Source organism: Gadus chalcogrammus, chromosome 5, assembly GCF_026213295.1.
Source record: "Gadus chalcogrammus isolate NIFS_2021 chromosome 5, NIFS_Gcha_1.0, whole genome shotgun sequence".
NCBI lineage: Eukaryota > Metazoa > Chordata > Actinopteri > Gadiformes > Gadidae > Gadus > Gadus chalcogrammus.
The window spans coordinates 1,571,184-1,805,796 of record NC_079416.1 but is presented as its reverse complement, the minus strand read 5'-3'; the positions used below and the strand labels follow the sequence as shown (position 1 = coordinate 1,805,796).

The 234,613-nt window shown below is 44.2% G+C and overlaps 5 protein-coding genes, 2 long non-coding RNA genes and 1 pseudogene across 22 annotated transcripts; 3 read left to right on the top strand and 5 right to left on the bottom strand.

Moving 5' to 3' along the window:
* The first annotated feature begins 12,167 nt into the window (after nt 1-12,167).
* dapp1 (dual adaptor of phosphotyrosine and 3-phosphoinositides) lies at nt 12,168-18,381 on the top strand. The gene is made up of 9 exons (XM_056591064.1): nt 12,168-12,538; nt 13,373-13,495; nt 14,698-14,831; nt 15,117-15,247; nt 15,952-15,999; nt 16,247-16,309; nt 16,632-16,717; nt 17,179-17,266; nt 17,412-18,381. The coding sequence occupies exons 1-9, from the start codon at nt 12,483-12,485 to the stop codon at nt 17,433-17,435; spliced, it is 753 nt and encodes a 250-aa protein (XP_056447039.1). The 5' UTR covers nt 12,168-12,482; the 3' UTR covers nt 17,436-18,381.
* On the bottom strand, nt 17,729-24,508 carry lamtor3 (late endosomal/lysosomal adaptor, MAPK and MTOR activator 3). Its single transcript, XM_056590563.1, has 4 exons — nt 24,463-24,508; nt 21,064-21,197; nt 18,056-18,119; nt 17,729-17,853 (listed from the first exon to the last, which is right to left on the bottom strand). The coding sequence occupies exons 1-4, from the start codon at nt 24,506-24,508 to the stop codon at nt 17,729-17,731; spliced, it is 369 nt and encodes a 122-aa protein (XP_056446538.1).
* Nucleotides 24,509-31,515: 7,007 nt separating this feature from the next.
* LOC130383292 (5S ribosomal RNA) lies at nt 31,516-31,624 on the top strand (annotated as a pseudogene).
* Nucleotides 31,625-35,294: 3,670 nt separating this feature from the next.
* On the bottom strand, nt 35,295-37,172 carry LOC130382996 (uncharacterized). The gene is made up of 3 exons (XR_008895665.1): nt 37,117-37,172; nt 36,973-37,040; nt 35,295-36,895 (listed from the first exon to the last, which is right to left on the bottom strand). It is a non-coding gene; the product is annotated as an uncharacterized LOC130382996 (long non-coding RNA).
* A 7,736-nt stretch (nt 37,173-44,908) lies between these two features.
* On the top strand, nt 44,909-77,676 carry LOC130382282 (protein YIPF7-like). Of its 4 annotated transcripts, none has more exons than XM_056589930.1 (6): nt 44,909-44,995; nt 45,102-45,228; nt 45,412-45,560; nt 46,486-46,631; nt 76,559-76,740; nt 77,343-77,676. In XM_056589930.1, exons 2-6 carry the CDS (start codon nt 45,104-45,106, stop codon nt 77,503-77,505), a joined length of 765 nt encoding a protein of 254 aa, XP_056445905.1. In that variant the 5' UTR covers nt 44,909-44,995; nt 45,102-45,103; the 3' UTR covers nt 77,506-77,676. The 4 variants fall into 4 exon arrangements, with proteins under 4 accessions (XP_056445905.1, XP_056445907.1, XP_056445906.1 ...); XM_056589932.1 differs by lacking the exon at nt 77,343-77,676 and adding an exon at nt 71,932-72,165 and having other exon boundaries at nt 76,559-76,648; XM_056589931.1 differs by lacking the exons at nt 76,559-76,740; nt 77,343-77,676 and adding an exon at nt 71,932-72,389.
* On the bottom strand, nt 64,669-70,276 carry LOC130382285 (uncharacterized). Of its 8 annotated transcripts, XR_008895546.1 has the most exons (6): nt 68,707-69,539; nt 68,385-68,435; nt 68,270-68,313; nt 67,948-68,011; nt 67,776-67,861; nt 64,669-67,566 (listed from the first exon to the last, which is right to left on the bottom strand). It is a non-coding gene; the product is annotated as an uncharacterized LOC130382285 (long non-coding RNA). The 8 variants fall into 8 exon arrangements; XR_008895541.1 differs by having other exon boundaries at nt 64,669-64,840; nt 65,351-67,566; nt 67,948-68,435; XR_008895545.1 differs by having other exon boundaries at nt 67,948-68,313.
* A 1,865-nt stretch (nt 77,677-79,541) lies between the features above and the next one.
* sdsl (serine dehydratase-like) lies at nt 79,542-112,137 on the bottom strand. 4 transcript variants are annotated; one of them, XM_056590330.1, is made up of 9 exons: nt 111,935-112,137; nt 102,145-102,305; nt 85,986-86,022; nt 85,689-85,828; nt 84,989-85,077; nt 84,466-84,699; nt 83,614-83,744; nt 83,054-83,140; nt 79,543-82,075 (listed from the first exon to the last, which is right to left on the bottom strand). In XM_056590330.1, the coding sequence occupies exons 2-9, from the start codon at nt 102,289-102,291 to the stop codon at nt 81,966-81,968; spliced, it is 975 nt and encodes a 324-aa protein (XP_056446305.1). In that variant the 5' UTR covers nt 102,292-102,305; nt 111,935-112,137; the 3' UTR covers nt 79,543-81,965. The 4 variants fall into 4 exon arrangements, with proteins under 4 accessions (XP_056446306.1, XP_056446308.1, XP_056446305.1 ...); XM_056590329.1 differs by having other exon boundaries at nt 111,905-112,136; XM_056590331.1 differs by lacking the exon at nt 85,986-86,022 and having other exon boundaries at nt 79,542-82,075; nt 85,689-85,730; nt 111,905-112,137.
* Nucleotides 112,138-112,276: 139 nt separating this feature from the next.
* On the bottom strand, nt 112,277-221,567 carry LOC130382524 (apoptosis-stimulating of p53 protein 1-like). 3 transcript variants are annotated; one of them, XM_056590327.1, is made up of 24 exons: nt 220,978-221,567; nt 198,443-198,590; nt 195,062-195,169; nt 194,389-194,456; nt 166,734-166,829; nt 136,539-136,595; nt 135,386-135,506; nt 134,553-134,632; nt 133,930-134,118; nt 131,708-131,848; nt 131,194-131,374; nt 130,461-130,528; nt 129,358-129,583; nt 128,748-128,987; nt 126,763-126,960; nt 126,107-126,257; nt 125,896-125,933; nt 125,559-125,690; nt 124,807-125,012; nt 124,017-124,154; nt 123,711-123,844; nt 123,376-123,542; nt 115,736-115,935; nt 112,277-114,142 (listed from the first exon to the last, which is right to left on the bottom strand). In XM_056590327.1, exons 1-24 carry the CDS (start codon nt 220,990-220,992, stop codon nt 114,101-114,103), a joined length of 3,144 nt encoding a protein of 1,047 aa, XP_056446302.1. In that variant the 5' UTR covers nt 220,993-221,567; the 3' UTR covers nt 112,277-114,100. The 3 variants fall into 3 exon arrangements, with proteins under 3 accessions (XP_056446302.1, XP_056446301.1, XP_056446303.1); XM_056590326.1 differs by lacking the exon at nt 220,978-221,567 and adding an exon at nt 207,381-207,466 and having other exon boundaries at nt 113,222-114,142; XM_056590328.1 differs by lacking the exons at nt 166,734-166,829; nt 220,978-221,567 and adding an exon at nt 207,381-207,466 and having other exon boundaries at nt 113,222-114,142.
* Between the last annotated feature and the right edge of the window lie 13,046 nt (nt 221,568-234,613).

Genomic DNA, 234,613 nt, shown 5'->3' with positions numbered 1-234,613 from the left:
TAAATTTCAGTGAGGACTCAACTGAGGAAGATGGAGACATTGTGGAGGTTTACCTTCTTTTCTGCAATAATATCCTCTCTCTCTTTGAGGAAGTTGTAAAGAAGCTGGAGAGTGATGAAACCACCTGTGTTGAGTTATATTCCATCATGGAAAACTTCAAGCAAAAGCTCACACAGAGACGAGATTCACAGTTCTATGGCTACTTAACTAAATTGAAGCTGCAGCGTCTCCGTCCACTTGATGCTGACATGGCAAGGGCAGATTTTACTGTGTTCCTCAACACAGCACTCTCATATGTTGAGAAATGGTTCAACTTTTCGGAAGACTACTGGTTGTTCTCACTGCAACCTCTCTCTCTGCACCATGGCACCATGACCTTTACTGACATTGAGAGGGTGACCACCAAGCTCAACGTCATCCATAAAGTCAACATGGATGAACTTTATGATGAATGCTCCACAGCAAAACCCATTCTGAAGAGGCTCAAAGAAGATGCTGAAGATGAATGGAAGTCCAAAGGTGTGGCTGCCAGGTTGGTGGCTCTCTTTCGAGTAGCTGACCTGCCAAACATGCTGTCTATCACCAGACACATCCTGAGCATCCCAGCATCCACTGGATGTGTGGAAAGGATCTTCTCCAGAATGGCCAACAAATGGAGTGACTGCAGGAATAGGTGCTCCACAGAGCTCATGAGAAGTGAGCTGCTGATCACTCTCAACTTTGAGCAGTCCTGTTCAGAGTTTTACAACAGCGCTTTGAAAGACAAAGAGTTACTCAGTGCTGCAAGGAGTAACAAGAAGTACACCTGGAAAAAGAAGTAACAGTTTTGAGGGGAGGAGTAATGTTGAGGGAAGGAGTAATGTTTTGCACTTTCTTTTTTTACATAAGTTTATATGTGTTTTTGTTGTTTATTTGTACTGTTTTTTTTGTAAAAATGTTCAAAGAGAGTCCCTATAGTTATGCACTTAAAAAGTAACATGAAGTTCTCAGTTTATTTAGTTTATATTTTAAAAGTTCATTGCTGCACACGCCACACAAAGAGATTTCATTCAAGATTTAATTGACTGCACTTTATAAGAGAATGTTATGTGATAATAAAGCATTTCAAGCTTTAAGTATGACTAATTCCTTTCTTGATCAACCCTTTACTAAAAACACCAGCACAAAATAAAACTGCTGCGGGCGCCCCGCCCCACAGGAGTCGGGCCCGTGGTGAGCGTCCCTTATTTTAATTTCTGAAAGTTGGCAACCCTAGTTATCACAGACAATTTTTAACAATAAATGTTCTGTACGGAGCTCCTTAAGGGACAATAGGGAGAAAGCTCCCGGACAGAACCTTAGATGGAAGTCGTGCTTAGTGACAAATCACGACAAATACTTCCAATTGATATGCATGAGTTTGAAAAATGTGCTTTTTGACACGAACATTTAGAAAATACGTGTACCTGATCACGTTTCAATAGATTAAATAACGTGACAGTGTCACCTATTTTCGTGAGCCCGGGATGCCTGTACGCCGGCCATTATCGCCCGATGAAATATTCTTCGTCATATCTATCAAACCAAACATCCTTCACATTCGCCGAACGACGATTATGAAAGTAAAATGCACATTTCTCGCTAAAAATGTTTACATAAACACTTTTAATGGTGTAACTATTCTAAAATATCATATTTTCCACCCAGGATAAAAAGTATGTCCGCCATTTTCACAGAAGAATATCCTAAAAAACTATCCAATAGGAAAGATGCTCACATCGTCTATTAGAGACGTAGTGAGGCACCCCCCATTCCGTATGCAGAAGACGCCGAAGGGTACCTTTACCGTCACCGAGCGAATAAAAAGGGTACCTTTCCCGTCAGTCACCGACGCTAAAGGGCCTTTGCCAACAGTCGGTATTTGACGTTCTCGGAGTGAGACTGTGTTGTTGTAGCACATAACCAAAAGTATTAGCTCAGGATTTCTAAGAATAGTTTTGTTTGTGTGATATTTGGCCATGTGATTGTATGATAACAAGATTCATGTTCATTGTTGTATTGTTAAATAATGACCTGTATTCCCAATGAGACCAACAAGGTGGATGCCGTTTCAGTATTATGAGCGCGTTGTGGTTTTTCCCTCTATTCAAGAGTTTTCCACAACGGTTGATGGTGTTGATGATTGATCCTAATTTGACTATGTTTTCGGTGTGGTAAATGGTGTTTATGATTTAAAATATTATTGTATGGTCATCCGAGATGACCAAGGAGGGACTGTTACGTATTTTAGGAACACAAGCTGTATTTCCCTCACTTAACCAATAGGGGGTAGGACCAAACATATAAGCCGTAAATACTGCACATCCTCAATCTCTCTTTACTTCAGAGCATCAGTTTACCATACCGAAAATACTTTATACAAATAAAGTCTCTTTAAAGCTATTCCTTTGGATTCGACCCCTCTTTCCTTGAAGAACATTGCAGTACTCACCTTCCACTCCCAAAACTATTGCAATTAAATACCACGCTTTTTCCTTTCTGACATTTTCCTTATAAAAAGGATGATTTGGTACATAAATGACTTCATGTTGCTGAACTTCGACAATGAGTCTCTTGTCGTCCATGTTGCCGACCCTCTGAGACCCTTTGATTGATTGACTGCTGACCTGGTGCCACCGGTCATGACGTAATAATGTTGATGTGAAGTTACGTGAGCTGAGTATTTTGAAAATTGACCGGATGCTCTATGGCTTTTACTTTTTCACTTCCTGCCCTGCTCGATCTGCTCTGTTGAAATTGACGCGGTTTAGCAGCGCCTCGCGGCAAAAATAGAAGTGCGACGGAAAGATAGCGCCGCGGCGCGCCACGCCGCTCCTGGGACGCTTCTGAAACGTTGGAATCGCCTTTAAAGGCTCGATTCCAACGGAGGCGTACGCGCCACGGCACGGCTGCGCCGCGGTCACCGCTGCTGATCGCTTCCACTCTAATCAATGAGACCATTTCCACCGGGCGCGCCGCGGAACATTTCAGCAGCGTCCCAGGAGCGGCGTGCCGCGCCGCGGCGCTATCTTTCCGTAGTACTTCTATTTTTGCACAGCACAGCACAGATAAGTGAACTGATGTCAGTGGTGTGTGTGTGTGTGTGTGTGTGTGTGTGTGTGTGTGTGTGTGTGTGTGTGTGTGTGTGTGTGTGTGTGTGTGTGTGTGTGTGTGTGTGTGTGTGTGTGTGTGTGTGTACAAAAGAGAAGTGAAGAGAATGGTATCTGTGATGAAACATTTTTCAAATACAATCTTTGCAAATGAAACCATCGTCATCACGGATACCATTCTGGTAGGGCTTTCGCCCTGACACATGTTCACTGCCACAGTCACCTTTCCACTGAAGGCCTCCACACACCGGCGCCGCAGCGCAGCGGCGCGTATTTTACGCGCGTCAAAAGCACGCCCCTAGCACCAACAGGAGGCGGCGCGACGGCCGCGCTGCAGTATAAAATCAGGAAGTCACCTGTCAATCAACCGCAGCAAAGACACGAAACGCAATGGGTGAGTAGCCTATTGTAGCCTAGTTTATTTATTTTCCATCTTTTTGGCTGAATAATTGGAAAAATGTAGGCTAATCTGCGCAGTGAAAGTATGTTTTCAAGCATCAGATCAACTTAGTTTGTAGGGCACTTTATCGTTTTATTTACTGTCATTTCTTATTTATTTTATATTTTGCAATTATTCATCTACTGCATCAACAATCTCAATAACTGTAGCACCTTCTATTAAGCCTTTTTAGTATATAGTGCAGTCACCTTTTAAGGCCAATTGTTATTGTGTGTATTTATTGTATTGAGCTCCTGGATGGCTTTATTGATCCCCATTGGGACCAATACAGTATCTATCTATCTATCCATCTATATAGCCTTAACATAGCCACACATTTACATGTATGCAGCCAGTAGCTATCCATTTTAATTGAGCAAGCTCTTTTACATTTTATTGAGTTTTTTTTATTTCAACAGAATAAATAACTGTTGCCAGACAGAGGGGGGCTGCCCTTCTGCTCCTGCGCTGTAGGCGGGCAAGGAGAAGACGAAGGGTTTGGGTGCACCCCATCAATGAACAGAGACAAGAAAAGGGGGTATGCCACAATCTGGTCCAGGAGCTCCGTGCAGATCCTGAGAGGCACGCCAATATTTCAATTCGCCACTAAGTGTGCAATGGCAGAACCATATGGTGCAGCCTATATGATGACTTATAATCTAGTTATTATCCCTCTCTGGTATACTCTTTTGCATATATATATATATACTTTTTTTTATCCCTCGGGATAAATACAGTGATGTTATTGCTGTGCTGGATTCAGTAGCCAGTGTATTTTATTTGAGTGCTCGAGACACTTAATGTTATTTTTCCTTAAATCCAGAGAGACAGTTAATACATGATCTGATAGCCTACCAGAGAGACAGTTAATACATGACAATGCATTTTTGAGCTTTGCCTGTGTTTTCTTTTACTTATCTATTTTATTGTATGAGAATGTTTCTATGTGAAGCACTTTGAGTCTGCTTCATGTATTAAAAGTGCTATATGAATGAAGTTGCCTTGCCTTAAATAAAAAAATATATATTACAAGTAATCTGGTTTCTACCTACATGGTGTGATTATATGTGACTTGATTTCGTCTATTTCCCATTATGGTTAATGGTTTGGGTACTTAGTCCACCATTGTTGATTTCTCACCTGAAGATCCAATCTCCAGAGCTATGGCTCGCCAGGCAATGACCTTTTGGAGTTGTCTTTGTAATGACGGGTACTTTGGTCATACAATTCGGCATATTTTTCCACCTCGACGACCAGTCTCTCATCGTCCATTCTCGTAATTGTTTCTCACAAACGAAAGAGGGCGACATCCAGTGGTGAGGGGTAGATATGGAGGTGCCTACCGGACCCGGGATGTACAAACCAGCTTTTACAAAGCGCTTTTTCAGGGGCGGCGACGCTCGGGAATAGGACATTGTCTCGAAGAGTAGTTGGGCGGCGCGGCGCGGAACGCTGCCGCGCGGCTAGTCGGCGCCGGTGTGGGCTAGTACATCCGGAATAATGGGGGCAGACTTTCTGACGCGCCGCAGCGCAGCGTCGCGTATTTTACGCGCGTCAAAAGCACGCCCCTAGCACCAACAGGAGGCGGCGCGACGGCAGCGCTGCAGTATAAAATCAGGAAGTCACCTGTCAATCAACCGCAGCAAAGACACGAAACGCAATGGGTGAGTAGCCTATTGTAGCCTAGTTTATTTATTTTCCATCTTTTTGGCTGAATAATTGGAAAAATGTAGGCTAATCTGCGCAGTGAAAGTATGTTTTCAAGCATCAGATCAACTTAGTTTGTAGGGCACTTTATCGTTTTATTTACTGTCATTTCTTATTTATTTTATATTTTGCAATCATTCTTCTACTGCATCAACAATCTCAATAACTGCAGGACCTTCTATCAAGCCTTTTTAGTATATAGTGCAGTCACCTTTTAAGGCCAATTGTTATTGTGTGTATTTATTGTATTGAGCTCCTGGATGGCTTTATTGATCCCCATTGGGACCAATACAGTATCTATCTATCTATCTATCTATCTATCTATCTATCCATCTATCTATCCTTAACATAGCCACACATTTACATGTATGCAGCCAGTAGTTATCCATTTTAATTGAGCAAGCTCTTTTACATTTTATTGAGTTTTTTTTATTTCAACAACAAATAACTGTTGCCAGACAGAGGGGGGCTGCCCTTCTTCTCCTGCAAGGAGCAAGGAGAAGACGAAGGGTTTGGGTGCACCCCATCAATGAACAGAGACAAGAACAGGGGGTATGCCACAATCTGGTCCAGGAGCTCCGTGCAGATCCTGAGAGGCACGCCAATATTTCAATTCGCCACTAAGTGTGCAATGGCAGAACCATATGGTGCAGCCTATATGATGACCTATAATCTAGTTATTATCCCTCTCTGGTATACTCTTTTGCATATATATACTTTTTTTTTATCCCTCGGGATAAATACAGTGATGTTATTGCTGTGCTGGATTCAGTAGCCAGTGTATTTTATTTGAGTGCTCGAGACACTTCCCTAAATCCAGAGAGACAGTTAATACATGATCTGATACCAGAGAGACAGTTAATACATGACAATGCATTTTTGAGCTTGCCTGTGTTTCCTTTTACTTATCTATTTTATTGTATGAGAATGTTTCTATGTGAAGCACTTTGAGTCTGCTTCATGTATTAAAAGTGCTATATGAATGAAGTTGCCTTGCCTTAAATAAAAATATATATATTACAAGTAATCTGGTTTCTACCTACATGGTGTGATTATATGTGACTTGATTTCGTCTATTTCCCATTATGGTTAATGGTTTGGGTACTTAGTCCACCATTGTTGATTTCTCACCTGAAGATCCAATCTCCAGAGCTATGGCTCGCCAGGCAATGACCTTTTTGGAGTTGTCCTTGTAATGACGGGAACTTTGGTCATACAATTCGACATATTTTTCCACCTCGACGACCAGTCTCTCATCGTCCATTCTCGTAATTGTTTATCACAAACGAAAGAGGGCGACATCCAGTGGTGAAGGGTAGATATGGAGGTGCCTACGGGACCCGGGATGTACAAACCAGCTTTTACAAAGCGCTTTTTCAGGGGCGGCGACGCTCGGGAATAGGACATTGTCTCGAAGAGTAGTTGGGCGGCGCGGCGCGGAACGCTGCCGCGCGGCTAGTCGGCGCCGGTGTGTGCTAGTACACCCGGAATAATGGGGGCAGACTTTTTGACGCGACGCTGCGGCGCCGGTGTGTGGAGGCCTTTACTCTAAAGGCCTCCACACACCGGTTATGGTGGATTCACGCCGGCGGAATAAAAACAAGCCGAAATTAAATAGCAGTAACGAAGCCATTTTTAAAAAGTAAGGAGTAGAAAGTACAGATAAGTGTGTGAAAATGTAAGAAATAGAAGTAAAAAGTAGGCTGAAAAATAATTACTCCAGTAAAGTATAGATACCCAAAATTTCTACTTAAGTAAGGTAACGAAGTATTTGTACTTTGTTACTTGACACCTCTGGTGGCAACCCGCTCCTCGAGTGAGCCGGGTTCCAGGTATTAATGACGCTTGGCAGTGTGGGTTAAGCCATTAAAGGCATTTATTGCAGACAACTAAAATCAAACAAAGTAAACGCGGTCTCTAGGGCCTCCGTGGGCCTCTAGCCTCTCGCGGACACGAGCGCTTCCTCCTTCCTCGCTCCCCTCTCTGGTCTGCCCAAATGTCAGTCCTCTTATAGTGGCTCCTCGGCTTTCGGCCAGGTGTCCCCCAATCTAGCCGATTGGGGTTCGGTCGGTGCTCTCCGTCGCCGGCTGGTGGGCGACGGTGGTAACGACCATCCAGGACCAACCCTCGGGCTGGTCCGAGGGTGACCATGCTGCCAGTGTCCACTAGGGCTGTCAAAACGAACTTCGCTATTCGAATACAATTCGAATTTTTAAAAAAAGGAGAACATTCGAGTGCGGCAACTAACGTTCAAACTTTTTTTTTTTTTTTTTTTTAGCAAATTTTATTGACAAGTCAAGAATTACATTTAACTTTTGCCTAGCAACGACGCAAATCAAAGTCAACGTTGTGCGTCGTGACGTTCGGCATTGTGTGCTTATGGCGGGGAGCAGTGTGCGAGCAGACAGAGCTGGAAAGCATAACTCCTAAAAACGTAAAAAGCACCGTGTGGAAAAATGTTGGATTTCCATCGAGAAACGGGAAGATTACATCCAGAGAAACCGTCATTTGCAAATTATGCTGCAAGTCGTTAAAGTACCACTCGACTACGAGCAACATGAGCGCACACCTCCATTCAGTGCATTACTCGGAGTACGCAGAACAGTTAGCGGCTGAGGAAGAGCCACGGTCAAAACAGCCAAGAATAACATCGTTTTTGCCTCCCTCCTCATCTCGTTGTCTGCCAGCTGGGCGGCAAGAGACAATAACGAAAAAGCTTACTGAGTTTATCTGCAAAGATATGAGGCCAGTTAACATCTCGCAGGGGGACGGGTTTAAGGAGTTCATCCGCGAGATTGAGCCACGGAGCCACGGTATACACGATTCCCTCTCGTGGGACAATTACCAACAGAATTGTAAAGCTGTATGATACCACTAAAGAAAACATCCGTGAAATGATTAGTGGACAATCGATCACCCTAACCACAGATGGATGGACATCAGTGGCCACGGACTCATATGTGACGGTCACGGCACATTTCATAAACAAGGACTAATTAAAAAAAAAAAAAAAAACATTAAAATATTCGAATATTATTAGAATATTCAACATAAGAAGCATTAGAAATTCGAATATGATTTGAGGGGAGGATTGACAGCCCTAGTGTCCACTATGACCTGCGTCTGTTTGGACATCACCCTCGCAGGTACGGTTGGGCACCCGGACGCTTCCTTTGCCCAACAGGTCGCCAGCATGCAGGGCCGGCCCGTCCCCACGTCCGCGTAGGCCGACGGCACTGTCACGTCCCGGTCTCGCGCTGCGGCCTCGTCTCGCGCTGCGGCGCCGGTGGCAGCGGCGTCCCTTGCGGCAGCGGCGTCCCTTGCGGCAGCGGCGGTGTCTTTTGCGGCGGCGGCGTCCCTTGCGGCGGCGGCGTCCCTTGCGGCAGCGGCGGCGTCTCTCGCGGCGGTGGCGGCGTCTGTCCCGTCCGGGTTCTGCATTCTGAATGGGTGGGGTACTTTACCGGGGGGTCGTAGTGGGATCTTCATGCCTGCGTTCTCCACCATATGTGGCAACCCGCTCCTCGAGTGAGCCGGGTTCCAGGTATAAATCACGCTTGGCAGTGTGGGTTAAGCCATTAAAGGCATTTATTGAAGACAACTTAAATCAAACAAAGTAAACGCGGTCTCTAGGGCCTCCGTGGGCCTCTAGCCTCTCGCGGACACGAGCGCTTCCTCCTTCCTCGCTCCCCTCTCTGGTCTGCCCAAATGTCAGTCCTCTTATAGTGGCTCCTCGGCTTTCGGCCAGGTGTCCCCCAATCTAGCTGATTGGGGTTCGGTCGGTGCTCTCCATCGCCGGCTGTTGGGCGACAGTGGTAACGGCCATCCAGGACCAACCCACGGGCTGGTCCGGCCCGGGCCGAGGTTTACGGGGCGGGATGCCACACTAAATAATATCATATTATGTATAGATATCTATATCATAAAAAAACATATTATCACGGCCAAAAGCTGTGTGCGCCTCCAGACGATATTATGAATCACAAACGACTTCGTCGGATTCTCAGAAGTCTCTGGTTCTTCCACTTCCACATCAATCTGAAGTAGACTGAAACGCGCACTGCCTGCTACCGGCTGGCCGCTGCCGGGCGGTGGTGCTTCGTGGCGGTGATGCCTCGCGGCAACCGGCGGCATGTCATGTACTTCAGGGAGTCAAAGCCAAAGTTCCTTTCCCCCAATTCCTTCTCAACCATGGCTGAGATAACCCCCACTACAGTCTCGTTGTGGAAATAAAAGAGATGTCAAAGAACCGACAGCAAACACTTGCTTTACAGTGTGTGTAATCACACACACACACACACATGTGGCACTTGCACGGTCGTGTCTCATTGGCGGGCCAAATTCTCTGGGTGGAACTTTTAACACAGTTTGGACAGGCCTGTCCAGTTGTGTAGTCTATTTTATTGTAGTGGGTATACTGCAGGGGTGGACTGGCCATCTGGCATACCGGGCATCGTCCCGGTGGGCCGTTGACCCAATGTGGGCCGGTCCAGTCCGCTATGTTTTGTTTATTTCTCTCTCTCTAAATTCCCTCCAATTGGGCCGGCAAATGGGCTACAGAGAGCTAGCAGTGTGTTGCCAGCATCGACACATATTATTAGTCTATGTTTGTCATAGTCAATCAATCATGATGAAAAAAATATTTTTTCTGGAGGGACTGTATGATCCTAGAGAGAGAGAGAGAGAGAGAGAGAGAGAGAGAGAGAGAGAGAGAGAGAGAGAGAGAGAGAGAGAGAGAGAGAGAGAGAGAGAAACAGCTTCGTCTTGACTTTGTGAGTTTATTATGCAATTTGTTTTGTCTCAGATTGAAACAAAAGGTTTGATTATGATTATTTCCTGGTTGAAGATTTTCATATTTAGGATTTTAATTTCAAACATCTGAATATCTTTTTTGAGTTCAATTAACAGTTATGCAGGTAGGCCTTAGGGCTCTTTTCAGACTTAAGTCATCCTTCATCAGATAAATTTGTTCACTAAGTGTCACTTCATCACAAAAAGGCTACATGGCTACATATACTTGTCAGTACACAGATACACAGTCACGCCTCTTCCGGTAGAGCCCATGGGACCTATGAGATCGAAAAATATGAATGGGTTACAATGGAGAGGAAGTAATTATTTTCTGGTCCCAGTCTTTATCTGCCCCGGATTACACATATGTTGTTTGTAGATTTAAATAATAATTTTTCATGCAAAGAAAACTCAAAAGAATTCGCGAAGAAGTTTGATAATGTTAGGTTTTGTGTGAGGCCGCTTTGTGTACTCTTCGCTGCTCTCGACGTGAAGGATATACGTCACCACCACTCTGGTACAGACATGGCGACCTCGGTGCTCCACTTCACAGCTTTTTTCCAAGGGGAGGATAAAAGCATCGAAAGAGGCTATTATAAGTCGGGGAATGTGAAGAGTTTCAGTTATTCCGATGGGGTGATTGTCGGTGATTTGTCCACGCCAGTCGGCGTGGACAAAGTGCTGGGTACAATGATGATGCACTCTTTTTTTCTCTCTTTAGAGCCGGTGTGGGTACCGGATTGACTCGGCTGCCAGATCGACTTGGGGTCCTAGATGCGCAATAATGACGCACTTCCTGTAAACGCTGTCTTTTATATGCGCATGCGCTTTTCAAAGAAGAATCCGTTAAAGAAGAATCGGTTAACTACATTCACTGAACGGGGCGATCCACTTTATTTCCAGCGCTCCCAACAGAGAGTCAATACAGCGACCCACATGCAGATACTTCCTTTCTCCTCCTTCAGAATAAGATTCCCTTCCAGGAACTGGGTTACATATGTATTCATCAGTGCTTTTAGACGTGATTCCAATGGCTTTGTTTTGTTTGTGAAATCCAAACCAAAACGTATTGAGCCTTCTTTTTATGTCATTGATTGAGCCCCTTTTACAAACAACCCTTCCGGGTTTTGTCCGTTGGCTTGTGTCGATACGTCAAGTGTCGATACGTCATCTGTAAGCGCAGGACCCCAATTCGATCCGGCAGTCGAGTCAATCTGGTACCCACACCGGCTTGGCAGTACTGTAAAAAGGCGTAAGGAGCGATCGCGGATAGGTCCGTCCTATGCACCGAAACTTTTTAAAATGCAACAAAATATTTAAGAGCATCAAGATATTCAAATCTCTATGCACAGATAATATAACAGTATATTAGTCAGTCATTTGTATTAGGTTAAACAAGGATTTGATAACGTTTTTAAAGGTCCCATGGCATGAAAATCTCACTTTATGAGGTTTTCTAACGTAAATATGAGTTCCCCTAGCCTGCCTATGGTCCCCCAGTGGCTAAAACATGTGTTCGTTTTAAAACGAGCACTAGGTGTTCTGCTCGCCTTTGAAGAAAACGGAGGCTCAAGCACACTTATTTAGAATGTGGTCCCATATGTCGCCATAAAGGATCTAAGCTCCTCCCCTTTCTCTGCCTTGCCCACCGTTACCCCTCTGTCTCTGCAGAGCTGCTGTTACCCCTCTGTCTCTGTAGAGCTGCTGTTACCCCTCCGTCTCTGTAGAGCTGTCCCCCGCTTTCTCTGTAGAGCTGCTGTTACCCCTCTGTCTCTGTAGACCTGCTGTTACCCCTCTTGTCTCTTGAGAGTTGCTGTTACCCCTCTTTCTCTGTAGAGCTGTTACCCGAGCTGCAACAGTGAACACGTAATGCCTCCCCCAAAACATGACTGGTAAGTAGTCAACCAATTAATATATGTATATGCAATCGCATATCTGTTGTACGTATTTAGGATTTGGACTTATTTACAATAAGGATCTAGATTTCGGGATGAAGATTTGGCAGAACATTTAGCATTTCGATTTAGCCTTAAGATTTAGTGTTTAGATTTAGCATTCAGATGTATACATAAAGATTTAGATTTATAGTAATGGTTTAGCTTCAGATTAAAAATGTAGAATAAGATATAAGATTTCGATTAGGATATACATTTTGATTTAAGATTTAAGATTAAAATGTTTTATGGTGAAGTGTTACAAGTGAAGCAAGTTTTTTAGGAGTCGTGTTAGTCATGTAAATCATGTAGGCATATAGAACCGGGAGGAGAACTGATTGGTTATTTTTGGAAACAGGCACAGAAGTTACTTCCTCAAGGGTGGGTCTAACACAGCTCTTATTACAACATAATTTATCACAACTTCTTCTGTATCTTCTCAAAGTGGTTTAACGAGGAATAACTGAACCAATGAAGTAGGCCATAATGAGTTTCCATAGCGAACTATCTAAAGACCTGAAGGATGAGCTGGAGTCGCTGAGGTAAGAATACCGTCTAATTCCTTTGAAAGCAGCATGATAAAATAAAAGCAGTAGGCTTACATGATCTGCAAACTACTCGCTGTTACATCGATCAAATGCTGCTCATTATAATGACAATATCCAAATGATCCGGGAGATTCATCCACACCGACAGAACTCAATACTAATAAGTATACTAATAAGTATCAAAAACTTCATAAATATAATCCACATTTTCTTCATGTTTTTCTCATGCTTCCTCTTTCTGCAACACCGATTGTAAAGTTCACATCCCCCTCACTGTTTCTGTTGGTGCTTTCCCCTTTTCTCTGACGGAACTATTATATATATATATATATATATATATATATATATATATATATATATATATATATTATCTAATATTATTCATAATATATGTGTAATCATATATATATTTATTATATATATGTAATATGTATATATACATATTATCTATGAAAAACAAATCCTTTTCGTTTCCATGTGGGCTACAGTAGTGTAGAACATGATATTTGGCAGAATATATTGAGGCCTATATACTGTGAACTTAAACTTATCTTCTCACTCTTTGAGTTATAAAGTATTAGCTCATATATTTAGGGAATCCAATACACAATGTGCAATTTTATCGTATTATTTATCATCGCAATCTATATTGTTGTTGGCAGTGTACGTTTAGTCTTGGAGTGGTTTTGTCTAATCGTTCATGCCTCCAGGTGGTACCACCATGAGCTTTAGTCCTGGAGTGGTTGTATCTAATCGTTCATGCCTCCAGGTGGTACCACCATGAGCTTTAGTGTTGGAGTGGTTGTATCTAATCATTCATGCCTTCAGGTGGTACCACCATGAGCTTTCCCGCCACGCTGCCGAGGCCCTGCTCCTGTCCAATGGGAGTGACGGAAGTTTTCTCCTCCGAAACAGTAATGAAGGCCCGAGCTGCTTCGCCTTGTCTGTCAGGTCAGTCTGCTGCTGCTGGAGGGAAGATTCAAGAGCGGGTATTCAAGTGGATCCAATCAGGACATCCCCTGATTGTTTTTGGGAATCCATTTTGCCTGTGTATCACAGATGCTTAAAATGCAACAATTCTCAATAAGGGAGAAACGTAGGAAGGGCAGGAACAGAGAGGGACGGGATCTGTTGGTTGATTAGTGTCTATATCTTTAGTGCTCGCCAGCCTACAACTCTGGAATCTCCCATACAGCAACCAGAGTAACCAAAAAATTCTAATCAAACGTCAGAGGCATTGTCTTTCTTTGAAAGTTATGATTGCTTTTCTTTGGCTTATGGTTTCAACAGGATTAATGTTCCAGGAACTTTGTCAAGATTTGTATTATTTCTCGATCCCTTCGCTTTCCGCGTCTCCCAATTTAGGGGGCAGTAGGACCCAGGGGAGCCTTCCCTGTTCCTGACCCTCTTCCAGCTCCTCCTGGGGCCAGTCTGGGGTACATAACCCTCCAGGGAGGCCCCTGGCTACAGAGCCCACTCCAGGGGGGCCCCTGGCTACAGAGCCCACTCCAGGGAGGCTCCTGGCTACAGAGCCCTCTCTAGGGGGGGCCACAGAGCCCACTCCAGGGAGGCCACAGAGCCCACTCCAGGGGGGCCACAGAGCCCTCTCCAGGGAGGCTCCTGGCTACAGAGCCCACTCCAGGGAGGCCACAGAGCCCACTCCAGGGGGGGCCACAGAGCCCTCTCCAGGGAGGCCCCTGGCTACAGAGCCCTCTCTAGGGGGGGCCCAGGCCACAGAGCCCTCTCTAGGGGGGGCCCAGGCCACAGAGCCCTCTCTAGGGGGGGCCCAGGCCACAGAGCCCTCTCCAGGGGGGCCACAGAGCCCTCTCCAGGGGGGCCACAGAGTCCTCTCTAGGGGGGCCCCAGAGCCCTATCCAGGGAGACCCCAGGCCACAGAGCCCTCTCTAGGGGGGCCACAGAGTCCTCTCCAGGGGGGGCCACAGAGTCCTCTCCAGGGGGGGCCACAGAGCCCTATCCAGGGGGGCCACAGAGCCCTATCCAGGGGGGCCCCAGAGCCCCCAGCTGTATTGGGTCCAGCTCTAAGGCTACAGGGGGCGAGCCTAACGGGTTAACCACCTCCTCTCGGCTGGGAGCTGATGTTTGTATTGAGGGTTGCTTAAAACTGATGTGATTGATGTGATTGTGTCGTTCAGGGCGAAGGATTCAGTGAAGCATTTCCATGTCAAGCGCGTGGACCAGGCCTATGTGTTTGGTTTCAACCAGTTCCCATCGCTCCAAGAATTTGTCAACCATTTCGCCAACCAACCGTTAGTAGGAAGTGACACGGGTACGATTCAAATGTCACAGACATAACGATTTTAAATATTGTCAAGCATAAGACTGTTGCATTAAGTTAACACATATGTACAACTTTCTGTTAGATTCTTCAAATGATTATTATATTGTGTAATAACACTCTTACAAGCAAGCTGCAATCTAAGCCACGAGCAGTTTGCACTCTTATTACTTATCTTAGATATTTGATTTCACAGCCATGGATGACTTCTTCATTGCTCTAATGCACATGTGATGAATAACCTTCAATCCCACCCTGCTGGCCCCCTTTCACCAGGGACCCTCATTGCGCTCAAAGCCCCGTACCCCTGGCGTGTGGAGGAGCCGTCCATCTACGAGTCTGTGAGAGTTCACACCGCCATCCAGACGGGTCGGACAGAGAGTGACCTCGTGGCAGACGCACCGTCGGTAAGCTAGCCTCTACAAACTAGATAATTTCTCAAAGAAACACTGGATGTGTTGAAGTCGGGTGCAGACGGCGCCCTAACCAAGGAGGTCTCCTTGGGCAGCACCTGCAGATATATTTTCTGCGCCCATTAATGATGTGATTGATTGACAGTTCCTGACTTATTTTTGGTTAGCCCTGAGTTGAATAAGAGACTTGTTGCGGTAAGGGCCAGGCATGGAAGGTCAGTGCACCAGTTGGCATTGTCTCTGCCAATCTGACCAAGCCTACTAAATCAAAATAACATTGGGAGCACAGTTTAGAATGCACTTTCAATTATTTTGTGTGGTGTTTCTAATAGTAGAATAGAAATGTTATTCCTCTGAAGATGGTGTGGGGCTGGGGGCGGCTGAGATCTGGCCTAAGGTGCCAGGATGGCCAAAGTGGGCACGACTAGCCACCGTGGTGAGACCGGGGGACTCTCTACGTTTAACCATGTAGCCAAAAGTGGCCAACACCGTAGCTCACGGACAACTCTCCAGAGACTCTCCAGCCATACATTTAAGCAGTGGTGTAGAGACCCACAGTGGCTTGGTGAGGCAGAAGGGCATTAGTAACCTTTGGTCGGTGGTCGTGTGGATCATAGATGTTTTCACAAATGCTTCACTTACATTTTAAATGACATTATTTGTTCCATTTATGCAGTTTTCTTTGTGTTGTTTTACAGTTGGGCACCAAGGAAGGCTATTTAGTGAAGCAAGGGGCAGTTGTTAAGGTACTGATTATTTTGGTTTGACCATTTGATACAGTATTTTCAATGATCTTTGGACATAAACTCCTTAAGATATTAATTATCAACCCTAACCCTATATGTCAATGAGGTAAACACTAAGTTAAACACGCAGATTCTATGAGTCAGTCTTCTTAATAAGACTATTAATTACAATTAATGTTTAAATCAATTAGAAGAACACCTTTTCTGAATGTAGGTATAAGGTCTGAATTCGATTTATTTTCAATAGAATTGGAAACAAAGATGGTTTACACTCCAAAGGCATGAACTCAAATACTTCAAAGACAAAATGGTAAGTTTATTTGTATAATCAGGTATGATGTGTTTTGGTTACGAGATGTAGCCTCTGCAATTTCCACATGAAGTTTTGACAAGAGCTTGTTCCATTGTTACGATTAGTATCTCTGAATTCATGTATTGTTATTGCTGAAATTTTTAGATGACCCGAGTTACAGGCCTACCAATGTTACCATGCCATCCTTATGTTAAATAATTCAAAAGTGTATCAGGCCAATGTCCAGAACAATAGCAGTTAAGAGTAGAACTATATCATTTAACTTGACATCTCTGTAACAAGGTCATAAAAAATAATGTATCTATTTTTATGTTCCTAGTTTGAGGAGCCTATTCGTATACTGGACCTCAGATATTGTTCTGCTATTCAGTTTGATTACTCTCAGGACAGAGTCAACTGTTTCTGGTAAGCCATGTTATATATATATATATACATATATATATATATAGATATATATATATATTATATATATATATATAATATATATATATATATATATATATATATATAATTATTGCACATTATATATTATACATTATATATTATGTACTACCCTGATTGGCTTCAAAATGTTATAAGAAGCCTCTGAATTGGAAATGAGAACAGAAGTAAAGGATGTTGTAAAGGCCAGCATGGCCTTTACATTTAGGTCAAACTAACTTCCTGAAGTTATTTTTGAGGAAACTATCTTTCCGTGTGCTTCCCGCATGGTAAGACATTTTTACTGGGTAAGAAATAAAGGAAGTTCCAAGAGAAAATAAATGGTTGCCACCACCCATTCACTAGGATGTGAACATGAATAAACTCCAATGCATTTATATTATACCGTACCATATTAGATGTTTTTTCCCCTGCCTTTGTTGCAGCCTGGTGTTTCCAGATAGGACATTTTATCTGTGTGCCAAGACAGGTGTGGAAGCAGACGAGTGGATCAAGTTTCTGAGGTGGAAACTGGTGAGATATTCCTTACACAAAAGGAAATGTTTCAACCTCACAAAATATGTAAAACTGCAATGTATTAATACGAACCGTACACCAAAAAACATTAAACTACAGGACAGCTGGGACTAAGTGGTTTTGACTTGCTTCTGCTTTTCAGGCCCAGAATAGAAAAGGAAAATGACAGCGTGTTGACAGGTGGGCCCAGGTGTGGATCTTCATGTCAGTCACTGAGTTGTAGAGATTGTATTAATACCTTTATCTTTGATTATTGTTATGTGTGTTTCCATCCATGTACAACAACCAACTTCAACACATTAATGCTAAGACACCGACTCTGAAGTGGAAGAAAATTATATCATTATTTAAACATAAAAAATGTAAGGGATTAAATGTGGTATGTGGGGAACTTTAAATTAATAAACAATCAGCAATATGACAGAGGAAAGATTTATTTAAAGAGGAGTGGGGAACATGTTAAGAGAAAGTGTGGGGAGGACAATGGTTCCAAGCCCAGGACCAGAAGCTCTGAGCCGTCTCCACTACTTGTCGAAGTTCTTCGAGGAATGGGATCAGCTCCTTCTCCAGACTGATGATCAGACCTGGAACGGCAGAGGGCCGGAAAAATAGTTTGGAGTTTGGATTTGAGCAATTCAATAAGTTCTTTGAAGTGGTTTTCTGCTGAAAGTAGTGTGCAGGCAAAAAACCCTTCGGGCGAAACTGCCCTATAATATGAAAAAGAAAAGGTTCTTATTTGATATACAATCTACAGAAATAAAGAAGTGAAACTGATTAAATTTGTACCCGTGTTGGCACTGCTAATGGCGATGAAGCTTATTACTAGTGGTAGCCAATTTAACTGCACAATCTGTTGCAGAAGGAGACAAAAAACAATCCTCCAGTAAAGGGACATGCCACTCAAAACAATAACTGGGGTTCAAAAAGCTAATAGTTTAATTGTTAATCATTTTTTCCCAAAAATTACTAATGTCATCATATACAAACAAATTGTAGATTAGAAGCACACAAGCATAATCCTAGTTTTTTAACATCACGTTTCCATTTACAAAGGCATAATACCCATAAGGTAGGGCTGGGCGATATGGACCAAAAGTCATATCTTGATATCTTCAAGCAGAATATCGATATAAGATAAACATCGATATTTGTCGAAGGGGGGGGGGGGGGGGGGGGGGGGGGCGCGCTCCGTGCGCAGATTTGATATTACTATTTCTACCGTTCGGAATTGAATGCAGTTTGATGGTTGAATAAACCGTGGACTAGACACTGCCTCCACCTCGTATTAGAGAACATTATAATATATAACATCATGGCCAAAAGCTTTGTGCGCCTCCGAAATATTATGAACCGTAACGACTGCGTGGGGGGGGGGCGGACATGACATGCTATTTTATGTATTCTTTAATATAGGTATTAGTGGGCAACTAACACAGTATTCAAAGACGTTCCCGAAATTCTGCCGTGCAGCCACGGTACCATGCGCTCTGTTTACAGTGGATGTATCGCAATGGCGAGGCGCACATAGCCTTTAGCCATGTTCTGTAAATATTCTAGAACACACGGGAGGCATGTCGCAGTTCATGTACATCAGCGAGTCAAAGCCAAAGTTCCTTTCCCCCAATTCCTTCTCAACCATGGCTCAGATAACCCCAATACAGTCTCGTTGTGGAAATACAAGAGACGTCAAAGAACCGACAAGAAACACTTGCGTTACAGTGTGTGTGTTCACACTAGGGATGGGCAAAATGATTCTTTTCCGGGAACTAGTTCTTTCAGTTCAGTTCACTATAACGATTTGTTTATTTGATTCGTTCGTTTTGATTAGTTTGTTACGTCAGATTACGTAATTTGGTGTCTGCCGCCCCCCCCCCTGCGAGACGGCCGTGAGCATAATTTAAACCACTGCTAGGCTCTAAACCCCGTGGAAATCGAGAAGATACACTATATTGTATAACCAAACGTCCCACCAATATTTATACCACTTGCTTACTCTCTATATTTCATTCATGGTTTTACATTTATAATTTTATTTTACTTTACATTTAATTCTTCATTGTTCAGCGCATTACAGAACTTTAATGGTCATAAATAAAAATACGACTGCAGTTTAATTTCTTTGTTTGTTCTTAAATTGACGTAGAATGGAGCAAAGACTCCTGGATTGGGAAATGCGTTTATCCAATAAACAATGGAGGTCAAGTCTATTTAGAAAAAATGTAGGGGGATATATGAGTGGCCCCACGTCGAATGGTATGACCCAAGATACATCAGACAGAAAGCGCGCATATTCGACGGTACCGCCTTGTCATTGGTTTACCCAGGTGCCATTGCAACACCATTGCTACCTCTCATTGGCTGAATCTTTGAGAACGTTGTAGACTCAATCAATATAAGTCGCGGGCAGACGAAGCTCAGTTCGTTGTATATTTTATTTACGTGACCATATTTTTGGTTTATGTTTAAAAAAAAGAATCAAAGAACCAGTTCTTCTTGGTTTGGGGAACCAGTTCTTGTCGTTCACGTTCGGGATTCGTTCGTTGTAACGAATCGGTCGCGACCGACACATCCCTAGTTCACACACACATGTGGCGCTCGCACGGTCGTGTCTCATTGGCGGGCAACGTCTCTGGGCGGGCCAGGCAGAGTAAGGGGAGGAGCTTAGATGCTTTGTGACAGACCAAGACATTCCAAATCAGCGCACTTGAGCCTCCGTTTTTTCAAAGGCGAGCAGAACAGCTAGTGCTCGTTTTACACCAACGCAAGTTTTAGCCACTGGGGGACCATAGGCAGAGGCTAGGGGAACTCATATTTATGTTAGAAAACCTCATAAAGTGAGATTTTCATGTCATGGGACCTTTAATGTTTTATGTTTGGGTCTCGCGGAGTGAGAAACCTTGAAGTTACTGTGGAGTTACCGTTATTACTATACCTACCTACCGTTTCGATTTACAATTAATATTCCTACCGTTCAGAATTGAATACAGTTTGATGGTTGAATAAACCGTTGACTAGACACTGCCTCCGCCTCGTATTTGAGAACATTATAATATATAATATCACGGCCAAAAGCTGTGTGCGCCTCCGGAATATAATGGACAGAATTGCAACCCTTTGGTTGCGACAGTTTTTAAGCACACTCCACAAATTACGTGATTTTGTAATTCGTCAGACAACTTATATCCAAACCATTTCCATACTATGGACATTCGCTTGCAAACAAGCTCCTCGGAGCTGCATGCGCAGGCGGACTCCATAGCTGTGTTCGAAATCGTTCCCTATCACGGATATAGTGCACTATATAGGGTGCTCGCCATTTGTAGTGGTGTTCGAATTCTTAGTGGTTAATTTCATGCACAATATAGTGCACTTAAAATACCCAATGAATAGTGAACGATTTCGAACACGGCTCATGTTTCAAAAAGAGACGTGAGCAGTGGAGGGGGGGGGGGGGGGGGGGGGGGGGCAGGCAGAGACGTGTGAGCCAGAGGCAGAGCGGGAGAGACATAAGCAGAGTTACGAAATAGCAGGCGGCAGGCGCGGTTCGAAACTGGTGTTATTTGGAACAAATGTGCTGTAATTTCACACGCAAATTAAATTATATCGATATTGACGATATGGTCTCGTTTCATATCGCGTTTGAAAAAATATTGATATATTTTAAATATCGATATATCGCCCAGCCCTACCATAAGGGACCCAATAACAGTCTTGCCTGTCTAGAGTTTAAACTCTAAAAAATAATCTTTACTCAATGATAGAACATAAACCCAGAATGTGGCATCTTGACCAACCTGGTACGTGCTACAGTAGCAGGTGATGCTCTTGTTCTTGGAGAGACCCAGCTTACTGCCCTGGTCCGTGGCCAGAGCCAACGTTGACAGGAACCCGGGCCACTGGACGTACTCTGGAGCACTCTCATTGGCAACTGCATAGGAAACACATTTTATTAATGGTCCCATGACATGAAAATCTCCCTTTATTAGGTTTTCTAACATAAATATGAGTTCCCCTAGCCTGCGTATGGTGTAAAACGAGCACTAGCTGTTCTGCTCGCCTTTGAAAAAACGGAGGCTCAAGCGCGCTGATTTGGAATGTCTTTATTTATGTCGTCATAAAGCATCTAAGCTCCTCCCCTTACTCTGCCTGGCCCGCCAAGAGACGTTGGCCCGCCAATGAGACACGGCCGTGCGAGTGCCACATGTGTGTGTGTGAATACACACACTGTAACGCAAGTGTTTCTTGTCGGTTCTTTAACGTCTCTTGTATTTCCACAATGAGACTGTCGTGGGGGTTATCTGAGCCATGGTTGAGAAGGAATTGGGGGAAAGGAACTTTGGCTTTGACTCCCTCAAGAATATGAACCACGACATGGAGGAGAAAGGGATTGTTGGCGGCGAATGTCTCCCGCTTGAGCCCCGCTGAGGGACCACCGCCGGAGGCGGAGGTGCCTAAGCGCTGCCCGGCAACAATCCCTTTCTCCTCCTTGTCGCGGTTCAGTCTACTTCACATTGATGTGGACGTGGAAGAACCAGGAACGTCGGAGAACCCAACGCGGTCGTTTGAGATTCATAATATCGGCTCACACAGCTTTTGGCCATGATAATGTATATTATATGATATAGATATCTATGTAGGCTATATGATAATATTTAGATATAGAGCTCCAGGACTCCCGTGTGTTCTAGAACAGTGGTTTTCAAACTGTGGGGCGCCAGAGTTCTTCAGGGGGGGCGCGACGTGAGAAAATAATGAACCCGGAAAAAAACCTGAAAGTCGATGTTTCAAATCATCAGTCGTACTTCAACTGTAGAAATCTACACACTTGTATCTTCAATAATATCTGAACAGAATTTCGATATCATTTAAAATCTCTTCAGATTCACAGTTTTAGTTTCATACCGCTTTGTTTTCAACCGTTTCATTGAAGACGTCAGCCCATTCTGATACACCTACTTCTAGACATCGTAACTCATTCATTTTTCAACCGTTTACCATCGTTCAAACCATTAAACAAATCTACACACTTGTATCTTCAATACTATCAAAACGGAATTTTGATAGCATTTATACTTTTTTCAGAATCACAGTTTTAGTTTCAAACCGGCATCGTTTTCAGTTACTTATAATAATTTAGGTCACCATAGCAACGCCGGTAAACAAACCCCGCCGAATAGTCAATCTCTGGACTGAAAAGGCAGATCTGATTCGACCCTGAATGAATCTGTGTAAACTGGCAGTTTACACAGATTAAGATGTTCAAATGTATTTAAAAAAGGTTAAGCTAAAACATGCTTAGATAAAGTTGTTAAATTGTGTTAAGAAATGTGTTTAAAAACGCACAAAGATGTTGTAATGTTTCAGAAATATGTTTAAAATATTCTGACGTGTTGCTGAAAAAAATATGTTTCAAATGTTTTAAAATTATGATCAGAGATGTTTAAAATGTGTAAAATAATTAAGATAGCTTTCAAAACACAGGTATTTAGAACATTTTTTTTGGGGGGGGGGGGGCTCAGCTGAAATTTCTTCTCTGAGGGGGGGCTCACTCTCTCACACTTTGAAAACCCCTGTTCTAGAATATTTACAGAACACGGCTAATGGCTGTGTGCGCCTCGCCATTGCGATACATCCACTGTAAACAGAGCGCATGGTACCGTGGCTGCAAGCTGCTCGGGGCCACACCCCCACCCTCCTCCTTGACCCGCCTCGCTCCTCCTCATTTGCATTATAGCTACAGACACCAAAACAGCGCATTTGGGGGAAGCTCAATGTGCGACTGGCTCGGAGTGGCTGTAACTCTGCACCACGGCTGAATTTCGGGAACGTCTTTGAATACCGTGTTAGTTGCCCACTAATACCTATATTAAAGAATACATAAAATAGCATGTCATGGGACCTTTAAAGGATAGACCTAAATCTTCCAATAGGTGCAGCATTTAACTATCATCAATTACATGTTGTCCCTACTAGTCATCCCAGCCAAAAAAAAATATTTTTACCCACAGGGTGTTCCTGAATTAATCAAGTGGGGAATAGTTACTATGGGCATGAAACATAAATATAGCTGTTGACTATAACTCGACTGTAAGGGTGTCACTGTGTTGAGTGTAGACCTATGTGTACCAGTGGAGGCTTCTCCATTGAGGAGAGGGAGGAAGATCCTCCCTAACATTGTTGAGAATAAAAAATGTAGATTGCCCAGACTATTGTAATAAATTAATGCCCTTAAATATGACTACTTTAAAGGGACATTAGCACCCCCTATCGCCTTTTGACAATTACTTCAGGGAGGAACGTCCTCCCTCCGCCTCCGTTGACTCCCATTCATTTTCCCGAAAGTACGGGGGGAAAATCCTCCTCTGAGTGGGTGGGACCTTAAGGGGTCTGATTCGCGCAAAAATCTATCCGTCTGCGCTATGAACCAATAAGCAGGATCCCTGGATGTTGAGCAGTGTTGCCAGATTGGTCCGATTTCCCACCCAATTGGGCTACTTTTAACCATGTTAGGCTGGAAGAATTATCATTGGGCGGGAAATCTGCCCAATCTGGCAACGCTGTCGATAACAAACCCGGTCTGCGTTGCCGCGGTGCTCAGTCTGAGAGACGCAGAGCAAGTGAAATCTGCGATAGCGAGATCCTAAATGCACAATGGAAACATTGGAAACGGAGGACATTGTTAACGTCTTATTACAAAAAGCATTCCATTCATTCAGTTACAGTGCTAAGTTAGCGACCAAAGAAAGAGGTAGACCACTTCCCAAAATCATGGTCACCAGAAGTAATGGCAACGTCAGTGTTGTGAGTGCTACATGGTTTGCTAGGTACGCATGACTTACTGGTAGCATTACAAGCAATTGTAACTGAAAATAAACATAGCTAAATAACTTCAGTCAGTGAGGGCAAAAATAGGCCCAATGATAGGCCCAGATTTTTTTATTTACTTTTACAAATCAATAGTAGGCCTGATTTGACTAATATGCTTTGCATCCTTTCCTTCTCAAATTACAGTGATGCCACTGGTGGCTTTGTATACATTTTGTTCACATAACTCCCTCCCTTCTATTTTGTAGTTCACCAAAACACCCTGAAACAACTTGAGTCTCACATTCTTATGCCACCATACACCAACAGTGCAAGCAGGCCAATGGCAACCAAGCGCGCAGTCCTTCCTCCCTCACTTTAAAAACGACCAGCCGCCACTGATGTGTTGCAGATGATGCAGAGAAGCTCGTCCATGCCTTTGTCTCCTCAAGGTTGGACTACTGCAATGCACTCCTCATTGGGATCCCTGGCAAGAGCATCCAGAGGCTCCAATACATTAAAACAGTGCTGCCAGGGTCCTGATGAGGGTGCGCAAGCATGACCACATCACCCCCATCCTGAAATCACTGCACTGGCTCCCTGTCCCACTCAGAATTGAGTACAAGGTCTCCCTCCTCACCCACCAGTGCCTTCACGGACTTGCCCCCCTCTACCTTCAGGAACTCCTCACCCCCCCGACAAATTCACGTACACTCCGTTCAGGATCCACTCACACCCTCCAAACCCGACATACGAAGCTGTGCACCATGGGTGATCGGGCCTTTTCTGCTGCTGCCCCTAGACTATGGAACGCCCTCCCTGACCACCTGAGGGCTCCACAGACTACAGCTCTTTTTAAACGGAACCTCAAAACCCATCTCTTTAAAAGAGCATTTAGCTAAACTTTCTTTGAGGTTCCCCTTTTAATAGTTTTTTGTTATTTTTTTTCTCTGAAGCACTTTGAGATTCTTGAATATAAAGTGCATTATAAATAAAATGTATTATTATTATTATTATATGCAGCTCAATTACACCAGGTAAAAACAGACAGTCTAGATGTACATCAGAGAGCAAATGGATTCAGGGAAGGGTGGTTCTACTATTTAGACAGCACTAATGGCGCGTTTCCACTGCAGGGTGCGGAACGGATCGGATCGCAAAGGTGCGGATCGGGTCGCGTTTCCACCGCCAAAAGCTTGACCCGGACTTAGCCGTACCCGTTTGGGCCTCGTTTTCAGGACTCCACCGTTGGGGTACTGAAAACGAGACGAGACGCCTGAAAGGGTCCCGGGAAATTCTAGCTACACACCCCCTCCGTTGATTGGTCGACAGAATCATCACTTCCGGGTGACGCGGGGATAAAAACAAACAAACAGTAGCCTCGAGGCATTATTCTTTACAATTAACATGTCTCGTAAAACGCTTGCTTGGGCGAACAAGGAGGTGGAGACGTTCGTCTGCATTCTTGGGGAGGAAGACGTTGTTTACGATGTTTACGTAGCTGCCGCGGCGATCGACATCCGGCCTACCACAAAGGGTACTGTCGGCAGTGGAAACGCAACCTCGGAACTGAGCTGGGCTATACCGCCCCCTCCCTACCGCACCTTTGCGATCCGATCCGTTCCGCACCCTGCAGTGGAAACGCGGCATAAGTACTATAACTGAGTTCACTAGAAGAACACTTTAAGTCAAGAAATGGGGTTGTGTACTTTGTACAATCATCTGAAACATTTCACTGAATCTATTGTATGTGGCATTATACCTTTAATAACCGGTACACCGTCACGTCACCACGGTCACCACGATGTATGAAGACCCGCAACACTGGAGGAGAACCACAGGGTAAGTGTGAAGGGCCCTCCACACTGGAGGAGAAGAACCACAGGGTTAGTGTGAAGGGCCCTCAACACTGGAGGAGAACCACAGGGTAAGTGTGAAGGGCCCTCAACACTGGAGGAGAACCACAGGGTTAGTGTCAAGGGCCCTCAACACTGGAGGAGAACCAGAGGGTTAGTGTGAAGTAGGGCTGGGCGATATGACGATATCATACCGTGGGCGATATGAAAGTGTCTACCGGGAGAGATTTGGCCATATTGTTTATACCGAGAGAGAAAAAATATATATTATATTGCACTGCACTGACTGAAGCAAGGCAGGTGTGAGACTCACCTGTTAACTTGAAAAAAAAATCTCATTTGTATTGAAGAAACAGTTCTATTTTTACCACCAGCTATTTGCACAGCACATAACTTTATTTTATAAGTGTATAATTAGTATTTAAAATATTTGTGTGATGCTGTGATTTTTATTTTATATTACACTGCACTGACTGACAGCCAGGCAGGTGTGAAGCACACCTTTAAAATGTTTTTATTTGTATTGAAAAAACAGTTCAATGTTTACAAGATGTTTGCACTATATGACACTGCAGTTAATGACAGTTTGTTCGCTACTTACTCCTTTGTAAGCATGGAAATTCAAGTTTAAAATAAAAGAAAAACTGATCAAATGTGTAGTATGGTTATTTTAAGCCATTTATTATTTTCATTTACTTCAAAAATACCATATCGTGATATATATCCATATCGTGATATAAAATTACTCATATCGTGATATAAGATTTTGTCCATATCGCCCAGCCCTAGTGTGAAGGGCCCTCAACACTGGAGGAGAAGAACCACAGGGTAAGTGTGAAGGGCCCTCAACACTGGAGGAGAACCACAGGGTTAGTGTGAAGTAGGGCTTTGACTTTTGGCCAAAAATCATATTCGAAGTTTGTTTGTTTATTAATATTAGTATTCGAATATATTCGAATATTTATTAAAAATATTTTGACCATTAAATGCCTTCAGTAATACCTGGGCTGAATGTGAATACTTAGTTGTGAAAAGGTAGCCCTCCTTTTCACGAACATGAGCACCTGGGATTTAATCATTGCCTGATTGGGATGCAGTAACATGACTGGTTGTAAAGGGGGGGGGACGTTATTTTTCTATGTTTAATTATTGTGCTATTTTGCATTTTTGCAACAGTGAACTTTATGATCAAGATGCAAACTGTTAAGATATGCAATGAAGTGTCTGGTTGATTATGATTTCGTTATAAAATATAAATGTATTGTGGTACTTGGGTCGGTGAACCCCCATGGCAGTTGGTATCTACCATTTTGTGTAATTGGTTGGCTTTATTTAAGCCCGGTATTTTCTACGTTCAAGGTTGGTGGAGGATAGAGAGACCGCTTGCTGTGAGGCTGGTTAATGTTCAGGTTAATGGAACTTTGCTTGCTTGTTTGTTTTGTTTATCAAGTATTTTGTTTGGCTTTGCCATTTCACTTTTCAAGCGTGGAAAATAAATCACAGTTTTTCAACTAATTTATGCTGCTTGCTGAATTTTTGCGGCCTACTCAAAGACCTTCATTGCGTCCTAAACCGCTACGTTCCGAATTGGAAGTGAGTCGGGAGGCTCATTTTCACATGTGGTGGCAGTGGTGGGATCGTGGCGCCCCCTGGAGCAGTGAAGAGGAAGCCGACGAGACGGGCTCCGACTCGACGAACGATGTCAGTCAGACGGCGATCACTGGATGACCTGGTCCAGCCGGGTGAGCAGGAAGAAGGAGCCGTGGGAGGTGAGCCAGAGGAGGATGCTGGCACAGGAAGAGACCCCGGGTTGCTGGACCTATCATCTCTGTATAGCCTCCTACAGAAGACCCTGCAGACCCAGGAGCGTGAGGCGTTCAAGCAAGAGCAGAGGTGGCAGAGTGTCCAAATGCAGCTCAACAACGTTCATGATGAGCTGGGGCGGGACCGGAGAAGCGGTGATGGGGCTGGAGCGGGCCCTGCAGCGCTAGCAGCACCACCAGCCAGGCTGCCTGCAGCGCCACCTCCAGGCCCAAATTGGCCGAAGGGGATGATGTGGAGCAGTACCTGACCACGTTCGAGAGGCTGGCTACAGCCTACAGATGGCCTCCAGCTGACTGGGCTGTCTTCCTTGTGCCCTATCTGACGGGCAGAGCGCGGTCCGCATATGTGGCCATGACGTAGGTGAGAATGTCGGTGGTGGTGGTGGACTTTGGTGACTCCCAGGCATCTCTGAGGAGATCAAGAGGCCCTCGGACCTGCCTGCCATACAGGAGTTCGAAAGACGAGAACCCTGTAGAGGCTTGAGGAACCTCCCGGTAGGCAAACATCAGGTAGGGAAGCCACCGGTCCCAGTCCTTGCCATTAGCAGCCACAAACTTCCTCAGCATCCCCTTCAGCGTCTGGTTGTACCGCTCAACCAGGCCATCGGTCTGGGGGTGGTAGGGAGTGGTCCTAATTCCCTTTATACCTAGCAGCCTATATACCTGCTTAAGGGTGTTGGAGAGGAAAACTGTTTCCTGATCAGTTAAAATCTCCTGGGGAATCCCTACTCTGGAGAATAACTGTAGGAGTGCAGGGGCAATTGTTCTGGCTGTGACCTTACGTAAGGGAAAGGCTTCAGGGTAGCGGGTAGCGTAATCACAAATTACCAATATGTATTGGTGGCCTGTCTGTGTGCGCTCTAGGGGTCCAACAATGTCCATCCCTATCCTGGTGAATGGCACCTCTATGATGGGGAGGGGCTGAAGTGGAAAAGGTCTAACCTTGTGTTTGCTGAAGAGCTGACAGGTAGGGCATGTTCGACAGTGTTTATGTACATCAGTATACAAGCCTGGCCAATAAAATCTGCTGGCTATCCTCTGCAAGGTTTTCACATTACCCAGATGACCAGACCACGGAAGATCATGACCTAAACTCAGGATCCTTGACCTTAAGCCACAGGGAACCACTAGCTGCTCAGTACTATCACCCTCAGGTTGATGAAATAGCAAGCTCCCACGCACAAAGTAATACTCCCCACTAAGTGCTTTTGCCCGGCCTGTGCTTACTCCCTCAACCTCAGTAGCCTTCTCAAACAGCTCTTTAAGGGACTCATCCTGCTTCTGTAGCTCTTTTAGATCACCCGGGATATCCCATATATCCTCCCCCGCGCTAGCATTTTGTGTAATTGGTTGGCTTTATTTAAGCCCGGTATTTTCTACGTTCAAGGTTGGTGGAGGATAGAGAGATCGCTTGCTGTGAGGCTGGTTAATGTTCAGGTTAATGGAACTTTGCTTGTTAGGGGTCCAAGCCAACAGGTTGGATCCCTATTGTTTTTGTAAGGATTTTTTTTATTATACTTCCTACCAAGAAAGTGGTACCACAGCCCAGACCGTAAATGGTGCCGACATGCCAATTGCATGACTAGATCCACGTCCGTGAAGACTATTCAGACGACAAAATCCAGACACGCCGGTCACTAGGTGGCGCTATACCAAGGAATACGCGTTTGGGGCTATAACTCCCACACCGAACCTCCCACAGTCAAAAACTTGTACCCACATATTCACTGGAGTCTGCTGCATCTTTTGGCATAGGCCACGCCAATTTTTTTTCGCAAAATCGCGAAAACCGAAAAACTGTTTTTTCCCTACTCCTCCCACATTTCTTGACCAATCGACACCAAACTTTGCACACGACATCTTTAGACGCACGCGCAAAGAAATTATTGGACAATTTTTTGATCCGACCTTCGTTGACGAAACGGGAGCGTTTTGAATATTGGTTTATGAGCTAAATTAGACGTGGAAAATCAAAAATCCAGAAAAATCCAAAAGTAGACATCGGAACGAGTCCAAATTTTACAGACATGTTGGTGCTAACCTTATTGCCGTTCGATAAAAAATTCGGAAAATTTCGCCATTAGGGGGCGCCATAAACGAGGAAATTGTATATCTTCTAAAAAATTTCGTCGCGAAAACGCTACACTTACTTCTCGCTACTCCTACCACAGTCAAATCCTTTGTATCCACAGGTTCAGGGTAGCGTTTTCAACACATGCTTCGCGTTGTGCCGGCGAAATTCACATTTCTTGTCGCGTTGTGCCGGCGAAATGCACACTTCTTGGACCCCTGCATAACTGCTTGCAGTTCTAGTTTGTTTTGTTTATCAAGTATTTTGTTTGGCTTTGCCACTTCACTTTTCAAGCGTGGAAAATAAATCAGTTTTTCAACTAATTTATGCTGCTTGCTGAATTTTTGCGGCCTACTCAAAGACCTTCATTGCGTCCTAAACCGCTACATTCCGAATTGGAAGTGAGTCGGGAGGCTCATTTTCACATTAGTACACACTATTTATGTTCAGTGTCTACTACTTGACCGTACTACACTTGACAGTGTAGTACGGTCTACAGCTATGCGTAGAACGCCTAGAACGGTCTACAGCTATGCGTAGAACGCCTCTGAACTCTTCCGAACACCACCGTAACTCCACCGGATGTTTGGAGATGACGTGTCTCCCCTCAGATGCCGGCAAAATTACCTTGATACGTTACCTGTTTTCCGTCTTGTCATCGTTGCTATTAAATTAAAAATGTCTCTTTTTACTTAATTACTTACTTTACTTTTTTACTCTTTTTAATGTCTCTTTTTTTCGCCGCTTTCTATGACGTCTTTCTAAGCCGCTGTTGGTAGTGTCGGGTCAGCCATCTCTTCTTCGTTCGTTACCAGACTCGTAGTCTGGTAACGAACGAAGAAGAGATGGCTGACTCGTAGTCTGGTAACGTAGTGACCTACCGTTATATACTGTGGCGGTAGTACGCATTCGGAAACGTTTTCCGTACTACACAATGCACACTGAGCATTCGGACGCGCTATATTTGTGGCGTACTACAAAATGCATACTATAAGTATGAGTATTTCGGATTCAGCCCTGGATTGGGCTTTGCGAGGTTTGTTTACAGGTGTTGCTATGGTTACCGGTCTTGCGTGTTCCAACGGTTTATATGTTTCTAATAAATCGCTGTCTAATCAATACTTCTTTCACTGCCTCTTCCGTGGTCATTACAATATTATGAATAGACTGCATGGGTTCTCCGACGTCTCTCCCTCTTGGCCTGCCCATAACAGGTTCGAATATTAAGGGCTGCCTAATATTCGTTCGAATTTTGATTTTTTTTTTTGATATTCGAATTATATTCGAATCACGAAGTTCGAAGTCAAAGCCCTAGTGTGAAGGGCCCTCAACACTGGAGGAGAACCACAGGGTTAGTGTGAAGGGCCCTCAACACTGGAGGAGAAGAACCACAAGGTTCAGAATTTGTTACATATTATAAACATTTTTTTTAAACCAATTAGGGTAGGAATTCTAATGCTGGGTTCCTCAACAGCCAGATTGCAGCAACAATACAAGATAAACTAAGAGAAGTAAAAATATGTCAAAATAAGTAGCGACAGATCACAATAATTAATAATAATAGTAAAAATAAAGTAAGCAACATAATAAACTAAGACGATGATAATAAGTAATGAGCTGTAGCTAAGTGCATAGTGTTCAAGTGATAGTGGAATGGTTGTTTACATGCAATATCTAGAATAACCCACTGATCATAACGGCCATACCACCCTGAACACGCCTGATCTCGGAAGCTAAGCAGGGTCGGGCCTGGTTAGTACTTGGATGGGAGACCGCCTGGGAATACCAGGTGCTGTAAGTGTTGTCGGGTGGTGGCCAATAGGTGGCACTCTTCCCTCTGGCCCCTTCACTCATCAATCCCGATGCCCCAGTGCAGTGATGGGGACACTGTGCTGTAGAAGGTGCCGTCCTTCGGAGATGTAAAACCGAGGTCCTGACTCACTGTGGTCATAAAAGATCCCAGGACACTTATCGCAAAGAGTAGGGGTTTCCTCGGTGTCCTGGCCCAACCAGGCTCATTCAATCTGGCCCCCTAATAATCCTCCTGTACAATTGGCTGACTCATCAATTCCCTCACTCTCCACCTCAAGCTGGTGTGTGGTGAGCGTTCTGGCGCAGATTGGCTGCCGTGCATCACCCAAGTGGGTGCTACACACTGGTGGTGGTGAGTTAGGTCCCCCCCTTCTGTAAGCGTCTTTGGGTCATTGAAAAGCGCTATATAAATATAATGAATTATTAATTATTATCATACCAAACTTGGAAGCTGTTTGTACAGATATCGTCTTATATCCTGCAAGATAACACATTATTAAACATGAGAACATCATCACATTATGAGGACCAGGACCATGGTGTATAATGCCGATAGAGTATCATGAATCTCATTCTCAAGATAACAAATACCTCATTAGAAACAGGTATATTTCCGACTGCTTTTAAAACCGCTATTGTGAAACCTTTACTTAAAAAGTCAAATCTTGACCATACCATCCTGAGTAACTACAGGCCTATATCAAACCTACCTAGCATGAGCAAAGTACTTGAAAAAGTTGTGTTATCAGCTAAATACCTTCCTCAACGAAAATAGTATTTTGGAAAAGTTCAAATCAGGTTTCAGATCAAATCACAGCACAGAAACGGCCCTTGTAAAAATAGTCAATGATCTCAGACTTGCTAATGACTTAAACAAAGTCTCAATCCTTATTCTCTTTGATTTGAGTGCAGCATTCGACACCATTGAACATGACATTCTAATTCACCGACTTGCAAAGTGGGTTGGTCTCTGGAAAGGTTTAAATTGGTTTCAAACCTACATTACTGCAGAGATTTTTATGTTAGTCTAGGAGATCATGTATCTGTAAAACATGACTTGCCTTTTGGTGTGGCCCAGTGGAGCTGTCTTGGTCCTCTCCTCTTTTCTCTATATATGCTTCCGTTAGGAAAGATCATAAGTTAGCATAATGTAAACTGCCACAGCTATGCAGATGACACCCAACTATATATTTCTGTGGAACCAACCAACCTAGATGGCCTGTCCTCCCTTATGGCATGCCTAACCTCCGTTAATCAGTGGATGAGCAAAAACTTCTTAAAGCTAAATGATGACAAAACAGAGGTACTTTTGGTTGGACCAAAATCATAGCGAGACGACGTTCTTAATCTTGGGAACCTGACACACCAGGTCAAACCAAAAGCAACAAGCCTAGGCGTCATCTTAGATACAGAGCTAAGCTTTAAGCCCCACATTAGTAAAGTTATCCAGACAGCTTATTTTCCCCTAAGAAACATTGCCAAAGTGCGCCCCTTTTTAACGCAACAAGACTCAGAAAAACTAGTCCTTGCATTTATCACCAGTAGGTTAGAAGACAATGCACTGCACTGCAATGCACTATTTACTGGTCTTCCAAAAAATATATAAAGAAATTAGAACTCATACAGAACTCTGCTGCTAGACTTTTAACAGAGACCAAGAAGAGAGAGCACATCACCCCTGTGTTGGCTGAACTGCACTGGCTCCCTGTCTCCAATGAATTGATTTTAAGGTTATGTTAATTACTTATAAGGCTCTAAATGGCATAGCATCTTCATATATCTGAGCTTTTTTAAATCCTATCAACCGCAAAGGAACCTTAGATCTTCCAACGCCAGACTTTTAGCTGTACCCAAAGTGATCCATAAGCAAAGCAGAGAAGCTGCCTTTATCCAATATGCACAAAAGCTATCTGTACATCAAGCAGGCAAGCTCAGTGGATATCTTTAAAAAATATCTAAAAACATACCTATGAGAGCGTTAAGCAACGGAGGACGGGTTGGTTAATCCTTCCTTTAAATGTTTCGTTTAGTATTGTGTTAAATGTTCCTGATCTTTGTTTACATGATGGTCTGAACAGATGGCGCAATAGTGGCGTTGCGTCTTCACTTTTTATTCCGCGTTTAGACGAGCGTTTTCGGGAAGACATCTGGGTAAATCTGACGGAAAAGTGTGGAATTCGATTGGGTATATGCATGTCAGGCGGCTAGATGGTGCTGTGATACACTATTGCCGCTTTTCCACCGCACATGTAGCTCGACTCGACACGACTCAACACGGTAGCAGCGCGGGTGCTTTTCCACCGCAAATAGTACCTCCGGGACGTGGGCGGGGTCGTCTGCGCGAAAGGGCCGTGACGTATTTTTGTACGCGACGCAAACAACACCTACGTAACCCACACATGGACAGAACCCACATAACAACAATGGAGAACATCGATGCGATGGTATTCGTGTTCGTATTATTAGCTGGCATGTTGAAGAAGTGGAATATGTTGGCTGCGGCGCTACTATGGCTGTTCTATCGTTACCAGCATGGTTGCCATGTCGCTCTCGTGACTTCGTCACACTCTCTGGCCAATCAGTGGCCGGCCGTCTGCCGACGTCACCTTTTAGCATCGGCTCAGCCGCTTGGAACCTAGAGCGAGGCGGTACTAGAAAAAGCAGCCACTTGAGGTACTAGATCGCGGTGGAAACGCAAAAAAGGCGAGCTGAGTCGAGTCGAGTCGAGTCGTGTCGAGCTGGTACCATGCAGTGGAAAAGCGGCATATGGCCGTTTCTCAATTCGCGTACTTGTGCGTGCTCGTGTGCTCGTGGACTCGTGAAACGTCATCAGTCGTTGCCCGAGCACTGTTCCAATTCGAAGCACGCATCAAGCGAGTACTGACCTAAAACCCGGAAGTGTTCTTGATGCGTGCTCGATCTCGCCGTTTCACCAAGCATGCATCGGAGGTGGCTCGTGTGTGCTTGCAATCGCTATAAATCCCAGGATGCATTTCGCACTCGCAGCAGTACGATGGCGGACAATATGGAGAAGAAGCACAACTGTAGCTTAAGTTACTCTTAATATAAATATATATATATATATATATATATATATATATATATATATATATATATATATATATATATATATATATATATATATAGTATATATATATATAATATATAGATAGATATAGATATAGATATAGATAGATAGATAGATATAGATATAGAGATAGATAGATAGAGATATAGAGATAGATATAGAGATATAGATAGAGATATAGATATAGATAGATAGAGATATAGATAGATAGAGATATATAGATAGATAGAGATAGATAGATAGAGATATATAGATAGATAGAGATATATAGATAGATAGAGATATATAGATAGATAGAGATATATATATATATAGATAGAGATATATATATATAGATAGAGATATATATATATAGATAGAGATATATATATATAGATAGAGATATAGAGATATCTATATCTATCTATCTATCTATATCTATATATATATCTATCTATATCTATATCTATATATATATATCTATCTATATATCTATATATATCTATATCTATATATCTATATATATCTATATCTATATCTATCTATATATATATATAGTCGTGTGTGTATAGCTTATACACATGACAGGACACGCATATCTTTTCAATTTTTATTCATTCAGAATATTTACAGACTATTTGAAAATGAAAGAGGCTGGGATTTTGTTTTATATCATTTGTTTATATTGTTCATTAGTATATGCCTAAATGAGGCCGTAGCACAGTTAACGGATCGAGTCCGCTGCTGTTCCAATCGCAGGTAGCCTACGTACTCGTGTGCTCGCAAGTCTGTGCTTGAAGTACAGACTTGCCAAGTATATGGCAAGCCATCCCCGCCAGAAAGCGGCATCATTTAGACGCGTATCACCTTCATTACGCCGTAAAATACGCGCGTAAAATGTAGAAAAACTGCGTATTGTACGCCGTCATGCGCAAAAAACGCCGCTTTTTACACCGCAATTGAGCCTTTCAAGAGCGCCCGTAAAAAGCGCCGTTTTGAACATCAAACCGCGCGTAAAATACGGCGCTTTTGTGCACATCACAACGCCGTAAAATACGGCGTTTCTCTAGTATGCTAATAATGTCCGCCCTTCTTTTCTCTCAGCCAATGCATTTGAAGTGTTTGCGCCCAATCGCTGAACAAGACAAGCAGACCAAATCAGTTCAACACAGATCTCCTCTCATTTGGCGTTAGTTGTAGCGTCATATTCATATAGATATATATATTAGTTAATGCAGTTTCAACGTTGTGATAACCGAGGTCCAATCGATAGAGACGCTTGCTATGTAGGTGTGGCAGCACGAGCTATGGAGTGATGCCCCTTTTCTTAAAGGCAGTATCGGTAGCATTAATTATTGCCAGACAACGCCACCCTGGGAATTTCACCCAGAGATTTATTTTAAGTGGACTAGCACAAATGAAGGAAAGGCACTGAGGTCCGTTATGCAATGAGGCAGAGACGGCAGTTCGATCATACAAAAATACTTTTATTTATACAAAATGTCTGTTCTTAAGACTACTAAATAATTACTCACTAAGGAGGGAAATTGAGTGCTGAGATCCAATCAGTGCTGAGACCTACTGTGAACACCTGCATCCAAAGGAAAGGGGGTCCCAGGAACACCACGCGTAAAACAAATGAAAAATAAACCAACTGCAAACACAATACAAAAAGGGACACCGTGACCAGAACACCAGTCCAACACCGTAGGCTCAGCACCTGAATTGAGGGGGATCGCAGAGCAACCAGTTAGAAAACATAATGGAAACAAAATAATAAGAGAAATTAATTAAATAAACAAAATCTATAATAAGTAAACACAAGGAGAAATCAGCAAAAACTCTTATATAACATAACATACACACTTTAAAATGTAGTTGCACCAACTAAACAAAAGAGATAGCGACACAACAGGAAAAGGAACAAACTATCGCTAGCCGAATGAACGGCAAAGCGATCGGGTCCGAGCTGGCCCTGGCAAGGCGGTAATAACGTGGAAGCAAAGCAGCAGTGGTTTTTATAGGTGGATTGGCCGCCGCTGCGCCGCTACTGTCGGCCACCCAATCGGGCAGTCCCGGCCAACGTGGCGTGGAGCAGGGAACGGGACGCTATACAAAAGCGACAGTTCAGTAGGCGGCATCGGCTATGTATCGATGAGCAGCGCGCAGCCAGCAGCAACATCCAAGTAAGCCCTATACAACACAATAACTAAAATTAGCACTGGAAAGGCAAACGTATAAGAGAGATGCAGCCGTGACCGGCAGCTCACCTATCACTGCACAGAAGCGGAAATAGACGCACAGGAGCTACGTGACCCAGCCTCCGGCAAGCAAGAGCCTTTACAAAACAATAACTAAAATTAGTACTGGATGGGCAACATGCGAGAGAGATGCAGCCGTGACCGGCAGCTCACCTGTCACCGCACGGAAGCGGAAATAGACGCCCAGGCGCAACGTGACCCAGCCTACGGCAAGCAAGATGCCGACAAGTGCTCTACGCCCGCCTTTATAGATAGTCTCCCACCGTGATTGGCTGGGACTGCCGCACAGCTGACAGTCACCATGACAACAAACTACATGTTGCCACATAGGGAAGAGGTTGTCGGATCGAATCCATTTATTGTCAGATTTGTGCTTTTGTCAGATGGTCACGCTTTTATGATCGCAATGCTTTTTAGTCCTCAAGCCAGACCTCCTGTGTTATAAGTTCCAAATTCAGTGCCTTTTTAGTCAGCCAGCCAGATCATCTAGGTGTCTTGTTACACGCTTTATAAGTTAATTATATTTAAATTATTACAGCCATGGAGCCTTTATTTTCGCGGAGTTATCGTAACATCCTCTCTTGTTCAATCGATATAAATACACAGTGGAAAGGAGTGAGAGGGAGCCATAGAGAGAGACACTGATGAACTGGGGAGCCATGCTCTAACAACGTTCAGAGGCTTGTAAACAGTCTACTGAGTCTGACACGGTGCTTAAATGGGCTCCGGAGACGCAGGGATGTTGTTGGATTCAACTATTTGTGCATGGAAGCAAAAAAATATCTCCCCATCAAGGCCAACAGCAGAGTAGCCAACGAAAAGAATAGACTGATATGAATGCTTCAAATATTAAAACCCGATTGATTAGGCCTATGCCGACATAATATCAGTCCTAATCCTGAACGCACCGTGCATACATTTTTCACGGCATTTTCCCCCAGACAGACAGACAGACACTTTATTTACCCCAAACTAACTTTCATAATCCAGCAGGTTACACAATACAAATAACTCTTACACAAATACAGACAGCCTATACAGTAGGCTAATACAGCGCCCACCTCAGCAAAAGGTAAAATGTAAAAAGAAGATATAAGCTACATTTAAAATACAGATGCTGTAGCCTACATAAAAATACAGATGCCACATGAAATATGAAAATAGGATGCAATGTATAAATATGCAAAACTAGGATATAACTAAGCTATAATGAGAATACTCGGTTACAGCTGTGCAATGACTATCCAAAATTAAATTAGTTGTATGGAAAGGTTTTTGTCTATGGAATGATCTTGTCACTTTACTGCCACACATTGTGTGTGTCAGTAAAGTGATAGAATATAGGAGGTAGGAGAATCCGTGTATGGTTCGTTCTTTGAAGTTTCCGATTTAAAACAAAATCAGAAAAAACAATTAACAGGATTGTTTTTAGTTTTTTCTGATTTGGTTTTGAAACTGAAAAAGGGCAAAAGGAATAAACAAATAAACGGCATTTGTGTTTCTGTGTTTTGTGTGTTGGTTTTTTAAACCCGAAACAGAAAAACAAAAATAGATAGCCTACATGCATAGTTATAGGCTACACCAGAAGGCAGAACGCAGCGAAGAAAAAAGAGCCAACCACCCTAACCAGCAATAGACTGTCTAATTATATTTAGCCTTAGTTATGGCCGCACTTGAACCTCATGGTGATTTTATTCGTGAACTAGGCTATTTGACACTGGAAAGACACACGAAGCGATCAGTATAGGGCCTACCGCTCTAAAGCAATCTAGTGCTCCCTTATGACGGTGAGGAGGTTCTGTGTGGAGCACAACCTTCAAAGAAGAATTCTAGTATCCGATTTAGTTTCAGATAGTCCACTCGCAGACTAGTCGCCGGCTCCCATGGGAAACAATAAAGCTGGCCATTGTAGAATGCGAGAGACTCGATGGAACGTTTGAAACGTCTTTATATGTATTTTTATTCATCTCATCTCATCTTCGTCCGCTTATCCGGGGTCGGGTCGCGGGGGGAGCAGCTCAAGCAGGGGGCTCCAGAATTCCCTTTCCCGGGCCACATTGACCAGCTCTGACGGGGGGATCCCGAGGCGTTCCCAGGCCAGTGTTGAGATATAATCTCTCCACCTAGTCCTGGGTCTTCCCCGAGGTCCCCCCCTTCCCACTGGACGTGCCTGAAACACCTCCCAAGGAAGGCGCCCAGTGGGCATCCTTACCAGATACCCGAACCACCTCAGCTGACTCCTTTCCAAGTAAAGGAGCAGCGGCTCTAATCCGAGTTCCTCACGGATGGCTGAGCTTCTCACCTTATCCCTAAGGGAGACGCCAGCCACCCTTCTGAGAAAACTCATCTCGGCCGCTTTATACCCACGATCTCGTCCTTTCGGTCATCACCCAACCCTCATGACCATAGGTGGGGATAGGAACGAAGATCGACCGGTAGATCGAGAGCTTTGCCTTGAGGCTCAGCTCTCTTTTCGTAACAACGGTGCGGTAAAACGAACGCAATACCACCCCCGCTGCTCCGATTCTCCAGCCAATCTCACGCTCCATAGTAGGCCTACCCTCACTCGCGAACAAGACCCCGAGTATACTTGAAGTCCTTCACTTGGGCTAAGGACTAATTTACTACCCGGAGTAAGCAATCCACCGGTTTCCTGCTAAGAGTCATGGCCTCAGATTTAGCGGTGCTGATCCTCATCCCAGCCGCTTCACACTCGGCCGCCAGCCGATCCAGTGAGTGCTGAAGGTCACAGGCCGATGATGATCCAATGAGGACCACATCTTCTGCAAAAAGCAGTGACGAGATCCTCAGACCACCGAACTGCAACCCCTCCCCACCACGACTACGCCTCGATATCCTGTCCATGTATATCACAAACAGGATTGGTGACAAGGCGCAGCCTTGGCGGAGACCAGCACCGAGAATGAAACTGACTGGCTGCCGAGGACGCAAATGTATTTTTATTTATTTTTTAAAACAACCTCTTGCCTACAGAGCAAGCGTCTCTATCGATTGGGCCACGGCCACGGTGACCACACTGTTGTAACTGGATTTACTAATATATATCTATATGACGCTACAACTAACAACAAATGAGAGGAGAACTCCTCAAAGCAGATCTGTGCTGGCTGAACTGATTTGGTCTGCTTCTCTTGTTCAGCGATTGGGCGCAAACACTTCAAATGCATTGGCTGAGAGAAAAGAAGGGCGGAGATTATTAGCATACTAGAGGAACGCCGTATTTTACGGCGTTGTGATGTGCACAAAAGCGCCGTATTTTACGCGCGTTTTGATGTTCAAAACGGTGCTTTTTACGCGCGCTCTTGAAAGGCTCAATTGCGGCGTAAAAAGCGGCGCTTTTTTGCGCATGACGGCGTAAAATACGCAATTTTTCTACATTTTACGCGCGTATTTTACGGCGTAATGAAGGTGATACGCGTCTAAATTATGCCGCTTTCTGGCGGGGATGGCTTGCCATACAAGTACGTGCTTGCAAGTCATCGAGTCCGTAGTACGCGTGCTAGGAAATGAGAAACGGCCTATCACACAACACCGCCATGTCTGGGCGCATGCGTAGAATCTTCCTTCTCTTATCTGCGCCGCGAAAACCAAAACATAATTACAGATCCTTCTCTGTTCAGCAATAATATCTGTACATATCCTGTACATTTCGTAGAAAGAGTTTATTAGCGGTCTTGAATCACCTATATGTTCCCCGAATTACTCATAAAGTCACGATACATAACCTGTGTACATTGAGCAGACGTCAAGTGACGAGCAGAAACCATGGACCTATTAAAAAAGGGTCAAACACTAGAGCTGTGTTCCAAATCTTTCCCTATTCACTCACTCACTATTCCCTATATAGTGTTCATGATATAGTGCACTATATAATGAACGAACAAACGAGAATTCGGACACTACGCTGAACATTTCTAAACGTCATTTGCGTCAGTAAATGCGCCGGGTATTTGTCTGACGCAGACAGATGCGCCCACATCATGTAAACAAACCGGGCACTCACGAGGAAGGCTGGAGGTTGTGTAATGATGTTGAATGTTGCATTTCCTTGATCAAGTTTTTTTTATTAATTTTGAATGTTACATGTTCTATGTTAAATCCCAAATAAATTGTTGACATTTCTAAACGAAAGCCGGAGACTCCATCATTAAATGTATTCATTTTCGCGGTTATCCAGCTTCTTCTTCTCCTCCGGAAAAACACAACCGCATTGCATTGTGGTACACGGGAGTAACGTGTAGGGAACATCGTATGAACACTCACATTTTAGGTATTTTAAATCCACTATATAGTCAGGGGCGGTGCCAAACGGTTGCTTGCCGTTGCTATAGCAACTCCAAGCAATTACTCAGAAACCCCAGAGCAACCCCAGATTTTTTGTCAAACTCAAACCACATATTTGAAATAATGCCATTTTCCGTAAAATGGTATTAAATAAATTCAACTAAACCTATGGCCGAATGCGGTACCCGTCACCATACCGACCATTCCTGTCATATGAATCACCAGATTAAGTGCATAATCAGTGAGTAGCGTCAACATTTCAGGGCCGTGACTGGACTGTCGTTCAAATCAACACGAGTCAGCCTGGGACTCTCCTCTCCTCCCCTCCCCCTCACCGTGCCCAGTTCCCGAGCGTTGGGCATGCGCACACTCTGTAAGTGACATGAACAGATAAAAAAAAAAAACATACACACAATTAACACAAACTATCCCAAGCAATATGTACAATAGTAATTAATTATTATTTAATGTACATGAAACAATAATTTCATTAATAGCATAGTCTTACGAAAAATAAATAACATTTCAAATATGCGGACATCTCGCGGCGAGATTATCAGTCAGATGTTCGTTGCCGGCTCGTTGGCGCTTAAAAAATATGGACAAGTTTTTACTATTTCGAAAGAAATCAAGTTCAAACACAACTCGCGATGGCGAGGCTGAGGATGGGCTCGTTAATAGCCAGACTTGTGTTGGACTTGGCAGTTGTTCGGAGGGGGGTTATGCTGAGGTCAAGAAATGGAAGAAAATATTGTAGCCCACACAGTTCTGAATTAGCAATACAATGTTAGCACATGCTTGCTAGCAATGTTGGTGTGTTAAACCGTATGGATTAAAGTGGAATATTGCAAGACGTCCTGTGATCAAGACATCAATTTAAAGGCCCACTATGCAACTTCGGGAATTTCTTCGCTGTTTTCTTGGTTTTGGCACGCACATTTCTCTACACAGCGCCCCCTACAGCTTCGTAGTAGATATTTTACAACACTGTCGTAACAACTCGTTGACTCGTTGACTTCCCCATGCACTTCTACGCGAGCCATGTGCATTTGTTTTCAAAGAAGCCGGCGAATGCGTGGAGCCATGTCCGAAGTAAATGTTCATAAAGTGTAGGCAAGGTTATACATTTTTAAAATGGTCTATTTGTATTGCAATAAACATAAAGCCATCCTTTTTATAGTTGACGGGGAGAATTTATATCCTAGATTATAATTGTTTTATTTTAGGTTGAACAGAACAATCAGTGTGAGAGTGTTGGCCAACATAATAATCTAAATAAACAAGAACCTGGATTCGGGGATTCAGTCTGTATCTGGGGGACGAGACAGACGAACAGCAAAACACCCATGGAAACAAAGGTGTTTATATGGCTGCAACCAAGCAAGCTAGATACATACAGGGCTCACAACAAAACGGTCGAGAAAACAATTTTTACAGGGCTCACAACAAAATGGTTGAGCAAACACATTTGTACAGAGACTATCAACATCAAGAATACCACGAGGACAAAGTTCACCCAAGGGTAGCCTACTTTCAATTTCAAAAGCAACACGGCCAAGTCGGAGTCTGATTTGAAGTCTTCTTTTTCTTTCAGTTCACGCTATTCCTGAAAAGCTTGCCCAACGTTTACTCGTGTCTGGCCTCTCTGTCTGTCAGTCTCCCCTTTCTCTTCTTCTGTTCCTCCGACATTGGGTTTCTCTGTCTCTTTTTAGTCGGCTGATCTATGATGAATGTAACAATCCCTTAGTTACTTGTGTTTATATCGAGCCGGTTCCGTGTTTGGGGGTCTGTGCCGCAAAGCAATTTGTTACTTCGCGAGACCCGAGACTCCCGCGAGAGTGGGCGGCGGGTCGCCGGCAGAAACATATTAATTTTCTCCGCCAAGATGCGCAAGGGGGAGTTGAAACAACGAACAATCGAACAAAAATGTATAATGGAACCATCGCAATGACTCCTAGCCTGTTATATTAAGGTAAATCAAGCCAAATTGCCTCGCAACTGGTTTATATCTAGCCGGTGTCATGTCTGGGTGTGTGTCTGTGCCGTAAAGCATTTTCGAAACTACAATCTGACTACATTTTCGAGGATACTTCCGCCGCGTCACATCCGGAAGCGCTCGGTCCGAACACATCAAGTTGCATATGCCCTTTTTCACTGTAGAGGCCACATGGGAAAATGACGCACCCACCAATCGTCCCAGAAATGGATGCAGAACCATCAGCATAACTCTCAACCTGCATACTTAATGTAATTTTGGCTAAAAAAGTTGCATAGTGGGCCTTTAAGGTAGGCCGTTTGGTTATTAAGTTTGCTTGCAGCATATTGACTTGGGGCCCATGTGATTTTGTTTTGAAGTAGAACTAGATTCTAGGTTTGGCTCATGCCAAAGGATGGGTTTATCGTAGCCTGGTATGATCCGCCCTTAATAGAAGTATTATGAAGTATAATAGTATCAACAATAATAGCAACTAACATTTGAGACGTATCTCGCAACTAATGTGAATGCTTTGGAATGTACCGTGGCGACGGTGGGTCTGAGATGTGCAATTCACCACTATTGACAGGACAGCTAACCTTGTAGTTGGGGGACTGCTGACGGGCTGTTGATTGAGAGAACTATGTTGTTTGTTATATGTCGTGTGGCAACAGTGCCACCTGGACTAGCAGTGAATGTGTACATGCCGCTGGGCTATTTTCATGTTGGCCTTCTTAAAGATCTTCCTCTATATTGTTCTATGTCTTTACGTCTTTATATCTGTGCGTGTGTGAGGGAGAGGGAGAAAGATAGCGCACGTTGAACTGTCAAATGATACGATCACACTCAATCACAGTGGTGCGATTAGTCTGTGTTGTTACTGTACTGTAAACTTGCCTCGTACGGGACCGCAACCACCCCAACCAGTGCCGAAAATGTCTTCCCCGCCGTGCCTCTGCCAAATTCAGGTGTTTTGATCAAGGTTTTTTTTTTTGACCAGCAACCTCTTGAATTTATACAGCAACTGTTAAGCAACTGCAACAAATTATTTCTGGCGCCGCCACTGTATATAGTGCATGAAATTAACCACTGAGAATTCGCACACCACTACAAAACGGCGAGCACCCTATATAGTGCACTATATCCGTGATAGGGAAAGCATAGGTCAACCATCACTTCCCTAACCCGGAGTCTACATTTCATTTAATCCTTCAATATTTTATTTAAAAATAAAAAAACAAAAGCACAACAACAGAAGAAGAAATGTCTGCTAAACACAACTTAACAAAAACAAAATAACAAACTATGCAAAAAACATATTAATGATTCAATCATTGCGGGGAAAAGGGGAGTTTCGTTTATCCCCCAGTCGGCTAGCAGGGGGAGCTGCGACCAAATAAACAGGGGTTCATCATATAAATTGAGTTGTTATCAATGACACTTTCAAAAAACGCATTGGTTTATAAAATAGATACTTTTAGAAATAATTTTGGTTTTACATGAAGTCAATGAATACAAACAATTTATTTAATATTTTTACAATCCACACTTAATTCACTTCACAATTCTATTTCATTTTCCGCAGTCTGAGTAAATTCTGTTTACAAATCCACTGCACGATGTCATCCAAAATCTTAAAGCTAAAAGCTCTGTCCAGCAAATAGAGTAACACCCCCATAACAAGGACAAATATAGACACCTATTCTTAGCTCCGCTGTCCTCCCACAGAAAGAACACTCTGAGCTCTGAGTGGTAAAGGAAATTAAATCCTATTTCAGATTTATAACACAATGGACCAATCGTGATAATAACTTTCAATCTATGTGTGCTGCATTTTCAATGTTCTCCCACTCCATAGCAATGGGGGACATGGAACAGTTTGATCAGGACTTCTACAGCTCTGGGTATTATGTGGACGACCAGGCCCAGGCTGTAGCCTCGACCTACGACGACTGGGGTGGCCGCCATCCTGAATACCCTCAAAAGTATGTTGCTTTAAAACATTGAGGTTTATATCCAGCATAGGAATCAATATTGTGAGTCTTACATTTAACAAATTGTTACGAGTAAGTAAAACACCAAACTTCAGATTACTTATGGAGTATTCCACAGTTTCTACTGTAACTGCTATATCCCTAACCCTGTTATTTACTCCATGCGTCCTATAGTGGGACAGAGGCCATGATGCCGGGCATTTTAGATCAATCTATAGAGCAAAGCTACACAGGACATGTCTTCCAGCCACAAAGGGGAGAAGCTGGGACACTAGGAGGCACAGATACAGATTATTATGAAGAAGAGCCTCCCCTACTTGAGGGTAAAACATCATCCGATCATCATCCATCATCCGTATCAGCCTGAAGCCTGTATTATCAAATTACAATTACAATGAGGGCATTTAGCAGACGCTTTTATTCAAAGCGACTTACATCGGTTAATACACACATTTTATCCAAACTGTTATGACGCAATGCAGAGGTACATTCTAGAACAACTATTGCCTGTCTTTCTTTCTTCTTTCTTTCTCTCCATATTTTTCTCTTCCTCTTTCTTTCTTTCTTTCCTTCATTCTTTCAGCGAGAAGCCCTAGCCTTTTTGCTCATTTATGATTAGTGGTGTGACAAAATATCAATATGCCCTTCTTCGTGCGATCGAGAATCAATACGCTGGCACCAAATATTTTAATTAATAAAATAGGCATACTAAACAGATTTCCATCGTCCCAGCATCTCTAAACTTAAATGGAAATTAACTAGCCAAAGAGAGAAAATGAAAAACTAAGTTTGGATCATGAATAAACACAGAAATCCAGCACTAACCTTTTCCCGGTCATTTTGCATAGTTAGACATATATCTTTAGATACCGTTATAGGATTGCCTCACAATATCAATCAATCTTAATCAACAGGATTATTGCCGGATTGCTGTGTCTCAATACAATCTGTATTTTGGGCCATTTATCGCGTATCATAATGTATTGTGAGGCACCCTGTGATCCCTACCCCTACTAATGATATGTTAATCATCATATCGTAGAACTCACTGGATTTTTACAACAGTGTCTGCTCAATAGTAAATACCAGATTTGGAGTGCATAGAATATTCTGACCCAAGGTTTTGTGGTTTTCTTTGTTCCCTGACACATTACATTTGTGTACACTCATTAATGATGAAAATATACCCATCAATAAAGGAAAATTAATCATTTGACTTGTATCATTTCCATATCTTTCTCTCTGAAGAGCTTGGCATTAATTTTGACCACATCTGGCAGAAGACCATGACCGTCTTGAACCCGTTCAAACCGGCCGACGGCAGTATTATGAACGAGACCGACCTGACGGGCCCTATCCTCTTCTGCATCACACTAGGGGTCAACCTGTTGATGGTGAGTCCCTGCTGATGTGTGTTTTAGACACCTGCAACACATCTGTAGAAGCTGCTTTGAAGTGCTGCAAAATGTTTACAGGTTCCATGGCATGAGAATTTCACTTTAAGTGGTTTTCTAACATTCATCTGAGTTCTCCTAGCCTGCCTAAGATCCCCCAGTGGCTAGAAATGACGATATGTGTAAAGCAGGCCCTTGGTATCCTGCTCTGCCTTCGAGAAAATGGAAGCTCAGATGGACAGATTTGGAAATTTCCCCGTATGTCGTCCTAAGGGGAAAGGTTATATAACCTTTCTCTGCTTTGCCCGCCGCGAGAATATGGCCCGCCAATGAGACAATGAGCTCATACCTGCGAGCGCCACATCAGGTATGTGTGTGAATACACACACTGTTACGTGAGTGTTGTACTCTTCTTTGTTATTTGGATAACTGTTTTGCTGTTGGTGTTTTATAGCGCATAACATGCAACATAAAAACACAACAAAGCATAAAAATTGCGTTGAGCTCCCATTTGGTGAAAAGACTAGACTGCGTTGGGTTCTCCGACATCTCTGGTACTACTCGTAGTGGGGGTTATCTCGGCCATGGTTGAGAAGGAATTGGGGGAAAGGAACTTTGGCTTTTACTCCCTGAAGTCTAGACTTTACTGAGACACGGAGGAGAAAGGGATTGTCTCCCGCTCCGCCCGCCCCTCCGGGAGTATGGCGAGAGCTCCGGCGGGGTGTCCGGGAGTCCGCAAACGTCAACAATCCCTTTCTTCTCTTCGTGTTTCTAGAATATCTTACAGGGCTCAGTTTTTCCGATAACAATGGATCAATAATCGTACCAACATTCTCACGAATGATCTTTCAAACGTAAAAAGAATAGACTACAATAAAATGAAATATTAAAACACAATTGATTAGGCTTAGGCTGAAATATGCTATATTGCTAAACAGCCTATGCGGCGTAATTGTTCAATTAATTAATTGCTCACGTGAAATGACACCTATGTAACACCCTCAGGAAACAGAGAAGGCCTTTTGCAAAATGGCGGACAAGGCTCGAAAGAGGAGAGAAACTTTTAAAGCAGAAGAACTTCACATTCTCCTTGAGGTGGTAGAGGCCAACAAAGGCCTGTTATTCGACCGGTTCAAAGGTGCCCACACGAACGAGCAACAATCTAAGAAGTGGGGGGAAATAGCAGAGAGAATGACTGGGGTCACTGGTACCAATAGGTCCAATGTGGAGGTCAGAAAAAAAATGGCAGGTCTGACCAAAAGAAAAGCATTGGAACTTCGACGTTGACTCTTGCGGGGTTGAACATGGCCCACTCCCTCAACGATGAGGAAGAGCAAGCCATGGCCATCATAGGCTTCTCAGCGTCTCAAGGCATCCCCGGGAGAGTGGATATCCATGCGGGTATCACGGAAGAGGGAGACCCTTCAAGGGAGCAATGGCAGGAGGATGAGGAACCCAGGTCCCCCTCCAGTCCACCTCGGCTGCTCCCACCTCCCTACCCGTCATGACACCCATGATCACCGCACTTTCTACCTCGGCTGCTACCACCTACTCAACTCCTTCCACCGCCTCAACTGCCACCGCCTCAATCAGCACATTTAACAGCTGCCAATGCAGCAAAGACCTGGTGGAGTTGGAGAGGCAGAAAGTGAGCCTGCTAAAGGACGTCTGTGGGCTTCTAAGGGAAGCCGCCAAGCGAGACTCCAAATTTCCAGAGGAGGATATAAATTGGAAATTGAATTAATTGCTGCACGTCAGCTTGAGCAGGAGAAGTTTGGGCAGCCCCAACTTTCCAATATTCTCCTCGAGCAACAAGGTGATGCATATTTTCAGTACATTTTAAGGTATTTTATATGGATGTTGGTTAGAGTTAAATGAGCTGTGAACACGTTTTCATAAGGCATTTCTCTACTCTTTCTAGATGGCCAAGCTGAATAGACGGAACGGAAGGACTCCGGGTGGTTGTTTTTTTCTTTGAGTTTTGAGACTTACCGGGATTCCACCGGACGCGTACGTGCCGCGGAACGGCTGCGCCACGTAACGGCTGCGTCCTCTGCCCTGCGTCCATTCCTACCGGTCGCGTAACGGCAGCGTAGCGCTGCACACGATAATCCTAAACCTAATGTACTCACCTTCCACTCCCAAAACGATTGGAATTAAATGCCACGCTTTGTCCTTTCTGACAAAAAAAAAAGAAGGATGATTTGGTACATAAATGACTTCATGTTGCCGAACTTCGACAATGAGTCTCTCGTCGTCCATGTTGCCGACCCTTTGATTGATTGACTGCTGAGCTGGTGCCACCAGCCATGACGTAATAATGTTGATGTGAAGTTACATGAGCTGAGTATTGTGTTTTATTTTGAAAATTGACCGGATGCTCTATGGCTTTTACTTTTTCACTTCCTGCCCTGCTCGATCTGCTCTGTTGAAGTTGACGCGGAATAGCAGCGGCTCGCGGCAAAAATAGAAGTGCGACGGAAAGATAGCGCCGCGGTGCGGCACGCCGCTCCCGGGACGCTGCTGAAACGTTCCGCGACGCGCCCGGTGGAAATGGTCTCATTGATTAGAGTGGAAGCGATTAGCAGCGGTGACTGCGGCGCAGCCGTGCCGCGGCGCGTAGGCCTACGCCTCCGGTGGAATCGAGCCTTCACAGAAAATCTGACAGAAATAAAAAGACCTTGGATTTTTTCAAACCTGTTGTGCATTTATCATTCTTCTATTAACGACGCAGTGGCAACAGTGTGAAAATCATGAAAGGAATGTTTCAAAATGCAATAGTAGATGAGCGGCTGTGGTGCTTTTATTGTCGAAAATGTGTGCATGCTTTTGTGTTACAGTTGTTTAAATGACTCTTGGTTTAAATCCTTCTAAAGAAAATATTTGTCAGACTACATAGCATCATTAAAAAGCAATCTTGTCCATAGACTTGGTCAATTACGCTTAGGTTGCATAATTGCCATGACACACCATTCTGACTGCTGATCGTCGGCAGGAAGGAATTGGAAGAGACGTTATAAAACAAGGGACAAAAACATTATCCAACAAACAGAGGATAGGGGGAAAACGTACAACATAACATTCTCTCGAGCATATGAAAATAAATAATGGTTGCTCAAAGAGAAACGTTGTGAGACATCAGAGGAACCGACGCGGTCGTTCAGGATTTATAATATCATCCGGAGGCGCCAAAGCTTTTGGCGCCTCTATAAAATAGAGGGATTCTTGTAGTTTGTGGACTCCTGTGCCCTGTACTACCAACCTCGCTGAACATACCCAGGCTTTCTTGGGAAATCCTTGATCGACAGAGACACAACTCGCGATCAGAGTTAAATGGTACGAAGCTCATTTAGGATTAGATTTTGTCAACCCGTGAAAGGGGTGTTATTTGTGTTATTTTACTCACCTTTACAAAATTGATGGATCAAGAGCAGTATATTTTACTCAAGAGAAACAGATATTCATAATGAACTCCTTTGAGGAGTTCAATAATCGGATAACAGCTAGGACAAAGTTGCGCATGATAAGGCTGGGAGGAGTGCTGACAAAGAATTGCCGATAGTGTCAATTCGTAAGTGAAACGATTCTGCACATTGTCTAAAAAATATCTATGCCAAATTGCAGAATTGTTTGAGATTAATCCCAATAGAGTGATGATGATTTCCAAATGCAAAAGCAGCATCCAACTAACCTTATTTTATAATTTAGGGAATTCACTTTAAATACACCCTATGTAAGAAATCTGTCGCATATGTTTTCAACCGCATGCCTTTTACCCCTATAGATGTGGTGCCAGCACGGCTTTGAGAATATTGGTTCAAGTTTGAAATAAGCACAACAATATAATTCCATAACCTTTAGTGCAACAAGGACGATTGAATAGCGAATAGGCCTATACCCTCTGAGGAGAACCTGTAGGCCTATCTCCCATAAAGAATATTCTCAGGCAATGCCAAGGAATCTGTCCCAAAAGACCCTCTGTCGGAGAGACCCTTTACGATACGGGCCCCGAGGTCCTCGGGAGCAGCCACAAATAGTGACAACATTGTCAGAGGAGGCGCTAGGAAGCTGCACATGCCGATCTAACCCGATAGTCTTATGGTGTGTTCCAGATTCCTCAGATGCCAGCCTTCCAAGTCGGAAGTCAGGAAATCTCCCAGCTTTCTTGTGGCAATTCTCGGAGGCACGCCCCCTTTTTGTCCTCACCTCTCGGAATTCTGAGAGTAGACCGAGAGCAGGGATGACGCTCTCAACAAATAATGGCTGCGCCCGTGAAGAGATTTATTTTCTTTGTATTTGTACCAGGTTGGTCATTTTAATGTAGATTTTAAATGCTCTTGCACACCTCATTAAATTGCTACTTTATTCCGGTCATCAATTTACGCATTTCTCGGTCTTGCTGGGCGTGCAATACAATTTAAAGTTCTGTTGTTTGTTTTAGAGCTGGTTTGCTAAAGAGGCTAATGTAGCTAACAATAAACAATGACTAGCCAATTTCATGACACAATCACAAAGTCGAACCAGGAACGCTATAAGTGCTCTGAGACCGGAAATGACGTCACAACTCGGAAGGCTGGAGGCCAAGGCATCTGGATCACACCATTAGCTGAAAACCTGCTCCCGACCAGCTTTGGTTGAGAGCATGAGTTACCATGGTGATACAGCGACGCTAAAAGAGATCGACTTTCATGTCACAGCTAACACAGTCTTTGAGCACAACATACCTCGCTAACCCACTAATCGAGGTTCGTAGTACAGGGCACCGTACTCCTGCCGGAGCTGAACTCCGAGCTGAACTCCGTCCTGCAGCAGCTCAGCTCCGGGGGCCGGCGGATGTCCGGGAGTCCGCACCGTCAACAATCCCTTTATCCTAAAGCTACAGACACAGAAACGGCACGTTTGTAGAAAGCTCATTGTGGGACTGGCTCGTAGTGGCTGTAATTCTGCACCAAGCCTGAATTTGGGGAAATAGACTTCAGATACAATATTAGGGCACCACTAAGACCTATATAAAAGCATACAAAGGGTAGCATGTCATGGGATCTTGATGGCCATAACAAATATTGTGGACTGATGCCAGATCTCCAGTGGAATCACTTGTTTACGAAGGACAGAGCTCAACTGCGGATTTGTAATTTCTTTAATAAATCTCATTTGAATAAATCCCTCAATGTATTTAGGGACAATTATCTTTGTTACTATACAGCTATGATGTGTATAGACTAGACTCTAGAGCATGCTTGGCCTCGATGATTATATATGTAGACTTTAGTAATGGTACAGGGCCCAGTTTCCCGATGGATCTTCGCTCGTACGATAATTCTCACGATAGATCTTGCGAACCATCGTAAATTTGTTTGGAGCGTTTCCCGAAACTCCTCTTGAACGCACATTCGCTGCACTCACGACGTTTGCAGGATTGTACTTGTCCACTGACACGGTGCTGAAACGGGCTATGACGCAGGGGGAGACGCAGGAATGTCGCAGGAAAATGGGGTTAAAAAGGGTTAAAATATCTCCCCATCAAGGCCAACCGCAGAGTAGCCGACGAAAAGAATAGAGTGCAATAATATGAATGCTAAATATATTAAAACACAATTAATTAGGCCTAGGCCGACATATATATCAGTCCTAATCCTGAACGCACTGTGCATACATTTTTTTACTGCATTTCCTCCCCTGAAATAATTCCATATTACAAAAATCCAAAATAGCTTGTGTGACAACTACATTTATCTTAATGTGCTGATTTGTGAAACATACTTAGGGCAGCAAAGAATCGACTTCATCTGATTCTGCATAAAGTTTCATTGATTGGCTCTCTAGTCTAGAATATTTGTTGACGTTAAAAATGCAACGTTCCATTCATTCATTATCATTCAAACGCAGAGGCTAGGCATTGACACACGGCTACTGCTGACCCGATTAGGAGAGCTTGGTCTAGATTCTGCCCATATTGTTGGGCAGGATGAAGTAGGCTATAGGCAGGGTTCGATTTATGAATCCATCTCAGTGGGGGTCTCTTAAAGTTGTTGACGGGGGGGGGATCGGCCTTTCGCTGAACTTTGACCCGGGGGGAGGGGGGGGATAAAGGACGTAAATATGGGCTATCATGACATGGCTCTTCTCAATGCCGTGGAACGCTCCGTTGACACGCCAGCGTCTTCGATTGCTAAGCGATGTCAATGTCTTTTGCTACCTATTTCTCTGCTGATCAACACTACGAATGGTAACAAATAAATTGTAAAAAGACACCTTGCAAAGTTATTTTTACGTTTGGCAAGTAGCCACTCATTATTGAAAATAAGCCCCATCAGGTCGAAGCACCTCCGTTTCGCGTCGGTGTCCGGTTCGCCCTGTCTGGGCTTATTTTCCCGATAATGACCGGCGTTCTATTATCCCACTTAACGTCAATATTACTCTGCATGTGGAAGGGAAAATAGCTTTATTTGTAATTGCAATATTATGCTGCTGTATTTTCAGAGAACCCCACAGATATTTGAGTTTGCTGCTTTCATGGGAGCCGGACCTCACTCTATGGCTGGCTCCCATCTAACTCGAACCCGCTGGCTATAGGTCTTTTTACACTGCCGAGCCGGTTCGGTCGCAGCTTGGCACGGCCGGCGATTTGACCTTCTTATCTCAAGTTTCCTGTGTGAAACCGAGGGGGTCAAATCCCCCGTTTGTCACGGCGCGGGCCTTTTTGGTTCACTGGGGAAGGCCGAAGGCGGGGCTGTGCACGGAGTCTCTGACCTCTTTAGAATAATTTGTATGATTTCATACCCCTGAATGTTTTAATTTTTTTATAAATGAAGACACCCGCATGCAATAATGAGTTCACGTCTGAGCGTAGACTACAAACGCGATTAACTATGGTCAGGGATGTTCGTTACCGTCTACAGGGTCCAATAAATAGTGAACTTCATCACAGCCTCACCGAAGCGCCTACAGTGCTTAATGCAAACAATCGCAACAAAGTCGCCTGCAGAAATTCTCCGACACCCGCTTGTCTCAGCATGATGCATCTCTAGTCTTCTGTCATTGATCAATATGAGGACATTTTAACCACGATGGTTGAATTAAAATCAGAGGGAGACAGCAAGTGCAGCTCGTAAGCGACCCGACCTCCCACACAAGAGCAATGGAATCATTTTATTTTATTATATGTCTTGTGACGTGACGTTTGATCGGGACATTTTGGCTGCACATGTATTTTTGGAAGTTTTAATTACTGTCATAAATGATGTTGTTGTTGACTTCTAACATGTCTATCTTTGCTGTTTAAATCTAACAGTAGTTTATGAGTAATATATCGGCCGTAACCACTGTTTTTGCTTGCGAAATGGCTCAAGCTGGGCATTCCTTGGTATTGGATGTGTTGTAATAAAACGCATCCATTACTAGGAATGTCCGCTGGTGACGCCACTGAGGCTATAGTAGGCTAACGTTGCTCTTAGCGTCCTACGAGTATGTGCCGTGTTCCGATATCCATACTTCCATGAGTACACTTAAACATGGCCGTTTCTCAATTCCTAGCACGCGTACTACGGACTCGATGACTTGCAAGCACGTACTTGGCAAGTCTGTACTTCAAGCACAGACTTGCGAGTACATACCTGCGATTGGAACAGCAGCGGACTCGATGACGTCACCACCTCTGCTCGTCCGTTAACTGTGCTACGGCCTCATTGAGGCATATACTACTGAACAATATAAACAAATGATATAAAACAAAATCCCAGCCTCTTTCATTTTCAGATAGTATGTAATTATTCTGAATGAATAAAAATTGAAAAGATATGCGTGTCCTGTCATGTGTATAAGCTATACACACACGACTTTATATATATTTATATATTATCTTATATTATTATTATTATATTATATAAATATATATATAAGTTAAGAGTAACTTAGGCTGCGTTCACATCTAGCGTTTTTTTTAATCTGCCAGCGCTTGTTTTACATTATATTCCTATGGAGCAGAGCGTTTCTGGAAAAAGTCACAGCCGCTTTTTTAAACGCCTCTCCCAGCGTTTTTTTCTGCCATACGGAGTGTTGAAAAAAGTTCAACTTTCAGGAAGAAAGCGGCCGACGTCAGGCGTCTTTTGTGCAACTGACCAATCACAAGCGGAACATTGACACTTCGTCACGAAGGAAACTCTCAACTGTCAAAACAAGAAACAATGGCAGACAAATCACTCGGGAAAGTGCCGGTGGAGCGATTAATAGTTTTAATTACAGAACATGTCGAGATCTACAACATGTCTAATGGGCTCTATCCTGGAAACATAGTAGGCGGGTAACGTCGGGTCTAGAATGGGTTCGTTGATAGGCAATAGAAAAAACGCTCTTGGCGCTTTTAGGGCCAAAAACGCTGCCAGCTTTTCTTTTTGTTGAAAAAACGGTAGGCTCAACTTTTCCCTATTACAAAAAACGCTAGATGTGAAAGTGGCCTTAAGCTACAGTTGTGCGTCTTCTCCATATTGTCCGCCATCGTACTGCTGCGAGTGCGAAATGCATCCTGGGATTTATAGCGATTGCAAGCACACACGAGCCACCTCCGATGCATGCTTGGTGAAACCATGGGTGAAACGGCGAGATCGAGCACGCATCAAGAACACTTCCGGGTTTTACGACAGTACTCGCTTGATGCGTGCTTCGAATTGGAACAGTGCTCGGGCAACGACTGATGACGTTTCACGAGTCCACGAGCACGCACAAGTACGCGAATTGAGAAACGGCCAAAGTACACTATCCGCACTCACTAAGTGCGCTCATTTTCATGTCAGTGTTGTTCCAAATCGAATACTCCGTGGTGCACTAACCGGAAATTACGATCACGACTGCCGCCGCGGCTCCTCCCTCGCAATAAACATCCCGCTTTGAATGGTGAACTCTTTACGCCTAGCAGCTATAAAAGCTAATAAAACTACAAAATGACAATTAATGGCTATGTGGAAACTGCGGCGACTTTGGCTCAGCCTGGCTCCGCCCTCTTCCGCTACGTAGCTAGGATGGCTGCCGTTGAGTACGAAAAGTGTACATCGAAAAGTGTACTTCGCGATTTGACCGTTTGGCCGTTTCTCAATTTGCGTACTTGTGCGTGCTCGTGTGCTCGTGGACTCGTGGACTCGTGAAACGTCATCAGTCATTGCCCGAGCACTGTTCCAATTCGAAGCACGCATCAAGCGAGTACTGTCGTAAAACCCGGAAGTGTTCTTGATGCGTGCTCGATCTCGCCGTTTCACCGAGCATGCATCGGAGGTGGCTCGTGTGTGCTTGCAATCGCTATAAATCCCAGGATGCATTTCGCCCTCGCAGCAGTACGATGGCGGACAATATGGAGAAGACGCAAAACTGTAGCTTAAGTTACTCTTAACTTATATATATATATATATATATATATATATATATATATATATATATATATATAATATAATAATAATATTATATATATATATATAAAGTCGTGTGTGTATAGCTTATACACATGACAGGACACGCATATCTTTTAAATTTTTATTCATTCAGAATATTTACATACTATTTGAAAATGAAAGAGCCTGGGATTTTGTTTTATATCATTTGTTTATATTGTTCAGTAGTAGTAGGCCTATATGCCTAAATGAGGCCGTAGCACAGTTAACGGACGAGCAGAGGTGGTGACGTCATCGAGTCAGCTGCTGTTCCAATTGCAGGTACGTACTCGCGTGCTCGCAAGTCTGTGCTTGAAGTACGGACTTGCCAAGTATGTACTTGCAAGTCATCGAGTCCGTAGTACTCGTGCTAGGAATTGAGAAACGGCCTTTGAGTACACCATCCGGGTCCTTTCAGTACACTTATTTTCGCCCGATCTGAATCGGAACGCCCTACGTACTCAAACTTAGGCTAGTAAGTACGGATAGTATGGATATTGGAACATGGTTATGGAGTCCTAGCTAGCTACAAGCGATTTTACAACGTTCGTTACCAACGATGCTTTCGGGAAACGGTGTGAAAACTGTACGATGCTCGTACGACGCATTTCACAATCCACTTAGGCTAACGATGCTTTCGGGAAACTGGGCCCAGATCTCGTCCTCTATTATTTCGCAGCCTGTTCTCCAACCTAAACCACAGAATAGGTTGTTCATTAGGTCTCCCAAAGCTATGGCGACACTATAGTGCCATAAAGCACTATTGTGATAAAACATGCATTCGGGCGTATTATATTATTTCACAAGCGTAGATGTCAACTGCGAGTGCGCAAATTATCTCTGCACGCTCGAACACTCTTTATATGTATTTTATATGTTGTTTTTTTTAATCCGCCTGCCCTTTTCCCGGCATTCATTGCGGTTTTATCTAAATATCACGCAAACAAAACAAGCAACTGGATTATTCAGTTTTCCCGTTTTGATTTAAAAAACAGAAATCTGTTTATTTTAATCTGTGTATGGTTCGTTCTTTGAATATTCCGATTTAAAACAAAATCAGAAAAAACAATTAACAGTCGTTTTTTGGTTTTTCTGATTTGGTTTTGAAGCCGAAAAAGGACAAAAGGAATATACAAATAAACTGTATTTTTCTGTTTTTTTAATCAAAACGGGAAAACTGAATAATCCAGTTGCTTGTTTTGTTTGTGTGATATTTAGATGAAACCGCAATGAATGCCGGGAAAAGGGCACGCAGATTAAAAAAAAATACATATAAAAACGTTTCAAACGTTCCATCGAGTCTCTCGCATTCTACAATGGCCAGCTTTATTGTTTTCCGTGGGAGCCGGCGACTTAGTCTGTGAGTGGACGATCTGAAACTAAATCGGAAACTAGATTTCTTCTTTGAAGGTTGTGCTCCACACAGAACCTCCTCACCGTCATAACGGAGCACTTCGGGGCACCAGATTGCTTTAGAGCGGTGCTGATCGAGTCGTATGTCTTTCCAGTGTCAAATAGTTCACAGTCTATTGTTGGTTTAGGTGGTTGGCTCTTTTTTCTTCGCTGCGTTCTGCCTTCTGGTGTAGCCTATAACTATAAATGAATCTATTTTTGTTTTTCTGTTTCGGGTTTAAAAAACCAACACACAAAACACACAAACACAAATAAAATGCAGTTTATTTGTTTATTCCTTTAGCCCTTTTTCGGTTTCAAAACCAAATCAGAAAAACCAAAAAAAATGACTGTTAATGTTTTTTTCTGATTTTGTTTTAAATCTGAATATTCAAAGAACGAACCATCCACGGATTCAAATAAATCTGTGTATGGTTCGTTCTTTGATTATTCCGATCTAAAACATATTCAGAAAAAACAATTAATTGGTTCTAGAAAAAGAGCAAAAGGAATAAACAAATAAACGGCATTTTATTTGTGTTTGTGTGTTTTGTGTGTTGGTTTTTTAAACCCGAAACAGAAAAACAAAAATAGATACATTTATAGTTATTGGTTACACCAGAAGGCAGAACAAAGTGAAGAAAAAAGAGCCAACCGCCTAAACCAGCAATAGACTGTCTAATTATATTTAGCCTTAGTTATGGCCGCACTTGAACCGTATGGTGATTTTATTCGTGAACTATTTGACCCTGGAAAGACACACGACGCGATCAGTACCGCTCTAAAGCAATCTGGTGCCCCGACGGTTTGTTAAAGGGGACATATTTTTTTTTTTTTTAAAACAGAAAAATACTGTTTATTTTTAAATTCCTTTTGCCCTTTTTCGGCTTCAAAACCAAATCACAAAAACCAAAAAACGACTGTTAATTGTTTTTTCTGATTTTGTTTTAAATCAGAATATTCAAAGAACGAACCATGCACGGATTATTATGCACGGATTGACGTGAAGAAGACGAAATTGCTGTTGTTGTGTTTGAAACTGGCGCGAGGGTTCTTCTTCTTCTTATTGTACAGTTCCGGCAAGGCGCGAGGGTTGCTGGGAAAGCGGAGACGTTTGTAGTGACGTCATGGCGTTGCTCTCGCCGGCTCCATGGCTGGCTCTGGCCAGTGTGAAACCAACTGGTTCATAACTGGGATAAGGCTGGAACCTGTTTTGAACTGGCCCTAGCACCAGGCCGGAACTGGCTCTTGGTTCTTTTTGGTGTGAAAGGCCCATTAGAGCACTGCTCCCCGAGCAAGGAGAACAGCTACCCAAGAGCATTACGACGTTGCAATGACGTCAAACGCGTCATTTGACGTCATTTCGGGAGAAAATTAGATGAGAAAAAATGGGCCAAGGGGAGACTGGTTTAGACTGATATATATATATTTATTTATATTACAATAGCGATTTTATAATGATAGAACGCCGGTTCTAAATGGGTGAAGTATCCCTTTTAAGTATTAATCGTCCAAATGGAATCGCGCTGAACAGCGCTCATAAACAGCTAAACTCTCCACTCCTGTGGCGACCAACGGTATTGCACGCCGAATGCAATAGAGTGGCGAAGTCACGCCCCTTCCGGTAGAGCTCATGGGACCTATGAGATCGAAAAATATGAATGGGTGTCAATGGAGAGAAAATAATTATTTTCTGGTCCCGGTCTTTATATGCCCTGGATTACACATATGTTGTTTGTGGATTTAAATGATCATTTTTCATGCAAAGAGTTCAACCGTTTATTGTGCAATTGTTCAGATAAAGGCTGTAGAGAAAACACAACGAGAAAGACTACACGGCTCGTATGTGACGTCACGCTCCCTGCGACTGGCGTGGAGAAGACCGACAATCTTCCCATCGGCATAACTGAAACTCTGCACGTGCCCCGACTTATGATGGTTTTCACCTCTTTCGATGCTTTTATCCTCCCCTTGGAAACAGCGGTGAAGTGGGGCAGAGAGATCGCCATCTCTGTGCCGAGTTCCAAGTGCGGGTGTTGTGACGTATATCATATGCGTCGAGAGCAGCGAAGAGCTGTAGTTCACAAAGCGGCCTCACATAAAACCTAAAATTATCAATCTTCTTCACAAATTTTTTTAGTTTTCTTTGCATGAAAAATTATCATTCAAATCCACAAACAACATATGTGTAATCCAGGTCATGTAAAGACTGGGACCAGAAAATAATTATTTTCTCTCCATTGACACCCATTCATATTTTTCGATCTCATAGGTCCCATGAGCTCTACCGGAAGAGGCGTGACTTCGCCACTCTATAGAGCTCGTAAGTCCGCCTCTTCTGGGAGAACCCCATGAGACCTCTGGGCTAGGAAAATTAGAATGGGGTTCAATGGAGAGAAAGTCATTATTTTCTGGTCCCAGTCTCTAGATTCCCTGGATAACACATATGATTGTGGATTTAAATTATAATTTTTCATGCAAAGAAAACAAAATTAATTTGCGAGGAAGTTTGATAATGTTAGGGTTTGTGTGAGGCCGCTTTGTGAACTACAGCTCCTCGCTGCTCTCGACTCGAATGATATACGTCCCCACTACTCTGGTACAGACATGGCAATCTCTCTGCTCCACTTCCCCGCTTTTTCCCAAGGGGAGGATAACATCATTGAAAGAGGTGAAACCCATTATAAGTCGGGGCATGTGGAGATTTTCTGTTATGCCGATGGGGAGATTGTCGGTCTTGTCCACACCAGTCGCAGGAAGCGTGACGTCACATACGAGACGTGTAGTCTTTCTCATTATGTTTTCTCCATCGCCTTTAACTGAACAATTGCACAATAAACGGTCAAACTTTTTACATAAAAAATTATTATTTGGACCCAGACAAAACATATGTGTAATCCAAGGCATTTAATGACTGGGATCAGAAAATAATACATTTCTTTCCATTGACTCCCATTCTAATTTCCTCGCCTAGAGGTCCCATGAGGGGTCTACCGGAAGGGGCATACTTACAAGCTCTATAGAGCTCGTAAGTCCGCCCCTTCCGGTAGACCCCCATGGGAGCTATGAGATCGTAAAAAATGATTGAGTTTCAATGGAGAGAAAGTCATTATTTTCTGTTCCCAGTCTTTATACACCCTGGATTACACATATGTTGTCTGTGGATTTAAATTATAATTTTTCATGCAAAGAAAACCAAAAAAAAATTGAATAAGTTTGATAATGTTAGCTTTTGTGTGAGGCCGCTTTGTGAACTACAGCTCCTCGCTGCTCTCGACGTGAATGATATACGTCCCCACCACTCTGGTACAGACATGGCAATCTCTCTGCTCCACTTCACCGCTTTTTTCCAAGGGGAGGATAACAGCATCGAAAGAGGTGAAAACCATTATAAGTCGGGGCATGTGTAGATTTTCTGTTATGCCGATGGGAAGATTGTCGGTCTAGTCCACGCCATTCGCAGGGAGCGTGTCGTCACATACGAGACGTGCAGTCTTTCTCATTGTGTTTTCTCTACAGCCTTTAACTGAACAATTGCACATTAAACGGTCAAACTCTTGACATGAAAAATTGTCATTTAAATCCACAAACAACATATGTGTAAACTAAGGCATATAAAAACTGGGACCAAGGCATATAAAAATGGGCTCTACCGGAAGGGGCGGACTTACGAGCTCTAAAATGACATTGCTGGCTAGACAGTGACACCGCATTGAGGGCGCATTCCTGCCTCGTTCACACTACTTGGGCCATCGACGGATGAGGGCTTTTTGAAGTATCCATGTGTTTTCCCGGGTTGCATTACAAAGGCGATTTCATTGGACAGTATACAGCGCTCGCAAAGTGCATTGTGGGTCCGCCCGTCTTTTCGGCTCCGTGCGTCAAAGGTTGAGAAATGTTCAGCTTTTCAGACAGCGATGGATCCGTCGGCCAATCACATCGCGCTTTGCAAATGTACGCAAATACATTGTCCTATGAAATCGCCTTTGTAATAATACCCGGGAAAACACATGGATGCGTCAAAAAGCCCCCATCCGTCGATGGACGGAGGTAGTGTGAATGTGCCCTCACACTAACTGCATCCGTCGACGGATCTCAGTAGGCGTGTTTCAGATCGTCTGCATTTGCGGGCATGCATGCACGAGACTTGAGAATCCGCCGGAACTAGTCAGAAACACGTAAAGTTCCCACCACTTGATGTCAGAATCAGGTGCACTTCTCGTGGTTTGAACAAGCATAGTTTGGGAGAGGGCACGTCTCTTTTAAAGGAAATATGTAATTCCTCACGTGGGAAATTCCACGTGATAATTCCAACCAACTAGGGCAACGTTTAGATATGTTGAGGGGAGTGTCTTATGTCCACATTTATTTGAGACCATGTTGCATAGGGAAGTTATCCCTATAATTTCTGACAAAGTCAATCGGCCATGACTTTGCATGAGGCACTCGCGAAATGCATTGTGGGTCCGTTCGTCCTTTCGGCTCTGTGTTCTGCATCAAAAGTTGAGAAATATTCTCAAGTACCCTGTCCAATGAAATTGCCTTTGTAATACAACCCGGGAAAACATGAAAGCCCCGATCCGTTGATGGACGCATGTAGTGTGAATGCGGCGTCACACTACATGCATCCGTCCACGGATGGCCGAGGGCGTTTCTGACGTATAGGGGACTGTACACGCAGCCTGCTGCCAATCAAATCACTTCCCGCTACAAAACTGATGTGTGGATATAAATACAAAAGATGACAAACAACAGATGACTGAAAACAATCCTATTGATTCAACATTTCTTGAAAAAAATGCAATAATTCAATAAAACGGACAGAATTTTCTTTCCTGCTTGTTATTGCAAAATGGATCCAGTAGTCCCGTGCAGTGTATTTGCCAAACCGTGATCTGATTGGCAGACTGATCCGTCTCTGCTCAACTTTTTGATGCGAGAGCCCACAGAACGGACGGACCCAAAATGAAAATGCAGGGTCCACCTGCATTTCGAGAGCGTTCCATGCAAAGTCAATGAGATCCATCGACGGACGGACGGAGCATAGTGTGAATGCGCCCTGAAGGCTCAGGCCCCGTCCACATGGAAACGATTTTTGGGGAAAAACTCAATACGTCTTGTGTGTTTGGGCCGACTGTACAGACGGATTTGGCGTTTTTGGTGCCCGAAAACACACTTTTTTTAAACCAGGTTGCAGGGTGGATAAGATAAAAACGTCCCTATGCGTTTTCGTGTTAGGATTCGTGTGGACGCCTTTGGGGTATTCCACGAACGGAGGTTTAACAAACACAGAGTTAACGCTGAACTCTAGGTTGTTTGACCCTGTGCCAACTAAACCAGAGCTGTCAGTTCCACCGCACAGGTTATGCATTAGTTCAATCAACTCAGGGTTGGTTAACACAGGGTTGTGCGCGTCCACGCCAAACCTATAAAGACGTGATGTATGGATCATGGAAACCCTGATTGAAATGGCGAAACGGGCCGCTTATTTCAATGAAATGGAACTCCAGGTTCTCCTGGAGAGCTATGGGAGAACGACATTATCACAAGAAAAGGGGACGCTAAAGCCTCTGCAACCCGGAGAACCAAAGCCTGGCAGCGGATTGCTGACCGCGTAAATGTGTGTTACACGTCAAAAGCATGATCCTTAATATTTGAGCCATGAATCTATAAATATCCCAGTCAAGCATTCTTAACGTTCCTACCACATAACTCTTTTCTTCTAAAAAAATATGTACCCCGATGGCTCCCAAGCGGTCAGCGGATCAAGTAAAAATTAAGTATAAAAACATACAAACTGGTAAGCCAATCGTGAAAAGGATGACAGCCGGCAGACTGGATCTGGCCCCCAAATTGTCTTGACCCCGGTGGAGGAGCTGTTAATAGACATAAATTCAGGGCGCCCTGGCATGGAGGGGGTACCTGGAGGTTCCTCCTCAGAGTCAGGGGCCATGTGAGGGTACTGGTTGAATGTAGGTTTTTGTGTTTTTCTTGTATTTTAGATTTTGGTTGCCTTCGAAGGTACACATGCAAACCGTGTGCGTGCCACAGCGCATATGTTCCGAATGTTATTTTTTTGGTAACTGGGTAGAAAACCTAAAAGTGACAATTCATCAACTTCACAGATCAAGATGGATTAGTGCTTGTAATGAAGCCGCCGGCTACGATCGAACATTCTGCAGTGGATGCAAGTCCGTTAGGACTATTTTATACTTTCTGTTGTATGCGCCTCTCGGCATAGTTCTCACCCAATATTGCTCTTTGTATGATAGGAGGCTGATTAAAATCTTGGTCCGGATGTGGATGGGTCATCTGAAAGGACTGAGATGTGCTCAGCATCTCCAACATTATAGATAAAACTACCATTTGCAAAAAACGGAGGGCTACGCAAATAGTCTGGAGTGAACTGAGGCCAGGTCCTCGATTGGTAGTGTTGGCTATGTAAGGTTGGAGAAGGCTAGTTAAATAGATTAAAGATTTGCGCGAGAATCTATATCTCTCCAGCAAAAAATAGTCCGATATGCCAAGATGCACGTATAATTTGCGCTCCGATATCAACAGGCCTCTCATCAAAAGGGCATGCCATTGTGAACACATGAAATCTGCAGTGAACGCGGGTTTAAATACCCAAAACCGGGTTATGTTCCAAACTTAACCTGCGCAAAACCTGCTCCGAACAGGTTTGATTCAGAGCATATGTTTCTATAGTAACTAACATACCGTATTCATTTTGGAACGGAAAACCTAGGGTTACCGCAAACCCTGGGTCAACTTACCCGGTTATGTGATAAAACCGGCTTTGTGGAATACCCCACTGATACGCAAACGTCTATTTTTTTTTGTAGCTTTAAATACGGCCCCATGGTAAATTTAATTATGAACCCACATAAAAAATCTGCTCAATCTACAAGGTTTATCAACTGCTTTCTCCTCCTCGACTGTATATTTGTATACAGCGCGCAGGCTTGATGCGCCGAAGTCTTCTTCTTTTTTTTGTGGAGAACCAGCGCCACACAGAGGCCTTGAATATGTATTACAGTGTTGCTACAGCTCGATTTGTTTACACAATGAGTCCGTCTTTAAGGAGATATTCCAGAAACGCAGCCAAGGAAAACATTGGGGAAAAGATAGTTTTCGCTCTTGTTGACAGGGCCTTGGTCTCAATACTGCCCTTAACCCCAACCCTTAAACCTATCCCTTCCCTACACTTTAACCCTACCCCTCAACACTACGCAATGGAATGACAACCCTTCAAGACCCAGTTACAGCACATCATTAGTGGTCGTTTTGATCTTTATTTTTTTAATATTTTTTTGATATTTTGATACAATATCTGTGCAGAGGAGGTGCTTGAGATGGAGGGATGGGCTCTGTGGTGGCAGCGGCCTCAATGATCTTCTGAAAGAAAAAATAACAAATGAGAAGGAATTATATGGCAGAACTGGGTGATATGGCCACATGTTATGTATAATAAATAAATAAACAAACGGATAGATAGATATTTCTACCAAAAATAAATGAAACAAAACACTGGTTTGTAAAAATCGACTTCACATTGATCCACCATTCTCGAGGCTAATATGCATTTTTAAAACTAACTATTGCATTACTTGGTAAGGAATTATCTTCAACCTGGAGTCCCTAGAACATGGAACATATGGATATCATTGTTGTTGGGAAATGGGAATATGTCCAGTAGCCTACTGGCATACACCATCATCCATGTTGTAAAGATCGCTATAGCATGTTCGCTAACTAGCAATTAGCGCATATTAGCGATTTTGTGGTTATACTTGCTATCCATGTTATAACGAAAATGTCTACATTTAACAGAATAATGATAATGCCATCAAAGGTGGGAAATGGGATATGGGAATATGTAGAAAACGCAACATAGAAAACACTTACATTTGTTGTTTTAGATCCTGTTGCATCTTTTTTGCACGCCATCTTGCCTAGGTTTTTCTTGATTTTCCATTTTTTTCACAACTGTAGCATTGCAAGCATTGCGAAAATCTTAACTTCAAGGGGAGGTTAGCTCTCCCCCTTAGCCCTCAATAAAACGACTAATGGGACAACTCTATGCTCGTGAACGCGCAACAGCGTAGCGTAGGGTTTAGATTTTGGGTTAAGGGCTGAATCAGGATTGAGCCTTAATGCTAGCAGCGCCAGGCGTGTAATTTATAAACGTAAACGAGATATTCAACTCATCTCATCAAATCTCATCGTCATCCGCTTATCCGGGGTCGGGTCGCGGGGGGAGCAGCTCAAGCAGGGGGCCCCAGACTTCCCTTTCCCGGGCCACATTGACCAGCTCTGACGGGGGGATCCCGAGGCGTTCCCAGGCCAGTGTTGAGATATAATCTCTCTCCACCTAGTCCTGGGTCTTCCCCGAGGTCTCCTCCCCACTGTACGTGCCTGAAACACCTCCCAGGGGAGGCGCCCAGTGGGCATCCTTGCCAGATGCCCGAACCACCTCAGCTGACTCCTTTCTAAGTAAAGGAGCAGCGGCTCTAATCCGAGTTCCTCACGGATGGCTGAGCTTCTCACCTTATCCCTAAGGGAGACGCCAGCCACCCTTCTGAGAAAACTCATCTCGGCCGCTTGTACCCGCGATCTCGTCCTTTCGGTCATCACCCAACCCTCATCATGACCATAGGTGAGGGTAGGAACGAAGATCGACCGGTAGATCGAGAGCTTTGCCTTGCGGCTCAGCTCTCTTTTCGCAACAACGGTGCGGTAAAGCGAACGCAATACCGCCCCCGCTGCTCCGATTCTCCGGCCAATCTCACGCTCCATAGTACCCTTCGCGAACAAGACCCCGAGGTACTTGAACTCCTTCACTTGGGCTAAGGACTCATATCCTACCCTGAGTAAGCAATCGGTTTCCTGCTAAGAGTCATGGCCTCAGATTTAGCCAATATCATCCGACTGCAGACACAAATGGGCGTTCCCGTGTCGTGGGCGTTCTCGTTCACGCAGACTAAAACGCCCCCCCGGCGTTCTCGTGTGATGGGCGTTTTCGTCTACGCAGGCTGGAACGCCCCGTTCTTCTTCGTCGATCTAGTAGCATTGGCAGCATAGAACTGACGTTAGCGCCCCCTTCTTTTTCGATCTCGTAATACGGGTACGTTAGCCAGCTAGGCCTACAGAATGTTAGCTTACTTTTATGTGTCGAATCTCGGCCCAAACTTCATTCCCCCTCATTACAGGGAGGGAGGCTCCATGATCTCATGTTCATTATCTTCTGGGTTAGTATAGGTAGTGTATTAGGTATAAGTGAGATGTTTGGTATAGTTTAAGAATATGCCCAAATTAAATAATTAATAGATTAAAATAACACTTGGGACATTATGCAGTTCAAATCCAGTTACCAGACACTATGAAGGCTCAAACAGTAGGCCATTTGACTCCAAGTGTTCACTTACTTTTCCCACTGAATGTTTTCAATAAAGACAAAATACAGTAATTGCTCTGTAACAATTAACCTTACAACATACATCGTAGGCACAAATGTATGTTACATACATCGTATAGCATTTGTCACAAAAACAAAAAAGAAAGGAGTAATAAAATACCAGCATTTCTGGGCAGATACATTTACTACAGTAGTATGTACATTTACAAATGAAAGGGATTGCAAAAAAAGACGTCCCAAATAAAACGAAAAAGGAGTAATAAAAGAACATTATGCTAGGCAGACATCTTTTATGACAAACCTGGCATATGCAACGTGCCTCAGTACCAGGGGTGCGCTAGGCCAATTCTTCTTTTTTGAGAAGCCTTTGAGGCGTAGCGCAAGGCCACTGACACAGCCTGCATTGTTGTGCATCTTTCTAACCGTTATGTATATGAGATTGTCTTTATTAAGCTTAATGTCCCCTGCCAAACTGTCATTTATATATATGGAATGATGGAGAGGCTTGATAAGTTCTCGGAATGTGTTTGAAATCCTGTTGAACACGCCAAGCATCGCCATGTCCAGTCTCAGCGTCTCTTGTACAATTTGCTGAAGGACTTCGGGTGGTAAGAATGGCCTGTCCTCTGTTGTGCCAGATTGGAGCGTGTGGCTGAGATGGGGAGATGGAGAGGGTGAGCTTGGTGTGCCAGCTAGTCCTGCAGGGCTAGAGAGAGCGAGAGAGCCGAAAAAGAGTGAAGGAGAGCGAGAGAGAGGGAGAGAAACAGGGATTATGATCAACCTTCAATCACACAAGCCCAGACCAACACTACCCACACCATTAAACAAAAAGGCAATCACTGATCGATCAAAAGTCTGAGAAAGAGCAAGAGAGAATATACGTAAATAGAAAAGTATGGACATAGTATGTAATACCTTTCACTGCTTAGTGATTGGAAGGTGTGACTGAGATGGGGAGATGGAGAGGGTGAGAAGGAGCCAGCTAGTTCTGCAGGGCTAGCCTAGAGACGGAGAGACAAGTGTATTGGCTACGATCTTCGTGAGCACCAAAAATAAGTAAATAGCAACATGGACACGGTATATAAACCTTTCAAGCATAAAGGTCTCCAACAGCTGTCAAACCACCACCTCCTGATAGAGAGCATGTCCCCCTGAAAAGTAAAATTATGCTTTAAATGACTTCATAGCCCAATACAAATCCATGTTACAGTACTGTTTAGCAGTGTACTATGGCAGTGTAAATTATTGTGAAGATGTAGCCATCTCCTCCCGTAAGTGCAGTACCTGAAGACAAAGTAATGTGTATGACCTATGATGCATGTTAATTGTAGCCTCCAGTAAGGATGACTAAATTTTTAAAAGCCTTATATTTCATGCTACACATCTGATTGAGATTAGAAAGAACTCACCTCACTGAAATCATATTGCTTTTGAGGGTAGAATACATTGCGTACTGAAATTAACATGCAAATGAGTTAGTTGTTTTGCAAACTAGTCATCATTTCTGAAAATAATGCATCTCACCATCAGCATAAACACCCCACAGCTGTTGCTCTGATACTGGTGAGGTGCGTCCTGTGGTGGTAAAAGGGGAATGTGATTTGTCAATGATTCTTATTAGTATATAATGCCTATAAACTATAAAGTGATATCCACCCTCATTTTGTAGCTACATACAAAAAGTGCACAATGCACTTTCAACAAGCATTTAGCAGCAACCAGGGCCCATGAGCGTCACATAGGAACACTTCATTAAATCATAATAAACAATCTAGAGGCCTGCCTGTCTACCAGTGAATGCTACTCTACGAGATCCAATGAATCGTGCGCCAGCCACACGTTTTACCTCGTCAGCCAAGTAAAGTCCCTTCCATGGTCCATTGGACAAAGCATGTGCCAGGGTACTGAAAAGGTTTGGAAGACGTGTAAGTTGCAATTCATATGCATCATCATCAACACGCATTCAGTACACACTACGCTTCGATTTCACCCAAGGGTGAATTAAAAGTACATGTTTTCCTAAACGTTGGAAATCAACGAGGTAATAAAGTAGTAACTGAGGGCACATCTGTCATCTGTTTTTCAGAGTGCTAACGATCTTTATTCATTCGTTGCGCCGCGACCGAACTGACAGAATTCTCTGATATGCCATGCATGTAAACATACTAGTTAGTTTAGACGTACTAGTACGTTTACATGCAGTTTAATCCGATGCGTGTGTCACCACAACGAAGCAGAGTGGCCGCGATTTCATGCCTCTTACCATGCCAGCTGACACCTTAACATCCAACTTAACAATGTACTTTGGTAATGTTAACCTCACAGTAAAATAATCGGCAAAGCCTTCGCTGCAAACTTTACCCTCTACCTACAAACCGTCTTAAACGTTGCTGATTTCTGAATAGTATATTCAACGTTTATGGACGATAGCATAGCATTCGCTGCCACCGAACCATGCTTGTCACGAGTATTTATATCCGATTCGAATTCGGATACAACGATACCACAGCTTATCAGTGATTTAAATGAGAATACTTCACAGCCAATGTTGTCAATTAAACAATATCATACTTACTGACATAATCTCTGATCATAACCCTTTCGTTTTTCTGGAAAGTTACTACGAGGTAAAACCGCCAAAAAAGGAAGGGTAGCATACCCAGCATGCCTTGCGAAACTCACTCACCTCTTCTTGAGTGATCGATGAAACCATAGGATGAAACGCTACAGGAACGCCTGATGGGCGTTTTTGTGTCATGACGGGAACGCCCGATGGGCGTTTTTGTGTCATGACGGGAACGCCCAAGCCTGCAGCTGGACCCTTCTCGATTTAGCGGTGCTGATCCTCATCCCAGCCGCTTCACACTCGGCCGCCAGCCGATCCAGTGAGTGCTGAAGGTCACCGGCCGATGATCCAATGAGGACCACATCATCTGCAAAAAGCAGTGACGAGATCCTCAGACCACCGAACTGCAACCCCTCCCCACCACGACTACGCCTCGATATCCTGCCATGTGTTACACCTTTCCTGCTTCTTGGCTCTCAGACCGTAGTCCGGGAGCACAGGGGAGACGTTCCCTCCAGGGCCGATGTCCTTTCGGGGGGTAACACCCTTCACTATAACCGGCAGTGGGTCTGTTTATAGGTCGGAAGACACGGGCACGGATTCTCGGCGTTTGGTACTTAATTCAGTTATTTATAACAGTACACGTAACTCGGAAAACACAACCGGCCTCGTTTCATTCCTCCTAGACTGACACACGCTCAATCGCTCGTTCACTCATTCGTCGACTCATTCGCTGACGTCACTCACACACACACACACACACACACACACACACACACACACACACACACACACACACACACACACAGACATTCTCGCGCACACACATACGCCACTCTCGTAACACATGTATATCACAAACAGGATTGGTGACAAGGCGCAGATATTCAACTGAAACAACTAATTGGTTAGGCCTACCTGCACAATGGATCATAAAATATACAGAGACAGGTTATAAGCATGAGTCTGGTCCGCCTAGACAAAATAAATACCTTATAACGAATTGCACGGCAACCATGCAAACGTGCAAACGAAAATAGAAAATCTAATAAAAGAAACAATAGGCCTACTGTGCGCAATATCACCATAATGTGATTTGTATGATGCCATATATATTAAAAAAACGTCTAGAGATAGCTAACTTGTACAAAACAATGCTAACTTGACTTTTAATAGCTTTTCATGCATATATTTTCTTTACTCAACCTACCTGCAGCAGATATCGGCTTTCCTGCTGCAGGATACCCAGAACGCAACACTAGAAATATCGCAAAGAGTCTTCACCCAATGATTCAGGATTCAACATTATTTACATTCACATTGTATTTAATCCGTTACACCATTTTAAAAGTTTTTGAAACATAAATGCAATTAATAAATTGAAAGGCAGGCAAAAAACATTCGAAATTATGTCCAATTTGCTCCGCCGCCAGAGCTCCTCCGCCAGACTCCCGGGGCCTCATGTACTAAGACTTGCGTGGATTTCATACTGAAACTCCGTTTCAGTATGAAACGCCAAAATCATGGCGTACGCCAAAACCCAGAAACTGTTTTACGCACAAATAAATTCAGATGTATCAAAGTGTGCGAACGCATGGATCCAAGCACGTTTCTTTTGTACATCTCAATCAACGTGGAATTGAGCGCATATGCCGAGGTGCCAAACTCCTCCCTGTCCACGCCCTCATTTAAATATGCAATTTCATTTAAAGAGGCCTCTGGACCTGAGATTCACCTCTTAATCCGATCACCTGGCACCATGAACAGAGGCAAAAAACGAAACTTCACGGAGTCCGAGCTCGAGATGTTGCTCCACGAGGTAGAAATGCGCAAGCATATGCTATTTGGAACCCTGTCAACAGGGATAAATGCAAAACAAAAGAGAAGTGAGTGGGAGCGTGTTTGCGAGGCCGTCAATGCAGTAGGGTCTCAGCAGCGCACACACTCTGAAATTAAAAAAAAGTGGTCAGACCTCAAGGTGGAGGTGAAGCGGAGGGTTTCTGCCCACCGCCGAAGCGTGACCGCAACAGGAGGGGGGACGGGAGTGGGGGAACTCTCCCCCTTCGATTTGAGAGTGGCCGCTTTGATCGGTGACACCAGTGGCGTAGCCAGAAACTAGTGGTGTTCCTGTTTTTTTTTTTCAAATTTATTAACTCCAAAATAATACATTAACCATGTATTTTAACAGAGAACAAATGCAACCGCTGCAAAACATAAAGGGACGCAGTGCCCAGAGATGAAGAACACATAGAACGTGTGCGCATACTCATGGAGCCATACTATTACGCATGGTTAACAAACCCATTTAATCAGTATCTGAACAACACCGCTGCTGGGTTAAGAATGTAACGTATTTGCTGCTATATTTGCGCTGCAACTGAATTCACAGGGCAAGGCGGCGTGGCTCGGCTTTGAATGCATTAATTATCTCATATTAATGCATTAATGCATATGAGGCCGGTCTGGACTCATATTAATCTCATATGATGATTCCGTCCCACACAGCTGGCATGGCTCGGCTCAGGGTGGACTGGCACACTCCTGACCGATCGGCCAGCTCCCGCTGGAAGGCCCCTGTTGCCAGGAACCCCAGCGTGGTCAGCACCTGTGTGGGCACGGACAACCCCTGGCTCCTGGCTGTGTGACGCTCTAGGGCCGGCCGCAGCTCTGCGCACAGCTCCAGTAATACTGGCCTGGGGAAACGAAATCGGCTCATGAGCCAATCATCATCATTTGCGAGTAAGTCCTCGCGTTCCCTAAATATACGTTCCCTTCGGATTTGACCATTTGCGATGTCCTCTAACAACGCTAACGCAGCCATTTTTAAAACAATTTTCTTCATCCATTGCGCATGCTTTTATAGCCACCCATATAATTGCAAGGTGTGTTAATCGTTCATTAGTGTGTCTCTGATGTGCAAATCACTCTGATGAGTCATGGTTTTCTCCTTTGTTTCCCAGCGTCACCTCTAAAGGCTGGTTTATGCTCGGTTACGTAAGCGTAAGCGCAAGCGCAAGAGGCCCTTGCGCCCCCCTTGCGCGACTTCTCACGTCTTGCGTGCGTCGGGCGATTTTTCTAGACTTGCGTCATTTTTTACGTAAGCTTTTACGCGAGCCGCCCAGCCTGCAAGGCTGTGATTGGTTTGCTGGTCTGGTTACTACTTCCTGTCTGGAGTATCACCCGGCAGGCTCATATACAAAAGCATTAACCTGAAGTGAAGTTAACTTTGCTGCCAACACATTATGTCGTTTTAAAATGTAGAGAGATATGCACATTTATACAACCCCAATGATCAACAACTTCATCACCCCTGTTCCTCTGTCTGTTGCCATCATTCACTGTGTATGGGGAGAACACGATCTGGCACATAAACAAACCAACGACTCCCACAGACAAAGACGTCATTCTCGAGGTCGTCTTCAACGAAAAACTTTCCTCCACATATTACTCCACCTACTGTTCTGGCGGTAAATTGCTTGGCAACACGCGCAACACGCGCAACCTAAAAGGGAGCATGAATTGCTTTGAGTAAATTTTGCGCAACAACGTAACACCAACGCTGAAGCATGCAGCCGCCTTAAGTGTCGCCAAAGGAACAATAGCTGTAGAAACGTGCGTACGACAGCTCTGGAGCTGGCGTGGGGACCGCACATTTTTACGGTCATTTCACGTTTTGTACATCTGAACGTGAGCGTGGAAAAGGACGTACGCCACGTTTTTGTGCGTACGCAACCTTAGTACATGAGGCCCCCGGAGTGGAGCTGCCGGACTCCCGCCGGACTCACGCTCCGCACAGCGCACATAGCTTTTGGCCGTGATATTAGATATTATACTATATAGATACCTATATATTATCTAATATTATATATTATTATTATTATTATATAATATAAAATTCGATAGATATAGTGCTCCGGGAGTCCGCTGATTCGCTGAAAACCTTTCACCTGAAACGTCAGATTATAGGTTCGGCGAATGGTTCGGAGTCGGAGTCGACTCCGAACCAAAATTATTTTTTTAGATGCAATTATTTACAGAGTCTCTCTCCAGCCAAAGATCCAAAGTTGGCAACCCTGCTTAACCCTAAAGGCCGATCCATACCTCCGGATCCGGACGAAATTCGTCCGTCGCCCCAAACGTTGCCCCCGGAACTACCCTTCATACCTCCGTCTGGTTTCAGCGTTGGATAGTACGCAATAAATCCTCTAGAAGGCAGTGACTGTCGTTTCACAAATTAACGGCATTGACAATCGCAAACATGCATCTGTAGAGATGATTTTGCTTTGCGTCATCCGAAATCGGCAAAAGAGAGTGCAAAAAGTGTGCGGTGGCATGTGACACCCCTCACCAACCCGCAGATTATCTCCTCAAAATGTTGTTAAATGACCAGTTAAAACTCATTGCCAAAACAATAAAATAAAAATGTCAGGTATATAGTATAATATAAGTACAAAACGTCAAATACTATATATATATATATATATATATATATATGAGATATTATACTACTCTATATTTTCGCGAATGGTCTGACTTTTGACTCTATACTGCCGCCTCGATTTCCGATGGTATTGCTCCGGTTCTCCCGGAGCACTCCGGATTCGTAAGCTCAGAGGCGACGGACCCATTTACGGACGAAACACCTCCGGGACCGGACGAAACGGTCCGTATCCGTATTTACCATAGGGTGTGAATGGGCCTTTACGCTACATGCCCACTGCACCGTCAGTCAACGGACGTGGGAAGACGTGGCTGACGGATGGGGGAGTAGTCTTTGCAGAGGCATCCGTCAGCCAATCAAATCGCTTCGCCGGGTTCTTCCCGCTTCTTCCTGCTTGTTGCGATGCAAGATGACCCGCTTTCCCGCTTTCCAGTATCGTCAGAGCCCGAGTCGCGTCACAGTGCTTAAATTTGCATACGCGATCTGATTGGATGACGGATCCGTCGCTGCCGAAAAAGTCGAAAAACATTTTTCAACTTTCTGACGGAGCCGAAGGCTCCAACGGAACGGACGGATCCACAATGCATTGCGCGTCCGTCCCCATTCAAAGTCAATGGGGATCAGTCAACGGACGGAGGCAGTGGGCACGAGGCATTACGCCTTTAAGCACTGTGACACTACTCGGGCTCTGACGACCCTGGAAACCTCCCCCAACCGTCAGCCACGCCTTCCCAGTCCTTTGACTGACGGTGCAGTGGGCATGAGGCGTAAACCCATCCCAGTAGGTGGAAAAAACTCAAATGTCTGCCCTCTGTTATATGAATCAGGCATGAAGGCTGGTTTATACTAGGCTACTCCGTAAAGGGCTGTACACAGAGTCGCTGGCGGAGACCCTCTCCGTAGCTCTACGTGCGCATCCAATATTTTGTAACTATCCGTCGAGGCAACGGAGATGGATGGAGACGGCAAGGGTTGGGATTGATCCACTAACAACATCATTTCCAGAATCACTTTTACCGTTTTGACTTCGCACCTTATTTACCTTGTTTACTTTTCACATTAAGGTAGCCTACCAATAAAACAACAAATATGATTTGAAAAGCTTTGGAAGTTTATTAACAGCACTATTTACATGGTTAGTAGTCAGTATATAAGAATCGATCGGGCGGCAAATGCATTGCGTATCGGACCTCCCGACAGAGAGCTGCGAAGGCTCAAGGGGTCTCCGTAGTGAAGGAGTTGGAGAACAGATTACGGAGTCGGAGTAGTAAACCTTGGCCTTCAGGGTTTAATTAGTAGATAATATAATATACATCCAGCCCTACAGGAAGTGTTGTTATTAGTCGGTGATCACGGTGTTAAGGGGCCTTATTTGTCAACCATGCGAAGAAAAGGCTCAAAACTTAATAAAAGAAAACTTGCTGCATGGAAAAAAGTGACTGATGCAGTTATCCCAGTTGGGTCTGAAGAGAAAACACTATCTGAAGTAAAAAGAAAATGGTTGCGGTTAAACTTAACGCCAAAAACTTGGCCATTCACCAAGTAGATCAGAGTGTGCCAAGTCCTCCAATGACACAAGATAAGCCATTGCACTACATTTCTAACAGCTGTCTTTTATAGGGTTCGACACCAATTTGTCTGTTAAAATACCCTACAAATCGTGGGTTCTGGTGAGAATTGCTGATGTAGGTCTGTAGCGTGAAACTACAATTTTCGATAGATGGGCTACAGAAGTGCTCTTTCCATCCATCTGATTGATTTCAATCAGGTTGTCGCCAACAGTGAGAATCACTTAGGTCGAACTAGGCCAACGGGAATATTTTTGGCCACTTGAATCCAAATTCACATTAACAGCCCCCGGGGGCTGTTAATGTGAATTGGGAATTGGGGTGAATTGGGATCTCCCATAGTAAACGTGGTTGGTGGCCTGTTGCTTTAAATATTGCCGCCTTAAAGCATATCGGTGACAAATACCTCCTTTCCTTCCATAAAGAATGCTCAGGAGTAACCTATGCTAAAAGTGGGTTAAAGTTTGCATCAAAGCACCTTTCCTAAGCATTTTCTGAATTCGAAACCACCTTTCCTCCAATTATTTCTGGGTCACCTCATTGGGAAAGGAAATTTCCCAAGCAAAAAAAAAGAATTTGTAAGGCCGTAGTGTTACATATTGCAAAGACAATGATTCGAACAACATGCAAGCTGTGTGGTTTCAGGGATAGCAGCGTCTATATGAATCACCATGGCAGCGATAGAAAACATTGCATAAACTGACAAACTATATCCTATACAATGTAATCTATATCATATACATTCACTGATTACTGAAGATTACGAAAATAAAATGCAGTTATCGCTAGAAATTTTATCAAAACGCATTTGAAAGCAGATATATTTTTTTAAATATTGTTTTTTTTCCGCTGTTTTGGTAGACAGAGCCTTGCTTTACGTGAAGTATATTTGTTTCTAGAACAGTTGGTAGGGGTCTAAAACATTCATATGTGTCGTTTTGGACAACCTATTCAAACAACCTATTCTGTCGTTTAGGTTGTCATTTCTTTGTTTAAAAAGAGACATAATGATCTTGTCTTCTTGTGTTCTACAATTGTTTTCTTTTTAAATGTTGTTCTTGTGAAGCACAAATTGAACCTGCTAGGAAAACATGCCACAAACAACATTTCTACCAATGCTTAGGCAGGCAAAGTTCACTTTGGCTACATCTATGGAATCAGTGCCATGTCCTGTCTGGGGGTGTACCTGCTGCTCAACATGATGAGCTCCCTGGCCGTGTCCTGTGGCTGTGTGGCCAGCATACTGGGCTACTGTCTGCTGCCCATGGTGGTCCTCTCCGCATTTGCAGTCTTTGTCTCTTTACAGTGAGTATAAACATCTTGTGCACACGACATTCAAATAGTGAGTCGTCTCAGTTTATTCATTCTACTTTCTCAGAATTTTATCAGGCTCATCCTACTTTGTTTTCGATTGAGTCTCATAGTTGTCATGCAATCAAATCTATAGCAATGGCCAGTAGTTGAAAAGATATGAGAAAATGAGAACCACGGGACTCAATTAAAACTAAATTGAATCAAACATGTGGGGCAAGCTAAACTTGCCTATTGCTGGTTTAACGTAGCTTTATTAGTAGTGATTATCCTACTTGTGGCAGTATAGCATAATGGAAGCACATTCATGTTTAAAGGTATAGATGATGTGTGGTCTGCATCTGACAGGACAATTGTGAACGGAGTCACACATTTCAAACAGGTTGTAACCATAATGAAACACAGAATAAAAGATCAAGATCAGTGTATTTCTTAGCATTGACAATGCCCCATCATTATAAAGACAACTTTATTCTCGAGAATTCAAAATCACTTCCGTAAGGTGTGTATTTTTTAAGGCTGACATTTCCTCGAGTATTTATTAAATACTTTTTATTGAATGAATTTCCTTCCTGTTGTCTTTACCTTTCTTCCAGAGGCTACCTGGGGACTCTTTTAGCGTTGTTGGTTGTTGGATGGTGCAGTATGTCTGCTTCCAAGATCTTTATCTCAACGCTGGCCATGGAAGATCAACAGCTACTGGTAGCTTACCCTTGTGCTCTGCTTTATGGGGTTTTTGCACTGCTTACTGTCTTTTAGATTTTAAGTTTCTAGTAAAGGCTTAACCCAGTAACATCATAACAAAGTGTTGTAACAGATCACTTCGTGGAAAGTGTTGTTTTGTTATTTGACGATGTCCTTATTCATTTCTTTAACCTTTTCTTTCAAATGCAATTACAGTAAAAAAACTTTGTATTTTCTGTCCCAAAATGCTCAGGAGCTGTCATTATTTTGCTAGTTTAAAAAGAGTTTAGTATTTCGTCATTGTTTTTTAAAAGCAAGATTGATTCAGAAACTTACTTTGCTGAACTAGACTATAATTCAAATGCCCACTATGCATTCTGATGGTTCTACAACCATTTCTGGGTCGTTTGGTGGGTGTTTCATTGCCCCTTGTCGTTCTCCTAGGAAAAAGCGAATATGCCACTTGCTCTGTTCGGACCGACACAATCCGGATGTGACGCAGCGGAAGTATCCAATCGCGCCTCGAAAATGTAGTCAGATTGTAGTTTCGAAAATGCTTTACGGCACAGACATACCCCCAAACATAGACATATAGGTAGACCGAGGTAGACACCGCTGTCACGTTAAAATTGTACCGGGGGCGAAAATTGTACCGGCCTACGTCATCGTTTGTTTACATCCTGACAACCTGACCGGCAACAGACGACGCGATGCAGAAAACATGTTTCCAAATGACGAAATAACATAATACAGATAGCGGATCGCTATCTGTATTATGATAGATAGCGATAACACTTGTTTTTACTTTATATTTGTATTGTATTTAATTGTTTAATCAAAACAATAAAAAAATGTGCCCGCAAAACGGGCGATCGCGTCAAATGACGCGTCAAATCACGTAGGAAGGTTCTTGAACATTCTAGACTATGAAACCTGCTTAAAACACTCAGTTTACTAGCTAAATTCGATTAAACAATTCAATACAATACAAATATAAAGTAAAAACAAGTGTTATCTAGCGATCCGTTATCTGTATTATGTTTCAAGAACCCTCCTACGTCATTTGACGCGATCGCCCGTTTCGCGGGCAAAACATTTGTCATTTGACGCGATCGCCCGTTTTGCTTTTTATTGTTTCGATTAAACAATTAAATACAATACAAATATAAAGTAAAAACAAGTGTTATCGCTATCTATCATAATACAGATAGCGATCCGCTATCTGTATTATGTTATTTCGTCGTTTGGAAACATGTTTTCTGCATCGCGTCGTCTGTTGCCGGGCAGGTTGTCAGGATGTAAACAAACGATGACGTAGGCCGGTACAATTTTCGCCCCCGGTACAATTTTAACGTGACACCTCCACTGCTTCAGCCCGTTGCCTCGGCGAAACGCGTCGCCGCCATATTGTTACGGGAGCTCTCTGAAGCCAGAGGTTTGTCAGACGTGTCAAACAAGCCCAAGTTGCCAGGAGCTGCGGTTTATCTGGATAAAAATCATGATAACCTTTTACATTTCGCAACCAATTTCATGGAGTATTCAAGGGTTTATGCTCTACGTGAAGTGTGTGAAAAAGATTTGCCTCTACGTTACTTTGAATCTCGCTAGTTAAATCGCCAGTCATACATGTGCATGGGTCTATGATAAACGCTCACTTTTCTTGCACAGCCCGTGCACTTTGAAAACACTGAGAAGATCTATAAACTATCGAAATAGTGCTTCTTTAGTTACTACGTATTGACAAAGAGCATACATCAAATAGTGAGAAACTGGCAGTCAGTGTGTTTTTCATAGTATAATAGTTCCTTTTCAAGTATGTGCATTAAGAAACCTTGAACAGTGCAATTGGCAATACACATTTATTTCACAAATCAACATTACCAAAAAAAGCTATATATTTCTATAGCAGTAAAAATATACACATCTCAATATATACATACACATCTCAATAGTTGAACTGTAATATAAATAACATAGCATACAATATAATATAATTACTCAGTATAATGTGCAATGGAATAACATATATATGATATATATAATATGTGAAACAATATAATATAATATATATTTTAAGTATAGGTATATATTCATATTATAATATATATATATATATATATATATATATATATATATATATATATATTCAAAGTAACGTAGAGGCAAATGTTTTTCACACACTTCACGTAGAGCATAAACCCTTGAATACTCCATGAAATTGGTTGCGAAATGTAAAATGTTATCGTGATTTTTATCCAGATAAACCGCAGCTCCTGGCAACTTGCGCTTGTTTGACACGTCTGACAGACCTCTGGCTTCAGAGAGCTCCCGTACCAATATGGCGGCGACGCGTTTCGCCGAGGCAACGGGCTGAAGCAGTGGAGGCGGCGTCTACCTATATGATGTCTATGGTCTATGCCCCCAAACATGGCACCGGCTAGATATAAACAGCCACTTACGGCAATTGTTGCATTCATCATGGATCAATCGACTGATAAGGGACCCAAGAGGCGACTGTCGGTGCTATCGTTATGTATTATGTTGGCCAACACTCTTACACTGATTGTTCTGTTCAACCAAAGATAAAACAATTATAATCTAGGATATAAATTCTCCCCGTCAACTATAAGAAAGGCTGGATCTATGTTTATTGCAATACAAATACACCATTTAAAAAAATGTATAACCTTGTCTACACTTTATGAACATCTACTTCGGACATGGCTCCACGCATTCGCCGGCTTCTTTGAAAACAAATGCACATGGCTAGCCTAGCTAGAAGTGCATGGGGAAGGGTCGTCAACGAGTTGTAAAACGTAATCCTATCAAAACAGATGTTCAACGGATAGTTTTAAATTCTTACTCTAAATGCAAACAAAATATTTATTTTAATAAATAGCATGCCTACCATGAAATGGAAACAGAAATAATGCTAAGTAAGTTCATTTTCTGTTTTTAGCTTTCTCTTGCAGTAATTAAGAGCTTTCACCTTTATGATTTCTATATTCATACATCTGTACATTTTAATGTAAATAATTGTTTTATGTGTCCTTTATCACATCATTTATGTGTCTTATCATAAAACAAACAGTTGGTTTTCTATCAAACATAATTATTTAGGAATCACTCGTTCCACTCTTTTTGTTGTGCTTCCTGCTGTTGGATTTAAAGCCTGACATAAAGAAGTCCAACCCGGTTTCTTACGATTTCATGCTCATGCGCACGAATGTTAATCTATTGAATCATGTCCCAGAGCACGATTGTCAGACTTTTATCGTGCTACACAGAAGGAAATGTAAACCAATGCATTTTGAATGGGAGCATTTTTTTCAGGCGAGAGAGAGAGTGTGCACAGACAGTACAGTGCACCCTCTAGTTATAGATATGTCAATATTTCCGTTTTTTTAAGCAGACCTCCTCAAAAAAAAAAACTGAAACAAATGTGCTCCTCAGACAATTACCGAGCTCCACAAAATGAAAGAGAGAATGAAAGAGAGAGCGAGAGAGAGAGAGAGAGAGAGGCGCTTCAGAAGGGGTGAACTCCACCCCGTGTACCTCGGAGTCACACTCGACAGGACGCTCTCTTTCAAAACCTACCTCCAGAACACCAAAGCCACGGTCAACACACGCAACAACATCCTGCGCAAACTGGTAAACATAAGGTGGGGCGCTGATCCGTCAACCATCCGTGCAACTGCCCTAACCTCGCTAACCTGGAAGACTCAACTACGAGTGGAGCAGCGGAGGTGCAAATCACTTATGAAAGCATGGAGCTGGACCTGGCTGAACCGACCCCATCAGCTGTGACCTGTGACCCCAGGACCTGGCTGAACCGACCCCATCAGCTGTGACCTGTGACCCCAGGACCTGGCTGAACCGACCCCATCAGCTGTGACCTATGACCCCAGGACCTGGCTGAACCGACCCCATCAGCTGTGACCTGTGACCCCAGGACCTGGCTGAACCGACCCCGTCAGCTGTGACCTGTGACCCCAGGACCTGGCTGAACCCACCCAATCAGCTGTGACCTGCGCCAGATACTGGCAGAACGACATCTGAGGGTCTGAGGTTTTCCTGGTCTACTGGTCTGAGGGTCTACTGGTCTGAGGGTCTGGGGGTCTGAGGGTCTACTGGTCTGAGGGTCTACTGGTCTGAGGGTCTGATGGTCTACTGGTCTGAGGGTCTGGGGGTCTGATGGTCTACTGGTCTGAGGGTCTGAGGGTGTACTGGTCTGTGGGTGTACTGGTCTGAGGGTCTGGTCTGAGGGCTACTGGTGTGAGGGTCTGGGGGTCTGGGGTCTACTGGGGGTCTAACCCTCCACCCTACGCCTGCTCCAGGGTCAGATGGTCTGGGTGCTGGTCGCCTTTAATGAACCGGTTTGGTCCCTCAACTTCATTTTCATATTGCTATTTCCGAGAGCCATTACCGTTAGGAAATGTGACTGTTTATTATTTTCGGGTGATGATTTGGACACAAAACTAAAATTATGAGGACAACACACCCAAGAATAATCTTGGCCACTACAACACAAGCCTTCAGGTCGGCCGAGGGATCTTCTTTTGGAGGTTGGCCAGTTGCTCCCTGTTGATGCTGCTGCCACCGCACACGATCACCACCAGATAACCCAGAGGCCTGGGCAGACGACCTGGAAACACAATGTGCTCATACATTTTTGCATTGTTGAGGTTATCCTGTTAATCCTACTGGATGATTACCTTTAAAGTAATGATGTTGTAAGATAGCTTTGCTAGGAACTTTCAGATATATACAATATTTCACTTTTTCTTTGGGAACAAACGTTACAAATAAATAAATATAATATATTTTTTAAAGGGGACATATTATGAAAACAACACTTTTCCTGGGATTTGGGGTGTTGTTTTGGGTCTCTGGTGCTCCCACACTTATTCAAACTTTGAAATAAGTCTGCATACTTTTTTGAGTGAGATATGCATTTCTGAAAGTACCAAATTGAGTCAGTTTCGGCGCCCCCTCCTACGTAGGAAGGGGGCACATTTGAATATTACCTCCCACTTCCCCACCCCCCTCCAATCAGAGCATCGATAAGATTTTGTGGACCAGCGGACGAGCGCTGGGCGGAGATGTTCGCTCATTCCAGAAGCAGGGAGATTGATGTCTAATTTGTCAGTTTGCCGTGTGACTGCCTGGCAGGGAGTCTGGCGAGCTCCGGCAGCAGCCCGGCAGCTCAGCTCCGGAGTACAATCCCTTTCTCCTCATGTCGCGGTTAGATCTGGACTTCAGAGAGTCAAAGCCAAAGTTCCTTCCCAATTCTTCTCAACCATAGCCGAGATAACCCCCAGAGTCTTTACTTGTTGTGGAAGTACCAGAGACGTCAGATGCAGTCTTTATGATTCATAATATCATCCGAGGCGCACACAGCTTTTGGCCGTGATATTAGATATTATATTATATAGATACTAGATACCTATATATTATATGATTATTATTATATATTAAATTAAGCTATTTCCAGCAAACCGCTTCAAAAACATGTTTTCTGGAACTCATATACCATGTTTACTTGTAGGGAAAACACAATGATATGTCTAAAATATTAGATCTATGTATTAAAAAATAAAGCAGCTATATCCATAAGAGATACCTTCATCCTGCAGGCGCTGAATGACTCCGCTGTAGACCGCTGCTAATGCCGCTCCACACGCTAGCTCCACCAACACACGCTCCTCATCTGAGCACACACACGCACACACACACACACACACATTAATAGCAGAAAGAGATGTCATGAAGAAAGCCAACAGAAACAAATGCTTTTCCATTGTTCACAATGAACACACACGGAGGAATGCATTGTGGGAGCTGGAGTCGTCTAGCTCTTATGACCCAAAGTTCCTCAAGTTGTTGACAACATGAGGAATGAGGATGTGTAGGGAAGGGAAGTTCTGTGAGGGGAAGACCCGACCCATCTCATTTGGCTCCCTTCACAAGCCACTAATTGACCTGCAAAATGTCATCGCGTGTAAAACTTTGCACCTGTTAGACACATTGGCCCACAGTCTAATTTAAATGTATTTCCAGACCATTTGGTTTGTCGGGGTAGCTCGGTGAACTATTTCCCTAGTTCAGCTTTTTTTATACCTCCAGGCAACCCTAACCCTAACCTCCCCTCATGTAACAGAAGCCAACACACACTTGACTTACCAAGGAATGTTTCAACCGCATGGAGAGCTTGCTGGTCTGTCACCAGTTCAGATATGATGGCCTGCTCAGTGGACTGGCTGTACTGGAACGCCTTTCTGCAAACCGTCTTTGCTCCGAGACATTTAGCCTCACTGTATTCGAGGTTCGGATTAAAGAGAAGGTGAAGAATGATGAAACAACAGAGAGGTAATGGGGTGATGTCTATTGTAGTGGTGATATTTATCATCAGAAAATTCACTAGTCACATTCTGTTTTACCGAAAAGTGAAAAACACGTGAGAGAAGGTGGAAAAAATTGCACCTTAAAGTCGTAGCTTTATAGGGATGGCAGGATACCACTTTCCATTAATGATCAAATACCAATACTGCAATCTGAAGTATTGGCTTATTCCAATACCGATCACATATACCAATACTGCCATCTGAAGTATCGGTCTATTCCAATACCGATCAGATATACCAATGTTTGTTTTTTTTTCATTAAAATGTTTAACAATAGGCTAGCCTTTATAAAACATGTATTTACATATTCACACATCACTGCAGCAACAAATACTTTTTGTGTTGCTTTTCTGGAATATTCATCCAGTGCAAAGGTCAGTTTGGAATTGAGTATTAATTTGGGATTATGGAAATTGAGTATTAAAATGGGATTATGAAGTATGTAGAGGCAAAAAAAGATCAGATTGGTTTATCCCATTCCAGTCGAGTAATAAACCATGTTCAATACAAATGTAAATCTTTAAACAGTAATTCCTTACATGTAACATTTGCAAGACAGCAGCAATGTCTCAAATAAAATTCAAAGTCCTAATCCCACTTGGATAATCCTAAAACATTCACATGTTTCCACCTTGTGATGGCCTCCAGCGTGACGATGGTCCCGGCCTTCACTGCAGCATTGAAACAGTCTGCTCCCACCGTCTCCATAGTAACGATAGGTACATCCTCCCAGCCCACGCCTCTGAGGCCCTGGGCGACCCCACAGAGGAGGCCTCCTCCCCCAACAGACACAACCACAGCCCCAGGCTTCTGCTTCCATCCCATGGAGGCCGCAATCTCTGTAATCACAGTGGAATGGCCCTCCCTGGTATGCGTGTGAATGCAAGTGTGTGGGAATGAATAGGGTTGAAGAGGGCATTCTTAAAAAATATAGATTATATATATATACAAAATGTATTTTTATAGACCAGAAGTTTTATGGTAACTCTACTCATATATGACATGTATGACCCTTGGTGTGCATGTGTCTGTCCGTGTGTGTCCGTGTGTGTGTGTGTGTGTGTGTGTGTGTGTGTGTGTGTGTGTGTGTGTGTGTGTGTGTGTGTGTGTGTGTGTGTGTGTGTGTGTGTGTGTGTGTGTGTGTGTGTGTGTACCATAGAAGCGGGTGGTCAAAGGGAGGGACATAGGTCAGTCCTTCCGTCTCCGTTAGTCTGAGTGCCTCAGTGTTGGCCTCATCCCAAACCTGGAGATAAAGAATCTATAAAGATCTGCTACATTTGAATTGTGCCACAAGGATGAGATCGGCATTTCATATAAATACACATCCTAGGCATTCGTCCACACTCATCTGCATTTTCAATCTGCATTACTTTAGCACCGCCTCCAAAGCATGAGTCTAATGTTTTCATATCACACACAACTACACAAGTAACACTTGCTCTGTTACCATAGGTTGAATTATACCTTTAGTCTACCACAGGTCCTCACTGGCCAAGCCAACAGTGTGCCGCCATAAGTCCACATCTCCATCTGAGTCGGTTCTAACCCTAACCCAATACAATGAGCCGTACCTCTGGTCGCTATTGGACAAAGAAGTAGAATAATTCCAAACTACACTCTCAGCCCATACGAGCCTCTTCACCAGCGTTTTGAAATGCATGATTACATTTTGTTTTCCACATTCCAAGCAGCCATTTTAAGATGCATACATTTTGGAGGTTTTCAATAAATCACTTTTGATAAAATTGTACAAGGCCTGCTTTGTGTTTACAAAACAGAGAAAACAAATCCACTATAACATTAGCAGAGAATTGACCAAAAACAAAGTGCTGCAAGTACAATGAAGTCCTGCACCTCTCCTGTTATCTTCACAGTGGCTCCCTGATCCTGCAGCTTCTGGACAACAAGGGGTGGAGAAGAAGAGGGAACTATGATGGTGGCCGGCAGACCCATTTTTCTGGCAACATGAGCTGCAGCCATACCTGCATTGCCACCTGAAAACATTATCATTAATTGGTTGGCTGTATAGAGAAGAAAATATTATTACCACGACAACATTTATATATCGTATGGACAAATTTGAGCAGGCTTGAGGAATGTGTCTTGATGTATCGTGTAGTATTGTATTGTGGATACAAGGTGCTATATAACCTGAAGAACACACGATTCCTTTGGATTGCATTGCCATCTGTAGAGGAGAGGTAGAAACCAACAAATAAATAGCAGAGAGTATAGAAACGTCAAGTAAGCTTCTCAGACATGATACTTACATTTACAACTTACATTTAGGCACCTTTATCAGAAGCAACTAGGCAGAGACACAGGTAATTGGGCAGGTGTAGACCCAAATGTGATCATTTAATGATTTGATTTGAGAAGAGTAATCGGTTAGTAGACGACTCTGTCTAGTTTCTGTCACTTAAGGGGAAACAAAAGGCTTGATAGCTGGGCGGAGCTAAGTCTGCCTCAGCTACCATGCCCATTTAAGGGCTAGCTACTGTTAGCGTCAGGACCCAGCAAACGAAGACCCGGGAAACAAAGACTAAGGGAGTCTCTCTGCGGGAGTCCCTCAAGGAAGCCCCGGGGAGGCCACCTATTACTATTGCAGCTATGTGTCGTACTTCAATCATTGTCAGGATTTCTACCCGTAGACGGCGTTACCATGGCTCCTCTGCTCGGCGCAGTAACCCGTCTAATCTTTGCCATCCACCTACCCGTGCTTACACTGACCTTGAGGTCATGGGAGGACTCTGGAACTGCCAGTCGGCGGTCAAGAAGGCGGACTTGATTTCAACCTACGCGTCCCTCATGACCCTTCACTTCCTGGCCCTGACAGAGACCTGCATCACTCCAGAGAACTCGGCTACTCCTGCTGCCCTCTCCACCGTTTACTCATTCTCGCACACCCCTAGACCATCCGTGCGAGGAGGGGGGACCGGACTCCTCATCACGCCCATGTGGTCCTACCAGGTCCTTCCACTAGAACACTTGGCCAGATCTGCGTTTGAACTCCACGCTGTCACGGTCACCATTCCTATCAAGCTCTCCATTGTGGTGATCTACCGTCCTCCAGGACCCCTCTGTGACTTCTACGACGAGATGGATGCCCTCCTAAGCTGCTTTCCTGAGGATGGCACCCCACTCGTTATCCTCGGCGACTTCAACATCCTGCCAGAGAAGTTGCACTCACCTGAACTAACCAACTTTTTCGCCACCTTTGACTTAACACTAACCCCTTCTCCTCCCACACACAGGGCCGGGAACCAGCTTGACCTAATATTCACCAGGTCCTGCGACACCTCTGCTCTCTCCGTTACCCCGCTCCCTGTGTCTGACCATCACTTTGTTTATTTTTCTCTCCCCTTGAAATCCTCTCCCTCCCTCCTCTCCAGTTCCCACATTGTCACCACTCGCCATAACCTCAAATCCCTCTCTCCCTCTATGTTTGCCTCTACTGTTCTGTCTTCACTTCCTTCTATCGAACGATTCTCTCAACTACCTACAGATGAATCTTCAGACACTCTGTTATCCTCCCTCTCCTCCTCCTTGGATTCCCTCCGTCCCTTCCACTCCAGACCAGTGCGATCTTCACCGCCCCCGCCTTGGCTGTCCCATCCTCTGCGGACTTGTAGAACAAAATTGCGAGCAGCTGAGAGGAAATGGAAGAGATCAGACTGTCCTAATGATCTATCTCACTATCTTTTCCTTCTTTCAGATTTCACCTCTTGTGTGTCAACAATCAAATGTTGTTTTCCCTGTTCTCGTCCCTCCTCAACCCTCCCTCACCCCCACCTCCTTCCTGCCACACTGCTGATGACTTTGTTACCTACTTTACCCAGAAAGTGAAGGACATTAGCTCCTCTTTTATCCCTGCCTACATTCTCCCTCCTCCCGTCCCCTCCTCTGTCTTTACCCAATTTAGCCCTCTCACCTCTGACGAGGTCACCAGAATAATAACATCTAACCAAGCCACCACCTGTCCCCTTGACGCTATCCCCTCCTCTCTCCTCCAGGATGTCTCAAGCGAGATCCTGCCATTTTTCACCTCAATTATCAACTCCTCCCTCACTTCAGGTATTGTTCCAGCGTCTTTCAAGACTGCCAGAATAAAGCCTCTCCTCAAAAAAAAAAAACTCTTAATACCACCGACATCCAGAACTACAGACCGGTATCTCTTCTTTCATTCCTGTCTAAAACACTGGAACGTGCCGTTGCTAACCAACTGTCCTCCTATCTCTCATCTAACAACCTCCCTGACCCTCACCAGTCAGGTTTCAAGAAGGCACACTCCACCGAGACGGCTCTCCTCACTGTGACTGAGTCCCTCCGTGCTGCCAGAGCCTCGGCCCTGGCATCGGTTCTCATTCTCCTCGACCTGTCCGCAGCATTTGACACGGTGAACCACCAGATCCTTCTTGCCACTCTTGCCGAACTTGGCATCGCTGAATCTGCTCTTTCCTGGTTCACATCCTACCTGACGAACCGCACCTATCAAGTGACATGGAATGGCTCCTTGTCCAAACCTTGCATGCTTGAAACTGGTGTCCCTCAAGGCTCTGTACTGGGGCCTCTTCTGTTCTCCCTCTATACCAGATCTCTGGGCTCGGTAATTGCATCACACAGCTTTTCCTATCACTGCTATGCTGACGACACTCAGCCAGGGGTTGACACTAACGGTTGCCCGCTTGCCCGGGGCAAGTAAAAGAAATGTTTGGGCCAGTTGAGATTTTTTCTGGTTGCTCGAACGGGCAAGTGGATTTTGGGTGGATGTTAATATAAAAGCTATTTATTCAAATGTTTTTAGAAACTGCAGAACAACCTTTTGTTCCGCAAAACCACACAAAATAGAAGTATTTGCAATTGATCAGTGCGCTGTCTTCTCTTCTCTCGGAAAGCAAGTTAACAGACACGCATCGCTTCAGTGCGAATATAGCCCCGCCTTCTGTCACTCACTCGCAGTGCGGTCTCTGGCAGTGATTCGCTTAAGGTTTGCCAACACAGCTAGTATCTCAAGTGCAGCACCTCCGCGAACGCTTTAGGTAGAAGTTAAATGGAGTAGTGATGGAGGAGTGCAGTTTGGAAGTACTTTGGATTGAGGCAAATTATCAAGGAAAGTCAAGAACACGGTTTTGGGTTTCATAACTGTGCACATGCACACAGCAATAGCAATCTTTTTCACGAAATTGGACCCTCACAAACTACTGTATATATTACATGAAAGCTGAGCCTCCACTTATTCCAACAGTCCAAACCATATCATACTGTGACTGAAACTCGCAAATAACAACTTCAATCAGAAAACATATTCTTCGGCGCAATCTAGTGGCCATATATTTATTTGCGAGTGTTTGGCTTGGTGCATTCGATTGCCCTGAACTTTAAATAGAGGTGTCAAGTGTCAAAATTGTAAGATATCTACCTTTATTTGTGTCTCATAGTAAGACATCGCTCCCAACTGATAACGACCAACTGATACTGATAATTATTTCAGGTGGAAATGTTATCTTCCACTTATGCTGTGTTCCATGGCTTTATTCACCAAGTATTATCCCCATTGAATATTTCACTTGTACAACAATCTTTCTTTTGGCCCAAAGATGACATTATCGCCCTTGCAGTTGTGGAGATATAATCTATTTACTTTGGGTATGTTCTTTCCTGAAAAAAACTTTTCCCCTGATATCGAAAATGGTATAGAATATCGATCTTTATCCAGGAATAGTGTTGAAGTTAGAAAATACAGTATCGTGACTGACAACCCTACTAGAAACGCGATTGTGATTATTCAGTTAGAGCTTCAAGAAACTTGAAAGTTAAAAAAGACATATCTTTGCTACTACCTCTGACATTTAGTTATGTTCATTTGCATCCAATCATGCAGGTCTACATATAACTTGGCGATAGCTTTAATAGGTTGCAACGGTGGACTGAAATCAATTCATGGCACGATGTGACCGCTCGATAAATAAGTAAACAAAGAGAAGTTTGTTATTTTTTAAACACAACATGTGTGGAAGCTAACATTCAGCTTCATTCTGAGCTAGGCTGATTTTTCTGAGCCCCCCCAAAACCAGGCCGGGTGCCTGGCAAAAAGAGGCCCGTTCACGATTCTGATTATAATTTGGGCAAGTGAACATTACATTCGGGCAAGTTGAACCTGACCTGTACTTGCCCGATGGGCAAGTGCTTTTGAAACCTTAGTGTCAACCCCTGACTCAGCTATTTCTCACTTTCCCCTCATCTGATAAAACCCTGATTGCAACACGCATATCGGAATGTCTGGCGGACGTCAGCACCTGGACAACTGCCCATCACCTGAGGCTTAACCTCAACAAAACCGAGCTCCTCCTAATCCCAGGGAAAGATTGCCCACACATGGACTTACTGGTCACCGTCGGGAACATCACTGTATCTCCCTCTCCAACTGCCAGAAACCTCGGTGTGGTATTGGACAATCAGTTATCCTGCACTGCAAACATCACTGCGGTCGCCCAATCCTGCAGATTTGCACTTTACAACATCCGCAGAATCCGGCCCTTCCTCACAAGGGAAGCAGCTCAGCTTCTAGTCCAATCACTGGTCATCTCCCGCCTCGACTACTGCAACTCACTCCTGGCTGGACTTCCTGCCTCTGCGATTAAACCTTTGCAGCGCATCCAGAATGCGGCAGCGCACCTCGTGTTCAACCTACCGAAGTTCTCCCATGTGACCCCCCTCTTCCGGGACCTCCACTGGCTCCCTGTAGTAGCTCGCATCAAATTTAAGACGATGGTACTGGCATACAAGGCAGTCGATGGAACTGCCCCTGCCAACCTCCAAGCATTGTTAAAGCCACACACCCCAGCTCGATCCCTCCGCTCAACTACTGTCGCGTCAGACTAGGTCTGCAGCGTTTTGGTTTGAATTCACAGGAAAAAAGCAGGTGTGTGCGTGTGTGTGTGTGTGTGTTTGTGGGTGTCGCGTCAGACTAGGTCTGCAGCGGTTTGTTTAAATCCACAGGGAAAATGCACGGGAAAAATTAAAAACAGAAAAATTAAATAGAAAAAATAGGTGGTGTGTTAGCCGCGGTAAATGAGAGTTTATTAAGATTAAGAGAAGCGCGAGTCAACTAATGAGTATCAGCTGTCCGCGGTTCTACTGATTTGGTTGTGCTGCATTCAGCTCACAGGTGCTTATTTATCTGGTTGGCGTTTAGTTGGTGAGACACACTGGTGAGAGTAACACGGAAATTAAACTGTGCTTGCTCTCAGTTTGGAAAAAGTGCTGTGCAGGAACGTAACGCTGAAAATTGGAGAGGCTGCCGGTTTTTTACTGTCAAGTTGTACGGTTTTGTTTTGGTTTTTTGGTGAGTTTTTCAGTTTTGTTTGGTTGGTTTTAAGCACTGTGTTTTTCCCCAACTCGAAAAGGATGTTACACTGAAGGAGTTCTGAAGGCACTGGGTTTCACTCAAGGACTGGACGTTTTTGGTCTTTCCTCTTTTTTTTCTTTTTATTTAGAATATAGAGCACAAGTCCAAAGGTTTGCAACGGTTAGCCCTTAGTCCTTAGCCCTTAGATCATGGCCCCAGTCCATTGAGAAAACCCACAAAATAGAACCGGAGTCCTATTCCATTATTCCTAGCTGCAGTATTCGTGCAACTGGGCCTGCTTTGAACACTCTAATTTTTTCAAAGTAAACGCTTCGAACCCCGCAAGACACTCAACCAAGAGCATCGAGGGGGCGCGTGCGAGCCCAGGTGCGGCGGCTGCAGGTGTGGAAATTGCCAGCCTGGAGGGAAGGAGATGTCAATCTCAGAGGAGCGAGAACTGGAGCAAATAAAGAGTGGACTGACATACACCACCGGAGATCGCCACAGCGAGAAACCACACTGGCATGCCAAATACCCCTGGGTGGAAGACCCAGCAACACTGCCGAACAACAGGAGAGCTGTCGAAGCAACATTCCTGAGGACAGAAAAACAGTTGGCAAAGGAGCCAAAATGGAAGGAGGCCTCCTGCTGGGTCGGAGAAGATGGCCGTGCTGTCCTCATCCGATTCCGGCAAGGGGTCTTCGCCGCACTTGGGGACATAAAAAAAATGTACAATTCTGTATGGCTTGAGGACCAAGAAGTGCATCTCCACCGCTTCCTGTGGAGAGACTCTGAGGAGGAGGACATCCAGGAATATGCCATCACGAGGGTCAACATTGGTGACAAACCAGCAGGCTGTATCGCACAAGTCGCCATGCGGGAAACTGCAAATTTGCCCATGTTCCACCATCTCGCAGAAGAGCGTCGAGTGCTGGAGCAAGACGCGTACGTCGATGACATCTTGGTCTCGAATGACAACCTGAACAAGCTCAAGCAAATCACGGCAAACGTTGAGCACATCCTGGAAGCTGGTGGATTCTATATGAAGCCATGGGTCTACTCAGGCCAAAGTGGGAGGTCAGAACCAGGTGACCCCCAGAAGAAAGGACCCTCAGTGATGGTCCAAAGTGGGAGGTCAGAACCAGGTGACCCCCAGAAGAAAGAACCCTCAGTGATGGTCCTCCCAAACCAACTCTCAGAGGAGAACAACAAAGCCCTAGGTCTTGGGTACGATCCAGAGCACGACAAGCTTCACCTAATGGTGGCTGTGAACTTCTCCAAAAAGAAGAAGAAAATGCGGCTAGGAGTAAACCTGTCAAAAGAGGAAGTCAGGGCCCAGGCACCAAATCCACTTACCCGGCGAGAGCTCCTCAGTCAAGTCTCTGGGCTGTACGATCCCCTCGGCCTTGCAGCACCGGTCAAGCAGAAGGGAGCCATCCTGGTAAGAAGAGCATTCCAGGAGGCAAGAGTTAAGTACAGTCCAGCTGAGGATACATGGGACGCACCTTTGTCCGAGGGCCTTCGGGAAGACGCCGTCTGCCTCTTTGAAGACTACGCTGAGCTCAGTCGGGTGAAGTTCACTAGAGCTTTGACACCACCTGACTCTTGTGCCAAACCCTGCGGTATCACCTTCTCCGATGGCAGCGAGCGTTCCTATGGTGCTGTACTGTACCTACGGTGGGAAATGGCACACACTGTGACCCTACGACTGGTCGAAGCCAAAGCCAGGTTGACTCCTCTAGACCACAAGGGCGACGCTGTCAAGGCTGAAGTCTGCGGTGCCGTCTACGCTGGCCGTCTAAAGAAGTACTTCCAGAAGCACTGTAGTATTCGTGTGGAAAAGTGGTACCACCTGATCGACAGCCGGACAGTCCTGGGGGCCATCCAACGTGAGAGCTACGGCTACCAAACGTTTTTTGCCAATAGAATTGGAGAAATCCAAGGCAGCACAAACGTCCAAGACTGGCGGTGGATTCCTGGGCCACTCAACATCGCAGATATTATCTCAAGAGGGGCAAGCCCGGAGGAGCTGGACGAAGACACTGAATGGCAGCTTGGTCCCAAGTTTCTGAGCCTCCCCGAGCGTGAGTGGCCCGTGAAATCTGCAAAAGATGTTGCTGTGGAAGCCAGAGAGAACATCATGCGCATCCAGAAGAAGGCATTCGTTGCTGCACTGACCCGATCTGGAGCAAAGAAGGAACCCAAGACGGAACCAAGCTCAAACCCCACTAATCTGCACAGGCCTCCTGCTGGGTCGGCTGTCACAAATCTGGTGAAAATCCAGCGGTTCAGCAGCCTAACCAGACTGGTAAAGTCTCTTGCACTGGTCTGGAGGGCCGCAAAGAAATTTCTCAGTCTCGAAGCCCGGGGGAAACCAAAGTGGGAGGCAGTCCAAATGACCGGTACAGTCACTGTGGCCGAGAGAGAAGACTCCTTCCGAGACCTCTGCCTTGCGGCACAAGAAGGAGCTACCTTCCCTGACACCACAACAAACCGGCTGGTCGCGTACAGGGACGAAGCCAGCGGGCTGTTGCTGTGCGGTGGCAGGGTCCAGCACTTTAAAGAAGATGGCCGTGCTGTTCCACTGATCCCCTTCAACACCTGGTTGGGGACTCTGCTGGCACGCCAAAGTCACCAAGAAGGCCATGAAGGAGTTGCTGGCACTCTACTAAGAATGCGGCAAATGGCTTGGGTTGTGCAAGGCAGGAGACTGGCTCAACAAGTCATCAATAAGTGCATCCACTGCAAAAAGGCCAGAGCTCAAGTCTGCCAACAAGTGATGGGTGACCTACCTGTAGAAAGGGCAAGACCTGCTGCGCCGTTCCAATTCATATCAGTCGACCTGTTCGGACCTTACCTGGTCAGAGATGACATCAAAAGAAGAGTCTCCATGAAAGTCTGGGGAGTCGTCTTCTGCTGCATGGCAAGCCGGGCTCTGCATATCGACCTTGTCAACAGCCTTTCAACAGAAAGCTTCCTCATGGCCTACCAAAGGTTCACCGCCATCAGAGGGCACCCCACCAAGGTCTGGTCAGACCCTGGAACCAACTTTGTTGGTGCAAAGTCTCTGCTGGAAGACCTTTACAGTTTCCTGGGTAGCCAATACATGCCAAACCTGGAAGAGTATGCTGTGAAGAATGGGACAAGCTGGACATGGAAAGTGCTCCCTGCCGATTCACCGCATCGAAATGGAGCTGCAGAAGCTGCCGTAAAGATCACAAAGAGAGCCCTTCAAAGTCTGAGCACCCAGGCAAACCTCACCTTCAGCGAGTTCCTCACAGCCCTCCAGATGGCAGCAAACCTGGCAAATGAGCGGCCTATTGATGCAAGAGTGCAGAGTCGGGAGGACCGCGTTCATTACGTGACGCCAAACTCTCTCCTCCTTGGTCGAGCATCGCAGACTGGTGACCTCAAGTCCTTTGACTTCCAGAACTACCCCTACAAACGGCTCCGAGAGATCCAAACCCAGGTCAACGAGTTCTGGAAAGCCTGGTCCCAGCTCGCAGGCCCCAACCTGTTCGTCAGGTCCAAGTGGCACACCGCAGAAAGAAATGTTTCTGTTGGTGACATTGTTTGGCTCTGCGATCAGAATGCCTTGCGGGGGCAATTTAGACTTGGTCGAGTCGTCACCGTATCCTCTGACCCAAAGGGCATCGTTAGAGATGCTGAAGTTCTTGTCACCACAGGCAGCTGTGTCTCAGTTCACCCTCAGCAACCAGCAGTCCACACCTCTGGTGACCGGAAAGAGTTACGCAACTGTGTGGTACTGCGCAGAGATGTTAGGCGGCTCATAGTTTTATTGCCTGTTGAGGAGCAGTGCCCCTAATGGTGATGTAGGGCTTTTTGGGTGCGACCTTCCTGTCTAGGCACAGGAAGCTCGAGTGGGAGGTGTCGCGTCAGACTAGGTCTGCAGCGTTTTGGTTTGAATTCACAGGAAAAAAGCAGGTGTGTGCGTGTGTGTGTGTGTGTGTTTGTGGGTGTCGCGTCAGACTAGGTCTGCAGCGGTTTGTTTAAATCCACAGGGAAAATGCACGGGAAAAATTAAAAACAGAAAAATTAAATAGAAAAAATAGGTGGTGTGTTAGCCGCGGTAAATGAGAGTTTATTAAGATTAAGAGAAGCGCGAGTCAACTAATGAGTATCAGCTGTCCGCGGTTCTACTGATTTGGTTGTGCTGCATTCAGCTCACAGGTGCTTATTTATCTGGTTGGCGTTTAGTTGGTGAGACACACTGGTGAGAGTAACACGGAAATTAAACTGTGCTTGCTCTCAGTTTGGAAAAAGTGCTGTGCAGGAACGTAACGCTGAAAATTGGAGAGGCTGCCGGTTTTTTTACTGTCAAGTTGTACGGTTTTGTTTTGGTTTTTTGGTGAGTTTTTCAGTTTTGTTTGGTTGGTTTTAAGCACTGTGTTTTTCCCCAACTCGAAAAGGATGTTACACTGAAGGAGTTCTGAAGGCACTGGGTTTCACTCAAGGACTGGACAGACACGAATGTCGTTAAGGACGTCTGGACCTTTGAGGAGTAGGTCATTCAGGCTCTGGCCCTTGAATTTCTGACTACTATTCCAGACCAAACGGACTGGTGTAGTCACAGAGTGCGGATTTGGAGCAATCAAGTGGCTGATGTACCACACAGGCCCAGTCCAGCTTGCCGAATCTTCTTTGGACAGTTTGACTGCAGCTCTCCGGTCGACCATCTCATGGACTTGAGCTTTGTAGGCCGCCTTCCATTTTGGCTCCTTTGCCAACTGTTTTTCTGTCCTCAGGAATGTTGCTTCGACAGCTCTCCTGTTGTTCGGCAGTGTTGCTGGGTCTTCCACCCAGGGGTATTTGGCATGCCAGTGTGGTTTCTCGCTGTGGCGATCTCCGGTGGTGTATGTCAGTCCACTCTTTATTTGCTCCAGTTCTCGCTCCTCTGAGATTGACATCTCCTTCCCTCCAGGCTGGCAATTTCCACACCTGCAGCCGCCGCACCTGGGCTCGCACGCGCCCCCTCGATGCTCTTGGTTGAGTGTCTTGCGGGGTTCGAAGCGTTTACTTTGAAAAAATTAGAGTGTTCAAAGCAGGCCCAGTTGCACGAATACTGCAGCTAGGAATAATGGAATAGGACTCCGGTTCTATTTTGTGGGTTTTCTCAATGGACTGGGGCCATGATCTAAGGGCTAAGGACTAAGGGCTAACCGTTGCAAACCTTTGGACTTGTGCTCTATATTCTAAATAAAAAGAAAAAAAAGAGGAAAGACCAAAAACGGAAACAACTGTTGTCTGTCCAGTCCTTGAGTGAAACCCAGTGCCTTCAGAACTCCTTCAGTGTAACATCCTTTTCGAGTTGGGGAAAAACACAGTGCTTAAAACCAACCAAACAAAACTGAAAAACTCACCAAAAAACCAAAACAAAACCGTACAACTTGACAACTTGTCAAGTTGTACGGTTTTGTTTTGGTTTTTTGGTGAGTTTTTCAGTTTTGTTTGGTTGGTTTTAAGCACTGTGTTTTTCCCCAACTCGAAAAGGATGTTACACTGAAGGAGTTCTGAAGGCACTGGGTTTCACTCAAGGACTGGACAGACACGAATGTCGTTAAGGACGTCTGGACCTTTGAGGAGTAGGTCATTCAGGCTCTGGCCCTTGAATTTCTGACTACTATTCCAGACCAAACGGACTGGTGTAGTCACAGAGTGCGGATTTGGAGCAATCAAGTGGCTGATGTACCACACAGGCCCAGTCCAGCTTGCCGAATCTTCTTTGGACAGTTTGACTGCAGCTCTCCGGTCGACCATCTCATGGACTTGAGCTTTGTAGGCCGCCTTCCATTTTGGCTCCTTTGCCAACTGTTTTTCTGTCCTCAGGAATGTTGCTTCGACAGCTCTCCTGTTGTTCGGCAGTGTTGCTGGGTCTTCCACCCAGGGGTATTTGGCATGCCAGTGTGGTTTCTCGCTGTGGCGATCTCCGGTGGTGTATGTCAGTCCACTCTTTATTTGCTCCAGTTCTCGCTCCTCTGAGATTGACATCTCCTTCCCTCCAGGCTGGCAATTTCCACACCTGCAGCCGCCGCACCTGGGCTCGCACGTGGCCCCGATGCTGTCCCACTTCCACCAGGTCATGAAGTCTCGACTGGCAGAAGATGTAGTGGCTTGGGCAAGTTGAGGTGGCTGTACTGGGCCGTGGGTGATCTCCCTGTACCCTACAGCTGCTGTGCGCATGGAGCGAGCAAAGTGGGTTCTGGACCCGTGGGCAGTGATTTTGACTTCCTCCAAGAGGTCTGGATGAGAGCCGCCCACTGTTTTCCCGAGGGGGCCATCCCACAGGACAAGGTCACCGATAGAGCGCACCTTTTGAGGGACGAGTTGCCCTTCTTTGTGGCTGATGAGCAGCTCGATCTTGGTGGGACGGACCAGTTCATGGAGAGGGACGTCGGTGAATAGTTTCTGCAGAGTTTTGGGTGGCACATGACTACGGACCTTTGCGATCCTGTCCAGCCCGTAGCACACGAGCTGGTGGGATCTGAGGGTTCCTTTTGAAGTTGAGACCCGGATCTTCAGGAGGTAACGCTTGGTCTCCACTGTCACCTGCATCCCACCGACTCCATGGACTATGAGCGTCACAACCTCACTCCTCAAATTCAGCTCACCAGCAGCTTCATGAGTTATGTAATTTGTGTCGGACGCCAAGTCTATTAACGTCCCAATCTTTTGGCCAGCGTTTGCGGTGACTTCCAGGATCATCATGATGACAGGGAACTCCTCAAGGCCATTTTCTGCCAGCAGACCCCTCCCTGGCACTTCAGAGGTGGACGTCTTGGCGACAGAGTTGCAGAACGCGTTCCGACATCGCTGAGCAAGGTCGGGGGCCAGGCTCCTCAGGAACTCTTCTTGGGCCTCTGTGCCCTTTTTCCCTCCACCTTGTGCTGGACTGGGCTTTGGCCGCCGTGGCCCATCGCCTTGGCTTCCAGCTTTGGGACAGAGGTAGAAGTGATGACCCAGGCCTGGAGCACCCTTACACTCCTCGTTCTTGCACAGGAAGGTGGTCTTGCACTCTGCGTAAACGTCGTGGACCTCGAGACACCTCCCACATGCGCCGATCCGCTCAACTGCTTCCTTCTTCTCAGGTACTTTGAGAGTTTTGAATTTTTTGCAGTAGTACAGCTTTTTTCTGTGGCCCCTCTCTCCACAGACAACGCAGGGTGCTTGGGTGCTTTGGGAGTTGGTGGTCTTTGTGTGCGCATGCCTTTGTGGGACTCTAATGTCTCTCCTGCTGGGTTCATCATCCTTCAGTTGGTCTAGCTGCTCATAAATCTTCTCCTGACTTCTCAGGAACTTGAGGAGCATGTCAAACCTGTCTTCCGGGGAGGCGTCTTCAGAGTCTTCCTCTTCTGCCACATGGAGCAGCCATTCTTTCTTTAGGCCCTCTGGCAGCTTACTTTCCAGGGACTTCGTGACGAGTGGGTTCTTTAGAGCGCCAGTGTTTCCCAGTGCACTGAGGTCGTACAGGGCCCTTTCCACGATTTGGATTAAGTCCACAATCTTCCTAGGTTGGTGACTTTTTACTGGTGGCAGCGCCTGTAGTTCCTCAATGATTTCCAGTGCAATAGAATTTTTGTTGCCGAACCGGTTTTCGAGGACCCGGAAGATCTCCTCTGCCGTCCCGTAAATTGACAGGCGCAGATCTCTTGCCACTTTGTCCTCCAGGCTGCCCAACAGCTGGATCTTCTTCACCTCTTTGGACCCGGTTGGTTCTCCTTGCCTTTGGAGTGCCTCCCATTCCCTCCTCCAGAGGTAGAAGTTGCGCTTGTTGCCATCAAACTGTGGAAGCGCTGTTGGCTTCAGCTTGATGGTGGGTGACTGTTGTGATGTTTTTTCTGAGGACTTGCTGTCCAGCTTTGTCTGCAGCAGGCCAGCCTTCTCAGAGGTTAACTCCAACAGTGAGCCCTCCACATTCCTGATGCGCTGCTGGAAGTCAGGTCGCTCCTCATCTGGGACCCACCGAGTCCATTGCCGCATGGTGTCTTTCGTTCTCTTCACCAGCCGCTCAAGGTTGCTGAGCATCAGCTCATAAACCTCCAGCCTCAGGTCGGACTTTCTTCCCGTCAGCCGCTTGCAGTCCTTTTCAGCTGCCTCCAGTGCCAGAGCGAGTTCAGCACAGCCAAAACTTTGCCACAGCACCTTTTGGACGACATCCTCCACCTCTTCCAGTTTCTGTTCGCAGTCCTCCGTCGTTCTCTTCACCTCAGCATTGATGTCTGCTTTCGCAGTGGCTTCGAGCTCCGACTCGTCTGTGAAGATTTCCACCCCCTCATTTGCCTCCATCACCTTTTCAGCCTCAAGCTTGACCTTGCTGAAGGCTTCCATCAGTTCTTCCGCCGACATTTTCCGGCAGGACTTCAGAAGTGAGTTTGCTTGTCGGGTGAACCTCTGCTTGGCAGTCGTTCTCTCTCTTTTCAGCTGTTGCAGAGACTTTGAATCTGCCATTTCGGGCTTTGGGAAGATCGATGGGCCTGGATTTTCAGCGACAGTCGGGCTGGGCGTTGACTCAGCGGCAGGCGGGCTGGGCGTGGACTCAGCGGCAGGCGGGCTGGGCGTGGACTCAGCGGCAGGCGGGCTGGGCGTGGACTCAGCGGCAGGCGGGCTGGGCGTGGACTCAGCGGCAGGCGGGCTGGGCGTGGACTCAGCGGCAGGCGGGCTGGGCGTGGACTCAGCGGCAGGCGGGCTGGGCGTGGACTCAGCGGCAGGCGGGCTGGGCGTGGACTCAGCGGCAGGCGGGCTGGGCGTGGACTCAGCGGCAGGCGGGCTGGGCGTGGACTCAGCGGCAGGCGGGCTGGGCGTGGACTCAGCGGCAGGCGGGCTGGGCGTGGACTCAGCGGCAGGCGGGCTGGGCGTGGACTCAGCGGCAGGCGGGCTGGGCGTGGACTCAGCGGCAGGCGGGCTGGGCGTGGACTCAGCGGCAGGCGGGCTGGGCGTGGACTCAGCGGCAGGCGGGCTGGGCGTGGACTCAGCGGTAGGCGGGCTGGTTTGGCGATTCAGTCTGGCTGGATCCTCAACCAGCTGGCTGCCGGTTTTTTACTGTCAAGTTGTACGGTTTTGTTTTGGTTTTTTGGTGAGTTTTTCAGTTTTGTTTGGTTGGTTTTAAGCACTGTGTTTTTCCCCAACTCGAAAAGGATGTTACACTGAAGGAGTTCTGAAGGCACTGGGTTTCACTCAAGGACTGGACAGACAACAGTTGTTTCCGTTTTTGGTCTTTCCTCTTTTTTTATTTAGAATATAGAGCACAAGTCCAAAGGTTTGCAACGGTTAGCCCTTAGTCCTTAGCCCTTAGATCATGGCCCCAGTCCATTGAGAAAACCCACAAAACAAAACCGTACAACTTGACAGTAAAAAACCGGCAGCCTCTCCAATTTTCAGCGTTACGTTCCTGCACAGCACTTTTTCCAAACTGAGAGCAAGCACAGTTTAATTTCCGTGTTACTCTCACCAGTGTGTCTCACCAACTAAACGCCAACCAGATAAATAAGCACCTGTGAGCTGAATGCAGCACAACCAAATCAGTAGAACCGCGGACAGCTGATACTCATTAGTTGACTCGCGCTTCTCTTAATCTTAATAAACTCTCATTTACCGCGGCTAACACACCACCTATTTTTTCTATTTAATTTTTCTGTTTTTAATTTTTCCCGTGCATTTTCCCTGTGGATTTAAACAAACCGCTGCAGACCTAGTCTGACGCGACACCCACAAACACACACACACACACACACGCACACACCTGCTTTTTTCCTGTGAATTCAAACCAAAACGCTGCAGACCTAGTCTGACGCGACAACTACCTCAGCTGGACGTCTGGAACCGCCATCGCTAAGAGCAAGCAAAGGCCGTTCAACAAAGTCACAACTTTTCTCGGTTTTGGGACCTCAGTTGTGGAACGAGCTCCCTGCCGCTCTCAGGACCGCAGAGTCGCTCACTATCTTCCGAAAAAGACTCAAGACTCACCTGTTCAGAGTCCACCTCGACACTGCATAGCCACCCTCCCCCTTCTGGCCACCATTGTACACTGTATTGTATTGTATTGTATTATAGTACTGTGTAGCAACTGCAGTAGCTGCTATCATGGCTGTAACACAGGGAATTGATTAGCCTAACGATTGTGGTACTTGCACTTGGTTCTATGAACATCCTTTCTGTACCGACAGCGATATATTGATGCACTTCTTATGACAAATGTACTTATTGTCAGTCGCTTTGGATAAAAGTGTCTGCTAAATGCCCTAAATGTAAATGTAAATGTAATGATAATAAGGTAATATATTTATTCGATAGGCGATATGAATCAGATATTAAATCGGTGTATATGTTATTGGTATGAGTGCTAGGCCTAGATAACCTAGATACGTATTAGGAGTTTTATCCTTTCAAAGGTGTGAAAGATTGGGTTTGTTGTTTATTTTTCTAGTCAATCACTTTGATTAGACAAATGTCCTAATGACCAACTGTCAGGGTTGGTTAGGGTAAACCAGGGGTGCCCAACCTTTTTTGACCCAAGATCTACTTTTCAAGTAGCCAACCTCCGGAGATCTACCAGCAAACCTACCTTCAAGCGGGGGGGGGGGGGGGGGGGGGGGGGGGGGTAGAGAACAATTGTTGACGGGGGGGGGTTGTATCGTGAACCTACGGACTTCAGTGGGGGTTTCATTCCGTCTGCGCACGGCACCTTCTCAACGATAATCAATAATCTTCCTCCCACTCAGGGTGAAAATGGTAGGTCTTAGCTTGTTTCCCCTCAGCCATGCCAACGTTTAGGAGTGTGTAACTACTGTTGACGGCTTTCAACTGCTGTTAACAGCACATGCGCTACCGCACGTATATGTCCCGCGCAAATTAAATTTTATTAAAAAAAAAAAAAATTTGGGATCTGTCGGCGATCTACTGGTAGACCGCGATCGACTGGTTGGGCACCCCTGGGGTAAACCCTACCTGCTGGCAGAGGTGACCGATGCCACGGATCTTGAAGGAGCCAGAGGGCTGTGAGCTCTCCATCTTCAGGTAGACAGTGGTCCCCAGCCGTCTGGACATGCCCACGCTCTCCACCAGTGGGGTGTTGATGTGAAAGGGCCCCGGCATGGCGGACACTGAGTCTGGAATAAATGCCAACAATGTTGATAAGCAGCCTTATTCCAATCATTGACAGAACAGGAATAGAAAATCATGTTCGATGCACACTACTATCTACCAAATAAAGACCAAATGACTATTCATCTAGTGCAGTGGTCGTCAAAGTTTTTATACCAAGAACTCCATATCTGACCCATACCCTCCAATAACATGTAGGACAGCCCATAGTCTCATGTATAAACCTTGTTATTGGGCATATAATATTAAGGCTTAGTAACAAAGCTCTTCAAATTATTTATTTATTTAGGTCTCCAAGTGCGATGCATCTTTGATGGATTCATAAAATCATTTGATAGCACTACAGAGCAGATGACGCACATTGGCAATTCAGCGCCCTCAGTCTGAACGTGAAATCCAATTTTGAGATAATTCTAAGAATACTTTCGTTTGCGTTTGAGTTTAGATCTAGACGTGGCTGCTGTTGGACCCTGTTGAGCAGTTGTAGCACGGCTAGTGCTAGGTGCGATAGCCCCATCCTCTGCACTTTCGCAGGTTTTTCCTGAGGTGGAGGGTTTGTCTGAGTCCTTTGCTCAAAACGTTACGAAACGATCCATTGTGGCTCACAAGAGGCGCAACATGTTTAATAAATACCCAATGGTGATGGGTCGGTCGGTCGTTCGCTGACTGGCGTTTCGTTCACTGACTGAGTGGTGAGGAGGGAAGAGGCTTAGTGAGCGAGCGTACGATAATACGATTCAATATCAGTGAAATGTTAAATGCATGTCTTCGTATTTTCTGTGTCAAGCCAGATTAATCAAATATTTGAATGTCTCGTCAATCTGTCTCGTTCTTTCATGGTTCGTTCTCCACCCAGAACCCCCACCATCATTGCTAAATCAAGTCTATTATCTTGCTGATATGTTAAACATCCATTAATCAACGACACCCCATCCCACTACGTTTGGTTAAAGTTTTAATGTTGTGTTGATTGATGACCAACTTCCACGATCTTTTGAGAATGAGAAAGAGGGAGGAGCTGAGTCTGATTGACTCCGCTGAAACCATGCATTCCATGATTTGATTCACCGCTACCGGAAACTTGACTGAATGAACGAACGAACGAACGATTCTGAACGATTCCTTTTGGTGAACTGACTGACGCGAACTGAATCAAGGGAAATAATCATGAAATAATTATACTAATACTAATACCCAACTGACAATTTGTTTTAATAAAAGGTCCCTACTCGATTGCTGGTATGACTAGGTGATATTGATGGTGACTAGGGATGGGAATCGAGAACCGGTTCTTGTTCAGAACCGGTTCCGAGTCAACTGATTCCTTGGAATCGTTAGCAAGCCTGCTTAACGATTCCGCTTATCGGTTCCGGTCGCGGTAAATGCGTTGTGACGTCACACACACGCTGCTTTGATTTGGTTCAGAACGCAGCAAACATGTCGCCGCCGAGGAAGAATCGCATTGTGCGTTCACACCAAACGCGACAGGGCGACAAGATCCCATACAAAGTGAACGTAGAGACGCGTATAAGGGCGAGTTTTTCGCGGGAGAAAACCGATGACAAGTTTTTGTCGCGATGACAGCCAATCAGCGTTCAACAGCGTGATAACTGAGTGCAGCAGTCCGGGTGAACCGCGGAATGGAGGAGAAAGCGACTCCCGGAGCTCTATATATAATAGTATATAATATATTATATACTATAATTGTATATATAATATCACGGCCAACAGCTCTGTCGCCTCCGGATGGCCGTAGCGTGGGGAGCTCTCATAGGGATTGGGCTTCTCAGGGTTTGTTTACCGGCATTGCTATGGTTTCCGGTCTTATGTGTTCCAACGGTTTATTAGGTAGGCCCATCTAATAAATCTCTGTCTAATCAATGCTTCATTTTGTTTATGTCAGTTTAATTTTGTTACAAGTTGAATGCAAATGAGCACTGTTAGAATTCCAAAAGGCACAAGCTCTTACTTGGCTGTTTTCAGTCTGTGTTTTTAGTTGTATGGCACATAATGATGGCATTTGGGCTTAAAAAGCGAAACATATATTTTTTCTTCTAGACCAATTGATTTGAAAATGTACAATTTCCTAATACTAGAAGCACTTCTGATCAGATATTAAAGAGATGTAATGCAAACAAACACATTTATACTTATTTTCTCACCCAATGAGAATCGATAAGAGAATCGATAAGGAATCGGATCGATAAGCAGAATCGGAATCGTGAAATTCTTATCAATTCCCATCCCTAATGGTGACTGACACTGATCTTACCGCAATGATTCATGGGTAGCTTATCATCAATGTTGTATATATATAAAATATGTTATTGAATGCATCTTTGCAAAATAATATTTTGGATTCATGTAAAGAATCCTCTTCGAGGAATAATTTCACTGCAGTACCTCTGCGACCCCACTTGGTGTCGCAACCCCACTGCTGAAGAAGACCTCTGATATAGTGTATTTAAAAGGAACACTCCACCCATTTGCATCAAGCTTTGCATTGTTAGAAACCCAGTCATACTTTTGAATGGTCATGCAACACTATCTCATTTTACCCTGGGACGGGAGAAATCTGTATTTACCTCTTACACTTCCTTCTGGCAATGACACAAAAATCGTCAATTTGTGTCATTGCCAGAAGATAATACAAGAGGGGGTATTTCTATTGAGACTACAAACACTAGTCCCACCCTTTCAGACCCACCCATAGGGGGTGGGACCTAATGCGCTAACAGACCTTTCACAGATCAGTGCCAGTGCGTTAGACTTCACCTTCAGAAAACATGGCCGAAGTACTGAATACGCAGACAGACACATTATGGAGGATTTGGATTTTGAAGCAGTTATGGTAGAAACACTCAGCTCTCAGCTCCTCCTAGCTGAGTGTTGATGTGTCCCTGAGCAAGACACTTAACCCTAACTGCTCCTGACGAGCTGGCTGACGCCTTGCATGGTTGACTCTGCCGTCAGTGTGTCAATGTGTTCAAGTCGCTTTGGATAAAAGCGTCTGCTAAATGCCCTAATTGTAATTGTAATTGTAGAAACGGATGTTCGTGGCAACCTTTATGAGACACAATATAAAAAAAGCCACCTGTCTGCCGCAGACAAGGAGCCCGCAAATGGCTCGAGCTGGGGCGGATTGGTGGTGCTGTCACACCAAAATTGTACCGGGAGCGAAAATTGTACCGCCTACGTAATCCGCGTTCGAAATAGGGGTGTAACGGTACATGTATTTGTATTGAACCGTTTCGGTACGGGGTGCTCGGTTCGGTACGGAGGCCTACCGAACGAGTTTCCATACGGACATATTAAGTAGAGGACCGCATGTGTGGAACATGCTGCGGCCGCACATGCACAGTTGCGCACACTGTAGCTGTGTCCGAAATCGTTTCCTATTCACTCACTCACTATTCCCTATATAGTGTTCATGATATAGTGCAGTTTAGGGAACGAACAAACGAGAATTCGGACACTACGCTGAACATTTCTAAACGTCATTTGCGTCAGTAAATGCGCCGGGTATTTCTGTGACGCAGACGGATGCAACCACATCATGTAAACAAACCGGGCACTCAAGAGGAAAGCTGGAGGTTGTATTGATGTTGAATGTCACATTTCCTTGTTCAAGTTTTTTTTTAATTCATTTTGATGTTAAATATTCTATGTTAAATCCCAAATGAATTGTTGACATTTCTAAACGAAAGCCGGAGTCTCCATTAAATGTATTCGTTTTCGCGGTTATTCAGCTTCTTCTTCTCCTCCGGAAAAACACGACCGCATTGCATTGTGGTATACGGGAGTAACATGTAGGGTACAACGTATGTACACTCAAATTTTGGGTCTTATTATCCTGCAAATAATGTGGATAAGCATAAAGATTAATTAATCTGAGCAACAACTTGAAACTGTTTAGTGTTGCAATTGTTCATTGTTGCACATTAGATAATACATTTAAAAAAAAAAGACAGTCTGAGCCAATGTTATTTATTTTTATTTCTACATTTCAGAATCTTTATATTTCTGAGCAGAATTCAAGCTTTGTATTGTCTAATGTTCCTAAAAGTGTGTTATGAACAACTTGAAGCACATGTTATGAAGCACATTTATATTTAGCATTTGGATTTCTTACTGTACCGAAAATGAACCGAACCATGACCTCAAAACCGAGGTACGTACCAAACCGAGATTTTTGTGTACCGTTACACCCCTAGTTCGAAACATAACGTCATCGTTCGACGCGATTGTCCGTTGCCAGGCAGGTTTCAAAAAACATTTGCGCTCATGTTGCCAAAAACTAAAGAACATAATACAGATAACACTTGTTTTTACTTTATATTTGTATTGTATTGAATTTAGCTAGTAAACTGAGTGTTTAAAGTGTATCATAGTCTAGCTAGCTTGTGTTAATATACTCAGTTTACTAGCTAAATGTGATTAAACAATAAATACAATACAAATATAAAGTTAGCAGCGCTAATAAATGTCATTTGTAAAATAAATCAGTTTAATGTTATTTCGTCTTGTGACGCTCAATGAATGAGCGCGTATGATCGCGAATGTTCATGAACCTTCCAACGTCATCGTTCGACACGATCGGCCATTGCCAGGCAATGTTCGACGCCATCGCCCGTTGCCAGGCAACGTTCAACACCATCGTCTGTTGACAGGCAGGTTTGAGAAACGCCAGCCAAAGCCCGCCGGGAGAAACAGACGTCTGAGCATAGAGTAAGTGTTTGTTTTTTTACTAACACATTGGCTACAATAGTTTTGGGTCCCGGGGAACGTGACAATGTAGCTATCCGAAAGTAGCCGATCTTATTGGCAGATCATAGGCTATGTTACGTTACCTTGAAGTCTGTGTAATGCTGTATAGGCTACTCAAGGCATAATTTATCTTGCTTTGCTAATGTTGTTCTCTTTCTTTCTTAGACAGTATCGGCTTCCTGTGTTGTCCAGGCCGTCAGAGCCAATTACCCAGCACAAGATGGGCAGTACCGTGGCTACCAGGAGACAGTAGATGCCCAAGATGAGCTGTGACTATTTTGACTCTAGCAAACGCACACTACATGTTTTATTTTTGTAAATAGTTCATATGTTTTCATGAATCATCATCATCATCATCATCGTCATCCGCTTATCCGGGGTCGGGTCGCGGGGGGAGCAGCTCAAGCAGGGGGCCCCAGACTTCCCTTTCCCGGGCCACATTGACCAGCTCTGACGGGGGGATCCCGAGGCGTTCCCAGGCCAGTGTTGAGATATAATCTCTCCACCTAGTCCTGGGTCTTCCCCGAGGTCTCCTCTCCACTGGACGTGCCTGAAACACCTCCCAAGGAAGGCGCCCAGTGGGCATCCTTACCAGATGCCCGAACCACCTCAGCTGACTCCTTTCTAAGTAAAGGAGCAGCGGCTCTAATCCGAGTTCCTCACGGATGGCAGTTTTCATGAATAAAACTTCTAATTCATGTTGGTTGTTGTGATTTGTTTACTAACCCAAGTGCTGTTATACTAAATACTCACTATACTTCACTCAGTTGCTATGGTGGCGCGCATAGACGCGCGGCTTGGAGCTCCTCCGGCTGGTGCCTTCTCTAGTTTATTAATGTACAGTTTTATTTATGTCTTAAGTTTTAGTTTTAATATCGGTAGACAATTGCTCTGCACACACCTACAGCAGACACGACTTGCTAGGGATCGGAACACACAGTGAAAGGGCCGTCTCAGCTGAGTACCTAGGCGAACACGGAATACCCGAATACATCGCCCGGATACCGGGTGACAGTTCATGGTCCCGGATCTGAAGCGCAAGCGACGAAGAAGGGATCGTAAGCAACGACGGGGCCGCAGGGGAGGACTGTTAGCGAGGATGAAGAGATGCCCGGACAAACCAGCATTGCCGAGTATTTTCCTCTCCAACGTTAGATCAATTGCTATCAAGATGGACGAACTGAGACTGCGGGTTGCAACTAACAACATCGTGAAGGATAGCTGTGTGCTTATTTTCACGGAAACCTGGCTCCAGGTGTCCATTGCCGACTCTGCGGTAGCACTGGAGGGACGTACAGCTCACCGGGCTGATAGAATTAAAGCTAGTGGGAAACATCACGGTGGCGGCTTACTAATTTTCACTAAAGACAGCTGGAGCTCCAACACTAGAACTGTGAGTAGCCACTGTTCCCCGGAGTTGGAATATATCACAGTTAAATGCCGGCCTACATGCCTCCCGAGGGAATTCAATGCCGTGCTGATCACAGCTGTTTACATTCCTCCCGACGCTGATGAGAACATAGCACTAGCTCAGCTACATGACGTCATCAGTAAACAACAGTGCATGGACCCTGAGGCAGTACACATCATCCCCGGGGACTTTAATCACGTCAATCTAAAGGTAGTACTTCCGGCACATTAAATGTGCCACGATGGGCGAAAAGACACTGGACAAGGTTTATACCAACATTAAACTAGCCTACATAGGTAGACCGCTGGCTCACCTAGGCAAGTCAGACCATGGGTCCATCCTTCTGATTCCAGCGTACACCCCCATCAGGAAAAGTGCTCCCATCACCACTAGGACACTCAAAACCTGGCCAGCAGACTCCACGCCACTGCAGATCAGTCTCCATGACACCAGATGGGAGGAATACGAGCATGAGGACCTGGAACGGTTCACATCAACGGTCCTCCAACATGTCAGGAACTGTGCAGACTCGTTCACCATGGACAAGCCTGTCCGGGTTTACCCCAACACAAAGCCATGGATGAACAGAAAGGTGCTGCAGCTGCTCAGGGAGAGAGACTCCGCTTTCAGGTCAAAAGACAAGGCCCTCTATAACATCGCCAGGGCTAACTTGGACCGAGGCATCAAAGAGGCCAAGGCGGAGTACAAGGGCAAGATCGAAGACTGCTTCCGGAGCAACGACTCGAGGCGGGTGTGGCAGGGGGTCCAGCACATGACCAACTTCAGAGCCAACAGACTCTCCGCCGACGGGGATAACCCACAGCTGGCGGAAGAGCTGAACTCCTTCTATGCACGGTTCGAGATGGGGCCGGGCGGGGAAGCAACATCACAACCCCCACACCCACCTGCCCCCAGCAGCCTCACCCTCACAGAACACGAGGTCAGATGCACACTGAAGGCGGTGAACCCCAGAAAAGCAGCAGGGCCGGACGGCGTTCCGGGACGGGTGCTGAGCTGAGGGACTGTGCTGACCAGCTGACCGGGGTCCTCACCAAGATCTTTAATCGGCCCCTGTCCCAGGCCATCGTCCCACCCTGCCTGAAAACCTCTACAATCATCCCGGTCCCAAAGAAAAGCACTGTGAGCTGCCTCAACGACTACTGCCCGGTGGCACTCACACCCATCACCATGAAGTGCTTTGAGAAGCTAGTCCGTAGTCACATCATCTCATCCATGCCGCCCAGACTAGACCCACACCAGTTTGCCTACCGAGCCAACAGGTCCACAGGAGACGCCATCGCGACGGCTCTCCACTCCACCCTGTCCCACCTGGAGGAGAGGAGTAGCTACATCAGAATGCTCTTTGTGGACTTCAGCTCGGCGTTCAACACCATACTTCCGGACAGGCTGGTGTTTAAACTGACAAACCTGGGGCTACCACTCAACACCTGGATTAAGGACTTCATGTCTGACCGCCCCCAGAGGGTGCGGGTAGGCTCCAACACCTCCACAGCCCTCAGAGTCAGCACTGGGTCCCCTCAGGGCTGCGTGTTGAGCCCCCTGCTCTACTCCCTCTATACTCATGACTTTATCCCCGTTCACCCCAGCAATGACATCATAAAGTATGCGGACGACACCACCGTGGAGGGCCGCATCTTGGGGGGAGATGAGACTGCATTCCGGGACGAGGTGGAGCAGCTGAGCAAGCAGTGCAAGGCTAATAACCTGCTGCTGAACCAGCTCAAAACCCGGGAGGTCATCATCGACTTCAGGAGAAAGAAGACTGCGATCCAGCCCCTGCTCATCGACGGTGGCTGCGTGGAGAGGGTCGCAGCCTTCTGCTTCCTGGGGGTGCACATCCAGGAGGACCTGTCCTGGAGGACCAACACCACAGCCATCATTAAGAAGGCACAACAGCGACTCTATTTCCTGAGAGTCCTCAGGAACTACCACCTTAGGGAGGAGTTGCTTGTGACCTTCTACCGCTGTTCAGTTGAGAGAATCATCACCTACTGTATCTGCATGTGGTTCTCCAGTTGCACAGCTGCAGAGAGGAAGGCACTACAGCGGGTCGTTAACTCGGCCCAGAAGATCATCGGCTGCCCTCTCCCCCCTCTGGAGGAACTGTACAACACCCGCTGCCTCAAGAAGGCTACCAAGATCTCCAAGGATCCAACCCACCCGGGTAACGAACACTTGTGCTGCTGCGCTCAGGGAAGCGGTTCAGGACTATGGCTGCACGGACAAACAGACTTGTATCTAGTTTCTACCCCAGGGCCATACAGGCGTTGAACGTTGCCTGACCTTGTACTATCACGCACACACACATAACATGTGGCAGCTAATGGGGAACTGTGCAATTCCCTTCGAACAATCTATTTATTTATCTATTTATTTATCTATTCATTTATATTATTATATTAAATATTTATTTATTTTCTAGTTAGATTTATATTGGATGTGTTAGTTTTAGTTAGATATTTATCAAGTGTTTTATTTATTTTTTATTTATCTTACTGTATATATTGTTTATGTATGTTCCTTGTCCTCTTTTTCATTAAGCACCAGGGGGGAGCTCTCCCAAATTTCGATTTACCTGTACCTGTACCTGTACTTTGACAATAAAGATCATTCATTCATTCATTCATAAAGTAGGCCTACTGTTTAAGACAAACAATTATTTCAACTGGGGAGAAAAGGATTGAATACTTGCTACTGTAATTAGCAAATGTTTTATGCTGTACAGTAAAATACAAAAGATGCGTTTGGAAAAACGAGGGGCAGAAGTCTAAACTAGTCAACGTATAACGGGGATATGTTTACACAAAGTTTGCTCGGGCTACAAACAGGCAGGAGGTGCAGCGAGCGCAATGCACTGTGGTGGTTGGAGGATTTCTTACTTTTGAGCCAGAGAGACACTTTCTGCCTTTTCTCTGGCTAGGATGAAACGATTTCAAATTGTTTTTGAACATTTATAATACATATGATTATTTACTTCATTAACCTTCAAATCTCCACCGGTGAAGTATCCCTTTAAGTTTGGGTTATGTGTATGGTTTGTCCCTCAGTGTTTTGTTTGAATTCCTGGTAAGAAATCAAATCGGTCAAGTGTGGGTGTTGTCCAGTGTGATGTGATAAAATAGTGTTCACCCTGGATTAATCGTCGGCTCTTTATTGTTTTTGGGACATATGATCGACCCAAACGACATGACGAACAACACCAGAAACCAGCATAACACAGACTCCCATGTCGTGCACATCATCACATCGCCATAACAAATCAATAAGAATGTTGAAATATCAACGCTTTATTAAACCGTTTAATGCGAACGATCAAAGCTTACCCGTTTGCCTTAGTCATTAGCCTTTAATTGTCTTCAGAAGTTTCAATAATATAAAAATTATAATCTAAAAGCAAGCGTTAACCTTCGGGCGGTGGACCTCCGAGCGGCGGACCTTCGGGCAGTAGACCTCAGCAGACGTCCGGGGTCCGGGCAGTAGACTTCTGGGCAGTAGACTTCAGCAGACCTCCGGGCAGTAGACCTCAACAGACTTCCGGGCAGTAGACTTCAGCAGTCCTTCAGACCTCTAGTAGAACACGGAGCTGCCTGCTGGTCGAAGGTCTTAATGGTTGGTGTTTATTGGTCCACTGTCAACCGGCTCAGTGCTCATTAGGCCTAGGCTCCCCCTGCTGGTTACTACTTACTGCTACGGGTCATAAACCCTGAACTCTCTCTCTCTCGCTCTCGCTCGCTCTCTCTCGCTCTCTCTAGCTGTGTTCGAAATCGTTCCCTATACACTCGTTCCCTATTCCCTATATAGTGTATATGATTTAGTGCACTATATAGGGAATAGGGAACGAGAATTCGGACACTACGCTGAACATTTCTAAACGTAATTTGCGTCAGTAAATGCGCCGGGTATTTGTGTGACGCAGACAGATGCGCCCACATCATGTAAACATACCAGGCACTCACGAGGAAAGCTGGAGGTTGTATTGATGTTGAATGTTAAATAGTTTTCGCGGTTATTCAGCTTCTTCTTCTCCTCCGGAAAAACACAGCCGCATTGCATTGTGGTATACGGGAGTAACATAGGGAACATCGTATGTACCCTATTTTAAGTCCACTATATAGTGCCCTATATAGTGGACCACTGAGATTTCGAACACCCTACAAAATGGCGTGCACCCTATTTAGTGCACTACATCCATGATAGGGAACGATTTCGAACTGTCTTCTGTCTCACACAAACACACACACTTAAAAATGGTGAAAGTTGACATGGGTTTTATTGGTACTTACAGGATAGTGCGTATACTGTAGGCCTTACTCTAGAGTCTAGACCCTGTGCTTACTACAGTATTCTAATTATTTTTTGAAGTTTGATATAAAATAGTCATATAATTATCAACATAGGCTTTTCATTGAGTGGACCCCAGCAGGTAGGCTGTTTAGTTGTCCTGCTGACGGAAGGTGGTCATTGTGGTGGGGTTCAGTTTAACATCTCCAGAGGGCCCATAAAGTCTCTTAGATAATACAGCTGTGCTCTTTCTTGCTTCTGAGTAAAGATGAGAAAAGGATTGATTTGTTGGCACATGCCACAATGTTTGTCCAAAAAGCGCTCACGCTAGCTGGAAGAACATGAGCCTAAAAACCTCTATAAGATGCACCACACACATGCATAGCATATACAAATAGATTGGGCTTAGAACTGTGCAAGCAACACATCGTTGCTGTAAAAGCTGCAGGGCTTTCATTTACAAAAATGTTCAAGGAAAAATATCATAAAATGGTTTGCATTCAGGCCGTTTTATTCCTTTCCTTTTCTTCTTTCTCTGCTTTCTACCGCATCGGAAATTGTCAGTATTCCGATGATGCCAAAGAATACTTCCGTCCTACATGTACCAGGGCACAGGTAGACGATTGATGTAGTCTGGTTTGGTCTACTACACGTGATACATAAAAGGAGCTCTTAATGTCATGACCGTTACCTGGCTCTATGATGACTCCTCCCCAAAGGGTTTATTCAACTCTAGTGGAAAGACCCGAAATTACAATCAATGTGAGTGATGAACATTCATCACTCTCCCTCATCTCTTTTCTCTGTCAATCTTCAGTATCACAGTGACAAGTCACATTCTTTTGAACTATTAGAACTTGAAGTGGGTGGACAATATAATATCACCATGATCCAGTCCACTGCCCTCCACAATAAAAGGCTTTTTCACTTTTCTTCCATTTTTAGGTATTAAAATGGAGCTTAAGTACAAATAGAAGTGGTTTTCTTGAAAAGCCATGCAGGGCTTCTTTGGATGAAAGTTGAAAGTTACTGAATGAACAGATTGAGCCATCGAGCAAGAAACAGTGCAACTAGACAAGATTATAGGCATTGCATCTGACTGTCAGTGTTCTCAATCAGAAAACAGCACGAGCTGTTATCAAAATAAAAATTCACAATGTCCTACCTCCATCTCATTCTGTCCTTACTTATTTTTTTCATCATGGCATTGACTTTCTGTTTTAGCATTCTACACTGTCTACTTGAGGCCCTCTCCAACATGCCAGGGTCCAAGCCTCTCCTGCTGTGCTAGATTCATTCAAAGTGCAGGGGGTCCAGGAGCTACGCCAGGGACCGCTGTCTGGGCTTGATCCTCGGATAGAGCTGGAGCAAGAGATAGGAAAAGAGAGTTGTAGGGGATGAGAGACACAGGAAATAGATGCATGATTCTACAGACATTATGTCCGAACCATGTGGTTCCCAAATGCATCTAATGTTACCTTACTGTGCGGCACACCAAAAGCTGTAAAGCGTTTTGAGCGATCATAAACGCCTATTCACTTTCTATTAGACATGAGCGATAAAGCGATCGGAATGATAAAACGCTTGAGCGATAATTATAAAGCTGTAAAGCTGTAAATGAGAATTGAAAACAGCTAAACTATGCAAATGAGCTTGTAGCGTTTCGGCTGTAAATGGCCGCCAGCCAATCGGAATGTAGATGTCTCTCGCCAGGGTGGACTTTAGTTCCTAGTTCCTACCACACATTTGTTCCTTCATCATCGGATGAGTGGTGGGTGGAGATGTGTGTGCATTTCAGAAGCAGGGGGATACCGCAGAAAATAATATTTCTAATTTGTCAGTTTGCCGTGTGTCTGCCTGGCAAAAATGCTCCCGTTGAGCGGATAATTTCCATAATAAACAGTACACACACACACACACACACACACACACACACACACACACACACACATACACGATCAACTAAGCTATAATCTAGCATGCAAGCAATTACTCCATTAATTAGTTATTCAGTGTTTCATGCATTTATGCTTATTATTCTTTTTCTATTGACCAAACTTATGACTATCTTGTGTTTTTGTGGCTCGGCATCAGCAGCAGCCCTTGCCTCTCAACTAGGAGCAAAAGGCGCGGCTCCTTTAAATGGAAAAGCAAAATCGCAAGAGCGATATGAGCTGTAAATATTTTGGACAGCGTTGCGTTTTGAGCTCTTCAGCGATTTTGCATCTTACAGCTTTTGGTGTGAACGTACTGTAGCTGCCGCTAGAGGCTGCTAATTAAACATGCACACAGCGCAGGTTTACGCCTTTCTTCGAATCAAATCTTTTTTCTGCGTTGTTAGAAAAATATCCACACAATAAGCAATTGCGTGGACCTATATTCATTTTTTTCTAAATCAATCTCTAAATTCCTATATTCAAAATTCCTATATTCCCAGAAATAATCTAACTGAGGACATTTTGGAAGCCTTTTGATAGCGAAATTGATGGCACAAAAATTACTGTGGATGTTATTCTAGATACAATTGTTTTTAAGGTGCATGAATAAATATACAGGGAGGCAGAGAATAATTCCACCTTGCAGACACAAGTCTTCCTTTCAGGTTAAATGAGAGTCAAATTGTTTCCCATGTTGTTTGGAGCCAACCATCTGTTTAAGTGCCCACATAACGTATAGAGAAAAATATCTTCAATGTATGAATGATTCATATATTTGTGTTTGTGCTTCTGGAATAATTCTATATTACCTAGTTATGGCGCATGCCTGCACTGGCGTTAAACTGGCAAGTATTTAGTCAGATGACATTGCTCTATTGGGTTCAGTCCGGTGTGTGTGTGTGTGTGTGTGTGTGTGTGTGTGTGTGTGTGTGTGTGTGTGTGTGTGTGTGTGTGTGTGTGTGTGTGTGTGTGTGTGTATATGTGTGTGTTATCTGTAACGTTACAAAAGTGTCATTACCCCAAGGAGATTCCTTGGCACGTATCCCTGGCGGTCGCTGAGCCGCGCCCACCACCACTCGGTCTCCAGGTCGTCAGAGCGCCGGAGGACGTTGAGGGCCTCCCCCTCGCTGAAGGCCAGCTCATCGGTCTGCTGGGCGTTGTCGTCCCAGAGGCCGTAGGCACAGCCCTTGTTCATCACGCCGAGCTTCTCCTGCACACCTGCAGTCAGAGGAACACCTCTCTGGTTATCTGGTCATTATTCCACTGGGTTGAGTGTGTGTGTGTGAGTGTTTGTGTGTGTGTGTGTGTTTGTGTTACATTTTACATTTGTCTTTAGGAACATTGCTGTAGGTTATCCTGCTGTTGTCATTGTTAGCATAAGCTGTAGCGTCAGCTGTAGTGTCAGGACCCCCCCAAAAGGCAGACACCACCCTAGATCATCTGCCTTTTTAGGCAAAAAGAATGTACGCGAAATCAAGGAAGAGGTTGCGGCTAGCGAGATCCCAACAGAACAAGATGGAGGCCTCGGAGAGATGGCAACTTTGGATACGTGAGGTGATGAGCGAAGTCATGATGGCGGGGATGGCAGCACTTCAGGCCAAACTGAAAAGAGATCTCTTCGAATTCCGCACGTGCTTCCGAGAGTATATTTTAAAACAAATGGATCAAATCAAGTTTGAAATAAACCGGAAAATAAGAGACGCAGCAGGTCGGATAAAAAGGACAGAGAAGCGAGTAGGGGAAATGGAGGAAAGCATGGCCGATATGGAACAATGAGACATCGGAGTCAAGGATACTCACACCAAACTACTGGGTAATCAACAAGCACAGGACAGCGTATTGAAAAAGAAAGAAGCCAAACATTTTTCAAAGCTGCAGATGAAATGCTGTATCTGGGCACTTTACTCCTCTCCCACTGCAAGAATGAAGGGTGAATGGTAGTTCTTTGACCTCCATAACTCTGCAGCATGGATGCAGGCAGGGCTGTCCCACTAGTCCCAGTCTGCCCAATTTATTTATCAAACCAATGGCCCAAGCAATACGACAGGAGTCAGATCTGAAGGGTGTATCTATAGGTGGTGTGGAGTATAAACTCAGGTTATGCTATTCAACTACACCCCCATGCAAGAACGCACTTCAAAGTATAATTTCAAATGGTACTCACCCCATATTAAATATCTAGGATTAAATCTACCCAAAGATGTATCACATAAAAAAATATATATATGATGACCTGGATGGGTGGGTCTTGCTCCCTCTCAATTTTGGTAGCAGAATCAGAACAGTTAAAATGTACATCCTCCCAAGGTTATGATACATTTTCTTATCACTCCCAGTACTCCCTCCAAAACTATTTAGAGAATGGAATATGATGCACATAATTTGATGCACACTTCTCACTAAAAGTATGGGCAGTAGTGGTTAAACGTTTTCAACTCCAAAGAGAAATCAAACTGCTTAGATGGCCGGCATACGACCCTGACTTTACACCAGCATTGCAAGATTTTAGGTTTAGATAATGGGTTTATTCTGGCATCACTTCCATACGCAAGATAGTTAAAAACTGGGAGATTAATAGTTTCGATGATCCGTGCCAGACATATGGGTTGGGTTGGAAGGACTCTTACAGATAGTTACAGCTTTGTGATCATTTGGGTAAAGAGGTAAAAGGTTCTAATCCAAGACAGCCACCAATTATCAGTGCAAAAGGTCTTATAAGCAAGTTGTATGGCATCATATCGCTGAATACGGACACCACAGACTATGTGAGGGAACGATGGGAAAGGGATTTGGACATTGAAATAACTGAAGATGTGCAGCTGAATGCATGGTGATCCTCCACCAACTCCCTGACCTGAGAGGCAAAAACCTGATTCGCTTTTTTATTACTCTATAGCAGAAATCGAAACAAATTGGAACTCAGCTATGTTGCTGGAGGGAATGTGGGGAAATGATGGTTGATCATGCTCATGTTTTTCAGATTCAGACTTTCTTGAAGGAAGTAGTGACAAGGCATCCGTACCAAATTCACATCCCTATATCTTGGACATATAACTGACGGGATAAGTAAAGAAGATCCTTACCTCCTAAAGATCTTGTTGGCAGCAAGCAAAAAGGCCATACAAAATACTAGCTTCAGAAAAACTGCCAGATTGCTGGTCTCTTTGTTTATATTGTTAATAACCTCTGAGAACAGATGACCCACTCCATACGGCCTCATAAAGAGCTGGGAGAAAGACGTGGAAAAAATTCTATCCAAAATTGATTTGGATAGAATGGAACTCAGAATGTTGCTGGAGGGAATGTGGGGAAATTATGGTTGATCATGCTCATGTTTTTCAGATTCAGACTTTCTTGAAGGATGTAGTGACAAGGCATCCGTACCAAATTCATATCCCTATATCTTGGACATATAACTTACGGGATAAGTAAAGAAGATCCTTACCTCCTAAAGATCTTGTTGGCAGCAAGCAAAAAGGCCATACAAAATACTAGCTTCAGAAAAACTTCCAGATTGCTGGCCTCTTTGTTTATATTGTTAATTACCTACATCTCTTAGAACAGATGACCCACTCCATACGGCCTCATACAGAACTGGGAGAAAGACGTGAAAAAATTCTATCCAAAAGTGATTTGGAGAGGGCAGCCACTCCTGCTGCCCTCTCCAACGCTTACTCATCCTCAAACACCCCCAGTGGCGGTTCTGCATTGAATCACACCCTGGGCGAGACCCACTCCAAGCGCCCTAACCCTCTATGCCCCCCCAACCCCCCTGCCCCCCCCCCCTGGAAAATAAACGTAATTTTTTTGTTGCCATTTTTTATCCTAACAATATCCTAACAAAACTTATGTTTCTCAATTACAAGAAATTTGAGGTGTGACTGACTTTAGCCCATTAATTCCAATAGAGTAAAAAAAAGCACGCTCACATTTTTTTTCTTTGTAAAACGTTGCCCCGAGTCTATTTTTAATAATGTGATTGTCACATTAACTATCTATAGTTTCTGTAGGCTCTCCGACAATTTTTAGTCTGTTGACCTCAAATTTTGGATAATGGTGGTCGGCGATTCTAGCTGAGTTTAACGTCTCATGCAATGTTGGGGCAGGGCAGCTCAGCGATCGCATTCATCCCTATGTTTATCGCTTAACCCTGCAGGCTTCAAAAAGTATTTCAATCCACGCTAACAGTGGATCCCCCGTTCCCTCACTTGTCCGTTCGATTTGGGAAGACTCAGAAGTGAACTGTCCCTGCAGGGGCGCCTGCAGCCGGAGGGGGTGCCAATTCCCCACAAAGTGATATGATAGATAATAGAAAACCGCTTTGCGGCGAAGATAAAAAAATTTTGACTGCTTGTGCCGCCCCCCTTGTGTCATGAAATAATGGCGCCCCTGGCGGCTGCCCGCTTCGCCCGTGCCTAAAACCGCCACTGCACACCCCAAGGCCATCGGGGGAGGAGGAGGGACTGGACTCCTCTTCCCGCCGATGTGGTCCTACCAGGTCCTTCCACTAGAACACTTGGCCAGATCAGCATTTGAACCCCACGCTGTAACTGTCACCCTTCCTATCAAGCTCTACATTGTGCTGATGTACCGTCCTCCAGGTCCCCTTCGTGACTTCTATGACGAGATGGATGCCCTTCTCAGCTGCTTTCCTGAAAATGGCACACCACTCGTTATCTTTGGCGACTTTAACATCCTGCCAGAGAAGTTGCACATACCTGAATCCACCAACTTTTTCGCCACCTTTGACTTAACACTATCCCCTACTCCTCCCACAAACAGGGCCGGGAACCAACTTGACCTGATATTCACAAGGTCCTGCGGCACCTCTGCTCTTTCTGTTACCCCGCTCCCCGTGTCTGACCATCACTTTGTTGCTTTTTCTCTCCCCTGGAAGTCCTCTCCCCCCCTCCTCTGTACTCCTCACACTGTCACCAACCCTTTACATATGGAGTCAGAACAGTCTCATTATTAATGAATGCACAGAGAAGGATTCACAAATGTATTTTGTGATTTATATATAAATTACTCTCTTCTCACAAATACATTTCAATGCACACACAAATGGATATCGGCATGTATAAATGTAAAATAAATCCATAAACAAAAATAAGTTTCACAAACATATTTCTGATCCACACACAAATATGTCTTGTTTTAAATAAAGGTAATATAAATCCATAAATATATTAATTTAAAAAAGATTTGCAATTTTCATCAAAAATGTTGGATGTTGTTACATTTATGTACAAACTGTTAAACTTGAATTTACAAGACGCTTTTCATTTGTGAGCTTGTTTGCATTTGTGTGTGAAACTGTCTGCATTTATGTGTGGATTTTTGAGACTCTCCTGACGTCACTAGATTCACAAATGCATTTTTTTCAACAAGGAACTCTCTGTAGCCAATCAGATGCCTCCCTCGTTTTCAGCCAATCACATGGCTGCAGTTCCGACCTCTGAGTCCAGCCTCCGAACCTCCCGGTTCTGTCAAATGTCTACTCTATCGGAAAGAACATGGTTTTTTGAATGATCGTACATAACAATCTCTAGGTGGTGAAGAAGTAAATGCTGCGTCCCGACACTTTTTCCATCTAATTTCGACTGGGTTTTGGGATTATCGGTGCCGTTAAAGTAGTAAACGGCACCGACGTAAAAACCCAGTCACAGCAGTCATGTGGTTGACTGAAAACGAGGGAGGCATCTGATTGGCTACAGAGACTTCCTTGTTGAAAAAAATGCATTTGTGAATCTAGCGACGTCAGGAGAGTCTCAAAAATCCACACATAAACAGTTTCACACACAAATGCAAACAAGCTCACAAATGAAAAGCGTCTTGTAAATTCAAGTTTAACAGTTTGTACATAAATGTAACAACATCCAAATACATTTTTGATGAAAATTGCAAATCTTTTTTAAATTAATATATTTATGGATTTATATTACCTTTATTTAAAACAAGACATATTTGTGTGTGGATCAGAAATATGTTTGTGAAACTTATTTTTGTTTATGGATTTATTTTACATTTATACATGCCGATATCCATTTGTGTGTGCATTGAAATGTATTTGTGAGAAGAGAGTAATTTATATATAAATCACAAAATACATTTGTGAATCCTTCTCTGCATTCATTAATAATGAGACTGTTCTGACTCCATACTTACACCACCATCTCTCAAACAAATCTCCCAACTGTCCACCGAAGAAGCTTCCAACACTCTGCTATTCTCCCTCTTCGCCTCTTTGGACTCCCTCTGTCCCTTCCAGTCAGGCATAGGCATAGGCAAACTAGGCGACCACCTAGGTTGCCTATGCCGAGCGACCTAGGGCGGTAAATGCGTTGGGGGCGCCCTCTGGTGGCGCTGTCACGTTAAAATTGTACCGGGGGCGAAAATTGTACCGGCCTACGTCATCGTTTGTATACATCCTGACAACCTGACAACCTGCCCTGCAACAGACGACGCGATGCAGAAAACATGTTTCCAAACGACGAAATAACATAATACAGATAGCTGATCGCTATCTGAATTATGATAGATAGCGATAACACTTGTTTTTACTTTATATTTGTATTGTATTTAATTGTTTAATCGAAACAATAAAGAAAATTGCCCGCGAAACGGGCGATCGCGTCAAATCACGTAGGAAGGTTCTTGAACATTCTATGAAACCTGCTTAAAACACTCAGTTTACTAGCTAAATTCGATTAAACAATTCAATACAATACAAATATAAAGTAAAAACAAGTGTTTTCTAGCGATCCGTTATCTGTATTGTGTTTCAAGAACCCTCCTACGTCATTTGACGCGATCGCCCGTTTCGCGGGCAAAACATTTGTCATTTGACGCGATCGCCCGTTTCGCGGGCAATTTTTTTTATTGTTTCGATTAAACAATTAAATACAATACAAATATAAAGTAAAAACAAGTGTTATCACTATCTATCATAATACAGATAGCGATCTGCTATCTGTATTATGTTATTTCGTCGTTTGGAAACATGTTTTCTGCATCGCGTCGTCTGTTGCCGGGCAGGTTGTCAGGATGTAAACAAACGATGACGTAGGCCGGTACAATTTTCGCCCCCGGTACAATTTTAACGTGACAGCGCCCTTAATTAGTCAATTAAAATATACGAAACAAACTGAGAAATGAGGGGGCACGGGAGCAATCGACAGGGCGCCCGAAACCGTCACCGTAGTACGCAGGACAATGCAACCCACCCCCCCCCCCCACCCGCTCGGGAGACCTGTCCAGGGCACAAGTTGATGTCGAGTTGTCTAGGGCGCTAAAACGGCCAGCGCCGGCTCTGCTTCCAGTCCCCCCCCCCCTCCCCCCCCCCCTTGGCTGTCCTAATCTCTTCGGGCTTGTAGAGCAGAGTTACGGGCAGCTGAAAGGAAATGGAAGAGATCAGACTGTCCTAATGATCTATCTCACTACCTTCACCTCTTCTCAGACTTCACCTGTGAACAGCCAAATCTGCCTTCTCCCAGACCAAAATCAACTCCTCGATCCCCAGGAAACAGTTTTCCATGTTCTCTTTCCTCCTCACCCCTCCCCCTCCCCTCCCTTCCTCCCTCACTACTGATTACTTTGTCGAATACTTTAACCAGAAGGTGAAGGACATCAGCTCCTCTTTTACCCCTGCCACCATTCTCCAACACCCTTTCCTCACCTCTGTTTTTATCCACTTTATTCCTCTCTCCTCCAAAGATGTCAACAGATTAGTTAAGTCTAACCACGCAACCAACTGCCCCCTTGACCCTTGATGTTGCGAACATCACTATGGTTGCTTGATCATGCAGTTTTGCCCAACAACATCTGCAGGATCCGGCCCTTCCTCACGAGGGAAGCAGCTCAGCTCCTGGTCCAAGCGCTTGTCACATCCCGCCTCCACTGCTGCAACTCAATCCTGGCTGAAGAGAGAGTCGCTCACCAGCTTCCGGGAAGACTAAAGACTTACTTGCCACCCCCTCCCTCCTGCGCGTTGTGTGTCCTGCCATTTAATGTACGCACTTATTGTATGTTGTACGTCCTGGAACTTAATGTACCCACTTATTTTTAGTTATACGTCATTGCACTTAATGTACACACTTATTGTATGTTGTATGCCCTGGCACTTAATGTACACACTTATTGTGTATCGTACGTCCTGGCATAGTACTTAGTTGTGTAGCATCTTATCGTATCTAGCTTTGTCTTTCATATTGTTTCACGATCTTCAGACAAATCCTCTTGTAAATCTCTGCTAAATGCCCAAAATGTAAATGTGTGTGTGTGTGTGTGTGTGTGTGTGTGTGTGTGTGTGTGTGTGTGTGTGTGTGTGTGTGTGTGTGTGTGTGTGTGTGTGTGTGTGTGTGTGTGTGTGTGTGTGTGTGTGTGTGTGTGCGTGCGTGCGTGCGTGCGTGCGTGTGTGTGTGTGTGTGTGTCCATGTGTCAGTGTGTCCATGCGTGTGATTGCCATTATCTTTTGACCTCATCTAGAAATATGAAGTGTTTGCAAATGTGGAGAAACGTTAAATATGATCCATCCAACTTAAAATGTTTCCTTCCACCTAAGCATCAATCCATTCCTAGCCATCCATACAACTATCCATCCCGCTCATCTATTCATCCATCTAGCGATTCCTTCACCCATCTGCGGTTTCCACCCACCATAGAGGAACTGGGAGCACTGGGTGTAGCCCTCCTCCATCTCTTCACATTTGTCCGCTGCTGTTTCGACATCACTGATGGTGGTAGCAAAGATGGCTGCCCCAGATTCCACCAGCATCTTACAGAGCTGTACGCTGTTACAAGAGGCTGCGCAGTGCAACGGTGTCCTAGAGGATAGGAGGGAGAAAGAGATTATAGACATCAACAGGAACATTTGACCTGGCCACTGAACAGTTAGCCATAGTATATTTGTCGGTAGCACAATTGGCATTAATACAGTTAGCCACAGCAAAATTTGCCGAAGCATAGTTTAGCTATAGCCTAGTTAAACTAACCATCCATCTGAGTCAGCGGCATTGACGTTTACACCAAAATCCAGGAGGAACTTGACAATGTGATGGTGGCCGGCACAGACAGCGTTATGAAGCGGTGTTATCCCCTCGTCATTGGGCATGCTTGGGTTCTCCACCTGAGAGGCCAGTGAAGAGAGGTCAGAACAAAGAGTAGACAAATGAGTATGTTGGAACAGAACCTTTTCACAATATCCCACGAAACGACTAGACTAAAACAAATCATATGTGCGTGGTGATACTTAAGACCACATTTTGTTACAGTTCCTGACAGGAGGATCCATCACTTGCCTCATATATGATTCTCTGGACCAGGTCGAACTCTCCCTCCAACGATGCATCCAACAGAAGCGCCAGGGGGTTGAACTTTACCCTCAGACTGTGGCCTGTACGCTCCGACGTGGACTTCTTCAAGTTGGTGCGTTTAACCTGGTAAGATGTGTGTGTGTGTGTGTGTGTGTGTGTGTGTGTGTGTGTGTGTGTGTGTGTGTGTGTGTGTGTGTGTGTGTGTGTGTGTGTGTGTGTGTGTGTGTGTGTGAGAGAGAATGAATGTGCATTGGAAGGTGGTAGAGCCAAAGATCAGGAAAATTACTTAATAGTTCAATTAAACGTGCACTATGTACGTTTTCATTAGCGGACACTAGTGGCTGTAGTTGGACCAGACAATTCATTGATAGAGAAATATTCCCTGGATGGATTTACTCGTGGATCTGATTTATTCTTGGGAATCTTTCTAGTTTGATTATTTTTTAAGGAATAAAAAACTTCCGTAGAAAATAACATAGTGCCAGTCCAACTTCTAATAAGGCAGAGATAGGAAAATATTATGGAAACACTGTGGTGAAAATTATTGGATAATATATTCTGAATATTTTTAGAAGGTAATCCGTATAAAAGCTACCATCGGCTAGGTGGACGACCAGGACGCTGGAGCTGGGACTTTGATATGTTGTTTGATATGTTTGATATGTTTTATGAGCAATGCGTTTGGTGAAATTGATTCCTGCCTCTTGTGAAAGGCGTAGGTTTTGTGGGGGAGTGGTTTTCAAAGAGATGGAGATGGGGTGGGGTCTCCACATACCTTGGGTGGGGCGGTGGTCCGGGGCGATGGGGGCGGAGGGGTGGACGGCGTTAGGCCTCCAGGGCTGTGGTTGGAGCATGGACCTCTCTGTCTCTTGTTATTGCTCTTGTCCTCTAGCCTTTGAGGTGACGGAGAGGGGTTGGTCTGCGGGGGCGTGGCCACGCCGCCTGGAGGCATAGACGAGGCCACCGTCTCACCGGCTGTTTCTACAGCGTCGGAAGGAGGGGATGTACAAAGGATGTCTGAGTTCAGGTCATGGCTAACTCCCTCACCTGGGTTCAGGTCATGGCTAACTCCCTCACCTGGGTTCAGGTCATGGCTAACTCCCTCACCTGGGTTCAGGTCATGGCTAACTCCCTCAACTGGGTTCAGGTCAATACTCACTCCCTCACCTGGGTTCAGGTCATGGCTCACTCCCTCACCTGGGTTCAGGTCATGGCTAACTCCCTCACCTGGGTTCAGGTCATGGCTAACTCCCTCAACTGGGTTCAGGTCAATACTCACTCCCTCACCTGGGTTCAGGTCATGGCTCACTCCCTCACCTGGGATCAGGTCATGGCTAACTCCCTCAACTGGGTTCATGTCACGGCTCACTCCCTCACCTGGGTTCATGTCATGGCTCACTCCCTCACCTGGGTTCAGGTCATGGCTCACTCCCTCATCTGGGTTCAGGTCATGGCTAACTCCCTCAACTGGGTTCAAGTCATGGCCCACTCCCTCACCTGGGTTCAGGTCATGGCTAACTCCCTCACCTGGGTACAGGTGAGGGCTCCCGCCCTCCAGAGGGACGGTGAGCCTCGTCTCGTCCACAGGTGTGTGACCATCCTCAGAGGGGATGTTGTCTGTCTCTGGCAAGGGGCTGCCAGGTTGGTAGAACGGGTTGCCTGTAAAAGACAAAGCATGAACCATGATACCATACCATACACCACATTGGTGCAGTCAGTTTAATAACTCCCCAATATACACTGAAATGAAATACTGTTTCACCAACAATAAGTTAAGGGGCTTAGTGCCTGACCATGAAGCCATACTCATTATGTTTAATCAGTGACATAATTATAATATTCATTATCACTGTTTGTGCCTCACCTGGCCCTCCGTCGATGCCCCCGGCCAGAGTGTTGAACCTAAACGACAAAACTTTATTGACACTAACGTAGGATCTTCACAATCCAGTCAGCCATGAGAAAAGGCTTAAGAGCCTCATAATAATACTATCAATAATATATATAATCTAATATATATATTCACATGGTGGCCTTTACCATCCTCGGTTCAACGGTCAACATGAACACCTGACCTCTGGTACAGCAGCTTCTGGATGTGTGGCCCCTGGGGGCCCTCGGGCTCTGTGATGGAGCTGCGCTTCTTCAGGGGCCGAGGGGCGTTGCTAAGGCGACGGCGCAGCACCTCCAGGTCAACGTCGTTCTGGTAGCGCAGTGGGGCGTGGGCTGGTGAGGAGAAGACCAGCGTGAGTCCCTCCACTGCTCTGAAGCACCTTACAGTCAGGGTTTATTAATCATAACCTTGGTTAATGGCCTAATGAGCATTAGTATATGGCATTCAACCCCATTACCGTAGGTTAACATGAACACCATGAGTAAATGATTACTAGACACATTACACTGCGAATTAATGCTTATTACTGCACTAACTAACGGTGGAATAATATACCTTTATTTATTTCAATTCTGTCTACTGTCCTGAACTTTTCACTGGGCACTTTTATTGTTTATTTAGATTCATTCCAGTATATGTGATCATCATCAGAGTCTTGGATCCACTCCTGAACAGTTTTACAGACCTTACCTACTGGGGTGAGCAGCTTCCCTACTGGTGTGAGCAGCTTCCCTGCTGGTGTGAGCAGCTTCCCTGCTGGTGTGAGCAGCTTCCCTACTGGTGTGAGCAGCTTACCTACTGGTGTGAGCAGCTTACTTACTGGTGTGAGCAGCTTACCTACTGGTGTGAGCTTGGAGGGGCTGAGAGGTCGGGGGATGCTGTCCACGTTCGGGGGCAGGTGTAGCCGTCCCTCTACACCACCTCCCAGCATCTCTCTGTCTGCATTCCCACCCGTGCAACCTCCTCCACCCGACTGCTGCAAAGGTACTGGAGAGGGCGGGGCCGAGGAAGGGGGGAGGAGGGGTTTACCGTAGACTGGGAGGCCAGGAGGCAATGGACAGACAGAGAGACAGAGAGAGAGAGTTATAAGACAGACTGAGAGAGAAAGACAGACAGAGAGACAGACCGTTAAAAGACAGACAGAGACACATACAGAGAGAAAGAGGTAGAGAAACAGACAGGGAGATAGTTATAAGACAGACAGAGAGACAGACAGAGAGACGGACAGAGAGTTATAAGACAGAGAGAGGAAGAGATGGACAGAACGATGGTAAGAATGAAAAGAAAGGCAAGAAAGAGAGGGACAGGGACTTGTATGACTGATCCTGATTCGTACAAGTCCCCACATTCATTCTCATTAATGGATGGTCTCTTATCTTCAAGAGAGAGAGGGACTTATGCATGTGGTCTGTAATCTTCCAAATATTATTTCAAATTCTGAAGGTGCTTTCTTAAAGCTTCTCCCTTCCTGTTATTAAATATAGTAACCCCAGTAGTGATAACTGGTTACCAGAGCTGTAGTCAAGACCACTTTTGTCAAGTCCAAGACAAGACCGAGTCCAAAGAGGTTAGAGTCCCAGTCAAGACCGAGTCCAAAGAGGTTAGAGTCCCAGTCAAGACCGAGTCCAAAGAGGTTAGAGTCCCAGTCAAGACCGAGTCCAAAGAGGTTAGACCAAGTCCAAAGAGGTTTGATTCGATTCAAAATCAGGTCCAAGAGGTTTGAGTCCAAGTAAATTCCAAATGAGAGAGACAGGGCCGAGAAAAAAAAAGAGAGACCACTTACTTACCTGTTTATAATTTTTACGTGACGTTTGAGACACAGTATATCCTCTATCTTAAAATTATAAATTTTTACTGTTAATTGTAATATGCAGTGCAACACACTATAGGATCAAATTAGGTAGTATTGTTTACTTTGAGTATAGCTTCTTCAGTTAAAAGTCACATAAAGCTGAAGCAATTGAAACTGATGAGCAGCATGGATCATGCATCGCGCACAGAGTGCGTGAAAGTGGAGATGTCTTGTGGCCTACGATTGGTTACCAGGCAACAACGTCAATGCCCATTCTATTTTGAATTAATTAAACCAATGCCCAATTTTCTGAGCAAGCTCGCTTAATCAATGATTTGGTTTTGAAGGAGGAGTTACTTAGAAAAATATAAAAATAATTATGCATACTTTTTTTTCCCCAAGGCAGCTGGATTCGGTCGAGACCCACTAGAATATTGGTGAGACAAATATTGGCCGCAACGAGACAGTCTGAGTGCAAATACCAACTCGTCCAAGACGAGCCGGAAACACTTGAGTACTGCAGACCTGCTGGTTACTATATTTATTTACTTTATATGCTGTATATACTATATACATATGTAGTCACTACATACTGTATAGTAGTAGTGGCTACATACCTGTAGTTGTGTACCTGCAACTACAAACTGCATTACAGTACGTAGAGGTCACTGAAGGCGCATTCATCATGAGTGTGTGTGTTTATGTGTGTGTGGGTACACGCGTGCGTGTGTATGTGCATGGGTGCTTGAGTGCCTAGCTACCTGTGTGTGTGTGTGTGCGTGTGTGCGTGCGTGCGTGCGTGCGTGCGTGCGTGCGTGCGTGCGTGCGTGCGTGCGTGCGTGCGTGCGTGCGTGCGTGCGTGCGTGCGTGCGTGCGTGCGTGCGTGCGTGCGTGCGTGCGTGCGTGCGTGCGTGCGTGCGTGCGTGCGTGCGTGCGTGCGTGCGTGCGTGCGTGCGTGCGTGCGTGCGTGCGTGCGTGTGTGTGTGTGATAGGGACAGAGAGGGAGTCTGTTTGAGCCTTCTGTGTGTACCTGATCTGACAGTCCTGTTGTTGAGGGAGCCGTAGTTCTTGGTCTGGGGGCCCTGGTTCTTGGTCTGGGGTCCCTGCAGATACATGTTGTAGATGGAGCTGCTGATCATGGTGGCCGGGCCCTTCCTCGGGGACTGGGGCCTGGAGGGCGGGTCCGGGACGTAGGGGCGCACGGCCACAGCAGGGGGGGGCCTGTCGGACTGGGGAGGCAGCGGGCAGGTCTGCACTGGACTGCTGGAGCCTTGGACCAACGGGACAGACAGACAGTAAACAAACACAACACAGCTTACTGGTAAAGGTAGGTACCATTTAACAGCTTACATTTGAGTGTAACTCTTTAGAAAGGGTTTAAACATCTGTGAGGACATCTGCTTGTAGTTCACTGCGCCTCGGATTTTAGCTACCGGATCGTTTTCTGAACCATCAGGGTATCTCTTCCCTGATTGGTTCAGGGAGTCAATATTGCCTGTCAATCTTGTGTGATTGACTATGGCTCTCTTTCCCACGCTGGATACGACCTACAGCTACAAAGAAATCCAAGGTGGATAGTTACACCATCACCACATGGTGCATGGAGCATGGTAACAGCAACTCTATGACTCCTGCATCACCTCCGTTCCTCTGAGTGGACGCGGTGGCGGCGGTGGGCCGTGCTTCTTGGTGTGAGGAGGAGAAGGAGGAGGAGGACGTCAGTGACCTAGACGACGAGGGCTTGGACGCCTCCGAACGACACCAGCCCAGGGTGCCGGGGGCGGAACGGGGCAAGGAGCTAGTGGCGCTGGGGGTCCCTGCGGCCTGGTGGGTCGCACTGGGGTAAGTACCGTACCCAGGGGGGTGCTGGAGCAGGAGGGAGAGAGAGAGAGAGAGAGAGAGACAGAGAGACAGAGAGAGACAGAGAGAGAGAGCGAGAGAAGGAGAGGGAGAGGGAGAGAGAGGGAGAGAGAAAGAAAAAGAGAGAGAGAGAGATTTAATTTTTGTAATTTTTATAATATTGCACATTTTACTTTTTATAGTACTTTTATAGTATGACATTTGATATGTATAGATATTTTGTATTTAACATTTTATACTCATTATATTATTTATACTATATACCTGACCTTTTTACTTTTTATTTTATAATGCTTATTGTTCACCTGCTTTGGCAATGCAAATGTATTTTTCTCATGCCAATAAAGCTTTTTTGAATTGAATTGAAAATTGAGAGAGAGAGAGAGAGAGAGAGAGAGAGAGAGAGAGAGAGAGAGAGAGAGAGAGAGAGACAGAGAGAGACAGAGAGAGACAGAGAGAGGAAGGGGGAGGCAGAGACAGAGGGAGAGAAAGAGAGGGAGAGGGGAAGAAGGGAGGGACAGAAAGGAAGGGAGAGATGGAGAGAGGTAGAGAGAAAGGGAGGGAGAGAGAGTGGGAGAGACAAAGACAGAGAGGTGTCAAGATGTTTATTATGCATCAGATGCAGAATATGTACAAAATTGAGTTTATTAGCTAACTTTGAGATGCATTTAAACATACTATTTGACACTGGATACATCCCTGTTATTCCGGTTGTTTAACGTTATCTGGTTATATTTTATATTTTAGATCATTTTAAATATTTTAATAAACTCATCAATATTTTTTTTGCATTAATATCTATTTAGGTCTGCAAATGGAGAATGAAATATACCTAAAATAAAATGAAAAAGCCGTTAAAGATGAGTGTTGTATGATCAAGTACCTGCTCCTGACTCCCGGCCCTCCAGTCAGACATACTCTTACTATCGGTCAGCCAGGAGGCGTCGTTAGCTGTGTAGAGAACAGCAAAAAAAAAGAAGGTAAAAGGACTACAAAAGCAGGTTTGACGCTGACAATAGTGAATGCAGTTGCCTAAAAAACATTGGATTTGATATTTGACAAATACCTGAGATTTGAAGCAGTCATAGGAAGTAACTTTGATCCAGTTCTTGCCACAGTATTTATTTTTTTAGTTCTGAGTTTAAAGTCAGAATTCTGAGATTAAAGTCAGAATTCTAGTTTAATCTCACTGGTTAAATCTCATAGGCTAAATAAGGGTAGTTCCTTACAGGCTACCTGTAAGGAACCAAGTTCTGGGAGAGTCACTTTACGACATACAGGACAGGAACCCCATGCTGACCAAAGAAATCTGATCAAAGCAGGTTTTTGCATTTTCGAAGGGATTAGGGCCAGGTGAATTTTTGAGTTCTGAGTTTAAAGTCATTCTGGCTTTAATCTCAGAATTCTGACTTTAAACTCAGAACTTCAAAATAAATCCCTTGTGGCCCTAAATATTTATTTTCTTATATTAGCCAGATATTTTTGTCTTCCAACACATCTCTCATTAGCCAAAAAATCTTATATATAACACTATATAACACTCCCCTCCGCCATTTTCACCACTCCTGACATTGAACCTCCACTAATACTAATACTAATAGTGGGTTTGTACCAACCTGAATGGGAGCGGACCTGTCCGAAGGGCGTGTGTTTCGGGGAGAGGTCGGCCTCAGCTCTGCCACCTGCAGGCACCTGAATGTAGGGGCAGACCGCAGCCACACGCCCTGACACACTGTCTGTACCCCCTCTTGGGCGGGGGGGAGGGGTAGGGGGACCGGCGCCACTCATAAGACTCAACTAGAGGGGAAGCAACACAAATAAAATCCATTAACTCCTCCTATTTCATTTGTATGTTTGTGTGTGTGGTGTATGCATTTGTGTGTTTGTCTGTTTGTGTGTGTATGTTTATGTCCTTGGGGATGTATGTGTGTGTGGTGTGTATGGTCTGTGGTGGTGTGTATGGTATGTGTAGTTATGTAGTTATGTGTAATGTATGCATTTTTGTGTGTCTGTGTGTGTGTGTGTGTGTGTGTGTGTGTGTGTGTGTGTGTGTGTGTGTGTGTGTGTGTGTGTGTGTGTGTGTGTGTGTGTGTGTGTGTGTGTGTGTGTGTGTGTGTGTGTCCAGCATGCCTCTGCCCTCTTCTGGCCCAGCCTCTCCCTCAGGTCTCCGATGCGTCGTTCCATGAGGCTGACCTGGGTGTTCCTCTGGTTCAGCAGCTCCTGGCTGTGCTCCAGGCTGCTGCTCTGCTCCAAATTGAGACGGTTGCGGGCCTGAAGACACAGCAGGGAGGGTCAGTGGGTCAATTATTACATCTGGGCTACGTCACGTCGGATCTTTCCGAGGTCGTCTGACGTTACAACCAAGGCGCAACGGCGGACTTGTGTAGCTCTGTCCGGTACCGCGTCGAGCTCTGTCTGGTAGCGTGTGATGACGCGTGGAGCTCTGTCTGGTAGCGTGTTGAGTTCTGTCTGGTAGCGTGTGATGACGCGTGGAGCTCTGTCTGGTAGCGTGTTGTGCTCTGTCTGGTAGCGTGTGATGACGCGTGGAGCTCTGTCTGGTAGCGTGTGATGACGCGTGGAGCTCTGTCTGGTAGCGTGTTGAGCTCTGTCTGGTAGCGTGTGATGACGCGTGGAGCTCTGTCTGGTAGCATGTTGAGCTCTGTCTGGTAGCGTGTTATGACGCGTGGAGCTCTGTCTGGTAGCGTGTTGTGCTCTGTCTGGTAGCGTGTGATGACGCGTGGAGCTCTGTCTGGTAGCATGTTGAGCTCTGTCTGGTAGCGTGTTATGACGCGTGGAGCTCTGTCTGGTAGCGTGTTGTGCTCTGTCTGGTAGCGTGTGATGACGCGTGGAGCTCTGTCTGGTAGCGTGTGATGACGCGTGGAGCTCTGTCTGGTAGCGCGTGATGATGCATGTGGAGCTCTGTCTGGTAGCGTGTGATGACGCGTGGAGCTCTGTCTGGTAGCTTGTGATGACGCCTGGAGCTCTGTCTGGTAGCGTGTTGAGCTCTGTCTGGTAGCGTGTGATGATGCGTGGAGCTCTATCTGGTAGCGTGTGATGACGTTGTGTGGAGCTCTGTCTGGTAGCGTGTGGTGACGTGTGGAGCTCAGTCTGGCCAGCGGCTAACTGCGGCATCCGAGAGGAAGCTGAGCTTTCCGGACCCTTATAGTGTAACGTTACAGCGTGTATGGATGGTGAAGCTCCGTCTGAGCAGCGGTTCATTTAATGTCTGTGTCCGAGAGAGGATTAAGCTTCCCTGACACCTGTAGTGTAACCAGCTCTTTAAAGAGCCATCTGAAACAGTGGGTCAACCGGCTCCTTAAAGAGCCAAACAGTGAGTTAACCGGCTATTTAAAGAGCCAAACAGTGGACTAACCGGCTATTTAAAGAGCCAAACAGTGGGCCAACCGGCTCTTTAAAGAGCCAAACAGTGGGTTAACCGACCCTTTAAATCCTGTTGTTTCATACTGATCCTCCTTTGGCCGTGTTCATCCCAAGGGTGGAACATAAGGTGTCTCCTGATCTGAATGAATCTCTGACCATACTCCTTTTGATCGATGCAGCCAGGTGGTTTCTGTGTTTTGCTATGAGTTGATATTTCAAAGACGAATAAGGTCTGTGCAAATAACTTTTGGCTTTGCTAAGTGGAGGGTTAGTGGAGCCACAACAACACCTATGTCATAGATGCATTGATATAATTTTGATTGAATGATTATATATATGTATTCATATATATATATATCAGGGCTGGGCAACGATTAAAAGTTTTAATATCGATTAATCACATAGTATGGTGAGTTAAGTCGTGATTAATCACACTTTTAAACTTCTATTTTAAATCCACTCCAATTGAAATTGCATGAGATTATCAAATCGAATTACACATTATCATCATTACCAAATGCACTTAATAAGCAAAAACTAGGCCAAGTGGTCTTTGGGAATTGTAAAAAGGCAGTTACCCCAAGTGTAGTTAAATTCAAATAAGTAGCGCCACAGATTTGGGAATTGTAAACAGGCTGTCACTTTCTGCAAATGTAATCAGTAATCAGTGTAATTTAATGTAAAGTAAGTGGAACTAGAAACAAAAAAGATTTCTGATATGAATGTTGTCATTCGGTGGGAAAAAACAATATCAAAGTAAAAAAATAATAAATTGTATGTGTGTTGTATTAATCGCGTAAAAACAAGATTGCGTTAGCGCATAATTAGCACGTTAACTTGCCCAGCCCTAATATATATGCATATATATATATATATAATAATATATGAAAATTATACGGTTATTTGATATAAAATTATTATTGTGGTTAAATGAACAGTTGAGGTCCCAGAGAGGGTTCGGCGCTGTTCACCTGTAGCTCTTGGTACAGTTTTCGTAGTTCCAGAGCAGCGGGACCAACTGTGAGCGGGCCCTCCATGGAAGAGGGCATTCTATCTGAGCCAATGGGTGGCGCCTGTGAGCTGGGGGGCGGTCCTTGCTGTGGCATGGTGGGTTGCAGTTGAAGACGCCCTCTTCTGAGGTCTTCCAACTGCTGGGTCAACTGAGACAAATCAAACAATAAAATAGGAATAGAAAATATAAAAGTGTTATTTCACAGACCTATGTATATTTTTACTTAATTATTTTGTGTTTGAAACCAGGTAAACTATTATTCAAATATTTGCAGCTATTTACTCCATTAAAAGATTTCCGAGCCACAACGTTTTACAAGATAAAACACACAAATACTGTTGTTTTATTGTGGTCAACTTTAATCCCCCACCCACAATTTAAATTCAATGTAAATTCTCCGGTTGAAAATTGTGGAGTAAAAAACTATTGTGGTGTAGAAAATGATATAGTTATAATTGTAGCTACATCCTAAGCCAATAGAGGCTGCTACAGGGAACGTAGATAGTGCAGGTTTAACAAAGTGGTAGTAGTAGGAGGTGACAATCCAGATCATTGGACATTAATCCTAAACGTTTAGACTACCTGGTCTACTCTAACAACGGCAGACTGCAACTCCGCCTGCTTCTCCTGGAACAGGCTGCTGACATGATCTATCTCTGCAACTACAGAGAGACAGATAGAGAGTTATTAGTATTAGACTGCATTCATATTGCGCTCATTTAGTGGCCACTCAAAGCACTATACAATATCAGTTAACATCACGCATTCACGCACCGACAGCAGGGTCCCCCATGCAAGGTAACAGCTCGTCGGGAACAGTTAGGGTGAGGTGCCTTGCTCAGGGACACCTCTACAGCTAGGAGGAGCCGGGGATTGAACTAGAAACCTTCCAGTTAACAGTCAACCCGCTGTACCTCATGAGCCACATACCGCCAGTGAGATAACAGAAAATCACAACAGCCATCGCTTCCTTCAAATGGTTTACAAAAATGCAACGTCTGGTTGGACGGAAACTAAAGGTTTGAAAGCTACATGCAGCTGTGTGTGTGTGTGTGTGTGTGTGTGTGTGTGTGTGTGTGTGTGTGTGTGTGTGTGTGTGTGTGTGTGTGTGTGTGTGTGTGTGTGTGTGTGTGTATGTGTGTGTGTGTTAGAGAGTGTATGCGCGAGTGCTTGCCTGCGTGTGTACATTTGTAAAAGTGCAGGTGTCTGTGTGTGGATGTGTGTGTGTGTGTGTGTGATTGCATCCTACGTGTGTGTGTGTGTGTGTGTGTGTGTGTGTGTGTGTGTGTGTGTGTGTGTGTGTGTGTGTGTGTGTGTGTGTGTGTGTGTGTGTGGGTGTGTGTGTGTGTGTGCGTGCGTGCGCGCTTGCGTGTGTGCTTGCGTGTGTGTTTGTGTCTGTGCATGTCTGTGCTCACAGAGGTTCCCGTTGATCAGCCGGCTGTAGTCCATCTGGCCCCTGACCAGGCGGACGGACTTCAGCTTGGCCTCCTGGCTGTCCACCCGCTCCTTCAGCCATCGCAGCTTCTCTGCCTCTGACTGGAAACAAGGGTTTGTGTTTGTGTGGTTGTGATTTTGTGGGTGTGTTTGTGGGTGTGTGGGTGATTTTGTCGGGGGGGGTGGGTGGAGTGAGGGACAGCGCAAAGGTCGTCCATGAAGATCCTCATCCTCATCGCCATCCGCTTATCCGGGGTCGGGTCGCGGGGGGAGCAGCTCAAGCAGGGGGCCCCAGACTTCCATTTCCCGGGCCACATTGACCAGCTCTGACGGGGGGATCCCGAGGCGTTCCCAGGCCAGGCCAGCTCCTCCCCACTGGACGTGCCTGAAACACCTCCCAAGGGAGGCGCCCAGTGGGCATCCTTGCCAGATGCCCGAACCACCTCAGCTGACTCCTTTCTAAGTAAAGGAGCAGCGGCTCTAATCCGAGTTCCTCACGGATGGCTGAGCTTCTCACCCTATCCCTAAGGGAGACGCCAGCCACCCTTCTGAGAAAACTCATCTCGGCCGCTTGTACCCGCGATCTCGTCCTTTCGGTCATCACCCAACCCTCATGACCAGGTGAGGATAGGAACGAAGATCGACCGGTAGATCGAGAGCTTTGCCTTGCGGCTCAGCTCTCTTTTCGTTATAACGGTGCGGTAAAGCGAACGCAATACCGCCCCCGCTGCTCCGATTCTCCGGCCAATCTCACACTCCATAGTACCCTCACTCGCGAACAAGACCCCGAGGTACTTGAACTCCTTCACTTGGGCTAAGGACTCATTTCCATGAAGATCGTAAAATAATAAATATTTTTAACGGATCCCTTCAGAGCTTTCGATCTTCAGACACATCAAGTTCATTCAAACTAGTTTCTGACACTTTTTATCAAATGTCAGTGTTTGCATTTTTGGAATTGGCACCTCTTCCCTGCGCAGATATCTGTTTAAGAGAGTGAGGTAATTATCAAGTGGTTCTTACACCCGTTGTTTGTTTCTCCACTAAGCCGGAGGCCTGAACAGACAGAGACAACAGACCGCTGAAGAAAGGGAGCTGAGTGAGACTTCTGGATTAATATCTGGTTCAGCTCACCTGAGTCTGTGCTTGGCTTGGTCTGCCTCGCTGTTGAAGATACCTGAGTCTCTGTTCCTGGGAGGCAGAGGACGTTAGAAATATTCAAGAGAAAACATGCAACAGATGAATTGACTCTGGGTTAACTTGTACTACATGAACGTTACCAGTTAATAGTAACTGGTAACTACATACTTTTACAAGTTACTACGCCCACATCTCCATGCACACAGAAGACATGCAGGTGAACAGAACACTATGAGGTAATAATTAGGGGTCCTAAGAAAAAGTAGGAGCCCTATTGTAATCGTTGGTATTATTATTAGAGGTCCTACAGGTGAACAGAATAACATTAAGAGGTAATAATAAGCGGTCCTACGAAACAGTAGGAACCCTATTGTATTTGTTAGTATTATTATTAGAGGTCCTACGAAAAACGTAGGAACCAAACACCCACAGTCCAAAAGATTTGGTGCCAGAGATGGTAAAAGTTGCAAACTCGGCAAACATGTACCAGGTGACTGTATGACTATATTGTGTAAAATTCATAGCAATAAGGCGAAAGACGGCATAGATATACATTTTAAAGTGAAATACATGCATACGTAAACAGCTCTACAACAGGTTAAAACAGCTCTAACATTGCATCCATAAACCTCAGCTGTTTTTAGGCTCAGCTGTTTTACAGTTTTTCTCAGTTGCTTTGGTACATTTCTTAGATCAGAATCGAAATTCTCAAAACAACCTGTTCAATTTTCACATTTTGTCACTTGGGCACATCAAAAAAGCAGTTTCTCATTACTTTTAACAAGTTGCAAATGCTTTGGTACAGCCATGCATATGATTATGTACAATTCTCTGCTCTTTCCTACATTATCAATTGCTTATGTCATGTTGATCCAAATGTATTGTATTGGGTCTATTGAATAGTCCCATCCCAACAACATTTGGGCATTGGTTCATTGCATAGGTCTGTACATACAAAATGGTTCAACAAGTTGTCATAATATGTGAAGCATATTTCGACACATTTCCATGAGATTTTTTTTTCTAAATCTGTCCTGAATTGGTAAATTATTCCCAGATGAATCTTGACTTTCTCTAATGAAGGGAAATGTGTGAAGTGTTAGATCAACCAACGATCAACCAGTTTACTGAAATAGCTCAATGGTGCATCTCATGAACCATCACTGACAAGTATATATATAGCTGGAGCACAACACAATGTTACATTGTCTGACAATGGAAGGACAAGGAATTGGCCGGGGTCAAAAGCCAGAGAGAAGAAGAGGAAGAGGAGTGAGGCTGCATGAGAATGAGAATTTGTGGCCCACCAGACAGGAACGTCGGGAGGTTTAGGAAGACTGCACTGTAATTCCTACAGCACTGCATGTACAGTTTTTCCAACTGACATTTTCCTATGTTCACATTTCTATATTGTTTTTTTCTTTGTGCTGTGCTGTCTTTTCCTTTCTATATCGCAATGACATGGTCTTTCGACAAATTACAGTACAAACAGTAAAAGGGTAAATGTGAATCTTGTCCAGTCTCTTACAATCAATCTCCCACATATACTAAGGTGTAACTAAAAATGTTAACGGCATTAATTTTTTTATCGCGCGATTAACGCAATTCTTATTTAAAAAATATTTATTTTTTTACTTTTTCTTTGGCTCAAAACAAAGAAGCAGTAGCCTGACTGTTATGTTCAAGGCAGTATGTTTGTATATTCATCGTTTAATTGCACTATAGGCTTTTTTTTTGTATTGTCCTGTTTTGATCAGTATATGCCAATGTTGTTTTCAATAAAAAAACATTTGCACAAGGCAAGCCGATGCACTTCTCCATGTTGATTAGAGCATTAAAATGAGAAAAAATAATGGGACAAAGAAATCAAGGGATATTTAGCATAGAAAAAACATTTGCGATTAATCGTGATTAATCATGAGTTAACTACAGCCAGAGAGAAGAGGAAGAGGATTGAGGCTGCGTGGCGGAGGAGATGAGAGGCACAACAAAGGAAGAGGCAGAATGCACGTTCCTGATGAGATAAGAGCCACACTTGTAGACCATGTTCTCAATCAGGGGCTTACAATGGCAGAGGCTGGTCAAATGTTTGGAGAATCTGTGTCCTCAATCAATCAGACTTTTCGTCGACAGAACAGGTATGTAATCTAACGCAATGTACTGTATACTTTCTGTAATGCTTCATACAATATTACAGTATTCCACTTGCATTTTACAATATACAGTAAGTATACTTTTACTGTACTGTATTTCTTCCACATAGGATTGCAAGACAACCTCACAGGGCTGGCAGAGGGCCCCTTTTCGCACCTGAACAGGAGCAGGCTATTTGCACCATGGTCGTAGAAAACAATGCCATAAGACTAAGGGAGCTAAAGAGTGCCATTATAGAGGACAACAACATCTTTGAAAACATCCAAACAGTCAGCATCTCAACCATTGACAGGGTGCTGAAGACTGAGACACCAAATGAATATGAAGCAGTTGTACATTTGAAAGAAATGGTGAAAGAGTGAAGGAGCTGCGCTACCAGTATGAACAGGTAAAGCATGCATGAGCATGCAGTAACTTTACCTCACAGTAAACAGTACAACATTGTATGGTGATATACAGTACTGTAAGTGTGACCCTTACACATTGCTATGGCTGAAGAAAAAAAGATGCAAAATGTGCTATATACATTTGATGTAACTGTATCTTGTCCAAAACTAAAATGCATGTAATTCATAAAATTCATTTAGTGTCTTCTGGATATAGCGCATAATGGAACTTGAAGCAAGTGAACCAACGCCCAACTTCATCTACATAGATGAGGCTGGATTCAACCTAACGAAACACAGCAGGCGTGGTCGAAATATCATCGGCTACAGAGCTACAGTTGATGTGCCAGGCCAACGGGTGGGAACATAACTATGGGTGCTGCTATCTCTGAGAATGGTGTGCTCACGCATATTCCCCTTATTGGGCCATACAATACAGAGCGTCTTGTCACCTTTTTAGACACTCTCTACAGGGATCTCATCCCTGAACAAGAGAGGAGTCAGATTGGAGATGACTTGGCAAAGTACGTGATAGTTTGGGACAATGTCAGTTTCCATCGCTCCAACATCATCAGGCAATGGTTTGACCCACAACAGGATGCTGATGGAGTTTCTCACACCCTACTCCCCATTCCTTAACCCCATTGAGGAATTTTTCTCAGCATGGCGATGGAAAGTATATGATCGCCAGCCACATACACAGAAGACCCTTCTGGCTGCTAAGGATGCAGAGTGTGATGACATCACAGAAGATGCCTACAGGGGCTGGATAAGAAACTCTAAAGGTACGGCCACACCAAACGCGTTACTTGCGTTGGATAACGCGAGTAACGCGCCTAACCTGACGCTTGATCATTGTGTGGTGGGTCAACGCTTCCAACGCGTCAACGCGCCAACGCAGCTAGATGAGTCCATGTCCATGCAAGTGAACGGAGCGTTCCCTCTTCGTCATAACTATCAAACCAAACATCCTTCACATTCACCGAGCGAACATTATGAAAGTAAAATGCACATTTCTCGCTAAAAATGTTTCCATAAACGCATTTAATGGCGTAACTATGTTACTATTTCCACCCAGAATAAAGATAGTTGTCGGCCGTGGCTGCGCTGGAGTCCGAGCCGAGGTAGGAAACCCAAACGCCGCTGTGTTTGGGTGATAGAGCTTAGATCGGGTTTGATTAAATAATCTCTGATATAAATAACAATAATCGGGTTGAATAACTTCACATGGTGTGTCTGGTGTGTTTCCAGCATTCGTAGTGTTGATCAGGAGAGAAATTGTCCGCCAAGACGTTGAGGTTACTTAGCATCCAGACACTCTGTCCATGCAAGTGAACGGAGCGTTCCCTCTTCGTCATAACTATCAAACCAAACATCCTTCACATTCACCGAGCGAACATTATGAAAGTAAAATGCACATTTCTCGCTAAAAATGTTTCCATAAACGCATTTAATGGCGTAACTATGTTACTATTTCCACCCAGAATAAAGATAGTTGTCGGCCGTGGCTGCGCTGGAGTCCGAGGTAGGAAACCCAAACGCCGCCGTGTTTGGGTGATAGAGCTTAGATCGGGTTTGATTAAATAATCTCTGATATAAATAACAATAATCGGGTTGAATAACTTCACATGGTGTGTCTGGTGTGTTTCCAGCATTCGTAGTGTTGATCAGCAGAGAAATAGTCCGCCAAGACGTTGAGGTTGCTTAGCATCCAGAGACTCTGTCCATGCAAATGAACGGAGCGTTCCCTCTCCGTCATAACTATCAAACCAAACATCCTTCACATTCACCGAGCGAACATTATGAAAGTAAAATGCACATTTCTCGCTAAAAATGTTTCCATAAACGCATTTAATGGCGTAACTATGTTACTATTTCCACCCAGAATAAAGATAGTTGTCGGCCGTGGCTGCGCTGGAGTCCGAGGTAGGAAACCCAAACGCCGCCGAGTTTAGAATAGAATAGAATAGAATAGAATTGACTTTATTTGTCATTGCGCATTGGATACACAACGAAATTTGTTTGTGCAACCACTAACAAAAGTGCAGTTGTGCTGGGTGGAGGGTAGGAGTGTAGTGTGATTATTAAGTTCTGTGATGGCCCTGGGGATGAAACTGTTCTGCAGTCTGGAGGTGCGGGCTGTGGTGGCCCGGTAGCGCCTGCCAAAGGGTAGCAGGGTGAAGATCGGGTTAGATTAAATAATCTCTGATATAAATAACAATAATCGGTTTAAATAACTTCACATGGTGTGTCTGGTGTGTTTCCAGCATTCGTAGTGTTGATCAGCAGAGAAATAGTCCGCCAAGACATTGAGGTTGCTTAGCATCCAGAGACTCTGTCCATGCAAGTGAACGGAGCGTTCCCTCTTCGTCATAACTATCAAACCAAACATCCTTCACATTCACCGAGCGAACATTATGAAAGTAAAATGCACATTTCTCGCTAAAAATGTTTCCATAAACGCATTTAATAGCGTAACTATGTTACTATTTCCACCCAGAATATAGAAAGATGTCGGCCGTATGCTTCTGTCCAAGCTCACTACTCTCTGCCAGTGACGTCGGGTCAAGCTCAACGCTGATTGGCTATCGCGGCCAAGCGTCACGCGTTGGAGCGTTGAAAGTTCAGATTTCTGAACTCCGGGCGTTGGCGCGTTGGGCGCGTTAAGGCCGCTCCATGCTTCAGCGTTGGTGTTACGTTGTTGCGCAAAATTTACTCAAAGCAATTCATGCTCCCTTTTAGGTTGCGCGTGTTGCGCGTGTTGCCAAGCAATTTACCACCAGAACAGTAGGTGGAGTAATATGTGGAGGAAAGTTTTTCGTTGAAGACGACCTCGAGAATGACGTCTTTGTCTGTGGGAGTCGTTGGTTTGTTTATGTGCCAGATCGTGTTCTCCCCATACACAGTGAATGATGGCAACAGACAGAGGAACAGGGGTGATGAAGTTGTTGATCATTGGGGTTGTATAAATGTGCATATCTCTCTACATTTTAAAACGACATAATGTGTTGGCAGCAAAGTTAACTTCACCTCAGGTTAATGCTTTTGTATATGAGCCTGCCGGGTGATACTCCAGACAGGAAGTAGTAACCAGACCAGCAAACCAATCACAGCCTTGCAGGCTGGGCGGCTCGCGTAAAAGCTTACGTAAAAAATGACGCAAGTCTAGAAAAATCGCCCGACGCACGCAAGACGTGAGAAGTCGCGCAAGGGGGGCGCAAGGGCGCGCAAGGGCCTCTTGCGCTTGCGCTTACGCTTACGTAACCGAGCATAAACCAGCCTTTACTGCGTTTACGTGCGTAATTACGTGCGTCTGACGCCCCTGCGTAACGCCCCTAAAGCGACGCTTCATCGCATGTAACGCGTCTACGCGCCTATACCAATGGTTCCCTATGCAAAAATGCCGAATTTTGACGCCCCTAACGCGAGTAAATTGTTTGGTGTGGCCGTACCGTAACGCGTCTACGCGCCTATACCAATGGTTCCCTATGCAAAAATGCCGAGTTTGGACGCCCCTAAAGGCCTCCACACACCGGCGCCGCAGCGTCGCGTGTGTGGATAAACAATTACGAGAATGGACGATGAGAGACTGGTCGTCGAGGTGGAAAAATATGTCGAATTGTATGACCAAAGTTCCCGTCATTACAAAGACAACTCCAAAAAGGTCATTGCCTGGCGAGCCATAGCTCTGGAGATTGGATCTTCAGGTGAGAAATCAACAATGGTGGACTAAGTACCCAAACCATTAACCATAATGGAAAATAGACGAAATCAAGTCACATATAATCACACCATGTAGGTAGAAACCAGATTACTTGTAATATATATATTTTTATTTAAGGCAAGGCAACTTCATTCATATAGCACTTTTAATACATGAAGCAGACTCAAAGTGCTTCACATAGAAACATTCTCATACAATAAAATAGATAAAAGGAAACACAGGCAAAGCTCAAAAATGCATTGTCATGTATTAACTGTCTCTCTGGTATCAGATCATGTATTAACTGTCTCTCTGGATTTAGGGAAAAATAACATTAAGTGTCTCGAGCACTCAAATAAAATACACTGGCTACTGAATCCAGCACAGCAATAACAACACTGTATTTATCCCGAGGGATAAAAAAAAGTATATATATGCAAAAGAGTATACCAGAGAGGGATAATAACTAGATTATAGGTCATCATATAGGCTGCACCATATGGTTCTGCCATTGCACACTTAGTAGCGAATTGAAATATTGGCGTGCCTCTCAGGATCTGCACGGAGCTCCTGGACCAGATTGTGGCATACCCCCTGTTCTTGTCTCCGTTCATTGATGGGGTGCACCCAAACCCTTCGTCTTCTCCTTGCTCCTTGCAGGAGAAGAAGGGCAGCCCCCCTCTGTCTGGCAACAGTTATTTGTTCTGTTGAAATAAAAAAAACTCAATAAAATGTAAAAGAGCTTGCTCAATTAAAATGGATAACTACTGGCTGCATACATGTAAATGTGTGGCTATGTTAAGGATAGATAGATAGATAGATAGATAGATAGATAGATAGATAGATAGATAGATAGATAGATAGATAGATAGATAGATAGATAGATAGATAGATAGATAGATAGATAGATAGATAGATAGATAGATAGATAGATAGATAGATAGATAGATTAGATAGATAGATAGATAGATAGATACTGTATTGGTCCCAATGGGGATCAATAAAGCCATCCAGGAGCTCAATACAATAAATACACACAATAACAATTGGCCTTAAAAGGTGACTGCACTATATACTAAAAAGGCTTAATAGAAGGTCCTGCAGTTATTGAGATTGTTGATGCAGTAGATGAATAATTGCAAAATATAAAATAAATAAGAAATGACAGTAAATAAAACGATAAAGTGCCCTACAAACTAAGTTGATCTGATGCTTGAAAACATACTTTCACTGCGCAGATTAGCCTACATTTTTCCAATTATTCAGCCAAAAAGATGGAAAATAAATAAACTAGGCTACAATAGGCTACTCACCCATTGCGTTTCGTGTCTTTGCTGCGGTTGATTGACAGGTGACTTCCTGATTTTATGTATGCATGTACAGTTTCCAATGAGGAGAATGTCCTATGTTCACATTTCTAATATTGTTTTTTTATTTTGCAGTGTTATCTTTTCCTTTCTGTATCACAATGACATGGTCGGTCAATAAATTACATTGCAAACAGTCAAAGCTTAAATGTGAGTCTTATACAGGCTCTTGCAATCAATCTCCCACGTACACAAAGGTGTTACTTGCAATAATTGTCTTCAAAACTTTAGCCATAGTTTAAATAAGAACATCCCTCCAGAGAACACTGTTATATTTACAACATGACTAAGTAATTTCACTGTCTTATCCGTACACATAAAACAAGGACTTGCCATTCTGCAACCCAGTCGCCAAGAAAAAACGTCAGTGGTGTACGTTTCCATGAACACTGGATACGTAGCATTTCAACGTAAAAAATAGCGTGTTATACCTACGGTATCCACGTGTGCCGCTGTGGAGGCGGGTTTCGGAGTTTGGGTTTCACGGCTTTCGCGGCAAATTGTGGACACGATTGTTTAGGGGGGGGGGGGGGGGGGGGGAGACTGTTGTTGACCGGGGAGGGGGGGGGGGGGGGGGGAGACACGTGTGTTGAGGAGGGACGACGACACACGATTGTAGGGGGGGGGGGGGGGGGGGGGGGAGGACACGTTAGTTGAAAGGGGGGGGGACACGTTTGTTGAGGGGGGGGGAGACACGTTTGTAGGGGGGGGGCACGCTCGACAACGTTTTTTATTGAACGCTCGACAACGAGAGTTGGTTTTTATTGAACGAGACTTCAACACGGAACAGCTGCGCGAAACGATGGTCACGTCACTCTCGGTGACGGTGTCGACAATAATGAACACACGAACAATGTAATAGAACAACACACAACCACATAACATCCCGAACCCATTAACCCCCACTTAATCCTAACAACAAAACAAGTTAACAAAAGCCCCATTTGTCAACTGAGAACCCCAATTCCCAGAATCCCCCGCGGCTCCGGAACACTGCGTAGTTTATATTAATCTTATTATCTGAATGGGAAATGCAATATTTAGGACAGATACAACATTAAACGCGTTTCTAATGACATTTCTAGCGAGAAATGTACATTTTCCTTACATAATCTTCAGTCAGTGAATGTGTATGATCTTTATTATCTTTATTATCTGAATGGGAAATGCAATATTTTAGGACCGATTCACCGTTAAACGTGTTTCTAATAACATTTCTAGCGAGAAATATACTTTTTAATTGCATAATCTTCAGTCAGTGATTGTGTCTGATCTTTAGTTTTAGAGTTATTAGGAGTTGATCGGCTCGCTCGCATGTTTCAACGACGTCAGGTTGCTTTCGCTAAACTAGCAGCTCACGTGCTTCCTGCGTTTGTGTTATTAAACTGTTACTTTATGTAACTTTAATGATATCATCTTGTTAGAAACACGTATATCTGAGAGCCAACCCAGTCGCCAAAATCATGCCTACGTTGACAGTGTACGTTTCGTGAACACTGGATTACGTCGCATTTCAACATAAAATAGCGTGTTATACACACACACACACACGCACGCACATGCACAGACACACACACGCACGCACAGACACACAGACACAGACACACAGACACAGACACACACACACACCCACACACACACACGTGTGTCCCCCCCCCCCCCCCACACACACACACACAATAGCTGAATCAATTCATTAGTCAATCAGAAGCATGTAAATATCTTTCCGGTGGCGTTAGAGGACGAACAAGGTGTCCTTCAACATCTACACTTCCAGGCGATTGCAACGGTGCCACACATGAGCATATTCGAACATGTTTAATGGTAGTAATTAGCTGTCGAAATTGGAGGCCTTAATCAATACTGAGCAGCTATTGATTTGCTTCCCGATCAAGATTTGTCACAAATGACATGTTATTTAGCATCTACACGTTGAGCTGAGTCCAATGACACCAAGAACGACACTCTAGCTAATGGTAACATGTATTTTACATGGTACACCTAGGTCTAGGACATGATCTCGGTGTAGCAAGAGGCCGAGCTTGATCTCATTGGACTCAGCTTAACGTGTAGATGCTAATTAACATGTAATTTGTCAAAAATCTCCATCGGGAAGCAAATCTATAGCTGGTCATTATTGATAAAGGCCTCCAAAATCGACAGCTAATTACTACCCGAAACATATTCAAATATGATCATGTGTGGCACTGTTGAAATCGTCTCGAAACGTAGATGTCAAAAGACACCTTGTTTGCTCTGTTGCACAACCGGGAAGATATTTTCATACTTCTAATGGATTGATTCATATTTTAAGGTTCTCGGAGTGAGACTTTAAGTGGCTGCAGCAGAAGTGTTGAGACGAAAGATGATATCAAGAGATTTATAGAATATTCCCATTCACATTATGATTCTTCGTCGTAACATCCGACCAAACATCCTTTACATTCACAGAGCGAAGATTATGAAAGTCCAGGCTCAGCAAGTGCTCCATCTCGTTGCACCTGCACCCAGCGGCTCGCTTGCAAGATTTTGGCCTGAAGTTCTCCCAGACCAACACCCTAGCCATCCAACATGCATATCTGAGAATCAGGCCTCTCTTTAATAATGACAAAAGTTATGAGAGAAACACACATTAACTTTTTGTTATCTCATAAGCGGCGTGGTGCCGGCTCCTTTTGACCTTTTGACCCCCGACTTCAAAAACGTGGCCACAGGCCAGCTGTGTCTACACACCTTTAGCCACAAATGTACACCTCCATCCCACAAAAAATGGGGACTAGAAACTAACCTCTCTCGGGGCCCCGAGAACGACATATGCAAGATTTGTAGTTCTAGCCCATAGAGAAAAAAAGTTTTCCCAAATGGACTGTCATTTGGACAAAGCCCCTTCAGAAGTGTTGCCTGCGAGACCTAATGGTTCAGAATGTGGTGGAAAAAAAGTTTTTGAGATAGGAAGGTCCTACCGCCCTGAAATTTTAATACCTTATTACTTACTAGACCCCGAGGGGAGGAAGGGGGGGCCCTTCCTGCCCGAGACTTGGCCCGGTCAGACCCCGAGGGCAGGCCCCCCCTTCCTCCCCTCGGGGTCCGACCGGGCCAAGTTTCGGTGCGGAGGTCCCAGTTAGGCCCTAGAATAAGGTATTAAAATTTCAGGGCGGTAGGACCTTCCTATCTCAAAAACTGTTTTTCCACCACATTCTGAACCATTAGGTCTTGCAGGCTACACTTCTGAGGGGCTTTGTCCAAATGACACTCCATTTGGGAAAACTTTTTTTCTCTAAGGGCTAGAACTCCAAATCTCGGATATGTCGTACACGGGGCCCCGGGAAATGTGTGTAAACATTTTAGCATCCCTAGCTATCTCTCGAAAAGGTCGGCAAAGGGGCGTGACCTCCAACAGTACAGTAAATGTACATAAGACAGAGGTTAGTTTCTAGTCCCCATTTTTTGTGGGATGGAGGTGTACATTTGTGGCTAAAGGTGTGTAGACACAGCTGGCCTGTGGCCACGTTTTTGAAAGTCGGGGGTCAAAAGGTCAAAAGGAGCCGGCACCACGCCGCTTATGAGATAACAAAAAGTTAATGTGTGTTTCTCTCATAACTTTTTGTCATTATTAAAGAGAGGCCTGATTCTCAGATATGCATGTTGGATGGCTAGGGTGTTGGTCTGGGAAGAACTTCAGGCCAAAATCTTGCAAGCGAGCCGCTGGGTGCAGGTGCAACGAGATGGAGCACTTGCTGAGCCTGGACCTTTCATAATCTTCGCTCTGTGAATGTAAAGGATGTTTGGTCGGATGTTACGACGAAGAATCATAATGTGAATGGGAATATTCTATAAATCTCTTGATATCATCTTTCGTCTCAACACTTCTGCTGCAGCCACTTAAAGTCTCACTCCGAGAACCTTAAAATATGAATCAATCCATTAGAAGTATGAAAATATCTTCCCGGTTGTGCAACAGAGCAAACAAGGTGTCTTTTGACATCTACGTTTCGAGACGATTTCAACAGTGCCACACATGATCATATTTGAATATGTTTCGGGGTAGTAATTAGCTGTCGATTTTGGAGGCCTTTATCAATAATGACCAGCTATAGATTTGCTTCCCGAGGGAGATTTTTGACAAATTACATGTTAATTAGCATCTACACGTTAAGCTGAGTCCAATGAGATCAGCTCGGCCTCTTGCTACACCGAGATCATGTCCTAGACCTAGGTGTACCATGTAAAATACATGTTACCATTAGCTAGAGTGTCGTTCTTGGTGTCATTGGACTCAGCTCAACTGTAGATGCGAAATAACATGTCATTTGTGACAAATCTTGATCGGAAGCAAATCAATAGCTGCTCAGTATTGATTAAGGCCTCCAATTTCGACAGCTAATTACTACCATTAAACATGTTCGAATATGCTCATGTGTGGCACCGTTGCAATCGCCTGGAAGTGTAGATGTTGAAGGACACCTTGTTCGTCCTCTAACGCCACCGGAAAGATATTTACATGCTTCTGATTGACTAATGAATTGATTCAGCTATTGTGTGTGTGTGTGGGGGGGGGGGGGGGGGGGACACACGTGTGTGTGTGTGTGTGTGTGTGTGTGTGTGTCTGTGTCTGTGTGTCTGTGCGTGCGTGTGTGTGTCTGTGCATGTGCGTGCGTGTGTGTGTGTGTGTATAACACGCTATTTATGTTGAAATGCGACGTAATCCAGTGTTCACGAAACGTACACTGTCAACGTAGGCATGATTTTGGCGACTGGGTTGCTCTCAGATATACGTGTTTCTAACAAGATGATATCATTAAAGTTACATAAAGTAACAGTTTAATAACACAAACGCAGGAAGCACGTGAGCTGCTAGTTTAGCGAAAGCAACCTGACGTCGTTGAAACATGCGAGCGAGCCGATAAAATCTTCCTAATAACTATAAAACTAAAGATCAGACACAATCACGTTGACTGAAGATTATGCAATTAAAATAAAAGTAATATTTCTCGCTAGAAATGATATTATAAACACGTTTAACACGGTGAAATCGGTCCTAAAATATTGCATTTCCCATTCAGATAATAAAGATTAATAAAGATCATACACATTCACTGACTGAAGATTATGTAAGGAAATTGTACATTTCTCGCTAGAAATGTCATTAGAAACGCGTTTAATGTTGTATCTTGTCCTAAAATATTGCATTTCCCCTTCAGATAATAAAGATTAATATAAGCTACGCAGTGTTCCGGAGCCGCGGGGATTTCTGGGAATTGGGGTTCTCAGTTGACAAATGGGGCTTTTGTTACTTGTTTTGTTGTTAGGATTAAGTGGGTTAATGGTTCGGGATGTTATGTGGTTGTGTGTTGTTCTATTAAACATTGTTCGTATGTGTTCATTATTGTCGACACCGTCACCGAGAGTGACGTGACCATCGTTTCGTGCAGCTGGTCCGTGTTGAAGTCTCGTTCAATAAAAACCAACTCTCGTTGTCGAGCGTTCAATAAAAACCAACTCTCGTTGTCGAGCGTGCCCCCCCCCCAAACCTCCCCCCCCCTCACAACACGTGTCCCCCCCCCCCCCCCTCAACTAACGTGTCCTCCCCCCCCACCCCCCCCCCCCCCTACAATCGTGTGTCGTCGTCCCCCCTCAACAAACGTGTCTCCCCCCCCCCCCCCCTCCCCGGTCAACAACAGTCTCCCCCCCCCCCCCCCCCTAAACAATCGTGTCCACAATTTGCCGCGAAAGCCGTGAAACCCAAACTCCGAAACCCGCCTCCACAGCGGCACACGTGGCTACCGTAGGTATAACACGCTATTTTTTACGTTGAAATGCTACGTATCCAGTGTTCATGGAAACGTACACCACTGACGTTTTTTCTTCACTGACGTTTTTTCTTGCATTCTGATGACACTCAACCATTGACTGTCCGTTCATTGACACAAATATTTAATTTTGAGAAACGAACTAAGGATTTTGAGCAAGGGACTGGCTTTTGCATGAAATGCATGGTGTTTTGCTATTTGTACGAACTGTTTTGAGAAATGCTATTACTGTTTTGCAAATTTCGAGGATGATTCGAGAAATCTACCAAAGCGAAAAACTGTAATGCAATGGCTATAACTTGACCAAACAGGTGGTAAAAGCTTAAAAATAAAAATTAGATGTACTATTTGGGACTATATGGTGTGAAATTCATATCAATAAGGCTTAAGATGGAATATATATACATTCAAAAAACAGCTAGACTTGGCTGTCAGTTACAAAGGGTAGATTCCATAGTATACCCATGCCATTTTTCAAAACGATATAAAATAAAAAAGTATGCATTTGTTTGAAGTTGCCTTCTGAACCGCGGCAGTCTACGGTCATACTGTGGGTCATACGGTCATAGTGTCGTTCATAGTGTCGTTCATTCTTCCGCCATATTGTCCATCATACTGTCCGTCATACTGTCATACTGTCATACTGTCCGTCATACTGTCATACTTTCATACTGTCTGCCATACTGTCATACTGTCATACTGTCTGTCATACTGTCATACTGTCTGTCATACTGTCCGTCATACTGTCATACTGTCCGTCATACTGTCTGTTGGTGACAGGTATAGGTAGACTGACAGGTCACGTGGTGTTGGGGCTACGTGTCGTGACAATTTCTCTATTAGATATTGTGTCTGAGACAGATGAGCTCTTTAGATGCAAAAAAGCACACTTGTTGACAATTAGTGGTCATATATTTGTAATAAAAGTACGAACAAAGATACATCACAACATGCATCAACAAACAACATAACAGGCATACATTACAATAATCTGAGGCCCCAGATGGGAGCTTCTCTTTGCGTGTTACTTCATACTCAAGGTACGCTGGGGAGAAGTCCACTGAGTCTTCTAATCAATGAGTTCTTATTCATTTGGGTTTATTAGGGGGTGGTCCCCCAATACCAAAAGCCTTTGTGTACCAGATGGTTATCTTTACAACTGCAGCTGTGGGGAATGCCATTGGAGGGGGTAGCGGCCGTGTCATCTAAACCCCTGGCTTGGTTGACGCTAGCCAGGGGGTCGAGAAAACAGGCCCACACATCAAAGGATTGCATGGAGGGTGATTTACATGACAAGAAACATAGGAAAGGGCAGGCAATAAAATGCTTCACACGACTCTCGAACGTTCACACTTTAAATGACCCAAAAGGAGCCCAGAAGGCAGACACTATATAAAATTACACATAATAGCAACAAAACTTAAATTCATATAGACCAAAACAATACAACATGTAGATTTTCCATCACATACGTCAGTCAGGATCAGTGGTAAAAGTCAGCTGTTCACGCACGGGTTTGGCTTGAATGAAATGTTTGAGATGAGAGGGGGTGGACGGGGGAAGTCCAACTTTGCTGACCGCACAATCTATTAACATTTAACGCACTTTAGCACCGATCACTTTAGGACTATGCAACTATGGAACGTTTTTAACTTATCTCTAATAAAACCAACAAAACGCAGTACCCATTTTTAAGTGATTCTTTGAACAAGCAGCGCGTCTGGTAAAAACATATTTTCCCGATCTAGCCTCTCGGTGACTAAATAAGTGGTTCGATAGTCGCCATACATTTGTCAGCAAAACTGTGACACAACCACATGGACTGGAGCCACGAAAGGACCCGACATGTCACAAATGGACGCGTGGAGCAACAAAGGAATGCATGATATGCAAACAATGTAAGGAGGACGCGCACAAACAAACAGACAACAAGGACGGACTGAAAGGATAGGCGGTAACGTACCCGACCCGTTCCCTGACTGCTGTGATACATGCTTGATTGGAACACTGTGATCTGGTCCCGCCGCTGAGTGGAAACTGTCTGTCATTGTGAATTGTGATATCACGCTGTGTTCGCGGCCCGCCGGGCCAAGCTGTGTGTGTGATAAACTAACGTGCTCTGCTCTGTCTCTATGCTATCGCCGATAGCTGTGACTGTTTTATGTGGCTGCTTTGCTTTGGATTCTCTCATTGTGATCATTTACTTGTGCGTTCAAGATGAGTGGAACAAGTGTTGGTTCAGATGTTGGGAAACAGGACATGGGAAAGAGGAAAGTAATTCTAACTGAAAAGGCTTTTGAAAATAAAATTGAGTCCATACAAAAGGATGGAAAAAGGAAAGTGGATGAAATAAGGACTGTGATAAGCTCTATGAAAGAGCTCATGAAAGATGGAAAACATGTTTCAGCTGTTAAAGGGAAACTTGATGGCTTGATGAAATTGTCTCACACCTCTAATCAACTACATGCTTCCTTAATGCCTCTCATTCCTCATGATGAATAAGAAAAACAAACCGGTTGGTTCTCAAAAATCATTAAACATAAAGAGGATTTTATTGAGGATGTTAATGCATGGTTTTCTGTAACTAGACTCAGAGGATCCCCAAGCAGGCCTCTGCTGGTGGCTAATGCTGCGTTTCCACTGCAGGGTGCGGAACGGATCGGATCGCAAAGGTGCGGTAGGAAGGGGGCGGTATAGCCCAACTTAGTTCCGAGGTCGCGTTTCCACTGCCGACAGTACCCTTGGTGGTAGGCCGGATGTCGATCGCCGCGGCAGCTACGTAAACATAGTAAACAACGTCTTCCTCCCCAAGAATGCAGACGAACGTCTCCACCTCCTTGTTCGGCCAAGCAAGCTTTTTACGCGACATGTTAATTGTTAAGAATAATACCTCGAGGCTACTGTTTGTTCGTCTTTATCCCCGCGTCGACCGGAAGTGACGATTCTGTCGACCAATCAACGGAGGGGGGGTGTAGCTAGAATTCCAGGGTACCCTTTCAGGCGTCTGGTCTCGTTTTGGGTACCGCAACGGAGGAGTCCCCAAAATGGGGTCGGAACGGGTACGGCAAAGTCCGGGTCACGCCCACTTTTGGCGGTGGAAACGCGATCCGACCCGCACCTTTGCGATCCGATCCGTTCCGTACCCTGCAGTGGAAACGCGCCATAATAGGTCAAATGAAAGCCCTCTGCTACATGAGGCTGCAGAAGAGGAAAATGTGAAAAATGTGGAAGTGACTGGGCCTCAGTCACATAATGTTCAGGATGATATTCAGCCAGATGACAGCATATCAAACTATAGCAGCCAGAATCAAAATGTATCAGGTCAAAAGTGTCCTCAACTGCATCTGCCCGTGTCAGAGCCGAAGCTGAAATGGCTGCTTTAATAGCTCGAAAAAGGTTGCTCGAAAAAGCATGCTCTTGAGGAAGAGGAAGCCAAAATAAGGCATGCGCTGCAAGAGCAGGAAGCTCGAGTCAGAAAGCAAAAGGAACAACTTCAACTTGAAACGGACATGGCCGCATCGGCGGCAAAGCTTAATGTTTTGAGAACCTCTGGGTCAGGGGTACTCAGTGTTGCTTCTCAGAAATTGGATGGAATGGAAGCCTACTTTGAAAGTGGCCTCAACTTTAATGCAGAGACCTTTGTACGGCAAAATGTTGGAGATGTCGGAAGAGGACCACCTGCAGAGTTTGGAGGCACAAGGCCGAAACAAAGGCAATGTGATGGAAACAAACATCTCCAGAGGACCTCAGCCCCCACACAGGCTCAGAGCACAGTCCCAAAGGCTACAGGAGCCCCACTGTCTCTGCATAGACACACACAATCTGCTTCCGGAAACATCAGCAGTGAACAGGACACCATGATGTCTATAATGCAAAAACAAAATGACATAACTTCGATGTTGGTGCATCAGCAATGCATTGCTTCACTACCTAAAAGAGACATCCAACTGTTTGACGGTGACCCTCTGCACTATCATGCCTTTATGCAGTCATTTGAGCAGACCATAGAACTGAGGACTGATGATGCTGTTGACCTCCTGCATTACCTGGAGCAATACACCAGGGGTCAGCCTAAACAGCTAGTCAGAAGTTGTCAACACATGACTGATGGCATTGGATATGCTACAGCAAAGGCTTTACTCCAGGAACACTTTGGAAATGAGCACGTCATAGCATCTGCTTATATGGAGAAGATCTTTGCATGGCCAGCAATAAAGTCGGAAAGGTCAGTCGAAACCTACACCTTTCTGGACCCAGGGAGTTCAGCGTCCTTCTGCACAATGGGTCTGATGGATAAGCTGGGACTCTCTGGGAGAAGAACAAGGATTATTTTACGTACCATGGGCCAAGAGAAGGTGGTTGACAGTTGCATTGCATCGGACTTGGAGGTCGCTGGATTGGACAGTGACTGGTACTGTGAAATGCCGAAGATCTTCACCCAACATCAAATGCCTGTTAACAGAGGTAACATCCCACGACAGCAAGATCTGGAAAGATGGCCACATCTGAAGCCTGTCTATCTGCCACAGATAGATGCAGACGTGGAGAGGTTAATTGGCTTGAATGTTCCCAGAGCATTGGAACCACTGGAAGTCATCCGAAGTGTGGATGGAGGGCCATATGCGGTCAAAACAATGCTTGGATGGACTGTAAATGGACCCCTTGGAGGAGAGGGCAGTGACGATCCTGTGACTCAGTCTGCAGTTAGCATCAACAGGATCTCTGCTGTCACTCTTGACGAGCTCTGGAACCAACAATTCAAGACTGACTTCCCTGAAAACAGCCAGGATGAACTGCAAGGGCTGTCAAGGGAAGACTCTAAGTTCCTGGAAATGGCTACGAGACTGTGGAAACTGCGTTGATGGCCATTATGTTGTTGGATTGCCGCTGAAGGACAAACCACTACCATGCCCAACAATCGCAAAGTGAGGAGCAACGTACTCTCAACCTCAAGGGGAGGTTTGAAGGGATGCGGCTTCCAAAAGACTATACTACATTATGACAACCGATATCCAGTGGATTGCAGAGAGAGTGCCAGTCACAAGTCAGGACACGATGCGACGGCAAGGGTTGGATATCCTCATCACGGTGTATACCATCCAAGAAAGGGAGATCCGTTGGTCTTTGAATGCGCAGCATCATTCAAGGCGCATCACCCTAAATGCACATCTCTTGCAAGGACCTGAATGACAAGCGCACTCTGGGGGAGTCTTGACCAGGTTTAGGATGGAGGCCCCATTGTTCTGTGTCTAACATGAGGCCGTCCATCAGGGTTCGAGTGACAGAGGACGATGCGACCTACTCGATTTCTCTGGTGGCCGAATGGGGACTTCAGTCAACAGATGGTGGAATACCGGATGGTGGTCCATTTGTTTGGCGCGAATCCCTGTCCTAACCAAGCCTGTGCTAATTTCGCTTCTCCGAAGTGTGCTGGAGATAACAAACAGCTCTTTACCAGAAAGTGTTGACCCCATCATGCACAGTTTTCTATGTCGACGACTGCTGGCTTCAATAGCCTCAGAGGATGAAGCCATAACCCTTTACCAGGATTTGGTAAAGCTCTCTGTGCCCAAGGGAGGCTTTCATCTTGCACGAAGTGGCTGAGTAATAGTAGTAGTGTGCTGGCCGAGCAATACGGAGGAGGAAAGAGCGAAGGACGTTAAACGACCTGGATCTGGACCACGACATCCTACCAGTGAGAGGGCATGGGAGTGCGTTGGTGTGTCCAGTTTGACACCTTTAAGTTCAGTATAGCTTTTCAGGACAGACCGCTGACACGCAGAGGAAGCCTTTCTACTGTCAGCCTTTCTACCGACCCTCTTGGAATCTTGTCCCCTGTGGTTTACAGCCAAGAGGATCATTCAAGCTATGTGGCAGGGGCTAGGATGGGACGTGTCATACCATCTGTAGCCCAGGAGTGGGTCAAATGGCTCAGAAGTTACCCTGTGGCGGGCTTCAGCGTTGGACGATGTTTTTTAAAACCAGTTGCACACTTCTGCGCGCAAGTGAGGATGGATACGGTACCGCACCTACCTGCGTTGCACAAGACTGTTCTCAGATCCCCGTTGCCTTCATAATGGGAAATAAGGGTGCCCCTTTTAAGCCTGTGCCGATCCACGTATGGAGTTGATTGCGGCTGTGGGGCAGCTCGCATGGACACGCTATGGAGGAAGGAGCTGAGACTGCAGCTGCAAGACAGCGTTTTTTGGTCAGACCTACATCGTGCGAAATACATCAAGAACAAACATCAAGGTTTCGCATCTTTGTAGCGAACAGGAGTCACAGAGATCTCACAATGTCTTGAAGCATCACAGTGGAGGTATGTGAGTACCGCACACAACCCTGCAGATCTTGCCTCCAGAGGCATGAGATGCGGAGCTGTTCCTCAAGAATGAGACATGGATATCTGGACCTTCATTTCTCAATGCAGGAAGATGAGGACTTGGCCTGTTAACCCAGACAACTTGGGAGACACTTCCACCTGGGGACCCAGAGGTCAACGGTCTTCGGCTGCCGTTGTCTCTGTGGAACAAGAGGCGGATGCTGTGCTTGAGACTGATCAACCGAAGCTCATCTGGCAAACGTCTCACGAGAGTGATGGCATGGATCTTGAGACTCAGAACCTTACTTGGAAAACAGGAAGAGGAGAGAAGCCTCACTGCATGTGATTCTCAGCCCAGCATTGAACCTAATAAAACACAAAGATGTTCTTGACAAGGAGATTTGCCTCTCATTGGAGGAGATCAAAGGAGCTGAACTGGAGATAATCAAGATCTGTCAAAGAAGAAAGTTTCTCTGAAGAGTTATCTTGCCTCCAAAAGGGAGAGGTGGTAAAGGGAACAGTCATTTTACAGGACTCATCCGATACTGGAAGAAGGTGTGTGAGAGTCGGAGGCCGACTTCGTAAGGCTGCCATGCCCAAAGAGTCTAAACATCCAGACATAATAGCAACGGATCTCCACATCTCAGGACCTCATCTTAAGCCAGATACAATCGAGGGAGGTAGGGCCATGGCGGTAGGAACCATATGCTGTTCAGGCTGCGGTCAGCAGTTACTGGATTCCTGCTGCAGGCGTGCAATATAAGGAGATCCTTTCCAGATGTGTCATCTGTCGTCGGTGCACGGAGATGCAGGTCAGCAACAAATGCAGACTTGCCTAGGACAGAGTTTCGAACTGGGAAAACCTCCGTTCACTATGTCGGTTATTTTGGAATTTTGGACCACAACACAAGCGTGCCGAAGTCTTGTGAAAAGATATGGAGTTATCTTCACGATGTTTGACAATAAGAGCTGTACACATTGAAGTTGCCTCATCTTTGGACACCAGATTCGTTCATCAATGCTTTAAGGCGCTTCATCGCAAGAAGAGGACAAATCAAAGAGCTGCGTTCTGATAATGGCACTGATTTCATTGGTGCAGAGCGTGAGCTGAGAAGAGCTGTTGAAGGATGGGAATCTGGAGAAGATCAATGATGTGCTCTCATTGAAAGGAAGCAACGTGGCCGTTTAACCCTCCCACTGGATCACATCACGGCGGAGCATGGGAGAGGTTAATACGTTCCATCAGGAAGATTCTCAATTCCACTTTGAGGACCCAAAGTCTGAATGAGGAGGGACTCAATTAGGGATGGGCCGATAGTCGATTCTCTATTGAAATGAACTGGCACCGGTGGAAAACATACTATGTAGCGCTGACCTGCCGTATTCACTCACTGCTGCGAGAGGAGAGGGGAGGGGCTCGAAACCTACCGGTCTGCTCGCACGGCGAAATGACATCACACCCCGCTGCACCATTCCGGGTCACAGCTGTGGTACATGAGCTGTGTTCGAAATCGTTCCCTATTCACTCACTCACTATTCCCTATAGTGTTCATGATATAGTGCACTACATAGGGAACGAACAACGAGTATTCGGACACTACGCTGAACATTTCTAAACGTAATTTGCGTCAGTAAATGCGCCGGGTATTTGTGTGACGCAGACAGATGCGCCCAGATTGTGTAAACAAACCGGGTACTCTAGAGGAAAGCTGGAGGTTGTATTGATGTTGAATGTTACATTTCCTGAACAAGGTTTTTCTTATTATTTTGAATGTTTAATTTTCTTGTTAAATCCCAATAAATGTTGATATTTCAAACGAAAGCCGGAGACTCCATCATTAAATGTAGTCGTTTTCCGCCGCTTGCGGTTATTGAGCTTCTTCTTCTCCTCCGGAAAAACACGACTGCATTGCATTGTGGTAATTGGGAGTAACACCCAGGGAACATCATATGTACACTCACATTTTGGGTATTTTAAGTGCATATAGGGCATGAAATTAACCAGTGAGAATTCGAACAACACTACAAAATAGCGAGCACCCTATATAGTGCACTATATCCGTGATAGGGAACGATTTCGAACACAGCTACGAGCTGTGTGTCATCAGCGTGTGTCATCATGACAGCACCGCCGGCGCCGACGCATCGAAACTTAAATCAGCGGAGGCTCACGCTGGTCCAAGGGGAAGAACATCGTATTCGTTTTTAAGAAAAAATTCGAAAAATAAAAACGCGATTTTTTTCAGTGATAAATTATTATAAATAATTAATATTATAAAATTATTATAAAGATGCCCCCCCCGATAGTATTGACTATCGGCGATCGCTAGGGGGCGCTATCGGACGATGGAAGCTTGTAGACGATTGCCCAACCCTAGACTCAATACAGTACTCTGTGAGGTGGAGTCAATTCTCAACAGTAGACCTCTCACGAAGGAATCCACAGATCCGAATGACTTGGAGGCTTTAACACCTAATCATCTTCTGCTGCTTAAAGTCAAGCCCAGCTTACCACCTGGTCTGTTTCTCAAGGAGGACAACTATGCACATCGGAGATGGAAGCAGGTGCAATACATTTCGGACCTGTTCTGGAAAAGGTGGATTAAAGAGTATCTGCCACAACTACAGGAACGACAGAAATGGACAAAGATCAAGTGGAACATCATAATGGACGATTCTGCACCTCGCAATTCCTGGATCATTGGGAGGATTACAGAGACAATGCCAGACAGGAACGGACTGGTGCGACAGGTCCGGATCAAGACCCGCACCAGCCTTCTCTGCAGACCTGTGACAAAGATCTGCCTTCTTCAGGAGTCGACGGAGTCGTGAAGGCTTCCCTTCTTTCCATGGATTTGGATTATATTGATTTTGCCTGACATGACCTTTTTTCGTGACTTTGGATTGACTTTACTTTGGGGCGGGTTCGGTTCAAGAAGGATGAAGACCTGCAGTGGCCATATGAACTATGAACTCTCTCCTTGCGCACAAAAAATCGCAAAAAAAAGACAAAAAAATGTGAAAAAAAGAAAATTGGAATTGTATTGTTTTTCTATTATGAATTTATGCGTTGGTAATTATTACTACTGTGTAATAACACAGTAGTAGGGGCCGGAATGTTGGTGACAGGTATAGGTAGACTGACAGGTCACGTGGTGTTGGGGCTACGTCAGTCAGGATCAGTGGTAAAAGGTCAGCTGTTCACGCGCGGGTTTGGCTTGAATGAAATGTTTGAGATGAGAGGGGGTGGACGGGGGAAGTCCAACTTTGCTGACCGCACAATCTATTAACATTTAACGCACTTTAGCACCGATCACTTTAGGACTATGCTACTATGGAACGTTTTTAACTTATCTCTAATAAAACCAACAAAACGCAGTACCCATTTTTAAGTGATTCTTTGAACAAGCAGCGCGTCTGGCAAAAACATATTTTCCCGATCTAGCCTCTCGGTGACTAAATAAGTGGTTCGATAGTCGCCATACACTGTCATACTGTCCGTCATGCTGTCCGCTATACTGTCCGTCATACTGTCATACGGTCATACTGTCCGTCATACTGTCCGTCATAATGTCCGTCATACTGTAATACAGTCATACTGTGATACTGTCCGTCATACTGTCCGTCATACTGTCATACTGTCCGTCATACTGTCATACTGTCCGTCATGCTGTCCGCCATACTGTCATTCATACTGTCATACGGTCTTACTGTCCATCATACTGTTCGTCATACTGTTCGTCATACTGTCATACTGTCCGTCATACTGTCATGCTGTCCATCATACTGTCATCCTGTCATACAGTCATACTGTCCGTCATACTGTCCGTCATACTGTCATACTGTCATACTGTCATACTGTCCGTCATACTTTCATACTGTCATTCAGTCATACTGTCCGTCATACTGTCCGTCATACTGTCATACTGTCGTCATTAGGGCCCGACCGATATTGATTTTTGAGTGCCGATGCCGATTATTTTCAGAGAAAAATTACGATTACGATTTAATCGGCCGATTAAAAACAAAACAAAAAAAAAGCCTATAAAACGTAGTTTTTGATACCTTAAATATACTTTAAACACTTTTGACGAATATGTGAATTGAATGCAGAACCTTTGAGTGTTTTAGAATACATTTACAGTCTAAAATGAGTGTAATGTAAAATGTAAAATAACTAACTCCCAATGTGCTGCGCTCGTGAGCAGTGACTAACACGTGTGTGCTGAGCAGTATGGTCTCACCGTTAGAGTCTACAGTATAACAAATTAATATGGCCTGGGACCTAAAGAAAAACAGGCACAACATGCTCAAACAACGCGTCTTGTGTACATTGGTGAGGTGAGCGCGCAGCTGCCTGAGCGAGCGTGCTGTCATGTTGTACGGTAAAATTCAATCTCCTCTTTTTTACTCCAGCTAAAGTTGTTAGTTAGCAAGGCGAGTAGGAGCGCAATCTGCAGGATGCTAAGCGCAATAACATTTCTAAAAAAATAATAATAATAAATAAAAAAAATTGTAATCTGCGTCTTTTTGGCCGATGTTGATTATTTTCAAAAAGGCTATAATCGGCCGATTAAATCGGCAGGCCGATGAATCGGTCGGGCCCTAGTCGTCATACTGTCATACTGTCCGTCATACTGTCCGTCATACTGTCATACTCTCCGTCATACTGTCCGTCATACTGTCCGTCATACTGTCATACCTGCCGTCATACTGTCCGTCATACTGTCATAATGTCAGTCATACTGTCATACTGTCCGTCATACTGTCATACTGTCTGTCATACTGTCATACTGTCACCCTACATGCCCACTAGCTCCGTCAGTCAACGGACGTGGGAAGGCGTTGCTGACTGATGGGGGAGTAGTCTTTGCAGATGCATCCGTCAGCCAATCAAATCGGTTCGCCGGGTTCTTCCCGCTTCTTCCTGCTTGTTGCGAGGCAAGATGACCCGCTTTCCCGCTTTCCAGGGCTTAAATTTGCATACGCGATCTGATTGGATGACGGATCCGTCGCTGCCGAAGAAGTTGAACATTTTTCAACTTTCTGACGGAGCCAAAGGCTCCAACGGAACGGACGGATCCACAATGCATTTTGCGTCCGTCCCCATTCAAAGTCAATGGGGATCAGTCAACGGACGGAGGTAGTGGGCACGGGGCGTCATACTGTCGTACTGTCCGTCATACTGTCATACTGTCTGTCATACTATCCGTCATACTGTCATACTGTCGTACTGTCTGTCATACTGTCCGACCGTCATACTGTTATACTGTCGTACTGTCCGTCATACTGTCATACTGTCTGTCATACTATCCGTCATACTGTCATACTGTCCGTCATACTGTCATACTGTCCGTCATACTGTCCGTCATACTATCCGTAATACTGTCCTACTGTCATACTGTCCGTCATACTGTCCGTCATACTGTCATACGGTCATACTGTCCGTCATACTGTCATACTGTCTGTCATACTGTCCGTCATACTGTCATACTATCCATCATACTGTCATACTGTCATACTGTCCGTCGTCTGTCATACTGTCATACTGTCCATCATGCTGTCCGCCATAATGTCCGTCATACTGTCATACGGTCATACTGTCCATCATACTGTTCGTCATACTGTCATACTGTCCGTCATACTGTCATGCTGTCCATCATACTGTCATACTGTCATACAGTCATACTGTCCGTCATACTGTCATACGGTCATACTGTTCGTCATACTGTCCGTCATACTGTCATACTGTCCGTCATACTGTCATACTGTCCGTCATACTGTCATACTGTCATACTGTCCGTCATGCTGTCCGCCATACTGTCCGTCATACTGTCATACGGTCATACTGTCCATCATACTGTTCGTCATACTGTTCGTCATACTGTCATACTTTCCGTCATACTGTCATGCTGTCCATCATACTGTCATACTGTCATACAGTCATACTGTCCGTCATACTGTCCGTCATACTGTCATACTGTCATACTGTCCGTCATACTTTCATACTGTCCGTCATACTGTCATAATACTGTCATACTGCCCGTCATACTGTCCGTCATACCGTCCGTCATACTGTCATACTCTCCGTCATACTGTCCGTCATACTGTCATACCTTCCGTCATACTGTCATAATGTCAGTCATACTGTCATACTGTCCGTCATACTGTCATACTGTCTGTCATACTGTCCGTCATACTGTCATACTGTCGTACTGTCTGTCATACTGTCATACTGTCTGTCATACTATCCGTCATACTGTCATACTGTCGTACTGTCTGTCATACTGTCCGTCATACTGTCATACTGTCTGTCATACTATCCGTCATACTGTCTTACTGTCCGTCATACTGTCCGTCATACTATCCGTCATACTGTCCTACTGTCATACTGTCCGTCATACTGTCCGTCATACTGTCATACGGTCATACTGTCCGTCATACTGTCATACTGTCTGTCATACTGTCCATCATACTGTCATACTGTCATACTGTCCGTCGTCTGTCATACTGTCATACTGTCCATCATGCTGTCCGCCATAATGTCCGTCATACTGTCATACGGTCATACTGTCCATCATACTGTTCGTCATACTGTCATACTGTCCGTCATACTGTCATGCTGTCCATCATACTGTCATACAGTCATACTGTCCGTCATACTGTCCGTCATACTGTCATACGGTCATACTGTCCGTCATACTGTCCGTCATACTGTCCGTCATACTTTCATACAGTCATACTGTCCATCATACTGTCATACTGTCATAAAGTCATAGTGTCCGTCATACTGTCATACTGTCGTCATACTGTCATACTGTCCGTCATACTGTCATACGGTCATACGGTCATACTGTCATACGGTCATACTGTCCGTCATACTGTCATACTGTCCGTCATACTGTCATACTGTCAGTCATACGGTCATACAGTAGGACCTGTCATGGTTGCTTGCAGCTACATTCATTATTTTTTTCCTGGTACATTTGTCCATATCTCCAAAACAACATTTTCAAAAGTTGTATAAATTGGCAGGCTTGTAGAATTCGTAAAGTGAGTTAGGGATATCAAGGATGGGCCATAATTAACTATAGGTTGCGCTATAATATGCATACTTAAGTGAAAAATACTAAACTGTCTGCCATTTCAACTGGGAAAGTGCAATATGCTTCAAACTTGTTATACTTGCACCATTCATCATGATGAACAACTTTCAGAGTCTGACCCATATGGTCGGATAATTTAGTCTTAATGCAATGGCCACAACTCGACCAAACACCCACATCTAAACTGCTTTTTGCCGAAAGTGGTAAAAAATTGATACTCATCACACATGTACCAGGTGACTGTGGGACTCTATGGTATGAAATTCATAGCAATAAGGCTAACGACGGCAGAGATATACATTTAAAACATCTGAAATATATGAATATTTCAGATGTTTTAACAGCTCTAACATTGCGTCAGAAACGCTCGCTTGTCAAATACGGCTACTAAGAGGAGATTCAACAATATATCCATGCCAAATTTCAAGTCTATATCTGAAAATATCTGGTACATATGTAGTTTAGCAAACATGGAATTTGACACAATATGCTTTAGAAACATGGTTGGTGATTGTTTTGATATATAAACTTCCGGAAAACCGGTTTTTAAGGCATACCAATGCCATATTACCATACCGACCAAGCTCACCATACCTCCATGTGTGGAAGATTTCCATTTCTCAAAATATAATCTGATCTGCCCCTGGTAGTGAACATGCCCATATAGTGTAGTGGAACTACGTCGGATTCATGACCATTGGTGGTTCAGGACTAACTTCAATTAATCATTCTGTGAAACATGGCATCACATCAAATAAAGTTGACCATCATGTATTCATCAGGCCACCTCCATACTCAGTCATACGGTCATTCAGTAGGACCCTGTCATGGTTGCTTGCAACTATATCTGTGTCTGTACAATGAAGCATGGGAATTAAGATCAGGGTCACCTGTGGTCATTTGTGCTTCTTTGAGAAGAAAGAAAGAAAGAAAGAAAGAAAGAAAGAAAGAAAGAAAGAAAGAAAGAAAGAAAGAGAAGTGTTCAAAAAGCACTGAAAGACATCAAAGAGGGTAGTAAAGTAACGAAATAAAAAGAGAGGCAGGATGCTCTGAATTTCTCTCCCTGATTCCAAACCACAAGGCCCTCTGCGTTATCAGCTGCCTTACAACACCTTGGCCCTCATTTATCAAACGAACGTAGAAATGAGCGCAAATCTGAACGCATGATTCATCTTACGATAGGACCCACGTGAGATTTACGAAACCTTCGTATCACACCAATCCCAGCGTACGAAGGATCTTGCGTTGATAAATACGGCGGCTGAGATCGATCGTAATGAACGTGACACGCCCATATAAAAGCACGTCTTCAGAAGTCTCGCCCCCAACTTTTACGACATGGAGAAACGTCCAACGGTTAAAATAGAGGAATTTTCCGAGACCCAAATGGAGACGCTCGGGTCACTGGTGGATGCGAACCGTCTGGTTTTATTTGGGCAGCCTAAAAGCTGGCAATAAGGCCAGCAAAAGAATGCTATATGGAAGGAAATAACTGTTGCAGTGAATATTGTTTCCAATGTTCGTCGGGCTACGGAAGAGGTTTGTTAATTAAATTAATTAACTAATAAATTAAATGTACAACTTCTGTTATCCAGCTTAAAACATTTCACATATATGCTATTGTTTGCATTCCGTTAAAGTTATTTAATTCCGAATAAGGTGAAGAAAAAATGGTCCGACATGAAGCTCATCACCAAAAAACGTGTTGCGGCTGTGAAGCCGGCCAAGCAAGAAACGGGAGGAGGCCGGTGCAATGCGACTGCAGCGTAACTCACCGAGATGACTCTGACCATGTAGTGCGCCCTGATGTAGACGATGCCCAACGTTGCTATTTTGGAAAATAAAAGAATCGTGCGTGCCCCCAGGCCATCGGGCTACCATGTTCAGGATTGACATTCTGGCATCGCAAATAATCTGAACATTAACCGAATGGTAGCTTTTGCGGTTGATGTACGCGTAATCATTAATAGATGGTGGCTTCATACGCACATGGGTACAATCAACCGCACCAATCACATTTGGAAACCTAGCAATAGCATAAAAATCCCGTTTGATTCCAGTTTGCTGATCGTAGTGTATGGGAATTTAATATAACGTTCAGAGAGGGACAGTATAGCTGCCAAAACTGCTGGCATGGTTCGGCTAATACTTGGCTGGGAAATACTAGACCTGTCCCCGATCTCCCGCTGAAAGGTCCCGGTGGCCAAAAACCTCAAGGTAGAGCACACCTGCACTGGCACAGGTATTGCGTTTAGACGCCTAGTTTCTCGCCTTAACTGTGGCTCCAAGCATTGCATAGCTCCATCAGGAGATGCCTTGGGAGACGAAAACGACTCAAGAGCCATTCATCGCTCTCCATAAAAAAATCGGCGCGGTCTCGAAAAACTCTCTCTCGTCTTAGACGTGCGTTGAGGTCCTCTAACAGAGCCAGATCTGCCATCGCTGCGACTCGACCACCTATTTGGCAAAGCTCCTGTTTATATAGACAGCTGAATAAACATTTCACCTGTCACATTCTAATTATTTTCATAGCAATACTGTTTTAATTAGGGCTGACTTGATTGTAATTGTTTGAACGGCTGGGCTAATTCCAATTTATTTAGTAATTAATACAGATGTGCAACATGGGCTACTTGTGCTGCACTATTCATCAGTGAAATACCCGTGTGTTGCGCCAAAAAAAACTTGCGTACACGAGCTCAGACCTGACGTGAGATTTCATCGCAGCCTGCGCTCACGTTCAAATTGATAAATGCCAAGCTCAACGTTGAAATGAGCGTAGATCCATTTTACGCACGTTTTCTGTCGTACGCTCGTTTGATAAATGAGGGCCCTTGTGTTCACAGTACTCAGAGGCCCTTCCTGCTTTCTGATCGGACAACCGGCTGACTGTAGCAGCTGCCCATTCTTTCATACAAACCCATTTCCACCCTGATACGTGTGCAAAGGAAGGGGGTTTATAAAACAGATGCAGCGGTATCACAGCCTTGGTCCCAGGGCTCAGTGTTTATTACCTAAACCACGTTTCCCATGCACAGCTCCATGCCAAGCCATGCTCTCTGAAGTCTCTTACGTTTCATGAAATCCATGAAATTAGGTTGAATCACAAGTAACTTTTTTTTACAAATAAAACACTTTGAAATGGTAAATTCTCCTTCCTCTTAATGGTGTTACTGGTGTAAACACTGACAGGCACCGTTGACTACATTTAGTTCATGTCTGTTAGAGAAGTAAGAGAAAAGATAAAAGGAAATAATACACACACACACAAACACACACTTGGTCAACAGTGATGTTTAGCATGCTTCTACACGCACTCCTGGCGTTCTGGTTTGTGTTACCTTAGCAACCAACCTCTGTTGTTGAGCCTCTATTTGTTGCTGTTGTCTCACGGCCATTTCCTGGAGCTCAGAGAGGGTCAGCTCTACACGGGGAACCTACACGCCACAACCCCCACACGCAAAAACACACGACCACACACACACGCAAGCACGTACACACACACACGCACGCGCGCACGGACACACACACCCACAGACAGAAACACACGCACATTATGCATGCATTATAATTCTAAAGTCGTTCACTTACTTTAAAACTAAAACTACCAGTTATACATGATATGTATCTTTACTTAACCTCTACTTATAATGCTAAAATGTTCACCTTGGACATTCATGCAGACAGATCCATCGTTTGAACCTTGTCATGAAGTTCACAGCCTCTTCATTTAGTTCTGTTTTTAACAATGACGACAGGAGAATCTCTCCTTGCAAACTAGAATGGTGAGTTCTGACTGTTCCACTCCGGGAGGGAGGACAACCTTTCCTTGACCCCTACTGACGTGCTTGTTGAGAGGAGCATCTACAGCCACACAATTGTATGTTGTCAGGGGTTCTCAAGGCTTTGGACTACTTTACTCACCAAGCTTTACTCACCGAGCTGCCAAGAGGGAGCCAAGATTACCGCTAGCAAAATAAGGCCTATTGTGTCCTCCTCTGATCTCGTCTCTATATTCTGTTAATTTAGTATGGGGTCATTAATAATGTATGCACAGAGAAGGATACATAAATGTATTTTGTGATTTATATATAAATTACTCTCTTCTCACATATACATTTCAATGCACACACAAATGGATATCGGTATGTATAAATGTTAAATATATAAAATACGAGGGAGGCATCTGATTGGCTACAGAGAGTTCCTTGTTGAAAAAAATGCTTTTGTGAATCCAGCCACACACAAATGCAGACAAGTTCACAAATGAAAGCGTCTTGTACATTCAAGTTTAAAAGTTTGTATATAAACATCCAAATACTTTTATGAAAATTGCAAATATTTTTTTAATTCATATATTTATGGGTTTATATTACATTTTTTTTTTTTTTTTGAATTTTATTTATTACATTTTCCAACTTGTACAACAACATACATGAAAATACATATGCTTAGCAACATAGAAGGAAAATACTTTTTGGATAAAAGACATCAACAACAAATAACAACAGAAACAAAACAACATTAAAGAAAGAGAAAGACAAAAAAAAACAATAAAAAAAAAAAAAAAAAAAAAAAAACCTCTTACAATACTGTCAGAAAGTTAAAGTATACAGCCTATACATCTTGTACATCTTGTTGACTTTCCAAGAAGTCTGTAAATTGTTTCCATACTTTGTAGAAAATCTGTAGCTTCCCCCTTTTAGCATAAGTCATTTTTTCCATGGCCAGAGTATTGGACAGGGTCTTGAACCAAAAATTGACAGAAGGTGCCTCCATAGCTTTCCATGAAGTGGCAATACAGTATTTAGCTTGTAGTGAGCACATATATACCATCTTTTTGTCTGTAATGGATAACCTTAAGTCTGTTGGGACAAGTCCAAGAATGAACAGTTTAGGACAGACGGGCAATCTGGTGGAGTTTATGTCAGAGATTCGTTCTATTACCTTTTCCCAAAATTCCCTTATTTTAGGGCAGGTCCACAGGCAGTGATAAAGTGTGCCCTCTTCAAGACCACACTTAATGCAGAGGTCAGGGTTATTGTTATTGAAGCGGTGCAAAAGGGAAGGAGTTATATATGTGCGCATAATCCATTTATACTGTATAAGTTTAAACCTGGTGTTTATAGTTTGAGTCTGTGCTGTGTGACACACCTTTTCCCATTCGTCCTCAGAAATTTCTGTATCCATGTCACTGGACCACTTCATTCTCTTGTCATTTGAAGATTCATTGGAGTTTTCCACAATTAAGTTATAAGTCACCGAAACCTGACCACGACTGTGCATATGATTTAGTATAACCTCTTCAAGACTGGACAGTGGTGGTTTGTTTATCTGTTGTTTGTATTTTTTCAAAATAAAACTCCTAATTTGCAAATATTTGAAGAAGTGGTTCCTGGGTATATTGTAAGCACCATGTAATTCCTCAAAACTATACAATACCTTATCTGCATTATACATGTCCCTGATTTTACTAATACCTTTCATTGCCCATGATTTGAACCCTGAGTCGTTTCTTCCTGCTGGGAATTGGTGGTTTCCCCCATATTGGGGTGAACCCTGATAGGTCTGAATCAATACCTAAATGTGATTGCACTTTGTGCCAGACTATGATGGAGTTTTTAACAAAGGGGTTGTGTGTGTTCTTTAACAGGTTCTTTAATGAATCAGAAAATAAATATAATTTTAATGGCAAGGGGGATGTGGTGTAATTTTCTATTTCAACCCAGGAATTTTTAGGTTCATTTGAGAACCAGTGCATTATTGCCTTGATCTGGGCTGCCCAGTAATACCATAGAAAGTTTGGCACTTGTAGGCCCCCTCTATCATATGGCAGATAAAGTAAGGATATCCTAAGTCTTGAGCGCCTGTTATTCCAAATGAAATTAGTCATTAATTCCTTCAGTTTAGGAAATAGGGTAGGTGGGGGGCTAAGTGGGATAGATTGAAAAAGATACAAGAATTTTGGTAAGATATTCATTTTAAGTATGTTTACACGACCAATCAGAGATATGGGAAGATCTGACCATCTCTTCAGAGTATTACTGGTAGATGATAGAATTGGGTTATAATTTTCTGAGATTATATCTTGAATTTTGGGGGTGATCTGTATCCCCAAGTACTTAAAGCCCTTGGATGCAATATGAAAATCGTTCCCTACTATTGGATTATCTCTCTCTTTGTCATTTAGGAACATAATATTAGACTTGGTTTTGTTGACTTTGTAGCCAGAGATTTTTCCAAAGGTTGCTATTATGTTAAGAAAGGCAGGAAGGGATTGTGTCAGATTTTTTAAAAAGAGTATGATGTCATCTGCAAATAGGCTTATTCTGTGTTCACAGCTTCCTATTGTTACTCCCCGTATCAGAGGGTGTGATCTAATTGTTAGGGCCAGTGGTTCTATGGACAATACAAACAAAAGGGGCGACAGTGGACATCCTTGGCGTGTTCCTCTGGTAAGTTTGAATGGTTTGGATGTCATGGAGTTTGTCAAGACTGCTGCAGTGGGTCCATTGTATAATAACGAAACCCATTTAATAATATTTTGTCCCAAGCCAAATCTAGGGAGTATATCAAATAGATATGGCCATTCCAACCTGTCAAAGGCCTTCTCACAGTCCAGGGAGAGTAGGGCCACATCGGGGGATCCATCTTCTATATTGATAATATTTAAGACTCTTCTAATATTGTGAAAAGCTTGTCTTCCTATTACAAATCCATTTTGATCTTCGTGAATCAGACTAGGTAGGACTTTCTCCAATCTCCGTGCAATGACTTTAGCAATTAGTTTCGTGTCTGAGTTTAGTAGGGATATGGGTCGGTAAGATTCACATTTAGTAGGTGGCTTGCCAGGTTTCAATATTGTAGTGATGAGGGCTGTAGAGAAGGAAGGTGGTAAGGAGTCTATTCTGAAGGCTTCTTCAAGCATAGTGAATAATTGGGGTATCAACATATCTTTGAAGGTCTTATATATTTCAATGGGCAGCGAATCTGGGCCAGCAGTTTTTCCACTTTGCATAGACATAAGGGCACAATAAAACTCCTCTAGTTCTAATGGTCTCTCCAGAATTTCCATGTCTTCTTGAGAAAGAGTAGGGAAGTTCAGGGCATCAAGAAAGCCATTTAAAGATGTTTTGTCAGCGGAGAATTCAGATTTATAAAGTGTTTCATAGAATTTCTGAAATGTTTCATTTATTTCTTTGGGGTCTGAAGTCATTGTTCCATTAGATTTTTCTATCTCATGTATTGATCTCTCATTTTGTATAGCTTTAATGCGCCAGGCAAGTAATTTGCCTGCCTTTTCCCCCTGATCATAGAATTGCTGTTTTAATTTATTTAGATTGTTTAAGGCCTTATTTACTGACATTTCATTATATTGGGCTCTAAGTGTGTTTAATCTTTGCTCTATAGATGGTGTCTTATTAGTTACAATTAGCTCTTCTAGTGTTTTAATTTCTTTTTCAATTTCTAACAGTTTCTTTTTAAATTCTTTAGATTTAAAACTGGTATAGCTTATTATTTGCCCTCTGATGTAAGCCTTAAAGGCATCCCATCTGATTAGCGATGACGTTTCATTTTTGTTGAGCTTGAAAAACACATCTATGTTTGCATTAAGGAACTGTACAAACTGAGGATCTTGGAGCCATTTGTTATCAAATCTCCATTTAGGAGGACCTTTGTATTCTTTATGAACCTTAAGCTCCAAAGATACTGCAGCATGATCAGATATTATTATGCCATTGTAATAACAACTCTTGATTTTGAATACTGAGGTGTTAGAAATTAGAAAATAATCAAGTCTGGAATAGGTATTGTATGTAGTAGAATGACATGAGAATTCTCTCTTATCTGGGTTATGTTTCCTAAATATATCACACAGCCCCAGCTCTGCCATGAAGTGGTGAATTACCTTTCTTGTATGACTATGAGATGAGTCTTGACCACCCTCACGGTCCATATTTGGTTTCAAAACACAATTGAAATCTCCCCCCATTATAACTTCCCCCCTTAAGGTTGAAATTGTTAGAAAAATATTCTTGTAGAAATCAGGATCATCCTTATTTGGCCCGTAGACATTTACTAAATTAAGGTAATTTCCAAGTAAACTACCGTGTAGAACTATATATCTTCCCCCAGGGTCCATAATAGTTGAGATTATTTGAATTGGAACAGATTTGTGAATTAAGATAGCTACTCCTCTAGCATGAGATGAGAAGTTAGCAGCAAACACTTGCCCCTGCCACCTTCTACGTATTCTGATGACTTCAGTGGGGACTAGGTGCGTTTCCTGTAGAAATATAATTCTAGAGCCCAAGTGTTTTAGTCTAGTCATTACCTGTTTTATTTTCACCAAACTGCCTAAGCCTCTTATGTTCCATGAGGTTAATTTGCATACCTGGTTATCTGCCATTAGGGGATGCTATGGGGAGCCTTAACAAAGAGCATGAGCTGTACTGAAGAGTTGGGTAATATGAGGGGAGACAGAGAAGAGGGAAATACAAAAAAAAAAGAATAAATAAAACGACACTACACGTGAAATAATGAAAACCTACACAAGAACCACACCGAAAACATTTTGCTAGAACATGCAAAATGTTTAACATATCCACCCACCGACTGCCTACTTTACAGTCTCTAAACTAAGTAAATCCACCTTCCAATAGCTCCTGATTAGGAGCAAAAGTAAGTCAAATAAACTAAATAAACCACCTTTAATCTCTGTGTATTCAAGTAATATAAAATACCACCCCTTTATGGTAGAACAAAATGAACATTTTAGTATAAGCCATAGCCAATAACGTATAATCTTTAAGGTTCTGAAAGCAAATAGGTTACTGAGTGCAAGCATGACTCAAATTATTTAGCGACACCCTTTAAAGTGAGAAATAACAGAATAATATTGGGCCCAATTAAATGAGCCATTTTTCTTTTCTTTTCCTTGTTTAACTTGTAAACATCTTTCAAATCAAATCAGCCGTGTGTACTAGAAATAATTTCTATTGCAAGTTTAGCCTACTTTGCATATAAGCAATACAGCACCCTGACTCATCAATGCTGTGAAGAAACGTATCCACTTCTCCGGGCGTCTGGAAGACGATGACCTTGCCCTCATATGTCACCCGAAGTTTGGCGGGGTATTGAAGGCCATACTCTATTCCCTTGGAGTATAGAGTCTGTTTCACCGCATAGTAGGCGTTCCGCTGGCGTTGCACGTCGGCTGAAAAGTCTGAGAAAAGTTTGACCTGTCGGTTGTTGTACATAATCGCCTTCTTCTTCCGTGCCGCGTTCATCACCAGCGCTTTATCTTTGAAGTTCAGGAATGTCGCGATCAGTGTCCTGGGACGTTCAGTTGTCGGCTTATGCTTCTGCTTGCCTGAAGTGTTGACCGTTGGAGTAACTGCGATGCGGTGAGCTCGCTCGATCCGCAACGGATGGGGGAAGTTCTCCGGTCCGAGGACTTCGGTGAGCCAATTCTCCAGAAAGGTTTCAGCGTCGGCACCCTCCGCCTTTTCTTCCAGCCCAATGAAGCGTAGATTCGAACGGCGTGAGCGATTCTCAAGGTCGTCATTCTTTTCTGTAAGTTGTTTCACTTTGGCTTCCAACTCAGACACCGTTGCCGTTAGCTGTGTTGTTACATCCTCCGTGTCACCTATGCGTTGTTCAGCCGTGGTCATTCTGCTTTTGATAACATCCAAATCCGATCTAATGTGGGCTATGCCATCAATAACTTCCCTGTGACGCGCCAAACTTTCAGTCTTGAGACAAGCGATGGCCTCTAAAACATCTTGATTCTGGATATCCCGACGACCATTGTTTGTTGCGTCCATCCTCTCGCTATCCTCCACTGAAGAGGCTGCTAGTTCGTGGCTAGCATGCGGTTTGCCACTTGGCGAAGTGTTTGTAGACTTATTAGGTTGATTGTCGGGTTTATTTTTGTTCTTTCTTGTGCCTGACATAGTTAACCTTGCTTTAAAACGTATCCGTGTTCTATTTGAGTTCGTTATATGGCTTTCAAAGGAGTAGAAATTGTAATTAGTACAGAGACTAAAAAGCAGCGTCTGTCTAGCTCGCCGCCATTACCGGAAGTCTCTTTATATTACATTTATTTAAAACAAGACATATTTTTGTGTGGATCAGAAATGTCTTTGTGAAACTTATTTTTGTTTGTGGATTTATTTTACATTTATACATACCGATATCCATTTGTTTGTGCATTGAAATGTATTTGTGAGAGGTGTCATTTATATATAAATCCCAGAATACATTTGTGAATCCTTCTCTGTGCATACATTATTAATGAGACTGTTCTGACCCCATACTAGAGACATAAAAATCGAATTAGAGATTTTGCAGACTGCAAGTCAGCAAGACGGCAGCTCTCTGCTCTTCCAATCATCTCTTAGTATTATCATTAGGGTGCCAAGCACAAAGTGCGAAGGCAACCTATCTATGTATTATATGATATTATTATTTCGATATAGAGCTCCAGGACTGTAACGCAAGTGTTGTACACTTCCTTGTTATTTGGATAACCGTTCTGCTTTTGGTGTTAAGGCGCATAACACGTCGGACTCTCGTCTCTGGTATTTCTACAACAAGACACGTAGTGGGGGTTATCTCAGCCAAGGTTGAGAATGAATTGGGGGGAAGGAACTTTGGCTTTGACTCCCTCAAGAACATGAACCACGACATGGAGGAGAAAGGGATTGTTGGCGGCGAATGTCTCCCGCTTGAGCCCCGCTGAGGGACCACCGCCGGAGGCGGAGGTGCCTAAGCGCTACCCGGCAACAATCCCTTTCTCCTCCTTGTCGCGGTTCAGTCTACTTCACATTGATGTGGACGTGGAAGAACCAGGAACGTCGGAGAACCCAACGCGGTCATTTGAGATTCATTATATCGGCTCACACAGCTTTTGGCCGTGATAATATATATTATATGATATAGATGTCTATGTAGGCTATATGATAATATTTAGATATAGAGCTCGAGGACTCCCGTGTGTTCTAGAATATTTACAGAACACGGCTAAAGGCTGTGAGCGCCTCGCCATTGCGATACATCCACTGTAAACAGAGCGTATGGTACCGTGGCTGCAAGCAGCACAGGGCCACACCCCCACCCTCCTCCTTGACCCGCCTCACTCCCCCTCATTTGCATTATAGCTACAGATGCCAAAACAGCACATTTGGGGGAAGCTCAATGTGCGACTGGCTCGGAGTGGCTGTAACTCTGCACCACGGCTGAATTTCGGGAACGTCTTTGAATACTGTGTTAGTTTCCCACTGATACCTATGTTAAAGAATACATAAAATAGCATGTCATGGGACCTTTAACAGAGAGCAAATATTACACTGATTGGCCCAAAGGTGGCGCTTTAACTATACATTTTGCAAAAATGCTAAATTTGAACAAACATATCTCATAACCGCTTTCACTTAGAGTCATGACACTTTGTCAATACATGCATATCCTCATGGTGAACAAAGATGCTTCAAAAACCTATGACTTTATTTGGATAGATTCACTACTATGTCGAACTTTGTTAAAAACACTTGATTCCTTAAGGATCCATAGGTTTTTGCACAAAAATACTTTAGCATCTATCATCTTTGGACCAATGTCCTCAATCTGACATAAAGCGAAGTCTGTACATTAAAAACTAAAGCGCCCAGGAGCCATTGACTTCTAAAAAGGGTGTGGTTTAAAACGCGTAGAGACTCCTGATCTTGAGTCCAATGCAAAATTTGTTCAGAATCAAATTCTAAATAAGATAGAGTCAACATATTTCCAATTAGGGCGTGGCATCGAAAAGGGCGCAGCCTGTGACTAAAATCACCACAGTTCATAGACGGAATGTTTGATTTGAGCGGGACCAACTTAGTGGCGGTTGGGGACCAAAGTTCCTGCTCAGGTAAAATTAAGTTGATTGACAAAACAATATGGCCACCAGAGGCTCAAAATCGTCCAAAATTAACTTAATGCTAAAAGGCAAGGTTAACTGGTAACCCTTCCTTTTACAGTCCCCTAATTACTAGGTATTTACCCGGTACATACATGGTAAATCATAGTGTATTACTGGGTAATTACCACTGGTAATAAGAAGGTAAATACAGAGGAATTATCCGGTAAATTATAGTGTATAACTGTGTAATTACCACTGGTAATAAGAAGGTCAATTCAGAGGAATTACAGCTGATGTACTAAGTAAAACCTCCACTATTACCCATCAACTCAACTAAGTAGCATGTAGTTGTTGTTTTAGGTTGGTAATAACTCTGATATTGTGTACTTCCTAGGAAATTAGGCAACCAATTCTTAGAAACACCCATTATCCAAGGTTTATGTTGGTAACAGCCCAAATGTAATGATGTATTATCTATAAATTAGCAAAGTACTTTCCAATAAAATACTTTTTCTTAGTTATTATTCATAGCTACACCCATAAAGGGTTTATTCGATTTACCACTATGGAATTACTTACCTGGTAACAACCTCTGCAGGAACAGTTTTCCTCTAGTGTTATGGTACATCTTCTTAAATACTGGGTACAAAGCCGTTTGTTTCCATGGTATTACCAGGTTCTTACCATATAATTTATAATAGATACATTCCATTATCCATGCAGTCAACACAAACTTGTACCATGTACGTTCTGCGACGTTACCAAGTAAAACATGACAATTTACCCAGTAATTAAGCTGAAACTGTACTGTAAAAGGAAGCCTCGTTTGTTTCCATGGTATTACCAGGTTCTTACCATATAATTTGTAATACATTATTCCCTTTTCCATGCAGTCAACACAAACTTGTACCATGTACGTTCTACGACGTTACCAAGTAAAACACGACAAATTACCCAGTAATTAAGCTGACACTGTACTGTAAAAGGAAGCCTCGTTTGTTTCCATGGTATTACCAGGTTCTTACCATATCATTTGTAATACATTATTCCCTTTTCCATGCAGTCAACAGAAACTTGTACCATGTACGTTCTGCAACGTTACCAAGTAAAACACGACAAGTTACCCAGTAATTAAGCTGAAACTGTACTGTAAAAGGAAGCCTTGTTTGTTTCCATGGTATTACCAGGTTCTTACCATATAATTTGTAATACATTATTCCCTTTTCCATGCAGTCAACACAAATTTGTTCCATGTATGTTCTGCGACGTTACTAAGTAAAACACGACAATTTACCCAATAAGTAAGCTGAAACTGTACTGTAAAAGAAAGCCTAGTTTGTTTCCATGGTATTACCAGGTTCTTACCATATAATTTGTAATACATTATTCCCTTTTCCATGCAGTCAACACAAACTTGTACCATGTACGTTCTGCAACGTTACCAAGTAAAACACGACAATTTACCCAGTAATTAAGCTGAAACTGTACTGTAAAAGGAAGCCTTGTTTGTTTCCATGGTATATTCCAGGCTCTTACCATATAAGTTGTAACTATTCCCTTTTCCATGCAATCAACACAAACCATATATGTTCTGCAACATCGTTCACCAGTAGTCAGTGATGTTGCTAGGTACGCGTCCTGCGTCCCTGACGCATTAAAATCTGAAAGGACGCACTAAACTCACTATCCATGCGTCCCGGGGACGCATCTCATTTTCCCCATGAAAAACGATACATTAGAACATTAAACAACTCGTGTTTAATCACAGTAACTGGCCAAAGAAACCTTCTTGTGAGCAGATCGGACAAGCGCTGTTTCAACCCTCTGCAGATCTACTCGGCGCAGACGTGATCCCCTGTACAAAGTATCGTGACATGCTAATTTAGCCGCTACCAAAACAACTAGCTCTTCACCGCTGATTTCATTTTAACAATTAAAAATACGAACTTCTTAGTAAATAAACCCACGTTTCCACTGCTCGATTCTGTGCTCATTCGTGTCGAATGAGCAAATCAAACAGGATTTTTTTGCAATCCTTCTGATTGAATATATGTAGATTTTTGACAAAATAGTGAGGACTAGGCTTGTGACACACACACACAAATGTGGCGCTCGCGCGGTAATAGCTCATTGGCGCCACCTAGTGATCATTATGTGCAAATGCACAGCCTCTCATTAAAATGACTTAAAGGGTAATTTGACCCCTCTTGCGGCGCTAGGAGTAAGTAAAAATGGCCCGGCGTTTCTAGTGTTAAACATGAAAGGTTGAGTACTCCAGCTCTAACCATATCATACCACCATCAAGGAGTTTAACACTATTAATTTAATTTAAGAAATAGGCTAGAATAATAATAAAAGGGAAACACATTTTTTAAACTGGGGAGTCGACTCGGGACCCATTGAATTTCTCAGGGACCCACCCAACTCGCCACCTGTGGGTCCCGGGGACTCACTACATTGAAAACCTATCAACATCACTGAGTAGTTAAGCACTTTAATTGTTGTTATAAAACCCCAAACCACTGTTGATGAAAGGCATATTAAAATTCAATAAAATCAAAGGCTTATCTTTCAAACAATGCATATCTCACAAACAGGCACTGAACACTGAAAAAATCGTACAAAAAAAAGAGCCGTCCACATCAACTCAATTTAAATGTTACTGATGGTGTTTTGATAAAACACATGACAGTGTTATGGCAAGTGACCACAAGGAAGACTGCTTCAACCTCTACAATTTGAATAAGTGGTGAATGCCATGCAGCAATCTGCCTATGGGAGCATCTTTGTGGTCATTCGCAAACCAATGAGTCCACTCGATGAATGAGAGATGACTCTTTAGTGTCTTCTCTGTGAGGTATCCCTGCAGTCTCCACATCTGGGATTCATAGGCTGACCAAGACCTGACCAGGTACCTCCAAATCTCCCCTTCCCTACTGTAACAAATAATCAGAAGACAAGAAAATAAACATTGGGACTGTCAATTAATGAACATTTCTAGAACATGTAGAACTCAAAGATTATTTTGTTTATCAGTTAAGAAAGGATGCTGGTCCTCTGGCCATTGTGTTTGGTCGTATTGAAAAGAGAAAAAGGCAAAGCCATAAATACAGTTAATAGGACGGGAGGGGACAGGCTGTAAGCTCCGGTTAGCACTTTAACATCGAGCTAGCGGAGCTTCTGTCATTCAAATAACTCGGACATGTTGTTTAAAACCTATAACACCCAATTTATTAAAATATCCGGATTTAATCGGGCTCTCTCCCATAAGTACAGTTAATAGGACGGGAAGAGACAGGCTCTGTTAGCCCCGGTTAGCGCGATGCTAAAGAGCAGCTCTACCGGAGAATGCCCCCTTCAACAGGTTCAAGTTAGCCTCCGGTTTGATATTCGCCGGATATTCGGTTTACCACCCAATCGGATTTATCAACATAAGTGCAATACATTACGGGCTTAGTATGTTGAGGACGGTTTAGGACACCGGATATCGCGAAAAATCACAAACACATTAGCCGTTTCTCAATTCCTAGCACGCGTGCTACGGACTCGATGACTTGCAAGCACGTACTTGGCAAGTCCGTACTTCAAGCACATACTTGCGAGCACGCGAGTACGTATCTGCAATTGGAACAGCAGCGGACTCGATGACGTCACACCTCTGCTCGTCCGTTAACTGTGCTACGGCCTCATTTAGGCATATACTACTGAACAATATAAACAAATGATATAAAACAAAATCCCAGCCTCTTTCATTTTCAAATAGTATGTAAATATTCTGAATGAATAAAAATTGAAAAGATATGCGTGTCCTGTCATGTTTATAAGCTATACACACACGACTTTATGTATATATATTTATATATTATCTTATATTATTATTAGTATATTATAGAAATATATATATAAGTTAAGAGTAACTTAAGCTACAGTTGTGCATCTTCTCCATATTGTCCGCCATCGTACTGCTGCGAGTGCGAAATGCATCCTGGGATTTATAGCGATTGCAAGCACACACGAGCCACCTCCGATGCATGCTCGGTGAAACGGCGATATCGAGCACGCATCAAGAACACTTCCGGGTTTTACGACAGTACTCGCTTGATGCGTGCTTCGAATTGGAACAGTGCTCGGGCAACGACTGATGACGTTTCACGACTCCACGAGCACACGAGCACGCACAAGTACGCGAATTGAGAAACGGCTATTGTCGCCATCGATGTCTGTGCAACAACGTCATTTACGTTCTGGCTGCTACCTGTTTTAGGGACCGTCAACAAGTTACACTCACCGACTGGTGGCAGAGACGTTACCATGGAATTGTTTCTGGAAATAAATCATATAAAATAACATAAAAATCACAAAAAAATACATTTTATCACCTTGTAGTAGTAGTTGCCAATGGTGGGCTGCTACTTACTACAGGTAACTTTGCTAATATATTGCATTATTGTTAAACGGGATGCAATTAATAATTTCAAATATAGTTTAGTCGATCTTTGTCTAACATTAAAATATTAACTGCATTATGATTAACTATAATGCAATATATTTGTGTGTTTCATTTCCTGAAACAATTCCATGGTAACGTCTCTGCCACCTGTCGGTGAGTGTTATTTGTTGACGGTCCCTAAAACAGGTAGCAGCCAGAACGTAAATGAGTTGTTGCACAGACATTGATGGCGCCAACATGTGTTTTTAATTTCCCGCGATACGGTGTCCTAAACCGTCCTCAACATACTAAACCCGTAATGTATTGCACCTATGTTGATGAATCCGATTGGGTGGTAAACCGAATATCCGGCGAATATCAAACCGGAGGCTAACTTGCCCCTGTTGAGGTGGCATGCTCTGGTAGAGCTGCTCTTTAGCATCGTGCTAACCGGGGCTAACAGAGCCTGTCTCTTCCCGTCCTATTAACTGTACTTATGGGAGAGAGCCCGATTAAATCCGGATATTTTAATAAATTGGGTGTTATAGGTTTTAAACAACATGTCCGAGTTATTTGAATGACAGAAGCTCCGCTAGCTCGTTGCTAAAATGCTAACCGGAGCTTACAGCCTGTCCCCTCCCGTCCTATTAACTGTATTTATGGCTATGCCTTTTTCTCTTTTCAATATGACCAAACACAATGGCCAGAGGACCAGCATCCTTTCTTAACTGATAAACAAAATAATCTTTGAGTTCTACATGTTCTAGAAATGTTCATTAATCGACAGTCCTAATGTTTATTTTCTTGTCTTCTGATTCTTTGTTACAGTAGGGAAGGGGAGACTTGGAGGTACCTGGTCAGGTCTTGGTCAGCCTTACAATCCCAGATACAATCCCGCCACACAATGGTCTATGTATGGGAAACACTGCCAGTTACAACTTATATGGTAAGAACCTGGTAATACCATGGAAACAAACGAGGCTTCCTTTTACAGTAGAGTTTCAGCTTAATTACTGGGAAAATTGTCGTGTTTTACTTGGTAACGTCGCAGAACGTACATGGTACAAGTTTGTGTTGACTGCATGGAAAAGGGAATAATGTATTACAAATTATATGGTAAGAACCTGGTAATACCATGGAAACAAACAAGGCTTCCTTTTACAGTACAGTTTCAGCTTAATTACTGGGTAAATTGTTGTGTTTTACTTGGTAACGTCGCAGAACGTACATGGTACAAGTTTGTGTTGACTGCATGGAAAAGGGAATAATGTATTACAAATTATATGGTAAGAACCTGGTAATACCATGGAAACAAACGAGGCTTCCTTTTACAGTACAGTTTCAGCTTAATTACTGGGTAATTTGTCGTGTTTTACTTGGTAACGTTGTAGAACGTACATGGTACAAGTTTGTGTTGACTGCATGGAAAAGGGAATAATGTATTACAAATTATATGGTAAGAACCTGGTTATACCATGGAAACAAACAAGGCTTCCTTTTACAGTACAGTTTCAGCTTAATTACTGGGTGAATTGTCGTGTTTTACTTGGTAACGTCGCAGAACGTACATGGTACAAGTTTGTGTTGACTGCATGGAAAAGGGAATAATGTATTACAAATTATATGGTAAGAACCTGGTCATACCATGGAAACAAACGAGGCTTCCTTTTACAGTACAGTTTCAGCTTAATTACTGGGTAAATTGTCGTGTTTTACTTGGTAACGTCGCAGAACGTGCATGGTACAAGTTTGTGTTGACTGCATGGATAATGGAATGTATCTATTATAAATTATATGGTAAGAACCTGGTAATACCATCGAAACAAACGACTTTGTACCCAGTATTTAAGAAGATGTACCATAACACTAGAGGAAAACTGTTCCTGCAGAGGTTGTTACCAGGCAAGTAATTCCATAGTGGCAAATCGAATAAACCCTTTCTAAATGGGTGTAGCTATGAATAATAACTAAGAAAAAGTATTTTAGCTAATTTATAGATAGTACATCATTAAATTTGGGCTGTTACCAACATAAACCTTGGATAATGGGTGTTTCTACGAATAGCAACAACTACATGCTACTTAGTTGAGTTGATGGGTAATAGTGGAGGTTTTACTTAGTACATCAGCTGTAATTCCTCAGAATTTACCTTCTTATTACCAGTGGTAATTACACAGTAATACACTATAATTTACCGGATAATTCCTCTGTATTTACCTTCTTATTACCAGTGGTAATTACCCAGTAATACATTATGATTTACCATGTATTTACCGGGTATCTACCTCTGTATTTACCTTCATATTACCAGTGGTAATTACCCAGTAATACACTATGATTTACCGGGTATCTACCTCTGTATTTACCTTCTTATTACCAGTGGTAATTACCCAGTAATACACTATGATTTACCATGTATGTACAGGGTAAATACCTAGTAATTAGGGGACTGTAAAAGGAAGGGTTACCGGTTAACTTCAACCAATCCTCATCAAACGTATTCATATCGGGCTATAGGGAGCGGTAAAACAATTGACTGAAAATGCAACCTCTCCAAATTGTACCCAGATCAGGCGATCTGGGTGTATCAATTAACTGAAAATGCAGACTTTGGCCGGACATATTTTCTGAACTTTTTCTTCTACAGTCATGAAATCCGGTAGACATTTGTATTTCCTCATGTTCAGCAAATGTTGGAAGGAGACCCAGAACTTGTAGCAAAATGGCGGCTGGACGTCCAAATTAGCCCAATCAATGATAGGTGACTAAAGGCGGGGTTAACTTGAGTCAATAATCACCAAACTTGGTGTATTTAAGAAGCATAGGTCAAGGTTCACCAGGCTAAAGTTAATCAAAATAGGACTATAGGGGGCGCTAAAGTGATCAATTGAAAACTTTATAGAATCATTACTCGTCAGCCTTACGTATGGTCATGAATTTTTTTCGGCCATCAACAGATCCAAGCTGAGGCTATTCCAGCGTTGTCAACCGTATGCAAACAAAAACGGTCTTAATTGTCTGCGTCAAGGTCTTAATGGTCTTGAGACCTAAAACCTGATCTTTCTCTGAGTGGAATCGTGTTTTGAGTCTAGCCAGCCACAATTAGGGCATTTCACATAAAATCTTAAAACCAATAGAAAAGGGTCCTGTGCAGTGGCGTCTTTGCATTAGGGGCCAGTGGGGCATGGCCCCACCAGAGAACGCTGCCGTGCAGGGCACGATTATACTTTTCTTTCTTTTTTCAAAAATGTCATTGAGCATAAGTTAATAATACATTAATTGTTAATAATTAATTACATGTCTGCAGTTTTAATTTGATGAACGCAATTGTTGTAGTGTAGTAGTTGTGTGTGAAATAGTTCGTTGCTCCGTCTCGTCTGTTCCGCTCGGTGGGGCCCAGCCGAGATGGCCCTGTCTGCTGCAGTGTAGAAAACTGGTGCTGTTGCGCGAGCAAGCGCGTGCGCAGCGCCCGCTTCTGTTTCGGCGGTGGGGCCAGAAGTTTAGGGCCCCAAAGCTCTTCTCATTGGCTGATTTGTAGAAAGGGCGGGGTTTACGGCGGGAGCCGATCAGATCTTGCTAGCTAGCTAACGTAGTTACTGTTACAGTTACAGTTACTGTTACAGTAAATAACAACAAATGGACGTTTCATTCATTAAGTGATGAATCGTGTTGAGTATCTGTCTCATGTGAGATTTAGCACTTGAACAGAAGTTGGAGATAAAACGTTTGGGACCACATCGCCCGACGGATTTAATCATTATTCAAGAGGGAAAGGACCAGAATAGATCGTTCAACCAGGAGTGGTTCAAGCGGAAAAAATGCTTGTGTTTCACCTCAGCCACACAAAGGAGACCAGACAGCACTGTCCTTAAAGCACAGGTAATTACCATCTTAGCCCAAACTTACTTAAATTTTCACCCAGGATTATCCAGGTCTGAATAGGCAACCACTCTATCAGGCTAGATTCATTGTTAATTGTACAGTATGGTGGCCTGCAAACTTAATACAACTTAAACCATACTTCTTCTTTTTTTGGTATATTGTGAGTGGTGGCTTTGTATATTGTATATTGATCATTTGTGTTACTGACCAGACATGCTAAATGGCAGGATGTCCTTTAGAGACTACTTGATGCATTTCCTTAATCAAACAAAGAGAGACACACACACACACCACACACCCTTCCTTCCTCTCCAATCCTGAGTGGTCAGTTTTATTTGATTTATTTATATTTAGTATTTAAGCTGGTGCTCGTTAACAATTATCACACAAAGTTTGGATTTCCCACACAATATAAATTGCACATATCATTTCACACAACTCAACTCAATGCGGCTCATTCTGCTTCCATGCCGTTCCAATGATTCTGATCTGCTGTGTCAACACGAATGAAGGCTACTGTTGCATCAGGATGCAGTGGGCGTTTAGGGTTAGAGTGAAGGCCTGATGCCAGCACAGAGCTGCTCTAGAGGCTGGTGACTGCTAAGTGCTGTGAGATAAATGAGCCATATCCCCTTATACTTTCAATCATAGCTTATGAAATACCTTTTGATTCTAATTTTTTAAATATGTTCAGTAAAATCCAACAACAAATATTTCATATTGTGAATGCTTTTAGATGAGTTAAAGGTGCTGTAGGTAAGACATTGCAGACATTCCCCCAACACAAGGAGGGAAACTCTCTCTCTTTACAACTCTCAAACCTTAAGCCCCTTATCGGGAGGCAATAACCATACAAACTAAGGAACTTGAGATTACCTGGCACTCATTTCAGACTGTTGGAAACACCAATTACCTGATAAACCATATGATTACCTGATCAGCATCATCCTCTGGGCTACTTTCAGAGGTGTGGTTTGAGACGTTTGAGACGAGTCACCATAAGAGAGCAAAGCCCAGGAGCATAACATACAATTATAGTAAGAATGGCACTGTGAATACAACACACAGCTATTTAAACACTTGCCATTCCATCGACTGGATTGCTAAAAGTAATGTCCGGATGATGTACTCTCTCTCTATATATATATATATATATAGTTATTTATATCATACATACCCTTTTTTTTCTACAATATGATATTCCCTTGATACTCTGAATATCATTGACCTCAGTCTCATATAAATATTATTTCAGAAGCCATATCAGAACAGAGGGATACACAATAGACCCCCTACTGATGTGTAGCAGAGTGGACATAAAGAGATCAGTGCAACATGAGGACCTGGGCCAGCTGGCCTCCACTGGGCACACACTGAACACATGAGGTAACAACGATGACTTTATGGGCGTCCTGAACATCAGCACCTAGTCAGGCAGCACGTGTCACAGAGGGCAGTGTCCTGATGTTGGGCGCATCAGGACACTGCCCTGGCGTTGGAGATATGATGTTCTGCAGGTTAGGATGAGGTGTCAGAGACAGAGGCTGGTCAGCTGCTGACCCGCGGTGCGCGGGAACTCTGCAGTGCCGTACCCTGCTGACACTTAACACAGCACACAACGTGCACAGCAGCGTACACACACTGACACACACATACACACACTGCGTGTGTGTTTGTGTCTATCCGTTACAGAGACAGCTCCGCACCACCAGATCGGGACGGGCTTCCGCCGATCAGAACGACAGGGGCATGCTACATAGAGCATCGGCACTTCTATTATGACCCTCCCACACACACACACACACCCTCTCCCCCCCTCCCCTCCATTACCTGCGGGCTGTCCCATGTGATCCTGCAGGAGCGGACCTTAATTTTGCTGCATTGTCCTTCCAGGGAGAACTCCTGCACCAAGTCAAGCTCACTCCACTCCATGGCCGACGGTGTTTTCAGAGTCACAGAACGTACGCTGTCCCCCTGTTCCTCTAACAGAATGTACGCTGTCCTCCTGTTCCTCTAAGAGAACGTACGCTGTCCTCCTGTTCCTCTAACAGAACGTACACTGTTCCCCTGTTCCTCTAACAGAACGTACGCTGTCCTCCTGTTCCTCTACACCTCTCTACCCCACCAACAAGGAAATACTCTGGTCTGCATCCTCAAAGCTGAACGGGATGCGGGGAAAGAGAGAGAGACTGAGACACCAATGTATATATAGTGAGGGAGAGAGAGAGCTAAGGAGGGAGGGGGTGAGGGTGGGAGAGAGTGAAGGAGGGAGAGAGAGGGAGGGAGAGAGAGAGGGCGAAGGGGAGGAGAGGCAAGGATGAAGGTTCGTATTCAAACTTTATTTTTCTTCCTCTCCCTTCCTCCTCATACAACGCTCCTTCTTCCAATCCTTTACTTGTTCTCTCTCTCTCTCTCTCTCTCTCTCTCTCTCTCCCTCTGTGTTTTCTCGACAGAGTGAAACCTTCAGGGTGACACAGCAGTCAGGCTACAGCAGCTGAGCACCTCAACAAGACAGACCAACACCCTCAACAAGACAGACAGACAGACTGACCCACACCCTCAACAAGACAGACAGACAGACCAACACCCTCAACAAGACAGACGGACAGACCAACACCCTCAACAAGACAGACAGACAGACCAACACCCTCAACAAGACAGACAGACAGACCAACACCCTAAACAAGGAAGACAGACCAACACCCTAAACAAGACAGACAGACCAACACCCTAAACAAGTCAAGTGATAATGTTAGAAAGTACTATTTACATGAAAAATGCATGTGATATATTTGTGGCTAAAAACGTTTTATTTACATGTGGAAAGCACCTGTTACAGAGCTAAATGGGAATTTTTGTATTTGTCTTGCTACAGTTTACACTCTGACCTTGTACAAATTATATTTATCTTCATTTCTAAGGAAGAGTTTAACTAGGTGTATAGCTGCAGTTGCTACACTGCAGTGAGGACAACACACATGGAACAAGTTTGTGTTGATTGCATGGAAAGGGGAATAATCTATTACCAATTATAAATTGTCATGTTTTACTTACAATTAGGGGATTTAGCAGACGCTTTTATCCAAAGCGACTTACATCGGTTTATACACACATTGACACACCGACAGCAGAGTCTACCATGTTCAGGGACACATCAACAATCAGCTAGGAGGAGCTTGGGATCGAACTAGCAATCTTCCGGTTACAAGGCAACTGCTCTAACTCCTGAGCTAAGACGTTGCAGAGCGTACATGGTACAAGTTCCAGTTTACGTCACGGACAATGGAATGTATCTATTACAAATATAGTAATAACGTGGTAACACCATGGAAACAAACAGCTTCGTACCCAGTATTTAAGAAGATGTACCATGACACTAGAGGAAAACTGCTGATAACTTCAATTGTAACTTGAATTAATAGGTGTTTCTAAGAATTGCTTGCCTAATTTCATAGGAAGTACAGTTATTACCACTCTAATACAGTTACAACTACACGGTACTTAGTTGAGTTGATGGGTAATAGTGGAGGTTTTACTTAGTACTTCAGCTGTAATTCCTCTGTATTAACCTTCTTATTACCAGTGGTAAGTACCCAGTAATACACTATGATTTACCATATATTTACCGGGTAATTCCTCAGTATTTACCTTCTTATTACCAGTGGTAATTACTAGGGGTGTAACGGTACACAAAAGTCACGGTTTGGTATGTACCTCGGTTTTGAAGTCACGGTACAGGAAGAGGGATTTTGGACTCCTTATTTCGTTTCCTTTTTTCTATTATCATTTTTTTATGGAAAAGATTGAAGATTGGGGCTTTTGGTTGCTGGCAAACCAATCCAAAATTGTTTGAGCTAATCCGTCCCTCCAGAAAAATGCAGTGTTTTTTTGTGATTGTTGCAGCCAAACATCCTTGATTATGCGGCACGTTTACTTAATAAATGCGATGAAATATGCGGCATATTTATGCAATTTTATTTGATGAAATTGTGCTTGCTTGCAAAAATTGTGGGAACTTGCGGAAAAGTGCAGGAACTTGCGAAAAATGTGTTTAACTTGCAAAAACTGCGATTTGATGAAAAAGAGGGGAAAAAATGGATTCCCCCAACACCCTGTTCTCACTAGGCTACTACCTTAATGTAAAGGGTCATTTCATATTACTTTCTATGATTAACAAGCATACTACATCACAGAAAGTGCTGGGAATATTTAAGTTCTCATCTTGTTTTATTTGAGACCTTAAAACATGGCTCAAACATACAAAACATTGAGTACAAGTTCTGTAGCTTTACAAAAAGAATCTGCTAACTTCTTAAAAATATATATATCTATATATAAAAACTGAAATGTGTGTTTCCTGTTTTGTAGAGGTAGCCTTTCAAAAGAGTAACAAAAAAGTGCAATCTTACAACTGTGAAGTTGCATCAACTCATTGAATGAAACTACAACAGTCCATTGTGAAAAGGAAAACTATAACTGTGTAGCCTTGAACACTGGCCAATCATTCCTCATCCTCATCCTCCATCCCCTCTCCCTCAACATCCATCTCCTCCATCTCCTCCCCCTCCACCATCTCCTCCCTCTCAAATGCTCTGCTGCGGACTCGTTGGTTGTGGTAAAGGAGGACCAAGGCTTTGAGGTTTTGGTTGGTAGTTGATCATCTTCGGTTAGACAACACCAGTTTGTAGATGCTGTTACTGCGTTCAGCACCAGCTGAGTTTGAGACAGCATCTTTGTACCGTTTTGCCAAGGAATTCAGCGCAGGAAGTCTCTCCTGTACGCCATCCCAAAACACATCCAAATCCACCACGCCGGATTGTGCAGCTCTGAGTGCTGCTAGACCAAGAGTTTTGAAGTAAGAATCAAATTCATCACTCTGCACTTCAGTGAAACCTGGAATGGCCTTGTAGCTTGCTACGAAGTCATCTAGGAATGCGATGTGGCGAGGGTCAAACACCCTGACCTCCTGGAGAAACTCAATGGCCGGTTGCCCATGTGACATGTACTTGGTGAGCTTTTCTTCAGCGTTTGCATATGCCTGACCAACTGTGCTGAGGATCTGTGTCATCGTGGTGAGTCAAACCCTTGAAAGTATTCGGCACACGCCTCATACTGCAGCTCTTCGTTGTAGATCTTTGTGGTCACAGGACGTCGGCTCTGGAAGATATCGAGAAGACTTGGGAAGCGTTTGCACTTGTCAGCCATGATGTTGATCTGGACATTCAGGGACTGAGCTAGGTCTGGGTCTTGAAGCATCTCGTGGAGTCTCTCCACAGACTGTGGAACACTTCTGCTACACACCTAGAAATAAAAAACACATATAGAAAGAAAGGAATTAGGTCAAACATCCAATATTTATGTTCAATGCAATTACATTTTTTACTTTGATCTGACTAAACTATTCATGTTTGTATGTGCAAAACTGATGAAGAAAAGGAAGTGTTAATTGTACTGAGGAATTATGTGAAGGAAGTTTTTACCTCAATTTCTATCTCTACACTGGAAAAAGGGATTTATGCCGCACTTCATCTGATTATTATTTTGTAATTCAATTCAAATAAACATTTTTTGTTTTATTTTTAAAATAACTTTTTTTTACTTCAAAATACTGTGAAATATAGATATTTTTAGTTAGGAGTTCAATTAAGAAATATCTATTTTGACAAATGTAAAATGTCAAGGTTACGTACAAGCCTGCGCATGCGCATTAAATACAAAGACGCTTACGACTACTGGACCAAACCGCAGTGTTGCCAACTTAGCAATTTTGTCGCTATATTTAGCTACTTTTCAGACCCCTTTGGCGACTTTTTTTCAAAACAGCGACAAGCGACAAATCTAGCTTCTTTTTCAGCTGCTATTGGTGACTTTTGGCGACTTTTTGAGGTGAAAGCACTAGCCTTGACCAGAGTGACGATGACCCACTGGCGGCAGTAGCTCAGGTGGTAGAGCGGGTTGGCTGGTAATCTGAAGGTTGTTGGTTCAATCCCCGGCTTCACCAAGAAGTGTATCGAGGTGTCTTTGGCAAAGCACCTAACCCTGACTGATGTCGCGATGTGATGTCGAATCCAGACAGAAGCGCCTCAAGGCCATGAAGCGGCGAGAGCCGAGCGGGAAAAAATGATGATGATGATGTATACAATAATGAGAAACAATTGTTTGATTAAATTGTAATATTTTTGATTGGATAAACCAAATTATTTCTGATAGATATTTCTTAAATGAGAACCAATTGTTGGAGTGAATCAATATTTTTTTGTTTAGGATTTAACATACGATTTAAATGTATTAACTTCATTCAAAGAATAGAATTATACTTGGTGCCAAGTTGTATTATTTTGTTTTTATGAACATAGGAAACATTGTTTGAGGCAAGCTATATATTTGTCATTGGCTCAAGTTATGTAATATAGATGTGAACCATTACCCATATTTTTTTTACTTGGTTCAACAGAAGACTTTTTCCAGTGTAGGCTGCATTATCAGTGTCGAACACAATCACATCCTCATTGTTAAAGGGGACCTATTATGCTTTTTCGACTTTTATGACCTATAAACGTTGTTATAATGATTGATAGTCATGTTTAACCATACTAAAGTGTCAAATAATGACATACATGCATTTTGACGTATTCCCTGCTGACAGTCTGGGGTGGCTGTGCAGAGCGCTAAACACTCGGGACAACGTTTGCGATTCACTTGTTCACATTTCCGGGAAATCATCTACGTAGAGGCACTCCTGCCGCGCCCCCATATGCCTGGTCAAATCTGCCCGCGCGCGCGCTTCAAGGAAGGTAACCAATCACAACGGAGTTGGGTTGGCAGGAGGGGGGCGAGGGGGCGGAGAAGGACAAAACCGAGCGTTGACAGAGAAGGCTGAAAGCGCCCAGATGAGAGGAAGAGTTTCCCGAAAATGTACATCGTTTTTTGTGTATGGTTAAACATGAATCATCAATCATTATAACAACGTTTATAGGTCATAAAGTTGAAATTCATAATAGGTCCCCTTTAATGCTGTATTCTTGTAGGCACCTTACAACAGCCACGGATACAGTGGAATGATTGCACTGCTCAAGGAAAACAGTATCTGCAGGGTAGGCCAAGATCCTCACAAAATGATCCTTCTCAAGTGGTGCAAGGAGGATATTCTGGACACATCTCCCCTCGACATCTGGAGTCCCATCGAATATCACAGCAAGAGGTTTTCTTGCAAGATGTGTCTCAAGCTCCTATTTTTCACTCTCATATACTGCTTCCAAGTACTTCTCTTGAAGCTGGTGAAACCCTGGAATGGCGCCGCCATTGATGACATTCTCATTCAGAAATTTCCTCAGTGCAGGGGGGTCAGTCTTAGACAGTGGGATGTTGATGGCAGTGCAGGTGGCAACCCAGGTTTCACAAATCTACAAACAGAAAAATGCTTTTGTATCATTGGGCTGTATTATGTACACACACACACACACACACACACACACACACACACACACACACACACACACACACAAACAAAGTCCAGTCCTACAGAAAACTGCAGTATAAAACTGAATCATTTACAGTTAGCCTTTCACAGAACATTAGTGTTTCTGCAAATAAAACATAATTATTTCATGGCAAAATCAATCATCTTGCATGGGAAATTACACTACTGTTAGGCTATCTAACCCTAACGTCATACATCCACACACAACATACTTGGAAATCTCATTCACACCTCTCCCTATTTCATTCTGTTTTCAATTTAACTATCAACCTTTTCATAATTTGACAAGCTTTAATCTTGTAGGCTACTGACCTTGATTCTTTCAGCCCTAGCAACTGTTTTGGAAGTTGACGCCTCGGTGTAGGTGAGCTGCTTCTTGGCTGCTTCCGCTGCTGCTTTAACCATCCTTGCATGTTTGGCGGAGGCAAAGTGGTTTTCCAGCCCCGACTTCCGCCTGTGGTCCAACACGCAGTTGCACGGAGTGCAAAATAATTTGCCCCCACTGTCGTGTAACAATCCGGGAAACTGCTTTGCGCGGTCTTTTGCACTTATCTTTGGATGGAGCCCATTTCAGCAGCGTGTCAGTAGACAGTTACAATCCTACGAACATCGCGCGTTCATGTTAAGAGGAGTTTCGGGAAACGCTTCAAAGAAATTTACGATGGATCGCAAGATCCATCTTGAGAATGATTGTACGAGCGTGGATCCATCGTTATCGGGAAACGGGGCCCAGAGCCAGTGTAACGCACAACAACCCACCCAACCACAACAACACAGAGCGACACACACACAGACACACACAAAAACACACACACACAAACACACATACACACGCTCCCAGCTGCAAGACTCCGTCCAATCAACACATGGGTCATTTAACAGCCAACAAGCCAGTCAGCGTGAAACATTGTGCGGCTGTTCCAGAAGGAAAAAACAAGCACACCCCTACCACCACCACCACCACCACCATCAACACCACCACCACCATCAACACCACCACCACCATCAACACCACCACTATCATCAACACCACCACTATCATCAACACCACCACCACAACAACCACCACCAACACCACCACCACCACCATCAACACCACCACCACAACAACCACCACCAACAACCACCACCAACACCACCACCACCACCACCATCACCATCATCAACACCACCACCACCACCACCATCATCAACACCACCACCACCACCCCCACAACCCCCACGACCCCCACCACCACCACCCTCACCACAACCAGCACCCCCATGACCACCACCACCACCATGACCACCACCACCAACACCACCACAACAACCACCGCCACCACCACCACCAGCACCACCAGCACCAACACCACCACCACCACCACCACCACTACCAACACCACCACCACCAACACCACCACCACCACCACCACAATGGAGATTTTGTTGTTATACAGTCAGATACAATGATACATCTAATTATGTGTTGTCCATGCACCGTCATGCACACACACACACACATACACACAAGCAACTGTTGTTTTGTTGAAATCTTCAGACCTTGATGATGATCATATGCGCGTGTGTGTGTGTGTGTGTGTGTGTGTGTGTGTGTGTGTGTGTGTGTGTGTGTGTGTGTGTGTGTGTGTGTGTGTGTGTGTGTGTGTGTGTCCAGATACCCAAACACATAGAGCTACACCCTGCTTGCAGTCACATCACGTTTAGCACATAAACACAAGTCAAGACATATAATGCACTGCTGTAATAGACACAAGCCCACACACACATACAACCCCACGCACACTTTGACAACTTTGTTGTACTACTGCATGAACGGTGGAAGTTACAAACCAACACAGACACACACACACACTCACAATGTGTCCCACATTTTTTAAGTACCTATATACCTTTCATAACATCTCACAACATACATACTAGTTCCATCCACCAGGTGATTGTAATTCTGTGTCCCAGAGGGACGAATCAGCCCTGAGACTCACCGTCAGCGGCCCTCCCCCGGGGCCAGTGGTGGTGTCGACCTGGGCTCTATCCATTCAAGGACAGCAGAGAATTTTAAGGTCGAAACAGAGAAAGAGCTGTCTAGACAAATGAAAATTAGAGAGAGGAGGAAGAGGTGGAGGTGGAGGTGGAGGAGGAGGAGGAGGAGGAGAAGAAGGGGAAAGACAAGCTCTCAACTAGCGAACAATCCTCTTAGCCCAGTTATGTCATGGGACAGAGCTAATCCAACTTCAACTGACTGGCCAAGTGCTAGATTACAACCAGACTCTCACACACACACGCACACACACACACACACACACACACACACACACACACACACACACACACACACACACACACACACACACACACACACACACACACACACACACACACACACACACACACACACTCACACACACAACCACACACCTAAACACTCGCAATGGAAGTCAATGGAGGTCTTATTCAGACAAAGGCCCTGTCTAGACCTTGCTCACTCCCATTCACTCAAAACATCTATGACTCACTTAAGAGCCATGGTGACATCAGTCAACCTTTATTGCAGTACAATAACATCACAGATCATAACAGCATTAGGTAAATGGACACAAATATAAAGACATGAGATCTTGAGGTAGGCAAATGTCTACTGACCAATACATGCAGCTTTCAGCGAATGTGTCACCGTGCATGTGTTTGTGTGTGTGTTCATGTGCGTGCATGTGAGCGTACGTGTTTGCTGTGTTGAATGTGTTGATGGAATCTATTAGAATTGAGTGACGCCAATATAGGGTCATTGGGCCTTGGAGTGACTAAACTCTTGTTTTTGTTGTCGGTCATTCGCGGCGAAACATAACCATATCATTCATATCTGTCATAACCAAACATTCCTGAAACCATGGGACACTGCACCACAACCCTCCCCTTCTATCTATTTATTATTGCACGTATTACCAATGCTCTAAAATAATATACACCGTTTCCTGACACTAATCTACCTTGGAGTGGTGTTGTATTTTGTATTCTATTAATGTATTTTCATCGTGTGCACTGCATCGTAACTTAGATTCCTTGTATTTAATAATGTATTGTATATACCTCTACCTTACCTCACATAACGTTGGGACACACTAGGAAGATGACATAGAATATAAAACACACTAGACACTGAATGTGTATAGCAAAAGTATTAGTGTTCAGCTGATAAGAGAGATGTTTTGAGACATGCAGCTTTAGATGACACAAACAATTATGAATTTGTGTGCGTATGTGTGTGTCTTTGTATTGGGTGTGAGGGTTTGTCTGTGGTCTTACCATGCTGTCGTCCGCTATCTCTGTTTCTCTGATGGTTTTGTTGTTCTGTAATGGATGTGGACTGCTGCCTGTGTGTATTACATAGCTCAATGTGAAATCAACAACACTCATAACACAAATACATTCAACATAAACAGCGCAAGCACTCAAAGTGGAAGGCAAGCCAAGAGTCACAATGAGAAGCGAGGGAAAAATAATGCAATACAAATATCATATAAAGGATCAGCAGGGACAAAAGAGCAACAACAACGGTGACAAAGATTGGGACACAAAGTAAACACACAATGATCTGCAACTCAAACCCAAATTCAACCAATACAGTGCAGAAAAAACCAAACCATATAACTTCCATATTAAAATAACTTATATTAACTATAACAAAAAATGAATGAATGCAAATAGTAGTATAGTAGATAGTAAATTATCTTCAATGCCAACCCAGTCTCACACCAAAATGTAGTATAGCTACATTGGTCCACAGCGGACAACGTAGTTATTATGTTTGTCATATAATATACTGATACACTAGTAATTAGAGTGACAGCAGAATGCAGGAAGAGGCATTGGTTCTATTTTATCTCGGCTTTAATACCCAGTAGAACAATGTATCAATACAATAAACCCGTACCCTAGAGCGACACCTGGATTGGAATAGCAAGGTAATAATAGTTACCTTGGTTCAGGGAGGGGCGGTGCCTCAGGTAGAAGCTGACCTCTGACCTGCTGGAGCCCCACTGATGTAGGAGGTCCAGCAGCAGCAGGTCATGGGGCAGAACTCTCTCTGAGTGGGGGACAGATAGGGGGTAAGGGGGTGCTTTTCGGTCGGACAGTATTCGTATATTAACCAGAGAAATAAAAAAGAAGAGTCATAGGGAATGGTGGGGCTGCTATTTGTCAACCCTTCAGACAAATTGTATATTTGAACGATGCGGAGAGATACGGATTGATGTGTTTGTGTGTGAGTGTGAGTGTGAGTGTGAGTGTGAGTGTGTGTGTGTGTGTGTGTGTGTGTGTGTGTGTGTGTGTGTGTGTGTGTGTGTGTGTGTGTGTGTGTGTGTGTGTGTCAGCTGTCATTGTATCTGCCAGCAGGGTGGTAGTGGGAGGGGATAGCTGTGAGTGACAGCTTCCTTCGTGGGTCATTTCACACTGTAAAGTATTTCACCGTGGTTTAAATTCATTCAGTTTAATATCAGTTCATGAGCAGTAAGGAGCACCACAGTCGACAGAATCAGCATCAATGGAGGTGGAGTGATCCACAGAGCAATCACAACTGTTTTTGATGAAAATAATGGTCACGGATAGCTTTACTCAGAGAAGGTTTTTACTGCGGGCGTATTTATCGCTGCCAAGACCTGATGATATTCTTTCTGGCTGCACAAACTTCAATATCTGGATGATCTCACAAGCCTCATATCCTGAGACTGTTTTGCAAACCATGGTCTACATATAACTTGTATGTCTCTCGTAGAACAGAATCTGTTCCCAAATCATGTAAACAGCCTATTATTCTCTTGTTTCAAATCTCCATTGTGTTAATTTCCAGAGAAGTCAGTCAGTCAGTCAGTCAGTCAGTCAGGACAGGACAGGACAGGACAGGACAGGACAGGACAGGACAGGACAGGACAGACAGACAGACAGACAGACAGACAGACAGACAGACAGACAGACAGACAGACAGACAGACAGACAGACAGACAGACAGACAGACAGACAGACAGACAGACAGACAGACAGACAGACAGACAGACAGACAGACAGACAGACAGACAGACAGACAGACAGACAGACAGACAGACAGACAGACAGACAGACAGACAGACAGACAGACAGACAGACAGACAGACAGACAGACAGACAGACAGACAGACAGACAGACAGACAGACAGACAGACAGACAGACAGACAGACAGACAGACAGACAGACAGACAGACAGACAGACAGACAGACAGACAGACAGACAGACAGACAGACAGACAGACAGACAGACAGACAGACAGACAGACAGACAGACAGACAGACAGACAGACAGACAGACAGACAGACAGACAGACAGACAGACAGACAGACAGACAGACAGACAGACAGACAGACAGACAGACAGACAGACAGACAGACAGACAGACAGACAGACAGACAGACAGACAGACAGACAGACAGACAGACAGACAGACAGACAGACAGACAGACAGACAGACAGACAGACAGACAGACAGACAGACAGACAGACAGACAGACAGACAGACAGACAGACAGACAGACAGACAGACAGACAGACAGACAGACAGACAGACAGACAGACAGACAGACAGACAGACAGACAGACAGACAGACAGACAGACAGACAGACAGACAGACAGACAGACAGACAGACAGACAGACAGACAGACAGACAGACAGACAGACAGACAGACAGACAGACAGACAGACAGACAGACAGACAGACAGACAGACAGACAGACAGACAGACAGACAGACAGACAGACAGACAGACAGACAGACAGACAGACAGACAGACAGACAGACAGACAGACAGACAGACAGACAGACAGACAGACAGACAGACAGACAGACAGACAGACAGACAGACAGACAGACAGACAGACAGACAGACAGACAGACAGACAGACAGACAGACAGACAGACAGACAGACAGACAGACAGACAGACAGACAGACAGACAGACAGACAGACAGACAGACAGACAGACAGACAGACAGACAGACAGACAGACAGACAGACAGACAGACAGACAGACAGACAGACAGACAGACAGACAGACAGACAGACAGACAGACAGACAGACAGACAGACAGACAGACAGACAGACAGACAGACAGACAGACAGACAGACAGACAGACAGACAGACAGACAGACAGACAGACAGACAGACAGACAGACAGACAGACAGACAGACAGACAGACAGACAGACAGACAGACAGACAGACAGACAGACAGACAGACAGACAGACAGACAGACAGACAGACAGACAGACAGACAGACAGACAGACAGACAGACAGACAGACAGACAGACAGACAGACAGACAGACAGACAGACAGACAGACAGACAGACAGACAGACAGACAGACAGACAGACAGACAGACAGACAGACAGACAGACAGACAGACAGACAGACAGACAGACAGACAGACAGACAGACAGACAGACAGACAGACAGACAGACAGACAGACAGACAGACAGACAGACAGACAGACAGACAGACAGACAGACAGACAGACAGACAGACAGACAGACAGACAGACAGACAGACAGACAGACAGACAGACAGACAGACAGACAGACAGACAGACAGACAGACAGACAGACAGACAGACAGACAGACAGACAGACAGACAGACAGACAGACAGACAGACAGACAGACAGACAGACAGACAGACAGACAGACAGACAGACAGACAGACAGACAGACAGACAGACAGACAGACAGACAGACAGACAGACAGACAGACAGACAGACAGACAGACAGACAGACAGACAGACAGACAGACAGACAGACAGACAGACAGACAGACAGACAGACAGACAGACAGACAGACAGACAGACAGACAGACAGACAGACAGACAGACAGACAGACAGACAGACAGACAGACAGACAGACAGACAGACAGACAGACAGACAGACAGACAGACAGACAGACAGACAGACAGACAGACAGACAGACAGACAGACAGACAGACAGACAGACAGACAGACAGACAGACAGACAGACAGACAGACAGACAGACAGACAGACAGACAGACAGACAGACAGACAGACAGACAGACAGACAGACAGACAGACAGACAGACAGACAGACAGACAGACAGACAGACAGACAGACAGACAGACAGACAGACAGACAGACAGACAGACAGACAGACAGACAGACAGACAGACAGACAGACAGACAGACAGACAGACAGACAGACAGACAGACAGACAGACAGACAGACAGACAGACAGACATAGACATAGACATAGACATAGACATAGACATAGACATAGACGTACAGGCAAACAGGCAGATGGAGAGACGGACTCACCATGACCGCTCCACACCTCGGCCAGGTGGCAGTCCCCCTCCCCAGCCTCTTGGCAGTACTCAACCACATCCATCACCGTGGTGGCTGGGGTGACCGGGGCCTCGGTGAGCATCTGCTGGCCGTTGCTGAGGTACACGGTGAGGACCACCTGGCAGAAGAAGAGGTGGAGACACGCTGACACCTGACTGCTGCACTTGGGGGGTCAGTGAAGACCACAAGATGTTTTCTCATTATTGCCATGGTGTGTCGCTGCCACAGCGGGTGTTAATGTGTTTGTTTTATTTGTTTGGTGGTGACATGTGTCCCGAAAGGACCCACTGTATCGATGCACCTAGCCGCTCCGGACTCACTCATGAAAAAGACACAATACCACTCTATCAACAAAGGTTACCTTACATATATATGGGTGCCTTATGTATCTTATTATGTGGTAAATTGTGTGCTTTATATATCTTATGTGGTAAATTGTGTGCCTTATACATCTTATTTTGTGGTAAATTGTGTGTTTAATATATCTTATTATGTAGAAATTTAGAAGCAATCGAGATGTCTGTGTCTTCAAAATGTGATCAATGGTAAAGAGCACATGGACGGGGGGAGACATGGGCTGCATGAGGGGGCCACTGTGAGGTATACAAAGAACGTGTGTCTCTGTAGGCCCCATGATATGACCATCATACGCTGACTATAGCGTGTGATCCTACGAAGAACACAAACATATTGTAAACCTGTGACGGCTAGTGTATCGGCTCAAGCATCATGTGCCGCCATGCGGGCGGAATAGGAAAAGTACCCAGAAGATGTATAACAAAAGAACATTTGTTGAGAATAAGGAAACATAATAATAATGGAAACTCAGACTGTTAGATCACATCGGGCCCCCACCTCGGACTCTGCATAAAAAGAGAGTTATTAAGAGGGTTCGGGGGGACAGAGGTAGAGAGAGGGAGAGAGCTTCTCGGGTTAGTTGGCCTTATGAGATCTTCTTGGGTTGCGCCGTGTGATCCGCTGTCTTCTGCTTTTCTGCTCTTAGAACTGTACTCTGAACAGTGTCCGGGGAACTTAGCAATAGCATTTCATCTTAGGAACTCTGATATAGCCTCTATTAGTTTAGTTCGGCATAGGGCAATCTCAAGTCAATGAGACGACAAGTCCCTATTAGTTTAGTTTTGCATCAGGCAATCTCAAGATTTGGCTGATTAAGCTGGTGACTGAGACGAGAAGCCCCCAATTTAGTTTTAGTCTTAGGAGCGGGCAACCTCACGGAGATTGAGGTGGCAAGTCCCCAATTTAGTTGAGTTTATCATAGGGCTATCTCACGTTACTAAGAAGAGAATACCCTATCATTTTAGTTTAGTTTAGTTAAGATCTATTCCTTATTTAATCTTGTTTATCTTACGTTTATCTTTTCTTTTCAAATCTATACTCAGTTGTAAAAGTTATTGTGTTTATTGGACCTAATTTGAATAAATCTACCTGACTACATTTGTAGTAGGTTAACTCAATTCGTTTGAGTCCTTTTCCCTGTCGACTCATCGGCCCGGCGAAGCAGACCGACACGCTCTCCAAACCGATCCCCTCACGGTAATTGGTGCATAGTAGGCCTACAGGCAATTGTTGATTGTGACTGACTTGTAATAGAGGGCAAAAAGGCAAAACGTAAAAGAGGTTTTAATAATAAATAAATAATATAAAGAAGGCAAAAGATACATCAGAGTTTCGTGGTGACCAGGGACCTTGACTCACTCGTAAAACTAATAAAAACAAAAGGGTTGAGGCTGAATTTGTACAAAACTGTGAGGACTTAACCGAGTGACCTCGATCGGACCGGGTTAAGAGCACCTCCGTGAACGACAAAAACCACGGGGACACTCGGGGTTTCAATCGAGGTTGGTCCCGAGGGGCGTCCGACATCCCGACACCAACACGGCTGCGGTGTGTGTCGCACGTATAGTCCCTATAATCACTGCGCGTGCGTTGAGGAATGCTCAACAGTGGCGACTTCAAACTTCTGACAGCTGTACTTTGGACCCCTGTAGCTTTTTCATTCAAACAGGACCTCTAACGTATATCTACCATCTTCACTTTAACTCCACGCCCTTCTAATGTATATCTACCATCTTCTCTTTAACTGCAGGTCCTCCTTATGTATATCTACCTTTTTCACTTTAACTCCAGGCTCTTCTAATGTTTATCTACCATCTTCACTTTAACTCCAGGCTCTTCTATTGTATATCTACCATCTTAAACTCCAGGCACTTCTAATGTATATCTACCATCTTCACTTTAACTCCAGGCTCTTCTATTGTATATCTACCATCTTCACTTTACCTCCAGGTCCTTCTAATGTATATCTACCATCTTCACTTTAACTCCAGGCCCTTCTAATGTATATCTACCCCCTTTGTTTTAGGCTTTTCCAATGTGGATCTACCCCCTTTGTTTTAACTCCAGGCTCTTCTAATGTGTATCCACCCCATTTGTTTTAACTCCAGGCTTTTCTCATGTACCGTACACATTCTATGTTTCTTGATTGGTTATGTTTTTAAACCCTTCTGCAATTTAGAAACCATAATATAATCTATGGCAAGCGATTATATTATATTATGCATATTATATTTTATCATCTATCGATAGATTATTATAGATTAACACTGGACAATGGACTTGAGGAAGGGTAATATTTTCCTATTACCCTGTACATTCCATGTGAAAACATGTTGGAATGTTGGTATCTTTATGGCAATATCTTTTTACCAATACAAAATTACTGCTTCCTCATATCCAAACAAATAAAGGATTTATAAGGGAATCATTTGGAATAAAAATGGAGGCGAAGGCACTCTGCACATCACAATCTCAAAAACAAAAACAAAAAAAAACAGAAACATTTGAAGCCCAACACAGTCCTTTTCACTCAGGTTACTGGGAGATGCGTTGATGGAGTTTTGGATACATACGCCGTCGCAAGACTAAAGATTCGGCACCCCACAGCCCTCATGAAATCAACAGAGACTTCAATCATGTCTCTCTCTCTCCAAAACCCAGATCAGCTTCACAGTATGTGAAGTGCAAAACCAGGGGAAATAAAATGGACTTGCTGTATGCCAATGTGAGGGAGCGCAACTGCCTACTTTCTGGGGGGTATGCAGACACATAGCAGGCGGCCCCCCCCCTCTTTGATCTGGGCACAAATTTGACCTAAAACACACTCTGATATTGAATCAAAAAATTCATTTTGAGTGCACCAGGACAGATATCCGGTGTTTTTTTTAGAGGCAGCCTTTCTAAGATGCTCTGCCAGTGTAACATCATTCTGTGCTATGAGATCAAGGATACCCAAAACATTTCCATTTCTACGATTTCCTAACTGTGCATTTTGTCCCCCTCAGTGGCAGGTTTCTTTCTGCAAGGAAGAGTATGCAGTCGATCACTCGAGTCAACAGGCTCTCTGCAATTCGCTATCAATAGTATTACCTAGGCATAAGCGGGATGCCAATTCTTTCCACATCAGATAAGCATTTATTTTTTTTGAAAGACACTGCCAGTTATTATGCCCCACCACAAGGCAACTCAGCAACTCTAGCTTCACCATGCATGTATGTATGTGTTTTTTATATATATGTGTGTATATGTATATATGTATGTAGTACTGTATACGTATGTGTATGTATATACACATTTATGTATATGTGTGTGTATGTTAGGGGTGTAACGATACACGTATTTGTACCGAACCGTCACGGTACAGGAACTTCGCAGTGGTTACAGAGGTGGACCGCGGTGCGTAAATGTGGCGTACATAGCGTTAATATGGCAAATGTTAAGGCTTTTTTTTGCGATGCAGAATTTAAAACTTGAAGTCAAAGTTTCCCCCCGGACCGTTTAGCCAAAGGTATACCACTCCGACTCCGTAATCCGACTCCGTAACTGCGGAGACCCCTCAGCAGCTCTCCGACGGGATGTCGGATCCGCAATGCGATTCGCCGCCTGATCTATCTTATATGTTCACTACAAACCATGTAGGCAGTGTTGTCAATAAACTTCCAAAGCTTTTCAAATCTTATTTGGTGTTTTATTGGTCCTTAAGGTGCAAAGTAAACAATGTACAAGTAAGTAAGGTGCAAAGTCAAACCGGAGAAGTGATTCCGGAAATTATTTTGTTACGAGGACCAATCAAAGCCCTTGCTGTCTCCCTTGCGTCGACCAATTGGTCCATGGCGTCGACGGATAGTTAAAAAATATTGGATGTGCACGAAAGATACGGAGAGGGTCTCCGACAGGCTCTCCGGCTACGGAGAGGGCTCTCCGTGTCTGCTGTGGCAACCCGGCCCGACACAGCGGCCCTGGAAGCCCAGGGGGCGGGTGATACAGGCGGTCTACCACCCATTCCCATTCCGATTTGAGTGGGGAGTGGCCCCACTCAACGCAAAGGAGAAACACCTCCGATGGAGGAAGGCGATCAGACGCAGGTGAGGGGTATAAAAGGGAAGCGGATACACTGTCTAACGAGAACGTGTGGGTCCAGCGCCCGAGATGTGGAGAGGCGGCATTGCATCCGTCAGTTCCAAGAGTGGGAGGAACGGGAGCAAGGTGGAGAAGCGGCGTCTGGACGCCGACTGCATGGAGCTGCAGTTCCTGGAGCGTGAGCGGCAGCGCATCAGGTTTGAGAGCCGGCGCGAGCGATACGGGATCCAGTGGGAGTGGGTCGAGCTGCACCGGCAGCACGAGCTGCTACACTTCGGGCAGGACTACCGCACCGGCAAGAGGTCCTACAGGTTCCAGGGAGGTCACCGGACAGGGCGGGCCAACACCCTATCCAGTCCCGACGCGGGTTGCTGGTCAGTCAGCGGTGCCCCGAGCCTTCATCAAAGGGTGGAGGAGTGTTTCCAATCAATCCCTCTCTGGCACAAACAAGCCTGCAACTCCAGCTTTGATTCCCTTGTCCATTTCCTTAAAATCTGTACCACAGGTTTAGAAGTTTTTAGTTTCTACCTGTATGTTGGGATGAGATGAAGCAGACAGAGGTCGGAGGGTCCTAGAGCTGCCTGGGAAACGGTGCGATAGGCGTTGTATGTATGTGTAAATGTACGGTATGGCATTTATATATATATATATATATATATATATATATATATATATATATATATATATATATATATATATATGTATGTATGTATGTATGTATGTGTGTATGTGTGTGTGTGTGTGTGTGTGTGTGTGTGTGTGTGTGTGTGTGTGTATATATATATATATAGATATATATAGTAGCAGGCCAGTGGGAGTGGGGTTTCCATGCCACCAATTCACCATCACCAGGATGGGGAAAAGGGTAATCCCTAATCCGTATCCAGGGGTCGTCACCAGGACAGTCCTCAAACAAAGTGTCTGGTACACGGGGGTAGTCAGAAGGTCCAGGTCACAACAAGTAATCAATAAAGTGCTCACAGAAGCTCTCTCAGATACTATCTGTAGTTTGCTAGCCCTAGCTCTGGCTTGTGCTAGCCTGCTCTCCCATTTAACCCCAAGCACTCCTGCTTAAGAACTTCAGGCCTACTCCCCTCACTCCTCCCTGCCATCTGCCAATATATATATATGTATATATACACAAAAATATATATACTTGATCACTGGGCCACTTCTCTTTGTTTACATTGCATTTCCGGTACTTATAATTTACAATTTACACTTTATAATCGTGTCTGTAACGTTTTTTTTTTCTCAAATTCTGTAAAAGCCGTACTGCAGCCTATACCGTAAATCGAAAACTCTTGACATTTTCAAGTATGGTTACCAATAACCCCCACTGTGGTACTGCACCCAAAGGTGGCGCTATTGTAATAAATCATGAATTAGGCTTATTTCTCCTCACCAGATTGAACTGGACTCAAAATTCTTTCAGAATATTAATCTCTAGAATCAGATGCATTTATAAAACCCTGGGTCTTATGCCCTACATTTTTTTACTTTTCCCACAATTTCATATTAAAGCTAAACATGATGAAAGATTCACAGGCTACAAAAATGATCAAAAATTCAACAAAATTGCCACATGAATCTTTAGACCAACCCTCACAAAAATCATCGAACAGAATAAAACCAAATTGTGGTACTGCACCTAAAGGTGTCTCTATTTTAAACAATTATGAACTAGCCTTATTTCTCCTTACCAGAATGACCTGGACTCAAAATCCTTTCATTATATTCATCTCTAAAATCAGATGCATCTTTTTCACCCAGGTCCTCTGCTCTAAAAATGTTTACTTTTCCCACAATTTCAAAGAAAAGCCAAACTTCCACAGTCTCAACCCATTTTGCCTACATTACCATTTTGTTATTGTATAACTACCATACGGCTATCATTAGATGGATACCATTAACAGTGCAAATTTTCAGATCCGTGCTATTTTACAGTTTTTCTCAGTCGCTTTGGTACATTTCTCAGATCAGAATTGAAATTCTCAAAACTACCTGTTCAAACTTCACATCAGTGTGTCACTTGTTCACATCAAAAAAGCAGTTTCTCATTTATTTGAACTCGTTGCTAATGCTTTTGTACATCTTGCAAATGATTATGTACAATTCTCTGCTCTTTCCTACATTATCAATTGCTTATGTCATGTTGATCCAAATGTATTGTAATGGGTCACTATTGAATAGTCTCACCCCCACAACATTTGGGCATTAGTTCATTGCATAGGTCTTTACATGGTTGAACAAGTTGTCATAATATGTCAACCATATATTTCCATTAGACTTTTTTTCTAAATCTGTCCTGAATTGGTAAATTGCTCCCAAGTGAATCTTGACATTCTCTAATGGAGGGAAATGTATGACGCGTTAGATCAACCAATGATCAACCAGTTTACTGAAGTAGCTCAAAGGTGCATCTCATGAACCATCATGTATATATATAGCTGGAGCAAAACACAATGTAACAATGTTTGATGATTGAAGGACAAGGAATTGGACAGGGTCAACAGCCAGAGAGAAGAGGATGAGGCTGCGTGGCGGAGGAGCTGGGAGGCACAACAGAGGAAGAGGCAGAATGCACGTTCCTGATGAGATAAAAGCCACACTTGTAGACCATGTTCTCAATCAGGGGCTTACAATGGCTGAGGCTGGTCAAATGTTTGGAGAATCTGTGTCCTCAATCAATCAGACTTTTCGTTGACAGAACAGGTATGTAATCTAACGATAGGCAATGTACTGTATACTTTCTGTAATGCTTCATACAATATTACAGTATTCAACTTGCATTTTACAATATACAGTAAGTATACTTTGCTACACACCAACTTCTCATTTGTCTATGATTTTACATCTGGCTGTTCCATGTAAATCTCACAATCAATTGGTGCATGTAGGTAGGCAGTTTTAACATCCATCTGATGTAGGATCAGATCCTCTTGGGCAGCTTTCTGCATCAAAACTCTCACACTAGTTAGGTCAGCAGTAGGAGAAAACGTTTCTCCATAGTCTACGCCCATCTGTTGACTGTATCCCTTGGCTACATAGCGGGCCTTGTACTTGTCAGATCCATCAACATTGGTTTTGACAGTATACACCCATCTACCCCTCACTGCTTTCTTGCCCACAGGTAAGGTGGTCAGAGTAAATGTTTTGTTATCCCTCAGTGCCTTAATCTCCTCATCCATTGCATCTACCCACTCTCTTGAGTTGGATAAAGTCACAGCATCTCTGAACGTCTGAGGTACATTACAAACAATCCTGTAGCAATAATCAATGTTGATCTGAACCTGATCACTATCTATCCCATAGAAGTCTGGCCTCCTCCTCTCTCTAGCAGGGTATCTCCGTGGAGACTGGGATTCTGGCTTGACCTCACCTGTCTGTAGGCCTATCTGGCTTGGACCTGGCCTAGCCTCTGGGATGTCGTTCTGCTCGGGTTTGTCGGGGTCAGGTCTGGTTGTGCTAGACTGCACACCACTGTCATTGTCTGACATGCCATCAGTCTGCGGTCCCTCAACACAGGACATGAACCTCACCAGTCTGTGCTTAATCACCTTCCTGCTGTCAGGGTAGTAGACCATATAGGCTGGACTGTTCTTATCATAACCAACAAAGATGCCTTTGTCAGACCTTGACTCGAGCTTCTTCCTGTCCTGCCTATAGGCGTAACACACAGTACCAAACTTCTGCATCCTGGAGACATTTGGTCTCCTTCCTGTCAGCATAAAGTAAGGTGTCTCTCTGGTGCGGTTGTTAAAACATCTATTCCTCACCACTGCTGCTGTCTGGACCGCATACGGCCATAGCTCCTTGGCTAACTGGCTCTCCAAGAGCATACATCTAGCCATGTCAAAAAGGGTTCTCCAGTTACGCTCTGCGGTGCCATTCTGGTGTGGTGAGTATGGTGCTGATGTTTCATGTCTGAATCTATTTCTACGCAGTAGGGCTTGGTAACCCTGCCCTGTGAACTCAGTACCATTGTCAGACCTGATACACTTCACTTTCCCATATGGGGCTGTGTCGGCTAGAAACCTCTCTGTGGCTTCTACAGTGTCACTCTTGTGCTTTAGACAGTACACAAACACTGCACCTGAATAGTCATCAGTAAAGGAAACTACATACCTATACCCTTCCTTGGACTCTGGGTCAATGGGGCCTGCCAAGTCAGTGTGAACCAGCTCTAAGGCTGATTTGGCCCTCACATCAGGCTTCCTGTTCCTGCTCTGAGTGAACTTGCCCTGAGTACACACTTCACATGTCATGGATTTGGACACTTTACCCCTGATTGACATTCCATTCACAACATTCTCTAACTTCATGACATCATCAAAATTACAGTGCCCGAAAATCTCGTGCCACGTCTGAATATCATAACAGCTCATACATTTATCATCAGAGTCATTGTTTACTGGCACAGTAGGCAAATAAAACAGTCTGTTATGCTCATGAATGAGGAAGCTCGTACCGTCTCTGTACTGCAATACATCTTCTCCTTCCTTGAAGATCACTGTTGCCCCATTCGAAGTTGCAGCTCTCACGGAGAAGATGTCTTGGGGATACGAGGGGATGTACAGCGCCTGCTTCAGTGTGGCACTGCGGCAGCGCCCCCTGCTGTCGACCAGACACACCTCGGCGTCTCCTCTGCGCTCCGCGACCCCCATGCAGCTTGTGCCATCGGCCAGCTCCACGCAGTGAGTCTCGGACTGGAATCGAAGCTCTTGAACTTTGCCAAGTCAGTGATGATATGCGATGTCGCACTGGTGTCCACCATCAGGCCCTTTCTGGTGACACAGCTTCCTGGCTCGCTGGTCACAAGCTTGAACGCGAAGGTGCTGTCATCCGTCTCCTCGTACACTCCGCGAGCGTTGTCCTGCTGCCGCTGTCGCCATCCTCCTCGCCGTGCGGTATTCTCGCCCTGGCTGTACCACTGTTGACCACGCTGACAGTCTCTTACCTTGTGACCTCTCTGGCCACAACGGAAACACACAATGTCCCCGCTCTCGGTTCTTGGCGCACTTGCACCTGATGGGGCAGCCCTACTTGGATGCGCACGGGCCCCCATGACATTGTCGTCAGCCGCAGCTGTGTGCATACTTTCAGTGCTCTCATAACTGCGCAACTTAGTCTTGAACTCGGCAAAAGAGAGAGTCTCATCACTTTGAGTGATACAAATGGAAAAAGGCTTAAATGATCGGCGCGTATGACATAATCAGTCACACTCTCAAAACTCATCTTTTGCAAGGAAGTCAGTTCTGTATACAGGCATACAATGCGGGGCTTACCCTTGCCTGCATAATAGTCGCGTAAAATCCTGAGAGCTGCACGTCCGTCATCCGCTGCCTCTCGCATGACCAGAGACAAACTTTTGTATCAAGGAATTGGATCAATTCCGCGTATGCTTCCGCGTTCTTCGCCGCATCCACGGCCAGTGCGTTTTCTTCCGCGCCATCGGCTGGTTGATTCAAAATTGTGTTCTTCAATTTCTGCAACCGCATATGGCCCAAAAACGTAGTCTCCCACAGTTCATAGTTATTTTCGTCTCCGTCAAACACAAGACGAGACCAACGTGAACTTGTACGTTCGCTCATGGTCCTGGCACTCCAATCCGTGAGACACATATTCAAACTCGCTCACAAACAAATGTCTCTCGGTGCCTACTCACGCCGGATATCTCTGTGCACAAACGTCAAACACTCCTGGGCCCATAACCTGTTAAACAGAGCTTGACTGCTAGATATACCTGCGAAACGTTCTATCAACTTGGGAGGACAAATAACACAACTGCATTCAAGTTCTGAGAAAACACACACAAGATTTATTTTGTGCAGGTGCATCAGCTTATATAGGCAGTCACATGACACACACACCTGAAATGAATCATCAAGAATTGGGAGCACAATCAGTTGGCAATTCATCAATTAACACATACATTGAGAAATAAGTTTTGAAAAGTTGAATATTTAGTTTTAAAAACTTGTAAAGGTGTACGTTTACGCCATTGCAACATATTTTTTCAGAACTGACTTTTCAGCACTAACTTTTCAGAGTTTTGACCACACAGGTGCAAGCTTTGAGTCACGTGAATATTGGCAGTGTTCTGTCGCGCACTCGTTTTGAAACTCCTGACAGTCAAATCTGAAGAAAAAAAAAACGTTCCTGGGGGCGGGACCATTTAGCTTTAAACCTATTGGTTGCTCTCGGCTGACGTACATTCCAATCATATGTGCCGTTCACCAGGCTGTGCGTGATTGACAGTGCTCTGCCGATTAAAAGAATGTGATTGGAATGTACGTCAGTACATTCCAAGGGGTCAGACAACTATCATGCCGTCGCAGTCCACCGCCCAGACTCCCCCATCCGCCAACACCCGTATGGGGATAAGGGAGGGACGAAGGATGTACACGTGCCGTTCACCGGGCTGTGCGTGATTGACAGTGCTCGGCCGACGACAAGAATGTGATTGGAATGTATGTCAGCCGAGCGCAACCAATAGGTTTAAAGCTAAATGGTCCCGCCCCCAGGAACGTTTTTCTTCAGACTTGACTGTCAGGAGTTTCAAAACATATGCGTGACAGAACACTGCCAATATTCACGTGACTCAAAGCTTGCGCCTGCGTGGTCAAATCTCTGAAAAGTCAATGCTGAAAAGTCAGTTCTGAAAAAATACGTTGCAATGGCGTAAACGTACACCTTTACAAGTTTTTAAAACGAAATATACAACCTTTCAAAACGTATTTCTCAATGTATGAACACCTGTTTGCAGAATCCCAAAACCGGGAAACAATGAAATACACTGTTAGAACAGTGCCAGATTCGAATCTCTGCAAATGCGCTGGTGAAATTGTTTGAACTTTGAAAATGTGTTGGTGAAAATGATGAAGTAGTTAAAATAGAACACAAAATGATGTTTACAGATGTTTGAATTTTTGTTTGAATTTTTTTTAGGTTATAATCTCTTTTTTCAGTGTTGCAAAACCTTTTTTACAAGGTGTTGAGTTTTCTAACCCAGACTTACAAGCCTTTGAAACTTTTTTTTTCAGGTTTGAATTATGGCAGGAAACTGGCTCCATATATATACGGTACTGTAAGTGTGACCCTTACACATTTGCTATGGCTGAAGAAAAGAAGATGCAAGGTTGAAGGCTGGATTCAACCCAACGAAACACAGAAGCCGTGGTCGAAATATCATCGGCTACAGAGCTACAGTTGATGTGCCAGGCCAACGGGGTGGGAACATAACTATAAGTGCTGCTATCTCTGAGAATGGTGTGCTAACGCATATTCCCGTTATCGGGCCATACAATACAGAGCGTCTTGTCACCTTTTTAAACACTCTCTACAGGGATCTCATCCCTGAACCAGAGAGGGATCAGATTGGAGATGACTTGCCACAGTACGTGATAGTTTGGGAAAATGTCAGTTTCCATCGCTCCAACATCATCTGGCAATGGTTTGACCCACAACAGGATGCTGATGGAGTTCCTCGCACCCTACTCCCCATTCCTTAACCCCATTGAGGAATTTTTCTTGGCATGGTGAAGATTGCCAGCCACATACACAGATGACCCTTATGGCTGCCATGGATGCAGAGTGTGATGACATCACAGCAGATGCCTGCAGAGGCTGGATAAGAAACTCTAAAAGATTCTTTCCACGCTGCATCGCAAGACTAGATATTCGTTCTGATGTTCGTTCTGATATTCGTTCTGCCATCAGCGATCAGGGAAGCTGACTCTGTGGAGCTATTCAAAGGAAAGCTCCAAATGCACCTCTACAATCTTGCATTTGGAACATAGGAGTGTGAAAACAACAGATGCGAAGTGAAGACCACTCTGTTTGCTTGTGCTTTTCTTATTACAGTATACATTCCCACTATGTACTTTTCCGTTCTAATTCACTATTCTGTCTGTTCTAGTGTGTTGCGGGTACTGGACTGGATGCCTGGACTCTCCTCATGGATAACCGGCCAGAACCCCATCACCATTTTAATATGATGTGCATGTATTTACCTGTATGTCAATTGTGGCACCCATTGCACTCCTGACCATCCCTGGAAGAAGGGATCCCCTACAATGCGTTTCTTCTCAAGATTTCTTCCTTGCTGATTTCAAGGGAGTTTTTTCTTGCCCGTGTGGGGGCATGGGTAAAGGGGGGTGTCATAAATATTTGGCCTGTTAAGCCCTTTGAGACTGTAATGGTGATTAAGGGCTATACAAATAAAATGTAATTGAATTTAATTGATGTGGATTTGTGTCCCAACAGACAGGAACGTCAGGAGGTGTAGGAAGACTGCACTGTTATTCCTACAGCACTGCATGTACAATTAGGAGATTGTCCTATGTTCACATTTCTAATATTGTTTTTTTATTTTGCAGTGTTATCTTTTCCTTTCTGTATCACAATGACATGGTCGGTCAATAAATTACATTGCAAACAGTAAAAGCTTAAATGTGAGTCTTGTACAGTCTATTCCACATACTCAATCTTCCACATACACAAAGGTGTTACTTACACTGTTATATTGACAACATGACTAAGTAATTTGACTGTCTTATCCGTACACATGAAACAAGGACTTGCCATTCTGATTACACTGACATGTTCATTGACACAGATAATTAATTTTGAGAAACGAACTAAGGATTTTGAGCAAGGGACTGGCTGTTGCATGAAATGCATGGTGTTTTGCTATTTGTACGAACTGTTTTGAGAAATGCACTTACTGTTTTGCAAATTTCAATTCTGATCTGAGAAAGGTACCAAAGCGACTGAGAAAAACTGTAAGGAAGCCCTTAATTCTATTGTGAAATGTGTGCTTGGAGTTTTCTTGAGGTTGTGTGCTCATCAATAGACATTTTCACCATGTGAATGAGGCTTCATGCCTTTCAGGAATGTCAGTGGCTCAACAGGATAATTCCTTGTACTGGTGATCCTTAGGTTGAGAGTTTGAATCCTGATTAGAGCATCATGAAAAAGCTGACCAAGACATTCTGTTATTGCCACACATTTACGAAACACAACATTGAACAGCACCTGAAATTCATCAGTCAATCAACATTCTGACTCATTTGTTTCCAAGAGTCTGACTGCCTAGACACAGTATAGCAATCGGGGTTCTATTTCATCCTTACTGACCGGTGCTTCAAGCACTGGATTTATCCGTCTCGCGCATGCACAGTTCGAGTACCTAATATCAACAAAGTCACCTGTGACCCCTGATGAGCTCCGGACAGCCTATATCTTCCGGTGACATCAGAGGATCTGTTCCTTTCATCTTCTCACTTCGCAGGTACCGTATCACCTTGCTAGCTAAAAGCTAATTGGCTATTATTATCATTGATCGTTCGTTGCTGGTGGCCTTGCGACATATTGTCAGAGCCGTGAGCTGCTCACCCTCTAAAGGCCGCAACGGACCCGCCGAGAGGTCCGAGACATCTGTGATGCAGCATCATGGACATCACCATGTACCTTTTCCAGGTTCTACCGGGTGAACGTTGCCACTCCCCATCCGTTGGCCGTGGTCCTGTTGCCCGACTCTGCTGTTCCCTCTCAATGAGGTAGGTGTTGGAGTTCCTCGTGACCTTGTTGGTATGAGCCATCCAGTGCTTGAAGCACCGCCTCTGGCGGTCAGTAAGGATGAAATAGAACGATAGTTACGTATGTAACTACGGTTCTATGAATCCTGGATGACCGCCAGAGCGCTCTGTCACTCAGAATCCTTGTGTACTCGCGAGAAGATTCTGCAGGAACAGATCCTCTGATGTCACCGGAAGATATAGGCTGTCCGGAGCTCATCAGGGGTCACAGGTGACTTTGTTGATATTAGGTACTCGAACTGCGCATGCGCGAGATGGATAAATCCAGTGCTTGAAGCACCGGATGGCGGTCATCCAGGATTCATAGAACCGTAGTTACATACGTAACTATCGAACTTCTGCGTTAACCATTTTTCCTTCAAAATTAACTCTGTCATATTTGTATTTCTTCCGTTCGTGTTCTTGACTACAAAGTTTTAATTTCCCCAGAATTTCAAAGATTTTTCAGGTATATGCTTTTAAGAAACCACTTAAAGGAGCATTTCACCGGTGGAGGCATGAATATGTATTGAAATTGGGTCCTATATGTAGTCGAATAATAAAATAAAATTCTAATTTGGTGCCGTCTTGACCGAGAAAAGGCAGAAAGTGACTTTTTGGCGCTTGTGGATTGAAGACAACAACTCCCACCATGCACCACGATGCACAGCTTCGCTGGCGGCCACTCCCGCTGATCATCTCCGCCTATCGGACACCTCCTTGTTCCATCTACTAATGGAACAAATCAGCGTGGAGCTTGACCCGACGTCACTGGCAGAGAATAGTGACGCTTGCACAGAAGCATACGGCCGACATCTTTCTTTATTCTGGGTGGAAATAGTAACATAGTTACGCCATTAAATGCGTTTATGTCAACATTTTTAGCGAGAAATGTGCATTTTACTTTCATAATGTTCGCTTGTTCAATGTGAATGATGTTTGGTTTGATAGTTATGACGAAGAGGGAACGCTCCATTCACTTGCATGGACAGCGTCTCTGGTTGCTAAGCAACCTCAACGTCTTGGCGGACTATCTGCTGATCAACACTACGAATGCTGGAAACACACCAGACACACCATGTGAAGTTATTTAACCCGATTATTGTTATTTATATCCGAGATTATTTAATCTAACCCGATCTAAACTCTATCATGCACCCAAACACGGCGGCGTTTGGGTTTCCTACCTCGGACTCCTAAATCCAGCGCAGCCACAGGCGCGTTGTCAAGTTGAACCATTTTTGTGACACACAATGATCAAGCGTCAAGTTAGGCACGTTACACGCGTTTGGTGTGGCCGTAGCATTATGCGGTTTTACCCAAAAAATCGGCTTTGTGTGGACGGGGCCAAGAAGGCGAACACACGTCACCAAGACGGGGAGACAGCGCCAGGCGACTTACGCCACTATCTGCCAATGGATCGTGGATGCCTGGGCTGATATAACAGTCTCAACTGTGGTCCAAGCTTTCACGAAGGCAGGAATAATCACTGAACTGCCAGGCAACAGCAGCGACACTGACTCGGATAATGACGAGAGGGATCCGGGCATGTTGGATGCCGTAGGCTACTCGCCCAACTGTTCAATTCGGACACACAAGAATTCAAGGGATTCGTAGACGGGGAATGAACTGAAAAAGTGAGCTTATTGTTAAGAGATATTGATATTGATCAAATATTGATGAGATATTGTTAATATGCACATTAACGTTTGAACATCGTTACCATGGGAGTGACCGGAGTTGTCAGAACGCTTAATAAAGTTTGACTTTATCTGACTGTTTTGTTGACATTCCCTTTAGCACAGCTCGGTCTAGTCGATGCATAACGCAACCCCAGTCAAACGTTTGACTGCAGTATCTTCTATTCTATGCGCCTAATAATCCGGTGCGCCCTATATATGAAAACAGTTCTAAAATAGGCCATTCATTAAAGGTGCGCCTTATAATCCGGTGTGCCTTATAGTGCGGAAAATACGGTAGTCCTCGTTTGTATTTCTTTCGAAATGGTGAACTTTTGCATGGAGCCATCTTCTATGTCAGATCCAGTACCCTCCGCCAATGTACTTCAGTTTTATCAACAGCCTCTGTTATCTTAGCTTCAGACGCTGTGGATGTTAGTTTCTGCTGATGAAGTCCCACCCACTGGCACTGCTCTAATAGGTCTGTAGCATCAGTGGGTCCCACCCCCTAGAGGGGGGTGGGACTAGTGGTTGTAGTCTTACGAGAATCAACTTCCTATTTTCTTGTACGCAAAAATCGTCATATTGCGTCATTGAAAACAGGAAGTGTTGGAGATCGATACGGATCTCTCCAGTCTCTCCAAAAAATAAGGGAATGATGCTAGACCATTCAAAAATATGCGGGGGGTTCTAAAAATACAAAGCTTATGTGAAATGGGTGAAGTTGCCCTTTAATTCTCTTGTGAAAAGTGTGCTTGGAGTTTTCTTGATGTTGTGTGCTTATCAATAGAGATTTTCACCATGTGTTTTAGGCATCATGCAGTTCAGGAATGTCAGTGGCTCAACAGGATAGTACCTTGTACTGGTGATCCTTAGGTTGAGAGTTCGAATCCTGTTTAGATCATTCTGAACAAGCTGAACATGACATTCTGTCAATGCCACTCATTTAAGAAACACCACCTTGATCAGCACCTGAAATTCCTCAGGCAAACAACATTCCGACTCATTTGTTTCCAAGAATCTGACTGCCAAGACCCAGTATGTTAATAGGGGATAGTCTTCGTTAGCCATTTTTCCTTCATAATTAACTCTGTCATATTTATATATCTTCCATTACTGTGTTCTTGACTTTTATTTTGCTCGGACCCCGTTAATCACAGCTTGCGGTTATATTTTATAATTGATATTGTTTACACCGTATTTTTGTTTGCCCTGTTTGTTGTTTGTTCTGTTTGTCTTGTCCTTACTTTAGCATTTAGTTTGGTATTTACTGTAGCGTCTATTTTTGTTTTCATTAGTACTTCGTATTTATATTGCATTGTACTTTATCTTGTGTTTTTCCACTGCTGCTGGGCTGTTGCAACAAATTAAATTCTACTATGGGGATTAATAAAGTTGTATCTAATCTCACCGGTAACAGAGCATAAAATCACCGCTAACCGAGTGTAAACTCGCCAGTAACGGGTGTAAACTCACCGGTAACAGAGTGTAAACTCACCGGTAACAAAGTGTAAACTCTGGGGTAACAGAGTTTAAACTCGCCGGTAATGGGTGTAAACTCACTCGTAACAGATTGTAAACTCAGAGGAATTAGGACATTTCCTTAAAGCAACAGGCCACCAACTAAGTCTACCTATGCGTTAACGCAGAAGAAGGGAAGAGAAAAAAATAACAATGGATACCAATTCCAGAAAAATAATTGTTGGCATCGAATTGAATTAATTTATTTCTGGTTAGTAAATAAAATTACATGAAACTACACAGTTAAAAGTAGGCAATGGATTAACTGCGAATATTGTCAACTTATTCGTAGGCTATACAGCATTTACAAAATAGCAGTCAAGCAAATTGATTTAGAAAATAGACAAACAAAATGGAAAACCCTACAAATAATAATGAACTCATAAAAGGAGGGTCACGTGACGCAGGGATTAGCGATGGCAGCTTGAAACGGTGCTCCTGCTGTCTTTTGGGTTAGTATCCTTAATATATCCTAAAATACGTTCAAATCTATACATTTTTCTTATACATTTTGCGTGGAACTCAAACATGTCAGAAGAAGGTAAAATTTCGCCTTCTGGAAGTAACATTGAACAACGAAAACTTCACTCAGCCGCACAGATTCAGCTCAACATGTGCTCGAAGGGAGTAGCAGCTAGCAAAGATCCTACAACTAGCACAGCAACGGAGCCCGACCAGCCTGGTATGGCTCAGATTCACGGGATGCTGAGCAAGATATTGGATCTGAGGATCTGAGAGAAATTCGTCGGTCTCTGAGCTCCGTGGATACAAAGCTCTCCTCCGCTCCCTTATTTCTCGCATTACGGAGGTGGAAGACCGAGTGACACTTAGAAGACGTGCAAGCTAATATAAACACAAGACTGGCGGCTTCATTTTCGACGGGGGCAGGGGGGGGGGTTGCGCTTGATTATCGGGGTGGGGGGGGGGGGTTGGTTAAGTGCAATTTTTTATTCATAACATCAAAATATAACACTTTGAATAAGAATAATAAGTCAAAGTTAGATCAAACTAATAGTGCATATATTTCATTTTAGACCGTTTCCGGTTTTTTTATACTCGGGAGGGGGGGGGGGGGGGGCAGCGGGGGGGTCAACCTCTGACCAGAACTGGCCCCCATGTGGCTACGCCCCTGCCTAAGAGATTTATTTTTTTGTTTTATTTGAACAATGTTCCTGGTTCTGTTGTTTTGTGTGCCAGAATGGTTCGCAGTCTGCTGTTTATTGAGCTCAGGGGTTTTCAAAGTATAAGAGAGTGAGCCCAGCTCAGAGAAGAAATTTCAGCTGAGCCCCCCCCAGCCAAAAAATTATTCTCAATCCCTGTGTTTTGAAAGATCTTTTAATTATTTTACACATTTTAAACATCTCTGATCATATTTTAAACATCTCTGATCATATTTATGATCATATATATTTAACATTATTTCAGGCGGGGCTGTTTCATTGTCCTACTAAATGCATAAAATATCTTGGCATTCTCTTCCCTCGCCAAATTGATAAATTAATCTAAAAATAATTTGGACCCACTTTTTACAGTTTTTCTCAGTCGCTTTGGTACATTTCTCAGATCAGAATTGAAATTTACAAAACAGCATGTGCATATCTCAAGACCATTCGTACAAATAGCAAAAACACCATGGATTTCATGCAAAAGCCAGTCTCTTGCTCAAAATCCTTAGTGCGTTTCTCAAAAGCAAATATCTGTGTCAATGAACATGTCAGTGCCATCGCAATGACAAGTCCTTGTCATTGTGTACAGATAAGACAGTCAAATTGCTTAGTCATGTTGTCAATATAACAGTGTACTCTGGAGGGATGTTCTAATGTAAACTATGGCTAAAGTTTTGAAGACAATTATTGTAAATTGTAAGTTACACCTCAGTGTATGTGGGAGATTGATTGCAAGAGACTGGACAAGATTCATATTTACGCTTTGACTGTTTGTACTGTAATTTGTTGACAAACCATGTCATTGCTAGAAATGTGAACATAGGAAAATCTCCTTAGGGCAGTGGTTCTCAAACTATGGTACGCGTACCACTGGTGGTACGCAGAGGAATTAGAAAAAAAGAAACAGTTCCATTATAAACATTACTATCAAAATACTAGTATGAATGGAAATACATTCACCATGAGATCATGCTCTCACTTACTGTGTATGTATGTGTATGCGTTTCCGTGTCTCTGTTCTAGTGCTACAACTTTGTACAGCTGACAACAGCTAACAATAAATAATATTATTTTTAAGAATAAATGTACCTCCTGCATGCGATGTGCGTAGCTATATAGGGCCACAGGTCTACGCTACTGTATGTTGATATATCTTATTACATCTGTCATAATGGTGGTACTTGGGGAGACAAATATTTTCTGTTGGGGTACGCAGTACAAAAAGTTTGAGAACCACTGCCTTAGGGTAAACTGTATGCATTGCTGTAGGAATTACAGTGCAGTCTTCCTGCACCTCCTGGCGTTCCTGTCTGTTGGGCCACAAATTCTCAGGCAGCCTCACTCCTCTTCCTGTTCTTCTTCTCTCTGGCTATTGACCCAGTCCAATTCCTTGTCCTTCCATTGTCAGACAATGTAACATTGTGTTGTGCTCCAGCTATATATATACTTGCCAGTTCATGGTTCAGGAGATGCACCTTTGAGCTATTTCAGTAAACTGGTTGATATTGGTTGATCGAACACTTCACCCATTTCCCTTCATTGGAGAAAGTCAAGATTCACCATGGTAGCAATTTACCAATTCAGGACAGACTTAGAAAAAAAGTCTAATGGAAATGTATAGAAATATGCTTGACATATTATTTAGACAACTTATTCAACCATTTTGCATGGAAAGAATAATGCAATGAACAAATGCCTAAATGTTGTGGGGGTGAGACTATTCAATCGACACCCATTGCAATACATTTTGATCAACATGACATAAGCAATTGATAATGTCGGAAAGAGCAGAGAATTGTACATAATCATTTGCATGAATGTACCAAAGCATTTGCAACTTGTTCAAAGAAATGAGAACACTGACACACTGATGTGAAGCTTGAACAGGTAGTTTTGAGAAATTCAATTCTGATCTGAGAAACGTACCAAAGCGACTGAGAAAAATTGTAAATCATCCTGTCAATCTGACACACATCATACAATCAGAACAACTACTTCATGGCGACAAGCGGTACCGCATGTATAATGCATAATTACCATTCCGCCCACTTACAATATAAACTGCAATTCTTACTGGATTAGATGCTTCCTGAACCACCTCAAGAACGGATGCTTGTTAACATTTTGTCTCTTTAAGGGTTATTGTTCCGAATACCCCTATGTATTTGTAGCCTGGCTCCGCCCGCCTATGAGTACTTCCGCTCAATTTGAATTTCCCTTCAGTAGCCTACTAGTACAAGTCTCTGTACAAATGAAACTAGAACTGCAAGCAGTTATGCAGGGGTCCAAGAAATGTGCATTTCGCCGGCACAACGCGAAGCACGTGTTCAAAACAAATGGGCACGGCGTGTGCCAAAAGATGCAGCTGACTCCAGTGAATCTGTGGATATAATGTTTTTGACTGTGGGAGCTTCGGTGTGGGAGTTATAGCCCAAAACGCGTTTTCAGAACATTCCATTGGCCAAATGGGAGATATATTATTTCGTTGTTTTTTTGCGACCCCTTGTGGCGAAATTTTCCAAAGGCAATTTTCCTTTTCCAAATAACTCCCGCCCACATTAATAATTCTTGGCCATATTTTCTATATAGACTCGGGATTGCCCCTTGATGGTTTCCCTTGAGTTTGAAGAACATTCCTTTGGCCAATTAGAAGATATACAATTTCCTCGTTTATTGCGCCCCCTAATGGCGAAAATTTCCGAATTTTTTATCGAACGACAATAAGGTTCCCACCAACATGTGTGTACAATTTGGACTTGATCCGATGTCTAATTTTTGATTTTTTTGATTTCTGATTTTCCACGTCTAATTTAGCTCATAAACCAATATTAAAATATTCTTTGCGTGTGCGTCTGAAGATGCCGTGTGCAAAGTTTTGTGTCAATTGGTCGAGAAATGTGGGAGGAGTAGCGAAAATACAGTTTTGCGGTTTTCGCGATTTTGCGGAAAAAAAAATCAGACGCAAATGGGCGTGGCCTAGGCCAAAAGATGCAGCAGACTCCAGTGAATATGTGCGTACAAGTTTTTGAATGTGGGAGGTTCGGTGTGGGAGTTATAGCCCCAAACGCGTATTCCTTGGTATAGCGCCACCTAGTGGCCGGCGTGTCTGGATTTGGTCGTCTGCGTACACATCACAGACCTGGATCTAGTCATGCAATTGGCGTGTCGGCACCATTTACGGTTTGGGCTGTGGTACCACTTCTAGCTGGGAATAATAATAAAAAGAAAAATCCTTACAAAAACAATAGGGATCCAACCTGTTGGCTTGGACCCCTAATGAAATGAAGTGAAGTACGAGAGTCTGGTAGAACCAGGCTGTATTTGGAGGAAGGCCGAGCTCTCTGAGTGGCCAACGACGCGCCAGCTCGGCCCTACTTTGTGTTTGTGTGATTTGTTCTGTCAGGCAGACGATAATGCGCCCTTACCACTAGGTGGGGTCATTTTTCCATTTTGTAAATATTGATGCATAATCGCATAATGCTGTACTTCATTCCACCAGATGTCGTTATTGCTAATAACTGAGACGGTAATCATGTAGCCACCTAGCCGATTACGTCTGTCCAGCTAAATTGGTTTATGGAGTCCTATTCTGCTTGACCCCCACATTGCTGCTCGCAGCTATATTTCTTCTTGAGTTCAAAGTTTTGTTTCTTGTTCTTTTAGGCCATCTACCGCGTGCCTATTATCTGAATTTTCTTTTTTTTCGTTTCATCTTTTACATTATTATTTATATTTTTGGTCATTATTACTCAGCCTTATTATTGTAGTCTTTTTATATCTCCCTCCAAATTTGTCTGTTCATTCTATACTGAAAATATGCTCATGTATAGGCAGGTGCAATTTATCAATTTATAATACCAAGATATCTTAAATGTCGGGAATGTCAATGCAATGAAAAGATAACCAAAAAATAACCTTCTACAAAGGTTAGGGGAACGTTGAGGGAGCCAAACCTGTAACCACATTGCAACACATTGCAACCAAAACCTAACCAAAAGTAACATTCAGGGAACGTTGCTGAACTCACCGAATTGAATTACAGGGTGTGAACTCACCGGTAAAAGGGTGCGAACTCACCGGTTACAGGGTGTGAACTCGCCGGTAACGGGGTGTAAACTCACCGGTAACATGGCCATCTGGAGATCCAATCACAATGTTCTCTGTCCTCCTCACAATCCTCTTTGTTAATGTCTGTGGGTTCGGTCTAACGTAATAACACACCTCTTGTCCTTTTCCACTTCTTCTGCTTTGTTTTTCTTTCGTTGTTCAACTGTATTCTCTAGATGAGTAATGAGTAATGTAGGTAAGACTGGAAGGAGGTCGGATTATGAGTCGACTTGCTCCTTTACTCTGATGGTCTCCTTGACTGATGTCCAACAAGATCAACACTTGGTCTGAAGCTTCCTCCCATCATCCCCGTTATCTGGAACATAGACCATACATACACCGGGTATATGGACCGGGTGTGTCTCACTGCAGGCCCAAAGACGGACAGCTTGCGCCAAAAACACGCAAGTCCAACCGTCCATTGGTCACTAGATGACCCAATCCGTCCAGAGACGTCCAACGCGAGAGGATCTATTCACAAACTCCGGCTCCTGTAGGCCTATACTAATCCTCGGTGACCTGAAAGTTTAAAACAGACGACATTGCTGTTGGGTGGACTTTCTGAGAGCTCCCTGTCCGTGGTCTGACCAGTGTCCCTTCACAAAGGGACAACACAACATTAGGATATCCTGCCTTTGTGTGTGTGTGTGTGTGTGTGTGTGTGTGTGTGTGTGTGTGTGTGTGTGTGTGTGTGTGTGTGTGTGTGTGTGTGTGTGTGTGTGTGTGTGTGTGTGTGTGTGTGTGTGTGTTCAATGACATCATAAATCTAAAGTCCCCAACTCCCCATGAGTTGAAGGCCTGCTCTCTTGTACCCATCAGACATAAGGGTCTAATTTATTTATATCTATCTATCACACCAACTCCAGAACATTTAAGGGTGCTGTCAGTCAGTTCGATAACATGGTTACAACTTCCCATATAGACTAGCAGAGTAGACCTCAGAATGCCTTAAGGTTTAGTTTTGTATAGAAACAGTGTTAAATAGTGATCATCCTATTTAATACTGCTTTTTATTGTGCTTTTGTGATTGTGAGTGGATTATTTTAAGATTGACAAATAATATCAGGACAGTAGAGTCTGTAGGGTACACCAGACGGAGACTGGTTCGACAACAGTGCACCAGGTATCCACAACCTACTTCAGGCAAAACACAAGGCCATTGCAGCTCACCTTTCCAACCCCCGATCCACCTCGCTGAAGGCCCGCTTCAACAACATCCGGGCTGAAACACAGCGTACCCTCAGAGCCATGAAGAATGACTGGTGGACAAAGAAAGCCCACGAGATAAAGCATTACACAGTCACCAACAACTCCCACGCTTTCTATGACTCCATCAAGGCTATTTATGGCCCACAGAGGAAGAACATAACCCCTGTCAGATCAGCAAATGCCGAAGTGCTGGGGAAGCTGGGGGTTCTACCAAAGTTCAGAAAGATCTTGCGGCAGTTTCATGATGGGATGCAAGCCTGTGTGAGTGTTGGTGGCCAACAATCTCCATTCTTCAGTGTGGATGTGGGGGTCAAGCAAGGGTGTGTCCTAGCCCCAACCATCTTCAACATATTCCTCTCCATAGTCACCCTCCTCTCCCACAAACTCCTTCTGATGGGGTACAGATACAGTACAGACTGGATGGCAACCTCTTCAACATTAGGCGCCTCCAAGCCTTCACCAAAACCACCACCCAACACATCTTAGAGCTACAGTATGCAGATGATTGTGCTCTCCTCGCCCACTCACCAGAATCTCTACAGCGTGCGCTGAATGTGGTCGCCTCCATCTACAGCGCCATTGGTCTCCAAATCAACATCAAGAAAACACAAATAGTTGCTCAGGAGTTCACCCCCCGAACGTGTGTGCCCACCTTCACCCTCGATGGTCCTCCCCTTGCCATCGTCCCACACTTCACCTACCTAGGCAGTATTCTGTCCCCCTCCTGCAACATCGATGATGACATCCAGGTCTGCATCGGTCTGGCCTCCGCTGCCTTTTGCAGGCTTAGCGCCAGGGTTTTCCAGAACAGGAACCTCACCACCTCCACCAAAGCAGCTGTGTACGGGGCAGTCTGTCTTTCCACACTGCTGTATGGTTCGGAAACCTGGACACCCTACCAGAGGCATTTTCGAACCCTAGAGGCCTTCTACATCTGTTGCCTGCAAAGGATCCTGGGTTTGTCCTGGGAAGGCAGGGTGACCTATGCCGAGGTCTTTGACCGGACCCACACACAAAGCATCGCCCTGCTCCTTGCGCAGAAACACCTACGCTGGGTTGGGCATGTGATCTGTATGCCTGCCCAGCGCCTGGGCAGGCATACATTATAAGGATCACCTCAAAACCCTCCTGAAACAGTCCAACATTCCACCTACTGCACTCGAGTCCCTGGATGCTGATTACAACACCTGGAGCTCCTCCTGCAACCAGGGAACTACTCACCTTCAGGAGCAAGCCACAGAGAGGAGGATACAGCGACGTGCCCAGAGGCATCAGCGTGCTGCAGTGCCCGCACCCTCCAGTGCCACTTACCCCTGTCTCTCTTGTGGTAAAATCTGCGGATCCCGCATAGGCATGCACAGCCACTTGGCTATGCATCGCCGCAACACACCCCAATAATTGTCCTTCCTTTCTATTTGGAGCAACGTCATCATCGTAATCGATGTGTGTGTGGCTGGGTGTGTGTGTGGTTGGGTGTGTTGGATGTGTTATTGCCCTGCACTGCCTACTTCATACTGGATGTGATCTTAAATTGACATTCCTTAACTGCAATACTGCAACACAAAATCTGTAGCTTAGAATCAGGTTCAATTAGCTTACTTAAGATTTCATTTTTGTCCAACCTGCACTTTTGCCTTGAGCAACAGGCGTCGGACATGCTCACACTCTATGAAGTCCATCACATCAGGGGCTATGCTGTAGATCTCTCGTGTTATTAATTGGACTGGTGATGCATTTCCCATTAGTTTCACTATGGCTTCAACTGGGCAGAAACAGACATCCTTTGTGAGAAGCTTAGGCTGATACTTTGCTGTTGGACCATTGGGATGCAGAAACTCCACTTTCACATCTTGCTGCTCAGTATCCACAGCAATGGTCTTGGCTAGCCACTAGTGGCCATCATATACTACTGCTAGCCAGTCTCCATTATTAAGGCTGCTAACAGTCATAACTGTCACAGTACCCTCGGGACCTTTCAGAGGCTACTCATCCAACTCATCTTCCATTTCCAGATCCTCTTCCCTCTCCCCTCCCATCTCCTTTTCCATGTCCTCCAACAACATGGCCAAAGGTATTTTATTTGCTGCCCTCCTTGTATCACTCTGCAGTGTATCTGGGTAGCCATGGAAATAGAAGGTAGCTGGGCAGAAGCACTGGCAAACCAACATCTTGCTGCAAAAGCAGGATAGTTGTCTGTGGTGGATCCTGTTATCATGTGGGATGACCTGATGTATTTGTCTTGTTGATGGAACCTGTTTGAGAGGATGCATGAGAAGTGTATTGTATCTTTGTATGTCTTCTTCTGCAACGTGGTACAGCTGAATGCTCTTCAGACTGTTTGAGACCTTTTTAAAGAATGTGTGTCCATCTGTCACATAATTTCCTCTCAGGACCAGGTTGTCAGCTGTTCTTTTCACTGTTCCGCCAATTCTTTCTGGTGCGCCCCTACCATTGGAAGTGGGGAAGAAGTTCCATGTTGCTCTTTCAAACCCCAGTGTGGGGGATACAAGACAGAAGGAAAAACTCTTCTTGTTCTTATACTGTTTACTTGGACCATCAGACCAAAATTGCATGGTGGTAACCTGTGGATATCTCGTTTTGATATATTTTAAGACTGGATCCATGTGTGTCCAGATTGCTGCAGCATCCTGTCTCTTTGACTCTGAAAGTGTGCAAAACCCTGCCTTTCCACCCTTAATGTAATACATTCCGGTATGTAGCGTTACCTGTGGCAGATTTTGTCCAAAATGGCAGGCCTGTACTTCCGATTGATTCTTCTTCATCTCCAGGATTCTGAAAAGTCAACGTTGTGGCAACCCGGTTGGCTGGAAGACTGGTTGACACGGTAAGTAGGCACGTTCAAGGCAAGTTTAAAGCCGGTCACGGCATTTATTAACAACAGGGTAGAAGGTTAAGCATAAGAGTCTCTAGGCTAGGGTCTCCGTGAGCCTCGTAGCCGTCGTGGGGTTGTGCGTCTCCTTCTCCGTTGTCGGTGGGTCGCCTCCCTGCAGTGAGTCCTCAACTCTGCTTTAACCCCTCCACGCGTTCCTCTCGCCAGGTGTTTCCCATCCAGCTGATGAGGATCAGCTGGGGAACGCTTCCTGTCCCTGGCACGTGGGTGGCGGCGGTACACGACCTCTACCACCGCCCCCTGGTGGGGGGCGGGTTGCCACAACGTGAACAATTGCTGTGTATTTGCTCATAGAGTTTGATGAGCTCTGAAAGACTGCCACTGTGTTGGACGAGTTTAGTATTGATGTGGATTCCATTGACTGTGTCTTCTTGAACTCTCTCCCGCTGCTTCCACTGAACATGGATTTTGTCTTGCTCTTGGGTTGTAACAGTACCTTCATTTAGACATCGTGAGCAGGTGCGAAGAAGGCAGGCCTCACTTGCTGGAGAGCAACAAACTAATTGAAAACTGTCACCCAGTTTGTTTGACTTCGCAACACCAGACATTCTAAGGACCTCGAGCATTAAGTATGCATTTTCATGCTTTTGACACAGACATGTCCTTCCATCAGATGCTTTTGGTGCTGTAATATAGAATGGCTTCAGAGTACAGAAAGAAGAATAGCTCAGCTTCACAGTGGGGTTCCTAATGAGGAAATCAGTGTGGAGGTTGATCATGGAGTCTGTCAGGATCATTCTCTGCTGCTTCATCTTATTCCTAGTGATGGTGTCAGTCTTATCAGTGGTCACATGTGCAGAGTTCAGGAAGAAATCCTCAACAGTCTCTGTTATACCCTTTAGGAATGTTGGCTTTTTCTTTGTCTGTTTCTTTCCTCTCATTAACTTGTAGGTTATCCGAAACTGGTGGATTTGGTGAAGGAGACGATACTTTTGTAGAATCTTGCCTGATGATACACTTAGTGCTGGTTCCTGACGCCGTGGCCCAGGAGTTTGTTTGTTTTTCTTCAGCTCTCTTCTTAGAAGGGCTTTCTTGATTTTTGGATTCCTAATTTTGCTTCCTGATAGCATCTTCTTTGTTTCCCTGCCTGGGGAATCAAGTGGTGTTTTAATTATAGCCTTTCTTCCTCGACATATTCTTTTTCTCAGTTTGTTTCGTTGCTCTGTTACCTTCTTAAAGGGGACCTATTATGCTTTTTCGACTTTTATGACCTATAAACGTTATTATAATGATGGATAGTCATATCTAACCATACTAAAGTGTCAAATAATGACGTACATGCATTTCGACATATTTCCTGCTGACAGTCTGGGGTGGCTGTGCAGAGCGCTAAACACGCGGGACAACGTTTGCGATTCACTTGTTCACATTTCCGGGAAATCATCTACGTAGAGGCACTCCTGCCGCACCCCCATATGCCTGGTGTCAGATCCGTCAATTCTACCACCCCCTAAATGGCAATGCTAGTGAAACCTGTATCCCGTAACGGTTGTAACAGGTTGGTGAGGAGATTCGCTCAGCCCCTAACTACCTTGTATCAGACGCCTATCCCTCTTACCTCGGTGCCCCACCCCTGGGCATAACCCGTAGCCAGGAATGTGGCAGACCGATCACGTCTGTTATGATAGCTCTCCTCTGGGATCCGTGCACTTGGTGAATTTGCTGAGATGTTTTAGGAGTATGACTTTAGGGGTATGACTAACTCCCGGGATACGTTTGATTTCTTTGTACTAGGTAACCTCTTAGATCAACGATGCCTATACTAGAACAGTTAGTTTGTTCACTGAAGCTCTAACCTACACTCCTCCTTAGCAGGTCCTTGGAATGATTGAAAAGGAATGGTTTGAATATAGTTTTATTTGCAGGATTAATATCTGGGACATTGCAGCAAGCGGTGAAGGCCTTTAAGAAAGCATGTTAATACATATAATATATAGTGACTAATAAAATGCCGTCAGTCACACTTCTGAATAAGTGCTATAAAATACATCCGGAACACATCTTGGTGGGTTTGTCTACGATAATTTCGATTCCCGATTTCTCACCCCTCTACACTACGTCCAACACTCCCCTCAGCTGTGTGAAGAGAAAGGCCGTTGTTCCCTTGTCGTCGGCCCCCGCACTGATTCAGATTGGGGAGGGTGAGCTGCGCTGGAATGTTGCTCCGATGGCCCCTATTTGATACGGGCCGCACCGTATCGTCGAGAAGTGAGCAGCGCTGGCGTTCCACGCCGGTGTTGACAGAGGAAAAGAGAGGGAATCCCTATCTCTCCTATAATATAGTGCCTTATAAATTGGGTTTGTTTATAAAGCTGATTAAGTCTATAATAATTTTGATTCCTGATTCTTACCTCTCTACACTACGCTTCCCCGGTGTCGACGGTAGCTCTATCTCTCCTCGGGCACGGAGGGTCGGTCTCATCAAATGGTCCCACTATGGAAGCATATATGTAGCAAAATTCAAATGGCAATGCAATTTGCAATTTGCAATTCAATAAGTAATTACGTTATGCAATTGACAATGCATTATGCAATTTCATAATGTAATTTGTAAATACGTTATTCAAAGTGTATTTTAAAATGCAAAGTGACAATGCAATCCTCCATTAAATTTGCAAAAGTTATAACAATAAAAATACAATAACATTTTGTCAAATTCTTTGAGTTCCTTTATTCAAATTGAAAAGCTATAGCGTCCCCGTGATTGCAATCCACTTCGCCACGCTCCGTGTGTTGCGATATTCAAATGACATTTCAATCCGCAAAACGGAATCCAAAACGGAATCCAAAGAGGAAATCCAAAGAGGAATCCAAAGAGGAATCCAAAAAGTCAATATGCAAAGTGGCAAACGTATCAGCCACCAGCGGGAACTACGTCACTTTCTATTGTGTCAGACTGTTTTATGTGTGGGGGGAGGGAGTTCCAGAGCCTGGGTGCTGAACAGCTGAATGGCCGGGCACCCATTCGTAATGAGTCGTGATGTGGGGATACATAGTAGTCCAGCAGAGGTTGAGCGGAGGGAGCGGGAGGGAGTGTATTCTTGGAGGAGGTCCCAGAGGTAACTGGGGGCTAGGTTGTGGAGAGCTTTGTAGGTGAGGAGTGGGTGGAGACGGTGGGTCTCCCGACCCTATGTTTCGCACCCAGTGCCTGTAGCACTTTGGAAATCTTTGTGTTTACCACACTGGCGTCAAAACGTACCCGTGAGGATAAGTCGTCTATCCTATCTCCCAGAACACGCACTCTATCTACTGCATCTGTGTCTTCAACACGATTGTTCTCCACATCATCGGCCAAACTTCGGAGCGTATCAATAATCACCATTGGTGACCATGGACCTGACACATACGAACTAGAAGTGAACAAGGAAATTACGAGCAAGTGACGTAGTTCCCGCCCAGACGCTGATTGGCTGATACGTTTGCCACTTTGCATATTGACTTTTTGGATTCCTCTTTGGATTCCTCTTTGGATTCCCTCTTTGGATTCCGTTTTGGATTCCGTTTTGCGGATTGAAATGTCATTTGAATATCGCAACACACGGAGCGTGGCGAAGTGGATTGCAATCACGGGGACGCTATAGCTTTTCAATTTGTATAAAGGAACTCAAAGAATTTGACAAAATGTTATTCTATTTGTATTGTTAGAACATTTGCAAATTTAATTGAGGATTGCATTGTCACTTTGCATTTTAAAATACACTTTGAATAACGTATTTACAAATTACATTATAAAATTGCATAATGCATTGTCAAATGCATAATGGAATTCCAAATTGCATTGCCATTTGAATTTTGCTACATATATGCTTCCATAGTCCCACAGCCAGGATGTTCTCATCAAATGGTCCCACAGCCAGTAGTCTTCTTTGCCCCGGTGGGCTAAGACACGCATATCTGTAGCGTGTTGGAGAGAGGATGTCCTAATTTTTCTCAGTCCGAAAGTCCGGAGATCGGATGTTCTAATCTCTCTAAGTCCGAAAGTACGGAGATCGGAATGTTCCAAGTTTTCTAAGTTTTCTAAGTTTTCTAAGTCCAAAAGTCCGGGGATCGGATGCTCTAATTTCTCTAAGTCCGAAGGTACGGAAATCGGATGCTCTAAGTTTTCTGAGTTTTCTAAGTCCGAAAGTCCGGAGATCGCAAAGGGCCCAGGGCCGCCCCCCATGGAGCCCCCGTCGGGACGATGTCTCTATCTCTCTGCTTCCTACAGCGCCTTTTATCTAAAACTTTCACTGTCAGCCCCGCCCTCTCTCTTACCCATGCAGCTGGCCATCAGGTCACTCTGACCTGGTATTTTTCCACCGCGCCATGGCAAAGATTCTCTCAGGCACGTAGGCCTACTCTCAGGCACGTTCTTTCCGGCACGTACGCCTTCAGAAGAACTGGCACGTTCTTTCCGGCACGTACGCCTTCAGATTGTTGTTACTTGTTCCACAAATTATACTAATAAGTAAAATACACCATATAATGATAAACAATACCATAATACAACATATCATAAGTGTAAGATAAACAATACAACAATACAACATATCATAAGTGTAAGATAAACAATACAACATGTCATAAGCGTATGACAACATCATTTCACCCACAAGTGCTGTAATCTTTCTAGGTGCTTTCTTCCATAACCGATCATGTCTAAGCAACATGATAAATCTTATAGTGAATGATAGATATTAAAGAAAGAGATATATTTATGATGATATTAAAACAAAGAAACACTTTACAATGAATGATGGATATTAAAGAAAGAGATAGATTCATGATGATACTAAAACAAAGAAGCAAAGAAAATGATTGTTATATGATGATACTAAAACATGATATATGATTTTATGATATTTAACTGATACATGCCTAAACCTGATACATGAGTAACACTGACATAAGTAAATCTATTCCTCTTCAGTCCTTCAGTCCCCGCTGGTAAAACCCCCACCTTTCCCAAGGCCTTGGAAATTTTCCAACAGCCCCCACCTCCCTCTCCCTTATCTGCCCACAGACCTCTCCACCTCCTCCCTGTCTCCTGGACTCTAAGAAATCGACCTTACTTGACACCCCCTCCTTGATTTCGATAGAGTCCCTTGGAGACAACACATACATTACACCTCCATAGGTCCCCGAAGCAATCCGGGGCAGGACGACTTGGCGGGAAGTGAGGGGGGACAGTCGGGCGGGGATGGGGACAATCTACCGGCCATCGTGGTTCCTAGTCTTCCCTAATATTTTATAGCTTTGAGTTGGCTCACACCTTGTACCCCCTTCTCCTTCAACATATCGGTGTTTCAATCTATTATCTGCTTCAGGCCTTCACTGCGCTGCCCTCTACGGCCAGCGTTGTACTGTCCACAGTTTACACATTCCTGTATAGCTTCGCGGACCCTTTTCACCTGATACATAGATTGTGAATCTCCAACTCCCTCCGCGTAGGCCTGGCTCCGGCGTGGCCCAATTCCTCATGGATGGCCAGCACGACCTCCTTTACGGATCTTTCTGGAACGACTCTGCCCATGGGGCTGTCTTACCCTTTTCACCTTGATACATAGGTTGTGAATCTCCAACTCCCTCCGCGTAGGCTTGGCTCCGGCGTGGCCCAATCCCTCATGGATGGCCAGCACGACCTCCTTTACGGATCTTTCCGGAACGACTCTGCCCATGGGGCTGTCTTCCCACTCCTCGATCCCGACGAACACAACCTTTCTCAGTTGTACATAACGATCTACCTCCCGGTTCCCCTGCCAGTTTTCCCCCTCCTTGGTATGGGCCTTTTGATGGCTTGTCTCATCCACCTTAAGGGGTCGGCCGTTTCGGTCTCTCTGGGTTTCTCCGGGGTTTGAGGAGGGGTCACCTCCCCCTCCTCCGTCTACGTTCGCCATGATCGAGTCGTCTTTTCCTCTGGGCCTGTCTCAATGCACTGAGTAGGGGAGAGTCTAAGACTAGTTGGTTATGCTACCGAAAAACCGCGGATGCGCATCCTAATTCTTTCGGCCCTCTCTTATTCCTCTCCTTCGTACTTAAACTAAAAAGGGGAATTCCCGATTTGTGACTCACAACATCGGCGGTGGTGTCTGCATACCACAAACTTTCCACCTGGCTTCGGGACTGTCTACTTGACAGACTCCCACTGGTCATCCACTGTCCTACCATGCACTTTGCTCGGTTTTGGTCCAGTTGAGTGGTCTCCTCCCCTGGTCCCACCGAACTCGTTCTCACAGCTGGATAATCTGGGCACACCGAATTTCTTCTTTATTCAGTCGTGCCCCACGTTGGGCGCCAAATGTCAGATCCGTCAATTCTACCACCCTCTAAATGGCGATGCTAGTGAAACCTGTATCCCGTAACGGTTGTAACAGGTTGGTGAGGAGATTCGCTCAGCCCCTAACTACCTTGTATCAGACGCCTATCCCTCTTACCTCGGTGCCCCACCCCTGGGCATAACCCGTAGCCAGGAATGTGGCAGACCGATCAAGTCTGTTATGATAGCTCTCCTCTGGGATCCGTGCACTTGGTGAATTTGCTGAGATGTTTTAGGAGTTTGGTATGACTAACTCCCGGGATACGTTTGATTTCTTTGTACTAGGTAACCTCTTAGATCCACGATGCCTATACTAGAACAGTTAGTTCGTTCACTGAAGCTCTAACCTACACTCCTCCGTAGTAGGTCCTTGGAATGATTGAAAAGGAATGGTTTGAATATAGTTTTATTTGCAGGATTAATATCTGGGACATTGCAGCAAGCGGTGAAGGCCTTCAAGAAAGCATGTTAATACATATAATATATAGTGACTAATAAAATGCCTTCAGTCACACTTCTGAATAAGTGCTATAAAATACATCCAGAACACATCTCGGTGGGTTTGTCTACGATAATTTCGATTCCCGATTTCTCACCCCTCTACACTACGTCCAACACTCCCCTCAGCTGTGTGAAGAGAAAGGCCGTTGTTCCCTTGTCGTCGGCCCCCGCACTGATTCAGATTGGGGAGGGTGAGCTGCGCTGGAATGTTGCTCCGATGGCCCCTATTTGATACGGGCCGCTCCGTATCGTCGAGAAGTGAGCAGCGCTGGCGTTCCACGCCGGTGTTGACAGAGGAAAAGAGAGGGAATCCCTATCTCTCCTATAATATAGTGCCTTATAAATTGGGTTTGTTTATAAAGCTGATTAAGTCTATAATAATTTTGATTCCTGATTCTTACCTCTCTACACTACGCTTCCCCGGTGTCGACGGTAGCTATATCTCTCCTCGGGCATGGAGGGTCGGTCTCATCAAATGGTCCCACAGCCAGGATGTTCTCATCAAATGGTCCCACATCCAGTAGTCTTCTTTGCCCCGGTGGGCTAAGACACACATATCTGTAGCGTGTTGGAGAGAGGATGTCCTAATTTTTCTAAGTCCAAAAGTCCGGGGATCGGATGCTCTAATTTCTCTAAGTCCGAAGGTACGGAAATCGGATGCTCTAAGTTTACTGAGTTTTCTAAGTCCGAAAGTCCGGAGATCGCAAAGGGCCCAGGGCCGCCCCCCATGGAGCCCCCGTCGGGACGATGTCTCTATCTCTCTGCTTCCTACAGCGCCTTTTATCTAAAACTTTCACTGTCAGCCCCGCCCTCTCTCTTACCCATGCAGCTGGCCATCAGGTCACTCTGACCTGGTATTTTTCCACCGCGCCATGGCAAAGATTCTCTCAGGCACGTAGGCCTACTCTCAGGCACGTCCTTACCGGCACGTACGCCTTCAGAAGAACTGGCACGTTCTTTCCGGCACGTACGCCTTCAGATTGTTGTTACTTGTTCCACAAATTATACTAATAAGTAAAATACACCATATAATGATAAACAATACTATAATACAACATATCATAAGTGTAAGATAAACAATACAAAATATCATAAGTGTAATATAAACAATACAACATGTCATAAGCGTATGACAACATAATTTCACCCACAAGTGCTGTAATCTTTCTAGGTGCTTTCTTCCATAACCGATCATGTCTAAACAACATGATAAATCTTATAGTGAATGATAGATATTAAAGAAAGAGATATATTTATGATGATATTAAAACAAAGAAACACTTTACAATGAATGATGGATATTAAAGAAAGAGATAGATTCATGATGATACTAAAAAAAAGAAGCAAAGAAAATGATTGTTATATGATGATACTAAAACATGATATATGATTTTATGATATTTAACTGATACATGCCTAAACCTGATACATGAGTAACACTGACATAAGTAAATCTATTCCTCTTCAGTCCTTCAGTCCCCGCTGGTAAAACCCCCACCTTTCCCAAGGCCTTGGACATTTTCCAACAGCCCCCACCTCCCTCTCCCTTATCTGCCCACAGACCTCTCCACCTCCTCCCTGTCTCCTGGACTCTGAGAAATCGACCTTACTTGACACTGGTCAAATCAGCCCGCGTGCGCACTTCAAGGAAGGTAACCAATCACAACGGAGTTGGGTTGGCAGGATGGGGGCAAGGGGTGGAGAAGGACGAAACCGAGCGTTGACAGAGAATGCTGAAAGCGCCAAGATGAGAGGAAGAGTTTCCCGAAAATCTATATAGTTTTTTGTGTATGGTTAAGCATGACTATCAATCATTATAACAACGTTTATACAGTAGGTCATAAAAGTCGAAAAAGCATAATCGGTCCCCTTTAAGCTTCTCTTTCAAAGTTTTTATTTCTCTTGAATGCCTTTTTCTCGTTTTACTTCTCTCCCTTTCCTGTCTGAGAGACTGACTGCTGTGTCTGGCATTGTATTCTTGAATGTTCTGATCTTGCGGACTATCTGGAGGGGTGTGAGCCTCCAGCACTGCATCTTCATTGGATCTTTTCAGTCTGGACCTTTTTCTTTGCCTCTCTCCAATACTTTCTTCAATTCCTCTTTGCCCTGTCTCCCATCTCGTCTATTTGTATTTTGTACTTTTTTGTCTGTAACTCTCTTCTTCCACCTTTGTCTTTCCTTCTCTTGCATAGCATGTTTGCTCTCTTGGTCACTGTTTAATATTTCCCTTCTCTTTCGTTGGTACTCTCTATTTCTTCTTCTTTGCTCCTCAACTGACAATTTCTGTCTGGCCATGCTTTCCTACAATACAAATTGAAAAAAAATTACTTAAATAAGACTAAAGAATCAGATTTCTATTTATTTGGCATGATTGATTGATGGATGGATGGATGGATGGATGTAAAATCCTCAAGGTGTGGGATGTAGTTTTCATAACAAGATGTTATGAAAATCATACATATTTACATACATATGTAGAGACAGAGATATATGTGCTGGGAACATTACACGTTATACAATAATAAGCAGACCACTGCCTGCCCATTCTCTACAAGTCAGATGTGTATGGTTAAATAATGTAATGCATGCTATGTATGTACATTTATGTGTAAATAAAACCCTGAAATAACATTTTAACCCTTTACTATATTCACAAATGATATTATATTAGCACATTAAGAGGTTATGGAGTGATGGTTATGGATTTGTCAACTCCGTCAGCTTATAGGTCAAC

Excerpts from the sequence above, each read along its gene's own strand:
- lamtor3 (XM_056590563.1), bottom strand. The coding sequence starts at position 24,508 with ATGGACGAGCTTCTCTGCATCATCTGCAACACATCAGTGGCGGCTG. Across the intron at positions 21,198-24,462 it reads CAACACATCAGTGGCGGCTG|TTGCCAATGAGAGTGCTCCA; the intron begins GTCGTTTTTAAA and ends TTTCCTATGCAG. Across the intron at positions 17,854-18,055 it reads CATTAGCAGTGCCAACACGG|GTCTGATCATCAGTCTGGAG; the intron begins GTACAAATTTAA and ends CTGCCGTTCCAG.
- dapp1 (XM_056591064.1), top strand. The coding sequence starts at position 12,483 with ATGAGTTTCCATAGCGAACTATCTAAAGACCTGAAGGATGAGCTGGAG. Across the intron at positions 16,310-16,631 it reads AATACTTCAAAGACAAAATG|TTTGAGGAGCCTATTCGTAT; the intron begins GTAAGTTTATTT and ends TTATGTTCCTAG. Across the intron at positions 16,718-17,178 it reads GACAGAGTCAACTGTTTCTG|CCTGGTGTTTCCAGATAGGA; the intron begins GTAAGCCATGTT and ends CCTTTGTTGCAG.
- LOC130382282 (XM_056589930.1), top strand. The coding sequence starts at position 45,104 with ATGGGGGACATGGAACAGTTTGATCAGGACTTCTACAGCTCTGGGTAT. Across the intron at positions 45,561-46,485 it reads AGAGCCTCCCCTACTTGAGG|AGCTTGGCATTAATTTTGAC; the intron begins GTAAAACATCAT and ends TTCTCTCTGAAG. Across the intron at positions 76,741-77,342 it reads GCAGTCTTTGTCTCTTTACA|AGGCTACCTGGGGACTCTTT; the intron begins GTGAGTATAAAC and ends CCTTTCTTCCAG.
- sdsl (XM_056590330.1), bottom strand. The coding sequence starts at position 102,291 with ATGCCGGGGCCCTTTCACATCAACACCCCACTGGTGGAGAGCGTGGGC. Across the intron at positions 85,078-85,688 it reads CTGTGAAGATAACAGGAGAG|GTTTGGGATGAGGCCAACAC; the intron begins GTGCAGGACTTC and ends CTTTATCTCCAG. Across the intron at positions 83,141-83,613 it reads TGCGGTTGAAACATTCCTTG|ATGAGGAGCGTGTGTTGGTG; the intron begins GTAAGTCAAGTG and ends GTGTGTGCTCAG.
- LOC130382524 (XM_056590326.1), bottom strand. The coding sequence starts at position 207,401 with ATGTATTGCAGTACAGAGACG. Across the intron at positions 194,457-195,061 it reads CCGCCCCTCCCTGAACCAAG|GCAGCAGTCCACATCCATTA; the intron begins GTAACTATTATT and ends TAATACACACAG. Across the intron at positions 125,013-125,558 it reads GAGCCCTCACCTGTACCCAG|AAACAGCCGGTGAGACGGTG; the intron begins GTGAGGGAGTTA and ends CCGACGCTGTAG.